Source organism: Pimephales promelas, chromosome 5 (genome assembly GCF_988280905.1).
Source record: "Pimephales promelas chromosome 5, fPimPro1.hap1.1, whole genome shotgun sequence".
NCBI lineage: Eukaryota > Metazoa > Chordata > Actinopteri > Cypriniformes > Leuciscidae > Pimephales > Pimephales promelas.
The window spans coordinates 36,009,204-36,273,623 of record NC_142773.1 but is presented as its reverse complement, the minus strand read 5'-3'; the positions used below and the strand labels follow the sequence as shown (position 1 = coordinate 36,273,623).

The 264,420-nt window shown below is 36.5% G+C and overlaps 20 protein-coding genes and 1 long non-coding RNA gene across 39 annotated transcripts in view; 13 read left to right on the top strand and 8 right to left on the bottom strand.

Moving 5' to 3' along the window:
- Positions 1-23,534: 23,534 nt before the first annotated feature.
- Positions 23,535-26,954, bottom strand: tyw3 (tRNA-yW synthesizing protein 3 homolog (S. cerevisiae)). Its single transcript, XM_039677333.2, has 6 exons — positions 26,618-26,954; positions 25,794-25,874; positions 25,610-25,708; positions 25,447-25,518; positions 25,237-25,370; positions 23,535-24,517 (listed from the first exon to the last, which is right to left on the bottom strand). The coding sequence occupies exons 1-6, from the start codon at positions 26,786-26,788 to the stop codon at positions 24,313-24,315; spliced, it is 762 nt and encodes a 253-aa protein (XP_039533267.2). The 5' UTR covers positions 26,789-26,954; the 3' UTR covers positions 23,535-24,312.
- Positions 26,922-32,337, top strand: cryz (crystallin, zeta (quinone reductase)). 2 transcript variants are annotated; one of them, XM_089131409.1, is made up of 9 exons: positions 26,922-27,019; positions 27,194-27,309; positions 28,359-28,511; positions 28,595-28,758; positions 28,861-28,912; positions 29,670-29,819; positions 30,983-31,084; positions 31,158-31,253; positions 31,373-32,337. In XM_089131409.1, exons 2-9 carry the CDS (start codon positions 27,202-27,204, stop codon positions 31,532-31,534), a joined length of 987 nt encoding a protein of 328 aa, XP_088987535.1. In that variant the 5' UTR covers positions 26,922-27,019; positions 27,194-27,201; the 3' UTR covers positions 31,535-32,337. The 2 variants fall into 2 exon arrangements, with proteins under 2 accessions (XP_088987535.1, XP_039533266.2); XM_039677332.2 differs by lacking the exon at positions 26,922-27,019 and having other exon boundaries at positions 27,038-27,309.
- Positions 32,338-32,652: 315 nt separating this feature from the next.
- Positions 32,653-41,094, top strand: lrrc53 (leucine rich repeat containing 53). Its single transcript, XM_039677275.2, has 5 exons — positions 32,653-33,394; positions 33,517-33,636; positions 34,906-35,724; positions 36,987-37,394; positions 39,311-41,094. Exons 1-5 carry the CDS (start codon positions 33,388-33,390, stop codon positions 40,618-40,620), a joined length of 2,664 nt encoding a protein of 887 aa, XP_039533209.2. The 5' UTR covers positions 32,653-33,387; the 3' UTR covers positions 40,621-41,094.
- A 148-nt stretch (positions 41,095-41,242) lies between these two features.
- On the top strand, positions 41,243-46,688 carry fam151a (family with sequence similarity 151 member A). The gene is made up of 8 exons (XM_039677276.2): positions 41,243-41,555; positions 41,734-41,889; positions 43,049-43,198; positions 43,282-43,441; positions 44,763-44,987; positions 45,068-45,204; positions 45,689-45,823; positions 45,918-46,688. The coding sequence occupies exons 1-8, from the start codon at positions 41,372-41,374 to the stop codon at positions 46,559-46,561; spliced, it is 1,791 nt and encodes a 596-aa protein (XP_039533210.2). The 5' UTR covers positions 41,243-41,371; the 3' UTR covers positions 46,562-46,688.
- Positions 46,689-47,206: 518 nt separating this feature from the next.
- On the bottom strand, positions 47,207-61,830 carry acot11a (acyl-CoA thioesterase 11a). Its single transcript, XM_039676097.2, has 16 exons — positions 61,548-61,830; positions 59,767-59,966; positions 59,431-59,500; positions 59,062-59,122; positions 57,795-57,896; positions 57,389-57,536; positions 55,694-55,844; positions 54,437-54,556; positions 54,198-54,336; positions 54,017-54,072; positions 53,424-53,490; positions 52,026-52,109; positions 51,809-51,942; positions 51,516-51,647; positions 48,556-48,682; positions 47,207-48,475 (listed from the first exon to the last, which is right to left on the bottom strand). Exons 2-16 carry the CDS (start codon positions 59,948-59,950, stop codon positions 48,317-48,319), a joined length of 1,734 nt encoding a protein of 577 aa, XP_039532031.2. The 5' UTR covers positions 59,951-59,966; positions 61,548-61,830; the 3' UTR covers positions 47,207-48,316.
- A 355-nt stretch (positions 61,831-62,185) lies between these two features.
- Positions 62,186-96,351, top strand: ssbp3a (single stranded DNA binding protein 3a). 6 transcript variants are annotated; one of them, XM_089131405.1, is made up of 18 exons: positions 62,186-62,631; positions 63,066-63,138; positions 63,249-63,310; positions 63,662-63,746; positions 86,484-86,573; positions 89,289-89,363; positions 89,505-89,564; positions 89,649-89,688; positions 89,820-89,893; positions 91,154-91,239; positions 93,153-93,201; positions 93,290-93,325; positions 93,404-93,470; positions 93,596-93,666; positions 93,744-93,813; positions 93,960-93,988; positions 95,074-95,175; positions 95,264-96,351. In XM_089131405.1, the coding sequence occupies exons 1-18, from the start codon at positions 62,576-62,578 to the stop codon at positions 95,291-95,293; spliced, it is 1,155 nt and encodes a 384-aa protein (XP_088987531.1). In that variant the 5' UTR covers positions 62,186-62,575; the 3' UTR covers positions 95,294-96,351. The 6 variants fall into 6 exon arrangements, with proteins under 6 accessions (XP_088987531.1, XP_088987532.1, XP_039532032.2 ...); XM_089131406.1 differs by having other exon boundaries at positions 89,634-89,688; positions 91,178-91,239; XM_039676098.2 differs by having other exon boundaries at positions 62,188-62,631; positions 89,634-89,688.
- Positions 96,352-96,529: 178 nt separating this feature from the next.
- On the bottom strand, positions 96,530-102,961 carry mrpl37 (mitochondrial ribosomal protein L37). Its single transcript, XM_039676101.2, has 7 exons — positions 102,462-102,961; positions 102,126-102,309; positions 100,281-100,396; positions 99,159-99,344; positions 98,905-99,056; positions 97,672-97,875; positions 96,530-96,682 (listed from the first exon to the last, which is right to left on the bottom strand). The coding sequence occupies exons 1-7, from the start codon at positions 102,832-102,834 to the stop codon at positions 96,605-96,607; spliced, it is 1,293 nt and encodes a 430-aa protein (XP_039532035.2). The 5' UTR covers positions 102,835-102,961; the 3' UTR covers positions 96,530-96,604.
- A 1,113-nt stretch (positions 102,962-104,074) lies between these two features.
- cdcp2 (CUB domain containing protein 2) lies at positions 104,075-108,497 on the top strand. Its single transcript, XM_039676118.2, has 6 exons — positions 104,075-104,156; positions 104,395-104,742; positions 105,858-106,199; positions 106,315-106,668; positions 107,799-107,977; positions 108,184-108,497. Exons 1-6 carry the CDS (start codon positions 104,090-104,092, stop codon positions 108,487-108,489), a joined length of 1,596 nt encoding a protein of 531 aa, XP_039532052.2. The 5' UTR covers positions 104,075-104,089; the 3' UTR covers positions 108,490-108,497.
- Positions 108,498-109,319: 822 nt separating this feature from the next.
- Positions 109,320-110,612, bottom strand: tceanc2 (transcription elongation factor A (SII) N-terminal and central domain containing 2). Its single transcript, XM_039675831.2, has 4 exons — positions 110,362-110,612; positions 110,122-110,263; positions 109,819-110,015; positions 109,320-109,667 (listed from the first exon to the last, which is right to left on the bottom strand). The coding sequence occupies exons 1-4, from the start codon at positions 110,458-110,460 to the stop codon at positions 109,473-109,475; spliced, it is 633 nt and encodes a 210-aa protein (XP_039531765.2). The 5' UTR covers positions 110,461-110,612; the 3' UTR covers positions 109,320-109,472.
- Positions 110,613-111,100: 488 nt separating this feature from the next.
- Positions 111,101-119,681, top strand: cdc7 (cell division cycle 7 homolog (S. cerevisiae)). 4 transcript variants are annotated; one of them, XM_039677972.2, is made up of 12 exons: positions 111,101-111,451; positions 111,604-111,720; positions 112,545-112,631; positions 112,758-112,893; positions 113,003-113,096; positions 113,894-114,036; positions 115,773-115,836; positions 116,174-116,269; positions 116,348-116,526; positions 116,993-117,075; positions 118,986-119,135; positions 119,233-119,681. In XM_039677972.2, the coding sequence occupies exons 2-12, from the start codon at positions 111,645-111,647 to the stop codon at positions 119,571-119,573; spliced, it is 1,449 nt and encodes a 482-aa protein (XP_039533906.2). In that variant the 5' UTR covers positions 111,101-111,451; positions 111,604-111,644; the 3' UTR covers positions 119,574-119,681. The 4 variants fall into 4 exon arrangements, with proteins under 4 accessions (XP_039533906.2, XP_039533903.2, XP_088987529.1 ...); XM_039677969.2 differs by having other exon boundaries at positions 115,773-116,010; XM_089131403.1 differs by lacking the exon at positions 116,174-116,269.
- A 927-nt stretch (positions 119,682-120,608) lies between these two features.
- Positions 120,609-130,809, bottom strand: glmna (glomulin, FKBP associated protein a). 2 transcript variants are annotated; one of them, XM_039676970.2, is made up of 19 exons: positions 130,731-130,809; positions 130,223-130,298; positions 130,018-130,143; positions 129,819-129,932; positions 129,633-129,741; positions 128,629-128,878; positions 128,084-128,183; positions 126,963-127,144; positions 126,821-126,874; positions 126,696-126,726; positions 125,227-125,316; positions 125,096-125,137; positions 124,939-125,012; positions 123,396-123,480; positions 123,208-123,317; positions 123,062-123,125; positions 121,577-121,712; positions 121,381-121,457; positions 120,609-121,304 (listed from the first exon to the last, which is right to left on the bottom strand). In XM_039676970.2, the coding sequence occupies exons 2-19, from the start codon at positions 130,259-130,261 to the stop codon at positions 121,209-121,211; spliced, it is 1,779 nt and encodes a 592-aa protein (XP_039532904.2). In that variant the 5' UTR covers positions 130,262-130,298; positions 130,731-130,809; the 3' UTR covers positions 120,609-121,208. The 2 variants fall into 2 exon arrangements, with proteins under 2 accessions (XP_039532904.2, XP_088987523.1); XM_089131397.1 differs by having other exon boundaries at positions 130,706-130,769.
- rpap2 (RNA polymerase II associated protein 2) lies at positions 130,490-141,043 on the top strand. Its single transcript, XM_039676969.2, has 12 exons — positions 130,490-130,908; positions 131,000-131,045; positions 131,655-131,772; positions 131,861-131,959; positions 132,050-132,115; positions 132,207-132,295; positions 133,063-133,098; positions 133,228-134,134; positions 135,381-135,478; positions 135,663-135,743; positions 136,536-136,604; positions 140,842-141,043. Exons 1-12 carry the CDS (start codon positions 130,854-130,856, stop codon positions 141,011-141,013), a joined length of 1,836 nt encoding a protein of 611 aa, XP_039532903.2. The 5' UTR covers positions 130,490-130,853; the 3' UTR covers positions 141,014-141,043.
- Positions 141,044-141,987: 944 nt separating this feature from the next.
- Positions 141,988-147,216, bottom strand: gfi1aa (growth factor independent 1A transcription repressor a). Of its 2 annotated transcripts, XM_039677117.2 has the most exons (7): positions 147,137-147,216; positions 145,415-145,578; positions 145,132-145,308; positions 143,729-144,111; positions 142,788-142,925; positions 142,545-142,710; positions 141,988-142,386 (listed from the first exon to the last, which is right to left on the bottom strand). In XM_039677117.2, exons 2-7 carry the CDS (start codon positions 145,518-145,520, stop codon positions 142,208-142,210), a joined length of 1,149 nt encoding a protein of 382 aa, XP_039533051.2. In that variant the 5' UTR covers positions 145,521-145,578; positions 147,137-147,216; the 3' UTR covers positions 141,988-142,207. The 2 variants fall into 2 exon arrangements, with proteins under 2 accessions (XP_039533051.2, XP_039533052.2); XM_039677118.2 differs by lacking the exon at positions 147,137-147,216 and having other exon boundaries at positions 145,415-145,773.
- Positions 147,217-148,717: 1,501 nt separating this feature from the next.
- On the bottom strand, positions 148,718-164,322 carry evi5a (ecotropic viral integration site 5a). Of its 5 annotated transcripts, none has more exons than XM_039677115.2 (15): positions 164,225-164,322; positions 162,546-162,699; positions 162,234-162,461; positions 162,085-162,159; positions 161,297-161,422; positions 159,607-159,750; positions 159,076-159,165; positions 158,899-158,990; positions 158,761-158,821; positions 158,501-158,554; positions 157,786-157,905; positions 156,462-156,602; positions 156,233-156,382; positions 153,895-154,041; positions 148,718-149,017 (listed from the first exon to the last, which is right to left on the bottom strand). In XM_039677115.2, exons 1-15 carry the CDS (start codon positions 164,320-164,322, stop codon positions 148,928-148,930), a joined length of 1,770 nt encoding a protein of 589 aa, XP_039533049.2. In that variant the 3' UTR covers positions 148,718-148,927. The 5 variants fall into 5 exon arrangements, with proteins under 5 accessions (XP_039533049.2, XP_088987524.1, XP_088987525.1 ...); XM_089131398.1 differs by having other exon boundaries at positions 156,477-156,602; XM_089131399.1 differs by having other exon boundaries at positions 156,462-156,557.
- Positions 162,297-165,438, top strand: LOC148981481 (uncharacterized). The gene is made up of 2 exons (XR_016168573.1): positions 162,297-162,431; positions 164,183-165,438. It is a non-coding gene; the product is annotated as an uncharacterized LOC148981481 (long non-coding RNA).
- A 1,249-nt stretch (positions 165,439-166,687) lies between these two features.
- On the top strand, positions 166,688-176,240 carry rpl5a (ribosomal protein L5a). The gene is made up of 8 exons (XM_039676860.2): positions 166,688-166,801; positions 167,214-167,283; positions 168,923-169,038; positions 169,138-169,272; positions 169,357-169,559; positions 174,010-174,187; positions 175,618-175,706; positions 176,075-176,240. Exons 1-8 carry the CDS (start codon positions 166,799-166,801, stop codon positions 176,172-176,174), a joined length of 894 nt encoding a protein of 297 aa, XP_039532794.1. The 5' UTR covers positions 166,688-166,798; the 3' UTR covers positions 176,175-176,240.
- A 1,051-nt stretch (positions 176,241-177,291) lies between these two features.
- Positions 177,292-190,114, bottom strand: dipk1aa (divergent protein kinase domain 1Aa). The gene is made up of 5 exons (XM_039676859.2): positions 189,711-190,114; positions 182,174-182,308; positions 181,103-181,210; positions 179,701-179,877; positions 177,292-178,254 (listed from the first exon to the last, which is right to left on the bottom strand). Exons 1-5 carry the CDS (start codon positions 189,762-189,764, stop codon positions 177,442-177,444), a joined length of 1,287 nt encoding a protein of 428 aa, XP_039532793.2. The 5' UTR covers positions 189,765-190,114; the 3' UTR covers positions 177,292-177,441.
- A 4,004-nt stretch (positions 190,115-194,118) lies between these two features.
- Positions 194,119-202,510, top strand: mtf2 (metal response element binding transcription factor 2). Of its 2 annotated transcripts, XM_039677855.2 has the most exons (16): positions 194,172-194,307; positions 194,789-194,990; positions 196,136-196,217; positions 196,572-196,646; positions 197,020-197,112; positions 197,205-197,305; positions 198,834-198,982; positions 199,111-199,206; positions 199,297-199,365; positions 199,544-199,667; positions 199,756-199,823; positions 200,359-200,529; positions 200,678-200,780; positions 200,890-200,948; positions 201,051-201,149; positions 201,932-202,510. In XM_039677855.2, exons 1-16 carry the CDS (start codon positions 194,303-194,305, stop codon positions 202,299-202,301), a joined length of 1,866 nt encoding a protein of 621 aa, XP_039533789.1. In that variant the 5' UTR covers positions 194,172-194,302; the 3' UTR covers positions 202,302-202,510. The 2 variants fall into 2 exon arrangements, with proteins under 2 accessions (XP_039533790.1, XP_039533789.1); XM_039677856.2 differs by lacking the exon at positions 196,572-196,646 and having other exon boundaries at positions 194,119-194,307.
- A 1,811-nt stretch (positions 202,511-204,321) lies between these two features.
- On the top strand, positions 204,322-232,277 carry ccdc18 (coiled-coil domain containing 18). Of its 3 annotated transcripts, XM_039675755.2 has the most exons (28): positions 204,322-204,438; positions 204,661-204,782; positions 205,511-205,667; positions 205,808-205,957; positions 207,976-208,085; positions 208,170-208,298; positions 208,454-208,550; positions 208,639-208,760; positions 210,783-211,071; positions 212,065-212,152; positions 212,268-212,485; positions 213,756-213,866; positions 213,960-214,091; positions 214,186-214,320; positions 215,223-215,300; positions 217,065-217,181; positions 217,299-217,466; positions 220,443-220,585; positions 222,470-222,633; positions 222,987-223,200; positions 225,466-225,565; positions 225,644-225,760; positions 225,841-225,909; positions 226,812-226,952; positions 228,788-228,925; positions 229,003-229,215; positions 230,336-230,807; positions 232,124-232,277. In XM_039675755.2, exons 2-28 carry the CDS (start codon positions 204,682-204,684, stop codon positions 232,129-232,131), a joined length of 3,981 nt encoding a protein of 1,326 aa, XP_039531689.2. In that variant the 5' UTR covers positions 204,322-204,438; positions 204,661-204,681; the 3' UTR covers positions 232,132-232,277. The 3 variants fall into 3 exon arrangements, with proteins under 3 accessions (XP_039531689.2, XP_088987522.1, XP_088987521.1); XM_089131395.1 differs by lacking the exon at positions 232,124-232,277 and having other exon boundaries at positions 204,331-204,438; positions 204,729-204,782; positions 205,494-205,667; positions 230,336-231,201; XM_089131396.1 differs by lacking the exons at positions 225,466-225,565; positions 225,644-225,760; positions 225,841-225,909; ... (3 more) ...; positions 230,336-230,807; positions 232,124-232,277 and having other exon boundaries at positions 222,987-223,204.
- A 4,319-nt stretch (positions 232,278-236,596) lies between these two features.
- scinlb (scinderin like b) lies at positions 236,597-255,514 on the top strand. The gene is made up of 17 exons (XM_039675756.2): positions 236,597-236,737; positions 238,371-238,556; positions 242,436-242,590; positions 242,919-243,080; positions 244,301-244,450; positions 244,908-244,997; positions 246,725-246,857; positions 247,220-247,308; positions 249,055-249,270; positions 250,350-250,483; positions 250,593-250,683; positions 251,629-251,799; positions 251,875-252,049; positions 252,353-252,468; positions 252,571-252,648; positions 252,893-252,953; positions 253,981-255,514. The coding sequence occupies exons 2-17, from the start codon at positions 238,376-238,378 to the stop codon at positions 254,139-254,141; spliced, it is 2,163 nt and encodes a 720-aa protein (XP_039531690.2). The 5' UTR covers positions 236,597-236,737; positions 238,371-238,375; the 3' UTR covers positions 254,142-255,514.
- A 2,362-nt stretch (positions 255,515-257,876) lies between these two features.
- The window catches only part of wls (Wnt ligand secretion mediator), an 18,305-nt gene continuing 11,761 nt past the window's right edge, over positions 257,877-264,420 (top strand). The window contains exons 1-2 of the mRNA XM_039677527.2: positions 257,877-258,126; positions 260,806-261,081. Of these exons, the coding sequence (XP_039533461.2) occupies positions 258,021-258,126; positions 260,806-261,081 (382 nt within the window). The 5' untranslated portion in view covers positions 257,877-258,020. The remainder of the gene's footprint in view (positions 258,127-260,805; positions 261,082-264,420) is intronic.

Here is a 264,420-nt window from a genome sequence, read left to right as displayed (position 1 = left end):
CAGCGGTTGAATAAGAGACCACTGGATGGCACAATTGACCAATCAGAATCAAGTATTCCCATCCTAGGGCGTCATCTAACTGACACTTTTGACTAGGGTTGGGTATCGAGAATCGAGTAACGATTGGAACCGAGACTAACTTTTCTTTTTTCCCGGAATCGATCAAAAGTAAAAATTTCTATTCCTAGTTTCGATATTCACAGTCTGCCGAGCGGAAGAAGAAACCGCTGAACAACACCAATGAAGAAGAAGCGTCTACCGGAAGTGTTGGCATAACCACGCGAGTCGAACATGAGTACCTTATGTCGGCGATCCAAAGTGTGGCTTCACTTTTCCAAAAATAACGAAATCTTGGCAAAATGCAAAATTTGTGACAAAAGGAGTATTTCCTTCAGAAAGGATTATTTCCTTCAGAAAGGCCGTTGGTTAGCAAGGTTAGCTAAACTTTTTTGACCCTGCCTCTTAAAAGAATCGGAATCGAGAATCGTTAGGAAACGGAATCGAAACAAGGAATCGGAATCGGAAACAGAATCGTTCAAATTCAAACGATACCCAACCCTACTTTTGACCATGCGTCTAAATCCGGCGCACATGACAACCTTTAGCGTCAGTTAGATGACGCGGGTAGGTTTAGGTCTGGGGTAGGGTTAGGGTTAGACCACTAGGAGGCGCGTCTCGTATTGACGCTAAAGGGTGCCATGTGCGTCGGATGCATCACCAGTTGGTCAGTTAGATGACGCCTTGGGATGAGAACGGGCTGGTATTCCACAGTGCCGTGTAATAATTCTGGAGTATTTAATATTAAAAGCTGCAAAGGAATTCATCCTCCCTCGGGCTAAGTGATAAAGATCAGTGTCAGTTGGGTAGTGAATAAACTTTTTTGGGTGAATGGTTCAAAAAAAATAAAGTCACACCAGAAGCCGAAGATTAATAACATGCATAATAGGCTATTGAGAGGAGGGAAACCAATTTTTCAGGAATCGAAATGATCCGACTTGGCCTCCCTGTTTCCACGGGCTCTCCTGACTTCAGGCATGGCATTGCCCTCTCACTCTGGGCCTCTAATTATTTCATCATGTAGCAGGATATCCTGCTAGGCCTACATAAACAGCTTGGGGAAGATGGGGGTGGGGGGGTTGGTGGGGATCTCCTATTCAGAGCCCTAGTGACATCTGACTTGTGCATGTATTCCCCCCCCCCCCCCCAATTTCAAAGATCCAGATCCAGAACAACACTCCGCAGGTCCTGCCTGACCACCAATAAACAACCTTGTTCCTATCACGGCAGTTGGTGTTTAAGGTGAAGTAAGCTGCAGAGGTGGTTCTCGAGTGAAAGAAATACTCTTGGCCGGCGCTGAGCATAAATTACATGGTGTTTAAACTCTCGGCAGGAAGCCTTTTTATACGCTCCGTGTTTTCCTAACAGAACGGACACTTTTCAACTCTGACCTGGCCATGAGATTCACATCCAAAGCGATAGCTTGTTGCCTCTGAGATCAGTGGATGAGGACAGATCCAGTCAGTTTAGTCTTCAAGGCATGCTGGGAAGTCCTGTTTTCTGTGGTTAGGATAGTCATTTTTTGGAGTTGACAACTGTGTTTTACAACAGGTGTGTCACTCAAACTGTCCCGATCGAGCAGTTTTCATAATACTAAAGCCGCTACTGTATGAACAAAATTTGAATGGATGTGTCCCTATACCTTTATATAGTGCAGGGGGACAACCACCATAGAGGACATTATCGATAATGCACCACAATAGCAATACAATGTACACTCAACAGATGGCCACATTCAGAGTTCATAAAACAGTAGGGTTGGGTATCGAGAATCGAGTATCGATTGGAACCGAGACTAACTTTTCGTTTTTCCCGGAATCGTTCAAAAGTTAAAATTTCGATTCCTAGTTTCGATATTTACAGTCCGCCGAGCGGAAGAAGAAACCGCTGAACAACACCAACGAAGAAGCTTCTACCGGAAGTGTTGGCATAACCGCGCGAGTCGAACATGAGAACATGAGTAGGCGGTCCAAAGTGCGGCTTCACTTTTCTAAAAATAACGAAATCTCGGCAAAATGCAAAATTTGTGACAAAAGGAGTATTTTTACAGAAGGAGTATTTCCTTCAGAAAGGCCGTTGGTTAGCAAGGTTAGCTAAAAATTTTTGACCCTGCCTCTTAAAAGAATCGGAATCGAGAATCGTTAGGAACCGGAATCGAAACAAGGAATCGCAATCGGAATCAGAATCGTTCAAAATCAAACGATACCCAACCCTATAAAACAGTAGGCGAAAAGAACCTCAATGGACTAATACTGCCGAACGCACCTGATGGACACGTTACTATCCCATGTGGCCAAAGGAAAGGATTTGTGAACGGCAGTGAAGCTTCGCAAGTGATGCTGTAAGTCATGTAATGATAACATGATGAATGTAGTATGTCCTGATTTTGTGATTATAAGTTTGTACTGTAAAACGTTTGAAAATGAAGCAGCACAATCATGCAGGGATTAAGTCCTATCGGAGATTGTCTAATTTAGGAGAATTGGCACTGGCTGGTTACTTCCGGTTTCTGGACTGGCTGCAGTAACAGGTCCCTGTCCATGCGGTAACAGGTCTCTGCTCGCGGTCGAGTGCAGAATGAATAGGAGTCAATGGGGTTACACCCCCAGAAATCCACTTTTCTCAGGATGTAATTTTTTTGTCAAGTAATTTGAAAGTTGCATTCAAAAGGGAGGGCTAAGAAAATACACTCAGCTGAAAATTGCATTTTTTAAGTTCACTTATCTGTTCTAAAAATCCGTTCAAAAATGTGATGACGTCACACAATAGCAGAATGCTAGCGTGTTCCGGACAACATCGAAAGGACATAAGTACTCGTTCATTCGACTTTTGGCCTATAATCTACATTGAACTTGCGGAATCAACAATAAAATCTGTTGATTTAACGACAAGCAGGTGAAAGAGACACATTTAGCTGCTTAGCCCCATAGACTCCCATTCATTCTGCGCTCGCCCGCGATCACCTCCAGTGGAATTCTAATGGAACTGCAACCAAGATGATACACAATGGGGCTAATAGGAAGTGCCAAGGCTCTTCGTTAGACGGGCTCTGGTCCTATTGAGTAAACAAAAATCTTAAAACACTTGTGGTCATCACACACACTTGAGCATTCTGGCCAAACTCCAGAAATATGCCATGTAAGTAGACATGTGCAAATAAGTGAAGGTATTTGAACAGACCCGAAGGGATTTTTCTGTTCTTCTTTTTCTTGGCAGTTGGCAAACCAATTGAATGTGTGCATCGCTGCCACCTACTGGACTGGAGTGTGAAGCTCAAAGTATTTGGGTGAGAATAACAAGCAGGAGAAATGATCGTTTAATATGAGGCTATTCTGGGCCAACGCCAGACCCAGTATAGAAGACAGTGACGCACGTAACATCTGAGTGGCTTTAAAGTGAGTTTGTAGTTGACCATGTGGAACGCAAAACTGACGAGAGCAGCAGCAGTGGAAGACGGTGACTAAATCTAAAACCATCTGATGACAGAGTTTTCCATGAGTTACCGAAACCACACATGAAATCAGACAAAAACAAGAGATGTGCGTGTGTTGCGCAGAATGACTTTCGCACTGTTTGAACATGTCAGGTGACTGTGTGAATACTCCTGTTAATAAACACGTGAACGTAACCTTATTAAGCACTGAAATACAAGGCTGAAAACCGCATTCTGTAGCTATGTGAACGTGACCAATGTTTATAAGTGGAGGCAGAGCAAGAAAGATATATTTCCATCGAAACGGTTGGAAATGGTGGTCGGGCTTTTTACTAGCTGGTGCATGAACTACACACATAGACATGAAGTGGCCACACATGTAGTTTCAACAACAATGCGCACAGCAGCAAATAACTCGACTTAACCTAGTTCCCATGAATGAATGCACGGGGGATATTTATGCCAAAACTGTCTATGAGCTGTTAGAAATACTCAGCTTGCAACAAAAAAGAGACTCGTTTATCATGAAGCACCATCTGTCAAAATAGTTTTTGGAGCCGATGGCATGCCTCAGCCTGAATGTGGCAGCAGCTCCTAAAATTGAGTGTTTGCGTGTCAGAAAGTAATCGTTTCTCTCCAGGGTTTTGTCACCTTCAAACTTGGGCAAACCCCCAAAATGGATCTATTTCATTGCAAACATCAGCAAAAAAAAAGAAAAACTTCGGACGTGTCCTAAATGTGAGTGTCGATTTCAACTGAGAATATGAGATTAGTTGTAACTTTTTCCGACAGGTCGAGGTGTCTGACTTGTGTATCATGAATAGCAACAGCTTTCAGAAAGAGTTTCGTAGACTTGCATGTGTTCACAGCCGTTATATTCATAAAAATGTCATAAAACGAACGAAAGCTCAGTCAACTGGTTCCCATGAACTTCTCCGCTTCAATGCAGCCACAACAATGCAGGCATATTTTATATTACGGGCAGATTTCAGATTACGCAGACACACACACACACACACACACACACAGCCCTTATTTTCCGAACAGATTGGCCCGCTGACTCAGGGGATGTCTTGTGTGTGCCTGTATGAAACGGCATCTGTAGCGAGTGCTGACAGATAGGCAGACAGATTTGAGCAGATAACAGCAGATTTCTCCAGCTAGTAACCATTTTCTTTTAGACAGCGAATCACTGAGCGAGATTACATGGCATTACAAAGGGAATCATGTTATGCCCCATTGGGTTACACAAGGTGAAGCCTGAGGGCTGCTAATTGTTATTGGAGCTAATACTTTGACTGCAAATGCATGACAATAAATGAGCCCTGAATGTAAAGGTAAGATAGACCCTGTATTTATTGGTTGAGGATTTAGCAGTGAAAGTGTTGGGAAAAAATGTAATGTGAAATGTCACCTTTTATTTAAATGATAAATCTTAATAGACAAACCTCTATCAAAAGATTTTTTTTTAAAAAAAATGTGTTTTCTGTATGCTGAATATTCTTTTCGCTGTTTTTTTTTTGTATATGTAAATACAATGTAATGTAATGTACAATTACAATGTCTAGGAGAAATCAATAGAGATCAATTTTAAGTGCGTTCAGATTGATAAGCAAATCTTCCCTTGTTCTGCTAAAAAGTAATTGTAAGATTTAAAATGCAATATCACTGCATATTTTGGTGATCTGTTTTTCTTTTTCTTTGCAAAATTCCCTAAATCACTGCCATGCAACCTTTGAACCCATAATGTAGTGTGCCGTCACATTTCACACTGTTGGTTTCAAAGGTAAATAAAGACACGCTGAAGAGGCCTGTCAGAGCATATGTATTTGTGTGTATTAGTGTACATGCATGCTGAAGTTCTTACAGAGGAAACCAAGTGTGCCAGAGAAGACACACTGACACAAGACAAACACACAGGTAGACCTTCTCATGCACTTACACACCTGTCAGTATACTGAACACAGCACAGATCAGCCACACATGCATCACACTCCATCAGTGTTTTCACAGTGACAGTTCAAACTAATATCTATCCGTCCGTCCGTCTTTCGATTGTCTGTCTGTCTATCTATCTATCTGTCTTTGCCTATCTATCCATCTATCTATCTATCCATCTATCTACTGTATCTGTCTGTCTGTCTCTTTGTATGTCTATCTATCCAATCCATCTATCTTTGTCTGTCTGTCTATCTATCTATCTATCTGAATGTATTTATATCAGTCTGTCTGTCTATCTAACTTTGCATGTCTATCTATCCATCTACCTCTGTCTGTCTGTCTTTGTCTGTCTGTCTGTCTGTGTGTCTATCTATCTTTGTCTGTCTGTCTGTCTATCTATCTATCTATCTGTCTGTCTGTCTGTTTGTGTGTCTATCTATCTTTGTCAGTCTGTCTGTCTGTCTATCTATCTATCTGTCTATCTTTGTCTGTCTGTCTATCTATCTATCTGAATGTATTTTTATCAGTCTGTCTGTCTATCTATCTATATGTACAGTATGTATGTATCTATGTATCTATCTATCTATCTTTGTCTGTCTGTCTGTCTGTCTGTCTGTCTGTCTGTCTATCTATCTATCTGAATGTATTTCTATCTATCTATCTATCTATCTATCTTTGTCTGTCTATCTATCTATCTATCTATCTGAATGTATTTATATCTATCTATCTGTCTGTCTGTCTGTCTATCTATTTATATATCTTTGCTTATCTATCTTTGCCTATCTATCCATCTATCTACTGTATCTATCTTTGCCTATCTATCTGTCTGTCTGTCTGTCTGTCTGTCTGTCGGTCGGTCTGTCTGTCTGTCTCTTTGTCTGTCTATCTATCCAATCCATCTATCTTTGTCTGTCTGTCTATCTATCTGAATGTATTTATATCAGTCTGTCTGTCTATCTAACTTTGTCTATCTATCTATCTTTGCATGTCTATCTATCTATCTATCTATCTATCTATCTATCTATCTATCTATCTATCTATCTATCTCTGTCTGTCTGTCTGTCTTTGTCTGTCTGTCTGTCTATCTATCTATCTATCTGTCTGTGTGTCTATCTATCTTTGTCTGTCAGTCTGTCTATCTGTCTGAATGTATTTATATCAGTCTGTCTGTCTATCTATCTATATGTACAGTATCTATCTATCTATCTATCTATCTATCTATCTGTCTATCTTTGTCTGTCTGTCTGTCTATCTATCTGAATGTATTTATATCAGTCTGTCTGTCTATCTATCTATATGTACAGTATCTATCTATCTATCTATCTATCTATCTATCTATCTATCTATCTATCTGTCTATCTTTGTCTGTCTGTCTGTCTATCTATCTGAATGTATTTATATCAGTCTGTCTGTCTATCTATCTATATGTACAGTATCTATCTATCTATCTGTCTATCTTTGTCTGTCTGTCTATCTATCTGAATGTATTTATATCAGTCTGTCTGTCTGTCTATCTATCTATATGTACAGTATCTATCTATCTATCTTTGTCTGTCTGTCTGTCTATCTATCTATCTGAATGTATTTATATCTATCTGTCTGTCTGTCTGTCTGTCTATCTATTTATCTTTGTCTATATATCTATCTATTTTTTTCTGTCTGTCTCTGTCTATCTATATTTCTATCTGTCGGTCTGTCTGTCTGTCTATCTTTGTCTGTCTGTCTGTCTGTTTGTCTACCTATTTTAATTCAGTCTCAGTCCAGTGTTCCCTCTGAATCGCTGTAATGGTTCCTTAAATTCCATGAAACTGCTCAGTGTCTCGCGCCACATGTTGTCTGTTCCTGCGAGGTGCTCCAATCAGAGTGATGCTCCACTCCTCCTGTGGTGTTGGTGCGCGTCAACACCAGCTCAGCCCTGATTGTCCAGGAGCTAGGCATCATATCAGGGGGCCTCATCAAACAAATAATAGCCTTAAATTGACAATCAGAACAAGTGGAGCCTTCCTCCGGTGAGCCTGTGAGCTCTTCCCACTGATTAGGGAGGTAAAAAGGTCCATAATGCAACCGTTTCCATATTGATCCTTTAATAATCTCTAATTCTCATCAGCCTCTTCTCCTCCAGCTGCAGTTCCATCATGCCACGGGATTAATTTAACTGATAGGATGCAGGACGATCTTTTTTTAATTGTATTTTTTTACATTGGTGGTAATTATAGTACAGCACATTTTTGAATTAATTTACTGGAGGAAAGCAGAAAGCTTTGACCTGTGTGTCTCACATGAACTGACACATTTTAGTTGTATCATTGAGATTTAAAATTACTTTCACCCCATTTACTGTCTTCAAAGATAAATTGTGTCAGAGATGTAATCAGTTTCACTGTTGCTGAACTAACTTGAATTATTATTAGTCAGATATTAGTCATTGTACGGCTCCGAAAACACAAACGCTTAAAGAACACAAAGACTTCCGAATGGCGTCTCTGTCTCCTTCCCTGCTAACTGACCCTTTTGTCTCTGCATCCATACCTCAGGAGCGATACTTGTGACTAACCCGGACGTTAACCCTATTATTTTGGTTTGTTTAGACCATTTACGGGCCAGAAATAGCTCATCACTTACCACCTGTTATTTACCAATTTCCGCCAATTGCGTGCCTGAAAGCGCGACTGGAGAGCCGCTAGGACCAGCCAATGTGAAACAGGATAAAAAATACAAAACATTATTCTGAAGTCGTCCGTCTCAAAAATAACTGGACGTCAAACGATACGTCAAAGGTTAGACCGACATAAACGGGGAGAGTGGATGCATTGTGCCAAATTATGGCCACATCAAAGGCTTTTAACAGTCCTACTTGATACTGACAGGAAAACAGTTACAGATATGGAATTGCATGATAAACAAATAAGCCTTTCATAAAGGAGATTGCTGAAGATTAAAGTTTGCACAGTGACAAATGTCTTTCAGTAATGTGTGTTCAAGGTTTCTTTTTTATTCATTTTCCTCTTAAAGGAGTTTTGTCAAGTGTCCTGAAATAATAAAACATGCTTTGAAATTCTATACCCATCAACACTCTTCATTTGGAGTGCTTACAAGAATAGAAACCTTTTTGGAACGATTAGAGAAAGACTTGCGTTAAGATGTTGCCGCAGAGCTTTTGAAGGGAGGAGAAAGTGTCTTGATGTGTCGGTTCATTTATAAACTTGAAAGAAACAGATCATTTAAAATGACTTTTCATAAAAGATTCAGTTTTTTTTCTGATTTACAGCTCTGTTTCCTAAATATATGGGATGTGAATTACATATGCATATCTGATTATTAGTGTTATTTTGCGTAGTATCATTGAAAAAAAAAATATTGTTGGTTTATTGGTTGGTTATATTGTTAATGAAGTAACCTGGTTGCCTTAAAATTTTAAGTTCATTGAAATGGAAAAATTGAGTTAATGCAATGAAGGACATTGATTTAATCATCATAAACTCAAAATATTAAGGTATCTTAACCACATAAATTATTTAAGTTGATTCGACAAAATAAAAAAAGTTTTAATTACAATTCGTGAACATATTTTTTTACAGTGTATAGTTTTTTTTTATTAATATTTAGAATTATTTTTGTATGTTTATGTTTTCATTTTTAGTTAATTTGTTGTTTTTTTTGCCTTATTTATTTAAATAGAGTATGCCTATATGGTTTTTATTACTTTTTTTTATTTCAGTTCTATTTATTTCAGTACATAACATTTAATCTAAGTGAAAATTATAAATTTTACTTTGGTATTAACTAGCTAAACTAAAATCAGTTTAAGTTGATTTATATTTCATTTAATTTAGTTGAGTTTTTTTAATGTCAAGTAATGCACTGTAAAAAAAAATCTTTTCATGATTAGTAATCACAACATTTTTTTCTTTTGTCAAATCAACTTAATTTATTCAGATAACATATAATTTTGAGTTTCTGATGATTAAATCATTCTCCTTCATTGTATTAACTCACTTTTTCCATTTCAATTAACTTAAAATTTTAAGGAAACTAGGTTACTTACTTTTTTAAGTTAAACCAACAATATTTTTTTTACAGTGTGAAAAACATTTTTTTATTGTTTTACTTTTAGTTAACTATAATAACCGATATAATAAGGGATTTTTTTATTTTTACTTCAAACAAGACTAATTATTCTTAAAGATAAAGGAAGATAATGTTAAATATTTCACAGGTATTTGCTACATTGTGAATTTATGTTGTCATAGAATTATTGGTAAGTTGGGTCAAAGGTTATCACTTGTGGTGGTTTGCATATAACTTTATATTGTGACTGGCTTTTTGTTGTTGTGAGCACCACCATCACGGAGTTAATGACAAATAAAACACTAGATTTTCACACAGATGCATCTGCATCCACACTTGCATTCAAAATCATTGTACAAAGCGTGAGGACATCAACACAGCATCGCATTAAATGTTAAATGTGCAATAAAGCGATTCAGTCCGGCACGGCACACGCAAAACTAACACGAAAGGAAACACAATCTGAGGGCTGTTTTGAGAAACCTGCACTGACACGAAGGTTTTCCATATCGTTTAGTCTTGCCCTCCCCATAGATATGAGATATAAAGAGCCTAGCGTGCCTTGATCACTCCAAGGCTTGTTCCAGCCAATGAAGATGAATGGCTGTTATCACAGGCTCCATCTGAAAACATGGCACTCCGCTCTGGCTTCTTTGAAGCAGCTTCCATGTAGGACAACCACTGAAATGTCCAACAACGGGAGCAGTGCCAATCAGATTGTCTTTGGGTGCAGTAACACAGGACTGTAGCAAATGTTTTGTTATATCTCATGATGGTGGCGGTCCTGGTGGTGCTTATGGCTCTGGAAGGAAATCTGTGGTGTTGTTTCTATAGATGTATCAAATCCCCTTCAATTCAAACTTAAAAGGGCCTCATTATTACTTCTAAGCACACTAAATGCTAAAGCAGCATACATTTTTTTCATTTTCTCTCTAAAAATGGCCACATGTCTGTGCACTGATGTTAATCTTCCGTGCTGATGATTGACGGCACTGGTAGCATCAGTGGGGTCTAGAGATGACTGTGAAAATGCTTCTTTATTTTTCATTATATATATATAACTTCAAAAGATGTTATCTGTTTTTTTTTTTAAAAGAAGTCTCTTATATGCTCACCGAGGCTGCATTTATTTGAATAAAGGTCCACTATGTAACTTTTTTGTTTAAAATGAACTCACTAAATTATGAATCTTTACATCATCAGATTCACTGCGATATTGCATACATTCGTCACTCGCCTGTGCGTGTCTTATCTGTAAATAGAGAAAAGTTGCACCGGCTATACTTTGATCTGCTAAATCTCCAACCTCCAGGGAATCACCAGTTCATTTTATTTATTTATTTTTACGCAGAGAGGGAGTCTGTTGGCAAGAAGAGAATGTGACAGAGTTAATAATAAAAAGAGAATCAACATTCACTTGGCTTTTCGGAGATAGAAAAGGGATAGTTCACTTTGAAAATAATTTTTGGTATGTTTTAAGGGCATTCAAGGGCATCCAAGATCTATGTGTCTTTGTTTGCGCAGTAGTTTCAATTTTGATATTTTTAGGTCAAACCGTTCTTGTCTGTTAGTCATATAATGGAGGTCTATGGTCACCACCTCAAAGAGCATGCACAGACGAGTCCAAATTAAACATGATTTAATGACTCGTAAATGTAAGTACATATTAATAGCCACGAAACGAGCGGTTTGTGTGAGAAAACGAAAAACATTTTCGTCCGATCACTTTGACGTGGCTGTGGTTACATGAGGTAAAAACGATATAAATACTGTTCGTTTTCTCACACAAACCGCTTGTTTCGTGTCTTAGGCCATCAATGTGTACGTACGCTTACGAGTCATTAAATCATGTTTAATTTAGACTTCTCTGTGCATGCTCTTTGAGGTGGTGACCATAGACCGGTGAAAGACAAGAACGGTTTGACCTAAAAATATCGAAATTGCCCATGAGGTAAGCTAAAACATATCAAAAATTAATTTCAAAGTCAACTATCCCTTTAAGTGAGTATTTTATTGAACAGATCAATTGCCACATGTAACAGAGTTCATTGAAAAGCGTTGTCATATTCATGCTCAAGAAACATTTTTATTATCATCAATGTGGAAAACAGCTTGTGCTGCCTAATCATTTTGTGGAAACCATGATACATTTTTTTTCTGGATTCTTTGATTAATAGATCCATTTATTTCAAATAGAAATCATTTGTAACATTATAAATGTCAATTTAATTCATTGCTGAATAAAAGTGGGCCTATTAATTTCTTTTAAAAAAATGTTTAACGGTGGCATATAGTTTTATTTTAATAAAATTCATAAATTTCAGTTTTGCATTGATTGAAATTGTATATATTATTTTGTTTAAAAGACCTCCATGCTTCAATAGAAACCTTTGAGCACTCTTGTTTGTCTGACTGCGAACATACAGAACTTTGTTGATTCTTATTTTTCCTTAAAAAGAACAATAAGGCGGTCAGCTTCAAAGTTGAAATGCATCACACACACACAAAAAAGCTCAATCTGCATGTTTTAAAATCTCTTGTTTTTCAAGTACGTGCCCAGACTGATCAGACTACTTTAAACTGCTAATCATTTTTCATAATGTGAAATGAAATCAAAGTGTGGTTAGACTGCTGATTAAGAATATATTAAGAATGCATTAGCAATTTATGAGGGCTTGATGGCAGAGGTTGTTTGTATGTACAGTACAGCACTCAAGTCAGACTCTCGGCTCAGTTCTCATCTCACTTGATTAGTTCACAATGAATACCTTTCTGCCACCTCCATCAAATGTGCATGTTATGAAAGAATAGATTTCAAAATCCCATTGGATGATTGTTTTATTTAGCATATTCACCGTTTAAACAACTAAGCATGTGTATACATTTGAAGGAAACATCCTAATCTTTCATTTTTTGAGCAAAGAGTTGTTCAAATAGATGTAGTTTTTACATCTAAATCCTACTTCTCCAGTCGATTTGCATTGTGTATGTGTGGGCTTTTATTTTGATATGTCTAAAGATCTTTATAGGAAAAAAACTGGACTTCCTCATAGTATTTATGATTTCTAGAATGATTTAATTCAGAATTTTGCAACAATTTGTTAATTCGTTAACATATCTTAACACAGAGCAATGCATTATTTTATTAATCTTTTTATATTGGTTTTGGATACATGTACAGTCAGTAATTATTATGAATTGTATTTTCTGGAATTTTTTGATAACATTGTAATTTAAATTCTTATATATATATATATATATATATATATATATATATATATATATATAGACTTTCTACTGCTGATTGCACACTATATTTGTTTTGGATACGTGTACGGTCAGTAATTATTATAAATTGTATTTTCTGCTATGCTTAGTTACTAAAGCACATTCAACTAATATTAAGGTCAATCCCAGTTTGTTGCCTTGAACTGTATTATGTCTACTGCCTATTTTGGTCAATGTCATAACATGCACTTTGTCTGAATGTTAAAATACACCTTTTAATTCACAACGGATGGCTGTCCTGACCTTTGACCTCTTTAGTGTGCACTCCCTCACAGTGAAAGCGGTCAAGTCAGGAGATGTTTATGGTCCTCTCTGCTCAATTTCTCCCTTTCTTCCTCTCGGTTCTTTCTCTCTACTTCCCGTGTAATTATTTCCTTCAGGGTGATGCGTGAAGTAGCGAGAGGTCAAACAGGGAAGGGTCCTTCAACCTCCTCTGCTGTCTCCGCCCCGCCACCACTTCAGAAAGTAGCAGGAAATTACAGGGGATCACATAAATTACAGCCGGCCCACCAGCGAGTGGCAGGCGGCACGCCACCCATCAGCGGGGCAAAGGAAGGGTCGACCCCCATAAGGCCCGAGGGGGCCTGCAGGTACCACTTGAGTACTGTGAAGCACACAACACAAAGCAGACCCACATATCACATACATCAAGAGGCTAACAGTGCTCATATTCACTTGACAAGGCAAACTGCGTGCTGGAAAAACAGTATGAAAGACGCTCATAGCCGTTCACATAGAACATGTTATTCCAAGTGCTGATTATCCATTGTTTTTCAATATGCATCTTTCATAGTGTTTTGCAAATGACACTTAAAATGTGTCTCTAGCTTTTTTTTATTCCCCTGCTTTTTAAATGCAAACATTCGTTCTGTGTGAATGGCCACCGTCTTTCTGAGATTGTTCTGAAGACATTTAAATAAGTCATTTCCTGGTTCATTAAAGAGATGGGCTGTGTCTGAAATCGCTAACACTTAAAAAAAATTATTTTGTAAAAAAAAAAATGTACTTTTGTTAGACAATTATATTACGTTACTCCCTTAAAAAGTAACTAAGTAGAAAAAGTAGAAAAGTAATGTGTTTTTTGCAACTGGGCTGGGCTTGTTTATTTGTAACAAAAAGGTAATATTTTTGGGCAAATGTAAAGACCCTATCACGCATGTACAGTAGAGGGCGCAGCTCAAGCAAAACTTTCAGCTGTTCTGCCGAAAAAATAGGATGTAGGTGAAAAAAGTCATTTTTTCTTATGGTTTAACTTAACCATTGAAGTTCAGAAGCAAGTACATTGGTCAATTAACTGAGATTAAGTGCATAAAATTGTATGTTTTAGTTAACATATTTAGTTATTGGAGGTTTGCAAAGTATTCTGATTCTGCATTTCACAGATTATTCGGTAATAACCCTTGGAATTCATATAGCATATTATAATCACTTATTAGGCCTATATTAATTTATAGAATAGCAAAGTATGCCTAATCAATGACTGTACCACAAATTCTTGGTATTTGAAGGCTATCATGATCATTTTGCCAACAATGAACCATGGATTTATTTAGTTTATATTTTATTTTATTTTTTAGTTGAATTAATCACTAATCTGTTTTCTCCTAAATAAAAGCTCAATGGTTTATTTCTTGTAAGTGTAGAAATAGGACAAAAGTATTTTAATTTTCCTATATTATAGTGTAATGTTGATTAAAATATACTTTTGAAATATTCATTTTCATTTATATAGTAGGCTAGCCTATAAGGATTTTACGTCATAGGAATAATTATATAAATCATTATTACATTATTATAATAATTGTTTGGCATCCGAAAACACCATTGATATTGTAATGTAGACTGAGACTCTCACAACTAAAAAGATGTTTGATCCCTCTTTATTGTCCTAGTACAAATCAATGCTTTATCTTTGTTTAACGAGCAGTTCATGGGTTGAAGCTCTTAATTTTGATCTGATCTGATGCATTTAACCTTAAAATGTAAAAAAAAAATCTTGCGGGGGAGCAGTCAGTAAAATATAAGATTATCTTTTAAAATCGATTGAACGCGGAACAGTTTTTCCTGTGAGTGAGACTGGAAAACCCGTAGTGGACGAAATCGGAGTGATAACAGAACGCTTAGAGTGCAGAGAGCAATGTGCTCTGACTCCAGTCCTGGTTTTGCGTCCGCGCCGTTAGAAGCTCAAGCTTGCAGGCAAGATCGCTCTAGATTAGAGGATATTTTAACTAATTCGCGGTAAAACTAGTCGATCACGAGTGGATTGCTCAACTGGTGAGGTCTTCATTCATAGTCTGTCTGAGATATATTAGAAGATGTGTCTGTCATGGATTTGCACTGAACTGATTCTCAAAAATACGGAACAAAGTGCGTTCCGAATCAGTTCAATACGGAACAAGACTTTTATGTGACAAATACGGAACGATTCCGTATTAACGGTTGGACTTGGCAACCCTACCCGGGTCCCACTCGACCCGCTCCGAGCGGGCCTCGAACCCGGGTCTCCGGCATGAGAGCTGGCCTCCGTTACAAGTGTATGTGAAATACAGCGCTGTTTACAATAAGTAATAATTCCACAAGCATTCAAACAGAAACTGTTTGGAAACATTTCATAGGATTATTTTCTGATCCTTTAAAAAAAAATTTTTTTTTTTTTTAATATATCCCAAAGTTTTTAACAACAAGCTGAACGATTGCATGGGAATTAAAACAGGAACCTGTTTCACCACATCTGTGAGCTCAGTGAACATGGCACAAACCTCTAAACATGTGTACTTCGCTTGACACGTGTTATGGCCCACTTTAGTCAGATGATGTCATAATCATGCGTCACAATCGACTAGGAGGCCCGCCTCGTATCTGTCGCCAGGCAGAATAAAACTCATCCGTCATTCACCGGTTGATTAACGCGCTCCAGATGTTTCTATCCTCAGATTTCAGAAGCACCCTCCTCCAGTCTTTGTTGTGATAATGATACAGTACCCTGTGTGCAACTGTTTATATTTCTTTCCGCTGGCGTACAGACTAGTTGCATGCTCAGAAATTTTTGGAGGGAGCCAGGCTCTCGGTACATAATCGAGCGCCTGAGATGAAAGGGAATCAAATTAATCTTCCAAATCTGTGCGTTCTAATTCACCATTCTAGTTCTCACGGGACCCCGCCTGTTTGGCCCTCATCTTTCAGACATACTTTACAACTGGCAGTTGTGCGTTGGGAGATGGAAAGGGCCACCATGTCTACGTATGTAATCAATACATGAATGTCACAGCTGTTAAGCCGGAATGAGAGAATGTACTTCCTACAGGAAAGTATGGATCAGACTGCGCAGCACGAGAATGTTTGGGATAAAAACTCAAGCCATCCAAAAGATTCTCAGCATCGCTTGCTGATGTCATTCATCTCCACAGATCCAAAGTAGTTAAATATCTAATCAAATATCCATTGTTGGATTTGTGGCCTACTATCCCAGCTAACAGATATATTTAAATCGTCCAGTATTTTTAAACGTTTGAAAAGGATTTTGTTGTTGTTATGTGAATGTTAAGGGAACATTCCGTTTCATAATTTTGCAAACATAATTGGAACGTTACTTTTGAATGTTCTCTGAAACATTTTGGAAAACATGACATGACCAACTAAAACATTTCAGGAAAAATAATTCATGAATTATGTATAAATAATGTTTACATTTATTAAAGACCAGAACATTATTAAAGAACAGATGACAAAAAATTGAACAAATATTCTATTAACGTTACGTCACTGGGAAAATGTTTTGCTCATAACTTCAGGTGTATTCGACTTGAAGCGGCGCTGCACAGTCTGCTTTTCGGTAAAAAAAATAACCCAGAAAGGCAGAAGGAAATGTTTATGATCAATTCATCAAGACAAACACATTGTTAATTTCAGTTCTTCTTCTGGGAGTCTGGCCCACACGTCTACATAATGATAGGGATCAGAGAATAAGGGACGGCAGTTAAGAGCTGATAAAACAAAACATGGAGGCCTTGTCAAATTACCTGAAGATCAGACTACTCTCAACACCGCCTGGCTAAGAAAAATAAGAGATAAGACCGGGAGGTAGAATAAAGCTCCTACCAAAGACAGATCCGATCTGCTCAAATAATACCACATGGTAGCACAGATGATTTAATGCTCCACCCCTTACATTTTAGTACATCTACTCAATGGACAATACTACAGAAATTAAACTTGGATATATTTTAGAGTAGTCAATGTGCTGCTTGTATTTACTGTCCTCAGAAAATAACTCAACATACAGCCATTATTGTGAAAATAGCAACAAAAGTAAGTACACCCTAAGTGATAATAGCTGTATATGTCGTTAATCCAGCCTGTTCTCATCCCAAGGCGTCATATACTGACGCTTTTGCCAATCTGTAGACATCCAACACACATGGCACCCTTTAGCATCAATATGAGACGTAGATATATATGGGGCAGAAGGCGCCTCCTAGTGGTCTAACCCTAACCCTACCCCAGACCTAAACCTACCCATACTCTGTGCGTGTTATAGTGACGCTAAAGGGTGCCATGTGTGTTGGATGTTTACATACTGGCAAAACCGTCAGTATGATGCCTTGGGAAGAGAATGCGTTGTTTAATCATGCAAAGCCACATGTCCTATTCATCATGTACATGTTTTCGTCTGCTTGACTGACATGGTTTTAAAGCTGAAGCTGTTGTTATCGATTTTTTTTTCTTTTTTTTTTTGCCTTCACAATATCTTCAAATGCAAATCTGTAGTTTAGAGAAATCCAAAATTTTCTCGGGGAAACCCCGAACCCCCCTAACTGCCCTGCCTCAAGTTCGGGACCATAGTGATTATAAAACCATGTATTTACAAATAAATCATGTAGCAGAGCTACAGAAAGCGTAGTGAATATCTATTAGCTACTAAAACTTCTTTGTCGTTGTGGAAAGCGCAGTGCATGGATGCTTAGCAACAACAGACACCACGGGAAAATGGGACCGGATTTTACTTTTAATAAAAGATAAGCTTTTAGACTCACTCTTTTTATAAAAAATTATTCTTCTTCGTAAATGGGTTACACTTAGCTTCCTCCCGGTCAAAAATGGACAAAGCCTTAAAATTTTACTTTACTTCTTCCCAGGATAACCATTCAAATATATTTTTGTTCTATAATATTTTATGATTATTATTTAGAATTTGTAGAATTTTTTATGATACTTTGCATTAATTATATAATTTTTATGAGCTATTTTTTCCATTAGAATTAATATACATATTTTTATTTTATATTGTTTTTTATTTTTTTTCAATAAATACAACATTTCACATCAAAATAGAGTGTCCGCTAATAAAAAAAAATAATTCAAGTAGAAGAGCGCCACCTAGTGGCTTTAAAAAATAGTTACATGTGTGCAATGTCCTGTACAGCCTGTAGGCTGCCTATAGCTTCCTATTCAAATACATAGAAAGGCTTTTTGATTCTTTTTGTTGGTTTAGACATGATTTCTCATGTCTGTGTGCGTGTGTGTGTGAGTGCGCATTTGAGCAAGATTTTTTTCTCATTTATTGATTTTATTTTTCATATTCTACAAATTTGCTGGTGCAGTCTTGCCAGTTTATCTGTGTATGTGTGTGTGTTTGTGTGCGTGTGTGTGTGTGTGGGGGGGGTGGTCTTATTTGCACTCTTGATGTTCTAGAGTGTCAACCCTTCATTGCTGTACACTTTTTTTCTGCACAGTTGCTGATCTGTAGCTTGTACCACCAAAAGTTTCTCTGAGTTTTCCTATTTTTTCGTATTTCCCATTCATTTCCTATGTCGCTCATTTTTGACCGGGAGGAAGCTGAGTGTGACTTTTTTTTTTACGACCCTTTAACAAATCAGAATCATCTCCTTGATTTTTTTGTGTGTTCATATAGGTAATACAACAAAAGTCACCGAGTTTCAGCCCGATCCGATCAAGCAAAAAAATTAAACATTTCAAAACGTAACAGTTTTCGGTCATTTTTGACCGAAGAAGCCCAGAGGGTTAAATGCTGAAATATGTGAGGTTTATATTTTTATAACGCCTTTTGTTTCTGTGAAAAATGATTTAAAGGCTGAAATATGTGAGGTTTCTTTTTATAAAACCCCTTTTCTTTTTGGTGAAAAATGGTTTAAAGGCTGAAACATATTTACTATGTGCCTAGGGGTGGGCCGTTGATGGCAGGGGTTGGTGGCAATGTAAGTATCTGGATATTTTCTGCGGGCGAGGGTTTCGATTACCTCTCTCTTTTTTGACCATACATGTGTTTGCATCCCTGTTGACTGGACACATGGTTGTATCTTGTATTAGAGCAGTTCAAATTTGTGCTTTGAGTATTCTCTCATACTGACCACTGGATGTTCAACATGGCACCTCATGGCAAAGTACTCTCTAAAGATTTGAGAATTCGAAGTTTGGTAACTCCCTGAAACTGAGAGACAGTGCAGGCCAGGGTCATACAGAGGTTTTCCATGACAGGTTCCTCTCAAAACAGGCCTCGCAAGGGTCATTCAAAGAAGTTGAGTCCTCGTGCTGTGTGTCAGGTGCAGAAGCGTAAGGTCAGCTTGTCAGTGCTCAGACCATACGCTGCACACTGCAATAAGTCGGTTTGCATGGCCGTCGTCCAAGAAGGAAGCCACTTCTTCTGAAGCTTGTTCACAAGAAAGCCCGCATGCTGTTTACTGAAAGCAACCTGTCCAAGAGCATGAATTACTTGAACCATGTCCTTTGGTCTGATGAGACTAAGATAAATTTGTTTGGCTCAGATGGTGTACAGAATGTGTGGCGATGCCCTGATGAGGAGTCATCTTGCCTACAGTCGAGCATGGTGGTGCAGCATCATGGTCTGGGCCTGCATGAGTGCTGCTGGTACTTAGGAGCTTCATTGAGGAAAACATGGACAAGGCGTCATATTCTGACACTTTTGACATTTCGTCTACTTCCAACGCACATGGCACCCTTTCGCGTCAATATGAGACGCAGATTTATATGGGCCAGAAGGCGCCTCCTAGTGGTCTAACCCTAAACCTACCCCAGAAGTTAACCTACCATAACCGAACAAAGGTCTGTGCGTGTTATATTATATGTTATGTTATGTTATATTATGTTATATTGACGCTAAAGGGTGCCATGTGCGTTGGATTTAGACGAAAATTCTAAAGTGTCACTACATGACGCTCTAGGATGAGAACGCGTTGGAGATTCTGAAGAAAAACACAATGCTGGGCCGAATCGAATACGATCATTTCGTAAACTGCACCACCTATTGGTCATAAATGACAAACCATTAAATCATGTTATTAGTGGCTGAATGATGTTTTTCACCCATTTTGCCTAAAATCATCTTAAAAAAAATGTCTTTAACTTCTCATTGTTGTCCATGTTGGCACGTCTTCTTTGCGCATGGCCCCGATAATGGCTGCTTGCAGCTATATTTGAATATTATAATTACTTGAATTTTGAGAGTGTCGACTGAATTTCCATTCAGATAGCATATGACTCCTTTAAAATGTAATTTTGCATATCAATTGGATTTGAAGTGATGTTCCTTTGTTATGAGATAAACAAAAAATGTTTCTTGGTAAACAATGTGATGCATTGTAGAAATAGAAAGAAAGGCATGTACCTGTCCATTAGCTAATGCAGCACATAATTTCTAGACGAATCCGACGAGCGTTCTGTGTAGGCTGCCATCTTGTGGCGACGCCATTACTGAGCTGTTACACCGGCATATGATATAGACATATGCACTGGTATGTAAACAAACCTCGGTGATAACGCGAACTCACCCTCGATGACAGCTACAGCCAGGCAGAATGACTTCTTGGTTTGATCTGTGACTGCAGTGGCCTCCAGTCACAGATGAAGGTACAAACGATCTTACAGATTAACGTTATTTATGAAAATAGCTTGGCAAGCTAGCTAGGCTAACGTTTGCTAACGAGGAAACTATAGAAAGATCTGTCCATTTGGCAACAATAAATAAATGAATGAAATCAAATAAACAAATTCATGTTTTTCATTTGTGTCCATTATTTATCTCATTTTCACATTGCAACAGGCAAGGGTAAGGTAACATTACAGCTAGAAAGTATACATAATATCGACCACTTAGTGTTTTTAAACCATGGAAAGAGGTCAATATAACAGCAGGAAAACAATTATGTCACATAACGTTACATTTAGCTCAGGAAAGCCATTTAATGACCATAGCATGTTAATTGAATAGAAAAAATAGCAAGAGAGGAGATTTTGCTGATCACTATATCACATATTTATTATATATGTTTTACTTATGTCATTAAATAATTGTTATTATACGCGAATGTACGCGTCTTGTACTCGCCCAGGAAATCTGTAAACCGTACAGCACCAGACAGGGGCAGTCGACCCGGGGTATTCACAGTGTTTTCTCATCAAAATTGAAATTTTACTGCCACCATTGAAACAATTTATAACGGAAACTGTTTACCCACTCGACATTATACAAGGGCTAACGTTGTAACGTTAGTGACAGTCGTAAATCGCGGGCTGTTTATTCCAGTGGACGCAAGTTGCAACTAAAACAATAGGAGGCAATGGCGCAACGCTACCCAGCAACAGCTCAGTAATGGCGCCCCGCTTATTTCCGGTAGTTTCGCCGGATTCGTCTATAGCGTGGGAATTGAAGATCGGATGTATAATTGTTTTGCAGAGACACAGTTATGGCTAAGTGTAAATGTAATATTCTTAGCTTCATTTAAATGCTCATTCAAATATAAAGTGACCGTTCCTATAGTAAAACTGAGTCAGTGTTTAGTTGTGAAGGACACAGGGGTTGAGTTGGCATGTGTGTCTCTTTTATTCTTTTTTTTTTTTTTTCTCGCTCTCTCTAAGAAATCAGCAGGCCTGGAGTGACAGTAAGAGGCAGTGTGATTGCGCAGGGAGTCCTGAGGACACACAGCCGCCGAATCAGAGAGAGGGTCCTAATCAGAGACAGAAATGGCCCACTTGACAATCACACAGGCACAAAAGCTCCCAATTCTGCTCTGATTGCGGCGGTCCTTGTGCCCTTCCCAGCACTCCCTCTCACTCACTCTAATGCCCCTTCAGCTCAACCTGCCAATCAAGCGCCCCTCCTCCCTCCTATCTCTTAATGTCTAGGAATAATTATGAGAGATTTCTAATCATCCCCTAGTCTTTCAGCTGGCTAATTGATGTTATTTTAAGATTATCATTAGAAGTCCTTTTGGTTGGTGAAAGGTGCATTTGTGGTTAACCTGGATCTCAATGTCACTCTTTTTTTTTTTGCAGGAAACAATGGGAGTGTATAACAATGAGTAGACATGTGTCTGAAACTGACCACAGGTACACTGGATCCTTAGTGGCTTCAGACTGAAAATCAATGAATATTGTTTCGATTTAGTGACTCACAATTCAATAATTTCATAATGTATTATTGCATTAAAATTACCGTTCAAAAGTTTAGGGTCAGTAATTTTTTTTAATATATTTTTGAGTCTCTTATGAAAGCTGACAAAAATACAGACATATTATGAAATAATATAACAATTTATAATAACTGTTTTCTATTTGAATATTTTTTAAAATATAATTTATTCCTGTGATGCAATGCTGAATTTTCAGGATTATTACTCCAGTTTTTGGCGTCACATGATCCTTCAGAAATCATTCTAATATGATTTGATTATCAAGAAACATTCATCAATGTTGACAACAGCTGTGCTGCTTTATATTTTTGTGGATTCTTTGATGAATAGTTGCCGAATAAAAGCAACAAAAAAATATTTTGAATGGGAGTGTAGGCCTATACTAAACAATATAGTTTTTGTGATCAACCGAAAAAATCATCTTTGAAGGTTTTTGAAGCACCATGAAGGTTTTGATGTAATAAATTCTGACCCAAAATAAGTAATATTTATAAATAGACTTCAAAGGAACAAAAATATTCATTTAACATCTGAAACTAATATCTGAATTCCAACGGTTATTTTAAAGCAAGTCGATTATTCTCTTTAGGGTCATTATATTTAGTGCATAGCTGAACCACTGAAGAACAGCTGTTACTGATGTCTTTAAAAGTGCATTTACCCCATCTACTGGTGTACTGCTGTACACATTCATACTGATCCCCGTCTGTCTGACAGCACTAGGCAAGGCAAGTTTATTCATATAGCACATTTCATACACTATGGCAATTTAAAGTGCTTTAAAATTAATTTGAGTAAAATGAATTACATAGAATAAACTTCACAAATGGCAAAACAGCGGTGTATTTTATTTTGCTTAAGTCCATTAGACGTCTCCGAGGGTCCTGATTCTTCCTTAAAATCGGACAGGAGGAGCTCTAGGACTGACTCCTTGGGTTCACTGACCCAACAGTGTACTTAAATTTACGAGTCATTAAATCATGTTTAATTTGGACTTTTCTGTGCATGCTCTTTGAGGTGGTGACCATAGACCTCCATTATATGACTGACAGACAAGAACGGTTTGACCTAAAAATATCAAAATTGAAAATACTGTGGAAACAAAGACACCTACATCTTGTAAGCTAAAACATATCAAAAATTAATTTCAAAGTGAACTATCCCTTTAACATAATACCCAGATATTCAAAAGATGGGTAATTCTCAAATGATGCTTACATTGATAGACATCTTTAAATGAATGAAATAACTTGAAAGTACTATTTATTTATTACCACAGAACCCCTTTCCAGATCCAGACCCATTCATTATTAGTTTCTTTAGAAAATCATCTTTACAATCTATTTAAACTGACTGATACATACAGGTATGGGTCATGAGATGATGTTTACATGTGTAAATGCAGCTAAATAACCTTTATTTGGTTATTTATGTATGAAAAGTAATGTTTATATTTGTATTGTATCTAGAAAATGCTTTATTGATAAATACAAGTGAATTATTTCAACATTCTTGTCTTCATTAAAACCATGAAAGTCTTTAATGACAATGAAAAATCAAAAGCAGAATGAAGTAGTTGCACATGGCGGACTGTTAATGAGCCAAGTCTCCCAAATGAGGCGTTGCAGAACCTGACCCCGTCAGTAATGCCTTCTAATCCAGAGGAAATGTGCTCCAAACCACACGCCGTTTTCACCACGACGTCTGACAGATTGCTCGTTGGAGATGAATAACACGCTCGATTTATACATTGCTGTAAGCGACAACATCTTCCTTCTGCACGAGCAAAAGAGTTAAGGTTTACGCGCACAAAAGCTTTGAAGTAACGCCATGTTAAACTAAAACAGATTCGCTAAGCTCCTGCAAAATAATGAGGCAAATGTTAATCAGGAAGCAGACGCCCCTTATCAAAAAGGTTCCTAAATGAAGTGGGTAGCCTATGAGACTGTTTCATTTATATTTGTCATTAAAAAGAACAATTGTTTACGTGTAATGTTCACATAAAACATTAATGTGAGGTATGTCTAATGAGCTGGTACTTCAAACTAAAGAGGTGTTTATGGAATAAATGTGCACTGTTCAAGATGATGAAAACAGTAGATCACAGTCCATTTCCTCTTCGCTGATTTCATCATGTTTTTTGACGCTTTGGCAACAGTCCGTCACAGAATCGTCCTGCGTCCTTTTCCTCCTCCGTCTATAGATGGGTTTCTTGTCTGCCTCCTCCTTTAAACTACATCTCTGTTCTTGAGGTTGTAGGGCACCTTGTAAGCACTCGTAGAATCTATTTCAAATAAATAGAAATATAGCATTACTATCATATTCAAATAAATAGAAGTCCCCCTGTGGTGAAAATCAAGTTTTTTAAATGTTGTTTCGACTTTAATCTCGAAATGCTAGATTTTTTTTTTTTTTTTTTTTTTACATATACTTTTTTTTTAGGTTGTGGTTCAGGGTTTCTGTAGGTTTAGGCATTAAATTGTGAGTAATTTTGAATTTAAGTTGATAGAATTTGAATAATGTGCTTAAATGACTTTATTGATTAAATCTAGTAATTTAAAAAAAGTAAATAAAATAGAAAAAAATCTCCAAAAGAAAATTGCATAAAAAAATAGAGGAAAAAAAAGTGTTCTGGACAACAACAAAAAAAATGTATATAATTTTAGGACTTCGGGTCATTTTTGACCCACGAGGGAAGGATTTGTTACAAAACACGTGGGAAGGATAAAATTCAGTCACAAGTTGTTTCATTTAAATGTGGAAATAAATGGAAAAAAAAAAAAACATTAACAAATTTAAACTAATATTTAACTTAAAATAATAATTTCCTGGTCACTAATTCAAAATATGAATAAAAATATAATAGCATCTCCATACTAAATTAACACTGGTACAGACCAAGGTGCCCTTTAAGACAATAATTTAATAATTCAACTATTTCAAACACCTAAATTGCATTAAATAGTATCAATTTAAATAAGAAAACAATACAATACAATATACCTCTCTATTCTTTTAAGATTTTCTTCCATCTTCTGGTTCGCAACTCCGACGAGGAAATCAAGGTACTGGTCAGTGGTGAGAACCTTCCCCTTGTGGCTGAGAGGAACCTCAAGACAATGTGTGCTGCGTACCGCCTATACAACAAACACATTTCAAGGACCTTTCAGAAGTATCTTTAATGCTGAACACAAAGCACAATTTGCATCTTACCATGATGATCTTGCCTTTCTTTCCCACAGTTATACCAGAATTCCTCAGGCCAGAGTTTATTGCAACAGTGTGCTGAGGAAGGAACAAACCATGAAAAGCAAGTTATTATTTTGTTCTCCTCAAAACATCTTGATGTCTCATTCTAATTCAGTGTGACATTCACCAGTAGTTGTGCATCGCCAAGCTGTTTACACTGAACGTGAAGGACAAAAGGCTCAAACTTGAAAGTGGCATCTCCAACAGACTTCTCCAGACCTGTGACCTGTTTCAGAAACACGCAAAGCTTTAATATTGGGGTAATTTATTACTGTACATTTGTCAAATGTCTTTAATGCTGTATTTCTCACCACGTCTTCTATTTGGCACTTTTGATGAGTGACAAATAACCAGGAACAGTTTCGCTTTTGCACATCAGGGCAATCTGACACCTTAGATGAAAAGCCATATGGTTGACAAATAATACACCAGAAAAATGAGTGTGCTTTTGCTTAAAACAAGAAAAAAAAAAGATCTGCCGAAAAAGGTAGGAAAAATTATTTCTTATTTTCCCTTTAATTAAGTTTCCATTTTTAACCCTTTTTAATCTCTCACTAAATATTTTAAAGGGATAGTTTACCCCAAAATTAAAATTCTGTCATCATTTACGCACCCTCAATTTGTTCCAAACCTGTATGAATTTATTTCTTCTGCTGAACACAAAGGAAGAAGATATTCTGAAGAATATGGGTAACCAAACATTTGTGGGGCACCATTGAAAAAACATTATACTATGTATGTCAATGGAGTCCATCAACTGTTCGGTTGCTTATTATTCTGTTCAGCAGAAGAAATAAATTAATTCAGGTTTGGAGCAACTTGAGGGTGAGTAAATGATAACAGAATTTTATTTTTTGGAACTATCCCTTTAAGTTGTTTTGCTTCTCAAGCAAGTAAATGTACCTTGGTTTAATAATAAATTAATTCAGGTTTGGAGCAACTTGAGGGTGAGTAAATAACAGATTCTTTTTTTTTTTTTTTTTTTAACTATCCCTTTAAGTCATTTGCTTCTCAAGCAAGTAAATGTACTTTGGTTTAATATGCTTGTATATTTGTACTGGAAAGCAAGTAAAAAAGTAAGAAAATCATTGGTTTGCCGAGTAGACAACAGTCAATAAACGTTTCCCAGGCTCACCCCGTCAAAAAGTATGATTCTTCCGGAGCAAGAGCTTGTCGTGAAGTACCGATCATGACTGTTAATAAAGGAGACGATATGAGAAATGTCCTCATCCACACTGCCCTTCTTACTGAAATCACACTTATTAAGACACTGATTCTTCCATTGCTGAAATGTTTCGCCCTCCATGTTTCAAGACTATTGACGTTTTTGTTGTATCTTCTACCGACCTTTGGAATAATATAATAAAGCAATGCAATCAGATTTTAAATTATTAATCTAGTTTTGTTGTAGATCCGCATGTGTCATGTTTGTGTTTTGAGTGCACGTCGGGTACGGTGGCCGGGATGTGCCCAAACTCATTTCATACGGAAGCCGAGTGGTAAGCTGCTGCAACCTCCGTCTTTTACCGTCTGGAAGGTGAACAAATTTATGGCGTGCCGTTTTCTTTCATGACGCTGTGCAAAGTTATATGTGCTACATGGAATATATGATAATTTCCATTGGGATGTACTAATTCAGTGTTTGCTCTTTTTCAACTGTGCAATATCCAGCCAAAGTTCAATCTGCTTTGCCAATCCATTTGTTTTGCAGAGGCCACTATGACCACATCTAAATTAATGAGGGCTATCAGGGTGTCAGAGTTTGGAGCCCCTTCGGTTTTAAAACTCTGCACAGACCTACCTGTGCCAAGTCCTCGACAGAAACAGGTGGGTCATCTCAAATTTCAAAACAATCTTGACTTTTTTTTCTGAATGTTTTGAATTCAGTTCAATTTTCTCCCTCGAAAGCTGATGGTAATTATTCATTAACATCCTGACATTACTACTGCTGATCTCAATGGACAACTTGACTTGTTGTTTAATCATGTATTATTCTATTGTATGAATTATTATGTCAACCACTTTTCAAAACACACACCTCGTCTGGCTAAAACCATTAGCTTAGGCCTATGTTATTTAATCAATTTTATTTAAATTCTTTCGCACAAGCATTGTGTAGTAGCCATGTAAAACAACCTCGTGAAAAAAAGTTAAATTGTAAATTATTAACTGTTTCGGTTTGGGAAGATCAGTTCAGTTTCTTCCTCTGAACTTTGACTTTTTTCCACAACATTTTGCATGCTCTAAATAGCTTTCAATATTAAGAACACATATTACATGCCATAATAATGGGACAAACATTAATTTTGAATTGATTTATGTTATAAACTACTTATTTTGCTTGTTGCACACTTTTTAGACCTTGCACTAATGCTTAACCGATGAAAAAAAAGAATCAGCTGTAGCATTAAAGTATCCAAACCCATTAGACAATGTACACTGGTCAAAGTTTATATGTTGTGAATAAAAGCCTAGATTAAATCTATTCATCAAATTAGTCGATTGTGTGTCTCCGAAATACTTAGATTAAACTCCTTGATTAATATTGATTACAAAAGTGTAAATAAAAAGTGTTGGCAAAAATGGCAATGGCAACATGTGTTGACTCATTTCAACTTTAAAAGTGGCAAATTTGGCATTGTAAGGCTATTGAATAATGTATTTTACTGTATATGACCTTGCTTGAATATCTGAAGTGTGTTTCATGACTGAAAAGTCAAAGGACATGTTGGTCATCATGTTTAGAGAATTATCTAGAAAACCCAGTTTCACTTTTTTTTCCCATAGTGAATATTTATATACATTTACTTAATTAATCAGTAGCTATTATTGATGTCTTTTCCAATGAGCTGTGTAAACACTTTCTGCAATTATAGGTTCTGATTCGAGTTCATGCGTGTGGCGTAAACCCAGTGGACACGTACATCCGCTCTGGATCCTATGCTCGGAAACCCAGTTTACCCTATATTCCAGGATCAGATGTCTCTGGTGTGGTGGAAGCTGTCGGGGAGGATGTTCATCTCCTACGGGTCATCTTTTTACCCATCTTGCACACTCACCACATGTTTACTCGTTTGCTTTGGATGGATAGCAATCTTTTCTGTTTTCACAGACAGGTGACAGAGTCTTCACCACAGGAACTGTGACGGGCGGATACGCTGAATATACTGTGGCCTCAGAGGACACTGTCCACAAGCTGCCTGATTCCCTAGACTACAAACAGGGTGCAGCTCTCGGAGTCCCATATTTCACTGCGTACCGGGCGCTAGTTCACAAGTAAGATGTTGTTTTCAATGACTGTAAAAGACTGCATTGGGAGTTGTTTTCTGGAGCTATGTAAACATAAAAGGGATACAAATGTTCTTTTGCTCTAAACAGGGCTCATGCCAAAGCAGGAGAGACGGTTCTTATTCATGGAGCAAGTGGTGGAGTATGACATTCAAAATTTCCCTTAAAGGGATAGTTCACTTTGAAATAATTTTTTGGTATGTTTTAGCTTACCTCAAGTGCATCCAAGATGTAGGTGTATTTGTTTCCGCAGTCGTTTCAATTTTGATATTTTTAGGTCAAACCGTTCTTGTCTGTCAGTCATATAATGGAGGTCTATGGTCACCACCTCAAAGAGCATGCACAGAGAAGTCCAAATTAAACATGATTTAATGACTCGTAAATGTAAGTACACATTGATGGCATAAGACACGAAACGAGCGGTTTGTGTGAGAAAACGAACAGTATTTATATTGTTTTTACCTCTAGTAACCACAGCCACGTCCAAGTGATCTGAGGGCGCTTTGTGGCTGTGGTAACAAGAGGTAAAAACGATATAAATGCTGTTCGTTTTCTCACACAAACCGCTCGTTTCGTGTCTTAGGCCATCAATGTGTACTTACATTTACGAGTCATTAAATCATGTTTAATTTGGACTTCTCTGTGCATGCTCTTTGAGGTGGTGACCATAGACCTCCATTATATGACTGATAGACAAGAACGGTTTGACCTAAAAATATCAAAATTGAAACTACTGTGGAAACAAAGACACATACATCTTGGATGCCCTTGAGATAAGCTAAAACGTACCAAAAATTAATTTCTATCCCTTTAACATTTCAAAAATGATTTGAATGAATTAGACTTGTAAAGTACAGTATTCTCTTGATGTCTTGAATGAATTGAGCTTGTATTTGTAGGTAGGCATTGCAGCGTGTCAGATGGCACGAGCATTTGGCCTTACAGTTCTGGGAACAGCTGGGACATCCGAGGGGATGAAGCTGGTGCTCAGCAATGGAGCTCATCTAGCATTCAACCACAGAGTAAAAGACTATCTGGAGAAAATTAAGGTTTAGTTCTCTCTTATTTAAGTTTTACACTATACATACAGAATACTGTTTGGGGTTGGTAAAAAAAAATATATATATATATATATATATAAAAAAAATCTCCTCTGCTGACCAAGCCTGCAATTGTTTGATCAAAAAATATACAGTAAAAACAGTAATATTGTGAAATATTATTAATGACTGTTTTCTATGTGAATATCTTGTTAAATGCCATTCATTCCTGTAATGTAAAGCTGAATTACTTCTGCCAGTCTTCAGTGTCGCATGGTCCTTCAGAAATCATTCCAATATGATGATTTGCTGCTCAAGAAACATTTCCTAATATTATCAATCTTGATGAAAACAGTTGTGTTGCTTAACTTGTGGAAACAGTGATACATTTTTCAGGATTCTTTGATGAATAGAAGTGCAAAAGAACAGCATTTATGTGAAATAGAAATCGTTATTAAAGTTAATAATAAACGTCTTTACTGTCGTTTTTGATCAATTTCTTAGTATTTATCTAGGTTACACTTTATTTCAATGGTTCAATTTAGACATTCTACTGACTATACGTAACTTGTCAACTACATGTCATCTAACTCTCATTAGAGTGTTAGTAAACTGTTCGGGTTAGTAGAATAAGTTGACAAGTAGTTGCAAAGTTACTTACATCCAGTAGAATGTCTCTTGGAAGCATCAAACTAAAGAGTTAGCAGATATTAAGCAGACAGTCAGGTAATACTCTATTGCGAGCTAGTTGACATGCAGTTGCAAAGTAGAATGTCTAAAGTGAACTTTTGAAATATACTCCACTTTTTTTGGAAATAGGCTCATTTTACCACTCCCCCAGAGTTAAACAGTTGGGTTTTACCGTTTTCTTATCCATTCAGCCGATTTTCTGACATTTAGAAGAATATCAGTAACCATACTATGGAAGTCAATTGGACCAGAAACTGTCTGGTTACTGATATTCTTCTAAATATCAGAAAATCGGCTGAATTGATTGGAAAATGGAAAAAAACTCAACAGTTTAACTCTGAGGGAGTTGTAAAATGAGCCTATTTCCATAAAAAGTGGAGTACCTCTTTAATGAAGTCTTAATAAAGTATATATTAAGCATATAAAAAGAACATAAAAACGAAAGTGGCAAGTTTTTATAATAGCTGGTCTCCTGTGTTCAGGATGCTACCAATGGACAGGGCGTGAACGTGATCATTGAGATGTTGTCCAACGTCAACCTCAGTAATGATCTTCAGTTGCTTGGCTTAGGTGGCAGGGTTATGGTAAGTACCTTGTGTTTGTTTCCCGAGTGTTTTTGTGCATACTGTCCAATTATTATATTGTTCGTTCTTTTAGATTGTTGGCTCTAGAGGCCCTATTGAGATCAACCCCAGAGACACCATGATGAAAGAGACCAGCATCATCGGCGTGGCTTTGTACAACGCAACTAAGGTACACTGGGCTTCCTGTGCAGTTTCTTGCTTTCTGGTGTTTGAACTTATTATAATTTTACTCCTTACCTTCGCCACATCTTTTATACAGACTGTTGTCTTTATCTGTGTTTTTCACAGAGGGAAACGTCAGAGTGTGCTGCGGCTCTTTTTGCAGGAATGGAGGCAGGCTGGTTGAAACCTGTCATTGGTCCTCAATATTCACTTGATAAAGTGGCCCAGGCTCACGAAGACATCATCGGCAGTTCTGGAGCCAGTGGAAAGATGATTTTGAACATGTGAAATCAGTCAGGAAGTGGAAACCCTGAACTGTCTTTGCATGCCACATTTGCACTTCATTGTTGCACTCAGATATATGACATTTTCATGTATGAAACTAATTATAGAGACCATCACAAGTGAAAACATTAGTTCAGCAAATGTTTTGTAGAAATTATATTGAACAAATTGATAATAATTAATTATACATGAATGGTATATTTCACAAGGCCTAAAATTGTGCACATTACTGATTTTAATGAATGTAAGAAAAAATGACGTTGACGTCAAAGATCTCAAAAATGAAGTTCGTTACAGTAAATATAACTTGACTTCCTTCATCTCTATGATAATTAGGCCATTTTGGGGATGAGCTCATTCTAAAATATATTTTGGAGTGGAATCTGGGACTACAATTTCTTACACTGATTAGTAGATAAAAACCAACACGGTAACTATTTGAGTGCTGATTGGCTGTAAGTCTGCCTCGGTTATTGACAGATGAATCTGTAAGGTGAACTCGTGTGTGTTCTTGGCTATCTGGCATCAGTGTTGGACACTGTACCACATTTCTGAGATCAGGTGACACGCTGGTTCAACGCATGCTCCGTTTACACGTAACCATAGACAACCCCACTGCAGATCTCTGAGACACAGCGGCGCTGGGACAGTGGAACCACTGGTGAACTAATACTGAAGAGAGGTTTGCAATTTAACTTGTTTGGACTCAGGATATGGATATGAGTGTATGACATTTTGCCTTCTCAAGCTAGTGTTTGTATATACTGAGCATATAGTAAATTGATCAATAAATGTTTTAGAACTTGGCTTGAATGTGCCTTAATGTAACACAGGTTAGTATTTTGACAGATTTGTGTAGATATGTCTGATAGCAATATTTGTGTCAATTTTTTGAACTACAGAATATGATTTATGAACTGGTACTGTATGTACACTACCTTTTTTTTAACTTTTGGGGTCAGTAAGAAGACATTTACAATGGTACAAAAAAATTATTTTAAAAATATTCTGTTATCCAGCTTTCTATTCATCAAAGAATCTTTAAAAAAAATATAATTACGGTTTCCACACAAAAAAAAAAAAAATTAAGCAGCACAAATTTGAACATTAAAAATAAAGAAATTATTATCAGCATCAAATATCATATTAGAATGAAGACTGGAATAATGACACTGACAATAAAAAAAAATCTTTGCCATCACATAAATAAATGACATTTTACCATAATATTACAATAGAAAATGGTTATTGTAATACTATTTTGAAATATTAATTATTCTTGTCTTTTTGATCAAATAAATCCAGTCTTGTTGAGCAAAAGAGACTTCTTAAAAACAAACAAAAATCTTTTCAATGCTTTTTGATTTTATAAATGAATTTAAAAAAAATGTTACTCAGTTTTGCCACTGAACAACAGTTCTGTAGGGCTTTATTTTGTGAAATATCCTTATTTCCTTGAGGATGAGGAGACATTTTATTGTGGCAGGTGTTTCTAGTGTTCTCACACACTATATATAGAGCAGAATCACCTACACAGAAGCAAACAGGTGGAAGATCATGCATGTTTTATAACTACACCACCCTCCTCATCTGTCTGACAGTCAGCGTCTCTAGGCAACAGAGGTCAGAGGAGCACAGCATCCAAAACAGGAGAACTAGTTGTCAATGAGGAGGACTATTACGAGTTGGGAAGGTTGATTGAATGTAGATATTGACTGATTCTGTTGTGCTTTTGTTGACAGGCTATTGCTTTTTGAGGATAAACGTGGCCTGAACCAATCTGATCGAAGGTCATGGACCACATAACCCATTTTGGAAGTCCAATACTGGCTTCAATCTGACTTCAATGGCAAATCATGAGAAGTATGTGCATAGTTTTTCCAAGTAGTTTCAGAGAGCTGATTCTTCATGTATTCTCCATTAAAATAAGGTCAGGAAAAATTTGTCTGACTAACATGAGGTGAACTCTACGTCGTTCCTCTCAGGTCTCTGCCTTCTACTGATGCTGACAGTCACTCAAGTTCAGCTGTCGTCACTCTGCCCCGCTTCCTGTTTGGTGTGTACTGAAGATGTCATCATCTGTCATAAACTCTCAAGAATCATTGGTAAGTTAAGTATTATGCGGCTGAAGAACTTGAGCACACAGCTTAAAGGGATAGTTCACCCAAATATAAATATTTTCTTTCATAATTTACTTCCTCGTCATTCCAAACCTGTCTGTCTTTCTTCGGTGTAACATAAAAGAGGGTATGTCCTAAAAGAATGTCCCAGTATATTTTTGTCCATACAGTGTAAGTCAATGGGGACCAATTAGTGTTTTTTGACCCCATTGTATGGAGAAAAACAGTTGGGTATATTATCCATTTAAGTACACCGGAGACGATAGAAATACATTTTTAACCCTAAAGCCTACTGTATGATATTTGATACGCAAAATATGGGCTCTAAACTGTTGCACACAATCCCTTCTGTCATCTGATTGACATTGTTCAATTTTGTAGAAAGTAAATGGCCTTTTAGTATGATTATAAAAACCTTCAGGTTGTGGTCTTTTTGCTGTGAAATCTTTACTGACTTTTATAAAGGAAGAAATGTAAGAATGCATTTTATATTGTTAGTAATATTTCAGATATAAACACTCAGTAGACTGAAGCAACTTAGGTTTACTTGATTATCCATACATGGCTTTTTGGAAAAAATCAATGAGAAAAAAAATCAATAATATGACATATTAATCTGATATAATCCAAGTGACAATTGATATTTATTTGCATTTTATACCTAAGTAGTCTTCTAAAGATCTAATTTATTTACATTAAGCTTTTATAATTTCATCATACTTCCGTCCAGAAATTGCATATTTTTACTCGGTTTGGGCCTTGATGTTTTATGAGCTCCATATTCTGCTATATTTTACAATATGAGCCATAAAAGAATGATACGCGACATAAAAACTTTCTTTTTTTATATGTTATCCATATGGATAAAATAAAATATTTTAAAATAAAATATAAAAAAAGAAAGTTTTTATGTTTCTTTTTTCTTTTTTTAAAAACTTTCTTTTTTTATATGTTATCCATATATATATATATATATGGATAACATATAAAAAAAGAAAGTTTTTATGTTGCGTATCTTTTTTGTTATAATGGAAAAACACACACACACACACATATATATATATATATATATATATATATATATATATATATATGTGTGTGTGTGTGTGTGTGTGTGTGTGTGTATGTGTATGTGTTTTTCCATTTTAACAAAAAAGATTTTGACTACTATTGCATATATGTCAGGCTCTACAGGATGGAGTTTGGATAATGTACATTTTTTAATATAGTTTTTGTTTTCTTCATCATGTTCAGATGCACCAGGCTCTACTAAAGCTTTGATGCTCACTGATGGACTCATTGATTCTGTGGACAACATGGTTCTCTCTGATTTATCCAACATGAGTCTCCTGGCACTCAGCAACAATGCCATCTCCAGCATCGAGCAGAATGCGTTTCAGAACCTCACTTTCCTTTCGACACTGTCGCTGGACCACAACCGCATCTCCAGTCAAACCCTGGACAGCTCCACGTTCTCCTGGCTTCACAGATTGGAGACTCTCCAGCTTGGGAACAACAATCTGAAAGACATTGACGGCTCCTGGTTTCAAAACTCTAGTGCTTTAAAAACACTTCAGCTAGAGGGGAACCTCTTTACAGTCTTGAACTCCACTAGCTTTGCCCACGCGGACCTGAGGAACCTGGAAACGTTGGACTTGTCCGACAACCTCATCGTGTACGTAGGCAGCGATAGCTTCCGAGGACTGCCTCGTCTCCACAGCCTCGACCTGTCCCGAAATCATCTGCGCACCGCTCCGGATGCATTCTCGTACCTGTCGGGGCTCTCAGTGCTGAACCTTGAGTTGAACCGCTGGAGCTGTACGTGTGAGTTGAGAGAGCTGGCCTCGTTCCTCAACAGCTACATTCAGGCTCCTGAGAAAGTGTTGTACAATGGCCAGAGGATGGTGTGTGTGAACACAGATAACCCAGCTGTGCAGACTGTGCTGGAGCTGACTGACGCCAACTGTGTCCCGCCGAACAGGAATATCACAGTGGAGGTTGTGGCTAAAAGTAATAACACTTCCCAGCAATACATTAGAAGTGTTGCCTTTGCCATTGTGTTTTCATTTTTCGGTGAGTATCTGCAAAAGCTTACCAAAACATGTTCATTATAGAGTCAATGATGCTTTATTAATTTGTTCTACTAATTTGATTCAGGTCTCTTAATGTATTCAAAATAAACATTCCAACAATGACATTTTTGAAAAGAAAAATGTTTGGCATAACAATTTATTATTTATAGTGTTTTTGAAAGAAGTTTCTTTTGCTCATCAAGTTGTAATATTGTGAAATATTATTACAATTTAAAATAGTAGTTTTCTATTTTAATATACTTTGAAATATTTTATTTCTGTGATGCAAAGCTGAATTTTCAACATCACTACTTCAGTCTTCCGTGTCACATGATCCTTCAGAAATCATTCTAAAATTATGATTTATTATAAATGTTGGAAACATGAAGTGATATCATAGAGAGGACACTTGCCGACCCTCGTGACTGTGTGAAACAGTCTCTTAAATATTTGATAATTTTAGTACGTTATAATTTTAGTTCAGCTTGTGGTGCAACTGCTCAGAAAAAAAATATTAATTAATAATTTACAAAAAGGTTTAATTTGTTAACATTAGTGAATTAAATAAACTAATTAATGAACAATACTTCTGCAGCATTTATTAATCTTAATGTAAATCTTAATATTTACTAATTTTTTTTAAGATCAAAAGTTGTATCTGTTAACATTAGGCCTACTGAATGCACTGTGAACTAACTTTAAAAATGGTTAAGAATTGCTGCAATAATATATTGCTTATTGATTTTGATTTTATTTTGACCACTTAAATATAAAATATGAACAGTATGAAACTGTGACATGCATTAAAAAAAAAAAAAAAAGTCAGGGATAACACAATAAAGCCCAAAGACTTTTTTCCATTATGGTCCCTTATTCATGTTAATGAATGCCTTAAACTAATTTATATATTTGTTTATTTATTAATTAATACATTACTTTTATAATTTCCTGTTATAAATAAATAATTCATTTTAAAAATAACGTTAAAAAAGGAGACCTTGTTGTAAAGTTTTCACTGAAAGAAATGTATATGTATATATAAATAATAATAATAATAATTAATAAAATGTTTCTACTCAGACATATTCAAGTTCAAAAAATGCAATTTTTTACTTGATAGTTGATTGATACCACATGGCAATTTATTGATCAAACAAAAACAAAATTCATAAAATAATATACAAAGAGTACAATAACTTTGTACGTGTTTAAAAGATTTTGCTTTTTATTTATTTCATGGAATCATTCTGTTTTGAATTGTAGGAGGTGTTGGGATCACCTTGGGAATGATTGCCATTGCATATCACAAACTCAGTAAGAAATTTAAACTTGCTCATGAGTGTAAAGCTGAAGAAATGCACACGTCTAGCCCGGAAACAGCCCAGTGGAATTTCTGCGAAGGCAAGGACACTCTATCCATGAGCCATGCGCTCTACAACAGCAACTACAAATCCCATCAGCCCTGCGAGGGAGAAGACTCTCCTTATCTGGGATCAGACACTCTGGAGAATCATTTCACCTGCCACAAGTGCAGCTCCACAGCCCTTACGGTGGGAAAGCACAAAAGAGAGATCGCCCTGCATGGAGCCAGTCATGTGGGTGAACAGCTGGCGAATCAACGCCAACATAGAGGGAATGATCAACATTCTGTGTCGCAACTAAGGAGCAAAGGTAAACTAGCTTTACAAAGGTAAAATGTTTTTAATAACCTCTGCCTTAGCAGACCCACAAATATAATCACATCCTTGCTAATATTTCCTAAAATATAAAAGACCCATTTACACTCTAACCTACCATAAAGAACACACACACAAAAAAACACAAAACTATGGATATAATAATAGAATAATTATGAATGATTTACCTCATAATTTCCAGTATTTAGAAGTGTTATGTTAGTATTATTTATATACCATTTTATTTCAATTAGTCTTTATTTCTTATTTTAGTTTAAGGTTTGGTCACTTTATGTCCTTTTGTTATATTGTCAGGGTTTTTTTTTTGCCGCTTTTGTCTTTATTTCAGTTTTAGGTTATTTTTATATCTTACTTTTATTTCAAAATTTCAGTTTTAGTCATTCTTGTACTTAAACTTCATCTTACTTTGTTTCAACAATTCAACAAAAGTTTTTTTCACCTAATAATCACATTTTATTTTATGTCGGCTTTATTTTAACTTTGAATTTAGAGCTTTTAAATTAAATAAATGATTATAAAAAATAAATCCACTTAGGTATATAATTGTATGTGTTTATTTTTGTATTTACTTTGTCTATACTCCTCCACTGTTATGTCTGTCTTTAAAGCTCTTTGAGAAAGCTACTTTTATAGGCGCTATACAAAATAAATATATTATTATTATTATTATTATTATTATAAATCTACCAAGGCCCAATTTCACAGACAGGGCTTAGATTAAGCCAGGATTAGGCCTTAGTTTAATTATAGCACTTAAAGGAGTAGTTCACTATTAAAAAAAACTTTTGCTGATAATTTACTCACCCGCATGTCATCCAAGATTTCCATTGATTGTCATGCCAGTTTTTTGATGAAAACATTCCAGGATTTTTCTCCATATAATGGACTTCAATGGGAACCAAACGATTCAAGGTCCAAAAGACAGTTTCAGTGCAAACTGTTCAAAGGGCTTTAAACGATTCCAGACGATGGTCTTATCAAACGAAACGATCGCTCATTTAAAATAAAAAAATAACAAATTTTAAGTTTTATAAGCTCAAATGGTCGCCTTGCTCTGTTCTGTGATGCGCGTTCGTGACTCTCCTGTTCGAACTCGTTCATCAAAATGAATGAATCTTTTCCCGAGTCAACTCGTTCATTTCGTTCGTTGAATGAACCAAATGACACGAAAAAAGATTCGTTCATTTTGATGAACGAGTTCGAACAGGAGAGTCACGAACGCGCATCACAGAACAGAGCAAGGCGAGCATTTGAGCTTATAAAACTTAAACTTTGTTATTTTTTTATTTTAAATGAGAGATCGTTTCGCTTGATAAGACCCTTATTCATCGTCTGATATTGTTTAAAGCCCTTTGAATAGTTTGCAGTCTGCACTGAAACTGTCTTTTGGACCTTGAACCGTTTGGTTCCCATTGAAGTCTATCATATGGAGAAAAATCCTGGAATGTTTTCATCAAAAACCTTAATTTATTTTCGACTGAAGAAAGAATGACATGGACATCTTGGATGACATGGGGGTGAGTAAATTATCAGTAAAAGTTTTTTTTTTTAAAGTGAACTACTCCTTTAAGTAGCTTTAATAAATGTGCCTTAGAAAAAAACATGATGTGCATCCTGAGACAAAACAATGGCACTGATTTATTTTAAGATATGTCAGTGCAAGTTGCTTGCAGTTAAAGCAGCTCAAACATGCATTTTAGTCTGGGACTAAGTTTGAGCCTTGTTTGTGACACCGTTCGGCCAAAGATCTTTTGAATCGGGTCATTAAACAACCCCAAAGTAACTGCATAGCAACACCTTGGCAACCATTCAGTGGTGGCATCTAGTTTATTTCGTTTTTATATCATTCTCACATGTCTATCTTAAAATATTTCTCTGTTTTATTCACAGACACAAGTGGACAGGCACACAATGAGAGCAGGTCAAGAGTTCCAACTTCTTCCCAACGTCGTGGGGGTTCAAACGACATCTCAGCTGTCAGAATACGCCAGCTGGCCCTCAGTAATCACTTCTCAGCCCTCCAGAGAGGCACATTCAGACCCTCAGACCAAATCCACAATGAAGTAACTCAAGGACATCACTCACTATTAAAACACCAGGACGAGGGCGTTGGCGCTCGGCCGATTTACCAAACCATCAGCTGTCTGCACTGTCACCAGACTTATGAATACAGACAAGCTGGAAGTAACAAACCGAACTTTCCATTTACAAATCACTCACAGAACACTGGAGCACAAATGTATGACACTATGCTATACAGAGACATCTTGGGTTATGACCAGTCAAACGATGGGAGACGTGGTGAGAGTCGAGCTAGTGAGTTGGGGTTTAAGTTAGCTTCTCAAAGGAGCGTCACTTTTGATCTAGCCGGGCCCGGGGAACGTGTCCTCACCACAATGGCTGACAGACACAAAAAAGAGAGTAGGATGAAGAGCTCTGAAACATCTGGACAGAAAAGCCCCCGAAAGCTGGGTAGGACTAAGAGCAGCACACAAGGACAATTGAAGACCCAGAAAACCAAAGGACGAGCAAAGAGGACACTGAAAGTTAAATTAAATTTAAACCCCCTTCGAAAAATCAGAGTTCATCCAAAGTCCATTGATGAAGAAAATGATGAAGACAAGATGTCCAAAAAGGCTAAGAAGGAAAAACTGAGAAGCAAAAAAGACCTTCAGAGAACTAGCAAAAAATCAAACGGGGGATCAGGAAATAAGGAAGACAACTCCGAAATGAAACGCACTAAAAAAGGAAACAAGGATTCGACGTCCATGTCTAAGGATACAGATGAATTCACTAAAGAAACAGGACAAGAGCAACAAAGCTGTATTCCTGTTGAGGGGGAAACTCCATTAGAGTCTGTATTCGGTAGTAGATCTGATGCTCAAACGGCATCAACACTCAGTTTTACTCTTCCAGATGAACACAGCGGTCTTACGGCTCCATCACACCCTGGCGTTCTGGATGCCACTGACACTCAGCGGGTATCCAATCCAAATATTGAACTCCCTGAGAGTGAATCCGCTGCTTCACAGGATGTGGTGGATCAGTCCAACAGTTCAGACCTGATGAGCTCTGCCGCACCTGTCATCCAGGAATATGTGTCTTCAGCCGAGGGCTCACCAAAGAGGAAGTTAAGACTCATTCTACCTGAAAAAAACTCCAACAGGCCACAAACGGCACTTGATAAGAAAATCAGATAGCGTTAATCTTTACATTTAGCTGACGCTTTTATCCAAAGTGACTTTATATGTCAGAGGTCGCACGCCTCTGGAGCAACTAGGGGTTAAGTGTCTTGCTCAGGGACACATTGGTGTCTCACAGTGGATTCGAACCCGGGTCTCTCACAACAAAGGCATGTGTCTTATCCACTGCGCCACCACCAACCATCTATGGTTCATTATCTTTTCTGATAATGTACCACAGATAACAAGCACTGCTGAGTTCATTGCTATGAATTACTGATAAATAGTTTGACTTATATAATGTGCAGTCTTATTTTATTTAAATTATTCATATTTTATTAAACACTGAAAATGTTGTATCCTTGAAAATCCTCGTTGTAGGATTTACTTTTTAAGAATTTTCCCTCCGAAAATGCTAGTAAATTCCACAAATAATGATGAAAAAATGAATTAAATTAAATGTGAAATTATATTTATGTATCATACAATCAAGCCTGCAAAAGTCTCCTTGATTTCTGTTACAAAATAAGTATGAGGAGTTTGTTGTTTAATGTATGCATAGAGGTAATGCTCGCTTCGTTTAACCAAAGAAAGTTAAAAAAAAAAAAAATTCTTGCAAACAAGATGACAAGAATACAAAGTGCGCCAATTTATGGTCTGCAGATAAAAGGCATTTGGATCTTAGAAAAGAAAACATGACACTCCAGGAGAGTCACTGAGCAGCTTATGCACGTCGAGTGAACATTTCGTGATCTGATACTGCAAAACGATGGATGACAAAGAAGAAAAGAACTGCAGGAATGAGGATGATGAAGAGGAAGAAAGAAAAGAACCAAAAACAATTCTGGGGATCTTTACAAGAAAGCAGTTAGTCGTGTTATGTATTGGTATCGGTCTGATTGCACTTCTTCTCGTCATTATTTTAACTTCAGTATTTGTGATCAGGAGATCAGGTATGAAGCCTCTTTAGTGTTTATAGTAGCCTACATAAAATTGAATATTGATTGATGTAGAGTTCAGAATGTGTCCATATGCAACACCATTTATCAGGTACATAAGTAAATTGAGAGAAAACAGTACTGATTTATCTATGTTGTTCAATTTGTGGATACTGCTTGTGTATGATCTCAGATGCTTCAGTCGACGTGGACATGGAGCCTTTCCCAACTGGTGGAGACATGCTTGACTTTCTTCTCCAAACTGGAGAAATTAAGGAAAAAGATGGTCTTTATGCAACATGGTATCACTCAGCCAACAATAAGTCTGAGATGAACAAGGCCTTGAACAGTAAGAGTTATCTGTTGTTTTATCTTAATACCTTTGTTCAAGGTTGCGCTTCTGTCCATTCTGTTATCAGTTGCATAATAATAATAATAATAATAATAATGAAATTCTGTACACTATCTATTAACAAAATGGAACATATGAGCCTTAGTGAGCCTCCTATTAGTATATAAATTGAGGCATTGAGGGTGAACTGATCGGTGCGAAGCTTTTACTTATTCCCTGTTGTATAAAACTTCATTTTATTATTGTATAGGCTAGTGTTCTATGTATTTTCTTTTTCACTTTTTATATTTCTCTATCTCTTTTATCTGGGCCACTGTTGTTGTCAAGGAATGTTTAGTTCGTTATTGAAATTTGTTCAAATAAAATAATTCAAAAAAATATATTGCTGTGAAATGTACGTGCAAATATACACAATCTATGTTAAAGGAGTAGTTCACTTTAAAAAAAAAAAAAAAACTTTTGCTGATAATTTACTCACCCCCATGTCATCCAAGATGTCCACGTCTTTCTTTCTTCAGTCGAAAAGAAATTAAGGTTTTTGATGAAAACATTCCAGGATTTTCTCCATATAATGGACTTCAATGGGAACCAAACGGTTCAAGGTCCAAATGAGAGTTTCAGTGCAGCTTCAAAGGGCTTTAAACGACACCAGACGATGAATAAGGGTCTTATCTATGACCATTCGAGTCATGACTCAAAAAAAGATTTGTTCATTTTGATGAACGAGTTTGAACAGGAGAGTCATGAACACGCATCACAGTACAGAGCAAGGCGAGCATTTGTGCTTATAAAACTTAAACTTTTTTATTTTTTTTTTAAATGACCGATCGTTCTGCTTGATAAGACCCTTATTCATCGTCTGGTGTCGTTTAAAGCCCTTTGAAGCTGCACTGAAACTCTCATTTGGACCTTGAACCGTTTGGTTCCCATTGAAGCACATTATATGGAGAAAAATCCTGGAATGTTTTCATCAAAAACCTTAATTTCTTTTCGACTGAAGAAAGAAAGACACGGACATCTTGAATGACATGGGGGTGAGTAAATTATCAGCAAAAGTTTTTTTGTTAAGTGAACTACTCCTTTAAGAGCTCTGATAGTGATAGCGATCTCTGCAGATGGTGTAATGATATACCATTAAAAACTTTGTACATTACAGGTGATGTAATGATCCTGGAAGCTGATATAAATGTACAAGGTCACAATACAGCCAATGAAACCAATATTCCCATCATGGCCCATCCACCGGACATATACAGTGACAACACTCTGGAGGACTGGCTGGATGCTGTACTCAAATCAAAGAAAGGTGAACAACCTGGGACATTAGTATCTGATTTTATGTACAGAAGACATGGTGAGCATTGCTTTGTTGTGTTCATCCTTCGTTAGGGATAAAGCTGGATTTTAAGAGTATTAATGCAGTGGAGCCCTCATTGGATCTGCTGAGATTGAAAAACCAAACGGGGATCAACCGCCCAGTGTGGATAAATGCAGATATTCTTCCTGGTCCTAATGTTCCTGATTTCTGGCCAGTGGTCAATGCTTCTGAGTAAGAATTTATTATATATCTCGTTTCATGTATATCACTTCAATGCGGTTCAGTTTACTTTGTGAATTCGGCCAGTGGCTCTCAATTTGTTGGTACAGTAATGATAAAAATGTTGACATAAAGCTCTGTAAAACTTGGATTTTTTTCAACACAATGTTGTAAGTACGTCCCATCGGGTAATCGGAAATAGTTCTATGCACACTTGCGGTCTTCAAGCCCACTTGAACACTTGGGCCAAATGGAAATATGTCATGTAAGTAGACAAAGACTACAAGTGTGGGTACATACCGGGACAGGCCCTCGGTAATAGTTATATTATAACCAAAAAAATGACTGTTACCAGAACATTCTGGGAACCAGAAATTGTTTGCTTGGGTACTTCATTGTGGGTACTTTATCCCTGAATGAAACAGTGTGTTTGGATGAGTGAATAATTCAATAGCTGCATTTCCATTACCCTTCAATTTGCGCAAATTGAAATTGCGAAATGAAAATACGCTCAATGGAAACACGTCAATTTCGCAAAAACTCCCGTTTATCGCAAAAAAGTTTTTACGCTCGCATGAGGAGGTTTTTCAGGCAATTCGAAAAAGGATTTTTTCGCAAAACTGCAATGGAAATCGATTTTGCGCATTTACAGTCACCTGACTTAGAAGAAGACGGAGTGTGTTTTAGGTCTGTGTCCGCAAATAATAATAATAATAATATGCTATCAAGACATCGAAGCAGAAATAAGGGAGAAACAACTCCATGTCTTTCCCTGCCATTAATGTTTGGTTTAACACACCACGTCTCCTTCCATTAATATAATAATATCTGGTGCGGTGCATGGCTGTGAAATAGGGTATAAACCTACCAAAGTCCGTTGCCATGATTTTTTTAATGACTTATCGCGAGAGGGAAAAAAAGACGTTTTAGTCGCAAAACATCGGTTAATGGAAACACCGTCATTTCGCAATAGTTTTTTATTGACATTTGGAAAATATCGCAAAACTTTTGCGCAAATCTGTAATGGAAACGCGCCTAGCGACTCACTCATAAAAACAGGAAGCTGTTTCTTCCTGGATGAATATTGTATATTACCAGACAGTTTCTGGTCTCATTGACTTCCATAGTAGGAAAAAAATATACTATGGAAGTCAATGGGACCAGAAACTGTCTGGTTACTTACTGATATTCTTCTACATATCAGAAAATCGGCTGAATAGATTCCAAAACAGTAAAACTCAACTGTTTAACTCTGGGAGAATTGTGAAATGAGCCTATTTCCAAAAAAAAAGTGGAGTTTTCAGTTGCTGACCTTTTGTACTTTTATTACAAGGTTTTTTGAGCTCATTCAGCTGAAATTTGCTGACGTCACCATCTCTCCAGGATGGAAGGTTCTTTATCTTTCCATCTTCCCCAATGTGACATACACGCGCAGTATGGTGGAGCAGATGTACTCTACTGTAAAACACCTCCCTCAGAAAATCACCTTTCCTGTCCATGCTTTGATGGCCAAGAATGGGTGGCCACACCTGAGCTGGCTGCTCAGCCAATCTTCAAGGTAACTCAGTTATTTCAGTCGTTTTAAGAAAAAAAAAATGATGATGATGATGTTTATACTGTGTCTTGATTCTGATACAGGTTTAGTTTAACACTGTGGCAAGGAAAGGAGAACCCCACTGTGAATGATCTTCTCTTCATCAGAGACAACAGCAACCCTCAGCGCATCTATTATGACATCTATGAGCCTGTGCTCTCACACTTCAAAGAAGCTGCACGTGAGTGACTTCATGGTTTTGAATATTACACCTTATAGTGTAGCAATGCTCAATATATGGAAGCATATTGGTTATCTGCTGATATTAGAGCTGTTTTTACATTAAATTAACTTTGCAGTCATCGAACTCTCTTAAAAATAAAAGTACTTTATTGGCATCTGTGGTTCCATGAAGAACCGTTAACATCCATGGAATCTTTCAATTACACAAAAAGGTTAATTATATATTGGAAAAATGTTCTTCAGTGTGAGCCGTACACTAATTGACAGAAAATCTTTTTTTTGCCGTAAAACTTTCGAGCAATGCGCAGTTTACTATTTCAAATTATTGATTTTATTTGTGTTTTATTTTAGTTATTTAGACAGAATAGTATATAATTGAATTTATTTATTGGTAATAGCACAACATTAAAATAATTGTAACCATATATATTCCTTTATCCCAAATTGTGTATATCAGTAACACAGGCATCTTGATTTCTCAGAGCTGAGAAACAGACCCAGAAGATTCTATCCAGGTGGAGACATAGTTGACTACTTCAGGCCGGTGAATGGTGATGGACTCAACATCCAGTGGGACACAGTCACTGATAAAAACTATTTGCTATCTTTGCTTGAAGGTGTGGATTTAACAACTTTAGATGGATAGAGATTGTGGAAATGGATAGATCATTATAAATTGGTAATGCAAGATTTTTTAAAAATTTTTTGCAGAGAGCCCTGGAGGAATGCTGGTGATCCCAGTATTATCTAGGGTAGGTCAACCAAACATTCCTGTCGTTCAGGGTTCCCAACCTGAGCTTCCTCTTCAGGACTGTTTGGAGCTTATTCTTGCCTCTAAGAAGCCATGGGGACTCTACTTAAGGATAAAGTCCCAGAATCATCTTAGCCCGTCGCTGGAGCTCCTTCGTCGGGCCTATGACAGAGACCTGCTGCACCACCCCACCTGGGTTAACATGGACGTAGCCCACAGAGCTTTCCATGTCCACGGCTATGTGATGGGAAAAGAGTTCTTGAGAACCATTGATCAAATCTTTCCGTATGTGACCCTGGCTCCAGGTTGGCCTAAAGAGGTTCTCAATGAAGGCTACACACCAGAACTGATGGAGGACATGGTGCAGCTCTTTCAGGGGGCCTGGCAAGATGTTTCACTGCAGCTTCAGGTCGAGGCACTGGACAGGACTGTGGCTGGATTTAAGAGCTTTATCCATGCACAATCACGCTTCTCGCTGACTCTAGAGAAGCGGGCAGAGGGCCGAGGCCTCAATTCTGGAATTGAAAGCTTAATGTCTATCCGAGCAGTGAACAGACAGCGGAGCTTCTACAATATGTCAAACATATACAGAAAACATGTCTGAAAATCAAGATCATATATCTTGCAAAATCAACCATAATGCTGTTTAGATGGTCCACTGACAAGATAATGTACATAAATGTTCATTGAAAACTTGAGCGATTAATATTTAAAATAAATTGTTTCCTGGCTCTATAGAATTTAAATTATTAACACTACTTTTATTTTGCTATTTTTTTATACATACGATAGAAATAGTACTTTTTTAACCATCATTTATTTTAACTACATTTTTTAGTAATTGTCAGCAACTAAAACATCACTGCACCAAAAAATAATACTGAAAGACCAAAAATAGAGACGTGTCAAAGGGATAATTCACTTTGAAATGAATTTTTGGAATGTTTAGCTTACCTCAAGGGCATCCCAGATGTAGGTGTCTTTGTTTCCGCAGTAGTTTCAATTTTGATATTTTTAGGTCAAACCGTTCTTGTCTGTCAGTCATATAGGCTAATGGAGGTCTATGGTCACCACTTCTGATGGATCCCAGTGTTAAAAAATAAAATTAGGTTTATTTTTAAAGTTATTTCAGCATGGATTGCTGTTATGTGAACCTGTCACATTGTAACAGAGGTTTTGCAAAATGGCTGTTACTGGACCCAGAGAGCTTAGTCAATGAAGATAACAACTTGTTTATTTACAAACCTCAGAAAAGGTACAGAAAATAGTCATGTGATTTAAAAAAAATAACCCTTTAGAAAGATTCAGTGAGTGAGTTAGTCTGGGTTTCCCCATGCTGCCTTCCCGCAGCACGATTTTATTCACGCTGAAAGGCAGTCTGGATACCATGGCCAGATTTTCGCCTAGTTTAGGGAACCAATCACAGAACGGGGAGGGAGCAGCAAGACGATGACGACATCTATGCGACATACCTGTCGCACCGAAGCAGTTGTTTATATGGATTCAACATGGCGGAAGACGCGAAGCTACCTTTTGATGCAGCCTTTAGTAACCTGCTAGGCATCGTCGTCGACGAAGTCCATTTAACTTATAAATGGTAAGTGGTATTTTATTAATATCATGGCCATTATGCCTGTAGACTAGCTACTGTGGTTGTCACAGTGCCACTAAGTTGTGTTGCTTTTCAATCAATACAGCAACCGCTTTAGAAGCAAAACTTTTAGCTGTGCACCACGTACCCGATTAAAGTTGTTGACACTTTAGTCATTAAATTAAATTTTAAATTTTTTAAACTTGTTAAGTACAAGCGCAAACAATTTCCAATGCAAATAACAACTTCAACATCTATGTTAAACTGTACTTAATACTTGTGTTTTTTTAATAGAAACGATTGATAGACATTCGTAAACCACGCCTCAAATACGGGAAAATGAACATTGGTGGTTCACTTCCCAGACCCAAGTCTATGAGTGAGTGAACCATATGATATGAGGCTTATCTGTGACTCATTTAAATAATTTGTTCAGATGAATAATTCACAAATCAAACTCGTTTCACTTCATATTTGTCGTGAGCAACCAGTGTGGATGGAAAATGCATTTCTTCACTGTTTTTAATTTTGTATTATTTTGCACCACACAGTCATTCCCTCTTATCACATTCAATTCAAACTGGAACCTCACAATCCAGTATTGGTTTTTCATTCAGTCCTAGTACAAAAATAATGGATCAATTCTGAATAAGAATCGGTTCTTTATTATGGATTTAAGAGGGTAAAAGAATAAAATGCTGCAAAAGTATTGGATCTGGCCCGTTTAAAAGCATTAACTTTTGATGATGAGTTGAGTCCAGCAGCAGGTCATAATGTGGAAGGGGTGAATGCAGGTGTGCTGACTATGTTGTCCAGCAGATACTGGCGGCATGCACAGAAATTAGAGTAGAAACTGGATGAGAGGCCTGCGATGTCAGTGGAGATGTATGGCATCACTTCTGGACTGGCCTGATTATAGTATGAAATCTGAGAGCAAAACGAGAAACATGTCACACATTCAGTGAGGAAGTACACAGTGAGCATCATGAAGGACTATTTTTAATTACCTTAGAGACACTTTTCGACACCTCATAAATGGTGAACCCAGCACAGACCACCTCGCCCCTGTTGAACCCCTCTGTGGGTGGATGAGTGGGTAGAGTGACTGATCGTAGGGCAATAACATACGGATCCCTTGAAAACATATATACATCATATGTATTAGGGGTGTAACGGTACACAAAAATCACGGTTCGGTACGTACCTCGGTTTTAAAGTCACGGTTCGGTACGTTTTCGATACAGCAAAAAGAAAGAAATGCCAGAGATATTTCCTATTTGTTTAAAGAAAAAATATTTTTAAATAAGTGTGAGTTTTCCTAGATCTTGAAACTTTCAGATTTATAAATGGGGGTCATCTTTGAAGGATGAACAAATAATGTTTTGGTCATCACACACTCAGAAAAAAAAGGTACAAAAGTTGTCACTGGGGCTGTACCTTTTCAAAAGGTAAACTTTTGTCCATTTCATGAGATAAGTACATTTAGGTGTTAATATGTACATTTTGGGTGTTAATATGTACATTTAAGTGTTAATATGTACATTTAAGTGTTAATATGTACATTTAAGTGTTAATATGTACATTTTAGGTGCTAATATGTCCATTTCAGGAGGTAATATGTCAATTTCATGAGCTAATATGTCCATTTTAGGTGGTAATATGTACATTTGAGGTACTAATATGTACATTTTAAGTGTTAATATGTACATTTAAGGTGCTAATATGTCAATTTCATGAGCTAATTATGTCCTTTTCAGGTGGTAATATGTCCATTTTAGGTGCTAATATGTACCACTAAGGTACCAATATGCAGCCTTTGGGTACAAAAGTGTACCTTTTGAAAAGGTACAGCCCCAGTGACAGCTTTTGTACCTTTTTTTCTGAGAGTGCATTAAAAATAACATTTAAATATATATATTTATTTATATAATATTTGAATTTTGAAGTGCTGGAAAAAGATGTGTGAAGTACTTGAAAGCATTTCACAATTCCAGCCAAACTGGTTCCAGTTAGTGTTACTATATTAAATCCATGGTGAATGTTGCTGGTCTGTGGACGTAAAGTACTAGCTAGTTCATTCACGGCACAATGTTTCTCCTGGTTTCCATGACAGCGCTGTTTAATCTAATAGAGATCTACGGTTAATAACGGAGAAATGTGAATGCATCTCACTAGATCTCGCAGCGATGTTATTACCTCAGTGGCGAATTCAAATGTTTTCTTTACCGGATCTCTTAGCGCGGTGTGGTAACAGTGTTGCTTGATCGAGATCGGCTCGCGCTGCACAGATGTTGCTGGTCCGAACTGATAAACGATCCGTGAAGCACATAACGAGTAGCGCAGTTTCGTTCTGCTTTCATTACGCTTGCCAATTTGATGTTGCGCAACGTTGTGTGCGTCGGCACGAATTTTGCCGGCAGGAAAAATTATCCAAGCAACCGTTCGGTTTGTATGCGTACCGAACCGGAAGCCTCGAACCGAAACGGTTCAATACGAATACATGTACCGTTACACCCCTAATATGTATTATAGATTATGCTGCATTCATGCCATGTTGTGATTTACTGTAATTTATGGAAGCTTGTTTCCGCCACTGAATAAAAAGAAATAAATAAACAATTGCGACTTTGTATCTCACAATTGCGAGATATGAAGTCAGAATTGTGAGAAATAAAGTCCCAATTGTGAGAAAAAAGACTGAATTGTGACTTTTTATCTCACGATTCTGACTTTTTTTCTCACAATTGCGAGTTTATATCTTGAAATTCTGACATCTTTTCTCAGAATTGTGAGATATAAAATCGCAATTGCGAGTTATCAGGCTAATTCTAAGGGAAAAGAGAATTATTCGAAATTCTCAGAATAGTTTATATCTCGTAATTCTGACTTTATATCTCGCAATTCTGACTTTATATCACGCATATCACGCAATTGCGACTTTATGACACGCAATTGCGACTTTATATCTCGTAATTCTGACTTTTAATCACGCAATTCTGACTTTATAACATGCAATTGCGACTTTATATCTAGTTATTCTTTATATCTCGCAATTCTAACTTTATATCTCGCAATTCCTACTTTATATCTCGCAATTCTGACTTTATATTTTGCAATTCTGACTTTATAACGTGCAATTGCGACTTTATATCACGCCATTCTTACTTTATATCTGTAAACTCGTGATTGTGAGAAAAAAAATCAGAATTGTGAGAAAGTCGCAATTACCTTTTTTATTTTTCATTCTGTGGCAGAAACAAGCTTCCATAGTAATTACTAGATGATACTGTAATTTTTTTTATTTTTTATTTTATGGACCTTTAAATTGCTAAATTGTATCAATAAATAATCATTTCTTAAATACTTTTAACTTAAATTCAAAATAACTTTCCAATACATGCATAACCAGCTCAAAATATCTCACATTGGGTCAATTACCGAATTGACCCAATGTGAGATATTTTGAGCTGGTTATGCATGTATTGGAAAGTTATTTTGAAGGACCTCTGGGTCCTAAAGTCAGTTCTTGAGTGTCTCTTCAATACACATTCAGATACACATATAGACATTATAAAATCCTTTTTGGTAATGTTTTAGCATTTTTAGGTTTAATTTTGAGAATTTTTTAGGGTTTTATATGTATACTTTAGTATTCCTCGCATTCCTAAGGGATGGGAAGGATTTGGTCACATAAACTCCTCGAATCCAGTAAAAAAATAAATGTGTATACGTGGTTCAAGTGCGACAAAATGTCTCAAACCCCTCCAATTAACACTCTTCGGTTTTTGGGGTTTTTTTGACCCGAGGAAAAGATGAGGGTAAACTTAATTTAGTGGGACATTATTGTATTAAAAATATGCTTTGTCTTCTTTGTAACATTGATTCACTCAGAAATGCCACAGAACTAAAAGAGGTATATATATAGTAGCAAATATTATTTATGTAGACTTTAATAACACATCCTCACCCGCTATCACAAGGCGGTCTTCTAGAGGCCAGTAAAATGAAGTCCTGAACTTTTCCTCCTTCACTGACCGAAGGAGTAACAACTCTATAGATGAAATCATCCTCATTGACTCTAATGAGCGGCTCACACAGACTGTAAAATTAAAACAACACACACAAAAAAAATGTATACCACTTTAAACTGACATTTGGATTTGCGATTTTAAATCATTATATCTACTTGAAAAGTTACTGATGTGTTTGTACCAAACATTTCGGAATAAATCGACATGTGTCTGTGTGTAGGTGTCTCACGTGTAGTGTTCGTCCCATTCCTGTCTGCGGCTGATATCTGAGAGGAGGGTGAAGGCCCTTTGTGCTGGGACATCCATCTCAAACTCCACCCTGAAACACAGGCTCTGACTCTCCTCCACTGTATACAGACTCACCTGCTCAACGCAAGACAATGTGCATCTGATGTTACGGGGGGAACTTTATAATGTAAGACTGACGAATGGTGAGTAGCCCTTACATGACCCTTCTTTGAGCTGAGTTCCCAGTTGATTTTGGCAGCGAGCATTTTCAGGGCTGACACATTATTGTAGCTCAGATACACCTGAAAATGAGAATAATTCAGCTCAAATAAATCATCAATGCTGTCTGTCCATACAACAACACTGTATAACAGGGGAAAGGAGATACACACTGTGAGTAAATGAAACCTTTGATAAATGTAGTACAAACATGTTTTAGTCAACATACGTTGGCAAGGTGTAACATAACACAATACCAAGAATATATTATAAGGAGTAAACAAATATTTTTGAAAATTGTCAAGTCGTATTTACATAATTCTGTGATTCTTATCCATTTTTATTCCATTCAGTATGTCTATCCTATGGAAGAGGATTAGGGCAAAGCAATAATAATAAAAAAAAAAAAAAACATCTTGAGATTAAAGTCATTTTAATGCGAGATTAAACTCGTTAAACTTCGAGTAAAAAATGTTGAAATACAATCTTGAAAATAAATTTAATAAATATCGAGAATAAAGTCATTGTGTTTCGATAAAAAACTTGTTAAATTTCTAAAATATAGCTTGACTAGTGATCCAACTCTGCCATGTCCTGAACACTGATCGAATGCATTATTCTCTACATTTCATTTCGACTTTTATTCCCGAAACACAACGGCTTTATACTCGAAATGTAATGAGTTTATTCTCACGATTATTTCGACTTTTTTTCTCAAAATTTAACGAGTTTTTTCTCGCAACACAATGACTTTATTCTCGAAAATTAATGAGTTTATTCTCAAGATTGTATTTTGAGTTGGGTTTTTTTCTCGGAACGACTTTTTTCTCGAAATTTAACAAGTTTTTTTCTCGAAACACAACGACTTTATTCTCAAAATTTAATGAGTTTATTTTCATGATTATTTCGACTTTTTTCTCGAAATTTATCGAGTTTTTTTCTCACAACACAACTTTATTCTCGAAAATTAATGAGTTTATTCTCAAGATTGTATTTCGAGTTTTTATTTTCTCGAAACAAAACTACTTTATTCTCGATATTTAATGAGTTTATTCTCAAGATTGTATTTATACTTTTTTTCTCGAAATTTAACAAGTTTTTTCTCGAAACACAACGACTTTATTCTCAATATTTTATTCTCAAGATTGTATTTCGACTTCCTTCTTCGAAATTTAACGAGTTTAATTTCGCATTATAATGATTTTAATCTCGAGATTGTTTTATTTTTTTTATTATTGCTTGGCCCTAATCCTCTTCCGTACTCTCCTGTTAACTTTTTTATTTTTTAATTATTTTTTTTTTGCTTCAGCCCATATTGTGCCACAAGTTTGGACACTTTAATGGTAAGTATTCATATAATCAGGTATTTTCTGTAGCGGGGAAACTCACAAACTTACCTGGTTACTAGGGTCCCATGGGACAGACAGTGGCACTTCTGTCTGCTTACATGAGATGATGTACTTCCTGAGGAGAAACAAAACCAGGTGAGCTCCAACTCATGAAAAGTACAGCTGAATGATGCTCCTGAAAAATGTTATATTATTTTATATTATTTAAAAATTATTTTACCTATTCCATGAAATATTTTAATATTTTTTAATTAGATTTCAGACATTTATAATTGGAGATTTAAATGAAAATAATATTTCTAGCCAAGCCAAAAAAACAAACATTAGAACTGAGCAAATCTCATAATAACAATACATAATTAACATAATCTCATAATAAAATAACATAATAAAGAATTCAATTATATAATATTTCCATATTTTCAAGGAATAACAATTCAAATCCTGACCTTCAAGTTTAAGAAAATAAAGTCCATGTATTATATTTATGGATCTAGTTTTGAGCAGCGATGCACAGTGACAGCGCCATCTGTGGGTGAGCTGAGGATGTTGCATTCTAGCAGGCTCTTCTTACATAGTTTTGTGAGGTAATAAGCTGGAGCTCTTGTAATCAGAATAAAAGTAAGCACCAGGCGTGCTACCTATCAAGTCGAATCTTCTTCCTGGCAAGAGCCTCCTGGTATCTCCTCTGTCCCTCCTGTCAAAACATTCAGAATAGAAGTCAAAATTCAGGTTTGACAATTTACAATTTCCTTAAACAATCAAATGAGTGTTGGCATGGCCGTTCACACTATAATCTGGATTTAGATTTGGACTCCTAACCTGAGGTTCAGGTTTTATGGGAGGCAGTGGACGTGGCCTTCCTTTCTCATCCAGCACCTCAAACATCATGAATGCGCTGTTAATGTGCCTCAGAGGTTCCTCTCCATGATAGGCTTCTGCACAGACGCCTACCTCCATACTGCAAAGCCAGAGACACTGCCAGTCAGTAGACTGACATCATTACTGTGTAGTCATTAGAATCTAAATACAGCTCATGGATGCCTATTACACAAGCCCACCTGTTCTTGAATGTGTTATTGACAATGGCTTTCAGAACCAAACGATCTCCAACCTGGGACGGGCCTCTGAAGTGAAACATGTCTATGGTCCTCAGAGTAGGATGAGCATTGCATAAACGACTGTTAAAAAATGAGAAAGCCATATCTTGAGTTTTTTTTTTATTATTATTCATAATAAGACTATCATGATACAGTTTTCTTTCCTGTGCTGATGTACTTTCTATAGAAACAAGAAGATTTGGTGGGACAGACTAGTTAGTTTCAGGTGGTATTAGGGGAGAGACATTCTCATTTTAGAGAATTTTGCATTTTGCTGTCCTATTGTTTGTTTACTTGCTTCTATTGCTCTCCTCATTTGTAAGTCGTTTTGGATAAAAACGTCTGCCAAATGATTAAATGTAAATGTAGAGAGCAGCTGAATGGACGGACATCTGTGTAGTGCAGGATGAGTCATAAATATCAAAGTCAGACTAATAGTTTTTTCATGCACTGGTCTATGTTGACATTTTGGGCTATTTTGCCTCCATAACATTTCTTTCATAATAGCAGGGAAAAAATCATCCAAAATGCGCATTTAAGTGTTTTTTTTTTTTTTTTTTTTAATTTTTATTTATTAAAAGCTATCTATTTGTTTTTTGGGGGGGGTATTCCACATTCCACATTGAACCTCCTTTTATCAAATGTTCAGATTTTTGTTCTCGAAATGTATGTAAATTATTTATCATTATTAATTTAATCATTATCATTTATTATATATATGTGTGTGTGTGTGTGTGTGTGTGTTTATAGATATATGTGTGTTTATAGATAATTCCACATTTGCATATTTAAAACATTTTTTAGAAAACAAAACAATTGTGTTAATGTAATGTGATTCATCAACTAGAATAGTAAAGTCAACTGTCAACTATGTTTGTTGTCAATTGTTAATTTCATCCTTAGTATAATTTATATATCTTGTAAAAGCAAATGACAACTTTTAGCATTAAATTAGCAAACAGATGGCCTCAAATCCAACACACATGAACTAAATGTCACAAATCTTAATTATGATTTCATGGAAAATTTAGATAATCTGAAGTTCATGCTCTTTGCTTTAACTAAAGCTTCAATGCACTGTCACCGCAGAAGTCTCTTTTGCAGCACGTTTATGACAACAGTACAAACCTTGAACCCTGATCTAGTGCAGGATGAGGGTTTAAAGCTAAATATTAACTGCTGTATAAAAATGCACTTTACAAATGTGCGGGCACAAACCTGGCTGCAATAGTAGCGACATTTTCCATCCAAGCCATGATCTGGCCTCCGAATGTGTTGACCTGGTGATTGGCATGAGTAGGAAGAACCAGCTCGACACTTTCCACTTGTGTCTTTTCCGTCGGCACAGCCTCAACTTCAAAACAGTTTTCTGCGTAACAAATAATAAAACAGCTCCTTAAGATGCTAAACAGATGCTTAGAGGAAACTAAATGATTGTCCAGAATGGATCATGTGCAGACGCATACAGTTCGCTCTAAAAATGTATACCGTATTATCATAATATTCTCACCCCAATGGAGATTCTAAATATCTTAATTAATTTCTTCTCACAGAAGAAAGAAAGTCATACAGGTTTGGAATGACATGAGGGTGAGAAAATGAGGAAACAATATACATTTTTGTATGAATTATCCCTTTAAGACTTTAATGTAACTCACATATGAGATATTTTCATATGTGCCAATGTGTTCCGTCTGTGACCATTAGTTTAAAGGATAATTCCACCGGTGGAGACTGAAAGTGGGTCGTATATGTAGTAGACTAGTATCATAAATTTCTAATTTGGGTCCTTCTTGGCCGATAAATGGCAGAAAATGACTTTTTAGTGCTTGTGGATTATAGACAACAATCCCCATAGTGCATTGCAATGCTCAGATCCGCAGGCCACTCCCACTACTCCGCCCATCAATGTAGACTAGAGTAGAGCTCCACTCTATGCTACCGCCTGGAAATCATTTCGCACAATAAAATCATATAATGCGCGCTAATATAATATGACGACTTAAGAGCATCAAGGCGGCGTCCGCGCCATCAGCCAATGGATTGGCGTGATTCTATACGGGCTTCAGACAATCGCCAAACTTACTCTGACGCGTAATTACTAATTATTCACGTGAAATGCAGCCAAAACTTCGGCATCTTCGTTAAAGGAGTAGTTCATAATTTATTTGTATTTTTAATACATTTTAATCATTAACTTTAAAAACACACTCTTTTTACGTCTATAATAACAGTCAAGGGTAAAAAAAAAAAAACAAATTCACAAAAATTAAAACAGTAATTTAAAAAAATTATTAATATATCACAGTAGTACCAAAGCACGTACAGTAGCCTACAGAAATATGTATTTTAATACATTTTCGGTAGGTACAAATATTTTAAAATAATACAATAAAATAGTTGAGACAATTCATTTAGGTACTGTAATCAATTAAAAATTAAAAAATAAAACGGATTTCATAGGGCCCTACATTTTATGTTGGAACCGGATCCATATTGGCACCGCGTTTCAGTACCCAATGCATCCATCTGCGTAAAATTAAACCGGTGAAATTAAACGCACTGGCACTGATCTGTGATAGGTCTGTTAGCACATTAGGTCCAACCCCCTATGGGCGGCTTTGAAAGGGTGGGAACTAGTGCTTGTAGTCTTTAGAGAAATCCCCCCTCTTACACTTCCTCTTACAATGCCGTAAAATGACGATTTTTGCATCACTGTAGGAGGAAGTGAAAAAGGTAAATAGCAGATTTCTCTCGTCTCAGGGGAAAAAGAGAGAGTGTTGAACGACCATTCAATAGTATGACTGGATTTCTAACAATGGAAATCTTAATGCAAATGGGTGGAGTGTCCCTTTAATGTTTGGGCACAGACTTGACCGAAAGGGAAGTGTCTCTTTGTCTTTCGACACTTACCCTCACTGATACTTCTCTGGAAGGTCTTATTGTTGAGCAAGTCCTGCATGGTGTCATGGTGAATGAGTCTCATCCTCCTCCTCTCAGCTGCTAAACTGTGCTCCACCTGCTCTTGGTGTGTGCAGGGCACAACCTGCTTCAGCTGCGCCTACAATCACAGCCCAGAAAGATTACCTTATTGTTAATAACTGGTTATGTAGAGTGAAGGTGCATTCAAATGCTGTGCTGAATCCAATTGTAGCAGCCTAGTTTATTTGCAGTGTATAATATTCCAAACTGCCATAACAAATAAGGAAAACTAATCATTTTATGAAATATAAATCTCCCCAATTAACTGATATGTAAGTGGGCCTAGCATTTTTATAAAGATTATTAGACACATTATTATTGCATTGTTTTCTCATACCTTGTTTGCATCTGTGCGTCTTGCGACGAATGTGGCAAATGCCTGACACACTCTCCAATGACGGCCACTGTACAGGTCCTCACAGATGACTTCTATCCCCACCTCACACACAAACACCAATACATAGTCATTATTACCATTCTACTTATATAATATTCAAACAGTATTAAGAAGACAACAGTATTTTAGAACAAGGTGCTAGGGGGTTCACGCAAAATTTGTTCACAACTGTATTTTTAAGCCTGTCAAATATGATATATGAACTAAAGGCATATGCTTGACAAATTATTTTAACACTGAATTTGTCATTACTGTTTAAAATTGGATTAAAATAACCAACAGTCCATTCACATCTAATAATTTTTAGACTATTCCTTTGATAAGGCAGTTTTTAACAGTAAAGATAGTTTCATATAGTTTTTATATAGTTTTGTCACAATTTATCTAGTTGTATTTAAATATTTATATATATTTTTTATTATATATATTTAGTTTCTCCTCAACATTGTCCCTTTTAGCGTTCTTGCTCTATGGCCAAATTCTCTCCTAATCTTTGGAAAATATTACACATAACACGTACACATTACACGTAATTGTTTAAAAATTCTATAAATAAATTTGAATAAAATTCAAAACGGTTCTCTTATCATCTACAGTACACTAATAGTAATACTATAGTAATATAGTAATACTGGGAATAAAAAAAGATGCAGAAAAAAGTAGTGCCGTCGATTAATCGTGATTAATCGAATCTAAAATAAAAATGTGTGTTTATATAATATAAAACAAAAGTTTGTTTATATATATATATATATATATATATAAACAAACTTTTGTTTTAGATTTATTTAATCGCAATTATATATGTATAATATATATATATATATATATATATATATATATATATATATAATGTATATACACATATATTATATAAACACAAACTTTAATTTTTTTTAATCGATTAATTGCTATTTGGCAACACAAATACAGAGTCATTATTTTCCAGATATTTTAAGGATCTGCTGAAATGAAAGTCCAGTTATTTTGCTTTGGAATAAATGCTGTCTTTATAATATGACTTCATCTTTTTTTTTAGACAGTATATGTAAATGGCTGTGCCTTTTATATGTTATGATTATCACACTTGGCTTGAAAAGTCTAAAATGTAACAAAATAGCAAGAAAAACTTACAAAAAAGGTCTTAAGAGTAACTTTTTCAAAAAAAAACAACAACAGCGTGATTTGATTAAAACGTGTCTGTTACCTCCATGCTTGAGTTGAAGGCCCTGTTGACTTTGGCTTTAATGTTGACCACTTGTCCAACACTGAAAAATATACGTGAGTGATAATGACAGTGTCTCATTAGTGATATATTAAGGGTTGTTTTCCACTGGGCTTGTATTCCGGAGACTTTCCGCACTAATCAAAGTTTTGTGTGATTGGTGTTGTTTTATTAGCACAGTCTGACAGGCTGGCAGAGTAATTAACAATCTTCTGTCTAATAGCAGTTTAATAGCACAATAAACCAGACAGAACTCCCTAAGGCGAAATGACATGCTGGTTAGGATATATTTTTCAAAAGACACTGAGATGTGGCTCTAATTATCTAAAACATAAGTGATGTCTTCTGTACCCGATGGTGTGTTCGAAGTAGATGTCATCAACAGAAGCTGTCACACAGAGGCATCCAGCGTGTCTCTCCGCTGGAATACAAGCAGATCTAAATAAGTCATGTTGACACTAATGAATCTCACTGCATTTTAACAGATTTACCTGTTCATTGACTGACAGGTGAAAAAATTAACCTAATAATGTATTCCATATTGAAGCCTTTCCAGTGACGTGCACGTCTAGATTATTTGCTCTAGGTTTGTTTAGTCATTGCAAACATGTCCTCAATATTATGCTAACAGTCATATCCTTATATAGAGGATTTCTGGAGCCTTTACAATTCAGGTTGCAAACTCACCAGACAGACATGCTGTGCAGTCCATCCATTTGAGCAGCTGTCCGATGCTCAGCTCTCCACAGTGGTTGGCATGGCAGGGCAGCACTATCTGGCACATCTTCACCTCTGAAGGGTTGCGATGCTGCTGCCCTTTATCCTCCAGTTGAAGGTCATGTAGATCGTTAAGCTCGGACTTTGATGCCATGCTGAAAGTCCGGCAGCTGAGAAGAACAATAATAATGTTCAAAGTTAATTTTAGAAACTGGAGTTTTGTAACAGAATAGCAATCCCATTAAGTATTTGGGCACCAAACCTGTGAAGGTCAATAACTAGAATAAATAAAGTGATCAAAGGATCTTCATCTTAATTTGATCCCTATTTTTTTATAACAAAAAAAAGGCTTTTTTTTAAGTCTGAAGGTGCGTTCCGTTCGACCGTAAGTGGACTGCGAAGTGGACTTCACAGGGTATTTCGCCATCTTAAGTGAGATTCCAATTCGAAGGGAACGAACATGTTCAGTTCGAAGGGCACTGCAAACGGCATAGGGAATAAGGGAACATCGATACATCACTTAACAGGAAGTCAGTGAAGTCCACTTCAACTGATATACCGTGTTCAGGGAGTAGGGAGCAGTGAACACTGCGTAGGGACCCTGTCGAATGGAACGCACCTTGATATTTCACACTGTGTGTTTTTGTGCGTGCGTTTTGTTTCAACAAAAGGAAATTCAACAGGTGCCAATACCAGCATTAGGCCATTATAGGACGTTATAAAATATACTGCGCCAGAATTGACTTTAGCCTATGGAAAACCAACCCGGAAAACACTTTTCTGTTGGAGATATCCAGCTTTATGAATGAACGAGGCATTTATATAGCGCTTTCATGTGTCTAGGCCTACACTCAAAGCGCTTTACAATCATATCAAATAATCTCTCCTCAACCACTATTAGTGGTTATTAAATCTGAGGAAATCATAGGATCCGGCCAAATGATTGGATACAGAATGATACACTTATATGTATACACTTATACACTTATATGTATCCAGAACGTATAAATACGGTGAAGAGGGAGACAGAGCGGTTACTGTTGCGAGTCCGAGTCTGTGCGCTCGTCTTAACATGGTAATTCTTGTTGGTAGATTAGCACCTGTGTAGAATTTTGTTGAAAGCGTAGATACAAGTAAAAAGCTACTATTTTGTGTTGATCCATGGCAGTTCGACTTTACAGGTGCATTTCTTTACACACATACGGGCGCGCTCTGATCAGTGGACGTTTAATAGCTAGTATTACTACGTATTATCGTAATGTTTGACTTCATTTTCAAAATGTTTCGGCTTTAATCTAGAAATGTTTCGACTTTAATCTCGAACTCTTTCGACTTTAATTTAGAATAAATTTTAAATTTTTAGATTTTTTTTCTACGTAAAAAAATTGCATTTGCCAGCAGACTAAACATCATGAGTAGGCTAATATAACTGAACGTCAATGTTGTAGGCTACTTCTAGTTCGGTAACTACTACTGAATTGCGCAACCCTAATAAATGTGACACTCCTCACATCGATTCCTTCCACACCCTTCATTTAATGAGTAAAACCGAGATACATTACTGTGCCCTGCCAATAAGATTTGTCAACAAATTCACTTTAACATAAGAATAGATGTTGCATGCGCAGCGCCTTTTCAATGGACCGAATTAGACGTGAAATTATTGAATGACTATGCAGAACGGCATCAAAACACGTTTTAGCTGAGACGTGGCTTGATGCATAGATATAAAGTATCATTCACGTCCTTACCGCGATCTTCCTTGAGAGTCTGGTTAAAATCAACTCCAGTGAATAACAGACACGGAGTGTTCACGGAAGCGCTGTAGAGCACGAGAGCTCAGCAAAAACCTCTTCAGTCGCGCGCGTGTAGTGTTCACTAACAAAGTAGCCTATTCCCCTAGACCCCGCCCCGTACTCATGTTTAGACATGTGTTGTGTAAAGTTCACGAAACTCTTCCTTATTGTATGATCTCTCTCACATAGAAAACCATAACAAACTTAAAAGAAAACAATCGTGTTTGCATTCAGCACGGAATGTGTTGACACCTGCGGTTTATCGCTTATTTTGCTGTCCGACAGGTGGCGCAATAAGTCTTTGAAAGCATTGGATAGCGCTTCAACTTCAACTCAGTCAGGAGTCAACAAAGCTTTGTTAGCATAATTGTTAACATTCACAGTAGTACCAAAGCACGTACAGTAGCCTACAGAAATATGTATTTTAATACATTTTAGGTAGGTACAAATATTTTAAAATAATACAATAAAATAGTTGAGACAATTCATTTAGGTACTGTAATAAATCACTAATTGGCAAAATAAATCACTCATTAAAGTAATACATTTTTTATATATATATACTATATTCAGCATCAATGCACACAATAAACCAAATGACAGAAAAAAAAACATGTTATTAAAAATTAACAAAATGTAATTTTTAATATGATTATCATTTAAAAAATACTCAGAAGTACAGACAACACGTGATCAAAGCAATTGCAATTTACTACCCGTCGAGTTTTGAAAAAGATGTTTATTGTTTTAACTTTTATGCAGATTAGGGGGATCGTGAGGTCACGTCTAATATTTTGATTGGCTTATGAAGCTGTCAATCATGCACCGCGGGTTCCCGCCCACACACAGTTCACGCTCTGACTGTGGCAGGGTCGGTTGAAGCGGATGGGGTCAGAGGCGGGCTACACGTTGACAGCTGGAGCATTGAGCACAAGGAAACATCGCAGTCAAGCTGGCAGACGCGTTTATCCTCAGCGCAAGTCATGTTCGCGAAAGGTAAAGGGACCGCGGTTCCATCGGACGGGCAAGCTCGGGAAAAGTAAGCGCTGCTCTCTCTCTCTTTCTCTCTCTGTGTCTTTTACACGCTCAGCTGATGTTGTGTTATGTCATTATGTCTTCTAATATAAGTGTCTGGTTCAAGATATTTCAGTAATGTTATAGTGAAAACTGAAAAATGTTTCGTTTTAATGTCTTTATTTATTTGCTATAAATGTACGTGTTTTTGTTTGTTTGTTTGTTTGTTTGTTTTTTGTATTATTAGAGGATAATATTTATTTCACAACATGCAAGTTTGCAACGCCCATGGTGGTATTAATTATTGTTTTAGAAATACAGTAGCCCATACTAGACTAGGTGGAAGAAAACTGCATTGATGATTCTCTTGGACAAGAATACGGCTGTGTTATTAATAAAATAGACACTTTGATTGGATTGCATCAGTTTTTATTGTGAGGCATCTGTTTTACTGTACAGGTTGGCATTATACGTCTATGAATATTTGCTACACGTGGGAGCTCAGAAATCCGCACAGACGTTTTTATCAGAGGTGTGTATCTGCATATGCATATTACTTCAGTGCATGATCATGTGCATTGACCAATCTCGTTATGTGTGTGTGTGTTAAAGGCATCTGCTGTCTGTTTTTATTATGTTTAGATAAGATGGGAGAAGAACATAACCCTTGGAGAACCTCCAGGCTTTCTGCACTCTTGGTGGTGGTGTGTATTAACTCTATTCAGTTGTTGATCAGTGCTGTGCTGTTTATCTTTACAATATTTTAATACACTTTAGAATAGTTGAATAGAATGGATACCAGTCAGTGATATTCAATGATATCTGGCTTTGACTTGGTTTGGGGAATATATTAAAATAATCTGAAGGCAAATCAAGAATTACTTTTCTAATGATTTAGGCTAACTGAAAATATTTGGGTTCAAGCATAAAAAGTAAGTTAATCCCAACAGATAGTCCATAGTCTTAATACTGCCTTATCAATGTTATGATCAGTAAGTGTAACCGTTGTGACACTGCACTATCTTCTCATTCCAAACAATGCTGTCACTACGCAGTGTGTTTTGGGACCTGTACTGTGCAGCACCTGAGAGAAGGGACACATGTGATCACTCCAGTGAAGCGAAGGCCTTCCATGACTATGTAAGTGATGCGTGTTTAATTCACCCCTCACTAGCGTGACAGAAGAGATCTGCTGTTTCACAATGAGATAAAACCACTGAAATGTTACTCTGTGGTGTGAAGCAGAATATTGATTGCAAATATGAGACTGCGACTTATTGTTTTAGTTCCAGGTCAGCTTTGTTTATCCTCATTCCATTAAATGTTAAATTGGTATTGAGTATCCTGTTTTCAGATTTGCGCACTTGATTTGAATTGCACATTTAGAGCATGACTGTGTCCAGATTGTGTGAGCTTGTGAACAGGAAAGCATTTCCTTCACATTATATGCATATTCTTGGAAATTATGGGATAGGTATACTGTTGAATGAATATGGCTTGAATGTCAGAATATTGATAGTATTATATAACAGTGTACATTGAGTGATTGTGTGTACATGCTACCAGTACTCACTGCCCTTGAATGGGAACGTAAAAGTGCTTATGAAGCACTTGCAAAATTAGACTTTCACCATGTTGGAACAAGGAATGATGTGAGTTATAAGATCTATAAGATGTTATTGCGCTAAATAACCATCTGTGACCCTGACAAAGACGTTTTGTTAATCGGTTGGTTTGTATTTCAGTGGTGTCGTGCACAGTGGATAGCCGCACTCGCCACGAAATGTCATTGATCCAAAAACCTGCACATACTTATAAAATTAACATTAAATATGTCCTCCTAATTGTCCTGATGCAGTTTCTCATTCAGACAAATTGTTTGTTGCATCACTCTTGGTTACTGAAGGTGAACTAGAGTCCACAAAATGTGTCTACTACACCTGGCCTCTTAATTATAAAGCTGGACATTTGCCTCTTCAACTTGTGATGTTTGATGGAATGTAGACATTTAATGCTCTTTGTTTAGGTAATTGACTTGTCAATGTCCACCGCCATTCAGGATCTTTTAGAGTACTTTGATGCATTGACCACAATGGCTTTGGGTTAGTACTTGTACGTAATAATGAATGGGAAAAACTTCTGTTATTTGAAACAGAAACCAGTCTTACACAAATCTGCCCAAATCCTAGAGTTTTATAATGCTGTAGATGTTCTTAGGCTGGATTAAGTTGAGTAAGCTGTGAGGATTTATTTTGTAGTTGTGGAGCTTTGGCCCGTTCCACAACAGACACTCTAGCAGGTTGCATAACTTTAACTCTAGTGCAATGGCAATAGAATTACAATTCAAAGTAGGGAACTCTTAAAGGGACACTCCACCCATTTGCATTAAGATTTCCATTGTTAGAAACCCAGTCATACCATTGAATGGTCGTGCAACACTCTCCCATTTTCCCCTGAGATGAGAGAAATCTGCTATTTACTTTTTTCACTTCCTCCTACAATGATGCAAAAATCGTCATTTTACGTCATTGTAGGAGGAAGTGTAAGGGGGGGGGGTCCTGTAAAAACTACAAGCACTCAATATCACCCTTTCAAACCCGCCCATAGGGGGTTGGGCCTAATGCGCCAAGGCCGTGTGTCCACCAAAGCGTTTTTCCATGCGCCTGGCGTATGTTTTCAATTGTTTTCAATGGGAGCGCCGCGCTTTTTAAACGCCATGAGCGTACCAAGGCGCTGAGTGTTTTTTTTTTCCCGCTGAAGCGCCCAGCGCCCGCCGTTTTTACTGGTCGCTGGAGTTGAAAAATGTTCAACTTTGGATAAAACACAGCTCTCATCACTGTCACTTTTTACCCAGCCGTCCAATCACAGTGGAGGAGGGGCGGGACTTCTGTATCATAGCAACGAAACATCTCAACGGAAAAAACGCTGCGCTGCCAAAACGCTCTCAAGCGCCCAACGCACGGCGTCTTCAGCAGAGCGTCTAGCGTTTTCAGCTGGCTAAAAACGCTTTGGTGGACACACAGCCTAACAGACCTATCACAGATCAGTGCCAGTGCGTTTGATTTCACTGGCAGAAACTTTTTGAAAATATGGACGAAGGTACTGAATATGCAGACGGATGCATTATGGATAGGGTTGGGTACTGAAACGTGGTGCCAATATGGAACCGGTTCCACTTCCAACGTAAACGGTAATAACCAGAACGAATAAGAATGAAAATTGAGTCTCTGTGTCATGAGGCGCACACACGCAAACTATCTCGCTCTCTCCCTCTCCCTTGCACTATACGGTTTGGAGCACAGTCTGATCTGTCTTGCATTTGCGCTCTTGTTCACTCGCCCTAGATTCGGGGAGATTTTAACTAATTTGCGGGCATCAGGGTGCCATTATCAATATGCGGGAGACTCCCGGAACGTCTGATAGCGAGTCGATTAATGACGTTTGGCGATTGTCTGAAGCCCATATAGAATCACACCAATCCATTGGCTGATGGCGCGGGCGCCGCCTTGACCCTCTTACGTCGTCATATTAGATTAGCGCGCATTATCTGATTTCACTGTGTGAAATGATTTCCAGGCGGTAGCGTAAAGTGGAGCTCAACTCTAGTCTACATTGATGGGCGGAGTAGTGGGAGTGGCCTGTGGAGCTAAGCATTGCAATGCACTATGGGGATTGTTGTCTACAATCCACAAGCACTAAAAAGTCATTTTCTGCCTTTTATCGGCCAAGAAAGACCCAAATTAGAAATTTATGATACTATTCTACTACATATATGACCCACTTTCAATACATATTCATGTCTCCACCGGTGGAATTACCCCTTAAAAATACTAGTTTGGTTCAAAAGTTTGGTAAGTAATTTATTTTGAAAGAAATGAAGACATTTGGACGCATTAACTTGATCAAAAGTGACAGTAAATACTTAGGCACATTTTTGTAATGTTATGAAAGATTTCCTTTTCAAATAAATGCTGTTTTCTGAACTTTCTAATCATCAAAAAATACTGAAAAAATGATCACAGTTTTGACGTCACAACTGTTTTTGACATTGATGATAATAATACATGTAACAAAAATCATGTGACACTACACACTGTCTGGAATTATAATGCTAAAATATATCCAAATAGAAAACAGTCATTTAAAATTGCATATTACTGTTTTCACTGTATTTTTGATTAAACACATGCAGCCTTGTTTTGAATAATAGACTTCTTCAAAAACATTCAAAAAATCTTACCCATATTAGCCTTTGAACAGTAGTTTACCTCAGCATGTATTTAAGTGTTCATGTTAGTTTTACATGGTTGTTGTTTTTTTCAAGATATGCAGTATAATGTGGAAGGTCTTTATCCGTCATTGTGCCATTAAATTATGGCAGGCAGTTCTCATGGGATTACCTGTCCCTTTACAGCCTGAAATGGTGGTCGGTTGTGGTGGGATGGGGGAGGGGAGCGTACAAGATCTGATAATGGTGAGGTCTCCTCTAGCTTTTTAGCTTTTTAACCCTGACACAGCAGGAAAATGTGTCGCACCCGCCCCACCTCCCTTCAGGGAAAAAAAATAACTAGACTCAAACCATTCTGAGTAGAAGTACATGATTCAGTCATTTGATTTGGATGGCTATTAAATACTGGTATAAGTTGCTTTGTCACACCTGACCGATTTTTTGAGTGAGCAAGCTAAATGTTGGTTTGAGCAACAGCTGAATGCAAATGAGTTTGTTGGAAATCATTTATTTGACTGTCAAATCTTCTTACTGCTCAATTTTCCTACACATTTGAAGGTGGTGTGGTTATCAGCGTAGTTGGCCATTGAATGTGTGACCCTCCAGTCCCCTGTGTATTCTGATATTAACATGGAGTGATTGCTTTGATCAATCAAAGGTTGACAGAATCCAATGCAAGGTCACACTTATGATCTCAGTCCTTGTGTCTCCCCCCGAGGCTCTCGTCAGCCATGTACACAAACACATGATGGGGTCATTCCATTGAATTCTATTGTTTTTATAGTGAGTTAATAATGATATTTACCCTGAATCAATACACTATCTGTAAATGTAACCCTCACTTGACCTTTTTCTAGGGGTGCTCAATAAATCGGTGACTCTCAATAGTGAGAACAAATTAAGAGTTAGTTCCTACGACTTAATCATTTGTATTAAAATAAATTAGTTGAAGGTCACAAGTGAACTAAATGATGGAAACCTTTAAAACGTTCAAAGGATCATGTGACACTGAAGTCTGCTGAAAATTCAGCTTTGCCATCACAGGAACAAATGATATATTCATTCAGGGTCATTAAAAAATGTCCTTCCAAAGATTTATTTGATAATTTGATAGGACAATGTACCTGCTGTTCTGATACCACTGATTGCCATCTGCTTTAAAATGCTCCCGTTAGTGTTTGTGTAAGTGCTCTGTGAAGAGCATCAAAGGTTTCTTGCGTGTTTTTGCAGCGTGTTTTTTAGCCAATCACAGACATATCTGTTGAGTGCCTGAACTCAATGACCAATCAGATGTTTAAAATAGTCAAAATCACTCAAAATGGCAGAGTTTTTGTTAAGCGCGAGTTCTGCATGCTTGCGACTCCTTTCGTTATAACCAACAAAATATAAACCGGATGTCAATAAGAGGTTCATCGCACAGCGTTGGATGGCTTCATTGATTATAACTGGAGTAAGTTATTTTTTCATGCTGCTACTACACTTTGCAAAGTTTCTGGATTGACAACTGTATTTTAATGCACGATTAAATCCGACAATCGACAGTAGCCGTGTTTCCATTCAAATTACGAAAATTGCGAATTGAAAATACTGCCAATGTAATGGAAATACGCCCAACAGGTCAATTTAGCAAAAACTCCCATTTATCGCAAAAAAGTTTTTACGCTCACATGAGGTGGTTTTTCAGGCAATTTGAAAAAGAAATATTTCGCAGAACTGCAATGGAAACAGTTTTTGCGCATTTACAGTTCACTTGACGTCGATGACCTGGTGTGTTTGGACAGAATATGAGACAGAGTTTTTTAGTAAATTCATAAAAAAGACAAAAGAATTATAGGAATACTGGATTCTAAACCTCAAAGACATGCCACAATCAAGACCTCGAAGCAGATATGGGGAAGAAACACCTAATTTGTGCTGCTGTCAAGTATAAGGGTCTTTCCTTGCCATTAATGATAACACACATTAATAATAATGGCCGTGGATGGGATATACATAAACCTACCAACGTCTATTGCCATGATTTTTGGAATGACTTATCGTGAGAGGAAAAAATAAAGTTTTAGTCGCATAACATCGGTTAATGGAAACGCCGTCTTTTTGCAATAGTTCTTTTGTCAACACTCATAGAAGAAATGGTTCTATTTAGAACCAGAAATGGTTCCATCCCCCGCTTCATATATGGAACTCCAAAATGGTTCTATATAGAACCATTTTTTTGGGGTAAAAGGTTCTATTGGCCAAGTATGGAACCCCATTGTTCTATATAGAACCCAGAGGAACCCTTTTTTTAAGAGTGTATAGAACCTTTTAGGGGTTCCAAATACGTAGCGCTGATAGAACCTTTTAAGGTTCTATAAAGATCCTTTTCTTCTAAGAGTGAACATTTAGAAAAAAAAAAGTTTTGCCCAAATCTGTAATGGAAACGCGCCTAGTGATAACCATAGCAATGGAGGGGGTGGTGATGGCGCAGTGGATAAGACACATGCCCTTGGTGTGAGAGACCCAGGTTCGAATCCACTGTGAGACACCAATGTGTCCCTGAGCAAGATATTTAACCCCTAGTTGCTCCACAGGCGTGCGACCTCTGACATGTATAGCAATTGTAATTCGCTTTGGATAAAAGTGTCAGCTAAATGAATAAATGTAAATGTTAATGTAAATGGATGGAACAAAACAATCCGAAACTGTATGTCAAATTATCTGTGCGTTAAGTATTGGAGTGTAAATGCAAAATAATAGACCTGCCACTTTTTCTATAATGTGTTACTTAGTTGTTCATTTTATTACCAACTTTTCAAATCAGTCTCCCAGTGACATTTTGCATATACATTTACAGATTTTTAAATATAAAACCGTTCTAAGAACGGTTGTCTTATGATCTGTCCTGACAGTGATTATTTTTTTTTATTTCATGAATAAATAGGTTAAGTTAATATTACAAACTGTTTCTGCATAAAATATTTTGGATTTAATGTCAGTACTGGGCTCGCAGTTATAAGGCATTTTGCACTGTGTGTGTGGATGACCGTGTTCATCCGCCACAGCCGAAGACCATTTTTGCATTTTTGACCCAGGAAAAACCCTGATATTAACATATATTTAAACCAGAAAATAGTTATTTTACTTGGTAATATTTTTTTACTGTATTTTACATGCAGCATTACAGGTTTGTTTCAGAAACATTAAGAAATCTTATCTGGCCCCAAGCTTTCGGTTGGTAGTCTAGGCAAAATCTGACCCACACACATATCCTCCCCCTTCTCTCCTTTCTTTGTTTTACTTTAGTTTTACTGTCAATTCAGGGATGTACAATTGCTGTAAAAAAATAAAAAGCAAAAAAACAACAACCTATCTTGTCAGCCTGTCAGGACTAGTCTGTCTAGACACACCAAGCCTGGGACACACCAATCTTCAATAACTGTTGTTTTAGGGCTCCGTATTAGTTCTTGTATTTCACAATACGTGTCTGTACACCATAAACATCATGAAGGTCTTTGAAACCGTGGAAATGTTAGCAACCCCTTTTTTTGATTATGTACAGATACTCAAAGGTTTGCACCACTGTCTGTGTTTACAGCCCAGGGAGCAGCAGGGGACTGGAGAATACAGGAAGGAAGTGAACGACAGAGAGAGAGAGAGAGAAAGTACAGGCAGGGGAGGGGTGTTGGGTCAGGCCTTGGCTCAATCCTCATCTTTTTTCCTGTGTGCTGCAGATAAACAAAACAAAATGAGGGCCAGGAAAAATTTCAGGGGCCGGCATTTGTGTTTTCATATATGAGTTCAGGGCCCGCAGCACGTATCCCTCTCTTTATGTGTATGTGTGTGTGTTTAAGAGAGGGAGGGTGGGTTAATTAGTTTGCTCGCTGATAAGAAAGCCCCTGTTCTTGGCTAGGTTTTGTGGACGCGCCACAACAGGAGTGGTTATGAATGTGGCTTTCCACTTCTGAGCTATTCCAGGAATTTCCTTCTTTCTCTCTATCTCTCTCTCTCTTTTTGCCTGACTGTTGTCTTGCTGGCTTTAGTAGGGGGTATGTCTTTTAGGAGGTTGGAATGTAGTGCTGTGTCCTTTAGGCCGGGCTTAAGACCAGCAGTCACTGATCTGCCTGAATTGAATTCCTCATGATATTGTGAAGCTCTGGGTGAAAATGTTTGTGCCTTCGTTCAGCAAGAAAAGACATTCTTGATGTTATTTGGTAAAGGCTAGTTTGTTTTTAGAATTTTATTTAAAAATTTTTTTAACAGTGTCTATTTACACCATGTGCCAGTAGCCCGGCTTTTTGGCAGAGGCTATTTACACTAACTCCGCCCACTGTTGTTTGATTGACCCAGACAAAATTACAAAAGAAACCCGTCAAACAACAATATCAGTAGCTTTTGACATGACTGACCGAGTTCGAATCACTCTTTTTTACAAACTCATTCTTATTCCTTTTTCTATCTCAAATCAGCTCAGAGAGGCGTATAATTAAATAAAACTGAACAAAATATTCAAAAAGTGGAAATAAAGTGTCTTTCTGGTATCTATAGTGGGAATAAAGTGTTTAAAGGGATACTTCACTGGTTTTAGAAATGGGCTCATTTTAAAACTCGTTGAGTTTTACCGTTTTTTGAATCCATTCAGCCGATCTCCGGTTCTGGCGGTACCTCTTTTAGCATAGCTTAGCATACATCATTGAAGTGGACAAGACCATTAGCATTTCTCAAAAAAAAAAATGACCAAGTTTTGATATTTTTTCTATTTAAAACTAGACTCTTCTGTAGTTACATCGTGCACTAAAACCGACCGTAAATGTAAAATTGTGATTTTCTAGCCTGATATGCCATCAAGCGGTATCTCTGATCATAATCAGTCCTTCACTGACCAATCAGCATCCATTAGCAGTATGCTAGCATGTTAGGGGCAACAACAACTCAACCTGTAAGAAATCGAAGGGACATACTCGTACTCGTTCATTCAACTTTCGACCTATAACCCATGTTGGACTTGCAAAACCTACATTCAAATCTAGGATTTCTCAATGACAATCGGGTGAAAGAGACAAATTTAGCCGTTTAGCCCCATAGACTCCCTTCATTTTGCACTCGGACTATCACCCCCAGTGGAACTCTGGTGGAACTACAACCAAAATTCGGTACAATAGGACTTAATAGGGAGTGGCCAGGTTTTCCGTAGACGGGCTTTGGTGACAGTCTGTTAGAAACGCACAAACAGAGACAAATGAGTGATACAAACAGTTGTAGTCCTTGAATATGTAGTCCAATCAGATTTGAGGACTAGAACTGACTGTTGTATAAATCACTACTTTCAGCAACCAATGAGAGTGCAGTTCTCTGACACATTCTTTTGTTTAAATTCATTCCACACGATCCGACAGATTTACACGCACAATCCTTGCAAAATCCTTGTGCGGTCGTCAAAATGAGTAACAAAGCACAGAATTGAGCACAAGCTCTTAATTAGCATGACATGTGAAGCGTTTCTGCCCATTCACCTCCCTCCATCGTCTCACCTGAAATGTGGTTGTTTGGAGAGGATATGGTTGCCATAACAACAGCCCAGGTGGCAGGTGACTTGGGTGGTCTGCCTCGGGTGAACACACTGTGCCTGTGTCTGCCCGCGTCTGACTGCTGACGCTCCCCTCCCCCTACTCTGAACAGGCAGATACCTCTTTATGAATATAACAGTAAAAACTGTTTTTCAGCTCCTGCTGTTTAACTGCTCAAGGCAAAGCCCTAAAGTAATCTGGGGTCTTTTACATATTGCTTGTTTGGGGAATCTCCACATAGACATAACTCGCCTGTACTGTCAGTTCTCTTTGTTCAGCCTAAGGGAAGGTGCCATACATTACAGAAATTTGACATTACTGTCAGTGTTTGCTTTATGATTATTAATGAGGCTCTAATAAAGAACTTAATCTAGCAGTTTATGTATATGGAAGCTAAGTTTTACTAGCATGGTAAAATACCTACCTATAATAAATAATTATATTTATTAATCAGTGTCTTTCTCTTGTTTCTCTAAATTTTCTTTTTAGATTTTTGAGAGTGGAGTTTGATGGGTGGTTGCTACATAAGTCTCTGGATATTTAAAGGCCACTTCACATAACGCGTTTTTCCATTCCACTTTTCCATTGTCTTTCTATGCAAACTTGCTGGATGGGTTTGAATGCTGTGCTCAAGTCTCGCATCTTTTGCAGCATTAAAATTGTTAATCTAAAAACGCAGCATTCAAGTTAAACCTAAAACGGTAACACTTTACACTAAGGTTTGTTAGTTAACATTAGTTAACTGCATTAGTTAATATGAACTAATAATGAATAGCACATATAGAGCATTTGTTAATCTTTGTTAATGTTATTTTCAACATTTACTAATACTTGATTAAAATCTTGTTAACATTAGTTAATGCACCGTGAACTAACATGAACAAACAATGAACAGCTGTATTTTCATGAACTAACATTAACAAAGATGAAAAAATGCCGTAACAAATGTATTGCTCATGGTTAGTGCATGTTAGTAAATACATTAACTAATGTTAACTAATGAACCTTATTGTAAAGTGTTACCCCTAAAACCATATTCTGGACAAATGTGGGCAAAATAATTGTCATTTATTTAAAAAAAAAACTTCCCTTGATCTGAGCGGTACAAGACTTGGCTACTTTTCCTAAGTTTGCCTCCTGAACACACACATTTTTTGACTCAATTCTACAATGTTAAATGGGTGAAAAAACTCCTTAATCTTGCATTTGGGTCAAAAATGGGCACCCATAGAAATGAATGGGAAAAACTGTGATTTAGAGCATTCTAAAATAAGCCAAAATAAGACAGCTGGTGACAGCAAAAGTCTCTTCATCTTTAGGTTTTAGCTCAAAGAACTTATTGGAATGATATTTTAATGTAGTTAAAAAAAATAAAGATAAAACTACATAGTAATTAATTTACATAGAAATAATTTACATAGAAAATATGCTAGTTTTTGAAGTAAATAAATTCAAAAATACCCCCAAAATAAAAAAAACACCATAAACGAATAGACAAAACTTTATCGAAGACAGTGATATAACATTTATGATAAATAAAAATTAGGATCACACCTGAGTCCTCTGTCCCCACATTTGTCCACAATTACAGGATTAAGAGCTATAAAGTGAATACGGTTTGAGGGCTACAAAAAATGTAAACGCAAAGCAAAAACATGCAGATCATTTCCTCTTTTTATATTTTGATTGGCTTTGTTTTAATCTAATGCTCACTTAAAGTTAATCTTGGATAATAACTGAATAAGGGTAGGTCAAAGGACACTAAAATAACTAGCCGACCGTGTTAAGAGAACTAGCCGACTGTCAGCTAGCATGCAAGTTCTACTGTGTGTAAATGAGGAAACTGTCTATCTCTGCAGATATATTAGTCAATATTCGTCATTCAAAAAGGGAAACTGGCACAGCAGATACTCAAACTGTAAACAAACTTTACCTTTTTGAATATCAATCCTCCTGATCACTTTCTTTATTCCACTCCACGCATGTTAATATTAAAAGAACACTCGGGTAAGATGATGTAAAATTAGATGTACCGGTTTGACTTCTTTGCTGCTGTTTTGCTATTATTCTCATGCACTGACTCATTCACTAAGCTGAACAGCCAATCAGAGTTCTCACTCACCGACGGCCCAAAAAACCCTGATGGCGTCCGACTAGAGCCAATGGTGCGGAACACCGTCGTTCGACACTCAAAAACGGCCCGACGTTGTATCCTTTTTTCTTTGTTTAGTCCTCCAGGACAAATTCATGTCCATCCTTATGATTGTACCTTGGATATAAATGCATTGGGTTCACCTGCTAAAGCACACCTTTGCATTCATTTTGTGGTTCAGTAAACTGACGGCTGTTTGTTTACATTAATAAAGGCAGTTGATTCGTATACAACTGTTCAGTCGTAGCACTTCCTCTTAGAGCCCCTTGATTTGCGTCTTGTGGCTTAATTGCCAGTAATGGCACTTTTATCAGGCAGGTCAATTGGACAAGGGCAACAGAGAGCCCATAAACTGCTCTCCCTGGCTAATTACCCCATCCTCCAGAGCTCTTTAGAGTCTCTCTGCCTATCAAACCATTGCTCAAAATAGTCTTTAGGTCAAACATTTGTGCATGAATCACGGAACCCTGTCTCTGAATAATTTATTGGGAAGGGGAAATGTTTACAAGCTTATCAAAGACCACATTGCAGTGGATGACTTGAGTATGGATTTGACAGAGGACCTGGATTGAGTTTCCTAAAGACCTCTTAGCTGCTCACAATAATCTTTTGGCCACATTGTTTGTCAGCTACTATTATTGTCAAGTTGCATCATTTTAGACCAAACTAAACCCATGGGAGTACCGAGGCATCAATGCAAACCCCCGGAGTCCAAAGAGTGTGTGTTTGCCGCTTACAGTATGTCCTGTTACTCCTAAGATTCCCTTAGGAATGCAGTATAAATGCGGCATCAGTGTCCAGTTAACATTTCGACTCGAGTGTGAATCAAGTCAACTGTTAAATCAAATTCAATTCTAAGCATCACCACATTACAGTATGTAAAATGGATTCAAAAACTGCATTTAATATTGTGTGAATAACTTGAAAGATGAAAGTAAAGGAAAATGAAAATGCATTGGTACTGATATAACTTGCATGTTTGTAGTGATATGCAAACTGATTACTTTGCATGTTATAGAATGAAAATGTTATAATTTATTCACTCTCATGTTGTTCTGAACCCTTATGACTTTCTTTTGCTGAGCACAAAAGGATATGCTTGTTGCCATTCATTTCACTTCAATTAGTCAGAAAATAGTTTTTCATCCATAGCATCCGACGGTTTGTTGAGACTTTTCCTAATGCAGCGATTTATTAAATGAATCATCTGTCAGACTGACACCCTGGAGCGAGTAACAATCCTTGAAGAATCAGCAGAAAAAATACTGTCCTTTATGCATAATAACAGGAACATTGCTCACAGCAGGAGATCTGATGTCTAGCAGTGATTGTCTTGAAATGTATTATTGAAGCAGTGTGTTAATGGCTGTCTTGGTGGTACTTTAACTTCTCTGAGACGCTTTCACATGCTGACTGTTATGACGTTAAAGGAGTAGTTCACTTTAAAAAAAAACTTTTGCTGATAATTTACTCACCCCCGTGTCATCCAAGATGTCAATGTCTTTCTTTCTTCAGTCAAAAAGAAATTAAGGTTTTTGATGAAAACATTCCAGCATTTTTCTCCATTTAATGGACTTTACTGGTAACCAAATGGTTCAAGGTCCAAAAGATAGATTCAGTGCAAACTGCAAACTGTTGAAAGGGCTTTTAAACGATTCCCCACGATGAATAAGGTTCTTATCAAGTGAAACGATCGCTCATTAAAAAAAACAAAAAACAAAGTTTAAGTTTTATAAGCTCAAATGGTCGCTCTGTTCTGTGATGCGCGTTCATGACTCTCCTGTTCGAACTCGTTCATCAAAATGAACAAATCTTTTTTTCATGTCATTTGGTTCATTCAACGAACGAAATGAACGAATTGACTCGGAAAAAGATTCATTCATTCTGAAGTTGTTCAGAATTCAGAATTCGGTTGTTCTGAATGTATGTATAAAAAAAAAATGTTTACACTTCTGGTCTTCGGGGTCAGTATGACCCCACATTGAAATGAATTGGAAAAACTATGCGTCAAAAATGTGTGTCAAAAATATATCCGGCATAAATCTGAAAATTTTTACACAGAAATGAAGGCCTAGTACTAGAGCATAAATGCAATGTATAATAAAAAAGTAATATTTCATATGCAAGCTAATGGTGTAGTTGAGGAATTGTGTGGTATACATGGATGCAAAAGTACTTTATAACTCCAAAACACAGCATTAATGAATAGATGAGAAGTAAAAAAAAAACACACACACACACACACATATATATATATAATTTGTATGATTAAAAATGTATATTTTTTGTACAATTACTCAATCAATTGTTATAGACCCAGAAGCCCAGAAGTGTAAACAGGAAACGAAGACCATTTGAAGGTTAAAAACATCTTTATTTGTGTTCCAAAGACCGAAGGTCTTACAGGTTTGGATTGAGAAGGGTGAGTTATTAATGACAGAATTCAAATTTTTCAACCTTTTAGCTAACATAAACCACCAAACTGGTATGAATTGTATGGTATTTGCTATTCCAATCATAGCCAAGAGCACATTGAGGAGGTTGCGTGGTTGAGCATATGCCCTTTCAACTGAGAGGAGTGTGAGAAAGAGAAGCTACAGGAGATGGCAGCAGATGGAGAGAGCTTCTTGCCTGAAGTCGACTGCTCCCTGATGCCGTACACCAGCCCCGACTCCCTAAGGAACAGCTGTCGATAGCCATTAAACTGCAAGCCTATCGGCTTTCAGCATTACAGTGGCCTGATGGAGTCGAGTCGTTCTTGACCGTAATGGTCTTGATGCTCATGGGCTGAAATCACTGATCTATTTGTTGATTCTGTCTGAATGGCTTGAAAATTGCAGAGATGGTGCGTTATTAGCAGTTCGGATGCTGTTCTTCAGATCTATACAGCTTACAGTATCATATATCACTGCTCTATAGATCTGGTCTTTTATGGTCCCTTTATGTCCTAAAGTAACCTCCCCCTTTTAGGACTCTTGCATCACAAAAAAATCTCAGTGATTGTGTGTCTGGTAATCATTAATGAATCTCCAGGGGAACTGCTAACATCAGCCAGGAGGTGTTGCCCCAGGCTGTGGTCAGGACTGACTTTACTTCCCTCATTCTTCTCTCCTTCCCTCCCCCTGTTATTCATTTAGATCAAACAACAGATCTGTACACCAGTGCTTATTGTTTGGGAGATGCCCAACTGGTTCAAATTTCCCAATAATTAGCAATGACATAAAATATGTATATTTTTAATACATTATTTTTGGAATTTTTAGATTTATGTTATTATTTATATTAATATTAAATCTATACAATATTTGAATAAAATAAATACATCTGTATATTATTCAATACTAAAATACTGTATTTATAAATGATTAAAATATATAATTAATTATCAATAAATATGCAATGTTACTTTTTAAATTTTATCGTTTTTATTATCCTTTTATTAATTAGTTAATTGGTTATTATTATTAATATATAATTTAAAAATTAATTATCATAATTACTTTTAAATATGAAATGTCTAATAGATTTAGACATGTATAAATTAATTTAGTTAATTTAGTGTTACATGTTGTCATGTGACCAACTAATCAGTAATGATCAAGGTTATTATAGTTAATTGAAACTAAAACCATAAAAAATGTTACTTGAAATAATTAAATAAATGTTTACTGAAAAATAATTAGTTGCCAAGGTTAAATTTCTTATTTTGATTTAGTTTAAATTGATGTACTAAAATAACTAATATTAGAAAAAAAAAACTATATAGACCTTAAAAAATATTAAAATAACTAAGAGACACAACACAATTACTAAACATTTAACTACAATGAAAATGTAAAATGTAAAAATGATATCAAAATAATAATAAAAACTCGAATAGATACTAAAATAGCATGTTATAGGAACCTTAAACTGATCATGCTCATTTCCAATCAGACCTGACTGAAGATAATGACTTGCTCCGATAGATTCAGTTTATTCAGGAAAGGACCCGTGTGATTTCTTACGCAGTATATTGATAATCATTAATTTAACCCCTGGGCTCTTGGATCTTATCTGGGTCTTATGTGGTCAGACGTATGGATGGCGTCAGATTAAGGGGCTTTGCTACCAGGCAGATGGCACTCATCTCCTCGCTCTGTGGAGACAGGCGAACGCGATGTGTCTCTTCAGAGCTGGCCAGCACTCCATGTGGAAAGTAAACGTGTGAATAAGCAAACCAGTAACACCTGTCCACCAAGTGACAGACAGTAGGAGCACAATGAGTGTGTTTTGACTGTTAAATGGGCGCTGTGTGATAAGTTGGATGCAAAGTAGCTATCTACTTGATTTCATGCTGTAACTAGAGTGAGATGTAATGGTTCTTTCCATGCATTCTGTGCAAAAAGATGGATCTTTTTGTATCTGTGTGGCATGAATATGTATCACAGTCCAGTACTAAAGGTGTTTTTATATAGGAAGTGGCCAACTGTATAAACTGTATAAACATCCAATATTTAGATTTAGTTTTTTTTTTTTTTCAATCTCTGAATTATTCAATAACTCTTAAAATTGTTCTTTAACTATTACCTCAATCCTGCTTACAGCCTTTACTTATTTACTTTGTATATACTAATAGTTATTAATCAGTATTTCCCTAATACGAACCATACAGCATTTATTATTTCAGCCCTGTCACAGTTGGAATTTATATTCAAAGCTGACTGGGCAAATTCAAATGAGGTGTGCCTGATAATAAATTGCATGCAATTGAACAAAAAAAAATGTATTAAAATAAAAACCCATGACATTTTTCTCTCAGAACATGTCATGTACCGACCCTGCACTCAAAAAAATGGTTTTGTGGCACTGTTCTTTTTACCCAAATATTTTTTGTTAAAGTAACACATACCGGTATTCTTTTACCACCAAAACACTATTGTATTGTGTTTAATAAACTTAATAAAAGTTAATAAATAGTTTAATAAAAGTAAATTGTTTAATTTCGCAATTCAAAAAACCCCGGATGTGACTATTTCCCACTTATTGGATAAAGATGGCGTGTAAAGAAGGTGGCGAGGTGCATGGCCTCAGAGAAAATATAAAGTTAATCTAAAGGCAAAGTCTTTCATTTCTGTTAGTATTTCGGAAGGTCTTCTCTGGAATGCTTTAAATATATATATAAAAAAATATTTTGGCTGCTTGTTCAAATTGCTTCAAATGTGCTTGAGCAACATAATTGCTATACATTTTGTCCAAACTTAATTTGATTATGTTCACTCTCCTTAAATATGTCAAATTAAAGTTTACTTAATCCATTTGTGTTGGATTACATTTGCGTTGCATTAACTGAAACTGGGCGGCGCTTGTTAGTTCCCAGCATGCTTTGCATATAGCTGAATTAAGAGAGAAGAAATGTTGAAATGAAGTGTTATTTGATGCGTTTTTGAGAAAATAAGGAAAGGGGAAGACTTTATAGTGTGTAATTGTGTTTATTGTTCAAATACATTGCAATTATTAGCAGCATTTAAATTACAGTGGGTTACCATTGTGAGAAGAGTGGAGCCTTTGGTTAGAATGTGGTCTGATTCAAGTATATGTCGTTTTGCTGAAAAACCATATAAATCTTAGCATTTATTTTCTTAATAAGTACTACTTTCAGCTAATAGATAGCTATTGAATAGAAATTTGTTCAAGGTATCATGTAAATCTTACATGCTTTCATTTTTCAGTGCAGTTTTATATGAAGTAAAGCATGTTCACTAAACTTAACTGATTTAAGTTACAGAGATGCAATTTCATTGATTTGTTGGGACATTACTATTTCACATAGATTCTTTCTCATTTAGTTGTGTTGTTTACATAGATTCAAAATAATTTGCTTGTGTGGATCCACTGTTCATAATTTTATTTAGTTTGTTTAAAGAGTATTTTTTTTAATGTGCGCTCAGTAGTTTCACTGTCAAATGCACTAAGTTCCACACGTTTACATAATAATACATTTCATTATTTTAAAGAAGTTACATCTGTCAAATAATGCAACTAAATAAAGCATCAGGTCTTTTTTTTTTTACTCTATATGCAGTTTACCACATTAGACCCTGTTACCTTCAAGCGTGAAAGGATTGCATTTTTTGGCGAAAATATGAAGAGTTCAGATGCAAAAGCCTCTAAATGCCATTTGAAATTTTCTTCTTGAATGATGATTTTTATCAAACTTGTATATTTGAGTTCAGTAATTTCACTTAAATAACAATTAATAGATAATCATCATTGCCATTTAAGTGAAATCACTGAACTTAAATATACAAGCTTGATAAAAATGATCATTCTAGAAGAAAATTTCAAATGGCACTTCAACTGAACTCTTCATATGCAGGAGCTTCTATTATCAAGCTAATTTAATCATTAGACAGACTTATTGTCACCCAAAAATGTGTACTATGAATGGTGAAATAAGAGATTGTGAAAGAGGTATTCCTGGTATTGCAACTGGTATGGGCACATTCCATGTTCACTGAACCTTTACAGTGCTTCCTCCTCTTACGTATGCTTCCTGTGTTACACCCCATATAAGTGCTGTAGCATTAATCCATAGCTATTCTGTGATATATTTTCAAGGTCACAGAGTCTTCAGGCTTTGCCACTTGAGCTCACTCATCTTTTCAGATATCCTACGAACGTTCCACCAAGGCGATCGAGTACTTCTTAGCCCGGGATCACATGAATATATTAACTTTCACTATCACTAGCCAGATGGATGTTTTGTGCACTGAGGTCAGAGCCAGACCAGGATTTTCGTGTAATGATGGTGTCAGAATGTGAAGAGCGGTGTGTTCCCTGTCTGCGGTGCAGGCCTGCTGTCTCAAGTGCCATTCTAATGTGTCTCGCCTAAGCTCTATCGCACCCATATCAGACGTTTAGTTAGACAGAACACTAGAAGGCAATATTATGACCATCGCACCCATGTGAGAATGACTAGAAGCAGGAAACCGAGGACGCTTGGCAGTTGACTGGTGGTTTAATCTGATGGGTGGTGCCGTAGGCGTGTACTGAGATCCCCTCTGGGGCTTGTGATGGACTGATAAGTAAGATTTGACTCAGGAAGTCAGTTATCTGCCTTGGGGAGAACAGTGATCAAGACTTGCACTGTATATCATTTAGTCAACTTTTAAATATTACATTAGGAACTTCTTTGAAATCCATAATGTCTTCATTTCTAGGCTAAATTTAAATGAATTAATCAATTCGAACTGCACAAATCAATAATTTCATGTAGTGTTGTTGTTTACTTGGCAGTCGGTGCGAGTTCTTGACTGTCTGTCAGTCTGTTATTTTCATGATCAATGATAATATTGTCAAGTCAGTCAGATCTGCAAAGGTCAAGGAATGATTTAACCTAAAAGTGTTGCAAGTTCAAACCTGCCAGTTTAATCGTTCACATCGTTATTTTTTGTTTAAATCGTGTTTGAGTCTTTAATCACAATAACCCCTCCCTCTTGCAGTGACTTCTCTGATGATGTGTTTACTAGTGTGAGGGCGAGACAACCTGTCACTCAGATGACATCATAGCAGAAACAAACCACAACCAGCCAATCAATTCCCCATGGACAAAAAGCTTTATTTTTATCGCCCACTTATTTTTTTTCTTGTTTGAGAAGCTGTTTCACTCATATATGACACAATAGGGTAAACTTAGCTATTGCAACCTTCGTTTAATGCGTACATCCTAAATGGCTCATTGCACACAAAAATAAAAACTGATAATGAAATTGAAACTGAAATTGTCCATTCCAGACTGATTGTTTACAGCTTCCGGGTGATGAGTGCACACACCGTTCTATCAGTTGGAAAGACAACTTTCACAAAAAGGTTTCTTTGATATTTCTCGAAACTTCCCTTTGTCCAAATTCCAAAAGTAAAAAGTCATACAAATTTTCTGCTAATTACTTTTGTGTTGACTTTACAGCCTTTTGTGGAGATCTTTTTGATTTCATGTGAAATAAATGATTGCCGCTCTTACTGTTCTCTAGTTGGTCGACATTTGGCCACAATGAGATACAATGTGGACCAGATTTTATTACTAAACCTATAAGATGCCATTTAGTTACTACAAATATTTTGTAGACACCATAATAACACTGCCGGTAAAGAGAAAACCACATGATGAATCAAAGTAGCTTTTCCACAAGCTGAGGGAAATATCATAGTAATGCTAATATTACTAATATATAACTATGTTAGAAACTTAATATAGAAACTGCATACAGTGTCATGCATACAAATACATGTCATGCACACAAATACAAAACAACATCATGGTAAAATAATGCACTAAACAAGCATTTAACAATATAACGTAACATAAAACCCTAATGTTCATTACTGATAACAAAAATCTAAGAAAAAAAACATAATTGTTAAAATGAAGAAAAAAGTTTCACAGTGAAATCTAGGAATATCACTTTACAGTTTAGTTTACTGTTCTTTTTTTACTGTAAATGTATACGAAATTTTGTTTTTTATTACAATTTTTCTCTGTATAGTATGGAAGCTTGTTTCTGCCACTTAATTAAAAATAAAAAAGGTAATTGCGACTTTTTATCTCACAATTCTGACTTTTTTTCTCAAAATTGCAAGTCTACATCTTGTAATTCTGACTTTATTTCACAGAATTGCGTGATATAAAGTCCGAATTGCGTCTTATAAAGTCAGAATTGCGTGATATAAAGTCAGAATTGCGTGATATAAAGTCAGAATTGCGAGATATAAAGTCAGAATTGTGTGTTATAACGTCAGAATTGCGTGATATAAAGTCACATTTGTGTGTTATAAAGTCAGAATTGTGAGATATAAAGTCAGAATTGCGTGTTATAAAGTCAGAATTGCATGATATAAAGTCAGAATTGCATTTTATAACATCAGAATTGCATGATATAAAGTTGCAATTGCGTGTTATAAAGTCAGAATTGTGAGATATAAAGTCAAAATTGCGTGTTGTAAAGTCAGAATTGTGAGATATAAACTATTCTGAGGGGGGAAAACTTGGTCTTTTTTTCCCTTAGAATTGGCCTGATAACTCGCAATTGCGAGTTTATATCTCACAATTCTGAGTAAAGATTTAAGAATTTCGAGATATAAACTCACAATTATGTGTTATAAAGTCAGAATTGCGAGATGTAAACTCGCAATTGTGAGGAAAAAAAAGTCAGAATTGTGAGATAAAAAGTCGCAATTATTTTTTTATTCAGTGGCGGAAACAAGCTTCCATAGTATAGCACCAAAAATTACAAAAAGTTAAAATTATAATTTTTTGCAGTGTATTATTCCTTAAACCAGTCCAAATCCATTGGCAAATGCTTTTCTTTCAGGCAGTTTTCTCCAGAACTTGATTGTGGTTAAATATTGAATTTTCACTCTTTAAGGAATAAATGTACTTCTAAACATCAGACTCTCTGTCTCGTGTTTGTCTGGATTTGGGTATTGATCCACAGATCCTTCCCTCGTACAACCTGATGCCGTTTTAGGACTCGACTCTTTTGGAGTTTGTTTATCTCGTCGGTTAATCTCTGTTTGTGGTATTTGGTCACAGAGAGAACAACAGTGTTCACAAAGGAGATTAGTTTGGACCGCTGAGGAAAATGCCCTAAATGATGTCCCTCTGGCCTGATCCAGGGGTCTGAGAGGATTGCGAAGTGTCGATAAACTGTGACTGCAGTCCGTGTGTTTAGACAGTCCCACGTGAGGATGTAGAGAGAGATATCTGTCTGAGCTGAGAGGATCTTGATAAGCTGTTTGTGCACATCACAGAAAATGATTGTAATATATGAGGCGTCTCAATAAACACTGTTGGTGGCTGTTGTAACTGTTAGACTTTCGATAGATGTTGATTTGAAGGCTCGATGCAGCAGTGTGCTATAAAGCTCAGTTTCAGGCAGGGATTATTCAATGCGAGTTTGCGTTTCGGCAATATCTTCGCTGCCCAATCCGAGCGGCTGTATCAAGATGATCTGCTTAGAGGGATTTCTGGGTAAGATGTCACCTCACCTGTCGTAAGTCTCTTAAGTCCTGACCTTTTTTGTAATCAGCTTTCACCTGCTGACCCAGAGCTGCTATGGTCTATATGCACAAGCGTAGTTTCGAACTTCCGCTTTTGTCAGAAGTCGGCATATCAGTTTCCGGTCTACGACTGGTCATCCGCATCCACTAATAAACAAACAAGATGTGTGCTGCTGTTGTATGAAAAAAAGAATTCTTAAACACATCAGAGTTTCTAAGAACTGTAGTGGATCTAACGTCCGTTTCACACCCGTTTGCAGTGTGTGTTGCGGTGCAGGAGCGTGTTAGCGCGTTCACATATTATGATGCGTTTGCAGTGAATAACTGATCCGCGGCTGTACAACAAACACATACTTAATATTTTGATGACACCTGACACCTTCATAATCACGACAACATGACATACTGTATGTTATGAATATGAAGGATGTTTTATGCATGTTTGTGAGAACTGTTATTAAGTGTCATTTGTTATGGTTATTCGATATTTTAATGATGACACCTTGACATAAACCAATAAATCATAACCTGTCAGTGTCTTTGTCATGACAACTTGACATTAAGACAACACAACCTGTCATAAACATGACATAGCAGATTAATTATCAAACTTAAGAAACCACCTACCTTTATTGGTTAACATTACATTAAACTGTCAGGTGGTTGGTTTTGACATTGGCTGTCATGAAGCCATTATAACATTTTAATGACAAACTCAGTTAGTACCACTGTAGTTGAGGTCACGAAAAATATTCATGACACAGTTATAATGGCCTCATGACAGCCAATGTCAAAGCCAAACACATGACAGTTTAACTTCATTTTATGTCAAGTTGTCATGACAAAGACACTGACAGGTTATGATTTTATGGGTTATGTCAAGATGTCATAACAAAGATGTCATATTTGCATTCAAAATGTCATTATTGAGTGAAAGACACGTAATGACAGTTGTCATTAAACATGCATAAACCCTACTTCATATTCAAGACTTATGTCATGTCATGGTTATGAAGGTGTCATATCAGTCTTATGCACACCCCTTCAGGTAAAGTGTTACCGAAATGTTTTTACTGCCAATTTTGATCAATTTAATGCATCAAACTAATTGAATAAAATTGTTAATTTTTTTTAAACAACTGTTTTGAAACTTTTTAATGTTTAATATAGTACGCACTACAGATTTACTTTGAAAATTGTAGCATGACGCAATGTTTGTTCACCACAGGAGTGATTATTCCTTAAATATGTGTTTTGTTAAAAACATCACTGTGCCTAATTTGGCATTGAAATGCATTCAAAGTGATTCTTCTTCAAAGTGGGTGTTTTTTTATAATGTAATTAGATTAAAGGGGAATTCTGAGATCATGCCATGACTCGTTGATATCTTTGCACCTACGTTTGAATTTTCTAAAATCCCCCATAAAACCTCAATTAGGAACTAGAAAAACTAAACCTGAACCTCTGATTTTGAAATGGCGGAACTTAATAATATATCAGCAAATCTGTATCTGTGATTGTTCAGAATACATTCCAGTCAAACGTTTTTAACCTTAAAATGCCAAAGCTGATGAATTGAATTGAGTTATATACACTGGCCGTACAAAAGTTTACAGTATAAACAGTAATATTGTAAAATATTATAACAATTAAAATGTTTTAAATTTTTGTTTTAACATGAAATCTATTCCTGTGATTTTCAGCATCATGACTCCAGTCTTCAGTGTCACATGATCCTTCAGAAATCAAATGCTGATTTGCTGCTCAAACATTTATTATTATCATCAATGTTGAAAAAAGTTATGCTGCTTAATATTTTTTTTTTTATGGAAACGAGTTGTACTGACTTTTGAACAGTAGTGCACAAATGTATCCTCATCATTGGTGACATGTTTTCTCCCCTGTCATCACAGAGCGCTGCTGCAGCACCGAGTCCAGTCCTGGGCAACATGCCCCCCGGTGACGGGATGCCAGGTGGCCCCATGCCCCCCGGATTCTTTCAGGTGGGTCACTCCTCAGCTCTTCTCCATAAACCATCCGTAACCATCTAACTAGCAGCCCTCGGGTGCACAGACACGTGCCGGCGGCTCACAGAGGAACCATTATGCCACGGTCTCTGGTCCTCTGCCAAGCCCAGCGTCTGCAGGGAACCGGTCTGATTGCGACCATTAGCCGCTAATGGCAGGCAGGGTTATGTTCATTCTCCACTCTGAGAGCAGGCTCGCTGTTGCCTTGCTGAGTGGCCCTGCTAAATGTGTTGCAGCGGAGTTAACGCTTTATCACTCGGGAGTTTTCAGAGAGGGTGACTCGACAAAATATCTTAATGAGTTCTTGGAAAAGATTTATGGATGATAGGATGTTTATTATGACCTTATGGAAGGACGCATTTGGAGAACTCTTTCTCAGACCAGATGGAGTCGCGACCCTCCGAGGGCTTTGCGGGAACAGATTCTCAGATACTGAGAGCTGCAGAACATAGAACTGGTTTATGCAAGTCTTGAAACATGCATCAGTGTGTATGCAGGAAAACTTGAGAAACAGTTGAGTGCCTTTGAGGTTGTTTTGACTACCCTTAAACCCCATTGCCCCCTAGTGGTGACATGGATGATCATTTGTACACTGTAAAAACATGTTCTTTATCATTATTCTTTCGTTTTTCTGTAAAAAAAGAACAAATGTATAAATTTACTAACATATTACGACTTGAATTTTGTCTTCAAGTGAAAAAAACTCAATTGCATATTTATTTTTAAATCCAACAAAATTTTGTTAAAAAAACTCATCTTTATGTAATTTTTATTATAGAAAATGAGTTATAGACAATTAATCAAGATGCTGCAATGCCTGTCAACCTATCAGAATCAAGAATGATTTCAACAATACTGTGGTGTAAGCATACTGTATTTATTCAAAAGTTTGGGAGTAGTGGTTTTTTTTATGTTTAGAAAAAAGTCATTCCATTTTAAAAAGTGTCATCACTCCACATGATCCTTCAGAAATCATTCTAATATCCTGATTTGATTCTCAAGAAACATTTCTTATTTTTATCCATTTTGAAAACGGTTGTGCCGCTTAATATATTTGTGGAAACCGAAATAGATTTTTTCAATTTCTATTTTTTGATTAACAGAAAATTCGAAAGAACAGCATTTATTTGTTATATAAATCTTTTGTGACATTATAACTGTCTATAGGGAAGTACTTCCCATTCATTGTGTTGTTGATGTCAAAAGCTGTGCATCCATTTGTGTCAAATATAACAATATTCTGGTGGAAATGGATGTCATTTGGTAGAATTACTTGCAACTGTCCAAATAATTCAAATCTCAACTCAAAAACTGTAACCAAAACTATAAAAGGTAAAAGAAAATACCCTGATAATAAATTCCAACCCTATCATTAAATACAGGATCACTTGCACAAATAATTAACATGGTGTTTTCTGTTCTCTATTATTTTCTTAATAATAACAATAATAATGCGCATTTAAAATCAGATATTTATTAATTGATTAATACCATGAATAATTTGCATAATATTTATCAATTATTAAATATATAGGTGTGTGTATATTTTTATATTTATATAAATATAAAAATGTGGTGTCGCTGCTTGATTTCCCGTGTAATAGGGTCTTAAAGGGATAGTTCACTTTGAAATGAATTTTGGTGTGTTTTAACTTACCTCAAGGGCATCCAAGATGAAGGTGTCTTTGTTTCCGCAGTAGTTTCAATTTTGATATTTTTAGGTCAAACCGTTCTTGTCTGTCAGTCATATAATGGAAGTCTATGGTCACCACCTCAAAGAGCATGCACAGAGAAAATGTAAGTACATATTGATGGCCTAAGACAAGAAACGAGCGGTTTGTGTGAGAAAACGAACAGTATTTATTATCGTTTTTACCTCTTGTAACCACAGCAACATCGAAGTGATCTGAGGGCGCGGGTGCTTCGGTCTGCGCAAGCGCCGGAAGTGATCTCACGCGCGGTTGCGAAAAAAAATCAATGTTGACTGTTTATATATAACGAAATCGTCTTCCATTGCGATTTCCTGTAAATCTAAATATGCTTAGATCTTCACAGTGAAAGGATAACACTTCTGAAATCTCTTTGTTAACAATGAGTGACGTACATGTGCGAGAAATCACTTCCGGCGCTTGCGCAGACCGAAACGCCCGCGCCCTCAGATCACTTCGATGTTGCTGTGGTTACAAGAGGTAAAAACGAAAGAAATACTGTTTGTTTTCTCACACAAACCGCTCGTTTCGTGTCTTAGGCCATCAATGTGTACTTACATTTACGAGTCATTAAATCATGTTTAATTTGGACTTCTCTGTGTATGCTCTTTGAGGTGGTGACCATAGACCTCCATTATATGACCGACAGTCAAGAATGGTTTGACCTAAAAATATCAAAATTGAAACTACTGCGGAAACAAAGACACCTACATCTTGGATGCCCTTGAGGTAAGCTAAAACATACCAAAATTAATTTCAAAGTGAACTATCCCTTTAAAGCAAAACTATGTAAGAACCATGAGTGATATCAGCTCCACATCAAACTAGTTCTGAGCTTTCGCCCTTGTCTCTGTTCTCTGGATCTGCTGCACCTGTCGCTTTCACCTGTCCTGCCTTTGACTTTGCTCTGTCTTTCTCTTGGCATTTCGTTGCTGGTACTATGGCAACCTCCGCTTGCTCCCCCCACCCACCCTCTCTGCAGGGACCACCTGGTTCCCAAGCCTCCCCTCACGCTCAGCTACCTCCAAACTCTAACATGATGGGGGCGCATGGACAGGTAACAGCACACACCCTCTCTCTGCTTATATCGGTTAGGCACACGTTCTGATAAAATAGCCCCCCCCCCCCTTTTCCCTGTCAGCTTTTGTATAGGTCACATTGTTAAAACTGAATGTCACTGTTTGTTCCCTTTTTCCAGCCTTTTATGTCTCCTCGCTATGCTGGAGGACCTCGGCCGCCCATCAGAATGGGTAACCCGGTAAGTCACTTTAAAAATGTTTCATTCACTCTGACTTATTTTAGCACCTGACTGTCTCTGTTTCTTTAGCCTCCCGGTGGGCAGCCTTTGCCTCCAAACATGATGGACCCTACACGACCAACGGGTGAGAGACTAATGAGATCAGTGTTTGTTGATGGGCAACTTCTCTGTGCAAATTCAGCATTGTCATTTCATCGATTTTTGATTTTGAAGTGCATGTCTATTACATTTTTAATGATGTTATTATTTGCTCAGGCCATCCAAACTTGGCAAGCATGCAGAGAATGAACGTTCCTCGAGGAATGGGCCCAATGGGACCGGGACTACAGGTCTGGATCTTATGCTGTCATTCACGAAAACTTGAATATCTTTGCCCTAGACCCCGTCAATGAGTTGCTCACCACTAGGACTGGGTGATATAGTTAAAACAACTATATTTCAATATTTTTTACCTCAAATTTTAATGTTAAATAGTATAGATATAAAAAAGAGAGAAGAAATGAATGGAAAGAATAAATGACATTATAATATTTTCAGATCGATACCAGTTCTTTTAAATCGTAATAATATTTCACAATACTACTGTTTGTACTGTATTTTGATCAAATAAATGTTAAGGGTTCGTACGATTTTTTTTTAAATGTTTTTGAAAACCATCAAATACAGTTAAAATGAATCAAGAAATGATTTCTATTTTTTCTGTGTCCAAACGTTTAAATGTAGTTATGATAATATGGTAACACTTTACAATAAGGTTCATTAGTTAACATTAGTAAATGCATTAAGTAACATGAACTAACGATGAGCAATGCATTAGTTACAGTGTTTATTAATCTTGGTTAATGTTAGTTAATACAAATACAGCTGTTCATAGTTTGTTCATGTTAGTTCACAGTCCATTAACTAATGTTAATTATTATAACCTTTGATTTTAATAACGTATTAGTAAATGTTGGAATTATTATTAACTAAGATTAATAAATTCTGAAGAAGTATTGTTCACATATTGTACATGTTAACTAATGTAGTTAACTAATGTTAACTAATGAACCTTATTGTAAAGTGTTACCGATAATATTTTTGAGGAATGATGCAAGTGTGTTGTTGAATCAGTTTTGAATCAGTTCATTGAAATCGACAATTTCCTACCAACTCTAATAGCATTTTTTTTTTTCTACTTAAATTTAGGTTACACTTTATTTAACAGTATGTGCACTTACAGTGTACTTGCCTTATATAACCAGTACTTTCTTAGATAACTACACAAGTTAAGGTTAGGTTTAGTGGTAAGTTGAGGGTTAGTACCTAGTTATTACCCAGTTTTTGTAATTACTATAACAAGTACATAGTATGTATGGGAAACAGGACTGCTACCTAAATTTCAATTCAGAATCATTTGTGAAAATATTGCCAATATTCGATATATATCATCCAACCCTACTCATACACCAATTATTTGTATGTATTTCTTGTGTTCTAAACCTGAGTCAGTCCTTATTCAGCGTTTGTTCAGCCTGTTTTCCTCTAAACTAACCATGTCCTTGTTCTCTCCTCTCTCGCGGTGTCCTCTCGGGTGCTGGGCATCACAGTCTGATCCTTGGTTATCATTACAGAACTATGGCGGAGGAATGAGGCCTCCAAACTCCATGGGCCCTGGAATGCCAGGCGTGAACATGTAAGGACTTTCCCAGTCTTTTGCTTTTGTGGGATTTCATGTGTATGTATATTAGAGCCCGACCGATAAAGGGTTTTGAAGGCCGATACAAATATTTTTTGGTTTTAAAATCTGATATTCCGATATATCGGCCGATATTTTTTTACTTCAGAAACGCGCAACAAAACATTAACAGATTTCCCTAACGTTAGTTATTTGTAGTTATTTATGAGTTTTAACTAAAATAATATGACAATGCATTTTAAAAAGAAACCTGTTTCTTTTATTGTCACAACAGAACAGACTAATGATAGTGGCATTAGCTAGTCTATGAAGGGGTTATGTCATACTGCAAATTGTAAAACATACATTTTCAATATAACAGGCCAAGAAGAGATGATGCGTCTCATTGCTATAACTGTCACGCGCTATTATAGAAATACTTCCGTCAAAAGTTAAAAGGACAGTCAGTCAACTACTCTGTAACAATGTAACGTAATTAATACTAGCTGATTCCGTTTCACTCTCGGCTTATTTAATAGCAAAACTGGACATGATAGTCACAAATTTTGTCATGCTTATTTGAGTTAAGAGAACTGATGCGGATGTTCTTTTAATTGTTATTCAAGCAATGTATGTCTCGTGACCAACTCAACGAGTTGCCCCCTGGTGGACAAACTATACAACTCCAACACTCATGACATGGTTCAAGCGTGTTTCGTCTGTTTTTATTTTATTTTTTAAATATTCATTTATCGGCCATTATAACTGCCGATACCGATAGTTTGGAAAATGCCTAATATCGGCCGATAATATCAGCCTGCCGATATATCGGTCTCGCTCTAATGTGTATGCGTCTGTGTCGGACTGGTCAGGATGCTCAAACAAACAGAAAAGTGCCTCTGGGTGCAATGAAAACATTAAAGGAGCATTAACATTCAGATGACTTTTGTTATGTTGTCTCTGCATATTAAACTATGAATGGAGGAAGTATTTAACCCTGTAAAGCCTGACATGTTTTTTTTATTGAACCTTTAGTCAAAATATTTAACAAAAAAAAGTTTGCATATTGGTTTTTGTTGAGTATCATATTCGATTCACCATTGCTCAGAGAGTATGATTTAGTGATCTCATATTCAAAAAGGAACAAAAAAACACCTACATTTTATCAAAAATTGTGATTCTGGTTTTAATGTAAATCAGTGAGATCTACTTGCATAAAATATAATACAATTATCAGTTGTCACTCTATAGCTCCCAATAATGTTTAGTAAGAAATATTTAAATGCTTAGTTTTATAATCAAAGCCCTGTATTTATTGTGGGGGCAAAACATATAATGCAGTAATGTAATGCAATAGTGATGGTTGAGAAATTTTACAAAAAAGCATTCCTCAAAAACCTGATGTATCATATTTGATACTCACATTTTAATGTGATTTTTCAACAAACAAAAAAAATGTATGGATAAGTTGCTTCGGTCTAGTATGTGTTCATTGTTTTTAATTTTATTAACAATCTTACATTTACCTTATAGAAATCGGTAAAGACGCATGAACCTGCTGTTGGACATTTATAAACTGAAAGGCCTTTTTCTTGCTAAAAAGTAAAATAATAATCAATCAGATGACAGACAGCAAAGATTTGGTCATTTGGAAGCCTTAGAAATTTGCAATTGATGATACAGTTGCCTTTATGTGGTTAACAAAAAAAGCGCACACTTCCAATTTAAAGCTTTACAATGCGTTTACGATTCTTTATTAAATATTGAACTGTGAACTTCAGAGGCAAATCCTATGATTTTGAAGTGTCACTTTAATACATAAATAGCTTTACAAAAAAAACTCATCAGTGGAATTATATTCTGTTGTTTTATTTAATAAACTTTATTTTATAAACCCGTTACTAAATATGCTGCTGTGTTTCTCTGTACAGGGGAGCAGGAGCAGGCAGACTGTGGCCTAATCCTAATAATGGAAACACGGTAAGATACTTCAGCTCATGTTATAAAGAACGAATTGGTGATGATATCTGGAAAATCCTGGCTGATAAATAAACTTTTGGCTTCACAGATCCCATATTCCTCATCATCCCCAGGAACATATGTGGTAACTGAGCGTTTCTTTTTCCTTTTCATGATATTGTCTGTCATGAAGGCTTCAGTCTCTGCTGTCCTGCTTTCACAGGGTCCTCCGGGAGGAGCAGGAGGCGGTGGATGTCCTCCAGGAACACCTATCATGCCAAGTCCAGCAGGTAATGGCTTATCACATTCAAATCTCGGTCTACTGCCAACATTACTGGCCCTTTAAGACACAAATGGTGCCTGGCGACGTGACGTGAGAACAGTTTCATGGTGACTTCCCTCTCTGTGTTGACAGACTCCACTAACTCGGGTGAAAACCTCTACACATTGATAAACTCAGTCCCACCAGGAGGAAACAGATCTAGTGTGAGTTACTGTTCCTGTGTGCTGCATGGATTGTGTGTTTGATCTCCCTGTAAATGCTCTCTTGTCTGTGTTTGTAGTTTCCTATGGGTCCAGGGTCAGACGGCCCAATGGGAGGACTGGAGCCGCATCACATGAATGGCTCATTAGGTAAAACACGATTCACCATGGCAACTACATAAATTTTTCAAAACATTGCTTGTTTTGTTTTTGTTTTTTTGCCCTCCCAATTAGATCAGTGAACATCATGTGATTTTTAAAGATCTGCAAATGATTCAGTTTTACTTTTCTCACAGGTTCGGGTGACATAGATGGACTCCCTAAGGTATTATTCAACCTATTATTTCTGTCGAAATCATCTGAAAACTAGCACAGCATGTCTGTTCATGTTAGAATATGACTGAGATTGAACTTTAATGAGGGGTCTGGCATAGGTTGTTGTTAAAATTTCAAAACTTCCAAGACATTGGTATTGTAATGGATTTTTAAACTAAACATGAACATAGTTTTCAAAAACAATCCTAAAGACTCTTTAATCAGAGTCCACTGCATTTATATTGTGTTATATTGTATTATTATGTTTTTTTTTAACTATGTATTGTGTAATTTTATGTAAAGGCCCACTAGGGACTAACATTGAGAATTAGCCTCGGCTAAAATGTTGTAGTATGGAACATGAGCTTATGTAAAATAAACTTAAAATAAATAAATAAATAAATAAATAAAGTTAAAGTTATTTTAGTTTTAACAAGTGCTTATCAAGCCTTTTTAATAGTTACATAAAAATCAACTGTGTTATTATCATATTCATATAATTATTTTGTTTTTTTATAATGGAAAACATGGAAATATCATTTTAAATTAGTCCTTTCTAGGCTTGAAAAATCAGGGAATATTATAAAATATTATGTCTTATTTATAAAAGAAATTAATACTTATATTTAGCAAGGATCCAATAAATTGATTAAAAGTGATTTTAAAGACATAATGATGTTTCCACAAAAATATTAAGCAGCATAACTATTTTTAACCTTAATACAAATAAGAAATGTTTCTTGAGCAGCAAACCAGCATATTAGAATGTGTGTATACTGTATATATATATATATATATATATATATACATTCACCTAAAGGATTATTTATCTAAACAAAACTCAAGACTTATCATTTAGGCCTACTTAATCTTGGTAGTGATGTCTTTCAAATATAATATCAAATGCCTATAATTACACATTTTATCCTCATAAATCACAAAAACATTCCATCTAAGACAAAGAACAGTTATCCTAAAGTAATGAGGTTACGTGTGTTTTTATCATATTGAAGCTTTGATCATAATGAAGGATCGGATCAATCTGCTTTATAATGACTAATAATACCACCGACTGTTTATTTTTTACAATCATAGAACTCCCCTAATAATCTGAGCGGAATGAGTAACCCGCCAGGAACGCCACGAGACGACAGTGAACTGGGTGGAAGCTTCCTTCACTCGTTCCAAAATGAAAGCGTGAGCATCAGCACACACACGAACACATGACATTATAACAATGAATTTATGGGCTTCTGTCTAAATAAACGCTTCTTTCTCTCTTCAGTACTCACCGACAATGACAATGAGTGTGTGAAAGACGAGCTTCAGCTCCAAGACGCCACACGTAGGTGTCTCAAAGACCAGGGACCAACCTCACCAAGAACCAGAGTGAGTCTAATCTCACACATCTATGAGAACCAAAATCCCTCCGCAGCTCTGGATGAGGTGCGTGCTCCTAATTTCAGCACGGACAGATGAAATCTGCTTCCAGAAAGGACCTGTCTGAGATGGGGAGCTCCCTCATTTTAAACCACTTCAATATTTTCATATCATTTTAACATAGAAGCCCACACAGGACAAGAGCGAGATAAATTAGCTTCTTTTTGTTAGATGGATGTCAAACCGTCGGGACCGTGACGATATTCGCACTGTGGATGTTCTTCTACAGCGTCTGTGTAACATTCCATGAGTATTTTAGGATCTAGTCTCTGATCTCTTAAAAAGTTTCTAAACAAGTTCATCGCACCGTAATAGCTTCGGAAAATGACTTAATCCAGAGGAACAGCTTTGGCTACAGCGGATTTGATTATATTATGCACCAATGGGAATCGCAAACAAATCCGCCGTCCGTCCTTTCATCGCAAACTTGGGAATGCAATGGATTGTTAGCAAAATTAACATTTTGTTTCTTTGGTTTCATGCCTTTCTGTTTTGTAACAGTAGATTTGACTGCAGAAGCCTTTTGTAATGAGCCATAAGACTTCGTGGCATTTTCCACTTTTTAATTGTAACCTCAGATGACATATGAGATTATTTTTGGATGGCAGTTCAGCCAAACGCAACAACACTATCATATAACACTGCATCTTTTCACACGGGCTTCGTTCTCATTGTCCTTGTGCTGTTATATTGTGTTTTTGACCCATTGCTGTTTGCTTTTAGGCACAGTTGAAGACGTGCGGCAAACACCCAAAGGACAGTTATGTAACTATATATCTTTTAAAGTTTTCTTTAGTCTGTCATGATGCTGTATGGCCATTCTTGACCTGTTACACCATGTTGTTTAGCCTTTACGATGTATATTATGTTCTTTGGAAGATGCGGTAAAATGACTTGTGTAATTTTTATGATTAAATTATTTTTCAGTTCATACCACTGTTGTTTCGGTCTCGTGTCTTCTGCAAATAAACGTACATGTATCTAATACTGACAGAAACATTTATTATATATATATATATATATATATATATATATATATATATATATATATATATATATATATATATATATATATATATAAGACATTTAAAGGAACAGTCATGTTTAGACCAACTTTTTATTCAGAGTTCTTTATTTTAGTATATTTAATGAGATATTGAAGTGTGACAGAGGTGCTTTGGTCTGCTCACGCTGCTCCATGTAGGTAGAGCGCCAGGAACTTGTTGAAGGTGTTAGGCTGATATCCTGACAAACCAGCAGGGACCTACAAATGAAGAGCACGACACGTTCAGTCAGCAAACCAACAATAACGACTGAGGTCACACAAAACAGAAAACTTCACACCACCTTCTTATATTTCACAACTCAATTACTGGAATTGAGATTTGTTGACCACAGCATTCCAAGTATCGTTCGGGACTTTCAAAGCAGGTAATGTTTCTTTGTAAAACAAAATAAACGGTGGCTTTCTGCAGTGAACAGCACAACTCGCCAGAGACAGTCAAAACAAATACATAATTCAATGTTTAACCAAAAATAAGAACCTTAGCATTAACTGAAGTTCATATTTTTGATGGAGAGGCCACACCGTTTTTGACAGATGACTCTTCTGCTCACCAAGCCTGCATTTATTTGATCAATATTGTGAAATGACATTGCAATTTAAAATAACTGTTTTCTATTTTAATATAAATTAAAATGTAAATATTCCTGTGATGACAAAGCAGAATTTTCAGCATCATTATTACAGTCTGCAGTGACACATGATCCTTCCGAAATCACTCTAATATGTTGATTTACAGCTCAAGAAGCATATATTATTATTATTATTATTACAAATGTCGAAAATAGTTGTTGCTGGTTTAATATTTTTGAATAAACCATGACAAATAAATCCCCAAAAAAATCTTATAACGTACAATCTTGCAGCACCTGTATTCACCTTCTGTCTAAATTGTTTTAGTTTCTTTCTTTCTTTCTTTCTTTTTTTTAACTCGCCTTTAGAAAAGTCGTCCAGAAAATTAGTCATCCAGCCCCAGACTGTTGTGATTTGATGCTTCATGAACACTACTGTAACTTTGGTAAGTCCAAGTCTAATATTTATGTTATGCCTCTCTTACATGTCAGATTCCCTACAACATGATAAAAACTGTATCCATATAACACACTGACCTGCATCAAACTGCACAGTTCAAGAAGCAGTGCTGTTTTGATTGACAAAGTAAATGTATCTGAACAAACTCGACTGTTTACCTTGACAACTTTCTTCTTGATAAAAGGCCGGACTTTGGCAAACTTGTAGAGAGGCTGGTCCTCGTCCACCCACACCAGATTCTTCACTCCGCTGTCAGACTGCAGGTCAGTGGTGTTGAGCTGAAACACCACGAACTGGAAGAGACGGCCATTAGTGGCCACACTCTGCACCACGATGGGCTTCTCCAGAACTCTGGGCTCTTTCTGCAGGAAGACCACAGGACATCTGTCTGTAAGCAACTTTTTTGCTTTGTTATTATTGACAAACTCAAATCATTTCAATGAATGCTTCAAGGAATGTCTGACATGTTTTTTCTTTAAATAAATATGTTATGCAGTGCACCAATATAACCAAACGGCACTATTTAGTAAATACATTTTGTAACTAATAAAAATGCCATTTGGAGATTTCAGCAAACATATTTTAATATTGTTAAACTATTTGCTGAACCAGTTTTCAGTCAATTCATTGAAACAGTTTGAACTTGCAATTAATATTATATAATAATATTATTACACAGCTCTGTGGAATGATTCTGTTTTTGTTTTTTTTCAGGATTCTTTGATGAAATTTCTTTGACCTACACATTTTTTCCCAATTTTACAAAAGTCTTGGTAACTTTTGGTCAGCTTAATGCATCCTTGCCGAGTAATAGTATTTGCTTTAAAAATATATATAATTCTAAAATATATATATATATATATTTTATAATAAAAAACAGTAGTGTACATCGTAAACACTCAATATAAGGGATGTACGATATATCGGTCACATTATCGGTATCGGCCCAACAAGAACATTTAGCCGATATCTAAAAGCCGACAAATAATGTATTATTTCCTTCAACTGAGGCACTTTAGATGCGCACCGTTCAACATGATGCTTTTAAATAGCTTGAAATACGATTTAAATCACTTTAAAAAGGTCAAATCCAGTTAAAGTGCAAAAGTCTGTCATATCGGCTACACAACATTAAAATAAGAACATCATAATTGTGTTTGTATCTTAGCTTTTAATGAGGAGACTTTTTTTTATAATCAGGCTCTCAAAAATTGTCTAAAAATTTGGATTTAGATTTATCGGCCAATATATCGGTTATCGGCTTTCAAATATAAAGAATTATCGGTTATCGGTATTGGCCAAAATTGTCATATCGGTGCATCCCTACTCAATATATTGTCCAGCCCTAATCAATAGTTCTAATGAATCTTTTAAGGATGTAAGGATCTTACCCCATACAGGGCTTGTGCTCGGGCCAGCGCGTTTCCAAAGGTGAACATTACCATCTTAGCACGGAGCTGCTCAGGCAAGAGCTTTGGGGTGTTTCCCATCTCCATCAGGAAGAGAGTGTGGGCATGAGGGTAAGGATAGCCCTCTCTGAAACCTGGCGAAAGGAAACAATGAACCGCAACGTGGACATGATTTCAAACTACCACAAGGCATGATTTAAACACAGGGTGAGATGTGAATGAAGCCAGCGGCTGACCTGTGTCGTTCTTCTCCTGGTAGACGTGTGTGCACTGCAGGTCGATGGTGGGCGCGATGGGGTAGAAGGTCTCCAGAGCCTGATCAGCAGTGCTCTGGATCTGCTCCTCTCCAGCCAAAACGGGTACAGGGGTCATGGAGTTCAACAGAAACCCATTCTGACCTCTGACCTGGAACACGTCCTCTCCTGGAAACAGATGAGTTTTGCATAGTAAGTAACAGAAGTGGTAGCCTTTTCCCTGGTTTTGATACACATACAGCATTTTCAAAAAAAAAAAAAACATAGTCAGTTATCTTTCAAGTGAATGTAAACAGTTGAGAAAGAAAACATATGTGTAACTATAATCGGTCCCTGCATCAGGTCTTAAAGTGACAGCAGCCTAATATACATGCTACCAAATAATGAGATAATATTTTTTTTTTAAAATATCTAAATGGTAGTTTTTCCCTATGGTATCAATGTCAAAAATGTGCCCAGTGAAAATGTGAAAAAAAAGTGTTTTTCTATTTTCAAAAATTATTGTAATTGCGATCATTTCATTATTTTCTGTATGCCATTTTAAAACCAAATGTTATAGCGTAAGTCTTTTTTTTTTTAGAATCATCAAAAATTGCATTAAAGACAATTACCTTAAAATATTTACATTTCACATAAATGCAAAGAATCACACCCCCCATAAAAAATGTCTTTGTTTTCATAAAAATATAAATATTTTCGATTCAATTCAAATGTTTCTTGAGCAGCAAATCATTATATTAGAATGATTATTACTGAAGGATCGTGTGACACTGAAAACTGCTGAAAATTCAGCTTCATCTCACATGATTAAATTACATTTTAAAATATATTAAATTAGAACACAGTTATTGTATTTTTTTAACAATTTACACACATTTTACTGTATTTTTCATCATATAAAAGCAGCCTTTGAGAGCATTAAACATTTTAAAATCTTTTCGTTCCCAAACTTCTGAACGTTACTTTATGTATTCATCCATACTGGCCATTTAAAAAACAAAAACAATATTTGGTCAACTACTGATAGCAGATGAAATGCACATAAATGCAAAAATCTGGACTCAGACTGAAGCAGAAGACATGTGCGGCCCAATTTACACCCACCTCTCCTCCAGGTCGCTGCCAAACTGTATTTCTCAGCAAGAATCCTCTTGGCCAGCTCAGGACGAGTGACCTGCAGGCCGCCACACAGGTGAAGCAGTCTGTGTAAGAGCGAGGGACTATAGAGGAAAACAAAATACAATCTCAAATAATGTTTACCACATAAAACACCTTCTTTAACCCATTTGATGCTTCATGCAGAACAGAACGGGAACATTCCCAATTCACCAAACGTATGTTCCCCGAGTGTAATGTCACTTCGTGTCAATGTCAATCTGGCCTTTTCGTGCTCGTGCTGGGACGGGTTTTTGTGAGAAGGAAAATGTTAAGGGCCAGCAGTAGTTGGGAGATAAAACAGCCACCAAAGGGCAGACTTTAACCAGGGAGATGAGAGATATCAAAGAGGCTCATATGAATGGCAGACCTCCCAGGGGCAGTATTAATTAATAAAGGCTTTACAGAGCCGCTGCCTGCTGGGAATGCAGACCGGCCCGTGTTTAATGACCGTCATTAAATTCAACACTCCATCAGAGCGCCGCGGACCGGGCCAAATGCCACCTTCCATATTGAAGCTGTTGAGCCAATTATGAAGCGCTGGGTTAGAGGGGACAGTAGCTGCCGTGTGCGGGTCTGTTTACCGTGCAGAGATGAATGAGCCGCATGTTAATGGTGGCACTGCTTTCAATGTAATGCTTCCATGGTACAATTGTGATGTAGGTCTATATAATATATCTATCTATATATATCTATCTATATATATATATATATATATATATATATATTCTTCTTATTCTAATTTAAGAAAAGCATGTTTAAAAGCTATATATATATATATATATATTGCTTTTAAACATGCTTTTCTTAAACTAGAATAAGAAGAATATATTATTCACTGAAACTGAAATTGTATGTTTTTTTTTGCATTTTAATTAAGGTAAGATTTTTTTAGATATTCATAAAAAGTATAATAATTACATTCATAATAAATCATATTTTAAATGAAACCCCTATAAAACGGATGTTTAATTCTGTTCGATCTCGTTTATCAGAATGAACAAATCTTTTTCCGTGTCATTTGGTTTATTCAACGAACGAAATGAACGAATTGACTCGGGAAAAGATTCATTCATTTTGATGAACAAGTTCGAACAGGAGAGTCACAAAGAACAGAGCATCACAGAACAGAGCAAGGTGACCATTTGAGCTTATAAAACTTCAACTTTGTTATTTATTTTTTAAATGAGCGATTGTTTTTGCTTGATAAGACCCTTATTCATCGTCTGGTGTCGTTTAAAGCCCTTTGAAGCTGCACTGAAACTGTCTTTTGGACCTTGAACCGTTTGGTTCCCATTGAAGTCTATCATATGGAGAAAAATCCTGGAATGTTTATCAAAAACTTTAATTTCTTTTCGCCTGAAGAAAGAAAGACATGGACATCTTGGATGACATGGGGGTGAGTAAATTATCCGCAAAAGTTTTTTTTTTTTAAAGTGAACTACTCTTTGAAGTAAATGTGTTCTGGTTTAATGAAAAAGCTGCTGGTGTCATGATAGGCTATCTATTTTATGACTTCCTTATTAAAGATCAATTGCTAATTAAAGGGTTAGTTCACCCAAAATTTTAAATTCTGTCAGTATTTACTCACCCTCATGTTGTTCCAAACCTCTATCTGTTTATTTGTTCTGCTGAACACAAAGGAAAATATTTGGAAGAATGTTTTAATCAAACAGTAGTCAATGGGGAATGAGATCTGTTTGATTAAAACATTCTTCTGTTTGATTAAAAAATTCTTCTTGTTGTTTCTAGACACTATAGAAGTGTTATCAGAAATGAGGATAGGGTACCCACCAGAACCTCTCTCTGGGCGGCCGGGGTTCTGTAGTGTCCCACAGCCTGGAGTTTTTAATGGCGTCCTGTACTCTCTCATCTTGATTCTCAATCTGATTGGCTGCATCTTCAGCCAGGGTGAGAATCTGAGCAGGTAAACCTTTAATGATGACTGACTTACTGAGCCAGAGGGCTTGTCGAACACCTACAAACAGATCACAACCATGTATTATCCGCTGTTACACACATATCAAACCAAAGTTTATATATATATATATTCACTGTTATCGTGAGAAAGAAAAATTAAACAACTTAAATTTTCACCCACAACAACGCACAGATAAAAACTATCACTACCTTCCAGCACATTCGTCCTCTGATTAAACATGTAACAGGGTTTGTCCTTATGTAGAGGCATGTCTTCTAGTTTGGGGGACGTATAGTGAGTCGGATCTTTCCATCCACGGTCCCAGGGAGGAAACCAAGGCTTTGCCAGTCCTGGTACAAAGTGCATCCTGTCAGCATAAGTGATCGGCTCCAGTCCGGCTATTTCGGGGACCACCCGAGGTTTTTTCCTCGGAAGAATCTTCCCATATAAACAAGAGCTGGTGGACAAGAAGCGACGTCCATGAGGAATCATATAGAGGACACTATGACAGTCTTTTGATTTGCAGTTCTTAGTTATTTTAAATGCCGGTGTCCTTATCCTTCGCACTGTTGCGTTAAACATTTTACCAAAAGTATACAAAAGATGTCTAAAATTGATATATTAGCCAAAAACAACTAAACAATGATGCTCGTCGCTATGACATTTTCTCGTTGCACTCAGGAGGCGGCCATGATTGTGTGACGTGACGTCACGCAGTGAGTGTCTTCTTCTGGAGTCAGTGAATGTCGTGTTGACAGACATTAAGCGTCATCACTGCCATCTATTGATACGTGCAGGTATTCAGGTCTGAAGCTGCATCGCACTCAAAAAGCCACTGATCTGTGTTCATAATATAATATAATATTCATAATATAAATCTGAATCTATTTTCTTGCTATTCCAAAAGGACTTGGTGGTTTTGGTGGTTTAAATCACATATGTAATGTATGTGTAACAAATTTTTCTTGTAAAATAAAAAGAAGCTTTTTGAATATAATATAATATAATGCGTAATATTTGTGTGCCATTTGGTGCTTTTTAAATCATATAGGCCTATATAACGAAACAAAATATAAAGTATAATATTTTGTAAAGATTCTTTTTTTATTTGTCTTTTTATTTATTTATTATTTGTTCTTGTATCAACGCATCAACATATTTGTAAAATAAAACGTTTTTGAAAGTCTGCTCCGATTGTTTTAATATAATATATTTTCATCTAACATTATATAATTTTTGTGCCATTTGGTGTTTTTTAATGTAACATGCAACAAAATAGTATGATTCTGTCTTTATTATTTGTTCTTGCATCAGCGTCTTGTTTAATATAAAAAGTAAGTCCTGTTTTTGTATTGTTTGAATAAAAATACCCAAACCTCCCAGGCCCTACTTTAAAAAAAAAATACTAATGATAACAAGAATTCCCATTATTAAAATCCTAAGGTCTATTTCATAGCTTTGCCCTGTTGAATTGCATTTAATAATAACGACTTTATGTTAAACTTTAAAACATCAGCAGCATTAAGACGGCTTGTAATACATGTGGTCATCTGCGTGTCCCTTCCTCTTATCAACTTAAAACACACCACTTGTTCCATGAGCACGATACACTCATTAACATTTCATGGCTTTCTCTCCGAACAGTGTATTGACAAGCCACCTGCGTGCATTTGATAGTCCTCATTAAAATTTAGTGAGTGGACCACCTATCCAATTGCCCAAGAATGAGAGAAGTCCAAAGAATGAAGAGCTTTAATATTCCTCCCGTTCTCTGAACCCTGCCGGATAGTATGTGTAGAAGAACTTAAATGCTGCAGTGCATACTAAAAGAAACAACATGGTTTTAAGGATAAATGTCTTCATTCACGTCTTGTTCATTGCTGGAAAGGTCACCTCCAAGAAAGGTAAGACGGCTTCCTATCACATGGGTGAAAGTGCACACCGAATGAATGTTGTACCATTGTAAACACCTCAGTTCTTCCTTGAGCTTGTAAGCCAGCTTCCTAATTATGTGATTGTTTTTAGTGCATCTTTGTCTTAAACAAGAATATTCAATAGTCATTATTGATTAGGTTACGCATACTGATCAAATGTAAATCTTGAATGCTTTGTTTTTGATTCAACTGTGTAATATTTGAATAGGTGTTAAATGTGGAGGAATCCTCTCTGCAAGCAGTGGCAATGTGTCGAGTCCTAATTTTCCAGGCCTGTACCCTTATGACACTGAATGCACCTGGTTGATAGTGGTCTCAGAAGGCTCTTCCGTACTGTTAACCTTCCAACACTTTGAGCTGGAATACCATACGGACTGTGCTTACGACTACATCAAGCTATACAACGGCATCTCCGAGGATGAGGGCAACCTCCTGGGGAAATTCTGTGGAGATGTGTCTCCACCTCAGTTCAGCTCGTCCTGGAACGTCATGTCCATTATCTTCCATTCAGACCGCCATGTCGCACGCAAGGGTTTCTCGGTGGGCTATAGGAAAGGTGAGGAGCGCAATTGAACATTTGAAATATTGCGTTCACTGTAATCCATTTAGAATGGAAGTCTATGGGACAATACGTTGCACAGATTTGTAAATAAGAATACACATTGTTTTGGAAGTATTGCCATAAAACTTCAACATTATATTTGATAACATATGTCTAGTGTGATGAAATTGCTTACTAAACTTGTTATGTCCCATCATTCAACTCCTGTCATGACCATTTGATGCTTATAATGCAAAAAAAACAGTCAACTTAAAGGGTTAGCTCACCCAAAAACTAAAATTCTGTCATAATTTACTCACCCTCATTCCAAACCTGTAAGACTTTTGTATGTGTGAACTTATATGTATATTTATTATATGTGAAAAAAGGCCTGATTTAGTCTGTTCCTTATATAAAGTCTCTTCAGAAAATTTGGACGAAACCACTCAATTCAAATGGATTCGTTTTACGATCTCTTTACGAACTTTTTGGTTCAAAAAAGCGACAAAGGGGTAGTTGCGAATGGCAACGGGACAAAATCTCTCAGATTTAATTTAAAATATCTTCATTTGTACTTCAATGATGAACAAATTATTTTTTTTACAAAATTTTTGGGTGAACCACCCTATAATATTTTCCATCAAAAAACATATTGTATTTGATATCTTCTCATTAATGAGTGAATATGCAAACATTTCAAATTTCGCCTATTGTTATGATAAACCTGCCACTTTTTGAGTAATTAAAACTGAGAACTTGTTTTAGAATATTTTTTTTATATAACAACATTTATAAGAATGCTTATACTTAAACAATTATAAGAATGAATTTGTCATATAATTATTAACTCCATTGAAATCAATGGATTTAATTAAATTCCTTTTGAACTTATAACTCCTCACTTCTCAAAAACAGTCACAAATATATAAACAGTCACAAAAATATATTCATTTTACATGCATAAACATTTGAACAATTTTTATAATGCAATTGTATTATCTGGTTCGATGGTTTTTGGTTGCCACTTTTTTTTTTTGCTTTGTTTTCTGGGTCACAAAAACCCCAAAATGCATCTAGTTAACTGTTACTGTATAAATCAATTTATACATTTGTTTCTCTCTCTAAAACAGATATGTGCGGTGGGGTTTTGACCGGTCTTTCAGGAGTCATCTCAAGCCCAGGTCATCCACAAGACTACAGCAACAATGCCGACTGCTCCTGGACAGTACATGTGTCCAATCAGAGTGTAGTCAGCCTGGTGTTTCTCGACTTTCAGTTGGAAAACAACGAGGGGTGCAACTTTGACTATGTGGCTCTCTTTGATGGCCCCACTGTTAAACACCATCACCTGGGCAATTACTGCGGTAATGAGAGACCTCCCAACACCGTCACCACATCAAACCAACTGCTGGTGGTCTTCAAATCTGACTTCAACATCGGAGGGAGAGGTTTTAAAGCCTACTACTACTCAGGTGAGACACTTGTTGTCATACAAGATGCAAAATCATAATAACATAATAATAACATAACATAATAATAACATAATAACAAGTGCATAATCCTTGATCTTGCTGTTTTGTTTTAAAGGAGAGTGCCAGCAAATACTCAAAAATATCAGTGGGAACTTTACTAGCCCTCACTTCCCAAACATCTACCCCAATAACATCAATTGCCACTGGACAATCACTCTAGCGGCCGGCTACAGGGTCAAGCTATTTTTCACCTTTCTGGAGCTTGAGGATCGGAACAGCCTGACCGAGACGTGCAGCTATGACTCTGTGACTGTGTACGATGGGGATAGCGAGACTGACACTCTGTTGGGCCAGTGGTGTGGTAGTGAACAGCCTCCATCGTTGACCTCTAAGGGAAATAAACTATTGGTTGTTCTCAACACTGACCGGAACTATGCCTTTAAGGGCTTCACAGCTTCCTACATAGGAGGTGAGTGCTCACTTTTGAATTCATCGTTCGAAAAGTAGTTTTGGGAACCAGATGATGTTCCTTTACGATTAGCCTATTTAGTGATACAAAAACATACAGCACAGTAGAATTCAACACATTCAGTAGTAAAGTATTTTAGTTATAGGTTCACTCTTGAAAGGGTTTTTTCACAGCAATGCCATAGTTCCCCAAAGAACCTTTCAGTGTAACGTTACAGTTTTTAAAATAACTATTTTTTTCTTATTGTGTAGAACATTTAAAAAATATGAAGAGCCTTTCTCCACTAAAGAACCATTTTTTTTTTTGAATGAAAAGGTTTTATGGATGTAAAAGGTTCTTCATGGAACTATCAATCATAGGCTATAAATAATAATGACGGAGTTACCTCATATTTGTTGTTGTTATTTGAGCTACACTTTGTATTTGGCCCTCAAGTGGTTACAAATACATAATTGTTTTAGTTGCGCTTCTGCTCTGGCTCTGCTCCTCCGTGGGGATGAATGTGGATCGAGTCACCGGTGTACACAGATATGACATGACATGATGATAGCCGGATGGATAAATAACGTGTTTTTTTTTTTTGTTTTGTTTTTTTTTGTAACCGTTTTAAATTATCCATGGTCCATAACCCTACCCATCTCTCTTCCCTTACCTGTAAGAGAAATCCTTCCTTCGCGGGTCAAAATGACCCGAAGCCATAAAATTATTGAGTTTAATTTTTGATTATATGACGTCAGGCTACACAGAGAGAATGTAAGCAATTTCCCGCCAAATCCGCCCCGACAGTTATAAAATGTAAATTATTATAGGTCTATCAAAAGTGTATTGGGCACATGGTTTGGAAAATGTGTGGTGTTGTTGTTGTTTTCATAAAGTTACTTAGTGTGTATGCAGGCTCATAGAGTTTATGACTCCAAAAAAAGTTGATTAAGAATTTTAAAATGTAATTATTACTGAGATTCTCATTATTTAGTAACAGAATTGCATTTGTTCCCCAAAATATTTATTCCTCAAAACAAGAACTAAAATAATTGTCAAATTCTTCCATCACAGCATTACATAGCCTATCATAGCTATTCATTGACCTCAACCTGAATAGTTGATGTTTTGTTGTTGTCTTTGTATTGCAGTGGTGCCAGTCAATGTAAGCTGCACACGAACTGAGTTTCAGATTCTGATCTCCAGACAGGCTTTACCTCAGCTGGACCGTGAAAAAATTTACCTGGGGAATCCATCCTGTTCGGCCCAGCTGACAGAAACATCCTACAAAATTCTAGCCCGTTTTGTCAACTGTGAAACTGCTGGACAGGTATATAAGATAAAGAGACACTGGTTAAAGTGCAGATTCTTTTGTGGGATACCACACTTAAAACACCCCTAGTTTCCTACACTTTTCTCAGTGACGGTCCTAGGTCTAATTGAGATGTTAACAAATGTCTGATAGCAGCTTTTAAATATGGCTTTGTTCAAATCAACATTATGATGCCTCATATCCTGATATCTGATCTTCTGCAGAAACGCCAAAACATCACCATGCTGGTCAACTCGCTTTATATCAACTTCTCTGATGGATCGCAGCAGAATATTCAGGAATATGAGTTGCAGTGTGACGCCCAGAGGAAGGTGGCCATGGCCAACATCATCACAGTTGAAGAACGTATCCGGCTCAATGAAGAGGCCCGCCGGGCCCAGGAGTCAAAGAACAAGACAGTCGCAGAAGAAAGTGAACCGCATGACACCAGTGACATCATCTTCATCAGTATCTGTGTTCTTGCTGTCATCCTCATGTTAATTGCTATTGTGTGGTTGGTGCTCCTATAGACCAGAGAAACAAGCGTACAGCCATCTTTGTTTTTGAAATTCCTTTTTAAAGAAGCACTGACACTATAGAAGACAAATTAGCTGGTTGAGTGGATTTACTTATTGTAGCATGAGCATTGTTATGTTTGAAGTGGATGTCATAACAAATGTCAGTAGAATGGGAAGATTATAAAACGAGCGGCTCTTTCATAAATCCATAAGATCTATCCTTCATGCTGTGGAAATACAAACCGGAAAATAGAACACAACGAGCGGGGCTTCATAAGGTCTATAGGAGCGCCACACAATAAATACATACGGACTTGATACATCTCTATTTTTATACTTTTTTTAAAATTAATTTAAGCTTAATTATTACTGGTGCTCAATTATGATTTTTATTATTATCAATGTTGCTGCTTAATATTTTTGTGATAACTGTGATCATTTTTTTCAGGATTCAATGAATAGGAAGTTAAAACAGCAGCAATTTATTTGAAATTATTGAAATAACTATTTTTAAATGTTATAAATGTCTCTTGAATCAAAAGTATTAATTTCTATTTTTAAGATCATACTTACCTGAGACTTTTAATGATAGTGTCACCTTTACCACAACAATATAAAGCAGCAAAACTGTTTTAAATGGATTATATTATAATAAGAAATGTTTCTTGAGCAGCAAATCATCATACTAGAAAGATTTGTGAAGAATCATGTGACACTGAAGACTGGAGTAATGATGCAGAAAATTAAGCTTTGCATCACAGAAATAAATTAGATTTGACATTTTAAAAACTTTTGACCAGCAGTGTAGCTGTGAAGGGAAAGAAACATTCTGACAAATGAGATGTAAAAAAGTCAAATGTTGTATTTAAGATTGAAAGTTAAAAATCCAAGTTCCAAGTCAATGAGTATGTCAAATATGTATAAATATATATTTTTTTAAATGAAATGGGTAAACAATATTTTCTTTAGGTCACAAGTCTGAATCCTTCAATTCTTTACAGTTTCTTTTTGTGATTGCAGACGAATAAATTAACTGGTAATTTGCCGTCCTCGACCTGAGCTCTCAACTCAGGCTTATGTTTCAGAGCAAAGACAAGAGCCCTCACAGTCCTTCTGTAAGCTCTGCTAACAAGCCGAGAGCTCTGGTGGAAGACCTCCCTCTCAATGTTCTCCACCAGTCCATGCTCCACCTGGACAGGCAGGAAAAGAATCACACAACATGCATGCGAAGTACAACTGTTTCATGATTATATTTAATAATACCATTCCAGAATTTAAATGAAGCAAGAAACTAATGAAAGCATAATAACTGAAATTGTAATGGTCATTTAGGATCAGTACCTTCAACGCAATTGCTTCAGAGAGCAGTTTCTTGGCATTGCTCCTTAAACTTTCCGTCAATTTGTCACAACGAACTTCTATGGAAGGTTTATTTGCATGTTCCTCAATAAAGGTCCTCCAGTGTTTATACACCTCCCCCGCAAGGGACTTGATTTCAGGATCTTCAGAGTGTTTGCGAAGGTTGTTAACTGTGTGTCCTGTAGACATACAAATGAAAATGGTGGGGCTGAAATTAGTATATGATTTGATGGGGTTGATTTGAAAAGACAGGGATAAAACTAGATAGGAATCAGCTAGTTTTACCAATTTTAGTAGTCTTTAGCACTTCTTTGGAAGGCACTTTCTTGTCCAACTCCTTTAAGGCTTCTATCATGTTCTCTTTAGCTTGGCCAGGGAGTTCAAGTATTGACTTGTACCTCTCAATGTCTTCAATCACGACCACTCTCTGGAACAAATATGTAGCTAGATAAATAAATGCAGATATCAATAATATAGCACATCTGGTGAAGATTGATGGGCAGGGTAAAATGAGCTATGACTTACCCGTAGGGACTCTAATGTTGCTTGTTTGTAATTTCTCTTTTGTTTTGGTTCCTGTTTCACCCGGTCTCCCTTTGGTAACCGAACAACAAATTTATCCATGATTAAAACCCTGATGTGAACGCTTTTAAAGAGTTTATTTACTTCAGCTCTAGCTACACTTATTTGTTTTAGGTTACTACATTGTAGATCAGTGGCAAAAAGCAGTAAAATGGATTTTCTGATTCGCACCGGAAGAGAACATGCGTCAGCGCGATAAAGGTCTTTCAAAATAAAAGCCTTCTATCCCGTTAAAACCAAACGGGTAACAAAAAAAAAAAAAAAAAAAACACAAAAAAATCGATTAAATCTTCAAACCACTTACACACCAATTATTTTAAAATACAAATTATGAATAGTTGTACAAAATCACAAAAACAAAACGTAAGTTGTCTTTCAATATTTTTGTGAATAAAATATTCAATACTAATGAAACCCCTTCATTAAATGGTTTAGTTGCTTTAAAATTATGAAATATATAAACACAAACTGTATTTCATTTTACTTTTCTTAAAAAAGTTTATGATTCATTAAATGAAGATATTAAATTGGATTTAACACTGTATACTGTTCATCATGAGATGCTAATTTGTGAATTTCATTTATTAATTGAGCATTTAATGTATTATTTTGAGTTTGTTTTGGGAGGGGGGTTCCATATAAAATGACAGCCATCACTGATTTTAATATCAGCCAAGGATCTACTTCATAATTTATCTTAATACTTTTGCTAAAGGGAAGCTAATAAGCTATGCATTAGCTAGGTGATCACGTGACCTGAGTCTCAGTTTTTAGCGCGGAACTTGGAGTTTGTCTGGAAGAAAGACATTTCCGAACTAGACCTAGTTGTGTGTTTATTAAAATATTTGCGTTTTCTTTTATCTGCGCGATAAACGTGTTTGACGCGTTGATGAATTCACTGTTTAATATCAAAATAAGCCCTTAACATAACTTATGAACTTTGTGCGGTAACGTTAGCTGTGTGTTTACGCCAGTGCGTGCAGTTGTTCATCGGATACAGTCTACTGGTACGGTGTTCTGTACAAAACAACAGGTAAACGTTTTTAAAACTATAATTTTACACTATTAAATGACGTTAAAATGTGTTTTATGTACTTTTTGATGTGTTTGGTCTGATTTGGATTCAGTTAAACACTATCAACAGTTGAGCTGTTTAGGATTATAGTGTCTAATGCCATCCAACAGTTCTCCCACATTATTGGATCTGTTGGTTATTGTGGGATTAAATGGAGTCAGTACCGACTGGGCAGAGGAGCTCTCATCAAACTGTTGAAAAGGGCAGGAGCAGACACAAAATTTCCAGTGAGTGAGTCTTTTTCACTATGAATGTTAGTATGACAAACATGTAACGTTAATTACATTTAAATACTTGACGTACAAGTTTCAATAGAAAGTACATTAAAGTTTATTTTAGTTTAAATGCTTAGTAGTACATTTTTGCAATAGCCTACAATGAACTTTTATGTAAAAGACTGAAGTATTTATGAAATTGTATGTAAAGGGTACTTAAGTGGGTCAAAAGGGCACTCTTAAAGGGATCCTCCACTTTTTTGTGTGGAAATTTTACAACTCCCTCAGAGTTAAACAGTTGAGTTTTACCATTTTCGAATCCATCCAGCCGATTTTCTGATATTTAGAAGAATATCAGTAACCAAACAGTTTCTGGTCCCATTGACTTCCATAGTAGGAAAAAAATATATAGCTACTATGGAAGTCAATGAGACCAGAAACTGTCTGGTTACTGATATTCTTTTAAATATCAGAAAATCGGCTGATTGGATTCGAAAACAGTAAAACCCAACTGTTTAACTCTGGGGGAGTTGTAAAATGAGCCTATTTCCTAAAAAAGTGGAGTATTCCTTTAAGTTCACTTAATTGCATTTAACTTAAATTTAAACTATAATACATTTTCATTTAACAGGCAATTAAGTGTCCAAAAACATTACATTCAGTTTAATTAGTTTACTTAAATAATATTTACGGCACTCTTTTAAAAAATTTCAAAATGTACTTTATTTCACAAGGAAATGGTTTGTTTGTTTTTTAGCATTTTTTTTTTAGATATTTATGTTTAATTATTTAATTTTACCTAAATAATTAAACCTATGTGATTCTCTTTTGTTTAGGAGGTGTTGAGACAGACATTGCATACCTGTATGAAGTTCTGCCACAGCTGTCTCGAATTTTTCGTATTATAGATAAAATTGGAGAAGGTTTGCCATTAAATTTCTTGCTGGTTATACTTAATGATGGAATAGCTATGAATGGACATAAATCATACTTTTTTTTCTGCTGACTGATGAACCTTAGTTAACTTTTTCATCATTGTGTGATTACAGGCACTTTCAGCACGGTGTATTTGGCAGAGGCGCAGATGACCGACGGTTCAAGAAGGATGTTTGCATTGAAACACCTGATCCCCACCAGTCATCCTGTGCGAATAGCTGCTGAACTCCAGTGCCTGACTGTTGCTGGGTAATGAAAATGTGTCATATGTCATATTTTGAGCTATCATCGTTCATTTTATGAAAGATATTTTAGAACCAGCAAACTTTCAGAGTTACTTGACAAAATTTCTTTGCAGTGGAACAGAAAATGTGATTGGAGTCACGTACTGCTTCAGGAAAGAGCATCACGTGGTCATTGTCATGCCATACATGGAGCATCAAACATTTGTGGTAAATGTCTCATATGTGTGCTTTTAACCCAAATAATGATGCACAATGAATAGGACTGCATTTACACTGCAATTTTTAATGCACAGATCCGATCTTTTGACCAGATCTGATTCTTTGGCCCGATATCTGTGTTTACATTAATGCCCACCAACAATTATTTTCAGTTATCGTTTTACTATGCACATGGTAGACCCTTGTTTTGATTGGCCGTGCTATTAAAATTACTTCTATAATTCAAGATAACAGCTGTCATAAATGTTTTGCAGCGCAAAATTTGACGTAACAGATATATAGTTCGGAAATAATTTCTGTTTATCCACAGCTTAGATAAAGTAGCCCTGTAATATGTAAATATAATGTAGCTTTCAGTAGTGAAGCTGTTTTGATTCAGGCTGAGGTTGAAAACCAGCTCCTGAGTGTTTCGGTGTTCGCACAATTTCTTTCCTTTGCATGGATAAAGGCAAATCAGCCTCAATACTACATTAAAAAGCTGTCTTTGTAAACGTAATAAATGTGTCCTCCTCGCCTTGTGGTGGCTTGGAATTCAAAGCGAATCGGATATGCGTGTTTAGATGTAGGTCGGATGTCCAGATATCGGATATGTGTCTGATTTAAAACCACATTTGGAAGTGGCTCAGATCGGATGCGAAAAAATCGGATCTCATGCAGATTTTTGTGTTTACACGTGGGCAACAAACACAGATGTGAGTAAAAGATCGGATTTGTTGTGCCTGTGTAAACGCAGCCTAGTTTACCCATGACCAAAGATATCACCCAAAAGTCTTCATTCCTTGTAGGATATTGTTGGCTCCTTGAGTTTTGAGGATGTGAAGCATTACATCTTCCACCTGCTCAAAGCCTTGAGACACATTCACAAGTTTGGCATCATCCATCGAGACATCAAACCAACCAATTTCCTGTTTAATCAACAAAGAAGAGAGTATGTACCTAATGTTCATGTCTAGTTTCTCTGCCTGATACACATGTAATTGCCACAGTTTCTTGGATATTTAACTGGCTAAACGATCGTTAGATTATAGCAAAGTAATGTACAAAAAAAATTTACCTTTAAAATATCTTTTAAATTTGCCAATATCTTAGCCAATTTGATGCTAATATGTGCTTTCCTAATGGAATTTATAGATGTAGTTCATCTAAAAAATGAAAATCAGGTATTTTTCTTTCCTCTCACTGTCATGCTGTTCCAAACCCGTTAAACTTTCGTTCATCCTCGAAACACAAATGATAATTTTAATGAAATGTGAGATTTTTGTTTCTCCATTGAAAGTCCATTCCACCATAATTTTGACTTTGACACTTTACAAAGTTAATTGATCAAAAAACATACATCCATATGGTAAAAGGCAGCTCAGAAACGTACTTGCTTGACGCACGACAAACTATGAGGTTTGTTCGCACATTTCAAGCAAGTACGGTGTAGCTTCTGTGTATCATATTTCATGAGCTCCATGTTTTGATCAATGCTTGTTTGTGGGGAAAAAAACCTAAATTAAATATGTTCATCATGGTATAAAGAGATAATAAATTCTCTTACATATGAATTACATTTACCTGTATATGAATGAACTTTTTGGGGCCAGTGGCCACAATATTATTAACCCTCTGGGGTTGTTCGGCCCAAATGGACCCGAAGAATTTAAATAATTTTTTTTTTTTAAAAATCACAGCTGCCTCGGAATGGTCCAAAATTTGGTGACTTTGTTGGTATTTGAACACCCCAAAAAATTGGGGACAGGATGTGAATAGTCTAAGTGGTTGTAAAAAAAAATAGTCACACTTGGGGTGTTTGGGTCCAAATGGACCCGCATGAAAAATGACTGGGAAATTGGCAAAAATGTGAAAATACGGAGTTTTTTTGTGCGTACAATCTACAAATCAGCCACGATCTTGAAAACAAGCACACAACAGTGAAGGGGTGAATCTATAAAACATCAAGAGTGCAAAACAGACACACACACACACACACACACACACACACACACACACAAACACACTTTTATACACAAACACACCAAAAAATTAAGATTATACATGTGTTTTACATTTTTAAAATGCTCAGTTTGTCCACCAGATGACATCCATCTCATTTCAAAAATTACTTTTATGCCTAGGCTTGACTCTAAAATGAAATACAGCTTTAAAAATTTTTTTTTAAAAATATATTTTTTTAAATATTTTTTCTATTATGTTCAATGAGGGGAAATTTTGTCATAATTATTGCATTAATACTAATTATACATTTTTTTTATTTTTGAAATTTTCTCAAAACACCAAAAAAGAAAAGAAAAAATATTATAAAAAACAGGTAAAAAAAAAAATCATGATTTTTTTTTTTTTTTTTTTTAAATATGAATCCCGCCATTTGGGTCCATTTGGACCCGAACACCCCGAGTGTGACTCTGAAACGAACAACCCCAGAGGGTTAAAAATAATAATACTAACTACTAATATAATACTAAATACTAAAAAACTAACTAAGAATAAAATGCACAACATTAAACTGATATTTTTGCCTTTTATTTTTATTAAAACAGATTAACATAATTAGCCTTTGAACATTTTCTAAGACAAAGGGGGAGTCAAAAAGGCTGATAACCACTGGAATAGATCCAAGTTAACTGAAGCGTGCTGATTCCCGTCTTTCTCGTTCCTCAGGTACGCTCTAGTGGACTTTGGCCTGGCGCAGGGCACTCCTGATACGCAGATAGAACTGCTGAAGGTGGTGAAAGCAAAAGCTCATAAAGGTGGAGGGTTGTCTAAGATGGTGGAGGAATCACTTGGGAAACAGAAACTAGTGCCTTTACCACCCAACACCAGAAACTCTGCCATCCTGTCTAGCACCAAAGCACCAGCTAAAAGACCCTGCCCACCCGCTCGCATTAAACACAGCAAGGTGTCTGCACTGTCTCTTTGTTAAATAGATGAATTAAGTTTTTAATGATGATGGTTATGAGTAACATTGGGGGACTTTACTTCCAGGTTTGCTTTGCTATGTTCATATTGTTTTATTTTAGAAAACGTATTCATGTCAAAAACCTATTTCCTTCCTCTCAAAGGAACTGTTGGGACTTGATAAGGCACCACGGTCTGTATTTGGGGAGAAAAACATAAACGGCACAATCTCTCATAAACCTGGCACTGGCAAAGTTGAGGTTAGCGTCTTTTCTCACAATGGTTGCATCTGTCACTTGAATAACTATCAGCTCTTTACCTGTTGGATTGTATTTCAGGGATTGCTTTCAAAAACTAAAAGAGAGGAGGTAATTCCACGTAAGATTGTTTCTTCAAAACACCGCTCAGTCCCCGTGAGAGCGCCATTAAATCAGAAACCCAAACCCCCTGCCGTCAGCCCGATGCTCACCTGCAACTGCTTCATGACCGACCGCGTCTGCAACATCTGCCTGTCCAGGTACACACTCTTTTTCGAGTCATATTTATTTATAGTATATTTTATACTTTTATATTGTCAGTAATATTTCAAAATGAAGCAATATTTCAAGTTTGTCCATCATTCTGTTGGGAAAATCTTGTTAAAATGCATCAAAAATAAGATCCATCAGGCTTTTGAGGAACGTTTATTTGTACATCTCTTGGATTGCACTACATTATGTGTTTTGCCCACCCTCATTACTGAATGCAAACTTTCTTTTTTAGATTAAAAAAAAGATTTTGTCTGCAGAGGTGTCAAACTCAGTTCCTGGAGGGCCATTGTCCTGCAGGACTGTGGCCCTCTAAGAGCTGAGTTTCATAGTTTGAAGGTTCATAAACCGTTCCAATTTAATATAAATACATATTTGGCACCATTATTTCATATGTCAGGCTTTACAGGGTTCATTTAATAGTGCAGTCAGTGAAGAACTTTAATGCTTTGACAGGAAACAGCAGGTGGCTCCGAGGGCTGGTACCCCAGGCTTTAGGGCTCCCGAGGTTCTGACCAAGTGCCCTAACCAGGGAACAGGTAAAGCTACTCATTAACATTAATATTTGCTGCATATTGTTATTTGGAATGCGATTCAGCATTTATATTCCACTTGGAAATTTTTCGATTTCCTACTTTGAAAGTAAAACTAAATATAATGCCACTTGATGTTGCTCCCTTTAAACTGATGATGTACACCTGTGCACAACAAACACTGTCATCATGCTCACTGAAGTCTGATTCACCAACAAATGAATCTTACGTGTTAGATCTTTTAATGCATCTTTAAAATGACTCACAAACTCAAGAGTTACTGATTGAATCAGAGTGATTACTGAATCAACATCAAGTCAATATACCCAAATAAATCAGACCTGAATCAAATCGGGAAATCTGTATTTTATACCCAATGCTAATATTATCTGAGCATTGGAAAACAAAATGTTTCATGCCCAGAAGACAGAGATATGAATGGAATGGAATGGAACACACATTTAATATGGTGTACATTTCATATATTTAGTTCAACTGTCTTATGTTTTAAAGCTAGGGTATACGATTTCAAAGATTGTTCATTATTAATATCCTCGTTTATATGCTGATTATGGTTATAGAGTACAATCCTAACAATATGAGTAGAAAAAAGAATGAAAAAAATCCATTCAATCTATTGGCTGTACAGCCGCAGAAAAGCCGCTGCTCTCATCCAATCACCAGCTCCACTTGAAACTCCGCCTAGACTCGCGTCTCCAACCCAACCGCACACGACCCCGCCCCCCTCCTTGCGCGAGCAAACAGCTGACAGTGTATGGTAGCTAGCTAAGTAGTGTCAGATCAACAATGGCTAAACAATGGATAAAAATATAAACGACAGCAGCAAGCGGCCACTGCTTGCCCCTACTGTAAAGTTTGGATGAAAGAAAAAGTCTGTAGAGGAAAGAGCAGAGATTAAAAAGAAATGTGAGGAACGTCGGACTCTAAGTAGGATAAATATAGGGTCCACCATTGACCGTTGGAGGAAGCTTCAGGGAGATCTGGGACTGAAAACCGACGCTGGCATGGCTGACTTTTGAGCAGGTAAACATTTATTTATACTTTTATGGTGTGAGGTGTTACATATATAGCTTTTTATCAGTTTGACAACTTGCTCATGATGATGCTGCCGGTCGGCAATGGCAATGCCGTTTAGCATGGCCTATCACGGGTCAAAGTAATTATATTTCTTAAGGTACTTGAATATATTTCAGTATGCCTAGCGGGTTTCTGTTCGAGCCGATCGGAATTTGAACAAGATGCGCTGTGTGCTGATATAACAATTACTGAAAACCCTAGCAATACTAGTAGCATTATACTAATGGTGGTGGGGAGTTTAGAACATATCATGTCATGTGTTGCTAATCTTGCGTTGACGTGAACTCAAAAGTGACATAGCTCAGGGATCAGGTAACACAGAGGGGAGGGGTGTGTGTGTGGAGGGGCGGGATGAGTTTTTTAAAACTTCCTTACCATCTCAGGCTTTCTCGACCGATTTTTAACATCGTACACTATAGATTTAGGCACCGTCATCATGCTCACTGAAGTCTGATTCACCAACAAATGACTCTAACGTGTTAGATCTTTTATGCGTCTTTAAAATGACTCACAAACTCGAGAGTTACTGATTGAATCAGAGTGATTACTGAATCAACATCAAGTCAATATACCCAAATAAATCAGACCTGAATCAAATCGGGAAATCTTTATTTTATACCGAATGCTAATATTATCTGAGCATTGGAAAACTGAAAACATGAAATGTTTCATGCAATATTTCATAGAAATATCCCACATCTGACTTGTGAATGGAACACACATTTAGTATGGTGTACATTTCATATATTTAGTTCAACTGTCTTATGTTTTGAGTCTTTTTACAGATTCATGACTAATGAAAGCACACCTTTTTGCAGCTATTGACATGTGGTCAGCTGGAGTTATATTGCTGTCCCTGCTGAGCGGGAGGTATCCGTTCTTCAAAGCCAGTGACGATCTGATCGCTCTTACTCAGATCATGACCATTCGAGGATCTAGGGAGACGAAGGAGGCTGCTAAGACGTTTGGTATGGGGACTGAATCAGATGTCTATGGATCCTGATGTTTTTCATTTTATTTCTCGTAACTTCAACTGACTGAATATTGTTTTGTTTCTGAATGCAGGTAAATCCGTAGTGTGTAGTCGTGAACTTCCTCGCCTGGACCTGAGGATCCTCTGTGAGACCCTGAGAGGTTTGCGATCATGGGATGACACCTCGCTTCCTGCTGAGTTTCAAACCTCACGTAACCCAGCAGAAGTCAAACAGGATGCTGGGAGTCCAGCTAAGAAACGCATGAGCTCAGGCTCACTCAGAAGCATTGCAGAGCTGCAGGAGATGGGCTGGGACAAAGCGCCTGATGATGTGTACGATCTCTTGGATAAACTGTTAGATTTAAACCCAGCGACGAGGATAACGGCCTCCATGGCACTGCAGCATCCACTCTTCAAAGATATGACTGATTAATTCTTGTGTATCGCCCTAATTTTGCATTATTCTGTAAAGGGCTACATGAATGTATTTTCTAACTACATGCTGTACAGTGATTTATTTATTTGTTTAATCATAGTTTAACTTTTGAGAATAAAAAGCCTAATTGTTCATGTTTTTAGTTATGTCACTCAAAAATAATTTTGCATAAAATATACATTTTAAACTTTTGGAAACCACCAGACTGTTTTTGCTACTTGTTTCTCCAATAATAATAAATCAAACTAACAAAAACAACAGATGCATGGATATTTTTGTTTATATGCACAGAACTTCTCACAAAAAAGGTCACAGCATGGGTGCATTTATATTTGTTCATTCGCTTGTAATTTAGATAATTCCAGTTGAATGACCACATGCTTGAAGTACTCATTCAAAAAAAAAAAAAATGTAATCTTACCCACAAGTGTGGGTTTCTACGGAGGCGTATTGCATTCACTTGAAGAAAAAAAAATCTACTCTGTTTTTCTGAATTAACAAGTTAATTATCATGGAAAAAAGTTTTTGCTGTTTTTCTAGAAAAAAAAAAAGTTTTGCTCTGTCTTTCTGAATTAACGAGTAAATTTTTCATGGAAATTTTAACGAGTTAAATTAGAAAAACAAAGCAAAAGAATTTCCATGAAAAATTCCAGAAAAACAGAGCAAAAACTTTTTTTCTCATGAAAAATGAACTCGTTAATTCAGAAAAACAGAGCAAAAACTTTTTTCTCATGAAAAATGAACTCATTAATTCAGAAAAACAGAGCAAAAAAAAAATTCTCATGACAAATTAAATCGTTAATTCAGAAAAACAGAGCAAGAAAATTTTTTACATGAAAAATTCTCGTAATTCAGAGATAATTAACTTGTTAATTCAGAAAAACAGAGTAGATTTTTTTTCTTCAAGTGAATGCAATACGCCTCCATAAATTTGTACATTTATAATAATTTTTTAGTTAGCATGTTTTTGATGAATCATCATTTGTCCGTGTAATTTAATTGGACCCTATGTGGAAAAAGAAAAATTGCATCTGTGAAACAATAGTATTTATTCAAAGCCTGAGGAATCGTTTCATGTAGCAAAATGTAGAAGAGAACACTGCCTAATATTCCCCCACAGAAAAACTGTCACAGACCAGAAAGATGCAAAAATGCAGGTACAAAAGCTAACAATCTTAATCCGAGCAATTTTTCCATGTTTGTTTTTGTGATCAATACACACAAAGCCTGTCAGCAGGTAATAATCCAATAACTTCTTGCATTGTCATTTACTTTTATAGGTGACTCAACATTACTTTTTTACATTAGTATTTTGACGTCAAACAAATGCGCAACAAAGCCAAAACAATGAAAATCAATCCTAAAAAGGTTCTCCCTGAAAATATACTACAATAATATGCTACTATAGAGCAAAGAGAGTGATTACAACCAGAGCGGACACAGACACGATAAAATACAGCAAATCGAATGTAGTCCACGCTTTTTGTCCCCACCCAGGAGCTGGTGGCATCACAAAACTCTCACTTTCAATTAGGTGTTGAATCATTAAAGGAAGCTGGCTCTGGTGCTTTGAGAAGTGTGACTACGTAAACCGAAAGAGAATAGGCTAAAAGAAGCGTACAGTCTCTCACATCATGACAAGGGTCTTTCTTTAGCCTCGATGATCTCCTCGATTCTTGCCAAGACGCTCTCTATCAGGTCAAATGTGAAGAGGGCTGACTGCAGAACCTGTGGCATGCAAACACTGTTAGCTGTGTCCAATGTATTGGAGGACCCATATGGATTGGTGCACAAAATAATATACCTGAATCTGCATTTCTGGTGTCATGTTGGGCAGCTTCTCATTGTCAACAGTTAATGTGCAGACTGATGCTTGAGAGTCTGTCGAAAGCAAAACAAAAAAGGGTTACCAGCCTGACTACAGAGAATCCAAGTCACACAAGCTACATTCACAGCATAAATATGTCAACTTCGGGATTATGAATGAGAGAGTATTGCACCTTTAGAAGTGATCTTCTTATTCGCTTTCATGCTCTTCAGTTCTGCCTCATAATGCGCTTTGGACATGTTCAGACCGGTCCGCATTGGCTTCAGGTAGTTGTCCTCAATCTTATAAAGCTCCGTCCAAATTCCTGTCTAAAGAGATATATATATACATTATATTATGTGGGAGTTTGTTATGGATGTAGAGCAGTGGGTCTAAGATTTTTTTTGACTACAATGCCCCCCATTGACAAAGACCGTAAAGACAGTTTTTAAACTTTTGAATTTACAGAAACTAGTAGTGGCAATATATTAAAATAAGAATAATGAATTATTATTGTCTTTTTTTGTTAACAACTGTTTATTGAGTTTTTCTTTTTTTTTTTAATAATTATTATTCTTGATGTTTGAAATAAAGTAATTCAATTTTCTTATCATATTTCTCCTTATTAAGTACTATTTTTTATTACAAATTAATTTAAATTACTTATTTCTTTTGTTGTTGCGTTTTTATATACTAACAAATAGCAATTGATCAGCAACAGGGTTATTACAGTTAAGGAAAACCATTAAAAGAATTACTTTAACTGAAATAATAAAAAAAAAAAATTAATTTTTTTTTTATTTCAGCTAGTTGCCAAAGTTTCTCATTTTCGTTTAACTTGATTTACTAAAATTACAAAAACTAAAACTATATTTTAACTATATAGACATAATAAACATCTAATTAAATTACTAAAAAAAATCCTAAAACGTTAATTATATTAATTGTTCTCATTTCAATGTAAGTACATTGCTTTGGATAAAAGCGTCTGCTAATGAATAAATGTAAATGTAAAATGTTAATTATATAGGATAAATAAAAAAATAATAAATAATAATAAATAATGAATAAAAAATAAAAACTCAGTGATATTAAAATAACAATGCTTAGCAATTTCAACCCAATAGAATATTTTAGAGAGCATCCAGTAACTTTTAAAATTATTAATAATAATAAAATAATAATATATTAAAAAAATTATAATTAAATCTGTGTGAGTGCCCGGACGTGGATGTATACTCTCATTTTGCGAGGAAATAGCCACTCAAATAATTTTGGATCTTGTACCCTTTCTGGAGCACCCAAAGTTTTTTTTATTTTATTTTCTTAGTACTAAATGCACTCTTAGATTAAAAAAAAACAAATCCTTTAAAATATTTTAGAGCTTAACATAACTAGAAAAATTATATCAAAAAAACACAATCCATATTCAAAACCCAATCCTTTTAAATAGATTGTATTAATTTCCACCTCTTTTCCAGTTCTACAAATCACACTTTTAAAATTCCCTCACAAATCCAGGTTTTCCAAAACCGTGTGCAACAAAAAATAATAATAATTCAGTTGTAGAGGGAACGAATAAACTGGGAAATATAATTTCAGTGTTCGGTTGTTTTTAGCTTATTGTAGCTTATAAGCCCCACTGATGTAGAGTCGTGTGAAGATGGTTCACCCTTACCTCATTCTCCCACTCTTTATCTCGGATGAGCATGTATCTCAGGAGGTTCAGTGACTCCATGATCCTGTGTGATATGAACAGCAGTTTGGTCAAGTGAAACGACTGCAACCGAAGCAACTGTTGTGTCAGTAAGACCGAGCTCTCACCTGTCCATGTTCTGCAGCAGGTCTGTTTCCGCTCCGTTTGGAAGACACAGCACTAGCCGCAGCAGAGGCAGCAGATGTTTACCCAGGAACCACTCATTACCATTACATGGCTAAAAATGCACACACAAAATATAGGTGCAATGCAACATTAATGAAACCAAATGACATGATATCATGATTTATCTTACCTTGAGGGAAAAGTCAATCTGATTCTTGATATTCTTGATAATGTATCCCTCCACCCCTGCGTGGTGAGTTGTTTTCAACATGCCTCTAAAATGGAGGAACGCCATAAATTAAAGTGTCTACTAAAACTAATATCATCAGCTAAGCTTTCTACATGTTTAGTCGTTTCAATGGAAGCCCGTTTCCACCTCAGATATCTCAGCGTATTAGCCTAGAAATCTAGACGTACCCTAGCAGCAGCAAAAAATGATTTCCCAGCCAGTGTGGTCTAGCAACTCTCCATAGACGTTTTAGCTGGAAAAACCAAACTCTGATCAGGCCAATCACATCATGTATAGAGTCGGAGGGCGGGCTTAACATCATGACGACAGAGTTGCGATGGTTCACTGCTACTTAAAAACAAAGAATGGCTTCTGCTGGCGAACAGCTGTCTTTCGAAGGCGAGCATTTGAGCTTATAAAACTTAAACTTTGTTTTTGTTTTTTTGTTTTTTATGAGTGATCGTTTTGCTTGATAAGACCCTTATTCATCGTCTGGAATCGTTTAAAGCCCTCTAAATAGTTTGCACTTTGCACTTTTAGACGTTTAACTGTTTCGTTCCATTGAAGTCCATTATATGGGAAAAATCCTGGAATGTTTTCAGCAAAAACCTTAATTTCTTTTCGACTGAAGAAAGAATGACATGGATATCTTGGATGACATGGGGGTGAGTAAATTATCAGCAAAAGTTTTTTTTTTTTTTTTTAATTAACTAAAGTAACAAAATTTTTGTAAATTAAATGACAGTAAATGACAGTTTCATTGCAGCTTCAAAGGGCTCTCCTGTTCGAACTCGTTCATTAAAAAATGAACAAATCTTTTTTCGAGTCATTTCGTTCTATGAAGGAACGAAATGACTCGAAATTAGATTTGTTCATTTTCGTTCTGCTAGATAAGACCCTTATTCATCGTCTAGTCTCGTTTAAGGCACTGAAACTGTCATTAGGACCTTGAACCGTTTGGTTCCCATTGAAGTCCATTATATGGAGAAAAATCCTGTAATGTTTTCATCAAAAAAATTAATTTCTTTTTGACAGAAGAAAGAATGACATGGACATCTTGGATGACATGAGGGTGAGTAAATTTTCAGCAAAAGTTTTTTTAAAAGTGAACTTCTCCTTTAAGAAGAATCACTTTTTTTGTTCATTTCTAAGTCGCTGAAAAGCACAGAAACTCTATTCAATTTGCGATCGTGCTCCACTCATTTCATTGATAAAGTTTACACACATTCACTTCACACACTATTGTGTAGTGATTCCAGATGTTTATGCATAATATCATGCTATACTATTCCCTGGCTCACCTATTAACTAGTAAACTCGAGGAGTGACTGTGCTTGCAGGTTATTTTTTTCCTACTATTTAGTAGAATTTTGTTATTCGCTTGAAAGCTTGAAAACTCGCCTTTCTGAATAAGATATTAGGTTTCAAGCACATTCCTAGTTGTAAAGTTTGTATTGAGCCAAATGAGAAGTTTTCATGTTTAAATATCAGAAGGAGGGCGTACCTGAAGAACTTGTATTTGGCCTCGGTGCTGAATTTGTCAATACTCAGCTGAAACACTTTAAGGCTTTTAGTTCTCTGTGGTGAACACAAATCAAAATGAACAATGATAACATATATTATACAACACAAACATATAAACAACAGATCATCTCACTTACCAAAGTCTGGTCTGGACACATCGTCATAACTTTAATCAAATTCTAGACAGAAAACAAAGTCTTAGGACAAGATATCACCTAAATCACACGTAAAACTATTGTATCGGCTTAATTAGTTATAATATTTTTACCTGTGGAACACTGAAAAACGTCTTCAGCTCCAAAAGATCTACTGGTAGACTGTTATCTTCAACTCTGACAAGACTTTTTTCATACAGTTCCTATGATGAAAGAATTAAAGGAATATTAAAATAGGTGGTAACACTTTATTTTACAGTGTCCTTGTTACATATGTTACTTGTACTTACCAGGGTTCATAGTCATACAGATCCTGTAAAATGTAATTCCAGGACTTTCAAGAACTACTTTTTTGGTTTACAAGGATTACAATAGAGATCTCACTTATCAAACAATATCTTTATTATCGTTCAGCTTCTAAGAAGGTAAATAGATAAATAAAATGGTGCAATTCCAGTGCATGCAGTGACTGTGGTAACTTTAACCTTTGAAAGGATACTATGACAAAGATATCCTTTATTTATACACATTTTTTTCCTCATTAATATACGTGATTGACCTGAAGAATGAAAGCTGGATAATATATGAGCAATATCATGCTCATAACCATGTGAAATGGCACTATGTCTATATCAGATGGGCTACAGTGTTAATTTGCGTTAAAATATTGTTTTATCAATGAAATTAAACACTAATTTCACATATATTGTCTGATGATAACTCTTTTCATAAAAATGGCTCTTTTCAAGGGTTTTCCAGGACTTACTCCTATTGCTAACCTACGGAAGCGTATTGCATTCACTTGAGGAAACCAAATCGACTCTGTTTTTCTGAATTAACGAGTTCATTATCTCAGAATTACGAGATCATGTTTCATGGAAAAAAGTTTTTGCTCTGTTTATCCGAATTTTCTGAGTTTTTGAGATAATCAAGTCATTAATTCAGAAAAACAGAGCAAAAATGTCTTTCCATGAAAAATTATCTTGTAATTCTGAGATAATTAACTTGTTAATTCAGAAAAAACACAGCAAAAACTTTTTTCCATGAAAAATTATCTAGTAATTCTGAGATAATTAACTCGCTAATTCAGAAAAACAGAGCAAAAACTTTTTTCTATTAAAATTTATCTCGTAATTCTGATATAATTAACTTGTTCATTCAGAAAAACAGTGCAAAAGCTTTTTTCCATGAAAAATTATCTCGTAATTCTGAGATAATTAACTCGCTAATTCAGAAAAACAGAGCAAAAACTTTTTTCCCATTAAAAATGATCTTGTAATTCTGAGATAATTAACTCATTAATTCAGAAAAACAGTGCAAAAGTTTTTTTCCATGAAAAATGATCTCGTAATTCTGAGATAATTAACTCGTTAATTCAGGAAAACAGAGATTTTTTTCTTCAAGTAAATGCAATACGCTTCCGTACTAACCCAATAGTAAGTACATGTAGTTACTTAATATTACTCAGTACATAAATATAAAATTGCACCTTAAAATAAAGTGTAACAAATAGGCTGTAATAAATCTATATATAAAACATAAATACAATGTGGTATGGTTTGAAGTTGTGATGGACACTTACCAATCCTTTCTGCAGACGGGGTCCTTCAGTTCTGTAAATGAAGATCAAAACAGTAGAGTGAAATCCTGTGTGTCAGAAGACTCTCATACAAATATTCAGATACATAGTCATAACTTCATAAGTACCTGCTTAACAGCAGCTCGATATATTCCATGTTGCACTGAAGAACAAAAACCGAACTGAAAGAAAAATGCAAATGTCAGCACAAATTGACATGATAGATAGATAGATCTGTAGGTAATCATGGTCAGATGCTTCTTTCTTCACCTGAGAACAGCAGGAAAGATGTCCACAGCAATATGATTCACAAAGAGCAGGTGGCACATGCAGGCCAGCGACTCCTTTGGGTATCTGACCTCCTCTTCCAGAAAGCCTGGGACCTCCCTTCTCTTCAGCACATTACGACTCAACAAATCAGGGAGTGACTCCCCGATACTTGACAAAATTATCTGTAAATATTGAACATAATGCAGATTAAGTATGAAAAGGTATATCAAGGCAGTAGTTTTGAAATACATTAGCAGATGCCTCTAGATTTAATATTATGCTATTTAATACAATTGTATTAGACTATGATTCAAAAGATTGATTTCAATAAGATTAAGTTATTAAGCTCACCAAGGCTGGGTTTTTTTTTTAAATAAAGCGGTAATATCGTGAAATATTATTACAATTTAAAAATAACTTTTCTATTTGAATATATGTTAAAATGAAATTAACTTCTGTGATGGCTAACCTGATTTTTCAGCAGTCACATGATTTTTCAGAAATCATTCTAATATGATGATTTGATGCACAAGAAACATTTCTTATTATAATCAAATGATGAAAACTGCTTGATATTTTTGTGGGAACTGTGATACAAAAAAAATGGTCCCACTTTATATTAAGTGGCTTTAAGTACTATGTAATTACATCTAAAAATAAGTATAGTACTTATTGTGTGGATGTTGTATTGTAAAACACTTTTGCTGCTATTGAGGTGTGATACGGGTGAGGTTAGGGACAGGTGTGGTGGTATGGGTTGGTTTAAGGGTAGGTTAAGGTGTGAGGGGAGGGTCAACTGTGTAATTACAAATGTAATTACGACTATAATTTCATGCAGGTATTTTTTAAATATAAGTAGCCTACAATATAAAAACATGTATGTACACAATAAGTCCATTGTATCAAATTATTAATTTAAATGTAAGTACATAGTAGTTAAAGCCACTTAATATAAAGTTGCCAACAAATTTTAACATTATAAATCTCTTTACTGTTACTTTTAATTTAAAAAAATAATACTTTTTTTTTTTTTTAAATCTTACTGGCCCCAAACGTTTGAATGACAGTGTAAGTTTCGAAACACTTCATGCAAAGTTAAGAAAGTTCATGCAATTTTATACCAGTATCTCAGTAGCAAAGTCTCTCAGAGGGGATTTCTGGAGTGTGTCTGGATCTTTCAACTGCACCTCCAGCAGAGGCTCACTTAAACTCTTCATACAGCTGAATAAAAAATATAATACATAAAATATTAAAACACTTTTTTATATTGTCTAAAAAAAAAAACTTAAAAAAAAAAATTGAAAATAAATCTGCGTATCACACATTTTTATAACTCAAACATCAGGATTTTGCAAAAGATTTCATTTAACAGTGTTTATATTACATTATTAGTGTTTTTAAGGATTAACTAATCAAGTGTCAAGAGTCTAGAAAGCATAAATATCCAATGCTGACCAATACCGATAACTGAAATTATGTCGATATATCCTTAATTTGGGGTAAAAATGATAAGCTACTTGGGGTATCTTTCATATTGATGAACATCTTTATAACAGCCATAATATGTTTATATAGAACTTGTGCTGTAGTAGAAAATGCTACATGGTTTAATAGAAATTCAACAAAAACTGTTAAATATGAAATAAGCTACACTTATTAAACCTACAACTTGAGCAGTTCCACTCGGAGCTCATTATCCTTGGATATTCTGTTGTTGTCCTTGACGATCTCCTTGATCTCTTCAACAAAGGGCTTCACAAACTGCAGAAGAGCAGTGCAGCAGCAGCACAAGCCGAAAACATCATCCTCCTCCTGCTCTTTGGTGACGGGCACCGGCAGTCTGGCCACCTGGCTGAGCAGCGTGGAGAGAGCCATGCCCACAGACGAGGCCTTCTTCATGCCCAGCCTCAGCAGCACTGACAGGTTCAGGGGCAAAAAGAGGATCTGGTTCATTTAGGATCCATTCAAAATCACATGGAGGAGTCTTATGAGTACATCAGAATACAGTATGCATGAGTCAGGATGGTCGGAAAACAACTTAGTAGTCGGTTGAAGTGAGTTTAAGTTAGGGGTCAGTACGTTTTTTTTGTTTTTTAAAAAAAAAAACACTTATTCAGAAAGTAGTACATGCAAAATTGGGGTAAAATGATAGCAATAATTATGATATAACTTTCCCCTATTAAATTAAAACAAAAGTTTGATAACTGTTGTTTATGTATGCAAATAATGCTGTGTATGCCTGTTGCAGACCGTCGCATTGCATAATTTTATATATCACCCAGACATACCTACATTAAATTGGCAAAAATTGACACTAAATACATGCATAATGTTACATAACAATTTTTTTTTAAATAATGGATTTTTGGCTGCTGAAAAATCAGCTTTGCCATCACATTAATATTTTATTTTATTCCGAGTTATTTTAAATATGAATAATATTTCACAATATTACAGTTTTTACTGTATTGTTCAAATAAATACAGCCTTGATGAGCATAAGAGACTTCTTTCAAATCGTTTAAAAATGTACTGCCCCATACTTTGAACAGTAGTGTAGATTAAAAAATTAAAAATCGGAAACTTCTCAGAGATGGTTGAAACGTTTAGGCTGTCAGCAGTTCCATCAACATCTCAGTGCTTATGATTCAGTGACTAAGAGAAGAGGAACCTGTTTGTAAAGGCTTGAGGAGAAGGGTAAGCGTCTCAGCAATGGAGCCAGAATCAGCCTCCTCCACCTGCTCCAACAAACCCACCAGCAGCTCTTTAGGACTGCAAACCTGTTTCACAAAACAACACTATGAACAACTGAAATCAGCATGGAAACTTATAGCCGGTCATGATTTAAGAACAAGACCTCCAGCAGATGCGACAGGATGGCATGGCAGTGGGGAAGGTTTTTGTCCTCCTTCTTCAGGAGCATCTGTACCAGAGGTCCCAGCAGATTCCAGCCCATGCATCTCACTATGCACTTGAGTAAAACAAGGAAAAACATTCTTGAATTTGTCCTTCTCCATGGATGAACCACAAACCGCACTAGATGCTGTCCATCTCACCTTGTTCTTCTCATCGACTAGGATGCTGAGCACTTGAGCACTGTCGCCTTGTTCTAAACAGGTTCTTCCAGCGGTGAGGAACACATCATAGTCCTCCGGTGAGTAGCTTTCATCCTTGATTCCTTGCTAAAGAAAGAGTAAGAGCACACGTGACTGATGGTAGGCGACACATCGTCAATGTACAGTCCCACATCTAGACACTTACACATCTCTGGACTACATCACTGAGCTGTTCTAGAGCCATCCTGATGGTCCGAAACGTCTTCTGTCATCAAAGATTTCTGTATAGAATTTTTGTTAAGATATTAATATTATGCATGATAACAATTATGTGGTGCAAAGACAATAGAGCATTGACGTAGTTATCAATCATGACAGCTTTATAAAGAACAGCTGGTTGTCGCACACACAGCTCTAATTTTTATCATCAGCGAACAAAAGCAGAAAATATCCATATAACAAAGAAAATATTCATAAATAGACCTCACTCTTCGTCAGAGAGAGAGAGAGTCTGTATGGATATAAACCGGTTCTTGTAAGTTAGTCATTAGCAAGATAGCTAAAATTTCGACTGGCGTAACGTTACACTAAATAAGATCTATAATCAGATTATACGTTCGTGAAGCTTTGTACAGGTATGGCTGCTGTTTATTTTGCTAATAAGATATACATCTACTAATAAAGATACAAAATGCAAATGCGCGCTCACTTACAGCTATACGTTCAATAAGCAGCGCCTCATGTTTGGGAAACTGAAGCGGAATAAAGCGTGTCACTGGCGGCTTGCCGTAGTGCTGTGACGTAGGCGGAAAAAGTTTTGTTTTGGGAAAACAAGCATGGAAGCCGGTGAAGTGACGGGAAAGAACAGCTCCTCAAAATCCAAAAAGAAAGGTTGGTGTATAAATGGAGTTAAATGTGATTTGCCCTCAAAGTTGTTAGTTTTAAACTTTAACAATATTTGTCCGCCTCATTTGAATTGTAGGTGGAAAGGGAGCCGAAGCGATTTCAGCAGCGCGTGAGGCGAGAAGGTGCTTTTGTGTTTGTTTACTTTAGTTGAACTGTGTTTTTTTTACTAGGAGTGTAATAATATGTCGTGTCACAATATATCGCAATACAAAAATGCAACAATGTATCGTGGATTGTGACAATTTGTTTTGTGTATATTTCACCCTAAATTAAAATTACTGTGTGAGAAAAAATTCAAGTTCACAGAGTTTTAGTGTCAGTTACTACATCATACTACAAGTATAATTATGTAATGGGATATATTTACGGGTCCTGATAATGCCAAATGTCTTATATTACCAGTAAAAAAAATAATATAAATCTTGAGTCCAAGCATATTCGTTTAAAATTATTTCTGAAGAATAATTCTGGGGTCACTATTGTCCGGTGCAGTGGGTTACCAGCACCAAGTCCAAGCCTATTCATTTACACCCCCAATGTAATACCAAATTTAGCATTTTTGTTACCCTTTTACCGTATGTCTTGGAGTATTGCAATAACATAGTGAGTTCAGTATTGTGATATGTTTTGAATCTTGATATGAGGGTATCGTTACACCCCTATTTTTGAATAGCACTATTTTTAAGTAACTATTAAAATGACGTGAGTTATATAAAGTGTGCTGTTTGCAGGAGGGAAGCCATTAAAGAGGCGCTCAGACAGAAGCTGGAGTTGGAGCGCAGAGCCCTGAACGTGGTCGAGCGCTTGGTGGAAGAGGACAGCGTGACTGACCAGTTCCTCATCGACTGTGTAACTTACTTGTTTAACCTTTTTATACAGTTTAGCTGGAGATTTAAATAATTGTGCTCCTAAAAGAATGTACTGTCATCTGCTGCAGGCATGGTACATCACTTCTATCAATTACAAAGACACAGTGGAAGAGCGGTCCATTGCCAAACTGTGTGGATACCCTGTGTGTCCAAATAAACTAACCAATGTAAGAACCCTTCTTGGAATTACACAAGTTATTTTTAATTTGACAAATGTTGTTGTTTCTTTCTGTCTAATAAGAGTTTATTAATTTCAGGTGCCAGCTCAACAGTTTAAAATATCCACCAAAACGAATAGAGTCTATGATATTACTGAGCGCAAGGTATGATTTATTTCCATCGCTCTCCTAAAATGTATTTAGAAATTAAGCAGACCAGTTCATAATTTTCTGTTGTTTGTTCTTTATTTTTCAGTGCTTCTGTTGTAATTTCTGCTACAAAGCATCCAAATGTTTTGAGTTCCAGATATCAAAAACTCCACTTTGGCTCAGAAACGATGAGAGGTAGTGTATCTGTCGATCCAGTTCAGTCATTATAATTAAATAATTAAGTAAATATTTAATTTATTATTAAAATCAAAATGTTTAATCGTATAATTCAAATTGTTTAATCATAAAACTGATTTCTTTATAATACAGTTATAAAAAAAGATATAATTTATTTTATATGTAATATTACGTTTTTCACTTAGATTATGGCAATTCAAAAGTTTGGGGTCTGAAAGAATTGAAGTTTTTGAAAAAAAAGTCTCTTATGGTCCTCAAGTCTGCATTTGTTTGATTAAAAATTGTAATGTTAAAAAAGTAAATATTGTGTTTATTGTTAAATAAAAACATGACAAAAGTAATATTGTGAAAGATTATGAGTATATAATTTAAGATATTTTAAATTTTCAGCATCATCATTACTCCAGTCTTCAGTGTAACATGATCCTTCAGAAATCTTTCTAATTTCATGATTTAATGCTCAAGAAACTTTTCTTATTATCAGTGTTGAAAACAGTTGTACTGTATAATAATTTGTTAAACTCATTTTTTTCAACATTCTTTGATGAATAGAAAATTCATGGAAATATTTACTATAACTTCTGTTCAATTTAATATGTCCTTGCTGAATAAATGTATTTCTCTCTTCTAATTAAAAAGACATACCCAAACTTTTGAACTGTAGTATTATAATTTTAAGTAAACTGTATGTTTTTTAAATAATGTAACAATGTTTAGCATTTTATTTTTTTAAATAAAAAATGTTCCTTTCTTTTTCATAAAAGGCCTCCTGAGATTAAGCTGATGAAAGAAGGAGATGGGTATGTACATGCTGTTTATTTTAGAGAGATGTAATTGTTTTAGTAGATGTTTTGCAGTGCAATAAACTTCAGAATGAGTAGTTTATAGTTTAATAAATTGACTGGAATTTTATTCTCACCTTTGCACAGAGGCAGCTCAGGACAGGAGATAAAGTTGGTAGACAAGCCTTTAAAAAAAGCTGACATTGAGAATCCCGTCACAGACGTTCCCGAGTCTTACAAAGACTCTCCTCCCTTCAGCCAGAGTGACAACAGCGACATTGAGCAAGACTTTGTCTCCAGTGTGGTGTCCAGACAGAGTAAACAAGCACGGATTCACTGGGGAAAGCTGCCAAAGAGGGATGGAGCGAGTGAGGATGAGTCCACTGCTGAAATTCAGCAATGTGAACATCCTGAACCTTCACAAAGAGAAAATAACGATGGTTGTGGATCTTCACAAACTCAAGACCCAACCGACTGTCTACCTAAACTGGATAAAACCACATCTGCAGAATCTGATATTAAAGACACTCTGGAGCTTTTGAATCGGTGTAGTCTGAAGGACGCTGCAACTAACCTCCCTGAGATTGTAAACTCCCTCCCTGCCGCTGGTGCTTTGAACATCACTCAGGTGGGCATGAGTAAGAGAGGAGCTGCAGGCCTCAAAGGATTGTTGAAGGATCACAACAGAGCTAAAACGACTCCCACCGCCGTCAATCTGTGCCTGCTAGAGCGTCTACGGCAAACCTTTACGGAGTGGAGAACTGAGGAAACTATGAAGTTTCTTTATGGGCCTGGATATGTTTCAGGAACAGAGGTTACAGCACAGGAGGCGGAGGAACTGGATGAAGATGACCTGGATGAGACCGAGGTGGAGCTGGGCTTGAGACCGGACAGTGGAAGTACTTTCACACCCAGAGCTCCTGCTCCTGATATTGAGACACTGCGGAAAGAGACTGCGTCGCTGGAGCTGAGAGTGAGGGAGTTTTATGAAGGAGTGTGTGTTCTGCCTGGAGAGCTTAAGACGGATGCCATCAAAGAGACTGAAGATATACAGGTGAGAACTGAATGATTTGCCTTTCAAATTTCTCTAAAATGGCTTTCACTATTATGCTACCCTTCTTGACTTATACTTTTATAGATAATATAATGTTTTAATCAAGCGGCAACCTTCTGATCTCTAATATATATTAAAGTGTAATTTATTCCTGTGATCAAAAGCTGAATTTTCAGCATCATTACTCCAGGCTTCAGTGTCGAGAGATCCTTCAGAAGTCACTCTAAAATGATGATTTGATGCTCAAGAAATATTTATGTATATTATCAGTGTTGAAAACAGTTGTGCTGCTTAATATTTGTGATTTAGTACAATTTGGACAAGAAAATGTTTAATTTAAAATGAACGGTTGATGGATGGAGACGATATATTGATCTTCACTGTTATGAACTGAATTAAATGAATCACTTCCTATTCAAACAGTTCAAATCAAATTGATTCACTTCATATTACACGTGTTTTATGTTCCAATAGTCAAGAAGAGTCATGGATCTTTCAATTTTTAGTTTGCAAATGTTTTTATTTACACGGGTAATGATGAAGAGGATGTTTTACTTCCTCGGAAACCTATGTGTATGTCAAGGACAGTCTATGGTTGTCATGTAATAAAAGTATTTTATGATGTGCTTTTTTCATTTTTATTAGTTCTTGTTTTTTTTTTTAAGTGTTTTTTTTTTTGTGTAGGTTTTATTTTTTCTACAGTTAGCAAATTTCTTACTTCAACTTAAACATATTTCAGCTAGTTGCCACATTTCTAATTTTAGTTTTCACCTAATCCTTCTATTTTAATTTATTTCAGGTTTATTTCAATTCCTCAATTACACACACGTAGTTCCCACTAACTGTGAACATGATCCACCTACTGTTTTTAAAACCACAAATACTTTTTTTGTGTTAACAGTATATCAGTTGTTTTATTTCATGACCTAACAAAGTGTTTGTTCTTCTTTTAAAATGCCACTTGATTTTATATCTAAAGCAATGGCATTAATGCTTTCTCATACTTAAAGCATCCAAATGCATTTTCTGGCCTCTCATTCTGAACTCTAAACCTGCAGTTACTCTGACTGTCCTGTTGTAGGTGCTTAACTCTAGCATGAGCTATGTGTGATCTATTATCTATTTGTTACTTTTAGTCTGTCCATTTTCAATGATACTGGCATCAATTTACCCCCATACATCTCTCATTCATTTCTGTATGTTGCATTCTTGATTGACATGCACTCTTTTTCTTATTGCTCTCCAGGACAGTGGGAAGGACAAGGACCCTCCTCTGCCTTTGGTTGATTCTCATGCACAGCACCTGATTCAGAAACGCATTGTTGTAGAGAAACTCAGCCAGAGGTCAGTGTTCAATGGTTTGTCATTCCAGCTGCTTTAGACACAACTGTGCTTTGCTTTTGCAACACTAGTAATGCATTTGACCTGCTTGAAATCTGTATAAATGGTGCCCTGCATCTCTGTCAAACACACTCTGAGTCTTCTTGCATTTTGTTATTTAACATAACTTTCTTGTGTCTTTCCAAAGCTTGAGAGATGTTGTGGGACCCCTGTGTCTAACAATAAGTGATGTCATCAATGACATAAATAATCTGGTCAGGACATTCAGGTAAGTTGCATCTCACACTAGATGAAGAGTGAACTTTATATGTGTTTTCAAACAGGCTGGATACGAACACTGTTCAAAATTAAGATTTTCTATTCATCAAGGATGCTTTAAATTAATGTAACGGTAAAGAAATGTATAATGTTCCAAAAGATTTCAATTTCAAGTGAATGCTGTTCTATTATGATCAAAATTATTTATTGAGAATTAGATCATATTAGAATGATTTCTGAAGGTCATGTGACACTGGTAATGTAATTTATTCCATCACAGGAATATATTACATTTTAAAATATATTCAAATAGAATTCCATCAATATTTCACAATATCACAGTTTTTACTTTATATTTGTTCAAATAGATGCAACCTTGGCGAGCATAAGAGACTTTCAAACGTCATTTAAAAAAATGTGTATAACAGGGTCAAATCAGTGTTTATGTCTGCCTATCAGACACTCGGTAGACCTTTTTGACCTGAGTCATGACATTTTGAGTTTCACGACCCATAAATTGTGATTGGCCATAGAGGTGTTGTCAACAGGAAGTAGTGTGTCACACTATGAAGATGATTTAGCATGCCTCTGAAGGGTCACTTGAGACTTGGATTGAACCTGCTTCCAGGAATTCTCTCTCCTGTTGAGAGCCACTAAATCTGAGACACCCATTAAAGCAGTTTGACTTTAATATTGCACTTATTCCTTCATATTTTGAAAGTCTTGACTGACATCAATGCGCATTCAAAATTGTATGGCATTTGAGTCTTTAATTTTGCTAACGTTGTCCTTTTTGTTCCAGGTTTACAAACAAAAATATAATTCACAAAAGCCCAGAATGGACTTTAATCGCTGTGGTTCTTCTGTCAGTGTAAGTATTAAATTAACATCCACTAAGATTTGAATATTTTCTGAAGTTGCCGGGTGGTTTTTTGGCTCATCATACCATCGTCCAGATTGCGTCCAACCAAAGTTAGGTCTTAACATATTTGGTATCTCTCAGATGTCAAACAGATCTTTAGATTGCTTAAGCTAATTATCTACTAACGCTTGGCTTTGCTCATGCATGGGAAAGTGCCACATGTGTTGGTATTTGCCATGAGAGTCCAGCACGACTGCGCTCATATAAAAGCTCAGAATATTGCAACTGCAGATAATGCCGTGGGTTTATCTGATGGTGGCTGTTGTTTGGGGCTTTATGGCTTCTCGCTGTCCTGCTGTGCTCTGACAGTGAAAGTATGTGGTAGACGGATCAACAGCTGGAGGGCCTGGCTTTAACAAGAGCGGACGGGAACAGGACAGAGGAAATCAGGGAGCATTGTTTTCTTTTCAGGAACACACTATGTAAAGTCATAAGACGCAAGTGATTTATGTCCGTGCGAGTGCGTATGATTTGTGTGCATTTGTTTTTGCTCCAAGTTAATATTTATCTACTTGATAAAGATTTGTGCTTCTATTGAGGAATTGACTCTGGAGTTTCTAATAGTGAGAGATTCCTGTGAGTCGCAAAACTAGCAAAAACTAAAAAAAAAATAGTATAAATTTAAGTAGTGGTAACAATTTACAATACGTTTACATTGGTTACACTTTTTATTGGGTGTCTTTAACTAAGAAAAGAATGTTGCATTGCAGAACACTTGCTGCTATTGAGGGGAATACGGGTACGGTTAGGGACAGGATTGGGACTATGTGTAGGTTTAAGCTGTAATTGCATACAGGTATTTTTAAATATGCAAGTAAAATGTAAAAACATGGATGTGCACACATAGGACCATTACATGTGTTAAAGGGTTAGTTCAGCCAAAAATGAAAATTATGTTATTAATGACTCGCCCTCATCATGTCGTTCCAAGCCCGTCAGACCTCCGTTCATCTTTGGAACACAGTTTAAGATATTTTAGATTTAGTCCGAGAGTTTTCTGTCCCTCCATTGAAAATGTATGTACGGTATACTGTCCTTGTCCAGAAAGGGAATAAAGACATCATCAAAGTAGTCCATGTGACACCAGTGGGTTAGTTAGAATGTTTTGAAGCATTGAAAATGTATTTTGGTCCAAAAATAGCAAAAACTATGAGTTTATTCAGCATTGTATTGTCTTCCGGTTCTGTTGAGTTCTCAATCCGCGTTCATGAGTCCGCAGTGACACTGATGTAAGACGCTGGTGACGTGTATCTGGTGCGTCAGTATTCAGGTTCAAATAAATATGGCTGGGCAATACAAGTCTTCCTCTGTGTCGAAATCCTTAGACATGTTTGCAAAGATTGTTTTGTTTACAGCGTGCATCTCCCTCAGACTGTAATGAAGCTCGGGCGCACCAGATACACATCAGCGTCACTGCGGACTCATGAATGCAGATTGACAACAGAACAGTTTTTTTTTTAAATAATTTTTTTTTTTCAATTATTTATACATTTCTAAAATCTGAAAAGACAGAGTTTATAAAACCTTTAAAGAACCATACAGGGCCTTAACAGGTTCTTTTGTATAGTTAAGGTGCTATATAGATTTATATTCAATCCACATAGTCAAATCCATGTGTTCGCTTCAGAAGGCCTTTATTGTCCCCCAGACTACTTTTATGATGGATAGATGCACTTTAATGGTCAAAGCAGAAACAGCCATTCACTGCCATTATAAAACTTGGAAGAGCCAGGACATGTTTAATGTAACTTGGATTGTATTCGTCTGAAAGAAGAATGTTAAATACACCTAGGATGACTCGAGGGCTTGTAAATCATGGGCTAATTTTAATTTTTGGCTGAAGGACCTGAGATAACATGAACTGACAATGAACGGATGTTGTTGTATTACCCAAAATTTAAAAAAATGAATTAATACTTTTTAACAAATGTTTTAATTATTGTTGCATTAATACATTTTTTACCTATGGTTCGGCTTAATAATATTATATTATTATTTCTTAGAGATAACGTGAAATGTTTGTATGCTAAATCATTGTCATATGATGTGACTAACATGCAGACAGAAAAATAAAACTCAATGGAAATCAAAATATCATAGAGAGGATCCCTGCAGACCCTCATGATAGTCAAAAAGTCTCAAAATATCAGATCATTTGACCTTTTTATGGCATTGCAAGGTTAGTTCAGGTTTTAAAATGTCATGCGCTGTGACTGACCAGAAAACTAAATAATGATTCATGATTGTTTAAGCAAACTTGTACAAAATATATTTAAATTTAAATATATATATAGTAAAACCTTTTATTAAAAGATTAGGATGTGGATACTCGCATGCATTAAATATGTAGGAACATTTTTACAACTTTTTACTTGATGAGTTACATTTTGCACGTATTTTAAACTAGATTCATTCGAATTATTGTTGTAAACGCTCATATTTCTCGTTGACTGACTCAGAATATCAGAATCCTGTCTTGTAGTTATTTCCAAATAAAATAGTGTGTGTGTGAGAGATGTTTGTACAGAAGCAGGTGGTGTGTATGGCTTCCGTCAGCTTAATGAATGCACGACAGAGCCACTAACTCTGAGGAGAGTTCTGTGCTGCTCCCTGTCTGTGTCAACACAAGCCCGTCTCTTATCACGGCCTGATTGCTGTGGATCCGTGATGCTGCAGGAACAGCATGGGAAACATTCCACCTGAAGAACAAGTGCTCTTAAACCACTCCCCATTTAAAGATCTGTCCTAAAGACATGGCTCTGATTTATTATTGACTGGCTGGGGGATTTCTTAACCCTATATTAATAAATGTAGGCCTATATATGTTTTAACTTTTCAAAAAAATTCACTCAGAAATTTCTCACAATTTATTACACAGAAATGACAAGTAACGGTGAATTAAACCAAAGTCCTCGGTGGCCATCTTTCAAAATGCAACTTGCACTGCTATTTCAGTCATGCAAGTACAGGATTAAATTGATCATCGAATTAGACTTAATGAAATGATTCATTGATAATGCAGCAAATCAATATTTCGATTTTGCCCAGAGAAGTTGCAGTTTCTTCAGAACACAAACTGTTTCTTTATCGATGGGAAAGCTTTTCTTTTTTTGAAACATGTTGCATGTTTTATACCTTTATATTCACTAATCGGTGTGTTTCAGACTGTTCATGTGTTTGACTGCTCATCTTCATTACGGTCAGAACCCATTTAAGGCTTTCAATCTGTTATCAGCAGAGGGCCTGTTATTTTCCCTTCATGAATAATTTGGAAGCGCGCTCCTCTGTGCCTCATGTCAGGTGTGCCGCTGGCCTGTGGGCTTTTGTTCAGAGCAGTTCAATAATAGATAAACCTGCAGAAACTGTAGAACAGGTTGAATCCGAGCTGTTGAAATAACCCTTTTCCTCTTCGAGAGAGAGCTAGGGATGAATGACGCCATGAAAGTGGCATAAATGCAGGTGTTAAAGGAGTAGTTCACTTTAAAAAAAAAACTTTTGCTGATAATTTATTCACCCCCATGTCATCCAAGATGTCCATGTCATTCTTTCTTCAGTCGAAAAGAAATTAAGGTTTTTGATGAAACCATTCCAGGATTTTTCTCTATATAATGGACTTCAATGGGAACCAAACGGTTCAAGGTCCAAAAGACAGTTTCAGTGCCAACTGCAAACTGTTCAAAGGGCTTTAAACGATTCCAGACGATGAAAAAGGGTCTTATCAAGCAAAACGATTGATCATTTAAAAAATAAAACTCAAAAAATAAGTTTTATAAGCACAAATGCTCGTCTTGCTCTGTTCTGTGATGCACGTTCGTGACTCTCCTGTTCAAACTCGTTCATCAATATGAACAAATCTTTGTTCGTGTCATTTGGATAATTCGTTTAAAGCCCTTTGAACAGTTTGCAATTTGCACTGAAACTGTCTTTTGGACCTTGAACCGTTTGGTTCCCATTGAATTCCATTATATGGAGAAAAATCCTGGAATGTTTTCATCAAAAACCTTAATTTCTTTTCGACTGAAGAAAGAATAACATGGGGGTGAGTAAATTATCAGCAAATTTTTTTTAAAAGTGAACTACTCCTTTAATGTGCGTTTAAAGTACTCGAGATAATCTTTTATTCTCGCTAACTTTAGTTTGATTCTGTTCACATGCCATTGGTGCTAAACGTTGTTTGTTTGCTTAGGTTAACAGAAGTGTCACCATTGCTGAAAGAGTCGCTGGAAAGTCCATCTTCGTTGGAGTACATCACCTCTCTCATGAGCGAGCTGAAACTGGAGGACAAAGATCTACACAACCTCGTGCTGCTCTTCAAACCCTGTGTTGCTCCAATAACAATGTACAGCACACACATGTAGAATTTACAATAAAGTCCTACCTAATACAAAGATTGTATGCATCATTTTATTTTCAGTGGTCAGTATTATATTAATGATATCTTATTTACTTGCTCAAAATGAACTGACGATGAAACAAATTCACGAGATGAGAGTTTGAATGAGAGTTTCAGTGCAGCTTCAAAGGGCTTTAAATGCTCATCACAGAACAGAGCAAGGCGAATATCTGTGCTTATAAAACTTAAACTTTTTAATTTATTTTTTAAATAACCGATCGTTTCGCTAGATAAGACCCTTATTCATCGTTTGGTGTCGTTTAAAGCCCTTTGAAGCTGCACTGAAATTCTCATTTGTACCTTGAACCGTTTGGTTCCCATTGAAGTCCATTAAATGGAGAGAAATCCTGGAATGTTTTCATCAAAAACCTTAATTTCTTTTCGATTGAAGAAAGAAAGACATGGACATCTTGGATGACATGTGGGTGAGTAAATTATCAGCAAAAGTTTTTTTTTAAAAGTGACCTACTCCTTTAAGAGTTTCTGAAGGATTGTTCTGTCTGAAGAATTGGATAATACAGTTTCAAGGTAATGCTGTTGGTGAAATTTCAGTTGCATTTTGGGCCTAATATAGCTTGATGAATGCATGCAGCTTATGTATGGCTTCAGACAGGATAAATGAATCTTTTTAATCTTTTCTAAACAATCTTTTTAACCTTAATGCAGTGGCAACAATAGCCTGCAGTGCAAAAAATGATCTATTTTTAGATTAAGAATACTTGGTTGATTTATGTTGTCGTCATAAATTACCTAAAATTTGAAGCCGATATGTTTTTTGACAGGTGCGTTGCTAACAATTGCTAGCCATCACACTTTCACAAGAATATGCGTTAACATTGATGAAATCCGCTTTAGCCTATTGATATGACTAACATTTTATCCTAAACCTTTATATGTATTTCGAAGTAAAAAAAAGTAGAGAACTGATATTTTATTTTTCCATTTATTAAATATTTTGCACTGACAAAATATCACAGCTTGTTATAAAATAGCCTACTTGGAATTCTCTCTGACATCAGCAAATTAATTCGTTATTTTCTTAATCCATAAAACCACAACATTAACCTACGTTCTAATTCTACATAGTGTCACATGCATGTGCAAACAAACAGATGTAAGGGGAAAAACAAAACAATTATATAGGCTATATATTTTTGCATTATTTTACTCCATGCTGCGTTTCTTTGTGTCTCCTCAGATCTACTTTGCGCTGAAATCCTTTTCCACACAGATCGCATCCGAAAGGCTTGAATCCTGTGTGTTTTCTGCTGTGTGTGATGAGGTTTGAACTCTGACTGAAGGCTTTGCCACACACCTGACACTTGTGTGGCTTTTCACCTGAAAAACATATGAAGAGGTTTAAGTCTCAACAAACTTTGACTGACGGATAAATCGTTTAACTATTCCATTACACAATATTTTTGCATACGCGTGCCAATGTTCAAGCTGTGATTAGCCCTAACATATTGTTTTGTTTTGATCAAAATATAAATCACCTGTATGAATGAACGTGTGTTTCTTCATATCTGATTTCTGGTGGAATCGTTTTCCGCAGTACTGACAGGGATATGGTCTGGTGTCCGAGTGGATGAGGAGATGAGTGGACAAAGTGGACGACCTCTTGAAACTTTTGTCGCAGATTTTGCAGCTGAAGACCCTTTCCTGTAGGTAAAGAATGTGATTAGTAAGATTTCCCAGGCTTATAATTCTGTAATATTTATAGATGTTGTTGGGCCTACTTGTGAATGGACAGCTTTATGTTGCTCCAGGCTGACCGCGTGGCCGAAAGTTTTTCCGCAGATATCGCACGCGAAGGGCCTCGTGCCACTGTGAGACCGCCGCACGTGAACTTCCAACCCATGAGGGGTAGAAAACACCTGTTTAAAAACAAAAGCATAACTGTCGTGATTTAGTTTAGTTTCGTGTGATCTTAAAAAGTCTTTTGGTCTAAGACGAAAGGCTGGAGGTTTCTAGACAAAAGCAAATTCTGCATAAAGAACCGGATTCTATCAGACTCAATTCCAATCATGTGATCATTTTTATTGATTTAGTTTTAATCAATTGTTAATTCATTTTTTAATTATAATAGGCCTACAAGTTTATGAATTAAACGGCTCATAAACATTACCGGGGGGTAATGAAACGTAAAAATGTAAAAGTAGGCCTGATATGCAATAATTTAAGAAGTTTCTCTTTATAGCAGATAGGCCTATAACTTTTTTTTTTTTTTAACATAAAGAGTTCTTTAAAAATTGAGTCAAGAACCCTATGATTTAATTTATTTCACTTAGCTGCACTGCACACAAAAATGCTGGGTTGTTTTAACCCAACTTTGGGTAAATATGGACAAACTCAATGGCTGGGTTTGTCCATATTTGACCCAAAGTTGGGTTAAAACAACCCAACAATTTTTAGAAGACAAATTGCTATTAAATTTCACAATTTTAGCTGGGTTGTTTCAATCCGTTTAGGTAAAATATGGATTGACCCAAACGTGGGTTGAAACAACCCAGCATTTTTTAGAGTGCAATTTGAATTAAAAATGAACTTTTAAGTAGAAAAATAAACATTTCTATTAAAACGTAGGCTCTTCCAATAATCTTTGTTTCATTTTCAGCTTCAAAAAATCGTTTTTTTAAGGACAAACAGTTGATCAAAAGTTGATTTAGCCTAGGCCTACCTTAGTGCATTTTACGCATTTGAACGACCCGCTTAGTTGAAGTCTCGTGGACATAATATCAGACTCCGAATCGATCTCTGCCACTTTTGTTGAAATCTTGAAGTCTGCATAAAAGCCTCTACTTTCCAACAGGTTAGTGTTCAGAGACCCATAGTCCTGGTAAAACCGGCCGGATTGTGCTGGATCAATGAGAAGATGTGCACCCGGCCTTCTGTCCATGGCCTCATGCACCCCCATTGATGTCTCTGAATCCGCAGAAACACGGTTGCACGATTGAATGAGGTGTCTGAGCTCGGATGTTGAATGGGCCCAAACATACGGACGGAAAGACAAGTCAAAAGGCTGCGAGTCGTCTGGAGAAGGCACCGGGCATTTATCCAGTTCTACAGTGAGATATATTACAAAAGGAAAGCCTGTTAATTGAGTATTTTGCATAGACCATGTTAAATTAGTATCAACTGTTCAATTTTTAAGTACAATCAACTTGGATGTTTAAGTCATTTCAATTGAAATTACATTAAACTGACTTTAATCCGAACATTACATTAAACTGACTTTAATCAGAATATCCGAATTTTGATGAAAACATTCCAGGATTTTTCTCTGTGTAATGGACTTCAATGGGAACCAAACGGTTCAAGGTCCAAAAGACAGTTTCAGTACAAACTGCAAGTTGTTCAAAAGGCTTTAAACGATTCCAGACGATGAATAAGGGTCTTATCTAGCGAAATGATCGCTCATTTAAAAAAAATGACTCTCCGTGACTCCGTGAAGTTCGTGACTCTCCGGTTCGAACTCGTTAATCAAAATGAACAAATCTTTTTTTGTGTCATTTGGTTCATTCAACGAACGAAATGAACGAGTTGACTCGGGAAAATTTGTTCATTTTGAGTTTGAACAGGAGAGTCACGAACGCACATCACAGAACAGAGCAAGGCGACCATTTGAGCTTATAAAACTTTAACTTTGTTTTGTTTTTTTAAATGAGCGATCGTTTCGCTTGATAAGACCCTTATTCGTCGTCTGAAATCGTTTAAAGACCTTTTAACAGTTTGCAGTTTGCACTTAAACTGTCTTTTGGACATTGAACCATTTGGTTCCCATTGAACTCCATTATATGGAGAAAAATCCTGGAATGTATTCATCAAAAACCTTCATTTCTTTTCGACTGAAGAAAGAAAGACATGGACATCTTGGATGACATGGGGGTGAGTAAATTATCAGCAAAAGGTTTTTTTTAAAGTGAACTACTCCTTTAAAACATGAGTTGAATCAACAAAAGTTGATATATTATTTTGTTATATATATTATTATTATTTTTGCTTTGACTTATTTTGATGAGTTAAAGCAATGTAAAAACGTTAACGTTTGTTGCCATAACGTGTTGATCATGTCATGCCAACCTGGAGAGGTTCTGGATGACAGTGGTCTCCAGAAGTCCTCATAGTCGGATGAGCGGTCACACACACTTCCCTCGCAGCTCAGCGGGGACTGTTGAGAGGAGTGATCCGCCGTGCACACCATGCTGGCTTTAGGGGAATGATTACCCACATCCACCGGACTCTCGGGGATCTGACTCTCTAAAGCCAATCAAATTCACAATGCATTAGGCTATCCGTCGCCGTTTCATTAACGCTGTTTTCAATAACGACGTTCATTGCTTAAGATTGATAAATGTAGGCCTACCTTGGCACGTGAGAAGTTTCTCGATTGGGATGCAGTTGTCGTCCAGGTAACGGGGTTGATGATAACTGTGCGCCCGTTTGCTCTTCACCAAAAATGACCTCGGCATGTTTACTCTCCGTTATCAGGTTCAGGGTCACCAATCACTCACGGCTCTCCAATCCTGCCTGAAAAGTGGATTTCGGCCGGTGTGAAAAAATGCACCTGATCTTCATAAAACTCAGCACAGCAGCAGCAGGTGTGTGTCAAATCTCTATCCCGCAGCCTTTTTTGCAATCAAAACCTCCCAAATAAAGCAAAAGCGATTTGAAGTCGAGGCACTGCACGGCGCACTTTGTTATAGGCTCCCTCTTGGCAACTTGATCTCAAAGCCTTGTTTAGTAAACTGATCCTCTGTCAGCATAATATAGCTATATGAGCATCGCGTCACTTCCAAGTAACAGACTGCAAATGGGGCCCAGGGTATTATTGCCAATAACTAATAGGTTTTGTTTCGGTCGTTAATAACCTGATGACGAGACTTAAAGAACATCGAAATCCAAGCATAGGCAAACAATTAATTTTTAAATAATAGCTATTGGTTGCATTTAACACTGTATATTTAATTCACTGTAAGGCAGAAATTGAGACTACATATATAGGCTAATGGACTATTCGGTTTAGCAATCTCTGCGTTACGCACAATATTTGCATGCTTATTCGATTATAATAATTTAAATAGAATTCGTTTAACTGGATGCTCGCAATTATTTTGGAAACCAACGAAAATTGTTATAAAACCTGAGAAACAATTGATTAGTGGAAGAGTTCAGCATTGATTTGGTACATCCAAAATTAAATAACTGTCTTTTATATTGTCATTGTACTAAAGCCAAAAGAAATTCGTATAATATTGTCTAGAAAATATGATATGTTTGCCAACTTTTTGACGATATATGTTCGCTATATGCATAAACCAGTATTTTTAATGTAGTACTGGTATTTGGATATCAACACTTTTCATAAAGATATTCTTCCAGTGCAGCTTTATGCCTCAAAGCGATGAGCAAAACAAATGAGACCAACAAGAACTAATCTTTAAAGTACGTGACAAAGAAAAGCGCGATTACTAGAATTATTATAAATAGCCAAAAGAAGACGTGCATTTTTCACAGAGCAGCCTGTAGTTTGTACGGTTAACTAGGGCTTGAATCAATGTAGGTGTTACATCTCATAATTTCACAAAGCAGAATGAAGCCGTAATATTGTCAAATGTAACCTTTTCCATTTCGTTTAAATTCCATTTTCCATTTTTGTTTTAATTTGAAGTTTCCGCAAGACCCCCTAACCGAAACTCCTGCATTGGGAAACATAATGTTCTGCCAGCAGCTGCAATCACACTTTAACAGCATTGATAGGCTAGGCCTCGTAAAGTTTGTATAAATTGAGCTGACATATAACCATAAGAGTCCAGCAGTCAGATCAGAAGTTGGAGTGAATGTGCAGGGGAAAAATGTTGGCGCACCGGCTGCGCGCGACACATAGGCGCGTGAATCTATCGAGCTGGACGTTTTTCCGTACCGTTAAAATGGTCTAAAAAAGTATGTGCAGAAGTTAAAAACAGTTTCAAGTTTACCTCGGCCAGTGCGTCAAGGTGACGTATCCTTTATCCAAAGCGAATAATTGAATAGTTATGACACCTGACGTGTAATGTGACTGAGGTGCCTGAGTCAGGACAGGACTCACCTGTTGCGCTGCTGTTCTCCGCTAGAGATGATGTGACTGCTGCGCGCGACCTGCCTGTCTCCAGCTACAGCAGCGCAAACACGCGCCTTAAATACACATGCTAACTTCCTGAACGCGACCGTGTTTGATCATGTCTCACAGTCACAAACATTTCACATAATTCTCAAAAGTGCCTGACCTCACGCATTTTTATCTCAATTGAAAGATAAATGATCATTCTGTAAACTGCATGTCACGATTTAGCCTGATTGACGCGCAAAGTGATGTAAATCACATTAGGATTTTTGGCTTGTCCGTGTGGGGCGGTTTTATATTTGTCCCAGGTGTGGTTTTCTGCAATTACTCTTCTTCCAGGAATAACATCCCAGCCAACGCTGGGTGTTATTGCTTATTCAAAAATACATTAAGAATGCAATTCATACAATGACTTGAATAGGCTATCTTTTATGATGAACATTTCATTTTAAAATGAAAAATATTTGGTGACAATTTAAAATATTTATAACAATTTATATAGAAACTACAAATAACAAATAAAGTGTTACCAAATACAGTATTTATATATATATATATATATATATATATATATATATATATATATAGCCTAAATGCAATATAATTATTTAGAATAATGAAACATAAAGTAATATTAATTATAATACTTTATTATTCATTATAAAGTAATAATACAGAAAAGCCTCATCTATATATATATATATATATATATATATATATATATATATATATATATATATATCACTACGCTCTAAACAATGCTGGGTTTTGAATCCAAATATGGACAAATATGGATCTAAAATATGGACAAACCCAAATGTTGGGCTAAAAATGTAATTTAACTTTCACTTTCAACTGTACAGTTTTTATTTCATTTTTAACACAACATTTGGGTTTGTCCATATTTTACCCAAATTTGGGTTGAAACAACCCAGCATTTTTTTAGAGTGTACAGTGTTCATCACAGTGTCAAATATGATTTATTTTCCCGCATAACACATTTGTACAATTTATTTACTTGCAGAGACGGTTTTCATTAATATGCCTATAGCCTACACTCTAAAAAATGCTGGGTTGTTTTAACCCAATTTTGGGTCAAATATGGACAAACCCGAAATGTTGGGTTAAAAATGTAATGTAAAAATTTAACCCAATGGCTGGGTTAGTCCATATTTGACCCAAAGTTGGGTTAAAACAACCCAGCATTTTTTAGAGTGTATGTTTGAAATGGAAGAGATGAAACCCAGAGCCTAAACACTAAAATACATATTAATTTGACCGAAATCACTGTTGTTCAATCTGTATGGTTTTCAGTACCAGTATCCAGTAGTAAGATGTTTATTACTGACAATGTAAATGACTAAAAACCAAATTTGGGTCAAATATGGACAAACCCCAATGTTGGGTTAAAAATGCAATTAAAAAAATGTACAGTTTCAAAAAAGGTTCAAATTTGAAATTCCATTTTTAAGCCAACATTTGGGTTTGTCCATATTCTACAGCTATGTGATGTTTACTTGAATGTAAGATCTAAGAAATTGAACAACCTTTTTTTTTGAAGAAGAAGAAGTAGAAGAAGAAGAATGCCTAATCTTGTTGTCACTTTTAAGTGTTAATGGCAAAACTGTCACAGTGAGTCTTTGCTCATGACACTTGATGTGTTGCAGCGTGATTAGCAGCTGGAGCTGTGAAGAGTGGACACTGCAGCAGTGGGTCGAGAACGTCTTCTCTGCTTCTGGAGACAGGTTGACGGGACGTTAAGGCTGCTGTCCATTTTTAGGTGTCATTGTGCTCCAGAGAGGCGGACGTGGAAGGCTTCAGCGTGGTTTGAGAAAATGACGTAGTACTCTTGGAGAGGATTCGAATCTGTAAAGAACGACCCGGTATTATACAAAAACTACATAACATTACACCAAACCTGACAAACAGGGGCTGTTGACATTAACCCTAAAGCCCATTTACTCACCCTCAAGTTGTTCCAAACTTGTATTCATTTATTTCTTCTGCTGAATTGAATAATATGGGTGACCAAACAATTGATGGGTCCCATTGACTTTCATAGTTTGGGGGAAAAGAAAATACTATGTGCCTGTCAACTTTTGTGTTCAGCAGAAGAAAGAAATGCATTCAGGTTTGGAACAACATGAGGGAGCGTAAATGAACACTGAATTTTCATTTTTTGGGTGAACTATCACTTTAAACTTTAAGATACACAGCACTAATCTACATAGATAAGCATATACAGAATTAACCCGAATTGACCACAGTTGCCACTGAAAGTGACAAAGACGTCTCACATATTTGTTTCTGTCTGCTATCTTACATCTGATAGGCCGATAATTCTTAATATTTTGTTGTAAATCTGTAAAGTAATGGATTTAGTGCCTCTCAGTGACCTGTAGAGTCAGATTTTCACTTTTTAGAGGTGTTTTTTATGAATAATAATAATAGAATGACTAATCGTTATTATTTTCATTATAATATTTTATACGAATATTTTCAAAAAGGCAGGAAATTGCCCATTAATGAATTCCAAATATTGCCACTGTGATGAAAGTCCTCTGTCTTCAACCCCTTTATATTAAAGCTTATGGCAGTATAAAGAGCAAATGTGAAGCAAAGTCAAAGGACAGACAGTGTAGTTCTCGCACAGGCACCACAGAGTGTAAACGTGACAAACCTCCTCCTCTTCACATCAAGAACAGGAAACCAAAAGACAGACTTGAACAGACCGTTTGACTGCAGCGTAGGTCAAAACTTCAGAAACACTGAGCTCTATACTTCTTTCTCGTCTTTCTTTTAGGGCTGAGCCTGTCTCTTTAGGGAGTGCGTGATTGAAATAGCATGAAGCAGCCGTGATAATGGTTTGAGGTTTCTGGGTTCTCAGAGCGTTGTTCACTCTGTCCGATAGTTATGAGAAGAAAGACTGAGATGTATACAAGCATTCAAGACCACAAAGTTATTTCTGAATTTGAGACTACAGCTCAACCAGAGCTCAATCAGAGATGACACATGGCTCGGCAGCTCTTTTAAAAAGGAGACATTGATTATAGCCACGCGCATCGCTCAATTCAAAACCATGCATGTGAGAGAATTACTGACACGAAGGTGTCTTAAACTCAACAGGTTATATTTATGCATCATTAAGGTCTGATTCAAAACTACAAGTTTATGAGCCAAACACCGTGCTATCATCATAGAACAGGTTATGAGAAATACGTGTCAATCAAATTTAATCAGACTGGTTCCCTTTACCACCACCGAAACCACAGAAAATCAGTCAGAGAGCAGGAGGTGTTGAGGGGGCGCTCGCACCTACAGGTTATCAGCAGTTTCTCACCAGACCTCAAACTACTGACAATGTTTCTGTTTGCTTCACATAGGAAAGAGTAGGAGACTTCAGGGCAGATTTATGTGTCAGAATCAAAACAACTGGCCAGTTCCTCTCGGTAATTTGGTAAAAATCAAACTTCTTCATATACTATTGGAAATGAAAGCCAGCTATATTTAACAAGTTGTTTTTTTAAGGGTGTCCAAAGAAGTGTGTGTGGGTGTTATCTGTTGTGATATTAATATTCAAGCCTCAAAATGCATTCAGGTCTTTTTTTTTAAACGGAAGGAGGAAAAAAAACACTATAGTCTCTTTCCCATATCTAGCAAACACTTTTAGGACTGAATTTTGTCGATGAACACGAATATGCGTAGACTATAAACACACTATAAGCAGACAACAAATGTAAGTGACATAAAAAAAAATACACTATCAAATGAACTACAGTCAAAAGAAGTGTGGAGCAAAGGTTGAATGTAGGGCTGTCAAATTAGCCATGAATATGTGTGTGTGTACATATGTGCATTATGCTGGTATAATTCTTATATGTTCATATAAAATTCATTTAATTATATATTCAAATAAATTTTTTAAAAAATATTGATAAAAATATGTTTTTCTTGCATCACACAGGTTTTTCTGTATATATATATATATATATATATTATTTTTTTCAAATTTAGTCTAATAACATGATAATAACATCAAAACTGCCCCTGAATGTGAGAATAAGGCTGCAGCTTGTTATGCATTTACAAACCAGTATATACTGACAAAATACAGGCTTTTTTTTAAAACTCATTGGAAATCACAAACTAAGTTTCCAGAACAGATGATTCATCCAAATATACTGACTACTTGTTTGTCAGATGGCTTTATTCCCTTCTTGTTGCACCATGTGAACAGCAGTTTATCTCACTAGCACCTTTCTGACAATACTCCGTGGCAAGACAATAATGAACCAGGCCGCACGGTTAACCGGTTACAATGGGAGGAGGTCTTCCGTTATCTTTGTAATCAGCTATGCTCATCGCGAACCTGCACGCCAGGGTTTCTGGTTGTAAATCTACTGAACAGTGGGGTGCTGCAAATCACATGAAGGCAGACGTGTTGAGAGGTGCTAAGAGTTTCCTGGCCATTGTGTGGCTATTTGAGAAAATGTTCTCTCAATAAGGAGAAGTTTGGCTCCACAGTCAGCATGTGTGCATGATTATGGCTCTGACGCCTTATCGGGACACGTGTATTTGACTAATTTTATTTCAAGTCAGAGGTTTCGTTTTGGTTGCACTGTGTCTTGTTGTGCTGCCATAATTAGCGTTAGCATGTCTGTTAGCTTAACTGTGTGGCTTCTGACACACTTACAGCAGAGTACATTTTTTAATCTGTGGTCTTATTGGAGGACTAATTAGTCTGGGTACACCACCTCGACTAGACGAGATGTCTAAAACGTGGCTAGCAAGTGACAATCAAAACTTAGAAAATCTGATGATTGCAAACGACAGACTTTGTGCTTTCGTGCAGATTTCCATTCTTAAAGTCAGCATGAAATGAGAATTCAGCCCATCAATTTTGTAAGTGCATGTAATTGCATATTGCAAATACGTATATATATATATATATATATGAAGAGTTCAGATGCAAAAGCCTCTAAGTGCCATTTGAAATTTTCTTCTAGAATGATGATTTTTATCAAACTTGTATATTTAAGTTCAGTAATTTCACTTAAATGGCAATGATAATTACCTATTAATTGTTATTTAAGTGAAATTACTGAACAAGTTTGATAAAAATCATCATTAAAGAAGAAAATTTCAAATGGCATTTAGAGGCTTTTGCATCTGAACTCTTCATGTATATATCATTTTTATTTGTTTTAAATAAAGTATAAAGTAGTAAAGATAACTATGAGATTAACGTCCGAAACCAAAGTATGATAATGTTCTGTTTATTATATGCACATGCCACATTGCCACATATGCTCTAGCTCTTTAAAGCAGAGATTCTGATTGGCTGTCAGTGTTTTTATCTTTCATCAGCTGGAAAAAAATTGTTCTGAAAGTGAATCCAATGATATTCTTCTTTGTTATTATCGTCATAGCTGTAGTGTGGACTTTTCTATTCTCAGAGAATTGGAAAGATTTTATTTTCTTATAGTTAACATCCTTAGTCCGAATAAACGGGCCTCTTCTCAGATGTATGACAAGAAACGACGTGTCACTTCCTCAATTTCATTGCAACTTTAAAGCTTTAAAGTGATAGTTCACACAAAAATGAAAATTCTGTCATCATTTACTCACCTTCAAGTTGTTCCAAACCTGTATGAGTTTCTATCTTCTCCTGAGCACAAAAGAAGATATTTTGAAGAATGCTGTTGACTGTAGCCATTGACTTCAATAGTATTTTTCCCGTACTATGGAAGTCAATGGCTACCGTCAACTTTCTGCTTCCCAGCATAATTCAATCGTCGTTTGAGTTCAAGAGAAGAAACTCATATGGGTTTGGAACAACTTGAGTATGAGTAAATGATGACCGCATTTTAATTTTTGGGTGAACTATCCCTTTAATTTCACTGAAGCACAGCAACGGATGCAAACAGGCTGCTACAAATGCAACAATGTCAGTAGTGAAGTAAAATTCAGTGCTTTGAAATCAGATTTAAAGTTATCTGAATCTTTTCGTCTACCACCATCACACCAGACTCGACCATCCGGCAGAGAACTCTTTTAGAGCAACATTAATGCAAGCATTTGTTTCAGATTACTGTTAAGTGAGATACAGTGTTGGCATTTTCTTGCAAAATCACTTCTGCATAAAAGAGCTGATAGACAAGTGTGATGTTTCGGCCTGGTCTGAGTGTGTGAACTACGCAAGCATCTGAAGACTCTGCCAAGAGAGTGAGAAAGATGTTATCGTAGCTTTGCTTCTAGAAAAGCAGAAGATACCATTTCCCTCCAGACTGTTTGGGTGATCAACAGACAGGCCACTCTTGCACGTAGTTATGTGTGATGAATAAATGGAACGGTTGCTGATCTGATTTCCTCTACTATTCCGGGTTCATTTTAACACATATCGTTTATGTTTAATGGTTTCATTTTTGTAACATCGAGTATTTTAATGTTTATGATTGGCCCCATTCATGTCCCTTGTAAGTGGCTTACTGTTAGGCAGAAAAGTGTGGACTTATTGGAAATTATTACTTTTTTGGTAATCAGCATTATGCCCCGCCCCTCGATCCTGTCAACTGAGATTAACTGAACCCAGAATAGTGCTTGAACACAGAGCTGGGATGAAGTTTAATGATGCTCGTGGTCCAGGATTAATTTAGCCCGAAGGAAGTCAGCGAGGCTAAATGACACTGTAATTAGACACCTCCAGACTGTCAAACAGCAGATGATGTCAGGTGTGGTGTTACCTTGTATTGTAGAGCTGAAAACTGTTGTCTGCTCTGTTGTAACTGGCTGTGCAGATCTTGGTTCTGTGACGTCAACTCCCGTAGATGATCTCGCTGACTGTTTATATGCGCTTCTGTACGCTTTAGGTGGTCGCTCTGAATTTTGTCCTGTAGTGATATAATCAAACAAATCAAATTAGAGGACTGAATCAAGTCACATTTAATGTGAGGATATAGTTTAGCATTGATTTGCAGTACTAACAGTGTAAGAGATTTCAGTTTGTCAATCTGATTTAGGAGTCGTGTGTCATGCTCCCCTAGACATTTCAAAAACTGTAATGTTTCCTAATCAGAGATAAGAATAATCTTGAAATCTCAGGATGTTTCATCATGACGCATGGCAATGACAAATTAAATTCTCAAATTGGTAATTGGAAAATATATAGGCCTATACATTTGAATAAAATAAACAAACAAGTAACATAACTAAAATGTTGTTGGCACGTTTTCAAATAATGCCACGTTAAAGTTTAATTTATAATAATTGATTATGAGGTAAAGAAATAAGTTTTAATGAACTTTATTAACCTTTTTGTCATACAGTGCCATTTTTTTCCTAGTTAGTTAATCACTGGGATTAATTAATTCCCCTATCCTCAACGCAAAGGCATTTATGCATAATTTAAAAGATTATAAAAAAAAAACCCTAGAATATTTCATAGACATATTTCACACTTAATTCAGTCCATGTATCCCAAACATTATAAAGTATAGGCTAAATGATCAATCCCAAACTTGATTGTTTTGGTAGCCTATAAGTAGGCCGAACACAGAATATTGTTTTAAATATTTTGGATTTACTGTTTCATATTTATTTTAACTTTTAAAAAAGTAAACTTCAATTTTCACGTTTAAATTACCTCATTTCCAACGTGACATTTTGAACCTGTCGTACTGACATTCTTGTGGACCCAATGAGGAAAACAGCTAATAGCTAAATATAGGCTACTGTGATGTTTTTTGAAAATGTAAAATTGCGGAAATTGTAGGCTACAGTATAAAAATGATTATGATATGGAAAGTCCCCTTAAAACATGACAACATTTAGTTTGTTTGTTTGTGCGCGCGCGATCTTGTCCTCCTCGTTGTAGCTCACGTATTTCCGTTATTGTGATATGTTTAGGACCCTGACTGTAGGAAGTTTGAACATCTCAAAAACTGATAGCGGTAACTTCTTTTTGTTTCTAAATAAAGACAACAAGAACAAACTGTGATCTGTCATCCATTCTATCACGCATCACGACTGAAGCGAGACGGATTGCGTGATTCACACTACGCTGTCGCCTTGATCTGCGTCGCTGTCAGCGGCTCGTGATCCACAGTGCTCGCACGAATGCTTGTCAAAGCGGCTCGCGCAGTTTAATTTTCACACTTTAATGACATTTATAGCTCCTGAAGAAGGACTTTTTCAAAATGTAGATCAGTAAATAGGTGAGAGAGGCGTCCCAATTCGCGTAGTAGACATATGGACTTATGCTGTTTTGTAGTAGCCTAGGCAAGTGTGACACATTGTAATTTAATATTGTGTCCAGTTTGGCCCTGTAAATAAAGGGGTAGGCTATTATTATTTTTTGACAAAGTGTGTGCGGTTTCGTTTTCTTAAGTATCAAGAACCGTTTAGGCACCGGAACCGTTTAAAAAATACCGAGTAGGTAGGCTACTGGTATCGGATAAAACCCAACCCATACCCAACCCTAGACATAGCCTATATTCACAATGAAAATTCTGAATTGAAAAAGTGCATTTTTATACCCGGGTGATCGATGCACTTAACTGAAATAAAGAATGTTAAATTAGTATGTTGTATAGCTAGCATCCACCATTTATCATGTGACAGCAGTGTCAGTTACGATGTTTAACTGCAGCTGTGTCCAGACCAAAGTCTTATTTTTTTATTTATAATTTATTTATTTCAAGCAAAACAGTGTGACAACAGAAAAGACACACAATAATAATAACTTATACACTTAGGCTTGAAATGGAGTGGGAAGAAGTAAAACTAGCGATATGACTTGACTTGACGCAGACAATCAATTCTTGACAGACAAAATCAAGTCCCGTCCTAAATTTTTTCTTGTTTGAGAAGCCATTTCACTCAAATATACGTCAAAAGAGGGGTTCAAAACACAACTTTTGATTTTTGCCGACTCTATAGGCTATTGCAGTGTCATATTTGACTTGACACCAGTTCCAGGAGTAGACTAAGCGACCTAAACTAAGCTTTGCTTGCTCTATTGTTCCTCATATCGCAGTGCATCAAGCTGTAAACCACCAGATACGATCAGCTGAGGGTTTTAACCTCTGTCTGCAGCTGCAGCAGTTCGTGGCGGCTCTCTTTAAGCGTGGCCTGGGTGAGCGCATCCTTCAGTCTTGTGCTCAACAGCTCCACCTGCAGGTCATTCTGTGCACTGCTGACCTTCTGCTGACCTCCACAATGCACCTGCTGCCACTGAGAGAGACACATTGTGATGAACCTAACTTATGGTAGCCTATATTTAACACTGAATATCCATCCCATCCAAAGTTACCTGCCATTTCTTTACCATGTCTTTAATGTGCTGTTTCAGCTCTTTGAGCCCTGCAAGTGCGTCTGCTTCCCGGAGTCTACAGCTGATCAGCTCCGTCTGCAGATACATCACACTGTTCTCATCAGGCAAAGTGCTGCTGCTCTACAACACACACACACACACGATTACTAAAGCAAACCCACGTTTGTCAAAACATCAGCAAATACTGATATCTACGTGTTTTTTGCTCGCTATACATAATAGAGTGCTGCAGGGATGATGCATTTTTGTAGGCCAAAACCCAGAAACAAACATTTTAGCACTTCTGGTTTAATCGTCCTGAAGTCAGAGAGTTTTTTTAAATTGGGTTTTGGGTTAAATGGCTGAGATAAAGTTTTCCTGTTTTATTCCAGGACATAAAATACATCAGTCATCAGTAATACCCCCTTGTGATTTGTTAAGCTTTTAATTTGTCCGTAAAAAGTCGGTTTCTAACAAGTAGCTAAATGTGACAGAGCTTGTATGGCGCTAGTTGCTCCACAGGCGTGCGACCTCTGACATATGTAGCAATTGTAAGTCGCTTTGGATAAAAGCGTCAGCTAAATGAATAAATGTAAATGGGACATTAAACATCATCATCCCGAACAGATTCACTTATAGCCTGCTTTCACAGCTTTATTTGCTCTTGCAAACTATTCTCAATGTGAACGTTTAGTGTTAGCGTTAATTTCACTAACTCCAACTTTCAGGGATATATGAAGAGTTCAGATGCAAAAGCCTCTAAATGCCATTTGAAATTTTCTTCTTTAATGATGATTTTTATCAAACTTGTATATTTAAGTTCAGTAATTTCACTTAAATAACAATTAATAGGTAATTATCATTGCCATTTAAGTGAAATCACTAAACTTAAATATACAAGCTTGATAAAAATGATCATTCTAGAAGAAAATTTCAAATGGCACTTAGAGGCTTTTGCATCTGAACTCTTCATATATATATATATATATATATATACTGAAAGATTTGTTGGAAGCTTAGTGGTGGTAATATTTGAAGTCAAGTGATCGCGATGTTAACTTTTTACTTCTGGCTTCAAAATTCATTTGTGAAGATTATCACAATGAACAAATGTTCAGGAATCAAACTTTTTCTTATGACACTGACCAAGCTTATTTTTTGCCATAGAAAAATCCAATTGGGTTTTTGTTGAGGGAACCAAGGTGACTTTCGAGTTGGCCTACAAAAATATTCAATCTCCCTGGCACTCTATAACCTTGCTTAATGCTTCATGTTAATGAATGGAAAACAGGGGTTTTCATGAAAGATTTGACTTGACTTTGACCTCTTCTATCTGCAAGGTGTTCGTCTGCATCTCCTTTAAAGTGTTTTGTGACCTGGCTGCATTTAGCAGAGATTTCTCCAGCTCTTTCTTCATCTGCGACACCAGTTGCTCAGAGCACCTCTGGAAGGGCGACACGGTAAGAACATGAACATTAAACATTAAAGGGGTCATTATTTTATTTTTTTATATTGTTGTCTGAGGTCAACTTATGACGTTCACTTGGTTTTTACATTAATAAACACCAAAATGAATAAGTAATGGGCTATTGTCTACCCTAGTTTTGAGCCTAGCTCAAAAACGCTCGTTTTTTATGGGCGTCTCGCATTGAAGACTTGGAAGTAAACCCCCACTGTTGTGAGTGGATAACAGTTTTGCATGTTATAATGAGTTTTGTCATCATGAGGTAGGCATCTATGTTATTTAGCTATGCCTGTAATGGGCGGGGCTAAACCGGCAGTGTTGAAGTAGGCTTTGATCTCCTTCTGCGGGGGTGGTGTTTTATCCTCTTTGACGTCATAGTTCCCCACTTTGAAAAACGAGTCGTTTGCTGAGCCTGGTGTCAATAAAAGCTTTTATTGGACTAACAAGGACGTTTTCAGTTCTGAAACTTACAGGATATTCTTATAATATGATGACCTCTTAGTGGTCAAAAGCTCGAGGAAAATTTGATCACTCCTTTAACATAACTAACATAAAGGCACTGCAATATACTCACCTTCTCCAGAATGTCAAGTCTTTGCTTTAAACGTTTGTTCTCTGAGGAAAGTCCCTTAAGAAAAGCCAAGAGAAAAACTGAGCACTTGCAAAACAGTGGCTGAAAATGGCGATTCATAGCCTAAAGACAGATTGTTTACTGCTGAGAAATACTAGGGTGAATCCAGGGTGATTGGGACACTTTTGCCGTTGAGATGACTTGAAAAGTGTCCAAATCAACCTGATTTTTGCCTATGTGAAGGGAAACAAACAAACACTCACATTTAGTTCCTCCTGATCCTTCAGCTCTTTAGTCTTGATAGATGTATACTCTTTTCTCAGTCTAAAATGAGTGAAATACACCAGATAACAGGCTAGAAGAACAAGGAAAATTAGGCAAGAATTGAAGGAAGAGCTTACTGTTTCATTCTGCCGGAATTGTATTTAATTTGATATGCTGCTTCAATCATTCCATCAGGATCTGATCCCCAGGATTCTAGATTCTGCAAGCACTGAAAACAACAGAAGTACTCTGAAGACCAAGACATTCAAAGAGGCAGTATTTCAGAGCAGTTTTTATTTGGAGTGCTCCATTACGTTCATCATTCCCTCTATATCGAGCTTGATGAGTTCTGCCTGCTTCATGTGAAGCACAGCCAAACCAACCCGGAAGACGATCTCCAAACCCTACAGACACATGCGTATGTATATCACTCATGTCGTCCATTTAACTGCATGTTTAGATGCTAGTGGCGGTGTTGTTATTGTTAACTAAAATACAAATGTTGTTAGGTCATTGAAATAGTTCAATTAAAATATAAATATAAAAATGAGATCAAAAAGGCAATGTATATTTTAAATTGAAGTACTAAATTCGATTAAACTAAAGATGGTTAAATAGAAAGATAAAACTAATAAATTTGATAACCACAGAACACAATTACCAAAACTTAAACTAAAAACAATAAAATGACAAATTAAAGCTAAATCAGAATATTAACAAATACTATATGAATATAATTGTCTCTCATCTAAAAATCTTAGCTTATCTATTTCCTATAGATATGAAATATGACATTCAGTGTGAAGTGGTGGGTTATGGTGATGTTTTGACGTGACTGAATGTACCTCACACATGAAGATATCAAAAGTCCTCATGGCCGCTGTGATAGGCAGAGATGAGAGGAGGATGTTGAGAAACCAGGATGAGGAGAACATGGAGGTGTGAAAACCCTGAGTCTGGAAGTGGGAATGAAGGTCAGGAAGCTGCTCCTATCAGAGAGAGAAAGATATCTTCAGACAACAGATGACCACGAACTGTAAGGGAGAGTGGGGTAAGATGTGTCGCACCCTTTTTCGGAAAACTGTTTGCCGTTTTTGGTCATGTGTCCATGCTTTGGTAAGCACTTTTATGCTAAAAATCTTGTTATTTCCATTTTGTAAAGTACATTTTTCTCCATGGCAGGTCAAATTAGTCTTATGTCCAAGGATTTTCATCATATACACAACAATTCAAATGTTTGTGGTCAGTAATGTTTTGTTTTTTTTAAAGCTACACTGTGTGATTTTTTTACCACCATCTAGTGGTGAAAAGGTATATAACCATCCAGTGAATATTAGTTTCTGTTCCTCTCAATTCCGATTTCGTTTTAACTCCTACGGTGGCCAATGTAGTCCAAGATTAACATGGCTTCCAGTTTGACCTCGTCCATGAGCGTTAACTCAAACCTAAACGCGAAGTTAACGGGTATGTCCCTCTTTGGCTAATGTATTGTCAAGATGGAGGGGCAACATGGCGACCGACATTAGAACCCCTTACCCGTATGTATTTTCAATGGCATATACACTCACGAGAATACTTTATTACTTGAACGAAGTAAATATACATTAATGAGCACATATATTTTTGAAAGAACACATATATTTTAGAAAGGAAGTGTTTTTAGCTAAGAATAAACTAAAAGAGTTACGCAGTGTAGCTTCAAGGAATTTGAATACTTTTATTCAGTAAGGATCTAAGGATGCATTGATTACATTTATAATGTGACAAATCAAATAAAAGTTTAAAGCACCTTAAGAAACACAGTGTGTACCAAAGTGCTGTACAATTTCGAACGGATTAGATCAAATACAAAGAAAGAATTCAAACAATATATACATACAATCAAAGCCTAACGGTCCTTACAAAGTAGCAAAGGCCTCATCAAACAAATATGTCTTAAGCTGAGTTTTAAACATGGTTACAGAAGTAGAGATTCTGGTAAACATTGTTTCTATATTCAAATAGGAAACAGTTATTGTAATAATATTTCACAATATAGCTGATTACTGTATGTTTTATTAAATAATTACAGCCATGGTGAGCATTAGAGACTTCATTCAAAAACATTTAAAAAAAAAAACTTAATAGGCTAACCCCAAACTTTTAATCATTCATATATATATGTCTTGGTAAATTACCGATGTGTAAAATAATGTGAATTTATTTATTTATGCATTTGTTTGTATTAATTCATTGTCATATTATTTGATTTTTTATATACAAAATATAATTTGAAATCCAAGATTTAACTAACTTCTCATTGCTTAGAGGACAGCATTAGTATAAAAATAAAAAAGACCCGTGACACAGCTTACCCCACTATCCCCTATGATACCAAATCTGGACATCTACGACTCAGAAGTTCTTGTCATATGTGCAATTCTCAGAAATCGGAAAAATACTTCAGCAGATCATTTGTAACAGGCTTTATGTAGCTTACTAAGCTCAAGGGGCATTATAAATGGCTTTTAATGGAGCAGAATTACACTTGTTTACCTGAATCATCGAGTCAAACTGGTAAATGCAGCAGCCAAGCTCAACCATACTGGATCTATAGAGCTCTCTCATTCTGAAGTCCTTCATCAGCCTCACAAAAACACAGAAGGCCTCCTCCTCAGCCATCTGAAAGATCATTAACTCAGGTCATAAACTTGTACTAACTACTATAATTTGGATTGTAGCCCTCAATCGGCTCATGGGGTCCGTACGACCCCAATCGACTTTTACTTAATAAAAAAAAAAGGTTCCCTTCATCTCAGTTGAATAAGATTTTGTCACTTTTCATACATTATCTATCAAACTGGGCTTGATTCGGTTGTTCTGAAGGTATGTATAAAAAAAAATTATGTTTACACTTCTAGTCTTCGGGGTCAATATGACCCCACATTGAAATGAACGGGAAATGTGAAAAAAAAAACTAAATATATTTTCTTCATGTGTCAAAAAAATAATAATAATTTCAGCATAAATCTGAATTTTTTTTTACACAGAAAGTACTAGAGCACAAATGCAATGTATCATAAAAAAAATAATATTTCATATGCAAGCGAATGGTGTGGTTGAGGAATTGTGTGGTATATGGATACAAAAGTACTTTATACCTCCAAAAACACAGCATTAATGAAAAGATGAGAAGTAAACAAAAAAAATGATATGTTATTTGTATGATTAAAAATGTATAATTTTTGTACAATTACTCAATCAATTGTTGGGGTCGCCCCGAAGCCCAGAAGTGTAAACAGGAAACGAAGACCATTTGAAGGTTAAAAAAAAAAATCAATTACCTGTGTGAGCAGCAGGCCTACAATAAACACACTTCCCTGGCAGTAGCCAATCTCTCGGTCTAAGACTGAGTAAGCCTGTAATAAAAGCCACATTGTGTTATCTATACTCCTCAAATGCATAAGTATAATCATATTCTCTGTCATCTAACCTTCAGCACGTTAAGCAGAGGCTCCTGGCAGGTGGCGTCCCGGAGCTCCTGAAAGAGCTGGTGTTGCGGGAGGATGCGGGACAGGTCTCTGTGTATCAGCGTCTCACCGGGACAGGAGCTCTTCAGTAGATCTGAGTAGTGCTGTGAAACGGCCACGTTCTGAGCGTCACACAGCAGCTGCCACACCACGGGCCGCAGGTGAGCCGGGACACCCCTCCTGATCAGCACCTGAAGGGGACACACAAATGAGATACTGCTCACTGATGATTGTACACCCACATTGAAGTCATGACCGATCGATCGGCCGGTTACCTTGATCTGTCCCACTTTTCTCTTGCTCCAGTCATCCCATTCTTGAATGACATGACCCCATATGTCATCGTCATATGAGATGGTTTTAGGTGAGGTGGGACTTTGCAGGACCCCGCTTACAGAGTAAAGAGACTTACTGTCTGTCTCTAGCAGCCTGTTGAGGAGATGATGTCAAATATAACTGAGTGATTAATAAGTAGACTTCATTCTTTACAATAATACAAAAGGAGAATTTAAAGCTACACTTTGTGATTTTTACCCCCATCTAGTGGTGAAAAGTTATATGACCATCCAGTGAATATTAGTTTCTGTTCCTCTCAATTCCGATTTCGTTTTAACGCCCACGGTGGCCAATGTAGTCCAAGATTAACATGGCTTCCAGTTCGACCTCGTCCATGAGTGTTAACTCAAACGTAAACGCGAAAGACGAAGCTTGAATTAACGGGTATGTCCCTCTTTGGCTAATGTACTTTCAAGATGGAGGGGCAACATGGCGACCGACATTAGAACCCCTTACCCGTATGTATTTTCAATGGCATATTATACACTCACGAGAATACTTTATTACTTGAACGAAGTAAATCTACATTATTGAGCACATATATTTTTGAAAGAACTAAGTGTTTTTAGCTAAGAATAAACTAAAAGAGTTACATAGTGTAGCTATAAGAGGTAAAATGGCGTTAAATATTAAATAAAATAATATTTATTCAAAAATTAAATAAATAAACTTGTGATAAGTACTGTTTTAAGATGTACTATGACATTAATATATTATAATATATAATCTTTGTTATACTTCTAATGATGTTTGTTTGAGGCTGAATGCTAAGTAGCCCTCAATCGGGTCATGGGGTCTATACGACCCCAATCGACTTTTACTTAATAAAAACAAGGTTCCCTTCATCTCAGTGGAATAAGATTTTGTGACTTTTCATACATTATCTATCTATACACACACACACACACACAAAACTGGGCTTGATTCGGTTGTTCTGAAGGTATGTAAAAAAAAAATGTTTACACTTCTGGTCTTTGGCGTCAATATGACCCCACATTGAAATGAATGGGAAATGTGAAAAAAAAAATATAAATAAATATATTTATTTTCTAAAATATATTATAAATATATTTTCTTCATGAGTCAAAAAATAAAATAAATCTGGCATAAATCTGAATTTTTTTACACAGAAATGAAGGCCTAGTGCTAGAGGATAAATGCAATGCATCATAAAAAAATAATATTTAATATGCTAATGCTAAAGCTAATGGTGTAGTTGAGGAATTGTGTGGTATATGGATACAAAAACACTTTATATCTCCAAAAACACAGCATTAATGAGTAGATGAGAAGTAAACAAAAAAATGATATATTATTTGTATGATTAAAAATGTATATTTTTTGTACAATTACTCAATCAATTGTTGGGGTCATGACCCCGAAGCCTAGAAGTGTACACAGAAAACGAAGACCATTTGAAAGTTATATTAAATAAATTAAACAAAAAGATAAAAATAAACAAATAAATACCTAAATAAATTATGTTCTTTAAACTTAACCCTATATAAAGCACAATCTGGTGACAGTGTGGAAACAGAGACGTGTCACTAATGTAATGTGTAACTTTTTATTTTAGGTTGTTGCTTCTAGGAAACAGGGCAGGGTGTGAAGAAATGACCTGTTCTGTTCCTCAAGTTTAGCAAGTAACTTCATCTCATCTGCACTGAGCTGAGCCCCTGCTGAGGGACACGGAGATGGTGCGCTCAAAGAGTCCATCTCTAACACTCAGAGTGAAGCAGAACCTCTTGAAACCTAAAAAAAAAAAAAAAAAATTAGCAAAATGTCAAATACAGAAAATACAAATTTGCTTATGGAAGTATGTGGAATCTAATCATTTAAGTGTTTCACATATTGCATATCATATTTCATGGCATTTACTGTACATCAGAATCACTGACATAGTAATTGAAAACTGGGATTTCTTACCAGTGTGTGTGAGATTCCTGTAATTTGGGGTGCAAATGTCTCCCAAAAATCTTTCCTCTGGTTTCTGTCAAACTTAATCCAGTGACACTGTCCGTCACACCTGTTTCTTCCATACCGCACAGGGGGAAAATCCACACAGCAAAAGGATCACATGCTGCTTTATAGCAGAGCCTCACAGGCTGATCAAAGTTCCTCAAAATAACAGTTCTGCTTGTGACTCAGGAGCTTGTTTTTAAAGTGACCCGACTGAGAGAACAACTTCCTCTTACAACTTATTCCTCTTACAGACAAATATGGGGCCCATAACGTTCACCTGTGGGACTTCAACCGGTTATACTGTCGAGAGAAGCAACTGCATGGTTAATCTTGTATAGTTCTGTGAAACTTTGACAGATAAGCTCCCTTATGCAGCATTTGCATAAATCATTTACTGAAACAAAAAGGAAGGTTTTTGGCTGACCAAGGCTGTGTGTCAACAGGCACTAAGTTGATACACATCTATGTTTTTAGGCCCACCCTATTTTAAGGAAGTTGATAAAGTGACATTGGTTTGTTTGCAACCCTAAAGCATTTTTACACCACACAATATGAACTGTGACATTTACTGTGATAATGCCAATGCCAACAAGTATTAACTAACGCATGTTTTCAAGAGTCATTGTCTATTTGTCTATACATATTCGTATAGTCTAAACATATAGACTCTATATGTATTTAGTGCCTCAGAAGTATTTTTATTTACTGTGATATTGTCGATTGTTGATATTGTTAATTGCAACTCGAATTGCTAGAATAAGTATGCTTGCACCATGATTTCCTGTACATTTTCCTGTCCAAACCCTTGTGAAAAAAAGTGTATTTGCGGAAATGATATAACTTTAGAAGAATATATAACTGCAAACTGAATTAATGGTTTGACAATTAATTGCATTTTAATTGCAATTAGATTAAAATGTATTGTAGTTTACTTAAGTCGGACTTAAGTTGCACTGCCGAATGTACTGACAAGCATTTATGGCAAACTAAAATAATGTCATTTCTATTGAAACTTACACATTTGCAGTTCAGTGCATTTAAAATATATCAACTTTAAATGTAATATATACTTTATGCAATAATGTAATATCAACTTTAAATGTAATATCAAATAGCACACAACAGTTAAAATTACAATCACGTAATTTACATGTGCTTGTTAGTAAGCACAACAAACGTAACTACATAAAATGCACTTTAAAATAAAACTTTTAATTTGACATTAAAGGGACTTTTATAAGTGTTAAGAAACAGTCATGAAAGTGGACTCCAAGTAGGCTTCACTTTTATTTATATTAATATTATGTGTTACTTTTAAGATTTGAAGTATAGGCCTAAGTGCACATTAAACCACACAATGAACACTTCTTTTTCACAAGGGAAGTCCATCTATATCACTTAAACTCATTCAAATGGCAAATCATTTTTGATCACCCATCAGAACCTGATTCATTTTTTAAATGTAGCCTAGCCTATAGGCTAAGAAACGTATTTGATTCTTCAGAGGATTCTCATTTGATCCAATTGGGAATGCTTTGTTAATTTGTTCAATTAATTTAGGATTTTGCATCTGACCAATAGAAATGAAAACAAATTAATTGTAAAAAAATTGAATATATAAGTTTAAATTTAATAATTTAAAATAAATACATTTAATATTTAAATATTACAAAAATGAATTAATTGAGTGGTTCGTTCACTATTTTAATATTTTTTTTCATGATTAAATGCCAGAGGACGATAACTATAAAGATAACTATATAGACATAGTTAAAAAAATCATTCCCAATATTAAAGAATAGCAGAGTTCACACAACAGCTATGACGATAACGAAATCGTTTAAATCACTTTCAGAAGGATTTTATCCAGCTGATTAAAAAACACTGACCACCAATCAGAATTCAACTTGCTGTAACGAGCGCGAGCATTTAAAGCGAACGAAAAACACAAAGCTAATACATGGTTATCTTTATGATTATATTTATAGTATTATTAGTATTATCTTTATATTAGTATAATATTATTATAGTAATTTTTGGTATGTGAACAGGCCTGACTATCCTGCCGTGTTTCCGCCACGACGCTAGGAGCGCACACACTTCTGCCTGCGCGTGTTTTGTTTATCCGGTTGCACCGCACCATGAACTTCCTTTTCTCAGTGCAGCGGGAGCAGTATCGGAGTCTGAAGACTTCAGTCTCCCAACCTAAAGGAGAACAAACGATTACAAAATGGTCAGTAAATCACCAAAATACAATGTTCTACTCGTTACATGCCCTCAACAGTTATTTCAGCTCGATTTCCATGAAAGATGAACTCATGAAGCGACGGGATGGCATTAGATTCAATCGGTCATTCCAGTCGCTGCGTGAACGTCAGTGGCACATTTCCCTCGAAACACTACAAAAATTATTTTATTGACACTAAACGCAAAAAATAAGCATTTTGTTTGCAGTGAGTGTGTTTGCCAATGTTAAAAGTCTGTTCTTTTATTCGGTTTTACGTTGTCATGTTTACTGTCACTTCGCGCACTGCATCATCTGATCATAACCAGAGGCAGCCAGCAGCCTCATTAGGATTATTGCTTTTCAAATCTCTACTTTCCTGCTTTTCAGTTTATCTTACAAATAAAACTGTCTGTTTCAGGGCTTCGTTAAGGTGGTTAAGAATAAGGCGTATTTCAAGAGATACCAGGTCAAGTTCAGGAGGAGGCGAGGTATGTCAACCTGTTTCCTTACCTTTGGGGAATAATATTTCAAGTTATTATACAGTCAACGGGCCTGAATGTGTTCCTTCTGGAAAAACATCAGAAAACAATCTATGCTGGTCTTTCAGCTGGTTTACATGGTCAACAAGAATGCCTCAAGTGGCTGAAACTAATGTCTTATCTGTGTATATGTATGTATGTATGTATATTATATATAATAGAAACATCACAACATTTAATTTAATGATAGTAAAACATTCATAATAACAGCTGAAATGAAATATTTATTTTACAGAATATTAAACAAAAGTAGAAAAATAATTTGATAATGATATAAACTAAAAAGCAAGCAACTAAACTGTAGAAATCACTGTAAACACTCAGTAATCTGGCAAGTCCGTGTGCGCTAGGAATATTTTTTCAAATAAAAACCAGACATAACTAATTTTACATACTGCACACAATGAATATGACATGAATACAACATAGTGGCCTACTAAAAAGAGTGCCGAAGTGATGATGTCACTTTGTAGGACGGCGCATGCGTTCCCTCGATCAAAAAGCTATGCATTTTCCCCATAGACTTTTGGAAAATCGCTAAGAGTTCAACTAAGTTGTGACCCTTACATCTTTTGTGTATCAAGGTAATCTTTACAAGTTAGTCCAAAATTTATACATTTTGAAGCCTATATAAAGTTTTTTAAAAACACAAGCAGACACAATAAAGTTAAAAAAACACATGCAGGTTATAACTGTGTGTTCTATGTCATAGATCAATGCGTGAAAATATTTATAGGCTTTGTTCACCATGACCTTATTTCAGGCGATTTAGCAAAAACCCATTCAAAAATCCCATAGACTTTAGAGCGAGGGAACCGGGAGTGCTAAAATGCTAACTCACTTTCGCGTTTTGGCCTACAGAGTGACGTCGTAACTTCGGCACTCTATATATAGAGCATTATAGTTTGAAATCAAGGACTTTGTTTGGCCACTCAAACTCTTAAGGGCCGGTTCACCCAGAACATGTTTTTAAAGTGAGAAGCACGCAGTTAAAACTCAAGGTGTCAAGATTTAACTTGAATGCAGTCAGTGTCGTGCTTGAGAAATAATGGTGCGTTCACGTGCTATGGTAAATGCCAAAAGCCAATGTGGAAAATGCACATGGACACCCCCTCATGTGGTATTTTCCACTGGGCAGCTCATAGAATGTTTTGATGCACATGTTTCCGAGATGAGATGACCTTTTCAAAATGGCGGAGAGCACCGCGAGAGTCGTGAATGGTGTAAATATGTACTATTCATGATCTAGAAAATATACCGCATTTTATTTACTGTGAGTTTTGATAAATCATTTTCTTGCTGTAGCAGATGACTTAAGCAATCTAAAATAGATTTAGCTAAATAACAGGTCTGGATCTCCATCTTTCTACCACATTACGACAACAAAAGCACTTGAACGCAACACACTGGTAAATACCAGTTCACACATGGAAAATATATTTTCCATAGGACGCGAACGCGCCATAAGATACGAGACGTGAGTGCAACCGTCAAACACGTCCGTCTAGCGTGTTTACATAGAAAATCAATGGAAAAGTGAAATAAATAAACGTGTCTGTATGAATGTCAAACATACTTGCCCTTTCAGAGGGAAAAACTGACTACTTTGCCCGCAAACGCCTTGTCATCCAAGACAAGAACAAGTACAACACACCGAAGTACAGGATGATCGTTCGACTCTCCAACAGGGATATTGTTTGCCAGGTATGAACTACTACCAAGTCATCTTAAATTGCCATAGTTTTTGAAATCTTGCTAATTACCGTTGGTTTACTGAGCGTCTTATGTCTTTCTCTCTGTCAGATCGCATACGCCAAAATTGAAGGCGACGCGATCGTCTGCGCTGCTTACTCTCACGAGTTGCCAAAGTATGGCATTACTGTTGGACTGACAAACTACGCTGCCGCCTACTGCACCGGTTTGCTGTGTGCACGCAGGGTAAATGTCCTTCGTATTCATGAATGTCTAGTATTGTTCAAATCTCGTAGTATGGTCTGACTCAGATTTGTTTTCTGCTTACAGCTGCTGAATAAGTTTGGTCTGGATAAGGTCTACGAAGGCCAGGTTGAGGTGACTGGCGATGAGTTTAATGTGGAAAGCATTGATGGTCAGCCAGGGGCGTTTACATGCTACCTGGACGCTGGCCTCGCCAGAACCACCACAGGGAATAAGGTGTTTGGAGCTCTCAAAGGAGCAGTGGATGGAGGACTGTCTATCCCTCACAGGTCAGTGCATGCTGTTTTTTCTTTTTGCAAACTTAGACAATGGACATTGATTCGACACTTTTGGATGCATGGGTGCTTTCATAGTCTTTATGAAAACATTGAATATTCTCCAAAAAAATAAGCTATTGTCTGAATGGATTGCCTGAAGTCAGTTAGGGCTGGGTAATAAATATCGATTTCTCGATATTAATCGATTCTCATTTTTACGAACCGATATCGATTCTTAAATCTCAAGAATCGATTAGTCATCCTGTTTCATTTGAAAGAATGGGACATTGTATCGCGGCTGAAAAAAAATTCAAAAAATCGCAATAATCTTTGTCACTATTGATATGAAACAAAGTCTCAATTTTCAAATTCCGTCCATTTTCTTTCGAAATTAAAAAACATAAATAGCGTTTTGGCGCTGTGGCGTGAGATCACTCTGGCGCAGCTCAAGAGAAGCAGCAGCGCTGATCTCTCTTCCGGCTTAATAATACCAGTCACAGCGCCAAATAAACATGAATGAGCATATGAAAGTGTGTTAAAAGATAGAGTACAGCTTATCGAAATCCGTATCATGTCACATTGATTCGCTCAATCAGCGTTTCAACCGTGGAAAGACGTCAGTTAAACAGCTTGTAATCAATGTCATGTAACAACATATTTACCTCAGAAACCCACATAAACTCGTTAGTCAGCTAGAAAAAATAACTCTAGAGAAGAGCATTTTGCTAAATATATACACCATTACATATGCATTATAATCTTAATGTTCTTCAATATTTAATGCATATTTGAATAAATCTGGCAAGTTTTTATGACAGCCATCATTTAAATGTTTATTTCATATAATCTCCTTATTATAAAAGTGTAATTTAAGTGTTTGTATGGCTACAAAACAGTTCATTATTACCTTCATATTAGGCTAATGAAGCCTATTGGCTACAACTAGACTCCCATAGTTTACAGCATTTAAGAGATTTGATTCCCTTGAAAAAAATGGCCATTTATTGTAACTGATATCCAAAATAATCGATATTGAATCGAATTGAATCGAAATCGAATCGAATTGCAAGCTTGTGAATCGAAATCAAATCGAATTGTGAAATTTGTCTCAATACCCTGCCCTAGAATTCAGTAATAAACACTTGAGGTTTGGTCCACGGTTTTGACGCAGTGTTGACCTGCAGAAAGCTGCGTGGTTTTAAAGTGATTCCTGTGTGAGATGCACTTAATTCATCACTACACTATTAACTAGTGATCGCACCTTTATAATGAGTAGAGATGCACCGTTTGATCGGCTGGTGATCGGAATCTGCCGATTTTCACGTGATCGCCCATAATCGGCAACCGGCCGGTCAGTCTGACATATTCCGATTTTATGCCGGTCAAATGCACTCGGGCGCCACATGATTAACGTCGCGTATCGTTATCACACGTGCGCAGACTGCACACGGAACGCACATCAGTACGCACATGTAGTAAACCTTCTGAATAGGGGATGCGTAGGACTTCCGTATTCAGTGATCTTTGTGCACTGCCACTGCCGTTGAATCACCGATCTCGCTGGCAAACTGATGACGGACTACACTAAGTTTATTTATACGGCATCCCTGGTAAATTAGTCTGATTCACTAAAGTGCCGGCTGCAAACAAATGTGCTACCTTGTTTTAATCTTATACTCAATTCAGTCGGGAATCCATGAAAACTTGCGTAGGGTTGGCGTTGTTGGTTAGATTTACAAAGTGGAACAGAGCAGTGACATATATAGCCTTCGTCTCAGCCATTGTTGAACTGCGTCGGAAGTGGACATGCACAAAGTTAACAAATCCTGCCCATGAAACCCGGAAGCGTGAAAATCCCCAATAAAGGCTGTTTCACACCGCAAGCGGGAGCAGCGCGTTTTTTTGTTCGGTGTGCATGTTAATCAGTGAGTGCATTCACACCGGGACCTGGAGTAGCGCGTGAGCATGTTAATGAGTTCATTCACACCGCGAGCTGGAGAAAATGTACCCATTTAAACTTGTTTTTTATTATTTCCCAATCGTTTCCCTGCACATGCTCCACTTGTCCTGTTTAGCCTGGCAGGACATGTATCAGAAGAGAGGAGAACTGTTTGAGAAATATAACTTGCCATTGATGTACAAGTGATTGCAAGAGGCCTGTGTGTGTGAGAGAAATATCTATACTGCAAGGCTAAGTTTATTTTAAATAAAATGCTATTCAATTTAAATGCTAAATATATCAATTTTTGTTTGTTTGTTATTGGATGTGAAAAGGAAATGGTTCTTCCGTAACACTGCACTTTAGATGTGTGTGAATTTATATATAGTTCTGTTTTATAGCAATTATCTGTTTTAAATATCTGTTTTGAATACAAAGTTTATATCAGTAGTCCCATATATTTGGAATTACTCTAGTCTAGTGAAAGATGCCCCTTTTTTACATTTGAGTCCACGAGAAACACTCTGCGCATCCCTGTATACATTGGATTGATTTGATTTGAACTTTAATGTACTTGAAGTGTGCAGGTATTAGATCGGGACTCAGTATCGGCAGATACTCAAAATTCAATGACTCGGATCGGTGGCACAAAAAACTTAATTGGGATATCCCTATTAATTTGCAATATTATTTTATTTAGCAGTTGCTGTGCATTTGTATTATACTAAATACCTTTAGGCTACCATTTTTCATAACAAATACAAATCAGTCCCTCCAGGATTTCACGGGCCTTTTTTGTGATTGTTGCGGCCTAAAATGCCTGATGTTGCGGCCGCTTTTTTAAAAAGTTGCGATAAAAGTTGCGATGTTCTTCTGCATGTTTTTATAGGTTAAAACGGCAAAGATAGATAGATTTTTATTTAAAATGCCCATATTATGCTTTTTGGCTTTTCCCCTTTCCTTTATTGTGTTGTTATATATTTTTTGTGGATGTTATAGGTTTACTAAGAGAGAAAAGTCCAAAGTCCACCCCAAAGGGACTTATTATGTCCCACAGAAAACACTGTTCATCATCTGCATCTGCTCTATTGTAGTCCAGAAGTGACTTAAGAGTCAAAGTCACACACTTTGTAACACACGAACAAACTAACTAACCATTAGTAACCATAAAAGGCAAAACAAACGATTTAAAGACACAGCAAAACCTAACAAACTAAGGGTTTTTTTTTTTAAACAAGATCTGCACCTGCAAAAAAGTCAATGTGCAGAACCTCACAAACATTAAGCAGCATTTATGTTGAAAGATGCCAATACTAATAAAGTGCAAAATACAGTTTTAGGAATAGCCACTAAAGTTAAATGGTGGAAAAAACAAATGTTTGATAATGTATTTTAATATAGCTAATATAATATAATATAGCCGCATATCCAATAAAGCTGTTCTCATTTGCTTAATTTTTTTTGTCAGACAATAGAACGAGTCGGCTAGCTATTTTTTATGTGTAAAATTTTCTGAATTGACTTGAGAGAGTTCGGGAACTGGGTGAACTAATGCAGTGTGAAAGTGAGTAGCCTATTACAAGTGATAAACACAAGAAAAGAAAGTGGTAAAATGGTCAAACTCAATTCTTTAAATATAAAACAAAAGAGAAGCAGATAAGTGATAAGTCCGTGGAAACAACACTGTTCATTCGCGTCTGTCAGCTGCCGTGCTGCTCCTCTACTGCAGCCGTTCACTGAACAGGGACGCAGAGAGAGGTGTGACGGCAGGGAGAAAGCAAACCTCGCGCTCGCAGGATTGTGCTGGCAACATTTGGTTACTGAGGTTTGTCCAAAAAGCCGCTAGATTTGTCTCTAGTCGCTTTTTTATATCACTAAATATAGCGACAAAGACTAAGTTGGCAACATTGGCCTTTTCTGTTATTTTTGTAGGTAGCTTAAATGTGAGACGTTGGCAGTCCACATCTGCTGCGTCTTCTGAACAAAACAAGTGAGTTTGCTGACGTATGACGACGCTTTGCAGGAGACCGCGGCGCGATGATTCGTCAAAGTTGCAGAAAAGTTGCGGTGATTTTTCAAAATTGCAAGGCGCACTGAATTCACGTGGATTTGTTGAAGTTGCGTTAATGGTTGCGATCGCGACATCGCGAAATCCTGGAAGGACTGGCAAATGCTTCACCTAGTGAGCAGATACGCACGTGTCTATCAGCGGATCTGGACACAACAGGAGCGTTTGAAAGCAGGTGTATCAGTGGATCCCTAATATATCCGCTGATAGACGCCTGCTTTCAAACGCTCCTGTTGTGTATCTTTGTGCTCGGTGAAGAGCGTCAAAGATGTTCATTTACATGTTTTTGAAACATTGATCATTGTAGCCAATCACAGACATATATGTTGAGCGCATGAATAAAACTATTTGATATTACTTTTGCATTGTCTACCTTAAGTGATGCCACACATATTGTCACAAGTTCCATCCAATGTTATTGATGTGTATATTGACATTGTAAATTTCTTTCTCAGCACTAAACGGTTCCCGGGCTTCGACACTGAAAGTAAAGAGTTTAATGCGGAGGTTCACAGGAAGCACATCATGGGCCAGAACGTGTCAGAGTACATGAGCTATCTGATGGAGGAGGACGAGGACCTGTACAAGAAGCAGTTCTCCCGCTTCATCAAGAACGGCATCACACCTGAAACTGTAAGGAACCTTTTTGCTGGATCACTTTACTGCAAACTTTTTTGCCCTTGGATTTGAATGGATCACACATTTGGAGTCATTACATTTAAAGAGATAGTTCACCCAAAAATGAAAATTACCCCATGATTTACTCACCCTGAAACCATTCTAGGTGTATATAACATTCTTCTTTTAACATTCAATCTGTGTTATATTTAAAAAATTGTCCTGGCGCTTCCAAGCTTTATAATGCGAGTCAGTGGGTATATTTTTTTGGAAGTCCGTCAAAGAGCATCCATCCCTGATAAAAGTGCTCGAAACCTCTCTGGGGGGTTAATAAAGGTCTTCTAAAGTGAAGTGATGTGTTTGTGTAATAAAAATATCCATATTTAAAATTTTATCGGCCGTACACAAGTCCACTTACGGCAGAAGAGTAACACTTGACGATGTATGATGTAGGAGTAGCGTAAGCTTTAACGCCTCACGTGGTTCAAACAGGACTGGGCAACGCGTTTTTCATTACGTTGTGCGTCTAAGTTCAAGGGTTTCTCTTGCCATAAATCAATGCGTAAGGCCAATTTTAATTTTTGGTTGAATACCTCTTTAACCCTAAAACTGTATTCTGGACAAATGTGGGAAAAAATTTTGATTTATTTTTAAAAAATTCTGTCCTTGATCTGAGCGGTACAAAACTTTTCCTAAGTTTGCCTCCTGAACACAGAATTTTTTTTTTGACTCAATTCTACAATGTTAAGTGGGTGAAAAAAACTCCTTAATCTTGCATTTGGGTCAAAAATGGGCACCCTTAGAAATGAATGGGGAAAAACTGTAATTTAGATAATTCTAAAATAAGACAGCAGGTTACAGCAAAGTCACTTCATCTTTAAGTTTTAGCTCTAAGAACTTATTGGAATGATATTTTAATGTAGTAAAAAATTAAAAAATAAGCATAATTTACATAGAAAATATGCTCCTTTTTAAAGTAAATCAATTCAAAAATACCCCCAAAATAAAATTAAAAACCATAAATGAATAGACAAAACTTTATCGAAGACAGTGATATAACATTTATAATAAATAAAAATTGGGATCACATCTCTGAGTCCTCTGTCCCCACATTTGTCCACAATTACAGGATTAAGGGCTATAAAGTGAATTAAGTTTTGAGGGTTACGCATTGTCACAGAACTCTATTAAGAGTCTGGGCACAGATTGATACGCTTTTTAAGATGGGATATGGGAAAGAGTCTAATATGTTTATCAGAGACTGTATCATCAGTAGATGAATACTATTTGTGACATGACACTGGTGGCTAAATCTCATTCTTTAATTTCTTGAAGTGTAATTCTTGTTTGTTGTGTACAGTGCAGTATTTGAAAAAATTTTCAGCATTTATTGTCAATCCTTGCTTTACCTTCATCCGTCTCATGGTGTTATCCGGTTCCTGCAGGTTCTAGAGATGTACAAAAAGGCTCATATTTCCATCCGTGACAACCCGGTTCATGAGAATAAGCCCAAGAAAGAGGTCAAGAAGAAGAGGTGCGTTCACACGCTTTATCATTTTTTTCATTTTTTTTTTCTTTGGGGTGCCCTACAATGAAAGATTGCCATAAAGTTGGACATCATTGTTCATTAGTGTCTGTATAAATGTTCATTGCAGCTTGATATGTTGCTATAAAAACGAATGTTTGTGCGGTTAATTCAGTTAAAGGGTTGAGTTTTTAATATTGCCATAAAATTTCAAGTTTGATGCAAAAATACTGTACTTGCTATTATTATAGTACTAAAATACTTATAAGTTAGTTGCATGTCAGATGCTTATATTTCCTGTTACCTACATTACCATCTACTACTCTACTATGAGCAGCTGAGATGTTTCTTTTCTCATCACTGATGATGTGTTGTAGGTGGAACCGTGCTAAGCTCACTCTGGCCCAGAGGAAGGATCGCGTGGCCCAGAAAAAGGCCAGTTTCCTTCGGGCTCAGGAGGCTGTTGAAGAAGACTGAAGAGAAGAACTGTCAACTGCTCCAAAGAAAATGTGCACCTTTTCCAAATAAATCATTTGGAAAGAATATTGTGTTTGTGGTCTTTGGCACATTAGAACATGAGACGATGTAGATTGATTCGGGAGATAATTTGAAACACTTTTAATGTGCAAAGTCATGCAATCAAATCTTATAAAAATCTCCATTTAACTCTTTTATCAGCAGCAGTGTGATAAATACACAAAATTGAAGCAGTCTGACAATGAACAATCTGAAACATCCCACTGAAAAATGGTTGATGAAAAAACATAGCACTTTTTATCTCATCATTCATTAGTACATTAAGAATCATGACTGATGATCGACATTTCACACTGTTTTAGATTAAAATCTCATTTTTACCATATCAAGATGATTTTCACTAGACATGCCTTAGGAGTATAACTCCACAAAGCCAACAAACTAAAAAAAAAATGATTAGAGATATAATGATCACTGCTGTGAAATGTCATAGTTGAGAGGCTTCCTTCCTTTAGCATGTTTCACGAAACCCCTTGTAAACATTTAGATCGATAACGCTTTACAATAAAGTTCATTTACATCATATATTACTCTAGGTTCATTTTAATTTATAAATACTGCTCAATGGTAATTTGTGTAACTTAAAATGTTAGAAATGTTAGTATATTTATAACTTAACATAAACCTAGGTAAATAAATGAATTAGAAATATTAGTTCATGTTAGCTAATGTTATCAAATTGAACCTTATTGTGAATTAAAAAATAAAACACACACACACTCACTGGCAACATGCACATCAAGGCATTGGACTCTGTCCATTTCAAAATGGCTCTTATGACACTTTTTGCTGTGCTAATGTGACAAACATTACAATACATGACACACAACCACAGTCGGTGGTGAGTGCATTCCTTAATTTTCTTTGTTAACATCCAACAATGGATGTAAAGTTAGCATCATTTGCTCCTTCATAACATCTGAAGGAATTGTGAATTTAAGATGATCACTGATCAATCGTGTATGACAAAGCATGACGACATAAACACGAGACAGACGTGAACGTTACTCTGAAGTTGAGCCTGAGAAAAAAGTCCTCGCGGATTTAATTCTACCCCCTTCTAAAGAACACTTTAATACCAAAGCAGCACTGAATATTGCCATCAGCATTTTTTTCCAGCCACTTTTGTGATCTCCAGCCAGATTCACAATGGCCTGAGAAGACATTCAAGAAATGAATGTAGTCGCCAGCGCGTCTTCTTTTTCCTTCAGGAGTCATTGGTGTGCGAGATCTGTTTCCACAGCAGGGTCTTGAGGTTGTTGAGAATGAGCGAGTGCTCCATCTCCATCTGCTCGGCTGAACCTTTGAGAGCCATGCAGGCGTACAGCTGCTTCTCTAGCTCTTCCTGTATATGGTACGGAGCTCCTCGAAGGAGGTAATCCTTCATTGCTCCGCAGGCCCTGGCCAGGTTGGGCTGAGTCACCTCGGCCATGCATCGGTGTTCTGCGCGGTCGCATGAAGTCCTACAGTCCACGCCGTACACGCAGTCCTCATCGTCCTCGCAGCGCTGAAGGATCATGGCCTGTTTGAAGGCCTCCTCAGCAACTACACGCCGCCCATCCACCAGCCTGAGGTCGTGTCGATCGTTGTAACCGAAAGTACTGGCTCTCATGTCGCACATTAAGAAGCTTCCAAAGGTACCGTGGAAGATGTCTTCTACAAGTTCCAGCAAGCCGATAAAGATTTTGGCCTTGCGGGGCCAGGAAGGCGTGAACCACTGGTCCATGCTTCGCCGCATGCCCGTAGGGATCCATAGTTCCATGGGCCACGGCAGACTGAGGCCGTACAGGGGGGCGTGAGGCACCCGCTCCACCACGTACAGGTCCCCGCAGAAGCCCAACAGTCTAGGTGTGTGCTCTCGGTCTTGGAGCACCACTGCCAGCAGAACCTCGTTGAGCTGCAGCAAAGCCCAAACAGACTTGGCCTCAGGGAGAGAGATTAGGCCATCTTTATTGCTGTCCGCCACTGTAAGGATCAGGCTTACCAAACTGGAGAGGTTGGCTTGCTCTCCAACTTTTGCCTGTAGGAACAAAACAAGGAATTTACTGATTTTATGAGTTTGTACTCAACTAATTGCAGTAAAAAAAAAGAAATGCCAAAGCCTATAAGGGAGCTTTAACGCCGATCCATATCAGAGTCCACCTTAAAAAGGTGTTATTGGGTATGGTACAATTCACAGCAAATATGAATGCAATAGTACCTAATCATTTGGTCCACTTAAACTGCCCCTTTTAGTTCAAACAATTGCAAGCTCGCATTCGTCCAATCAACAGACGATGAATTGAACCGAGTCCTCTCCCATGTTTTCTTTCTTCTTTTCACTTGGATGTATGTCACATTATGCAGACCGATCTCATGAAGTAGCGCGTGTATGACACGCCAATTCGTATTTCCATTTTTGGCGTGCTATCAACACGCATAATCGCTTTTCAGCGTGTTTATGAACGCCGTTGACTTAACGTTATTACTGTATATATAAATATATGATTTACCTCTACCCCGTCCCTAAACCTACCCGTCACTGGGGTTAACGGGATTTATGACTGTTCCCTTACCATTCTAGGAAAGAAAAAGATAGCTCCCCAGATGTAGATGTACATTTTGCTTCGTTTCGTGCGGACATTTGACGGCGTGTACAGACACGCGGACGTTAATGGCGTAGACATGCACGCGGATAGCTCAAAATGCGTAGAGATAACACGCCACTTGACTCGAAATTGGCGTGTATGTTTATGCAAAAGTCATGATGTCATGTTGCAATATGAAAGAATAAGTGTTGCTACGTCCATTACTTTCCGACTTTAAAGGGGCACTTGGCAACTCTAGTCATTTCTTCACTGATTTTGACTTTTGTTGTCGCATGTTTTCTCATCGAGCTCCCCCTACAGCTGTGCGGTGTATTTTTTTTAACAACACTGTCATAAAAAAACCTAACTTGCGGCACCTTCCTCCCGCTGCTCATGTGCATTTGTTATTATTGGAGTCAGCCAACTTTGGAGCTATATCTACCAAGGTGGGTAATACATCATACACAGTATCTTATAATTATCGAATTGCCATAAAGCAGTTTGTGTTTCTCGCTCGTTCTCACTCAGAACCCTTATTCATCGTCTGGTGTCGTTTAAAGCTCTTTGAAGCTGCACTGAAACTCTCATTTGGACCTTGAACCGTTTGGTTCCCATTGAAGTCCATTATATGGAGAAAATCCTGGAATGTTTTCATCAAAAACCTTAATTTCTTTTCGACAGAAGAAAGAAAGACATAGACATGCTGAAAATTATCAGCAAACGTTTTTTTTTAAAAGTGAACTTCTCCTTTAAGAGTTCCTACTAGTGGTGTGAACACGAACGGTAAAATGTTCCAAGGGGAACGATTCGTTCTTGGGGAACCACCCTGGTGGCTAGTTCCTAGATCAAACCAGTGTGAAAGCCCCCATTGTAAAAAAAAAAAAAAAAAGTATTCCAACCTTCAAATGACTGGCAACCATCTCTTTGAACTTCTCTACAGAGGTTCCTCGAGTGGGTTTGTCAAAGAGTGCGACCTCTTTCTTTGGCTCCAGTTCCTCTCCCAGCTCATAGTGCAGGACATCACTCAGCTGACACTTAATGATGCCGTCCAGGTCACCCCAGCTGCCTGTATAAACCTAAGAGTAGATGAACACACAATGTCAACATGACAGTACTGAGATGCATGTGGTGTGATGCATGTTCTGGTGCATTTAATTATGCTGCCTTCACACTATGGGACTTTTCCTGCTTCCCACTTCTGAAATCGTGATTACGAGCTTGTCGCATTCAAGTGCTTTATTGTCAGAAAGAACATGACTCATGCAGGACACAGGTTTATTCTAAACTTCATGCTGATTTGGACTCGGCTTTCGCCAAGATACGCACAAACTAAGATGTAGCTTTACAGTAAACTATGCTTCTCCATACATTTACGCTTCTTTCCATATGGTGATGTCACTCCCCTTCTGTCTGGCATTAACGGCTGCAGTGTACTTGGTGCATCAGCACACACGACGGCTGCAACTACAGTATGGTCTCTCGAGTGGACCAGCACCACAGCCGTCTGGATTGAGCCGAGTAGGGGACATCTCTAGGGTCTTCAATTGGGCACCTTCCGTCCTCAGTGTTTCGTCGACTAGCCCATGATGCCTTAAGAGGGCTCGACAGCACTATATAGAAAGCTTGCATACGATTCTGGAATTTTAGTCAAACACAGGCTATCTGTATAAAACATACAATATAAATAAATAATAATTATTTAGAAATAATAATTACTTGGTATTAACCAAGCAAGTAGCAATCTTTCTGCCCTCTGCCATGTTTAAAGTTTATTGTCTGCCCAACTTGAGAACTCGGGTATCAAAATGATCCCTGAGCATCCCAGTGGTAAATATGACTTGAGAGAGCATTCATGTCCAATTTTTTGACAAGGAAAGTCGTGTTTGCGATAATTTGGATAGCACGAGAAGGCAGCATTAGTGTTAGACTCTGCTGGAAGGTTTATTGTTGTAAAATGAATGTTTTGGCCTTTTGTCCACAGAAAATCGATATTTTTAAAGAATCTCTTCAAAGTGGATACATTTCAAAATGGCATGGCATTTTCACGTTGTAGTGTGGTATTCGGAAATGATGGTATTCTATAATGATAATGCATATTTAGCCATGTGATGCATATTGTACTGCAATGATCAGCTGAGCTTTCAATGTTCATTTTAAACGGAAAGGGTGAAGCTGATTGGTCGTTTCTTGTCATATGACTTGCGGTGTGCTTGCCCTGAAGCATTCTGAAAAGTCTCGCTGAAGTGTAAACACACCTGGAATGAACGTTAATTAAATGGACGTGGCCTTATTGCATCATACCTGATTGTTTGGCTTGGTGGAGAGGCACCTTCCAAAGTAAAGTGAGCTTTCTTCACACAGGCTGCTACAGGCAGAGCCATCAATAATACCTTTGGTGTATTTGTCACACTGTTGGAAAAGGAAGGTCCATTTCAATTAACATGTAAGTGACATTCTGTTGAATAAGTGGAAGCCTTTCAATAAGATGTTGTGTAATGTCTTAAATACCGGAGAAACATTTTCACTACATCACCAATAGGTGGGGCTGGGGGTTAGATAGTAGTACATGCATGTTTGTTTTTATCTCATTTATGGCTTAAAGGGATAGTTCACCCAGAATTCAAAGTTGCCATAATTTACTCGCCCTTATGTTATATCAAACCCATATGACATTCTTTGTTCAGTAGAACACAAAAGATGTTTTACATAATGTTTTAAGCTGCTCTTTTCAATACAGTGGCAGGGGCTGTGAAGCTTAAAAAAATGACATAAAAGCACCACGAAAGGGGCTCATATGACTTATGTACTATTCTAAAAGTCTCAGAAGCTTTGTGTGATACAAAAAAATCTTGCCCTTCACTATAACTCTGAAATCTTGTGCACAAATTCAAATATGATGAACTTTGATTGATGAATTTAAGTATCTGTCCTCACACAAAGCCATCATATGGCTTAATTCGATTCTGCTAAATGTCTTTTTATTTTCTATGGAAGAAGGGGAAATATGCATTGAGAACAACATGAGGGTGAATTTTCCTTTTTAAGTGAATTATTCCCTTTAAATGTCACTGTCCTGTTATTAGGGATGCACAAATATTAAAATATTTTGGCCAATAATCGATAAAAGAAACTAAAATAAATACAACAAGTGAATTTAGGCATCCCATCAATCATTATATTGTACAGTGTGAAAAAAATATATTAATTTTGAGATTTGCTAAAGAATACATTTAACCGTGTTAAATTATTAGTGTTTAAGAGCATCAGATGGCAAAGGTAAACTAAATGTAAAATTAGCTGCACGATTAAGTATCCAATAATTATCAAGATGACACTGAAATGAATGCAACTGTCAGAGAGGGTCGTACTCACAATGATGCTCTTGCACTCTCGTCCTCTGCACAGCTCAGTGTAAGTAGAGTATTGCACGTACACAACCCAACTACCCACAAATACAGCAAGCCACGTGAGAAAGAGATACTTCACTCGAGTGTAGGACAGACGAGCCTAAGGGGAAAGAAGCGGAAAGTAAACATAAACCTGGGTCGTGAACTTCAACACAGTCCATGCTAAAAGTAAACTCAAATCCTGACTGAACATGAGAAGTCAAATATTTACATATAGTTCATGACTCATGTCAAATTTCAAAAACAAAAAAGAGGCTGAATACACACATCAACACATTTCATCCAGTACAAACAGAAAATTTCCTGCTACAACAAGTCCAAAGAAATACACCCAACCACAATCAACAAACCACTTATTTTCTAACTACCACCCAATGGGTCATGAAATGAGCACAGACCACAATTTGATCATTCTTATCTTAACTGAAGCAAGGTCAATACTCATCTGCTACATCAACACATTTTAATTAAGTGACAGTCTCTTTGACAGACACCCAAGACTAGAGGCTTTTTTTGTTGGTTCTCTTGCACACAAGGCCTTTAAACTACAAAAAGATCGGCATGAAGCTCTTTATGCTGCAGAAATGAAAAGGCTGTGGTTACTGCGGTCACCAACGCTTTACCATGTCACTTTGGGCATTGAGTTTTACAGCAGTTTAAAGTGAAAAGCATCAGGGGGCATCACTATGTAGAGTAGTAGCTTTGTACTAGCCACTGGAAGTTGTCTTTACTGGCTATTTGTGGTGTTCTTTTGGCCTTTTTGGCTTTACTGAGAGAGTACAGGGGTCATTTGCATTAACATAGCCATTATGTTAAGACAGTGTCTTAAGAACTAGTTTGACCAAATAGCAGTGAGTTAGGAGTAATCCATCTGATGGTTCGGTATCAAATTAGACCAATGTCTGTTTTTATATAACTAACTTTAAAAAGTTATGAACATTCTTGAAGAAAAAAAATGGATGACTAGTCGTAGCAGTTTATGCAACTCGCCCCAGAGAACTATCAGAAAGGAAAAGTGCGAGAGAGAGAGAGAGAGAGAGAGAGAGAGACTCGAACTCAGGTCACTTGAAGCGCAAATATTGTTATAAATATAGTGTTTAGAGATCTATTACTACACTTTCTTTTGATCAATTTACTGAGTCCTTGCAGAATAAGCATACAAATAACAAATACATCTTACTGACCCCAAACATCCGAACAGTAGTTTAGATTACAGTAGGGCCGAATATACAACAATTGCTCAAATCAATTACTTAATTACTTGGCAAATGCTGTAAAACATTATACATTTTCAGGTCAAGTACAAAGAATAAACACAAACACTAGCTGTTATTTTATGTGTGTTTATTAAAACTGTTAGAATACAAACGGCATAATGTGGCTAAGTGTCTGCTTCTTCCACTTTGTTGCAAATGGCAAGGTACTGGCCTAGCGTAGGTGTTTATAGGCTCTACTGCATTAGATACGGGGCTACATACTAAAGCCGTGTGCTACATATGCCATTTCCATGCCTGTGTGAAAGTAATTGCTATATCTGTGGGTGTATACATGCAAACTGTGGGTGAATATACTTGAGGTCCATGTAATGCAAAGCTTAATGTGTTCTTTTTGACAGAAATAAGTCCTTGCGCTATTCTCAGTGTAAAGTCTAAACTCAGCCTGTGCATTTGCTGTTTGGAGATTTTACAATCAAAAAACATTTGGAATTACATTGCAATAAATTACAGTTAATACCTAGTCATGATCCAAGACATACTGCTTTGAAAATAAGACCAATATGTTTAAATTATGAGAACCAGCCCAGAGCAGCAACACGGACTCCTTTGCAATCCTGTTTGGTGCTACTAGTGGAAATGATTGCACACTGTGAATCAAAGTAGTAGAAGACCCATTATGTGGGCTTGAGTTGCTGCTTCTGTAATACAACAGCAAGCTCAGATTTTATTTCCTTCCATAACTCAGAAATCCCATTCACTCTTCATACGAGAAAACTGCAATGAAGCTGGTAGGTATAAATACTAGTTTCCTTCAGACATGATTACAGGTTAGTTTCCCAGAGGGACTCGGTCTTTAAAAAGTCCAAATTAGATTTGTCTGAAATGTTCTCCCTTGTGACTCCTATCATTCAACCTTTCATAATTACTCTCACATGATTTTCGGAGATCCAGACAATACAGTCCTCGCATAACTTCAAGCTAGGACTTGACTTTACTTTTCTTTTTTATCTTTAAATTGTTGATAGTAATTTAGTAATAGACACCTGTTGCTTTCCTAAATGCACAATATAAAAGTACCTGCTTTAAACCCTATGGCTCTGACAGGCCGATATTATCGGCCGATATTAGACATTTTCCAAACTATCGGTATCGGCATTTATAATGGCCGATAAATTAATATTTTAAAAATCAAATAAAAATGAACGAAACGTTTCAACCATGTCATTTGTGTTGGAGTTGTATAGTTTGTCCACCAGAGGGCACTCTACACCATCCCTGTTGGCAACACTCGTATTTAACGTGCCACGCATCCTGCGACTTGATGGAAAGAATTTAAAAAGTGCAGGTAAAGGGATAAGCAAGCTGACATTGTAATTATAAGGTAGCTTATAAGGCAATGTAGGGACTAATTATTATTTTATTTATCAGAGCTTTAATATATTTTGATGTTCCTCTGTTCTGTTGTGACAATAAAAGAAACAAGTTTCTTTTTAAAATGCATTATTATATTATTTTAAGTTAAAACTCATAAATAACTAATGTTAGGGAAATTAGTTAATGTTTTGTTGCGCGTTTCTGAAATGAAAATAAGAAAATATCGGCCGATATATCGGATTTTAAAACCAACAAATATTTGTATCGGTATCGGCCTTCAAAATCCTTTATCGTCGGGCTCTATCTGGGGGGTATTCCAGAAAGCAAGGTTAACACCATGGGTTAAAATCTCGGTTCATTAAATTAAACCAGGCTTACTCGGGGTATGCTGGCTCAAAAAACGCAAAGTTCAATCCAGAGTGTGTTCATATTGAAAGCCCAAAGACATTTTTTACTGTACACCAGATTTACCACAAAGTCTCAATGAAAAGGTATGCTAAGAATGTGTATGTAGTGCAAAATCACTCATCACACTTATGCGAGAATACCCCTGAAGTAAACTAACCCTGTGACATAAGTTTAAGTTGCTACTCAAACCCTATTGAAAATAATTAATCATGTTGTCCAGCATATGAACTTGTCTTGAACTAAAGTCGTCCAGGAAAGTCACCAAGAAAAACTCCATCCAGATGTGTGTGTGATCATGAGATGAATGTGAGCCAAAAACTGAGGAAAAAGCCAGATTCTCCGTACAAATGTCTCAGAGGAGCTTGTTTCAGATTTGTTCCTTGCTGCCAAATCACGCTAGTCTGTGTTTTATGGAGCACATGAGGGTGGTGTTCAAGTATAGAGCTGCAAATCAACCACCACAAACCTTCACATTGCAATGTATAACGTTTCCTCTCAACCTTCGCAAGCACTATCAGTGTGAAAATTAGTTCAGCAAACTGCTGTCTTGCTGCTGAAATGGCTTAATTAACTGTTTTGACTTACAAGCAGCTTCAGCCCAGAACAATTATCTAAGGAGAAGTTGTTTCACACATAAATGTAGCCCTGGGTCCATTTTCAGAAATCAATCTGACAGCCCAGAGCCAGTCTGCCAGACACAACGCTAAGGAGAACACTTTAGCTTCAGCCAACACTTTCAGCCAAACCATTCTGTCTTGTCAATTTAAAGCACTTTCTTCATGCCATCTATGCTCACATTTGCAAAACTAAAGGGTCAAACACTATTTCAAATAGTGAGGATAAAGAGAATTGCTAGAATTGAAATCCAAGAGTACTTTAGGAATGTTAAAATGGCTGAAAAACTAAATTTGAATTTTTGACCTTTTTGAATTTTTGACCTAAATTGCGCAAACATTTATAAACAAAACATCATTTATGAAACTTCTTTTAACTTTACATGGATTCAAGCATGTGACTCTGTGCAACAGTCAAAGTGCAACTTTGCTCTAGTAGGTACTGAATGCACCTTTTTTTCGAATGTGGATTTTTATTTTAAATTCAACGAATATTCGAAATTTTAATTTTAATTTGACAGCCCTAGAGTACTTTAGCATCCTTGTGCAGTTGTCACCCAAAAGCAATGCCAATTAGGGCTGCACGATAAATCATATTAGTCTCGATATCACAATGTGCCATCCGGGATAGTCACATGCGCAATAGGACTTGTAGTTGATTGGCTCCGGTTCAAATGTGATTGTTTAAAGGGGTCATGAACTGGCTTTTTAAATTTTTTTTATATTGTTGTCTGAGGTCAGCTTATGACGTTAAATTGGTTTTTAGATTCAAAAACATCAAAATGAATAAGTAATAGGCTATTTTCTACTCTAGTTTTGAGCCCAGCTGAAAAACGCTCTGTTTTTATGGGCGTTTCCCATTGAAGACTTGATAGTAAACGCCCACTGCTGTGAGTGGATAACAGTTTTGCATATTATAATGAGTTTCAACTCACTCGCTTATGCAGCGACTGTCTTCTTCCACAAACAGGCACTGCACAATCTTTTGTAAACGGTATGTTTATTGCTCGGTAGCTCGATTCGGTTTGTCATCACGAGGTAGGTCTATGTTATTTAGCTATGCATGTAATGCGCAAATCGGTGGGCAGGGCTAAACTGGCCGTGTTGAAGTAGGTGTAGATCTTCTGGTTTTATCCACCCCCGCAGTTTTATGTTTTATCGAATCTTTTCCCCCGAGTCAATTCATTCATTTCATTCATTGAATGAACCAAATGACACGAAAAAAGATTTGTTCATTTTGATAAACGAGTTCGAACAGGAGAGTCACAAACGCGCATCACAGAACAGAGCAAGGCGACCATTTGAGCTTATAAAACTTAAACTTTGTTTTTTTTTTTAAATGAGTGATCGCTTCGCTTGATGAGACCCTTATTCATCGTCTGGAATCGTTTAAAGCCCTTTGAACAGTTTGCACTGAGACTGTCTTTTGGACCTTGAACCGTTTGGTTCCCATTGAAGTCCATTGTATGGAGAAACATCCTGGAATGTTTTCATCAAAAACCTTAATTTCTTTTCGACTGAAGAAAGAATGACATGGACATCTTGGATGACATGGGGGTGAGTAAATTATCAGCAAAAGTTTTTTTTTAAAGTGAACTAACAGCAAAGCAGAATGATAGTGTTAGAATCACAAGAGCAAATTTTTGTCCCAACTGATGAACTACAAACACTGACAGCCAATCAGAATGCATCCGACTTTTAAGGGCTTGAACATTTCAGACTGTACCTCCAGTGTTTCAGGAGGAAAGTCCTCTATAAGTGACTTCAAACTTGCGTTCAGACTTGGTTTCATTCTCTTAAAAAAACAAATCAATTCACAATGGATAAAAACATCTGCTGCCGTACACTTTATTTTCCACAAATCAGTGGCCCATCACACCATCAACACTAAAGAATCTGATGCCACATGCTCCCCTATCCCTACGGCCTGCTGCTTTCCAGACTAGAGTCAGCATTCCTGCATGGAAGCACCAGCTCTGGCACTGTCAGCACAGAGACCAAGTCAATTCATCATGCTGCCGATTCCTTCTGTGATTCACTCGGCCACACACACCTTCATCTTGTTTTTGGTACAGCTGTGAGTATGACAAACTCTACTTCCATGCCATTTTACTTCAGTTCATGTGCGATACAACATTCATCACTGTAAGTACTGCCAGATATAAACTTTTTATTAAGGATATGACCCTTGGAAACAACTTTCATTTTGGAGGACATTTACTAACCATATAAAAATGGTCGATTTGTCAAAACTTGTTTCAATTTAAAACAAAATCAATATTTAGTTTGTTAGCACACAGTCTTGTGGTGAACAATTAATCTGTGCAAATTAATCCACAGAAAAAAAATTGTCTTCAGAATCTTTAGTCAAAATCACAAAAAAAAAAATTAAGAACAACATTGATAATAATAATAAATATTTTTCGACATCGATCATAATAAGAAATGTTTCCTGAACAGCAAATCAGCACATTAAAAGGATTTCGGAAGGATCAAGTGATCAAGCCATATACAGAATAAATACAATTTTAAATAATAATATTAAAATATATAATAATAATAATAATAGTTAAATAATAAAATAATAGTTATAAAATGTATATAATAAAATAATAGTTATTTAATATGTGAAAAATATTTTACATTTTCTGTATAATTTTTCTAATTTTAAGCTGTAATGATTTTCATAATATTACTGTTTTACATTAAAAATATTGTTTCTTAAAAGTGAACTCAATTTATTTCTACGATCTCAATTTAATATTGGAAGGCACTCCAATGTTTGGAGCATTTAATATATATATATATATATATATATATATATATATATATATATATATATATATATATATATATATATATATATATATATATATATATATATTTGTGTTTATTTATATATTGTATTGTGCTTTATTTTATTCTTTTATAATATATCAACACAGGTAGACAATTATCTGTGTTAGATACATATTTGCTAAAGTCACGAATATTTAATTATGATTAGCAACATTCATGCATTAAATTTAAGGGACACTTTCACAAGGATTAGTGTTATACCAAAGCACAAAATGTGCAAAGAACATATTTATAACTAAGGAAAATATGATATCATAAAAGGTGTACACAATGGTTAAAAAAATAGCTAGCTAAACAAATTGGAACTGGATTGACTGCTTTTTCAGAAACATGCTCACTGAGCTTGAGTACAAAGGTCCGGAGTCTACAAAACCTTATAGATATGATATTATCTATCTCTAATAATAATCTCAAAATATCAAACTTGGTAATATTTTAACTCAAATGGTTAGTGTATTTAAAAAGTAATCTTTTCATCTGTAATTCATATGTGATTTTTGAATTCCATTTATATGTAAATTAAACAAACACTGCACATGTGTGCAACCCTAAGCCTGGCTTCTGTTTAAGCTCCTTAGTCCTGTTGTGGAGTTATACAGGCTGACATGAGACCGTTTTAACTTCGTCAAGAGAAGGGGATTAATCTCACAGCAGAAGCCCATGGCAACCCAGTCCTCTCAAGGGTAAATGGAGAACTTATTTCCATAAATAATAACTAGGAATTCCCTAACCACCATATGCCTCTAACGTATTTTTAACTGCTTTTCAAAAGCGAGAGTTACGAGACCTGTCACACAACAACGGTCAATAGCTGATTTAAAGCAGATTAAAACAGCAGCTGCACTCGTTAAAAACAATATATATATATATTAAATATAAAATAAATTATCTCGGTTTTAAAGGTCATTCACATTGCTCCGTTCATTCTCACCAATTCATTCGCACCAAGCATTCGCGGAGATAGTAGGTAGCATTTTATTTCAGCGTAAAAATGGGCTACTGCTGCATGCATTTTCAAAAGCATTATTACCTGAAAGTGGTAAGTCTTTGACAGCCAGGCCCGTGAAAACAGACCCCTCGCCATTGCAGAAATGGATCATCTCAAAGACTGTGAGCTATCTAGAGCAGTCTCCATATGCCGAATAAGAAAATGAAATAATCTTCAACGAACTTCAAGTGATTCGGCTCGCGCGACACATGACGTGTATACTGTACTCACGGCCAGCCGATATCCTTGTATGAATAGACTCCCCGAAGGATACTGTGTAGATTTACGCGTTGTGTTAAGAATTCATGTTATTCGGTTCGTCAGCGTTGGTATCCAGCGTCACTTTCAAGTGCAGCTGTTATAAAGCAGCGAGACAGCAGCATGTCAAGGGCGCAGGCGTACACATACAATTTCTGCAGCCCGACCTAATGTAGGGCTAGTGCTTTTTTTCCTTGAGCAAATTGTGCGTCATGTTCACTGGCGCCCTCTATTGAACACCATGCACATAATACATATTTCGTATCATATGCAAATTCAAACACTTAATAGTCATAAATGCTAACATAGTTGCAACGTGCAATATAAACATGGACAAAAATGTATTTGTCACGTCTGTATTGCCTATATTATTTGTTTTATTATGTAGTTTAGTATGAGCCCGAAAGTTAGGCCTATATATTTAATTGAAATCTATATTTGAATTGTAGGCCCTATGTATTATTTTAGGAAAGAGTCTTTGGCTTGCTTTCATTTCTGTAAACTTTTTCATTTCTATTTTTGCCCAGTGCTAAAAGTTAGGCTATCTTGAATATTTTAAACTGTGTTTTGTTAAGATTTAATAAATGCTTGTATAGAGAAGGGTTATTATGATTAAGTACCATGTAACACTATGGCCCTTCAGCTTTTTGCACGCATTTTGCTGAAAAACATTTGTTTTGATTGTGCTGCTGGCTCTTGATTGTGCGTAAGATGTAGTTTCACATCGAAACGTTAGTCAAGTCCAGTGTTGTGCAAGTTACTTCCAAACTGTAATAGGCTACATTAGGTATTACTTGTTACTGTTATTTAAAAGTAATTCATTACCTTACAATATTACTGTCTCAGAATTGTAATGCGTTACATTACTCATGTATTACTTTTGAGTTACTTTCACCAAAATAACTACAGAAGTAGAACTTAACTTTGTGGCTGTAACGACATTCATGCGTGACAAAAAAATAGCAGGCAAAATATATTTTTTTGTAATTCTGTTAGTTACACTGCGCAAATCGGATGAGGAAGGGTTGGCTCTCCGGTCTCCATAGAACTTAAAATATTAATTTTATTTTAGTTTTCGTGTTCGCATTTATGAGGAAAAAACAAATTTACAGACGCGACCGCTCTGAACTGGCACTAAAAGACTGCTTTAAAACTTTCACATAGTCTGTTGCCTTTAAGAAGTAAAAGCAGACAATAGCCTATTAGATAAGGCGCGGGGGCGTGCTGGTGTGCGTCTCATAAATAGCCAATAGGATACCGAAACTCAGCGTATAAGTAGGCTACTCCACAGACCTGAAAAATATATCTATACTGAAATATCTACTTGTAAACAGAACAATTCAAAATGAAAGAAAACAGACTGCTCTCTGCTTATGAAATGAAATGTGCATTTCGCATTCACTAGCCTACTGCGAAGATCGCGAGTCAGCATCGTCAACTTCATCTTTATTACTAAACAATTCAAGTCTCCTTGCTATAGGCATATTTGACATATTCATATCTTTGCTTTTTCAGCTTTTAGGTGCTTTATTATAGCCACCCTTACTGCATGAACACGTCACCACCGCATCAAAACCATGATTGCGTGAGGAAAACATGACAGATACCACCTATACATAGCCTAACTGTTTAAAAAGAAAACACAGAACAAATAGCCTAAAGTGCATACGTTCATCTCACGAATGTGGTCTTCTTCATACCATCCTCACCCATTAGGCGCTTTTCCACTGGCCAGCGCGAGCACAGAGGCCGAAATCATGCCTCACCGCACTCCTGTAGAAAATAAATCGCTATACAGATATATCAGCCTTTATTTACAAACTTGGACACCACACGTGGCTATTGACTGACCACGAACAGATAACTTAGCCTACTTGCATTTTCCATTCTCACAATCTTGCTGTATTTTTTTTACAATTAAAACTAAAAGTCAAGCCTCACTGTAATACAAGCCTCACTGAACATGTAACGAGTAAAATATTACTGAAAATTGATTAGTAATGCCTTACACTACTGCGTTACAGCAAAAAGTAATATGTTACTGTAATGTATTACTTTTGTAATGCGTTACTCCCAACACTGGTCAAGTCACTGTTGCACCTCAAATAAATTTGTTACCAAGAAGATTTATGCGTTGCACCGGCGATTCTTCTTTTCTGTTTGATCTTGTCCTGGCCTGGTTGCAGCGGATTGTTTGTGAATTTACAGAAGCGCAGCAAGCCCTCCTTTTCATTTAACTATTATTTTATTTCAGATAGTTATGAAGGCAACATTTCTCATTTTCATAATAACTAAAACAACAGCAATTTAAAAAAGTTAAAAAAATGCAAAAATGACAAAAGCACAACAAAATTACTAATAATTTAACTAAAACTAAAAATATAAAAATAAAAACTAGTTAAAAATGTTAATTAAAACTATACTAAAATATAGAGGCTAATTAATGTGAATGTGCAGTGCCATTTAGGAATGATCCAGACTTTGACCTTTAATATCCAGCCTTGACAAGCTTAAGTCTTGAGAAAGATTCATTTAGAGACCACATGCTGGTTCACGGTAGGACTAGGGGTGACACTTAAATATAAAATAAAGGGATAAATAATTATTAAATTAATAAATCACTTTTTAAATCACAACAAAATAGGCTATTAAATTCATGTTTTACAATAAATAATACATGAATAAATTAATCATTTAAAATTGAAAAGGCACAATAGAAACAAGCTTACAAAACTTCAAAACTGCCCAACATAAAGATTATTTTGATAACTTTCATCAAAAGCATGGTAGCATGCTAGTGGCCTAATGCTGCATTTGTATTCCTTGCATGTGAGGTTTGGCCTCATTGGTGAGGCCACCATAAAGGTGCATAAATATAAGGCACAGCACTTCCATAAAATGATATAGTGCTATATGCAATATTAAAAGTTGTTTATAACTGTCTTTAAAGCTCAAAATAAATGTATATTTATACAAATCTAACGTGCAAATTCTGTTCAAGCAGTCCCATACCTCTTTCATCTTCTCTTTCATATTCAAATAGCTTTTTCATTGAGTGATTAAAAAGAAAATGTGAAGCTCCTGGACATAAATCAAATGTATAATCCATATAGAAGTTAGAAGTTGTTCAAAAAAGGATCATTGACCTGATGTTCTCTTCTTTGTTTATTTTTTATTACAAATTACACTAAAATGCAGTTCATAACAGATAACTTAAAGCTGCAGTCCATAGCTTTATAGGGGTTAAAAATGATCCAAAATATTATTTGAGAAAATACATAACCAGCCAGTGTTCAAAACTCTCTGCTTGCCTTAGCTTGATTCAGAGCGGTAGGCTAAGCTTGTAATAATGTTTTTAATTCCAGTGGTAGCCATTTTAATGTATTGTTTACGTAATATTGTGAGGAACTTAACCAAACATTTTGGTAAGCTGAACAGTGACAAGCACAAGTAGTTAAAATAATCTTTTATATTATTAAAGAAATTATTTTAAAATGCTTTTATTAGAAAACAGCCAAACGGAGGGGACGTCACCCAAACTTCCAAATATTCAAACATTGCAAAAAATAAAATAAAAAAAAATTAAAAAGTTGCTGACTTAAATCTTAATACAAACAACTTAAATTTTAAGGATTTTAAGCCATTTCATCCTTTTTTGATGATTTAAAGCAATGTAAAAACATGTTGTCATAACTTATTGATCATACAGGCCTTATATTTTACAGTGTAGCTCAAAATCAATTTTTCAAATGATGAAGTCATTGAAATAATATGTTTATAAAACGCTTTTTAATGCAAAATAATCATAAAGATTTACTTGCTCTGTTTGTGCAAATTATTTTAGTGCTTTTTAAGTCTAAATTTTGTTTTTTAATGCATGAAACCAACATCAATAAAAAAAAATCGTGAAACGTGTTTTAAATTACATTTTTCTAAGATGGCTTTTTATAACTTATTTGTCTTAACTTTGGACTTCGGACTTATTTGTCACTGACCAATATACAAGTTGTCTGTCTGTCGCTGTAAAGACAAAACAGTGACGCGGAAGTGTAATGGTCAAAGAAGCGCAGAGTTAAGTGACGGTGTGAGTGAGTGAGGTAAACATCCTCCCACAAACGCTTTTTCAAATTTTGTGAGGGAAAGTGAGTCCGTGCGGAGCGCGAGCGCGTCCCACAATGCATTTGCCGCTCAGCGGGAAACAAAAATGGCGAGAGCGAGCGAGCAAAACCAGCCGTTTACCGTAATGTAAAACACTTCACGCGTTTGAATCATTTCGCAAAAGCAGAATCAAAACGATTCAAAGCGGAGCTCCTGTTGCCCGTTTATGGTGTATTTCTTTCTGTTTGTGCGATATAGTAACCCGGGAAAGTGGCCGAATGAGGTAAGAGAGACCCAGACATCAGTCTGTTACAATACAAAAAGGGGGTGTGCGGGGGGGTTTCATCTCTCACTTTAACAGCAGGTTAAAATTATTGGCTTTAAACATGCGTTTTCTGATGCCAGTGAAACAGTTTGTTCTGGCTTTTGGACGGGAGGCTTTTATTTGTTGGCACATTGTTTTGAATGAGAAATCCTGCTAGCTCTCTCCAGCTATGCTGCTAACAAAAGAGGCTTTTTTTTTGCTTTCACTGTCATTCTGTATGGGCGCTTCACTGACCAGCCAATACAAAGTGCACTCAGTCCCTGAGAAGATCCCACGACGATTTTTTACACGTGAATGCCTCTGAAATATGCTCAAGGATAGTCTGATACTACATTTTCAGCCTTAATAGTTTATTTGACCAGGTGCAAACTGCTTTTTTGTGGCAAAAATGAGGTTGAATCATATTTTTATGAGCTGTTTTTTTTTTGTCCTTTGACAGAGACTCAGCAAGTGCAGATAACCTGGCCGCCCATCAAAAGACACCTCCAAATCGCCAACACAAGTCACCGGTGCCCTTGTCACGATTTCCCCTGAAAGATGGGCAGAGCGACACGGCCAGGCTCGCCAACAAGTTTGAAGAAGGGCAGGACGTTCTTGCCCGATGGTCAGATGGCTTGTTTTACCTGGGAACTATCTCCAAGGTGTGTATTGTGTAAAGGATCAAATACATTCAGATAAATCATTATAGCAAAATATATTTAACATAAATAAATAGAAATCCGATATTGACTTGGATAAATTGTATGGAAAGAAATTCACAGCATAAGGATGCAAGTAATGGAAGTAGCAAAGCTATGTTAGTAGTCAGTTGCCCTGGGGCAATGGTTTTTTATAAAGGTTATTGGTCCTTTTTACAAAAGTATTTAACCAATCAGAATCTATGTACTAGTGTAGCATAATAAAGTGCAACAGCTGCGTTCTGGAAGTAAAATTCCCATTCATTTTCTCCATAGGGAAATAGATATTGAATGATAACTTATCACTTGTTAAAGATTGATCTACTGTGAGCTCCAAGGTGGCTAATCGATGGCATGTGCTTTTGTTGAAGTCATCAGTTTGCGTTATTTAAACGGTATTTTTAAAATAATTGTTTAACAATAGAATTCCAGGTGATTAACATTGCCTGTGATAATATATATATATATATATATATATACAAAGTATATATAAAATATAATATATAATATATATGTATATATATATACATATATTACACACACTGTGTAATATATTTGTCTCTGTATCTACAAATGTTTGTATATATATATATATATATATATAATTAATTAAATGTAAAATTAAAAGCAAAATACATTTGTATACATGTAATCAACGTCTTTAAGTCAATGTTTATTTGTCATTTTTTTAAATTTGTTATTCACAATACTTGGGAATTTTCACAATACATGGGATTGTAGTTCTTTCCCTCATTAAAGCTGTAGTCCGACGTTTTTCCTCTGTCGCCATCATTATATCATCATAATATGTATTTTGGATAATTTTTAGCCCTAAAAAAGCTACAGACTGCAGTCAATAAATAAGTCAATAAATTCACAGTTGTCTACTGATTTTTTTTTAGTACTTTTTTGTTGTTGCCTTAAATCAAAGTTTGTAGTCTTTTTTTTTTTTTTTTTTTTTTTTTTTAAAGAAAAGTGAATGGGAGCCAAAGCTGCTGAAAAATTGGGCAGGCACTGTTTCCCTCTATAATCACAAACAATATAATCGCCAAAAAAGCTTGCTTCTATTTTGAGTAATCAGAACTTCTTTTGATTAATGCTTTCCACAGATAGATAAACATAAGCATCGCTGCTTTGTGATTTTTGAAGATCAGTCTAAATCCTGGGTTCTCTGGAAGGACATTCAGACAGGTAAATACAAACTACTCCACATTCATTGTGATTGAAGAATACTGCCCTGTTACCCATCTTTGTGTCTTGATGGCGTCTCTGAGGTGGGTCTCAGTGAGAAGATCGTGTTATGAACATCCTCCTGAGTTAGATTTATAAGTGCACCATCCACTGACTGATTCTAGGCCTAACTTTCATTTCGACATCATATTCCTTCTCTTTCTGATTAGTTTAATTGAAGACGGGTCAATTCTTCTTTGATTCGGCTTCTTTCAAGCTGTCTGACTTTGTGGTTTTGTTTTTTTGCCGCCGTTTGGTTTCTCTTCCCCATCTCTTTCTTTCAGCCTGAGTTATCTCTTAATTTGTCTCTGACAGTTGACAGACCTCAGAGTCTCCAGGCTTACACAAACCGTAAGTTCCACATCGAGCCAGGAGACGAGAATAGGGAAGGTACTTATGGCATCTGTCGCTTTATCTCTTGGTAACAATTCAACAAAGGCGTTCATGCCTACGCATAAAAGAAACGTACTCATAGTTTTATCTTCAGTTCATATTTGTGGCAGTTGCAGTGAAGTATTTGTGTTCACCAGCACTGATGGTTGTCAACTATAGCACATCTTTCCTCCTCTTGTGAACTTTAGTGGTTTTCACATTTTTATTTTTATATTGAAATGTTTTGAAACCCAACCCCACCCCCTAGACATTTTTCGAGCTTCTGAATGCAGTCTCTCCCCTTCTCACGTTACTGTTCCCAAGTGTAATGGATAAGACAGACTTGTACAGCCGCACACTTGTTCATGTCTTTATTTGTTTTTTCTTTTAGGGGACAGTGGAGGGGAAATGCTCTGCTCTATTTGTCAGAATGAAAGCTCTGAGCCCCCCAATGAAATAGTCATCTGTGACAAATGTGGACAAGGTAGACTGCCTCTATCCTTCTTGTAAAGTCACTTCTCTCAACCACATTAGGGATTGAGTTGGAGATTTCACTGCTGAACGTCTCTTCCGCAGGATATCATCAGCTATGCCATGCTCCCATAATTGACCCCAGTGTCATCGCCTCTGATGACAAATGGCTCTGCAGACAGTGCGTGTTTGCCACAACAACAAAGGTTTGTTGAGGGCACATTCAGTGCTGTTTTAAGCAACATCTCAACTAGGGTTGGGTATAGGTTGGGTTATCCAATACCAGTACCTACTCTGTATTTTAAACGGTTCCGGTGCCTAAATGGTACTTAAGAAAACGAAACCGCACACACTTTGTCAAAAATAATACCCCTTTATTTACAGGGCCAAACTGGACACAATATAAATACAAGTAACATATAGTAATAACAAATAAACCAATATAAAATAAAAGCTCACATTTACATAATATCAAATAAAACAATATTGTATCAAACAATGTAGTAAAACTGGAGATTAATAGAGATTACTGCTACAGGTTCCCATGTTTTGTCTGCTTGAACTAGTCATGCAAGTTATCTGGTCATTTACTAGTTAAGCTTTTAGCCAGTTTGATAAATCTCTTTTTCTCATCAAGCCTGCATTTATTTGATCAAAAACAGTAATATTGTGTAGTAACATTACAATTTAAAAATAATGGTTTTTTATTTTAATATAGTTAAAAATAATGAATTTTCAGCATTATGACTATAGTGTCACATGTTCTTTCAGAATTTATTCTGCAAATATGTTTAAAATAAGAGATTTGTTGATTATTATGGGACTTCGTTAATAACAGGAGTTTTGGCGCGAGTCCAGAAGTCAGTCACTGACTCTCGCCGTTTGATTGACAGCTCCAGCGATTGTAAAGGGAGTGTTCTTTGATTGCTTTCTAAGTTTCTACATATACTTTAATCACAGTTTAAATAACAGATTATTTTGTTTTCCTACTAAGAGAAACAGTGTGAAGTTGACCATTTAGTCACTGGTTTGATTTACTAAAACCTTGAACATCTGACAAACATGTGACTGTACATGAATCATAACATATCAGAAAACACTGGTCACAGATCAGGCATTCGAATTAACTTGTTGTCGCATTACTGTCGAGTCCATATTATACAGGTCTGTTTGCAAAGCCAGTGTCGAAATTGCGACTGATGTACCAAAGAATCCACAGTAAAATGTATAGAATACAAATATATAATGCTCAACTGAGACATTCACATTGTTGAAAATGATTCCATTCCTAGCATTAGGATAGTTTGGAAGGTTATTTTTAGTCCAGTGATCCTGTATCGCTCCTCTCTCCTCGGTCTTTCACCTATCTATAGGCACATTTCATGACGAGTCGTTCTCTGGTGCTTGAATACAATATAAGCTGTTTTTGGTTTTGTCAAAAGCTTGATTTCTCCGTTCATGACCACTTTAATTCATCTGTGCTGAATAAACATATTCATTTCTTTCTTAAAAAAATCGTACTGTCCCCAAACATTTTAACAGTAGCATAAAATACAGTCAGCGCTTTAGAAATCCCAGGACACTCTGTTTTTGTTCCCTGGTGTGACTAGAAGGGATATGTAAACCCTGTTTTGCATAAATTCTGACTCCACCTAAGAATTAAGGACTCCATATGCAGGCTAGAGGCATGTTTATCTGTCATGAATTATTGTGGTTGTATCTCTGAAATCATAGAGAGGCGGTGCACTGAAGAAGGGGCCAAATGCCAAAGCCCTACAGGAAATGAAGCAGTCTCTGCCATACGCCCTTGAAGATTTAATGTGGGACCAGGGCCACAAAACCAACATCCAGCAGTGCTACTGCTACTGCGGAGGTCCTGGCGAGTGAGTGCAGCACATTACTGAAAAACACGTTTCTGTGATATAGTTCTTCTTAATATAATCCCCATAGTTCAGAGGATTGTAGATGCAGAATGTAGAATTGTAATGCCACTTATGTTCTCCTCCCACAGTTGGTATCTGAAGATGTTGCAGTGTAATAAGTGTAAACAGTGGTTTCATGAAGCCTGCATCCAGTGTTTTCAGAAGCCAATGCTCTTTGGAGACAGGTGAAGTACTGCTCTCGAATCATTGAATAAAGTGAAACCCAATAATTGATGTCTTGTCATGTTTAATAAAACTTCTGTCTTTTTTCTCAGGTTTTATCTATTTATTTGTTCCGTTTGTAATAGTGGACCAGAGTACCTCAAACGCCTGCCTCTGAGATGGTGAGTTTTGGATTGTTTTTACACTTGGTTTAATTGCTGCTGTGTGAAAGTGTATTGTAAACCATGTGGTATAGAACTGTAATATAGGCCATATCAGTAATCAGCCATTACATAAAAACAATGTTTATCTATGTTTTATTTTAAATAGTCTTATCTTGTGTGTTGTGTTCTTTCACAGGGAAGATGTTGCACACCTGAGTCTCTATAACCTGAGTGTAATTCATAAAAAGAAATACTTTGACTCAGAACTCGAACTGATGACTTACATAAATGAAAACTGGGATAGGCTTCAGCTTGGCGAGGTATCAGTCTGTTTTGTGTATTTTGTAATTGCACCAATGTTTAACTAGTATTAATGTCTCCATTTAATTTCTGGCTTTGTACCTCCAGCTTGCAGAGACCCCAAGAGCAGAACGATATGAATGCATTCTGGAAGCACTTAACAGCAACCTCAACATGTGAGTTTATCTGTTTGCCCATCATGGCCATTCTGTCTTGATTCAGTAGTAGAGCTTGAATGAATTTATATAGCCCTTTTAGCTTAAGACTGTCAGTCCAAATCCAATTTTTGTGCATTTCTGATTGGAATCTGATCATATTTAGCAAGTGCTCTCTGATTTTTACAAATCTGTTTCAGAGGCTACATCTAAATGTGGTTTGAAATCCTTTTCAAATCGCATTTATATAAATCTGATTTCCCATAGATTTTCTGCCTATGTTACTTTCTCACACCACGTAAACACATGAGACCTGGTTGCTTGTTTTTTTCTGTGTCAATATGCAGGTCTCACAGAAAATTATAATATCTCATTGGAGACATCTCATTGGTCTGGTGATGAGGTGTCTTCAATCATTGCCATGGAAACCAACACAGATATTTTGGGGCACAAATATTGTATTTGAACAGTTGAGATACACAGTGTTGACCGTCAATCATGTAGAACAGATTTGTATTGACAGTATGAACCTAGTCTTTGACCTGTTGGGTTCTAGGTTCATGTCAGGGAAAGAGATTAAGAAGAAGAAGCACCTGTTTGGATTACGAATTCGCTTCCCACCGGCCCCCCAGAGCTCTGAGCTCCTGTCAGACCGAGAGCCAGAAAAAGCTTCCCATGAGATCAAAATCAAAGGCAGAAAAGCCTCAAAACCCCCTCTTTTATCCAGGTTAGTCATCACTTGTTTCTTCCTTAATATTATAAGTAAATTTAACATTTTAAATGTTTAAGTTAAAAATAATATTTTATATAATTTAAGTTGATTTGCATTTATTATAAAAAATAAATATGACATTTTATTACATTTAATTTTGTAGCATTGTCACTAATGGAGCAGTGAAGAAAGGAAAGAGGAAGCATCACACACACTCTTTAGAGATGTTGGCGAAATTGAGAAGATCAAGTGAACTGTTGGCACAGGTAAATAAGTGACATTATTTTTTTTATGCACATTGCTGGCTTTATTTATGACCATTTCAAAAAGTTTCATGTAGCCATAACATTTTGTTTTTAACCTTTTTCTATGAAGAATAATGGGAAATTTCCAACTCTAGACAATAACTCAATAGACCTGATGGCCTCAAAAAGGTGAGACAGAGATAAACACAAAATTAATCTTGTAGTTTTTGAAATGAGGCCAATTTACATTTATTAAATTACTAAAATATATATTTTTTTGTGTGCCAAAAGTGAAAAATCTTTGCCTTCATCAAGTACCTCAGATGTTGAATCCGTTGGTGCCACCAGCACAAGTGAAACTACCTCAACCAGCCTCTCAAGGCAGTCCAGGTGATTTTATTTTCAGTTTAAGGATTTCATTTTTCAATATGACATTATGTTCGTGACAATTATTCTCCCCTCAGTACTGTGAATATGCGAGAGAAAAAAATATATACACTACCATTCAAAAGTTACCATTCATGGGGTCAGTATATTTTTGGAAAGATTTTAACCCCCCCCCCCCCCATAAAGGATGCATTAAATTGACCAAAAATGATAGTCGAAAATATTTTTTATCTAAATGAATGCTGTTTTTCAAACTTTCTATTCATTAAAAAAATCCTGGGGGAAAAAAATCTCTGTTTCAATATAAATATTAAGTAGCACGACTGATTAAAATAGTAAACAATGGAATATCTTAAAATTGAAATATAATATTACTGATGCTATATTATATTTTTGATCAAATAAAAGCAGTAGTGTTGAGGATTAGAGTTATTTCAAAATCATTAAAGAATTTTTCCAACCCCAAACTTTTTAACTGTAGTGTATATAAAATGTATTTAATTCTTTTTAAAATTAATAAATTATAATTTTCTGTACATTTGATAATTTATGCTTATTTTAGTTTTTTTTCTAGTCTTGATAACAGTAATTTAATTTAGTGTTTTTGTGGGATTGCAATGCATGGAATGTATAATAAAATATTAAATTAACATTAAAAATTATTTTACGGGTGGCTTCTTCAGGCCTCAACGTAATGCCCATACGGACCTCTACCATTGATAAAAAAACAAAACGTCATACTTAATTGTTCAAAAGCGAGATGCATGTACCCTGTTCATCTCCAGTTTGGGCAGTACGAGCGGACCGCGCACTGGATGCTTATGGCCCACCTTCACACAGCCCCCAATAAAGAGGCGACGGGGACGTCCGCGACGAGCACTGCAGCCCCCAAATCCAGAGATTTCTCCTCCCTGCAACCCAGAGCCGCAACCCGAGCCCAGCCCGCTCCCCTCCTGCCTCTACAGCGGCATGGACATCATGCAGGGCCTGGACCCTGACACCCAGCTCAACCACCTCAAGAGCTCCATCAGCACTTACTTCGGAGCCGCGGGTCGCCTGGCCTGTGGGGAGAAGTACCGTGTACTCGCTCGCCGCGTCACTGACGACGGAAAAGTACAGTACTTGGTGGAATGGGAGGGCGTCACTGCCTCCTGAGCTTCATACGGGTGTATTTCTGGTGAAAGTACGGTCCGCTTCGGCCCCTGTACTATATTTTGTGACAAGTAAGGAGGGAAGTGAATGTACATGGATGACTGAGGTAATTGAGGGGCCTCAGGACTACCATAGAGATGAGACTTTGTAGTAGAGTTTTGTGTGTATGACCTGTCTCTGTGGAAATTGAAATGGACTGCCTTCACATGGACTGGATTCACACATTGAAGGTGGCTGTAGATTCAGGTTAAAGACATAATCAATTCACTACTATGTGAAAATAACCCGAGTCCTCGCTTTTTGTCTCTGATGTGCAGGTGCCTTAAGGGGTTGTGAAACAGATACTATATATGCTGCTGGAGACTGAGGACTTTTTTTTTCTACTTATTCAGTTAAATATTTTCTCATAGCTCACATTGCCAAGAGGAGAGGGCGCTATTGTCAATAGGGCACTTTTATTTTACATTTCAATTGATTGCACATTAGTTCTCATTCTGTACATCCAGTATTGTCTCGTCTCAGTTTAAACAGCCTAGCTTGTGATTTTTTGTTATGAAATGAGATTATGATGTTAAAAAAACTATGTAAAATGCCACCAAGCAAAAATTAAATATATGATTAGCATTAATATTTACATCAGATCTTAGTATTTTCTGGGACGTTCCAAGATTTTTCTAATATTTGTTATTTGTTTGTAATTTGTCTCCTGAGGGTCCCCTTTTTTATCTTTTTTTTTTTAATTAAAAAAAGTATATCTTTAAAGCATATGACAGAGCGCTGTAGCATTGAGGTCTTCGTATATCCCCCCCTTTAAAAAAAAACATGTTCAGCTGTTCATATCTGCCATGGGAATTTAAGTTTAAAGTAAGAGGGTTAAGTACCATTTTAGTATATTTTTCCTTATTTTAAATCCGATGTCTAATTTTCATTTTTTGTGGGGCAGGGATAGTTTTGTACTTTTTGTTATACTATGCAATGAATTAAACAGATCTGTGTATTTTTCTTATATTATATTTTATTTGCAGATTCAGCTTCTTATTACAATCAGAAATCAGCAGCAATAGTTTTGTTACAATTGACTCAGGCTTTTTGTGGTGCTATTTATTGCTTTCAAACGGTATACACTAACAAATTGTCCATTTGCGAGAGCACTCAGGATACTTTACAGCTTCGCTGTAAGATTTGATAGGACATCCAAATGAGATTTTTCAACTCTCAGCTTTGTATTTTCATACATTTCTAAAATCCTTGAGGTTTTTTTTTTTAATTATTATTATTTACGTAGAAAACTTTTTTTTGGCCTGAGAGTGCCCGGTTCTCCATAATAAGTTCTTACACCTTGCAGATGGTGGAAGTAGCCTTTGTTTCAGGCAAGCTTTGGACTTAAACATTAATACCTCCTTGTTTCGAGAGAACAAATTTCTATAAATATTAAGCTCTTGTTAAGTTACCTGTATGAAGCATTATTCAGTTGGTGTACCAGTGTTAGTAAAGCTTGCTTTGTATTTTACTGGCTTTGAGCAGGCTCCTTTAGCCAAAGAATAAAGATTTCAAACCTTATTGATGTAACTGGACATTTTTATTTAGACATTTTACACCCAGCAGGGGGACAGAAGTCATTATTTTGACACAAATCACAGAAATAATGTAATAAGCTAAGTAATGAGCTAATTTATTTCAACATTTATTTACTAGCCTAGTTCATTTATTTGCTACAATATAACTAAGTTAGCTGTAACGGTGACTGTATAACGCGAATTGAGATTTGTTTATATTAAAACAAGCAGAGGTTTTACCTTAATTTTTAACTCTAACAAATAAACAGTCAACCAAGCTATTGTTAACCAACACACAGTCCAATGTTGATAGGTTTTTGTACTGTTATTATTATTTACATTGAATGTAAATAATAATAACAGTACGAAAGCCTAGCAACAGAACAACTTTACCGCTGTAATATTCGCGCTAACATTCGCGGCCATACCATGTGAGCATTACGTCACTACAGTAAAGACGGTTTTTCGTCTCAGCCAATCAACGGACGCGCCTTGTGTTTAGACGTAGCTACAGTGAATGCTAAGCTAAATCTATTGGAAAATAAGGTGTTTCTTCTGCACAAACTGAAGTTTTGAAGATGCTGGTAAGCAGTTGTTCACTAATATATAAATGCTTTGTCAGTTAGCCCCCATAAAAGCAGCGGAGAGCAGAAATGGATAATAGAGTTACCGTCTACTCCTTAACAACCTGTTGAATACATGATATGAAGTCAAATCATTTGAGTTTAAAGCAACAACAACTCTGCGCGTGCAGTGTTGATTTCAGTTGAGTCCATTTAAACATGGATATTAACATTTATTTTCAGTGTTCTTCATAACAATCACCAATGTTCAAAGACAACAAGGGGTTGGTAGAGGATGTTTTCTCCTTAAGGAATCAGCTGCGATTGACCGAGAAAAACCTACAGTCAGTGGGGGAACAACTGAGGTGAGGCATTTCTCTCTTGAGAGTTGTTGTTCAAATGAATTGTGCGTTTTACATGACGACATATCTTTCAGATATGATTAAAAATGCATATATGATTCTGAGATTCTCTTTGCCACCATGTTCCTGTGTGTTTGTGTGAACAATTTATATTTACAAACTCTGAACAGGATATACATATTAAATATATACGTTACATGCATACAATCAAATCTCCAGTAATATATCTTTCATTAGTGTGCTTACTCAGACTCATATGCTCATAGTAGTAAGAAAGAAAACCAGTATTAAAGAAATAATAGCATATTCATTAAACATTTTTGTATTGTAATACAAAACAAACTTATTCTTTTCAAAGACGAAAGAATAGCATGTATGGTTTTTTAAAAGGATAGAGACTTAGACAAATTATCATCCATTAAAAAATAGTTAAGGATAAATAATAATCAGTCTCTGAACAAATTGTATAAAATTCTTTATATAATTTGTTAAGAAATGTATTATAAATTATCCATAAATAGATTTTTTTTTTTATTGGTGATGAAAAATCATTTTTACATTTATTTTCATTTGCTATGTTGCCTTGGCCCACATAATTTAAAATGTTGTTTGTTTGCTTTGTTTTGAAATGTTGATTGTTCTTTTTTTAATATTAATAATGTTTTTTTGTTACAGCACTACTGCTAGGTATTATTTTACTTGTCGTTGTATTAGCATTTCACTCATTTCAGTCGATCAGGAAATGACATCGTTGGTGAGGATAATAACAGGACTTTCGTGGATGGATTCCCTGGTCGTCTTACATTAGAAGACCTTCAGAAGCCTGATCCAGAATATATTCACTCAGAGCAGAGGACATGTGCACGTATATCTACCTGTGACTGCAGGGTAAGACACTAGATGCAGCAGATAAATGGACTGAAGTAGTGTCATCTTTTATATGCTTGTTCTTAAAATAGACCTGAAAACCTACAGATTTCAAAGGTTTTTGTCTTATTTAACATGTGTTTTTGTGTTTATATCTATAGTTAGACAGAGCAATGGAGATGGAGACGTCTGTTCTCAGGAGGAAGCTCAACACTATCAGGCAGGAGAACACTTCTTTGGTCATGGAGAACAGGCAGCTCATCGATGACATTGAAGCTGCTCAGCTTGAGTTAGCCAGCTCAAGGTCCAAGGTAATGCTCTTCACATAGCGATTGGTTATTATAGTGTTTTGTGGTACTGTGTTGAGTTATATAAGAGGGACACTACAGTTAAAAAGTTTGGGGTCGGTAAGATTTAAAAAAAAAATGTTTTTGAAAAGTCTCTTTTGCTCACCAAGGCTGCATTTATAGGATTAAAAATACTGTAAAAAACAGTAATATTGTGAAATATTATTGCAATTTCAAATAACTGTTTTCTATTTTATTATATTGTAAAATGTAATTTATTGCTGTGATGGCAGAGCTGAATTTTCAGCATCATTACTCAAATCTTGAAAGTAATTGATTCTTCAGAAATCATTCATATATGTGGATTTTGTGCTCAAGAAAATACTATGTTTGGAAAATAAATTCTACGAAGCTACTAAAGACACAAAAAAATATGAGATGGTAGGAAAACATTAGAGAGCAGATGGCTCTTTATTCTTTCCAATCGCTCTCAACTTACTTTGTCATACATCGATCTGTCTGTGCAGCACCACTTCAAGTTCTGGTGTGTTTGATTAGGTTTGGAGCTGAACTTTGCAGGAAAGTGGACCTCGGGGTTGGGGTCAGATTTGTCAGTTGCGTAGCCTTCAATAGAGGGACAGAAAACTCGGTTACGTATGTAACCCTCGTTCCCTTAGTACAGGGAACGGAGACGTGTCGTCGGGAGTTCCCTGACAAATTGTGATCCCAATTCATTAGGGAACTCCCCGACGACACGTTGGAGTTCCCAGGACGAAAGAGAACTCAGATTTTATCAAAAAGATCATTTGTTTTCTGAGGATGTAAGAGAGTCTCACAGGTTTGGAACTGCATGAGAGTAAATGATGACAGAATTTTCATTTTTGGGTGGACTATCCCTTTAAACTGAACTCCTTAGCAACATGCTTAGTAACAAGCTTTAAAGGATTAGTTCACTTTTGAAAAAACTTTTGCTGATAAATTACTCACCCCCATGTCATCCAAGATGTCCATGTCTTTCTTTCCTCAGTCGAAAAGAAATTAAGGTTTTTGATGAAAACATTCCAGGATTTTTCTCCTTATAATGGACTTCAATGGGAACCAGGTCCAACCGAGGTCCAAACGACAGTTAATAACAGTTTCAGATGCAGCTTCAAATGTCTTTAGACGACACCAGACGATGAATAAGGGTCTTATCATGCGAAACGATCGGTTATTTCAAAGCTTATTCCAAAAATGTAACTTTTCTAAGGACAAATGCTAGCCTTGTAATATATTGTGAGGCGCGTTTTCAACGTCACGTAATACGTAATTACGTTCAAAAGGTCACGGGCGACGTAGCCGGAAGTACAGAATCAAAATCGTCCGACATCGTTGTTTTACCTTTTAATTCCTTTTTTGTAAACGGCGTTTGAGTTAGTTTTCACGTTCAACCTATGCGTTCAACTTGTAAACACTCTGACTCTGTACTTCTGGCTACGTCGCCCGTGACCTTTTGGACGTAATTACGTATTACGTGACGTTGCAAACGCGCCTCACAGAATGGAGAAAGGCTAGCATTTGTCCTTAGAAAAGTTACATTTTTGGAATAAGCTTTGAAATAACCGATCGTTTCGCATGATAAGACCCTTATTCATCGTTTGGTGTCGTCTAAAGACATTTGAAGCTGCATCTGAAACTGTTATTAACTGTCGTTTGGACCTCGGTTGGACCTGGTTCCCATGGAAGTCCATTATAAGGAGAAAAATCCTGGAATGTTTTCATCAAAAACCTTAATTTCTTTTCGACTGAGGAAAGAAAGACATGGACAAATTTGGATGACATGGGGGTGAGTAAATTATCAGCAAAAGTTTTTTCAAAAGTGAACTAATCCTTTAAGCACCTTAATATCAGCATGAAATGAGAATTTAAAATTTTTGATCCATTGGTATCATAACTCGATCTTCCGGTGAAACAACTGATCTCTCTCTGGTTTCTCTCTGGTCTCTTCAAGTATTGTTCGCAGCTGATGGTTATTTTATTAACTGACTTTTTTTGTTGTATAGATCCGTATGTTGGGATCCACAGTGGGAGCCAGGACCTCCAGCGTGTCTTTCATGAAGGAGCAGATTCTGGGTCTAGAAGCAGAACTGGACACTCAAACCAAAGCTTTAGAGTAGGTACCACTTATAGCATCTTAAAAAAAATCAGATGCTTTTTCTATCATATATCTGGTGCAGCATATTCTTGTTTTTTTCAGGGCTGCAGAGCAGAAATTGGAAGAAAGCGAACAGACAGTGATGCAGAGTACCAGGCTGGCGGAGAAGCTCAGAGATGAGCTGAGAGTTGTTAAAGCTGAGTTGGCTGAAAGAACACGTCTGGGGAAACGGTATGAGATTAGTTATGCTAATGAAAACTTCACAGGCTAATTCATCTTGGGAGCAGTAATCTCTTTAAGCTGGAATTACCTCAAATGTACAAGAAGTCTTTTTGTGATTCTTGAAACGCCGCAGCTTAAAATTCCCTGAAAATTCTCTTTCAAAGTGCGGAGCAGCAGAGAAACCAAGCGCTCCGAAATGCAGAGAAGCTCACGGTCACCTTCAAGGAATACAAAGATGATGTTTCTGAAAAACTCAGGACGGTAATCTGACTCAAACTGATTCATATAAATCACTCTGTGTTCAGAGATATTACTTCATGTGACATGCGCATGTTCTGCATTGTTGAAGGTGTTGGAGAGTGAGGGCCAGCTGAAGGTCAGTCTGATGGAGTGTGACAGAGAGAGAGAGGAGCTGGAGAGGAAGTGTGCTGAGCTGGAGAGAGAGAAAGAGGGTCTACGTCACAATATCTGGTAAGAGAGGATTTCTTAAAGGGTTAGTTCACCCAAAAATGAAAATTAAGTCATTAATTACTAACCCTGTAAAAAGTATCAAAAAAGTTGCTCAAAAATTATTCTCATCGCTTGATAAACTTATAGTTGAGCCACTGTTGTCACATGGAATATTTAAACATTTTCTTTCTGGTCCGTCATGTTTCGATCCCTTAGGGTGCCTATGTAGCAGTGATCCACCTCTCAAATTTAATCAAAAATATCTTCATTTGTGTTCCGAAGATGAACGAAGGTCTTGCGGGGTTGGTACAGCATGGGGGTGAATAATTAATGACTTAATTTTCATTTTTGGGTGAACTAACCCTCTAAACTGATCTGTGTTGTGGACTATGAAGATCGTTCATATGATGGTTAATATAATGTCAATATTGTACACACTACAGTTGAAAAGTTTGAGATCGGTTCGATTTTTAAATATTTTTGAAAGAACTCTTTTATGCTCACCAAGGATGCATTTATTTGAAGGAAATACAGTAAAAAACATTAATATTGTGAAATATTATTGAAATTTAAAAGTTATTCTATTTAAAGTTGTTTCTATTTAAATATTTTTTAATGTAAATTTAATTATGTGATGGCAAAGTTGAATTTTCAGCATCATTAATCCAGTCTTCATTGGCTCATGATCCTTCAGAAATCATTGTGATATGCTGTTTGAAGAAACATTTCTTATTTTTAATGTTGAAAACAGCTGTGCTGCTTAATATTGTGAGTTCCGTGAAACATTTTTTTTTTGATGACAGAATAATTTTTTTTTGAATAAAAAAAATAAAAGAATAAAATGTTTTTGCTTTTACTTTTCATCAATTTAATGAGGAATCAAAAAATAAGACTACTTGCTGACCTCTGACTCAAAACAGTTGTGTATTTTTTGTTGAGGTAATTGATTATGGACACTTTTTAAGATCAATATTTCAGTATTTTAATGATAAGTCATTTTAATCATAAATCAAAATTTTAAGGTCAAAATGTTTATAGATGTACAAAAAGAAATTATTATCATAAAAAGTATTTTTGTCTTGTGTAAGGGTCAAAGACCCAGAACCAGATATGAAAAATGAAGACCTGGAGTCAGAATTATAAAAAATTAAAGAAAAGCTTTACTGAATATAGTTTGACGTTTCATCAGCAGAAGTCAGCTTCAAGACTCTCACATGAGTTTGTAGGCCGCCCCTTACATTTACAAAGATCACAGCAGTTATACCATTTCCAAGGTATAAGATACGTCATTGCGTACAGGTTGAATGATTCTAATTGGCTAAGAAAGAGATAAACACAGTAATCTTCCACACATATACAGATAGATGGAAGCATATCTCCATCGATTATGCCTCTGACACTCAGAGGCTCGTTATGACCTTCCAGGTCGCAGATTTGGGTTGCTGGGCGCCAGTAGGTCCAGAACAACAACTCAGTCAATCTCCAATAATGCCAGTGGTTCCTTAACCTGCAACCAAGAAGACTAACACACACACCATCCAAGGTTGGATTTGGCCAGGCTTTAACTATAATCAGGAGAGTCGTCTCAAAACATCAAGATAATGCCTTCCATCTCCCAAGGATAGCTGGTAAATTACATCAGCATGTCTTTAAGAATAGGATTTCACACACATATATATATATATATATATATATATATATATATATATATATATATGCTGAAGAGGCATGGGATTTTGACCACCCCTTCACTTGTTTTCCAGTATGAATATCTTAACATCCTGAAAACAATTTACCTGAATATCAAAGAATATTAAGATTTAATTTTCAAATTTTCAGCAAAATTCACTCAAAATATTTGAAAACAGAATAAAGTTTTTACGTTACTGTGACAATCAGTAGATTTCGCAACGATACACATATCATCTACTATGGTCATCACCCAAAAGAGCCGATCACTTGACGAGTTATCCGCTTCTAGCCTGATTGGAAAAGGTAAATTGCTCATGTTAGTTGTTAATGGTGTTTCTGTTCTCTGATCAGTGAGCTGAAGGAGGTTCACGGCCGCTCTGAGTCTCTCTCCGCTGAGCGTGTGCAGCTGCAGTCTCAGGTTCAGCAGTTCTCAGATCAGCTGAAACAGCTGCAGAGGGAGCTGGCTGAGAAGGAGGCGCAACTGCAGGAGGTGGCGGGGCTGAAGAGAGAGAACGAGGACTTGCGGCTCCTCACGGCCTGTCAGGAGCAGAGGGTGGCTCAGGCCCACAGAGAGAGAGAACAGGACAGAGTCGAACTGGCCAGCCTAGAGAACATACTGGACTTACTACATCTGAGAGAGGTGCTGGAATCCACACACATACACACACACCTCATGTTGACTTTCCATAGACATACTGATTTTTATACTGTACAAACTGTATATTCTATCCACTTACACTAAACCTACCCCTAAACCTTAGGGATTGTTAACACGACACCATTTTCAACTAAAAACGGAAGACTTTGTATGTGTTTTGGCTGTTCTTTTTTATATGACAACGGCATTTTGGTGGCATGAAAACGCAAACTTTGGAAAACTGTTTTTGAAAACGACACCCTTATCATCTCTGTGTAAGCTACAAAAATGTGAATCTGTGAAAACTGTGATGTCATGCGCATGCATAGGCTATTACATGTTTATTAGTCTATTGGCTTTTTTTCAAATTGAAAGGATACAGATACAGGTGGAACTCGAAAAATTAGAATAGCGTACAAAAATTCATGTATTTCAGTAATTCAAATTAAAAGGTGAAACTAATATATTTAGTATATATAACTATATACCCATGCATGCTAATACTTTTCAGAGGGCTGACATTTTTGTATTTAAAATCAAACTTTTCCGTTTTTAGCACATCGTTGTCGTGCAAACTAGTATGATTTATAAGCTGTTTTCCTCATAGGGTCCAAAAATGTCCCGATAAGGTTTTTGGTATTTACTTTGTGGGAACATTTTGTCCCCATAAGTAGGGCTTACCAGGCCACACACAAAAGCACAAAGACTTAATCTTAATAAAATGAATTACCTTTACAATTTAATGTCATTGTGCACATTTAAAGGGATAGCTCCCCTAAAAATTTAAATCCTGTCATTTACTTACTCTTATAATGTTGTTCCAAACCTCTATGTATTTGTCTTCAAGGTAATGAACAAAAAAAATATTCATGCATTGAAAGTCATTAGGGTCTAAAACATCATTGGACCCCACTGACTTTAATTTTATGGACAGAAACAGTTCTTATAATAATTCTTCAAAATATCTTCTTGGCTGTGGAATGACTTTTGTTTCAGAATCGGGAAGGTGCACTGTGCGTGAACCCTTGTTTGCTGTCTGCACTATCTTACACAAGCACCACTGAATCTCTCAAACACAAACCTGGTGAGCATCTAACTCAGAACAGGATACTGCTGCCTTCCTGAGATTTATCAGGATGTATTATCAGATGTATTTTCCTGGGTAAACTTTTGCTTTAACCTCTCCCCTGTTCATGTAGGTGAGGGCTATCAGAAGCTGTTGGCGGTGCTTCAGACGGTTGATAGGGAAAAGACCCGGCAGGCCAGTGCTGCTCAGGGGCTACAAGAGAGACTGACAAGAGCCCAGGAGGAGATCTCTTCCCTCCAGACCTCTATCACAGAGAGATCCGCTCACTACCAGCAACTCCACAATCAGCTCCTGGACAAGGCTACTCAGGCCACCTCCTTAGAGAAAGAGGTAAGCCTCACATCAATTGAATTCTGCCGGGTACTGAGTGCCCTGTAACAGTGTTTACTTCCTTTTTATTCACATATTCATATGTTTTTAAACAATTCAAACAACTTTATTAGTGAAAAAACTGTAATGGGATTGCAGATTCAAGAAGTTGCCATCTAAAGTATAGGGCCCAAGCATGTTTATTTTAAAGTTTTTTTTTTTAAAAATAAGTTTATTATATTTATCTAATTTATTAAATAATGATTTAAATCAATATACACTGCTCAAAAAAATAAAGGGAACACTAAAATAACACATCATAGATCTGAATGAATGAAATAATCTTATTAAATACTTTTTTCCTGTTTTTACTTTTTAAGTGTTGTTTAAGTGTTCCCTTTATTTTTTTGAGCAGTATATATATTGATTTAAATCAATATTTAATAAATTAAATCAATTTAATAAACTTATTAATCATGTTTATTTTAAAGATTTTTTTCAATATAAGTTTATTAAATTGATCTAATTTATTAACTATTAATTTAAATCAATATATATATATATATATATATATATATATATATAAATCAGCCACCCTGCTCTCTCAGATATCGGCATCAGCCATCAAAAAACCCATATCGGTCGACCCCTTTTTGTATCATGTTCCTTGTTTGTGAAGGGCGATGAAATCTTCTCTTAATTTTTTGGACCATAGTTTTGATTTTAACTTGCAGTCAAACGTGATACTCATGAAACCTAGTCAGTTCAGATATTACATGTGTTCTAGCTCAAGCACACTTGGTGCAACTAATGAAGCCCTTAATTATTTGCATCAGTTGTGCTTGACAACAACTTTTTTTTTTTCAGATTTGTGGTGTTGTGAGGGATTCTATTCAGGGGGTTAGGAATATTTTTTTTAAGTCAGAAGTTGCATTTTCAGTTAAATTTAGGGAAACCACTTGAAATATTTGTTGTGTTAAGCTATTTGAATAACTTTTGTTTGATTTGTTCATTGCAAACAAGATCTGTAAATTTAGCCAATAAAACTGATTTGCAATGGGGTTGAATCATTTTGATTGCAACTATATATTAATATAAATAATATTAAGTTTAAAAAAGTTTTAAATACAATATTACTGTATTATATTATACATATATTATTCGATCAAATAAATGCAGCCTTGGTGAGCATAACAAAGTTTTTTTCAGAAAGATTGCCAATTGTTTTAAATCTGCTAGAATTGTGGTGAGTTATTCTAACTGACTGATCAAAAGTTGTGTGTTTTTTTAGCTAAAAAAGAAGAGTTCGCGTATAACTGTCCTGGAGAAACAGCTGCAGGAGAAGAGTGCTGCTTATTCACAGACTGTAATGAAGACTGGCCAGATTGAACAAGACCTTATGGTAACATATATAACAAATGCAATATCACACATAAAACAAACAGCGATTTTTAAGATATAATCTATCCTGTTGTCTGTACCTGTGTTAAATTAGGAAAAGGCCAGCAGTATCCAGCACTACCAGTCAGTCTTGAACAAGAAACAGAGGGAATATCAGCAGACTATAGAGAAAATCAAGAATGCACATTCACAAAAATGCAGAGAACTGGAGGATAGAATAGAGGTGGTACGTATGCAATTCTTGCATTTATTAATTAAATTCCACTTCTGCATGTGTAAATCCTGTGATTGTAATAAAATGTGTGTGTTTTTTTTTTTAGCTGCAGTTGTCTCTGGCTCAGAAACAGACTGAACTTGAGGAGCTAGAACAAAATGTGACTGATTTTCACTCAGAGAAACAGGAGTCACAGCAGAGAGCCAGTCTTCTGCAGACTATTATAGATCAGCTCACTGAGGTCAGAACTCGCCCTTCATGCAAACTCATCCCGCTGGTGGGCTTCAAAAGTCTGAGACCACATTGAAAATTGAGAATTTGTTTTCATTTACATTTTTTATACTATTTCTTGGTCAACAATCAGTCATTTTGTGATATTGATCATGTGACTTTTTGTATAGAAAGTCAGATGTTTTTGCTTCCAGTGTAGCACAAGATGTTCTTTGGCTCATTATCAGATCGTGCTGGAGTATATGATCATCAGGTTTTACACGTCATATTGATTTGTATTGAAAAAATATAAGTATTAAAGAGGCCATATGACTCTTTTAAATAATCTTGTTTTCCTTTCACGTATCTGTTTGTGCATGTATGCCGTCTACAAAGTTACGAAGCTCATTGTCTCCCACAAATGGAGACAACAGATCTAAATGCCAGATATCACTTCCACAAACGTCTACGTCACAATGTTAAGTATTAGCATAATGCCTTCCCAGAAGCATATGCAAAGAAAGAAGTGATGGTTTAATGAATTATAGCATTGTTGTGATTGTGGTAAGGGGCCTTTCATTTCTGACACATGCTTGAGTTGTTTGGCCAAGGCTTTGTAGAAACCCCCACTCATTTAGAGCATTTCAGACAGACAGGAAATAGAGGTGCTGCAATAATGAACAGTATCCGAAATATGTTTTTTTTTTACATGAACCTATGTTAAACTATTGTACTAACCCCCAATAGATAAAATAGTGACCTTTTCAAATAGCATCATGTTATATACTATGATTCATATGGCCTCTTTAAATGTAAAAGACAAAATATAAGCAATTTTCTTTTCCTCAGACTTTTGGACACATCTGAATCACTTTATCAATGATGCGAGTTTGTGTAAATCTCTTACTGAGTATCTTTCTGTTCCCTGGGCAGGATTTTGAAGCAAAATCTAAATCCAGTGAAGAGACACTCAGAAATGTCAAAGAGGAAGCTGCTGACTCTGCTTCAAAAGTGAGACTGACTAACCATTTTTGTGTTTTGTTGTCTGCTCAGCACTATGATGAACAGAACAGGCCGTTTGTTGTTATATTGCTTTGTCTAAAGCAGGGGTTCTCAAAGTCTATTGTGATTATGACAAAGATACTTTTTTTCTAAATGTATTATTAAAGGAGTAGTTCACTTTAAAAAAAACTTTTTGCTGATAATTTACTCACCCCCATGTCATCCAAGATATCCATGATCCATGTCATTGTTTCTTCAGTCGAAAAGAAATTAAGGTTTTTGATGAAAACCTTCCAGGATTTTTCTCCATTTAATGGACTTCAATGGGAACCAAACGGTTCAAGGTCCAAAAGACAGTTTCAGTGCAAACTGCAAACTGTTCAAAGGGCTTTAAACGATTCAAGATGATGAATAAGGGTCTTATCTAGCAAAACGATCGCTCATTTAATAAATTAATAACAAAGTTTAAGTCTTATAAGCTCAAATGGTCGCCTTGCTCTGTACTGTGATGTGCATTCGTGACTCTCCTGTTCGAACTCGTTCATCAAAATGAACAAATCTTTTTTCGTGTCACAAATTGACTCGGAAAAAGATTTGTTCATTTTGATGAATGAGTTTGAAAAAGGAGAGTCACGAACGTGCATCACAGAACAGGGCAAGGCGACAATTTGAGCTTATAAAAGTTTATTATTATTTTTTTAAATGAGCGATCGATAAGACCCTTATTCATCGTCTGGAATCGTTTAAAGCCCTTTGAAAAGTTTGCAGTTTGCACTGTAACTCTCATTTGGACCTTGAACCGTTTGGTTCCCATTGAAGTCCATTATATGGAGAAAAATGCTGGAATGTTTTCATCAAAAACCTTAATTTCTTTTCGACTGAAGAAAGAATGACATGGACATCTTGGATGACATGGGGGTGAGTAAATTATCAGCAAAAGTTTTTTTTTAAAGTGAACTACTCCTTTAACTGAAGTGTTGAAATATTTTTATTTTTATTTTATTTATATAATTAAATAATTTTAAGCCCCTGTGGCTGCCTTGGATGTTAGTTGAGAACCACCGGTGTAAAGAAATTCATATACCACGATGACAAATTTCAGTAATACTTTACAATAAGGTTCCATTTGTAAAATAAAAAAAATTGGATCTGTTAATATGATTTAATGGATCTGAGTCAACAATTAAACTAACAATGAACTATTATTTTTATTAACCAACGTTAAAAAAAAAAGATGAACAAGATTAATAAATACTGTAACAAATGTATTGATCATTGTTAGTTAGTTAACTAAAGGGACTTTAACTAAAGGGTCTCATCCGAAGGACGGTCCTCTTTGACAGTATAGTGTCACTATACTGAGGCCAATACAGACCACAGGGTGAGCACCCCCTGCTGCCCTAACTAACACCTCTTCCAGCAGCGACCTGGTTTTCCCAGAAGGTCTCCCATCCCATCCATGTACTAACCAGGCTCAGCCCTGCTTAGCTTCAGTGGGCAACTATTCTTGGGCTATAGGGTGGTATGGCTGCTGGCTATGACTTACTGACCTTATTGTAAAGTGTTATCCAAGTTTCTTGCATGAAGTAATCATTCTGACTTCAATGAAATTAAAATGCTGCCACAATGTGCTGCCACAGTCGACAAGTACATACTTAATGTTTAACATGTAAAGGGGATTTTATAGAACAAAAACTAATTAAAATTAGATTTGTTGCTTTATTGCGCCACACTTGGTGTGGACTCTGGTAATGTATGTCTTGATCTTTCCAGTTGAGGAGCCTGCAGACAGAACTGACCTCCTGTAAAGAGGCGCTGAGTCATTACCTCCAGAAGATGGAGGAGGTGAAGAAACATCAGGAGAAACAGCTGGAGCTGAAGAACAGTGAGGTCAGTCCTTGGAACTGGGCACTTCCTCTTCCTGTCTTCCTGGAAGTGGACATTATTTAAATGACATTAAATGACACTTGTTGGTTAATGTATGACTTAATGATGTATGTTTATCAGCTGTCACAGCTGCAGGAAGAGCTGAGGAGGAAATGTGTGGCTTATCAGAGCTCCAGTGAGGAGAACCTGCAGCTACAGCAGTCCATGCAGAACCAGCACACCATGCTGCAGGAGAGCACGTCACGCATCGCACAGCTGGAGGAGAGCCAGAGTCAGCTGCAGAGCCAGGTACACACACACACCAGGGTTCCCATGGCCGTGGATAACCCAGAAATATCTGGGAATTTTTTATGTGGTTCGAGTGCAGTTTTTGTCCGATGCTTTGATGTAGATCTGATCGAAACAGGAAGTCTGGTAGGACATTTACAAGAGCTTATCGCTCTTATATAGCGAATAGCATTTTGTTTACAACCAGGGTTTCCGCGGGGCATTAAAAAGCATTAAAAGTCATTAAATGGATTTTGCGAAAATTAAGGCCTTAAAAGGCATTAAAAAGCATTAAATTTGATTCTTACAGGCATTAAATTTTTATATAGTTTTGAAGAGAATTTTATACAAATTTATTTGAATATAGCCTTCATAATTAATAATTTGTATTTGCGCTCGCAAAATATGTACGTTAGTATCGAATGTAAAAAATAGGTTAGTATGATAAACACGCGGAACCATTTTGGTAATTGCTTCCGGCCGGAGCAAAATTGGCGTGATTCAGAGGTGACGCGGGCATTTTGCACAGCAGTGGACAGGTCTGAAACTACTGAAAAATGGGAAAGTGCAAATTTCAGCAGAAGTGGCTGGAAAATGAAGATTTCAAGACATGGTTGCAGCCCGTTGCTGGTAAACATGAAGGATTTAGCCGCGTTTGCAAAAAAAGGATTTAAGTTGGGGACAATGGGCGTCGGCGCCGTAAAATCACACATGCAGTGTGACGGCCACAAATCGGCGCTAAGAGTCAAACAGCAATCAACGATGCCTAATTACTTTGGTGTGACCGACAAATCTACAAGTAACGTTACGACGACAACAGATGCTGTAGTCACCAACGTTTGTGGAGCAATATTTAAAAAAAACAAAAAAACAATTGTGTGTGTGTGTGTGTGTATATATATATATATATATATATATATATATATATATATATATATCCGTGGTTAGTCATGGGTCGTGTATGGCATTATTTTTTTTTTAAATGGCATTAAAAAGGCATTAAATTTCATTTGAAGATACCTGCAAAAACCCTGTACAACACAGCCCAGCGAAGAATTTGACTGCTTGTCAAGTCAGTACAATCTCAGTAGTAAATCTTTTTAAAATATATATTGTGAAAAATAAATAAAAAATTTGACTCTCCCAAATAGCAATATGTAGCTGATTAAATATTTCACAGGAGAGTATCATAAATATATATTTAAATACATTAAAAAAAAAAAAATATATATATATATATATATATATATATATATATATATATACACACAGGTATATATATATATATACAGGTAAAAATATTTGTGTGAATATTCCTGTGAAATATTTGATCTAATTTGTTTACAAATCTAATTTGTGTGCAAATTGTTCTTTTGAGTCAATTATTTTCAGTTCTTAATGAACTAGTTCACAGTATGGTCTGTATGATAAACTAATAAGTTGTTCTAAACCAGAATGATTTTTTAATTTTTATCCTGTAATCACAAACGACTGTAAAAGTCATTGAAATTAATTGATTAGGCATGCAAACACACACACTTATCTTGAGAAAGTTTTGCCATAGAATTCAATTGCTTTCCAATATCGCTGTTTACTTATAACTGACTAACCCTAATGAATCACAAATCAGGCTTTACTAGTTTAGATTAATTTTTTCTTTTGAATTAGGCATTTTGTCAAATTTGGGCATTAAGTAATCGATTTTAACATTAATTATTATTAAAATAATGTTTTATGTTTTTATTTTGTAACAGTACGTGTGACTATCCATACGTCTGGGTTTGCATTTTGCATAGGAAATAAATAGAGAGTGAGCTATTTGATATTTAGGTCACAGGTCAGATTTAGGTCACATTGATAGGCTTCACATTTAGGTCAGACATCGCATATAGCCTGACTAGCAGACACTGTTTATTGTGAGAAACATGAAACTATACCATCACTTCTGATTGGAGTAAATGATCACACACCACATCAAACATAATATTCACTTCTGTCTGATCATTTTTGCATATTAAGCATTCATTGTCCTGATCATTAAATGTTGTCCTTATTAATGTACGATCAATGAATAATGGAGTCATTCATGTGTGTGAAGATGTGTATAGCTGTGCCTCAGGGTTGTTCTTCTCCAGTACAAAACAAGCTTCTTTTCCATTAGAAAACTGTTTGTACTGAACCTTCAAAGGAGTAATTAAACTTTAAAGTCAAAGTTGACTCATTTACAGTTTTTAAAACACGTTTTTGCTCTTATTTAAACTATTAATTGAACATTTATAATCAGATCAAATGTAAAAAAATAAAATATAAATATACATTATATATTTATAATGTACATGATATACATATATATATATAATTACATTAAAATGTATAATATTATTATTTTTTTTAATTTATCCATTTAAAGCAACACTAAAGAACATTTTTGCTAGATAAACAGCGAGCGTGAATGCAACAGTAGGTTGCGGTAAGTTCATTTGTTTATGACAGCGGTAATGGACAATTCCACTTCCAACCTGTAGGGCGACCGCAGAGGAAAAGTTCTTTAGTGTTGCTTAAACAAACCTTCATTTGGTAATGGCTTCTTCCTGGTATTTAGACATTAGATAAGATATGCAAATGGTCTTTGGTAACTTTTTATAATGTTTCTTCTGAGGGTTTAAAATCACTTTAAGGTCTCTACTTTAAATTAAAAGATTAAATGGCTCTGAAAGAAAGAAATTTCAGATGCATTTTGACCACAGATGTAATACAACACCATAGACTTACAACAAGATCCAGAACTCTGTTGTATATAAAGGAATGTCCTTAAGAAAATTCTATGAACATTTTTTGGTTGTATATTGTCTGTGGAGTTGTGGTGTTGCAATGAAAGACTGTAACACCACAGACAAATTGCAAAAACATGTTAGACAATAATCCCATGACCTTTCTGCCTGAAAGACTCATCTCATCTGTGCAGATAGTGGGATAACATCTACTGATCGCCTACAGGTGTCCCAGCTGGAACAAGATTTGGAGAAGGAGCGCACTGCCTTGTCTCAGGCTCTGAGGAGAAGGGAGAGAGAAGTGGAGGAGGCCACCCAGGAGGTGCAGAAGAAAGACAGACTGGCTGCCGAGCTCTCCGGCTCCATAACGTGAGACCAATTCAGTTCCTTTATTTACCTGATTTAGGCCTGTCATGGGCAGCTGACTCCCAAAATTTTCATACTCTTTAAAGGTATGAAAATTTTCTACATTTTCTACATTTTCATACACTCCGACTTTTTGGGACTTTAGCTTATTCACCATATCCCCCAGAGTTAGATAAGTCCATGCATACCTTTTTCATCTGACGCACCCAACGCTAGCCTAGCTTAGCACAAAGACTGGATGTAAATGGCTACAGCTAGCATACTAATTCGCAAACATTTTCCTATTTACATGTTGTGATTTGTATAGTCAGAGTGTACAAATAACAAGGTCATATAAGACACGGCCCTCTTTTAACCGTATAAATATTGGGAACTATATTCTCAGAAGGCGAAGCACTGCTACTTGGGCGGAGTGATAACCGCAGCACTTAAGACGCACCGTGGTTAGGAGCAGAGAATTCGTTCAGAGTTGGAGTAATAGAATCTTTTACTCTACTATACTAGAGAGTAAAAGCATAGTTTACACAATCATGGGTGTTCGCTTTATTGTTCGCAAAGAGCTGCGCAAGAGCTGCGACAAACAGGTAATACCATAATGTAAATTTCTGTGTGCTGGTTTGTTCACAGCAACCCTGATTGGTTTCCAGTGGTACTTTTTATACATTTCTTTTCAGTTTTTTTTTTCCGATGTTTGCATTAACCTTTGTCAAATTCTTAAATGTATTCAGTAAATTTAGTTAGAATAATGAGACACTATTGGCTGTTTCCAATAAAATGAAATCGGTCTACAATCCATTTTTTGCACTGCAGAAGTGGCACATAAGCTTCATTTGACGTGCCATTTAGATATGGGAAAGCAGACAAAATTGTGTTAAAAATGTCTGTGATTTCGATAGTTGGACAGCTAAATAAAGTAGGCATCCAAAGTAGGCTGAATGGTAATGGGTGCAGATGCGAGGTACATAAATATTTCTTAAATAATCAGCTAAAATTTCTCTGGCACAACATTCAACCCGAAAATACTCATATGACCTTTGCAATAACTCCGAAGCTATTCAGTTAAGGTAAAAAACTGCAAAGAGCTGCTTTAATAAACGCAAGTTTACTATCGCTCGCTATAGTGCCAAAAACGTAAAAAATAAAGCTCCGCATTGATAAAGCCTCACAAATAACTTGCAAGTATTGAGGCCCCAGACAGCAGTCATTTAGTAATTTTTTACATTTTGCATTTCAAATAGGGCCAATATATGCTTCTCCTAGGCTTACGTCTTTAAATTACAAAGGGCCTACTGATGTTTTTGTGATCGTATAGGCTATTATTTGTGCATAAACATATCTGGTTATAATATACATACAGTTTGTTTGAAAACAAACATATTTTGTCATCCTTGCTGCAAGCTTACAAGAGCGATAATATCATTAAATATGAAGGGGGGCCCTAAAACATTTTTTGGGGAAAAAGGGGGCCTCGGACCAAAAAAGGTTGGGAACCACTGTTCTAGTAGACAGAGTAATGAAATCATGTGCAGGCATGCCATCTGATAATACATCCAGAGACGCATTGCTTTTTCTAGACACAACAAAAGTAGGACATCTGTCTTGTCCCGAGGGTGTCTCTTGAGATGATCTTATGACTGCTCCATGGCTTTAGAGCCTTTGTGTCCGTAGACACTCCTGCTGCACTCCTCCTGTATATATACTGCTAACTGTGAGCTATCATCACTGAGGAAGAAAGCCCTTCACGTATTGGCTGATCACGTATGACCACTAAACTAGACCACTAGGATTTTCTGTCCTTTCTAACGTCAGTTTTGTCCTGACAGCATTTGGACAAATGTAAAAGCACTGAGGAAAAGATAGTAATGTTAAGCTGTGTTTGTTTTTCAGGCAGCTGAGTTCAGAGATGAGCAAGTGTCGAGTGGAGCTGTCAGACATGGAGCTGGAGCTGTTGCGTCTGAGGAGAGACAGCAACGCGAAAGAGTCTCAGCTCAATCAGATGGAGGAGACACTCAAGGAGACCAGAGGCTTGCTGGATAAGAAGAGCGAAATGGGTATGCACTGCAGCTTCAGTGAGCAACAACAAATAATGGGCATAAACTTTTATGCTTGAGTTTATCAAAAATTATTGGTCTCTTTTGTACGGTCCACATGTCAACAGACCTTCGACGGACACTGGGGTTTTGCAGACCTCACTTTGCGAAATGCTCACCCAAAGTTTGCTGTTTGAACCCCACACAAGGGGGATCCATAATTCTGTTATTCTGTTCCATTCTATTCTATTCTATTCTATTCTATTCTATTCTATTCTATTCTATTCTATTCTATTCTATTCTATTCTATTCTATTCTATTCTATACGACTCTGAGGAATAATAGTCTTATGTTTTCTTGCCTATGTGTCCCAGTTATGGACCTTGAAGAGAAGCTCCACCGCAGTGAGACGGACAGGAGGAACTCGCTGCAGCGAGCGCAGTTGATGGAAGGACAGTTGCAGGAGGTGCGTGGAGAGCTGACAGACACCCTGGACCACCTGCAGGAGCTGAGAGACGTGCTACAGCGGACGCAGCTGACGTCAGACCAGCGGAAAGCAGCCATTGATAAACTGGCTGCTGAGCTCAGGTGAGCTGCTCCACCTCTTCGCTGTGACTGCTGGGAAATCACAGCAGTCGGTCCATCACTGGATACTGAGCACCTCTGAGGTTTCTTACAGCCTTACTCATGTTTGGCTGAGGAAAACCTAAGTTGAGCACTTTCTGTTGTTGCTTGAATGCCTCTGAAATTGATTATTATGGATCTCTAAATGCCCCATAACACAAGTTTTTTTTAAATCACCTTCATACCACTTTGTACATACCATATGGGATGCACAAAAGGACAATATTCCCTTGTTAATACGTGCTGATGGTTACATCCGGTTTTGATGGCTTTTCTTTCATTCTTGATAAATTCATTTTTAATCTGTCTCAGTAGAGTAGATATGTATAAAGTCATTCCAGTTTCCTTTTATTTCCTAAACCCAATTTCCAACACTTCATAAATGTTTATATGTATAAATCTAGTACATGCACTTTAAATACAAAAATGCAAACACACATTGTGATGCTCTGATATATTAATTGTCTAATACTATTATTTTAATTGTAAATATGAGCAGTGTTATAATTTACATTTCATTGTTTTTACTAATCAGTGTTATATATTATAATTTGATAAACATAATTTTATTGGTTTAGATTTAACTAGGTTCTCTAGCTTTACTTTAAATGCTGTAAAAAGTGTTGTAAATGATATTTTATATACTACCATTCAAAAGTTTGAGAATCCTGAAAACCTTCTGTCACTTTTTCCACAAAAATAGTAAACTGTTTAACTGTTTTAAAAATTGATAATAATCAGAAATGTTTCTAGATCAGCAGTTCTGAAGGATTATATGACACTGAAGACTGGAGTAGTGATGCTGAAAAAAAAACAGCATTGTCTTTACAGGATTAAATTATATTTTAAATTATATTGAAATAGAAAAATGTTTATTTTACAATATTTCTGTTTTCACTGTATTTTGATCAAATAAATACAGCATTGGTGAGCAGAAGACCCCTTACTTACTGACCCCATACTTTTGAACGGTAGTGTACGTAACACATATGTAACATGTTTTTGCTCTTTTCTTTTTTTTTTTTTTTTGCTCATGACTGCATATGTCTGTAATAACCAGAGGAAGAAAACTCAAACACTTGTTCCGTTATTCAGAACAACATCAGTTTTAAAATGATCACTGATAAGGTTTTCATGTATTCATGATTATAACAAACACACACATTCACAACTCAACCCCACCCCCAAAATGTTCAATCAAGCCGTAACAAAACAATAGTGACTGTGAATTGTGTCATCATGAATATTAATGGTGTTGAAAGGTGCCACAGTTACCAGACCTACACCTCATCTGCTTACACAAAATCTACTAAAATCAAGTGGTTTCTTTATTACTCGTACAATAGACACTATGTCATGTATTTTTTTTGTCATACGTTTATTAAGTGTTGTCCTATGTTCCTCATGTTACATATTAGACTGAAAACAGAACTAAATTTGTACTCAGTCACATCGTAAATTCTGTTTAAATAGACCTTATTCACAGCAGCACCATCTTTGATTTTTAACAGGAATGAAAGCGAGGCTGTGAGGGATTGACATGCATCTCTTTAGTGGGTTGTACTGCTATTAAATGTGTTTATGGATTGTTCTGCTGACGAAACAATGCAAAAATATGTTTCTGACAAATTCCAGTTGACAAAAAAAAAAAAACAGACAATATGATCTGTGTAAAATTATAAGTGATCTAAGAGCTTTATACAGCTTTTTAAAGCGGATCCCTTTGAAAACACAGCATGTGCATCACTCACTTTCATACCGGTCATGGTGCTGGTCTGAATAAGGTCTATTAGCAGTGGTTTTCGGTGTCTGTGACTGTTGGTTTGTTAGCAGGGTTGCGAAATGCATTTTATTATTAATATTTTTTACTTCATTGAACAAATTCAAATCCTCATGTTGCACATCTATACTTTTATTAATGTGACAACTGGCCACAAGTTAAAAGTGAAGAGTGTTTTCTACACCAAAAGCAACTGATAAAATTACCGTTTATATGCCGATTCGTCAAACAATCCCCATCAGTGATTAGTCAAATGAACAGGAAGTCCTGTCTGGCCAGACATAATGCTCAAACAGATACTTGCATATTTCTAGATACAGCTATAGTCTTTTCAAATGGGATTGGAAAGAGTATTTTGAACCTTTGCCTTTTAACTTTGTTCTAATCATAATGCAAAGAATAAATGAAAAAATATGAATCGTTATCTCCTTCATTGGATGTGTTTCCAGAGAGAGTCAGAGGGAGCTGGAGGAGAGGAACAATGAAGTGCTGGATCTGGACACTGCTCTGAAAGAGAGACAGGGGGAGCTACAGCAGAGAGCGCAGCTGGTACCACTCACAAACATGAGCAAAATATCCTTTACAGCCACGTCTCAACTCTACTAAAGCACTGTGTTGTCTTTTCAGTTGGGACAGCTGGATGTGGCCATTAAGGAGCACAAGCTGGAGATGGAGAAGAAGGTGGAGTATTTACAGGAAGCTCTGGAGAAGAGCCAGAATGAGTTAAGGGAGAAAGACCAGCAGGTGAGTCATTGAGAGTGACCATTGATGGGTTTATTAATGGACAAAAATAAACAGATGAGGTCCCACTGCTCTCTGTACAGATGCAGTTTCTGACGGACAGGATGGAGATGCTGAAATCACAGCTGCAGGTTAAGGAGGACATTGAGAAGGTAGGGCACATGCTTGAATTATTATAGGAAAAATGTTAACGGGATACTTCACCTCTGGAAAGATGAATGTGCATTTAAAATACCGCTTTATTTTTTTTATTTACACAATATTACGTTTCCTAAGTGAGATCCAACCCTATAGCGGCTGTAGACAACGCAAAACAAAATTTGCAGCCACGAGGGAGTAAACACTGAGAGACGGAAAACACTGCGACCCACAAAAACTCAGTTCCACTCAGCGATCCAAGTTCACTTGTTTATTGTTTCCACACGTAAAAATACAAAGGGTACTGCAGTTACCAAGTCATAAAAGTGCTGTGTCAGTGCGAATGTGCGGTCAACAGAAAGTGTTCACTCCCAGGCTCGCTCCCTCTCTCTGTCAAAGCCCCATTGACCCAGGTGAACAGGTGTAGCAAACAAATAGACCACTATCACTTCCGCCCGAACCCCGGTGGACACGCCCACCACCTACAATCCGAGTGCAGTGAATATTATGAATGAGACCATAAACATAGACACATGGGAGACTTACAGGTGGCTCTTAGAAACCCTCTAAATCCCTGTATGGTGTGCAGCCCATCTGAGCCACATAAGTCTTGCTGGAGGAAATGTGAACAATGAAATGTTAAATAAACAGAAGTAACAGAGTTACAACATTAAACTCTTGCTATACAGAAATTAAACAATACTAACTTGGTTGTGTAACACTAACAAGATCATCAGTTATTTCATCGTATTTTGTCATTCTGACAAACAATAATTTTATCAAACCTAGAACTAACACTTTTTCTGAAAGTAATCTAATGTATGCAAAGTCTGTTTTACACTGTATGATCTAAAGAGCACTGAAAGGTTGATGAGAAAGACTTACAAGACTCATTTTTATTGTGTATGTGTATCAGGGTGCTCTGGAGCATGGCCAGCAGCTGCGTGTGTATCGTGAGCAGCTCCAGAAGACGGTGCAGGAGTTACAGGGGGCACAGACACGCTGTGACTCTCTGAACAGACAGATAGATCAAGTCACCCAGCAAGCACGTCAAAAGGTGAAACATCTGCAACTTCGAACACGTTTCAAGTTAATTTACATTCATATGTATCCATTAGGGTTTTCCAATCGAGTGGAACAATTTCAGTACAATTTATAAACCGGTTGTGGGCATTTTCGCATTGATGGAATGGCAGCGTGATCAGCCAATTGCATCGACGAAGAGGCACGTCCTGACCTTTTGTGCTTTTTCACCTTTCACCGTTTATTTTGTCATTCATTTCTATGCAAATTCTTGATTTGATTATGCTTAATAAGCCAACAATGCATGTTGTCATGTAGACCTGTAAAACCATTTCCTTTTATTGTCGGCTTTTTACAATAAACCAATCGACAGCTAGATTTTTGCCCATTACCTCTGCATGTAAACTCCTTTACCTACACTACCGGTCAAAAGTTTTAGATTGGTAAGATTTCTTATGTTTTTAAAAGAAGTCTCTTCTGTTCACCAAGGCTGCAATTATTTGATAAAAAAAAAACAAAAACAAAAAACAGTAATATTGTGAAATATTATTACAATTTAAAACAGCGGTTTTCTATGTTTGTTTATGTCTATGTTTTCTATGTTTCTAAATTTACTGCATCATTACTTCAGTCCTTAGTGTCACATGATCTTACAGAAATTATTATAATATGATGCTCAAGAACAAAAGCAGTTTTTTAAATTTTTATTTCAGGATTCTTTGATGAATAGAAAGTTCAAAAGAACAGAATTGATCTGAGATGGAAAGCTTTTGTAACATTAATTACTACCATTCAAAAGTTTGGGGTCAGTAAGAATTTATTTTTTTATTTTTGGGGGAAAGAAATTAGAAAATACTTTTATTCATCAAGGATGAGTTAAATTGATCAAAAGTTACAGTAAAGACGTTTATAATGTTAGAAAAGATTATATTTTAAATAAATGCTGTTCTTTTGAACTTTCTATTCATCATAGAATTTTGGGGGGAAAATGGTACACGACTGTTTTCAACATTGAAAATAATAATTTATGTTTTTTGAGCATAAAATCAGCATATTAGAATGATTTCTGAAGGATCATGTGATACTGAAAACTGATGTGTAATCAGCAACAGTAATGATGTTGAAAATTCAGCTTTCAAATTACATTTTAAAATATATAGAAAACAGTCATTTTAGATTGTCATAATATTTCACAATATTACTGTTTGCCATTTTTTTATCAAATAAAGCAGCCTTGGTGAGCAAAAGAGACAAACATAAAAAATCTTACTGATCTAAAACTTTTGACCGGTATCATCTTTTTGAAGTGTGCATGTGTAATATGTAACAGGAAAGCATCCTAACCGCAAATTTAAGTGCATCTAACCATAGCAAATGTTTCGCTGTAGGGGAGGAGAAAATGTATTAACTCCAACTCTTTCTTGACCCAAGAAATCATAAAAATGTGCGAAAAAGAAGAGGTACAGTCGTAGAAACTGCAGACATAAGAGAATATTAGTCTGTATAAGTTTCCTACTGACATTAGAATCCTCTGGAGTTTTTAATGCTTTATTTAACCTCACAACTCATGTGATATATAGAATATTCACAGTGGAATTTATTTTTGTTGTGCTGATTATTTGCATCTACTTTGTTTTGAGCATATACCTGCTCAGACAAAATGCCCGTAATCTCACACCTAAATCACCTGGCACTTTATAAGAACATGGTTGTGTATGATGTAACATCACAATTTGTGGCTTGGCGACACATTAGTCAGAAAAAGTACAGAGCAGATTAAGTGAAAGTTCGCTTTGTTTTCACGACACGTCTCAGTTTCTTGAGTTCTCTCAGAGAACTGTTTTTTAACCGGCTTATTGTTTATTGTAGGAGAGTGAAGTTCATCAACTGCGAGATGAGATGTGTGCGATGGAGAAGCGCTTTACACAAGCTGAGGTCAGACTCCAGGCCACCATTACTGCCCTGCAGCAGGAGCTTGAACAGCAGAGAGAAGAGCATCACAAAGAGGTTCAGAGAAACAAAGTTTGTCTCATAGGACAGTTGAGCTGGTTTGCCGGACCTAACCTTCTCTCTTTGCCTCCCAGCTTTCAGATGTGCAGCAGACGCGTGGGCAGCTGCTGAAGGTGTCGGATCAGATCTCCAGCAGCCTGCGAAACTCTCAGGAGCAGCTGAGCCAGTGGCTGCAACAGGCCCGGGACCAGCTGGAGGAAGCCAGATCTGCCTCTGCTCGCCTACACGCCGAGCTTCACAGCAAAGAACAGCTCCTGCAGAGTGCTAATGAGAACCTGCTCATCAAGGTACATGACTCACTGTGTGGTGTTTTAAAACCTCCAGACAACATTTTCATATTACATCCAAATTGCATATCCATCCATTCTCCAAATCATTTGTCCAATGTCGGGTCTATCCCAGCATCACAGGCCGATGGCAGGGAAACAAACTTATTCGATGGCCAGTCTCAAATCAAACATTTTACTTGTAAAAACAATTCATACCAATAGTTACAGTATGAGGGAAGTATATGTACAAGCAGCACTAGCGCTGCACGATTTGGAATTGCCGTTTTTAGGGATGCACCGAAATGAAAATCTAGGCTGAAACCGAAAATTCAGGATGCCATTCGAACGACGGTAAACTGTAAAGCCCGGAATACACCAAGCCGAATCTTGTCGCCTCTCGTCCGATCTCATCAGAGTAAAAAGCTGCACTTGAACACACTGAGAGAACTACAGGCGACTGTCGGCTATAATGTGTGATCTGCATGTAATGAGCCAACTGTCTATTTCTGCAGATATATTAGTCTGTATTCGTCATTCAAAAAGGAAAACCGACGCTGCCGGCTGCAGATACACATACCGTAAACAAAGCAGCACATGCTTACCGTTTTGAATATTAATCCTGCTGAACACTTCTTTATTCCACTCCGCTCATGTTAATATTGAAATATTCGCCAAGGAACACTCAGGTAAGATGATGTAACATAAGAACAGCCTTCTATCTGTACCGTTTTGACTTCTTTGCTTGCTGTTTTGCTTTTATTCTCGTGCACTGACTCTTTCACTTGGCTGAACAGCCAATCAGAGTTCTCTCTTTCCCCGACGGCCCGATGTCGAATCAGGCGGTACAAAGCCGACGAGGACCAGTGTCAGCCGACGGCACGGAACCGTGCGGAACACACCGAGGAAACTTAGTCGGCCGATGCACTAAAACTGGCCGACCGTCGGCTTGGTGTGTTCCGGGCTATAAAACAGAATGTATATCTACTATGTATGTCCTTTTTTTGCCCACCCTTTTTATTTGACTGTAAAACATTTTCGAAAACCATTAAGGATGGGAAACAACAAAAACAGGTAGGAGTCCCACTAGGTTCTGTGTATGAATTTCAGTAACTCTTGTCCTTTCTCTGTTTTTTTGTAGGAGTCTGAGATCACACGTCTTCATGCCAAACTCTCCAGCTTGGAAAGGGCCTCAGAACTACACAATATCACACTTCGTCACAAACCCAGCACTCCTCCCCCACTCTCGCCTCCTCTCAAAGACTCGATTCTTCACTGCTCCCCATCCCCCTCCCATAAAATCTCTTCAGCACGTTCCAGCCTCTCCTCCTGGCACAACACCTTTTCTGATGCCTCTCTGGAGCTTTCGGACAGTTTGAAAGCCAGTGTGCAGGCTGCACTGCACCCGCCCCCCTCCCCAGACCAGGCCTGGCAGGGTCTAAGCACCCATGAGGCCACCTCCACTACAGACATGTCCTTTAATCCACTCACATATATGCTGGACCCAGAGGAACCAGACTTAGAGTCTCTGTCAGGTATGCTGAGGTTTGTGAACCAGACTCTGGCCCTTCAAGAGCAACAATCCCTCTGTGACACCAGCATTCATGATACAGGCAAGTAACATAACTGCATATAAGCATATGTTTTTTTTTTTTACATTTAGAATTTGATTAGTTTACCCAAAAATGAAAGTTCTGACAAAATTTTTGCAACAGAAAAGTGTATAATTTTGTTTTGTTCCCCATTGACTTTCAGTATGTGCATAAACATTAAAGTTCACATCCGCAGTGATAATTAAAGGTACAATATGCAAGATTATTTCGCCACCAGGGGTCGCTAACCTCTTACAATAACAAAGGCGTATATTAATGACGTATATTCCGCATTATGCGGAATTATGGATCTTGTCGTCAAGCTGATGGATCTTTTATGGATGAGTGAATACAATGATGTTTTAACATGACTAGTATGAAGCAGGGCGCGATTGCTAGACGTATACCAGCGCCACACACAATGCGAGTCCCGCGGATATAAAGTATAAAGGACATTTAATTCTACCGAACTGCACGCTGAATTACTCACACAGGTCAGATTATTAGAGGAATTAAACTTTAGGGTAACACAGCACTGCTTCACTTGCTCTAACAGTTTCACTATCACACTAAACGGCATTTGAGTGTGTTGAATGTTAGTTAGGTTGTGTGTTGGCTGTATGAGACTAAGCTAGATTAACATTAGAGAATAACATACAGATCGTATTCTAACGTTTCATCATGTTGAACTATATATCATTGATTAGTTTTATATACATTGATTTGCTCACCTGTTTGCTCAATTAACATGCAACACTCGCATCTGTCAAGTCGAAGTTAGTCGCGGACGTGGAGCTCTCGGCATCTCGAAAGATGTTAATCTTCGTCTTAGTCCTCTTTTTCCCATAATGTTTGAACAAAACCCTGCTAGGGACGCTCACGCTGTTGAGCACGCATAACGGGCATAACCGACCCAATTGTCCACGTCTGTCGCCATGGTTACTATGGCAGTACAAGGTCAAACCTGGCGGAAACCACGTGTAACGCGGATATGGCGTTATTCACTCCTCACCCCTGCTCACACGCCCCGTTTCCTTGGTTAAAAATCTCAATTTTCTCACGATTTACAAATAGTTGGGAACATTTGGGATATTGTAAGTATTTATCAACTATACAAAATATGTAACATTGGCCTAGTGTTTTTTGGATATTTTACTGCAAAAATCCTGCATTTTGTACATTTAATTGACAACAAATTTACAGACATGGAACTAATCTTATCTGAATAAGTCATGACTTTTCACTTCACACACCTACCTTTGACTATAGGTGCAAGCACCACTATTTAGATACTTATTTGGCATTTTTTTTATGACAATCTTCTACTTTTCCTACAGGAACGTAATGAGGGGGCTGCTATACTGCATCTGTCCTTACAGGAGAACAGACCAACATTTCAATTTCCTGAAGTCTTTACAGAATAACTGCATAAACATCCAAAACAAGCAGATTCATTCATTTTGCCCTGAGCTACTAGATTAATATTTGCTTGTTTGACCGGTATCATGATCACACCTGTCCCAACTCTGTACTTGAAATGATCTTTCTGTGATGTATTTGGATTTAGCTATATTTTTTAGTTTTCGATTTTATAATGCTAATTTATAATATTTCTAATGTTAATTGATTGATTTATAATAAACGTTTAGATATTCGAAAGTCTTCACTGTCATGCTTCAACACCAAATCTTTATTTTAGATATTCGAAAGTCTTCACTGTCATGCTTTAACACCAAATCTTTATTTTAGATATTCGAAAGTCTTCACTGTCATGCTTCAACACCAAATCTTTTTTTAATAATCCGTCTTAAACCACTATAGCGTGTCAAAGGGAAGTGAGGCAGTTTTTTAAATGAGCTTTTTAAACAACACGCAGTCCTTTAATAATAAATTTGTGTGTATATTTGCATACGTGTGAACTCGTGCACGTTTACACAGGCCCATTGTTTAACGATACAATAACCAGTAAGTGTGTAAATGTTAGGAGGGCTGGAGGTGGAGATGTATTTATTATTTAGATAAGGTCGTTCGTGTCTGTTCTGTTAACTTTAGAAAGAAGTCAAGAATTAGATGAACACTAATGCTTGCAAATAAAATGGAACTTGCAAAACTAAAACCAGATATTGCAAATATTAAATATGCAAAAACATGGTAAAAAAAAAAAAAGTATCTAATAGAACACTAGCAATGCATTGCCGCTTCTGTTTTCTCTCATTTTGCCGGAGAAGGCAACATTTGCGTACATTCAAGAGACTTTGGTTAGCTTTGAAGAGGATGTGGTCAAAAATGGTGATTTACAGCAGTCCGCTCACGCTATTCTCTCATCAGGAAACCCTTCATGCATTAGTTCATTTCTTTAACATCATTTTTAGTAATTTTATCTATAAAGAATGTTATGGCATTGTTTAAATGGCTGTATCTAAAAGACAGAGAGGACAGAGTTGGTTCCTCTGTCTGCATAAATCATTGATCTTGTTGCATGTCGCTTTCTTTGGTGTTTAGAGCAGAAACCACACACACACTTTCAGTTCTTTTAAAACGGGGCATCTGGTTTTCTGGCACGCGACAGGTTTGCCAGTATTAACACCATGCACACATTGCAGGTTAGTTAGTAACAATTGGTTAGTTGCTTGTAATTCTGTACAATTTACTGTTACCACATGTAACCAGGACACTAAAATAAAGTGTTACCAAAGTTTCACTTGAGATTTAAAATCATATTTGATTAAACTTTTATCATGTACACTCAGTTTGTTAAAAAACAAAAAAAACAAAAAAAAAACAAGCAAGCCCAGGTGAAAAAAAAAGTTACGTAACATTGTAGTTTCGATGGAATAAAACCCTAAGTTTTTTATTAAATATATATAATTTCCATAACACGTACTCTTTTTAAGAGCATGCTAACCTCTTCATGCAAATGTGTTTAAGGATGTGAGTCATGATTGTATTAGACATATCTACTTTGGATCTGAAAGGGGATGTAGAAAAGTTTACTTTCCAAACAAAGCTGTGCTCCAAATGCTTTATCACCTTTAACACTTCCTCCTAACTTTTCCCTTTTTTTCAATCAGGTCTTACATTTATATATAACAATTATGGACTCAAACACGCATCTTCCATGTGAGCATGGACCGTTCTTTTCCGGAGACTTTGCATTAACCACTAGGCCACAGTCTGATGGGTTTCCAGTTAGGGCAGCCAATGCAAGTGTTCCAGTTACAATAACGGGGCCATCATTACCGTCTTTGAAGCTTGTTAGTCTCTCTTGTTAGTGACCATCACAACTGAGTGTTCCCAATGGCAGTCATGGCAACAGTTTCCATGAGACACTAACAGTCTCTGGTGATTCCCTCTCTTTGTTTGACTATTGTCATTACCAAAGCCCCTTTTATCTGTCTCCCGCCTGTACTTTAATTTCAGCCAAATGTCCACCGCTTTATTTTCATAGGCCGAGGAGTTACTGTCATTCCAGCGTGATCACACTGCGCTACAGTTTAATCCTGAAAAAAATCAATTACTGTTCGGAGAGCTCTTTGGATGCCCATCTGTCTGTTCATAATTTAACTTGACAGATCGGCTTTAACATAAGCTCCCCTTCAGATCTGCTTGCTGACAGTTCAGAATCATGATCTGATAAATAAGTTCTTTACACTTTCTGTGACGCCTGTATTTGCATTATAAGGGTATTCTTAAAATGCCTAATAAACAATGTGTTGTCATCTCATGAATAATCATAACAACATAATAATACTTAGATTTGGTAAAGCCTTGTCATTTTACAGTTTAAAACATGATTTGCATTGTGAATGTATTGTTCCTTTGTACTTTTTGTGTACCTGAGGGGAAATGTCTTACAACCACTTCATGATATCTTAGAAAGAAGACTTTTGTTACTTTACTTAAAGCAGACAAAGGCTACTTTGAAATATTATGACCACATTATAAAGCTTTTTTAGATATTTAAAAGAACCAGTAAAAGACCACTCATAAGATGTAGTATGATACTGTGCAGATATGCTCTCATAAGATATGAGATTATGGGGTATATAATACATTACAATTTAAGTGGATAAAAATGTTCATTGTGTTATAAATCATCTTTAATCCATTAACAGTTATAGCCACAAATAGCTAAGTATTATGATTATTCACGAGATGATACAACACGTAAAGCATTATACATGCATAATAAAGAATACCCTTATGATGCATTATAAATGCAGGCTTCATCTGGTGTTAGAATGCATTGTACTCTAGTGCTATAATTAGGGCTGTCAAACGATTAATCGCGATTAATCGCATCCAAAATAAAAGTTTGTGTTTACATATATTTGTGGGTGGACTGTGTATAATTATTTTGTATATATATATACAAATACACACATGCGTGTACTGTATATTTAAGAAAAAGAAATATTATTTATATATAAAATATTTATATATAATATAAATTATATATAAATCTATATACATGAAAATATTTCTTAAATATACAAGCATGTGTGGGTATTTGTATATATAAAATAATTATACAGAGTGCACCCACATAGCCTTTGTAAACACAAACTTTTATTTTTGATGCTGCGATTAATCGCGATTAATCGTTTGAAAGCCCTAGTTATAATGTATTGTAATTTTTGTATTGATTATTTATCAGATGGTACAACACATTATAAGGTTGTTTGTAAGGCGTTATGTAATGCATTAAGAACTTAAATGTGTTATAAATATAGGCTTAGAAAGTGTTACCAAATTAAGTTGTCATTTTGTGTGGTTATTAGGTTAACAGTGAAACTTTCACACTATGCCTTAACACCAAATGGGGATTTTTCTTATGGCTGTCATTTTTTTTTCCTTGTTGTTGCTTGCAAAAATATACATAAGTATCTGAGTGCATGTTTTACTTCAGAAAGTTAGAACTATGAGCCTGTAAATCAGATTTCTTTAAGCTTAAATCAATGAAATGTCTTTAGAATGTATAAAATACAATTACATCCCTCTGTAATGTAATTTTCAGCTCTTCTCTCACTCAAGTTTATAGGTAATATACCCGATGCCATTTTAAATGGCCTCTCATGTCTCTGGGTTAATTGCAAGCACATGTTTGTGGGGGAGTTTTGTTTTTGGACTCCACCATTTCAGTGATGAGCAACCCACACAAAAGCAGCATCTGATTCTTATTTCACATATGATTTTAGTCTGCCATTTGCAATGGCCTTGTCTAAGAGACATTTTCATGCAGTGCAATCTCTTTCAGAAGCTGTAAATGTGTTTGAGTTTGCTAACATTGTTTGAGTAAGCTGTGTTTGTCTTGTATTGCAGTTGCTCTTGTATTGTGTGGCCATTGCTTTCCTGTTTGTCATTGTGGTCAATGTTTCCTGCATTAGGCAAACATATAGCCTAAACTTGTGACACAGTTTGTGCTGGGCTTGAATTTGATGAAATGATCAGTGAAAGCCTAAGGGAAGTGAGTGCTATAGGCCTATCTGTAGCATGCAGGGGAATACATACCTTACCTAAAATGATACTTAGGTCTTTACAATATGTAGCAAATGGGAGGGAAAGCATTGAAAGTTTGATTTTAAAAAAGGCAGTGTTGAATAATACTCAAATTACACTTTTTTTTGTCAGTAAATCTCAACAAAACAAAAGTGTTTAGAATCACATGTTGAGGCAAAGATGCAAAATGAGCTTGTAGGCTTTGTCAAACCCTACAATACACATTATTATTTTAACATGCTCATTCACGAGATTCTAATGTCCAAACATGCTGTCTCAAGTCATCTAACAAGTATTGAAGACACTGTGTGTTCAAACACGCCCATGTTACACAGACACTCCCCCCCCAGTTAAATCGCGGATTCGGAAAAAGACATTCTACACTTTGTCTACTAACCAACACACCGCCTTCTCTCGCGCACTGACAGCTTTCTGCGTCTGCTACAAATCTCGTAAGTTGTTTATATTATTCTGTTTTTACGTTATATCTCTCTTTCTGCCTATTAAAGACTAAACGAATGAGTGATTTTCTCCCCCTTCTAGCAATGCAGTTTATCTATATATAAATGTTCCTCAGTGCATATTCACTTAGTAACTCGGGGTTTGTGAAATATGTCATCCAGATGTGAACGCGGTTTAGTGCACGTCACGATTCCCCGGTTATGAGACAAAGTCCAGTTTTCTGTAGTAGGTGCTTGTTTAAGTGCACACCGGTTTTTTTCTTTTTTCTTTTCTTTTTGTTGTTGTTGTTTTTCTGTGAAAATTGTCATGTTTTGAATACAGTAAAATACATAGAGAAGTTTAAAAAAACACATATGTGACTTAATAATCATATAACTACATGATTATTAGCCTGCATTGTAACATCTAAGATATATGTTCTGCTACACTTCAGTAAATACATTTATAATGTTAAATAATATAAATATTAAAGTGTATATATACATAAATTTTTTTCTATTAATCAAAGAATCCAGAAAAAAAATCACAGTTTCGATATTGTTTTCAACATTGATAATCATCGGAAATATTTCTTGAGCATCAAATCGTCATATTAGAATGATTTCCGTAATGATGCTGAAAATTCAGCGTTGTCATCACAGCAATAAATGACAAATTTTACAAATTGTTTTAAATTGTAATAATATTTCCCAAATTAATGTTTTTCTGTATTTTGATTTTGATCAAATATACAGTCTTGGTGAGAATAAGAAAAAAATATTTTTTTTGTTGATTTGATAATTAAAACAAGTCAAATTAATAATAAAATGAGAAGGTCTATTAAAGTTACTCAAAAAAACATTTACATCTGCTGCAGGGTCCGGGAATATGTAAAAGATTACATTTGCATGTATTGTGGTTTTTGTGCTTCAACATCATGTTCTAAATGTGTTGGCTATACTATTTTAAAAGGAGACAAAAGAAAACCCATTAGCATTACTTGTAAATGACCTGCACTCGCATGAGGGTTTTTATTTCATAACCTATAGCATGAAAACCACTTACCATCAATCTGACTAAAGAATTCAGAATGTATCATTCACTGGTTACTACTACACCATTATATAAAAAGCATAACACCTTGTTAAATGTTTAGATTGGTTTGGCTGAGGGATGTTGACTCTTCAGTAAGTCCACATCAGCTAGCGCCCGAGTCAAGTTTATCACCTTGATCATGTGTTTTCTTCCTTATCAGCTGTGTAAGGTAACAACACTAAGACTAAGGTCCTCTTTTCAAAGGTCTTATCTGTACACTGCCACACAGACACAGAGCTGTGATGAATGTTTTATTGCATTTGCATTTTAATTTTTGCATGTTAGTAAATTGGTGCAGACAAACATAGTCGTCATACTTTGTCAGATTGCATGCTTTACTGGAGTCTGTGATTCCAGAATCAGAGATGTGAGATGTTTCGGACCACCTCACAGTTCTCAGGCACTAACCAGGGCTTTCTCATGGGAACATATACTTTTTATTTCTCTAAAGCCTACTTCTCCTCTCTCGTCTGTGAAATAGACGTTTCTCATTTTCCCAGTATGATGAAAAGAGACCTCAACCTTTGATTTTTTTGCTTCCCCTTTCAGTCACTATGGTGTCCCATAAGGAGTTTGAGACTGCAGGAAAGGCTCCTGGTCTGCAGATATGGCGCATTGAGAACATGGACCTGAAGCCAGTGCCTAAGAATCTCTATGGCAACTTCTATACGGGTGATGCCTACCTCCTGCTGTACACCACCACCGCACCCTCCTACTATATACACATGTGGATGGGTAAGTGACACCTAGTGTTCGATTCAGAAGTATCATTGGTTCCTGGAACAGAATTTTCTCAGAGCCAAATGATGCTGATGCATTTTATATACAATATTAAATTTTTAATTATTTTTATATACTATATTAATATATACTATATTAAAGGAGTAGTTCCCTTTAAAAAAAACATTTGCTGATAATTTACTCACCACCATGTCATCCAAGATGTCCATGTCTTTCTTTCTTCAGTCGAAAAGAAATTAAGGTTTTTGATGAAAACATTCCAGGATTTTCTCCATATAATGGACTTCAATGGGAACCAAACGGTTCAAGGTCCAAAAGACAGTTTCAGTGCAAATTGTTCAAAGGGCTTTAAGCGATTCCAGACGATGAATAAGGGTCTTATCAATGAAACAATCAGTCATTAAAAAAAATAACAAAGTTTAAGTTTTATAAGCTCAAATGGTCGCCTTGCTCTGTTCTGTTCGTGACTCTCCTGTTCGAACTCGTTCATCAAAATGAACAAATCTTTTTTGAGTCATTTGGTTCATTCAGTGAACGAAATGAACGAATTGTCTCAGAAAAAGATTTGTTCATTTTGATGATTGAGTTCGAACAGGAGAGTCACACAGAACAGAGCAAGGCGAGCATTTGTGCTTTAAAAAACTTAAACTTTTTTTTTTGTTTAAATGATGATAAGACCCTTATTCATCGTCTGGAATCATTTAAAGCCGTTTGAACAGTTTGCAGTTTGTACTGAAACTGTCTTTTGGACCTTGAACCGTTTGGTTCCCATTGAAGTGCATTATATAGAGAAAAATCCTGGAATGTTTTCATCAAAAACCTTAATTTCTTTTTGACTGAAGAAAGAAAGACATGGACATCTTGGATGACATGGGGGTGAGTAAATTATCAGCAAAAGTTTTTTTTTTAAAGTGAACTACTTCTTTAAGAATATTTCTTCTCACACATGGTGAAACTCATACTAGCAGGAAGGATGTGGCTTGTCCGTCATCTTTTTATTTTGAGTGTCAGTTTATTTTTAAGAGGGTGTTATTTGCATTGTCTTTTTCTTTAGAAATGTATGTTGTGTGACGGATCTTTACAAAGATATGCTGTTTATCATTTCTGTCAGTGACATTCATTTACCACTGCTTGGTGATTTTTTGAGATAATAATCCAGTCATTGCAATAGAAATGAAACAGAGATGCGATTAGGAATTTCATGTGATTTCCCAGATTTCGCCACGGATTCAAATTGGTCACCTGAATTTGTGGCATTGACCAATATAAGAGCCCTTATTTTGAAAGTGACAAAAATTTTAAATGACAAAAAAATTACAAACATTCGAGTCACAAACCGCTTTCCCATCTCTTCAAAATGACTGTGGTTATGGTGTGAACGCAGCATAAGCTGATAGTTTTTGTTCAGGGGGAACTATAAAAAGCGGTTTCGGTTGCAGTGCTCTGTGACTAACGTCTGTCTAACTCTGTATAGCATGAAACATGCTGATGACATTGGAGGTATGAAAATACACACGTTGACAGGAAGTTTTGTACTGGGTGGTGATGGCGCAGTGGATAAGACACATGCCTTTGGTGTGAGAGACCTGGGTTCGAATCCACTGTAAGACACCAATGTGTCCCTGAGCAAGACACTTAACCCCTAGTTGCTCCAGAGGCGTGCGACCTCTGACAGATATAGCAAGTTTATGTCGCATTGGTTAAAAGCGTCAGCAAAATGAATAAATGTAAGTAGGACATTGCATTCTGACATTTTATGGTCCTACGCTTTCCACAGAAGATATAAATATATATATATTTACACACACACAACCCACTTAAAGGAGCTGTATACAAGAATTTTTTTTTTTAATGAATCATAAACTTTCCCTGATATGTTGCCAGACAATATGAAATCATGTTTGTTATAACAGTAGTCCGGCCAGGATATTGTCATTTAAAAAGTGAATCAACTGATGTTGATGTTTTCATGTTGTGTTTTGTTCTGATACGTCACCCTCCACCGATCTACCAATCACAGAGTAGAATTCGGGTTGCCAGGTCTTCTCTAGTTACGACAGCGTGTCGGAATCGGTTAAAAAAATGTATGTTGCGAAACCAAAAAAAAAAAAAAAAATACTCGATATGAATCCGAAATACTTCGTGACAAAGTCCGAAATAAATAATTAGCAGAAAAAAAACTGACTGTGTAGGACTCGTCACTTGCCATTGGAAGCTTAATGTAGAAGCCTAAATTCCTGCAGCATATCTGGCAACCTCGAGTCAAGGGGAATACACCGCTCTACAGTAATTTGAAAGTGATTGCAGTACCAGTTTTGGCCACAATCTTGCATACGGCTCCTTTAACTTAGTGATTGCAATCGGGATGTGACTGTGAACCAGCACAACAAAAAATGTTTTTGGAACAAATCAACTACCCTGCCTTTTAAGTATAATAAAGCTAATAACTGATGAGATTGTTCTTGTAAATTAAAACTAATTGGCAGTATGCTGACTCATGAGTGTTCCCCATTAGACAATCCCTCCTACCCCTGGGGAGAAATTTGTCCGACCAATTACAGCTGTCACATTTCTTACTTTGAGGTTTAGTCACCTCCAGAGATTATAGCACACCTTCAATTGTTTGTCTGGCAGTTACTTGGCTCTCAGCCCGCTTAGGTTCATGTGGTCCACTGTTCATTTCTAGAGACTGATCAGGGAGGAACTGTTTTTGTCCCGCCCAGTGGTTTAAACTCGAAACGAGTGGTTTGAAAAACACTCGTTGTGCTCGAAAGCTTGCTCTAAACCATAGTAGCCTAGTTCTCAGACATTGTACTGGTTCTAGTGTGAGAAGAAAAGGTTTATTCGAGGACACAAAGTGGAAAAACTCATAATGTGCACCATGTGGCCGCTTTGGGGTTTTCATTTGGGTCTTTTTATAGCAAAAACGGATGCATTGATGGAGCTGCTTGGCAACTTGAGCACAGTTAGTGTTCCTGTAAGTTGTAGGACATTTTTTTTTTAACTGACAAAGCATATAATAAGGATGTAATGTAAATTAGAACATGAAAATACTGTCTTTTGCTGCTTTGGGTCAAGAGTTGAAAGATCATATTTATGATACAGAAGTAGGAAATTCTTTTTAAAAAAGAGTGAAAGATCACGTTTAAAATGAACGATTGAAAGAAAAGTCAAAGGCCATAAAAGTACACGTCGAAAAACACGTTGCACCACATGATATTTTTTACGACCTGAACTAACCTTGACTTAAGGTGCCAAATAATTCTATATTTTAAGACTTCTTGACACTATTACAATATCTCTCATTAATGTCAAACTTCAATAAAACAATTTAAATGTTGCCATGGCAGCTAACTGCAAAAAAAAAAAAAATAATAATAAGTTGAAGTTTACTAAACAATTTTAAAACTAAAGCTACAACTGAATAAAATTTTAAATGATGTGTGTGAAAACTGAAAACAAAAACAAAAAATGACAAAAGCACACAACAAAATTATTAAAACTAAAATAAAATAATTTTATTTTTAATAATTTTAACAAATATAATAAAATAACTCATGAGGATTTTCAGGGGTCATCTCTGTATGATATAATTTCCTGCTTTATACTTATTTCTTGCACTTTCTGCATGTTTATCGGTCGCACCAAAAGTTATAAAAGTAAATATTAGTAAACAGTAAAGCATTTTTGTTAAAATATTTTTTAATAGATATTTTGCAGAACTACTTGAGGATTTATTATCAACTTTTATTGAGGCTTTTTTTCTTCATTATGACGTCAGCGCAGTTGTATCACCCTATATAATGTTTTTGATTATATTAATACGCACTAACAAACAAACATCCCTCTTCCACTGATTCCCCTCTCTTTCAGGGAATGAGTGTTCTCAAGATGAAAGTGGAGCCGCGGCTATCTTCTCCACACAGCTGGATGACTTTCTCGGAGGTGGTCCCGTTCAGTTCCGCGAGGTCCAAAACAACGAGTCGCTCACATTCCTGGGCTACTTCAAGTCAGGCATCAAGTATAAGGTAAACTCAGCTTTGTATGAATGAAAATAGCCCTTCTCAGAAGCAGAGTTCATCATTTACTGGCAGTGAAAATGCAAAAGTAGACTTCCTGCTGGCTTTGCTTTGTTGAAGCACCAGGGTTGAGTCAATTATGTCTCTAAAACATCCATTAAGTTTAGTCATGTCACATTCTTTCCATTATATTCAGCAATTTGTTGAGCTCAGTAAGTTTGCTTGGCTTTTTGAGAAGCACTCTGGTGAGTGGTTTGCATTTAGTTCTTTGCTTGTGTTTTGGCAATTATCCCAGGATGGTTTTATGTAATGTAATGAGTCTTTCTCGACGCCTCAGCAAGGTGGGGTTGCGTCCGGCTTCCATCACGTGTTGACCAATGATGTGGATGTGAAGCGTCTGCTGCACATCAAGGGCAGGAGGGCCATCAGAGCCACTGAGGTGGAGATGTCCTGGAGCAGCTTCAACAAAGGAGACTGCTTTATTGTAGACCTGGGGAAGGTATGGATATCTGAACCTGACCTGACCACTCATTTTCTTTATATTCTTTCCAATAGCAATTAGAGCTGCCAATAGAAAACCATGTAATTGAATTAATCACATGGCATGGCAACTAATAAAAAAATGCAATTCACTTCTCAATATTTGCACAAAAAAAATTAAGGTAATTCGAAGACATATTATAGTGACAGATAAGAAAACTGGTAAATAGATGTGGCTTTTGGTATCAATATACATTTAAAGTGCCCCTTTTTTGTACATTTAAAGTGCCCCATGCAGTATTTGTGAATGTAAAATGTCTGAAAAGTTTTAAAAATCAAATTTCATAAACAAACAAAAGGTCACTGTATCCTAAAAGAAAGAATCGATTCTGAGGAAGATCCACAACAGAAATTCAGATATGTTGATTTATGGTTTAGTTTTTCATGTGCTGTAAGCGATCGACCAATCACAACAGACTGAGCCATCTGACCAATGCAGAGTAGCTTGTGGAATTGAGGGGTTTAGAGCGACTGAACCGTTTCAGTCCCCTTTAAACGTATTATAGGAGACCTCCAAAACAAAATTAGAAAAATTTAAATAGGCATAATAAGGGTATATTGCATTTTTAATTTTCACTATCACTAATTATAACTATTACAATTATTACTGGCTTGCAGTCACCCTATTTTGTTTTCAATTTTTTTAAAGTACATTTATGTTCAAAAGTTTGGGGGTTTGTAAAATTGTTTGTTTAAAAAAAACATGCTCACCATGGTGAAAATTCTGAAAATACAGCTTTGCATCACAGAAATAAATTATATTTAAAAAAAAAAAATGAATTTTTTTAAATATAATTTATTTCTGTGATGCAAAGCTGTATTTTCAGAATCATCACTCCAGTCTTCAGTGTCACATGATCCTGCAGAAATCATTCTAATACGATGATCTGACTCTCAAAAAACAATATTTATAAACTGTAATATTTTTGTGGAAACGGTTATACATAATTTTTCAGGATTCTTTGATAAATAGAAATTTAATAAGAGCACTATTTATTTGAAATACAATTTGCAACATTATAAATGTATTCTCTGTAACTATTGATCAATTGAATGCATCCTTGCTGAATAAAAGTATTAATTTCTTTCTTTCAAAATAAAATCTTACTGACCCCAAACATTTGAACGGTAGTGTTTATTGGAGTTATTCCTCAAGACACGTCTCTCATGTTTTGCTAGGATATTTATCAGTGGTGTGGCAGTGACTGCAATCGTTTTGAGCGTCTGAAGGCCTCCCAGTTGGCCATTGATATCCGGGACAATGAGAGGAACGGCAGGGCCAAGCTGGTCATGGTGGAGGACGGGGCTGAACCAGAGGCTCTGACTAATGTGAGTGAAAGATTTCCTGTAACAATTTCCACACAACCATCATCTGAATTACAACACAATATGGGTAGAAATCCACTTCTCATTTCATAAGTTTGTGTTTGCTAATTAAGTTCAAAATGTTCAAAGCTGACCACCAAAAAAAAAAAAAAAAAAAAAAAATGCATGCAGTGTCACATTTCCCAGGATGCTGAATGACCACATATTATGTTATGGACAACCTCATCCAGGCCTGATGTAAAACTTGGCACTGTGGCTTTGTTTTTTGTGTTCTGGCTCTGGCTTGTAAATTTTGCTAATGAGAATGCATCCATCATGTGTTTAATGAAGAAGGAAGACTTTTGCATGCCAAATATTCAGTCTGGTGTCAGGTCATTCAGCACATTTGGCATCAGATAGGAGTTAGAAATAAAGCCCCACTGTGACCATGTGAGCCTTAATCCTGTATTTCCTCCTGCAGGCTCTGGGGCCCAAAACCAGCATCACCCCTGCAACTCCCGACGATGAGGAAGTGGAAACCTCCAACAAGAAGAAGGGAGCATTGTACATGGTAATAAATTCTGCGTCCAAATTTGCATACTGTCCATCTTATATAGTATTCTAAATTAGAACTAGTGTGTCCCAAATTGAAGTTTGTTGAAATTATGATTATTCATGCTCCCTCTCAATCATTCTTTCACAATTTGAGCCTGATGAATTTTGACATTGTCATCCTGGAATATGGCCATGGTGTGTCTTCCTGCATGGTTGTTTAAGAAATGAAAAGCTACACACTCCATCAATTAGGGTTAGAAGAAATGTTTCCAAACACATTAAATGCTAAAAACATTATAATAACAGAAATAATGATCCAGTCATAGACTCTTAAGCATTTACCAATTTAAATCCAAACAGAGTTTTTTTGTTTTCTTCGCTATTAAAGGGATAGTTCACTTTGATATACATTTTTGGTATGTTTTAGCTTACCTTAAGGGCATCCAAGATGTTGTTTTTTTTCTTTCCACAGTAGTTTCAATTTTGATATTTTTAGGTCAAACCGTACTTGTCTGTCAGGCATATAATGGATATCTATTGTCAACACCTCAAAGAGCATGCACAGAGAAGTCCAAATTAAACATGATTTAATGACTCATAAATGTAAGTACACATTGATGGCCTAAGACACGAAACGAGCGGTTTGTGTGAGAAAACGAACAATATTTATATCGTTTTACCTCTTGTAACCACAGCCACGTCCAAGTGATCTGAGGGCCCCTGAAAGTGATCTCTCGCGCGTGTATGTCACTCATTGTTTACACTGAACAAAGATTGTAGGTAAGACCTGTCTAATGTAAGACAGCTAATTAAAATGGTACTAGTTTGCGCTTATCCGGGACCGTCGTAAAAGAAAACAATTACGTGTGCTCACGCAAACTCTTCTTCACTTCCTAAGAGATCACTTCCGGCACTTTCCAGCGTTTGGCTGTGGTTACAAGAGGCAAAACGATATAAACAATGTTCGTTTTCTCACACAAACCGCTCGTTTCGTGTCTTAGGCCATCAATGTGTATTTACATTTACGAGTCATTAAATCATGTTTAATTTGGACTTCTCTGTGCATGCTCTTTGAGGTGGTGACCATAGACCTCCATTATATGACTGACAGACAAGAACGGTTTGACCTAAAAATATCAAAATTGAAACTACTGCGGAAACAAAGACACCTACATCTTGGATGCCCTTGAGGTAAGCTAAAACATACCAAAAATTCCTTTCAAAGTGAACTATCCCTTTAAATTGAGGAGAATTCTCCACACGAAAGACCCACAACGGGAAAATCAACGTGCTACTACATTTCTCTCCATTACGGTAGGAAATGAAACGTGGAGTATGATAAATGTGACAAGATGATTGACAGGGCAGTTTAAAACAGTGACGGGGTGCGTGTAAATAAGTGTCAAGGCTTGTCAATAGTGTCAAAGAAGTGTCTTCTCTTCTGCCACACACTCAAAAGCATGTACTTTTTCTTCACAAAAAGATTACATACTTTTATGGATGCAGGGAAAGACTCTTATCTCTACTCATACTTTAGCTCATTGGTACATATTAAGTTCTTAATTATTCATGTGGACTGCTTTACATTTACACAGCTGACAGCTGTAAAGCCTAAAATGCTGCCGACATCATTCACACAAGGACAAAACGTTGTTTCTCATTAGCTTTGTTTTTTAAGCGTTGCAAGCGTAACACCTTTATTGATCTCTTCTCAATTTGTGTGGTTTGCTTTTGTTATTGTAGATCTCAGATGCCTCTGGCTCCATGAAAACATCTGTCGTGGCCCAGAGCAGCCCGTTCAAGCAGGAGATGCTCTCCCTCGAAGAGTGCTACATCCTGGACAATGGAGTTGATAAGAATGTGTTTGTATGGAAAGGTGTGTCTCTCGATGTACATGCATAACTTGAAAATCAACTTGAAAACAAAATCCATCATATGTTCCTATCTTATACACATTCCTAGTCTTATTGTGCATCATTCATCAGTGCACATATCTTGAACCGCCTCTGAAACTTTCCTTTTCATCTGATGTCATCTAACCATGCAGGCTATTAATTAATGTTGTCCAACAGCCAGTTGTATCTCGCATCTTATGTACTATTATAGATGCGTCACACTGATATCAGCTTTGTTTGTTTTCCTCCATAATGCTGGCATGCATTGCAGATCACTAGGGGCCCTTTGTTTAAATGTGCCATGTATTTTCATAAAGATAAAAGAGCTTCCCTTTCCCGACAGGACCGAATGCAAACGCATCTGAACGCAAAGCGGCAATGAAATCAGCAGAGCAGTTCATTAAAGAGAAGAACTACTCTAATAAAACACAGGTACATACATAATGAGCATTTTAAACACACACACTGGTATCACTTTACAGTGAGGTTTCATTTGTTAACATTAGTTTCATTGACTAACTATGAGAAAGCTTTTATGAGAATTTTTTACAGCATTTATTAACTTTTGATCATGTTAAACTGTAAAACATCATATGATCACTAAGTTATGACAACGTGTTTTTACATTGCTTTAAATGAGTAGTTCACTTTAAAAAAAACTTTTGCTGATAATTTACTCACCCCCATGTCATCCAAGATGTCCATGTCATTCTTTTTTCAGTCGAAAAGAAATTAAGGTTTTTGATGAAAACATTCCTGGATTTTCTCCATATAATGGACTTCAATGGGAACCAAACGGTTCAAGGTCCAAAAGACAGTTTCAGTGCAAAGTGCAAACTGTTCAAAGGGCTTTAAACGATTCCAGACGATGAATAAGGGTCTTATCAAGCGAAAATGAAAAAAATCGCTCTTTTAAAAAAAGTAAAGTAAGTTTTATAAGTTCAAATGCTCGCCTTGTTTTGTACTGCGATGCGTGACTCTCCTGTTCGAACTCGTTTATCAGAATGAACAAATCATTTTTCGTGTCATTTGGTTCATGCAACGAATGAAATGAACGAGTTGACTCGGGAAAAGATTCGTTCATTTTGATGAACGAGTTTGAACAGGAGAGTTACGAATGGACGCGCATCACAGAACAGAGCAAGGCGACCATTTGAGCCTCTAAAACTTAAACTTTGTTAATTTTTTCTTTAAATGAGCGATCATTTCGCTTGATAAGACCCTTATTCATCGTCTGGAATCGTTTAAAGCCCTTTGAACAGATTGCAGTTTGCACTGAAACTGTCTTTTGGACCTTGAACCGTTTGGTTCCCATTGAAGTCCATTATATGGAGAAAAATCCTGGAATGTTTTCATCAAAAACCTTAATTTCTTTTCGACTGAGGAAAGAAAGACATGGACATCTTGGATGACATGGGGGTGAGTAAATTATCAGCAAAAGTTTTTTATAAAAGTGAACTACTCTGACTTAAATATCAAAGTTGTTTGTACTTAAATTTAAGGCAGCTTTTTTTACAGTGTACAAAAGTATGTGTAATAAGTGTTTATGTTCATGTTAGTTCACAGTGCAGTAACTAATGTAAACATTTTGATCATAAAAAATGTATTAGTAAATGTTGAAATTAACATTAATATTTATGAACACTCTACAAGTATTATTCATGTTAACTAATGTGATAACAATTGAAGAGTTCAGATGCAAAAGCCTCTAAGTGCCATTTGAAATTTTCTTCTAAAATGATCATTTTTATCAAGCTTGTATATTTAAGTTCAGTAATTTCACTTAAATGGCAATGAAGATTACCTATTAATTGTCATTTAAGTGAAATTACTGGACTTAAATATACAAGCTTGATAAAAATGACCATTCTAGAAGAAAATTTCAAATGGCATTTAGAGGCTTTTGCATCTGAACTCTTCAATTGCATCCTTATTGTAAAGTATTACCTACACACTGATATTGACAAAAATATTCAGACTTGTAAAAATCTGCATTTAGAAACAATCTATATGATTATACAATAATACATGTCTGAATACGCAGTGGTTTATATTTTTGCTGATTTCATATAACATCTTACATCAAATTAGTTTGAAGATATGTTTACTACATAAGTACTGTATAAAGAGCTAATGTTTGGATTACTGATGCTGTACTTTCAATGCTTGCTGCTGTAGATCCAAGTGCTTCCTGCAGGGGGCGAGACCACACTGTTCAAGCAGTTCTTCTCTAACTGGAAGGACAAGGACCAAACCACTGGCCCTACCAAGGCCTACACCATTGGCAAAATAGCCCAAGTGAAGCAGATTCCTTTCGATGCCTCCAGCCTCCACAACAACAAGGCCATGGCAGCCCAGCACAACATGGTCGATGATGGTTCTGGAAAAGTCCAGGTTAATTTCATTTTGGTCATCAAACTCTCTCACACTGACTACTGTACAGTTTACTGTTCAGACTACTTAACGTATGGGGTCGTTAGGAAAAAAAAAATACTTTTAATCACCAAGGAAGCATTACATTGCTAAAAAGGTACAGTAAATATATTTATAAAGTAAAAAAATAAGCATGTCACAGGTCCTATGGAATATGTATGTATGATTTAAGTATGATTTCTGAAGGATCTTGTGACACCGAAGACTGAAGAGCTTTGATCATAGGAATGAATTACATTTTAAAAATATATTCTAATAGAAAACAGTTCTTTTAAAATGTATTAATATTACTGTTTCACTGTTTTTTTTAATAATATGCAAATAAAGTCTTGCATTAGGTCAGGCATAATAGACAAAATCTTACCGACCCCAATTTTTTGAACAATGGTATAAATGAAGTTGCTAAATATGTTTAAGACCTGCTATTATTTTAGATCTATACTTTGAACAAATTCTAGCAAATCAAAAAAATATAAATCATAATAAAGTGGCCACCCTCAAGATTTTTGCAAGCTGTTAAAGTAAAATATAATATAATATAATATAATATAATATAATATAATATAATATAATACAATATAAAATAAAATAATATAATATAATATAATATGATATAATATAATATAATATGATATGATATAATAACATATTATTGAATCAAGGATTATTTTTTATTATAAATTAGTAAAACATTTACCAACCATATTTTTTTCATTGTATTTTTTTTTTTTTTTTACAATTTTAAATGCATATATTTTTACTTATGATAATAAGATTTAAAAAAAAAGATGAGATTAGACTGGGATTTTTTCCCCTTATAATTTTTTTCCACATCACTTACATCAGTGAAACTCCTAATATAATTTGTATAATGCATTTTAAACCATATTATATATTGAAGTTTCTTGCCAGCCACAAAAATCCAATTTTGACTTGCATTTGGCGCTTAACGAGGTTTAATATTGCTGCTGCTTATACGTGTAAATGGGAGATCAAGTTCGAGGCACTGTTCTTTAATCGCTCATGTTTGTCTGAATCAGATCTGGCGTGTGGAAGGAGGGGCCCGTGTCCCGGTGGATCCCTCTACCTATGGTCAGTTCTATGGAGGAGACTGTTACCTGATCCTCTACAGTTACAAACAGGGAAGCAGAGAGCAGCATATCATCTACACCTGGTCAGTCCATAACATCTTTAATTGTGTTTTGTGTCATAATATCTATATAATTTGTGACATGAACAAAGTGTCATCATATTGTGTGTGTGTGTGTGTCGTTGTGCTGCAGGCAGGGACTGAAGTGCACTCAGGATGAGCTGGCAGCTTCTGCCTTCCTTACAGTCCAGCTGGACGACTCCATGGGAGGAGCTCCCGTTCAGGTGCGAATAATCCATTCGTGGAAGAAAAGAGCATTGTAAAGAGTTCTGATAGATTAAAGGAGTAGTTCACTTTTAAAAAAACGTTTGCTGATAATTTACTCCCCCCCATGTCATCCAAGATGTCCATGTCATTCTTTCTTCAGTCGAATAGAAATTAAGGTTTTTTGATGAAAACATTCCAGGATTTTTCTCCATATAATGGACTTCAATGGGAACCAAACGGTTCGTCCAAAAGACAGTTTCAGTGCGAACTTCAAAGTGTTCAAAAGGCTTTAAACGATTCCAGACGGTGAATAAGGGTCTTATCTAGCGAAACGATCACTCATTTAAAAACAAAATAACAAAGTTTAAGTTTTATAAGCTCAAATGGTCACCTTGCTCTGTTGTGTGATGCATGTTCGTGACTCTCCTGTTCGAACTCGTTCATCAAAATGAACAAATCTTTTTTCGTATCATTTGGTTCATTCAATGAACGAAATGAACGAGCTGACTCGGGAAAAGATTCGTTCATTTTGATTTTTTTCATTTTCGCTTGATAAGACCCTTATTCATCGTCTGGAATCATTTAAAGCCCTTTGAACAGTTTGCACTGAAACTTTCTTTTGGACCTTGAACCGTTTGGTTCCCAATGAAGTCCATTATATGGAGAAAAATCCTGGAATGTTTTCATCAAAAACCTTAATTTATTTTCGACTGAAGAAAGAAAGACGTGAACATCTTGGATGACATGGGGGTGAGTAAATTATCAGCACATTTTTTTTTTAAAGTGAACTACTCCTTTAAATTCTTAATACAATAGAGGCTACATCCCCTTATTTTTTCATGGGATGCTGTGTAAAGATGTAGGATCAGCAGATCTTAAACAGATTTTTACATTTGTAATCCCACAAAACTCTTGTGTGTTGTGACTTTGATCGATTTTATCCATCTGAATACATTGCTCAGGTGCGAGTGACACAGGGTCAGGAACCCCCTCACCTGATGAGTCTGTTCAAAGGCAAACCCATGATCATTCATAGTGGAGGCACGTCCCGCAAGGACGGCCAGACCAAAGCAGGCAGCACACGCCTCTTCCACATCCGACAGAGCTCTTCTAGAGCCACACGTGCCGTAGAGGTCAGTCACAGTCTGGACACTGTCATCCATATAGTAATAATGCTTCTCATTAATCGCTGCATTTATCTTCCATAGGTTGAACCATCTGCATCCAAATTGAACACCAATGACGTGTTTGTGCTGATGTCGCCAGACTGTGTGTTTGTGTGGAAAGGAGCAGGTGCCAGCGAGGAAGAAATGGTCGCTGCCAAGTATGTCGTGAGTGTCCTGGAGAAAAAATCCACTGATGTGGCCGAGGGTAAAGAACCAGGTGAGTCCGCCATGTGTTTTTTTTGGTGTGAGATCCTGCCTAAAAGGGATAGTTCACCCAAAAATAAAAATTCTGTCATCATTCACTCAACCTGTTTGAGTTTCTTTCTTCTGCTGAACACAAAAGAAGATATTTTGAAGAATGTCAATAACCAAACAGTTGATGTTCCAGTATTTTCTTTTTCCATATGATGGAAGTCAACTGTTTGGTTACCCAACAGAAGAAAGAAACTCATACAACAACTTGAGAGTGAGTGAGTTTTGGGTGAGCAATCCCTTTAACTCCTTTCGTGTCTCTCTTCAGCTGGATTCTGGTCGGCTCTGGGCGGGAAGAAGGAATACCAGACATCTCCAACTTTAAGAAACATGGTCAAATCACCACGTCTGTTCGGCTGCTCCAATAAGACGGGCCGGCTAGTGGTAAGTGAGAGTCACAGAACCACACAGGCTGGCTGGAGGAAAGCTACGGTTTGTGAATGTGATGATGATGTCATGGATGGATTGTCTTGTGCTTTCTCTCAGGTTGAGGAAGTTCCCGGAGACTTTAATCAGTCAGACTTGGCTACCGATGATGTCATGTTGCTTGACACTTGGGATCAGGTGAGTTCACGCATATTCACGAGTTCACGAGGATGTGTGATTTCTTGACCTTGAAATGCATAATAAAAAGTAATCTTAAAAAGTTATGAAATGTCTGTAATGTCATTTTTTTTTTTAGTTACGTCAGCCTCTAAAATATTTTAAGCAGAAATTGATGAGAAATTACCATAGTTGTAAGTTAAAATTATGTTTTAGATTAGCATTTTTAGAGGACCTAATTTTAAAGAACTGCTGCTCTTTCTAGATCTTTCTTTGGATTGGTAAGGAAGCCAATGAGGTTGAAAAAACCGAGTCACCAAAAATCGGTAAGTGACATGCTTATTTAATCATTTTTCATAAAACATTGAGTTTTAGCTTTTCTGTCTTTGCCAGACCAGAATCACTCGCATTATCGTGTAGCATAAAACATAGATTTTCCTGCATAAAACATGCAGGAATGAGTGCTAAAACCTGAAAACAAGTGTGCATGTTTGAACTTCTGGTTCAATTGTCCTGAGGTTAATCAGTTTTTTTTTGTTTTTTTTAATATAAATAGGATTTGGTAAAATACCTGAAATAAGGTCTGTGGTGAGCACAAGCTCAACAAATTCTCATGTTTAATTCTACTGCATAGCTGTAAGACCCCACTCATAGGCCTGGTTTCACAGACATGGCTTAGATTAGGCCTTAGTTTAATTAGTATCTTTTATAAATGTGCCTTAGAAAAAACATTAGCGATGTGCACAAAACAAAGACACTGACATAATTTTAGATATGTCAGTGCAAGTCGTTTTCAGTTAAATCGCCTCAATAATACATTTTAGTCTGGGACTAAGCTTAAGCCTTGCCTGTGAAACCAGGGTATACTTTTTTTTAACATTTTTCTAACAAGTGACTAAAGGGACATTAAACTGATCTACTTGCTAGTCCCCTTTCACCGCCTTATTGTATTTATAATTGGCTCTTGCAAACTATTCTAGCTCAGAAATTTCAATTTGTAGATTCTAAGTAAAAATTTGAGTTTAATGTTGAAGTAATGCAGTGTTGTATAGTTTGTTTATAGCCTACCTTTAGCTTTTTACTTCTGGCTATTGTATTTAGGCTTCAAAATTCAATCAGGATAGTTGTGTTTATTTGTTAAGATTACCTTAATGAACAAACCTTGTAAGAATGATAATCAGAGAATTTTCTGCAATAATCAAAAAAGCCAATGGAAAAATCCTATTGGCTTTTTGTCAAGGGAACCATGTTGATGCTGACTTCCGGGTTGGCAAAAATAAATACATGATACCTGCAGCACTCTATGTTCTGTTAAACAAGTTTTGAGCCTAAAATGATGTTCCCTGTCTATAGCTAAGGATTATGTGGACTCTGATCCTTCTGGACGTCGTGGGCTGCCCATCACAACCATAAAGCAGGGGGCTGAGCCCCCAACCTTCACGGGCTGGTTCCAGGCTTGGGACCCTAAAATGTGGGACACTGACCCTCTGGAGAGAATCCGATCTTCCTTTTAAATCCAGAGCCGTTCTCTCTTTTTAATTTTTTTTTATTTTTTTATATACAAGCACTTCCTGTTCCTGTGCCATAAATTGCAACTTTCCCAGGTTTTACTAAATGTAAAGACTGTTGAAATACCCATATCACTTAAAGGTGCACTTGGCAATTTGTTTTGGTTTACATTGTGTTGGCCAGTATGGCTGTATTGGGCTGTAACTAGTTTTTAGTTACAGATGTCATTGTAGAAATGCTCTGATCATAGTTAGCCATGATTCATTTAATCAGTAATAAGTGAGTTATGCCGCGTTCCAGGCAACCTGTAACTCGTGTTTTTCCAACCTTATACCTCGTGAAAGTGCACTGGAACGGCAGTCAAACTCGTGACTTCCCACCCGTGAACTCGTACTAGATCGATGTACTCCCAGTTACGAGTTCTGACGTCACATAGCCCGCGAACCAATGACAGCCCTTACTGATGCAGTGTTTCTGCAGGCGGTACACGGTGAGAATACACTTTAGGACAAAATAACGTCAACTAGTTTTCAGTCCATTGAGTGCAACGATAAATATATACCAAATAGAAGATTTCCAAATTTACAAATAAAGTAAAATAAAGAGTATAACAGCTTATCTTGCCTCATGCGCTATTTTTCCTCCTCAGTTTCCCACTAATAAACAAGGAGTAAGCGCCTTTGGCGTTAGAAAATATTACAAACGCGCGTGAGCCCCGTAAGGTCCGCCATGCTGGTTTGTTTACATCTAGGTAGTTTGGCGTGAATGACCTGGAATGCTTCAAAGTCGTAAGTCGTGGTTTGAAGTTGTGATTTACGTGTTCAAAAACCTGCCTGGAACGCAGCATTACTGAGATATAGTGGGTAGTATTTGGCTGGTCATGTGATCTCAACATGTCTGTCCTCATGAGGCGGCAACCCAATCCATGTAAAATAAAAACAGCTTATTTAGTACCACTGATCTTTTTAACCATAAACAAAAGTACTGTTCATTTCTTTAAAAAGTTACAATTAGCTAGTGCACCTTTAAGACGTGTTAGAGATGTGAAGTTTTATTGAACCTAGTCTAGTAAAATGGATTTAGTATGGCTGTGTTCAACCAGAACCAGCTGTCATAATAGAAGAAAACCCGCCAAAACAATTAGCACTCAAATAGTGGAATAGAGTCACCTTATTTTACCCTCATCATTTTGTTGAAAGTCTTTAGACTTTTTATTTCAGGATGGCACTGCCATTATGACCTCCTAAGGTGTCAATGTGTTATAAAAATGTGGCAAAATTCTTTGATTTTTTTTTTTTTTTTTTACACACAAGCCATTTATATATTTTCAGCTTGTTCTTTGTTGTTATGTTCAACTTTAATAAATTGAGAAGATCAATTTACTATACTGTAGATTTACTGCAAATGACATGGACATACAAGTTCGGCATTTTAATAACCACAATATACAGTACATTAATAAGCCAAAACATTATGACCACCTGCCTAAGATGCTCTTGGTCCTCCTTGTGCTGCCAAAACAGCGTTGACCCGCCGAAAAATTGACTCTACAAGACCCCTGAAAGTGTCCTGTGCTATCTGACACCAAGACAATAGAGCCACCAAGATCGTTTCTGATGTCTTGGTGAGAATAAGAGGCTTTTTTCTAAAATATTTAAAAACCTTACAGACTCAAAAAACGTTTAAATAGTAGTGGTATGAATAATTGATTACCAATATAATTTTATTACAACATTCATTTCAATTTGTATCACAATGACAGACTTATGTGTTTACCTGTTATACTCCTCCTCCGTTAGACTTTAAACAGGATCACTAGGATTAAGTCACATGAGTCATAGGCGTTGGTCTAATCTAGATCATACTATTCAATGACGCTGTTCTCTTTTGCCAAGAAGCTGGGTAACTAGGCTACCTGTTTTCTCTAGACAACCTATCGTCCCCACAAGCTTGTCTGAAATTTCTATCATGATTCATGAAGTTTTGAACACATTTTCACAGCAGCTGAGTGATGTCCTATGAATCATAGGTGGATATGGGTATGATGACTGTCCTGAACTGAAGTCATCTTGTGTCATCCTCTTGAGATCTACAGCTCTGTCTGTATTCATGTTTGAAGATGTGTTCATGCAGCGGCCTTTCCCTACCAGGAGAGATAATACATCGCTTAACTCGACACATAGCTGCCTGGTGACCAAAAAACCCCAAAGCTGGCACTGGACAGGCCTAGAAAACAATGCAAAGCTTCTTCTTTGGTAAAACAGTGATCAATCAACCGTCATTTTCATGACCCGAGAACGTTTTGCGGATCTGTTTTTAAATATTTACGTTCTCACATGCTATGAAAAACTGAAAGAGGGTTAAATAACACCCATATAATGTTGTAAAATAGGTTTGTATCATCACTTCCTCCCTCAGAGTTGAATATTTCCAACCGTAGCAGAAACACAAGGCTAAAATGAAGCAGGTCTGTGCTATTGTCAGGTTTTGTAAGGCAGAAGGCAGCTGGGGAGGCTCTCAGTTGCCTCCAGCACAATCTGAAAAATTCATAGAGCAGCATAATTTTAGCCACACTGTCAGTGAATGTGTTTCCTGTATAGTGTCGTTTTCTGTTGCAGTTTTCAAATGAGAATGATCTTATTTACTACTACTACTAATAATGCATTATTAATCCATTAGTATTATTACACTGTAAAAGTGATTGTTGGTTTAACTTAAAAAGGAGGCTAAGTAACCTTAAAATTTAGTTAATTGAATTAAAATTAATTAAAATTTAAGTCAATACAATGAAGGCGATTGTTTAATCATCAGAAACTCAAAATATTGATTTGAAAAAAGAAAAAATTTGATAAATACAAAATATGTGTTACTTTGTATTATTATTATTATGCTTGAATTATCACTAAGATATAATCAGATATTTTTAAGAATAAACACTGTTCTAGTAATAATAATACAATTTATTAATATTATTAACATAATGAAATGTAGAAATTATCACAGATATGAGAAATGTTTTATCTTAAAATGATTATGGACTAAAAATGTTCTAAAAATTTGAAAAGTTGTTATACCCTTTGTGAAGAAAGTCACTAAGTTTCAGTCCAATGCGATAACATTAACTAGTATTTTTGGGAAAAAGAAAATCTTCTCCGGGTCAATAATACCCGAAGACTAATACGGTACATTAGTATTATTACACTGTAAAAATGATTGTTGGTTTAACTTAAAAAGGAGGGTATAAGTAACCTTAATATTTTGAGTTAATTGAAGTAAAATTAATTAAAATTTAAGTGAATACAATGAAGGAGATTGGTTTAATTCTCAGAAACTCAAAATATTGTTATCTGAGTTGATTTGACAAAACAAAAAAATGTGATAAATACAAAATATGTGTTACTTTGTATTATTATTATGCTTGAATTATCATTATTTTAAGATATAATCAGATATTTTTAAGAATAAACACTGTTCTAGTAATAATAATACAATTTATTAATATTATTAACATAGAGATTATCACAGATATGACAAATGTTTTGTCTTAAAATGATTATGTACTAAAAATGCTGAAAGCATAAAATCAACCACTGCTGTTTTGCACACTGTGGCCAATAAAAAGCTTTGAGTTTTGTGCATCTGTGCCAGGAGTCTGGCATGACGTCACGTGCACCCTTTTCTTCTGAGTTCCTGATGCAGGGTGGGTCACGTGGTCATCCCCTTTCCCAGATTGTACCCTATGAAGAGCGCAACTCGGGCAGTTCACTGGGGGTTTGGGACACAGCCCGTGTCGCGCACTTAATCTCGGACAGCGCACTGGTCCACCTGGATGCAGTGACTTTCGTTTCTTTACATTCAATCCTAGCGAAAGAGACACTTTGAAAATGGCTGGAGCAATTATTGAGAATATGAGCACCAAAAAGTTGGTGATTGTGGGAGTAATTCTCCTTTTATTCCAGGCGTTTTCCTTTATGGTCGGAGGACTGATTGGTGAGTAACGTTAACGTTAGCTACTTTTACAAATCCGCCTAGGTTTAAGTTATGGCTTTTTGCTGCACAGTGTTTTAGTCATTCGTTCCGGTGTGTTTTTCTAGCAAAAAATAAGTCTTACTTGCTTAATGGCAAGGAGTGAAAAGTTACGGAATGGCTTTGTTACAGTAGTGTCAAAGATGGGCGCTTATTTTCACCCGTCGACTGCTGCAGTCTTTGTGCTGCTGCTTTTAACGTTAGCTTTCCGCCTTTAAGTTTGAGAGCCGATATAATATACACGACATTTAGTTTTACTCGATACTTCTGCGCCCTGAAGTTTCTTGTTTTCCCCGGGTAGCCTAACGTTACCTGAAAACCCTTGAGGAACTAGCCCGAGAAAGACTCCGTTTGTTTAAACCCACTCGAGCTTGGATATTTAACCGTGAAAGAGTGTTATTTGTCGGTCAGTATTGTTTAAAAAATAGCTTGGTAATTATTACGAGATTTTGGGTATATACTTGCGCGTGGTTTGCGCGCACATTTTATGTTTGAAACAACTTTTTAATAGCGGTTCATTATAACTTAAAGTTAGACTTATTAAATTCAGGAGAAATCTTAGTACAACGTTTAAGAAACATAATTAAATTAAAACCAAAGCATGATGTTATAGACAGTTTTCTGTGTTCAAACAATAGACAAAGCTAGCTAACATTTCCATTTATGTTTATTTTAGTGAAGTGTAGTGAATTAACTTGTTTCTATTCTGCAGTGAGGGCCAAGAAAGGGTTAAACGAGGTGCATCTCTAGAAGTTTTCTTTGATCCTACATCTGAACAGACAAGCCCTCAGCTCCCACAGGCTCTTCCAGCTCCTGCCGACCTCACCAATGTTATTCAATGCCCCTTTTGACTGTACAGCGATCAGATATTCCCTTCTATTTTAAAATTGAGTATTCTTTTCCATGTAGCTTGTTCTGTTTTGCACTATTGAAGAAACACATCCACACTTCCTCTTCGCAACCTCAGACTTCCTTCTGGTTTTGATAGGAAGGCAATCATTTATTGGATCTCCTGCAGAATGTGGGATGAATGGTGGTAAATTAGCTTGCTTTGGCCATTCTTGCCTGCGATTGATTTAATGAAGCGGGATTCTTTTGTGTTTGTTTGGTGGCTGGTGGCAGACTGGGTAATTGAGTAGAAAGGCGCACTGCTCCCCCTGTTATTGGACATCTTAAACACGGCATGGGGTCACCGGGCCGAAAGGCGACCATTATTTTATGGTGGTATTTTGAAGAGGGTTTGTTCTCAGGATTGTGGGTCAATGAATAATTGAACTGAAAGAGGTTTAGTTTAGCAAATTTAGTTTGCTCAATACAGTTCACAGGAACAGGGTTGTTGCTTGTACCCCTCAAAACAGGAACAGAGTAATTGTATAAGCCTTTAAAATATTGAGGACATTTTAATGTTGATTTCCTCACACTGTTTGGAATCGAACCTGAGCAGTGTCCTCAAGCCAAAGGCTGTTTCACATTATCTCACACTTCCCGGTCACTTCAGATGTCCTCAATGACCCAGGAAGGGATCTATTGACTCATACTTAACAAACTAGCAGGACCAGCCTCCTGAATGGTGGAGGAAGCCTGTCCGTACTTTTCTCATGCTAATGACCGCCTCTTAGCAAGAGTTTATCAGAGAGTCACTTTACAAGTCTTGAATTCATTGTCTAGGGGCTTTTTTTTCCATTATACACTACCATTCACAATATGGTGGTGGTAAGTTTGAGGATGTATTTATTTGATCAGTACAATAATATTGTGAAATATTATTACTTTTAAAAGAACTGTTTTCTATTTGAATATGTTTTACAATAAGATGTAATTTTAATTTATTCCAGTTACATGATTTTTCAGAAATGTTTCTAATTTGCTGCTCAAGGAACATTTTCTAATCCATGTTGAAACCAGTTGTGCTGCTTCATATTTTTTGTGGAAACTGATACATTTTTTCAGGGTACTATAGAAAGTTCAAAGGACCATGCAGCATTTATTTGAAATATATTTTTTGTAACACAATGTAAACGTCTTTTACTGTTACTTTTAATGCACCCGTACTGCATAAAAGTATTAATTTTCATATTCACTGGTCTTTTCCCATTGTTTTAGCTTGATATGCACTTATGGATTTCTGTATGACTTTATTTTATTTGCAAATCAAACATATATTTTTATATAAGTGATCATCTCAGGACAATCAAATAGCAATAATGAGAAAATAATATATAAATCGAATATTAATATATGAAGAGTTCAGATGCAAAAGCCTCTAAATGCCATTTGAAATTTTCTTCTTTAATGATGGTTTTTTATCAAACTTGTATATTTAAGTTCAGTAATTTCACTTAAATAACAATTAATAGGTAATTATCATTGCCATTAAAGTGAGATCACTGAACTTAAATATACAAGCTTGATAAAAATGATCATTCTAGAAGAAAATTTCAAATGGCACTTAGAGGCTTTTGCATCTGAACTCTTCATATATAAATGCTCTATGCAATTCAAAACGGTTCTTCTATGTAAAATGCCGATAGATTTTGCTTATGTGCAAAATATGGACACAAAATATCTCAAGTTATTATAACTTGTTTGACAGACTGTTCTGTAATTATTCATAACATTTATAATATAAATATTTTTCTGCAGCTCCAAGCCCCACCACCGCCGTCCACTACCTGGCCACTAAGTGTGTGGACACCGTGAAGACCCACCATAAGGGCTCCAAATGGTTCATGCCATGGGGCCCCGACCAGTGCAGCAAGATCAGAGACTTTGATGAAGCCACGGCCAAGAGAATTGAAGCCAATAACATTGTGTTTGCGGTCCACATTCCTCTGCCCAACAGAGAGATGAGTGCCTGGTTCCAGTTCATGTTGGTTATCCTCCAGCTTGACATTGCATTCAAAATGCAAAACCCGATCGGTAAGTAATGAAAATGTGTGATTGTATGTGTTTAAGCAGGTCATATTTTGCTCATCAAAACATGATATCATCATATGGTTTTTAAGCTTATGAGAACATTGCTATTTTGCTGAAAGTGTAGGAGGGGGACAAATGAACACCCAGAGGAATTTCCCATTCTATTCACCCAAAAGTAGATTGGATTTCTCACATGCTGTGAGAGGACTAACAATGATGGATGGTCTGTTTTCTCACTGTTGTAGTCGGAGCCTGAGGGACCTCAATAAGGATTTAGTCAGCTTGCAGGTAGGGGGGGAATGCTCTAGGCTTTGACACAGACAATTGGAGGATAATAAAAGGAATGTAGTCCTGCTATCTGGTTTCATTGCCATTTCATGAATTAAGATTTTAAGATTAAGATTTTCTCTACATTGATCCAAAGATGCATATGAAATCAACGTTTTCGTTTCAAAAGCTGTCCATCCACACTAGCGTTTTCCTAAAGTTTTTGGTCCACACTACTGTGCCCAAATAAAACGTCATAAAAGCTCACTGAGATGTAACTGAGAGATCAAAGGTCTCATACTGTTCTTCTGGCACAATCATTTTAGTAGTAGCACTTACTGGTGTGCCCAGGTCACCACTCCATTAAAGGAAAATAGTGTTGTTGACTATTGTCGACAATAACTAGCACTTTTTTTTTCTCCTAATATTTTTATTAACAATACGGTTTAATTAAAATTATTTAATTATTGTCCGTGAGTAGACTATTCCATTTTATTTATCCATGGTATCAATTCAATTTACAATCAGATTATTTTCATACTCCTAAGGCGTGTTCAGACCTTTATTTTGAAATAGTAACATGAAAATCATATCAAATTAATTTGAATTTGTATCAAAATCTGCCAGACTTCCTATACTACTTCTGAAGAGGATGTCTACTTCATAAATTGTATGAAAATTGTGGAAATATATAGTTCTTCAGATCACTCAAACCGCATATGGAAATGGAGGCGCCCTTATATGGGCAGTAATGGAGTCTGATTGTCACATAGTGAAAACGTTTGGTACTGCACCCAAACAAAATCATACTGAAAGCTAAATTTTTGAGATATAAACCTAAAATAAAATTTGGGGCTTTTTTTTGTTTTGTTTTTTTGCAGTTTTAGAGTCCAACATGTTTTTTAAAATATACATTTTATATAAAATATGTACATTTTCAAAAACTCCTATAACTTTTTTTCTGTTTCACTTAATTTATTTAACTTCTACAAAAATCTGCCGAATGTCTTCTTTATGTGTATATTCCAAAGCATTCTTGAATTACAACCATTTAAGTTCAAAATTTGCATTTTCATGTCTATTCAAAAAAGGGGGTGTGAGCGGGGTTAATGAATCGTACACTGGTTCACTATAGGCTACTGTATTGTATATTTGAATCACGTTAAGGTGCTTTGGACATGGTGAGACTTTTGCTTTTGTAATCAGGCTCTCAAAAATTATGAAAAAAATTGAATTAAAATTTATCGGCCAATATATCGATTATTGGCTTTTTTCAAATATAATGAGTTATCGAATTGGCCAACATTTTCATATCGTACATCCCCAGTCAACTTGTTTTTTCCACTGGACAGCAATTGTGAGTACATTTTCTGTCATCTTTGCAGGAATCTAACATGAAGGAAAATGAATAGCACACAGCAGGTACACACCACTATAAAGAGAGATCTATTCATTTAAAAACAACTTAATTTTTTAAAGTCCACACTACAACGAGAAAACAGCTTTTAATATGTATCCACTTGGTGTGTCTTCAAAAAGCACAGTTTTTGCAGGACAAAAAGACATGTCAGTGTGGAGAGAAGGTCAAAAGAGAGAGAAAGATGTTTTTTTTTTAAATGTACCTGGATTAGTGCACACTAAATTAAGTCTTTTAAAATCTGAGCTTATTAGATGGGTCCATTCCATCACAATTTCTTATTTAAATCAGGTGGTTCTTGACACTTTCTCTTGATTTGTCAAATTACTGTCTTTGTTTGAACCTGACTGGTTCCAGCCGTGAAGACTTGCATAGTACTGTTGCCATTTAAAATCATCTGGTTGTGGGAGGGTGTGGATCTGGAACGGCTTCAAGTCTTCCCTTTCAAAGACGGGATTAAGCGGATAACACTGGCCACTAATGAAGAGCCATTGTTGAGCTAGAGCAGTCTGGGAAAGTGAGCGGAACATCGGCTCCTTCTAGCAGCAGGAGAACATTTGGCTATTCATGTCTTGAGAAATGTAGGAGGAGTCATTTTGGTTTCTTAACACGTTAACTGCTAGTGTGGAAGGAGGCCACCATGCTCCTGCTGTTATATACTCCACCCTGAAGCACGTGCTTGTGCATAAACCAGCAAAAAATATACATTTTCGCTTGTTTGGCACAACGTTCTCACTATACACTGCATTATTCTTTATGCATTTGGCACTTGAAGAAACTATTTTTGTTGTTCAGGTTTTTGTAGCACCATCTGGAACGCGCTCTCCTAAAAGATCCTCCTCAGCCAGATGTTATGTGTTTACCACGAGTCTTGTGTGATCTTCTGCCAGAGCTGTTTCTCTCTGTGTGTGTCCTGTTCTCTGAGCAAGACCTCACAGACTGTCAACGCTCTCCTCTAATAAGGTCCTAGCAGGGATTCATTTGGCACTCCACATTCACCCATCACAGGCCTACTGTGCAATGTTTGCAAAGTCAATTCATTCTGATAAAGTAACATTGTACAGAAAAAGAAAAAGTGAGAGGTGTGTTACATGGGTAAAGACAGCAATGCAAACTCCTTAAACACATTTTGTGTAACCGAAACTCTGGAGATAAATTTTGGCCAACCACTGTGGTGACTGCGTCATGACATTCAATCAATTCAAGTATGTTTTCACTTTTATAGCATATCATATTACATATCCTTTCAAAGCAGCTTTACAGAAAAATGCAGTAATCTTTTATCAGAGGTGACTGTGTCAAAGTAATGTCCTTATGTCAAAAATGCACAGTTCTAAGATAAAATGAAAAAATGCAGTTTGCTAATATCATGTATTAATTTAGGCAGAAACGATCTCATTAAAGCAGCATTATGTTACTTTTGAAATTTTGCCCCCTACAGTTGGGAAACAGTATTGTCTTCTACTACTGTTGTAAAATCTGTCATGGTTACACTAGGGAATACAGGCATGCATTTGTTGACAAGCGATACCCCCGAACTCTGCTGAAGGAAGGAGTTCTCACATCTTGGGCAGACTCCAGTGTTGCGTGTGAAATGTCTTCATCCCAGGTACATTGGCGTATATTTCAGCATGTCTTATGAATATAGTTTCATGGGC

Bases quoted from the DNA above. Each gene is read 5' to 3' on its own strand.
- tyw3 (XM_039677333.2), bottom strand. From the start codon at position 26,788: ATGGAGGGCGAAACATTTCAGCAATGGAAGAATCAGTGTCTTAATAAG. The intron at 25,709-25,793 runs GTGAGAAATACA...TTTCTGAAACAG, and splicing joins AGTGCCAAATAGAAGACGTG to GTCACAGGTCTGGAGAAGTC. The intron at 25,371-25,446 runs GTAAGATGCAAA...TTTGTTGTATAG, and splicing joins AGAAAGGCAAGATCATCATG to GCGGTACGCAGCACACATTG.
- cryz (XM_089131409.1), top strand. From the start codon at position 27,202: ATGACCACATCTAAATTAATGAGGGCTATCAGGGTGTCAGAGTTTGGA. The intron at 27,310-28,358 runs GTGGGTCATCTC...CTGCAATTATAG, and splicing joins CAAGTCCTCGACAGAAACAG to GTTCTGATTCGAGTTCATGC. The intron at 31,085-31,157 runs GTAAGTACCTTG...TCGTTCTTTTAG, and splicing joins GCTTAGGTGGCAGGGTTATG to ATTGTTGGCTCTAGAGGCCC.
- lrrc53 (XM_039677275.2), top strand. The intron at 35,725-36,986 runs GTGAGTATCTGC...TTTGAATTGTAG, and splicing joins CATTGTGTTTTCATTTTTCG to GAGGTGTTGGGATCACCTTG. The intron at 37,395-39,310 runs GTAAACTAGCTT...TTTTATTCACAG, and splicing joins GTCGCAACTAAGGAGCAAAG to ACACAAGTGGACAGGCACAC.
- fam151a (XM_039677276.2), top strand. From the start codon at position 41,372: ATGGATGACAAAGAAGAAAAGAACTGCAGGAATGAGGATGATGAAGAG. The intron at 43,199-43,281 runs GTGAACAACCTG...ATCCTTCGTTAG, and splicing joins TGTACTCAAATCAAAGAAAG to GGATAAAGCTGGATTTTAAG. The intron at 44,988-45,067 runs GTAACTCAGTTA...ATTCTGATACAG, and splicing joins CTGCTCAGCCAATCTTCAAG to GTTTAGTTTAACACTGTGGC.
- acot11a (XM_039676097.2), bottom strand. From the start codon at position 59,950: ATGGCATCAAAGTCCGAGCTTAACGATCTACATGACCTTCAACTGGAG. The intron at 57,897-59,061 runs GTAACAGACACG...TTTGTGTGTGAG, and splicing joins CCTTCAACTCAAGCATGGAG to GTGGGGATAGAAGTCATCTG. The intron at 51,648-51,808 runs GTGAGACACCTA...TTAATTTTACAG, and splicing joins GAATGGGACGAACACTACAC to TCTGTGTGAGCCGCTCATTA.
- ssbp3a (XM_039676098.2), top strand. From the start codon at position 62,576: ATGTTCGCGAAAGGTAAAGGGACCGCGGTTCCATCGGACGGGCAAGCT. The intron at 93,326-93,403 runs GTAACTGAGCGT...CTGCTTTCACAG, and splicing joins CATCCCCAGGAACATATGTG to GGTCCTCCGGGAGGAGCAGG. The intron at 93,814-93,959 runs GTAAAACACGAT...CTTTTCTCACAG, and splicing joins TCACATGAATGGCTCATTAG to GTTCGGGTGACATAGATGGA.
- mrpl37 (XM_039676101.2), bottom strand. From the start codon at position 102,834: ATGTTTAACGCAACAGTGCGAAGGATAAGGACACCGGCATTTAAAATA. The intron at 100,397-102,125 runs GTGGGTACCCTA...TTTCCTCTATAG, and splicing joins CCGCCCAGAGAGAGGTTCTG to TCCCTCGCTCTTACACAGAC. The intron at 97,876-98,904 runs GTAAGATCCTTA...GTCTTCCTGCAG, and splicing joins GAGCACAAGCCCTGTATGGG to AAAGAGCCCAGAGTTCTGGA.
- cdcp2 (XM_039676118.2), top strand. From the start codon at position 104,090: ATGGTTTTAAGGATAAATGTCTTCATTCACGTCTTGTTCATTGCTGGA. The intron at 104,157-104,394 runs GTAAGACGGCTT...ATATTTGAATAG, and splicing joins AAAGGTCACCTCCAAGAAAG to GTGTTAAATGTGGAGGAATC. The intron at 107,978-108,183 runs GTATATAAGATA...GATCTTCTGCAG, and splicing joins ACTGTGAAACTGCTGGACAG to AAACGCCAAAACATCACCAT.
- tceanc2 (XM_039675831.2), bottom strand. From the start codon at position 110,460: ATGGATAAATTTGTTGTTCGGTTACCAAAGGGAGACCGGGTGAAACAG. The intron at 110,264-110,361 runs GTAAGTCATAGC...TATTTGTTCCAG, and splicing joins CAACATTAGAGTCCCTACGG to AGAGTGGTCGTGATTGAAGA. The intron at 110,016-110,121 runs GTAAAACTAGCT...GTATGTCTACAG, and splicing joins GCTAAAGACTACTAAAATTG to GACACACAGTTAACAACCTT.
- cdc7 (XM_039677969.2), top strand. From the start codon at position 111,645: ATGGAGTCAGTACCGACTGGGCAGAGGAGCTCTCATCAAACTGTTGAA. The intron at 114,037-115,772 runs GTATGTACCTAA...CTCGTTCCTCAG, and splicing joins TTTAATCAACAAAGAAGAGA to GTACGCTCTAGTGGACTTTG. The intron at 116,527-116,992 runs GTACACACTCTT...ATGCTTTGACAG, and splicing joins TGCAACATCTGCCTGTCCAG to GAAACAGCAGGTGGCTCCGA.
- glmna (XM_039676970.2), bottom strand. From the start codon at position 130,261: ATGGCTCTAGAACAGCTCAGTGATGTAGTCCAGAGATGT. The intron at 128,879-129,632 runs GTTCCTCTTCTC...TGAACCTGTCAG, and splicing joins CCTCAAGCCTTTACAAACAG to TGCTGCTGAGGCTGGGCATG. The intron at 125,013-125,095 runs GTAAGTGAGATG...TGTTCACCACAG, and splicing joins TGTGTCCAGACCAGACTTTG to AGAACTAAAAGCCTTAAAGT.
- rpap2 (XM_039676969.2), top strand. From the start codon at position 130,854: ATGGAAGCCGGTGAAGTGACGGGAAAGAACAGCTCCTCAAAATCCAAA. The intron at 131,046-131,654 runs GTGCTTTTGTGT...TGCTGTTTGCAG, and splicing joins GCAGCGCGTGAGGCGAGAAG to GAGGGAAGCCATTAAAGAGG. The intron at 131,773-131,860 runs GTAACTTACTTG...CATCTGCTGCAG, and splicing joins ACCAGTTCCTCATCGACTGT to GCATGGTACATCACTTCTAT.
- gfi1aa (XM_039677117.2), bottom strand. From the start codon at position 145,520: ATGCCGAGGTCATTTTTGGTGAAGAGCAAACGGGCGCACAGTTATCAT. The intron at 145,309-145,414 runs GTAGGCCTACAT...GATTGGCTTTAG, and splicing joins GAAACTTCTCACGTGCCAAG to AGAGTCAGATCCCCGAGAGT. The intron at 142,926-143,728 runs GTAGGCCTAGGC...GTTTTTAAACAG, and splicing joins AATGCGTAAAATGCACTAAG to GTGTTTTCTACCCCTCATGG.
- evi5a (XM_039677115.2), bottom strand. From the start codon at position 164,322: ATGGACTCTTTGAGCGCACCATCTCCGTGTCCCTCAGCAGGGGCTCAG. The intron at 158,555-158,760 runs GTGAGTGTTTGT...GCTTTTCTTAAG, and splicing joins AGGATCAGGAGGAACTAAAT to GGACTTTCCTCAGAGAACAA. The intron at 156,603-157,785 runs GTCAAAGTCAAG...TGTGTGTTGTAG, and splicing joins ACACCTTGCAGATAGAAGAG to AGCAGCAGCACTTTGCCTGA.
- rpl5a (XM_039676860.2), top strand. The intron at 169,039-169,137 runs GTATGAACTACT...TCTCTCTGTCAG, and splicing joins ACAGGGATATTGTTTGCCAG to ATCGCATACGCCAAAATTGA. The intron at 169,560-174,009 runs GTCAGTGCATGC...TTTCTTTCTCAG, and splicing joins GGACTGTCTATCCCTCACAG to CACTAAACGGTTCCCGGGCT.
- dipk1aa (XM_039676859.2), bottom strand. From the start codon at position 189,764: ATGGCGAGGGGTCTGTTTTCACGGGCCTGGCTGTCAAAGACTTACCAC. The intron at 182,309-189,710 runs GTAATAATGCTT...CTTTCCCCTTAG, and splicing joins CAAAGACTTACCACTTTCAG to GCTCGTCTGTCCTACACTCG. The intron at 179,878-181,102 runs GTATGATGCAAT...ATCTACTCTTAG, and splicing joins CCACCAAGCCAAACAATCAG to GTTTATACAGGCAGCTGGGG.
- mtf2 (XM_039677855.2), top strand. The intron at 198,983-199,110 runs GTGAGTGCAGCA...CTCCTCCCACAG, and splicing joins TACTGCGGAGGTCCTGGCGA to TTGGTATCTGAAGATGTTGC. The intron at 199,366-199,543 runs GTGAGTTTTGGA...GTTCTTTCACAG, and splicing joins AAACGCCTGCCTCTGAGATG to GGAAGATGTTGCACACCTGA.
- ccdc18 (XM_039675755.2), top strand. From the start codon at position 204,682: ATGTTCAAAGACAACAAGGGGTTGGTAGAGGATGTTTTCTCCTTAAGG. The intron at 208,761-210,782 runs GTAAGAGAGGAT...TTCTCTGATCAG, and splicing joins GGTCTACGTCACAATATCTG to TGAGCTGAAGGAGGTTCACG. The intron at 223,201-225,465 runs GTGAGCTGCTCC...ATGTGTTTCCAG, and splicing joins AAACTGGCTGCTGAGCTCAG to AGAGAGTCAGAGGGAGCTGG.
- scinlb (XM_039675756.2), top strand. From the start codon at position 238,376: ATGGTGTCCCATAAGGAGTTTGAGACTGCAGGAAAGGCTCCTGGTCTG. The intron at 238,557-242,435 runs GTAAGTGACACC...CCTCTCTTTCAG, and splicing joins CTATATACACATGTGGATGG to GGAATGAGTGTTCTCAAGAT. The intron at 251,800-251,874 runs GTCAGTCACAGT...TATCTTCCATAG, and splicing joins GAGCCACACGTGCCGTAGAG to GTTGAACCATCTGCATCCAA.